This window comes from Brachycentrus maculatus, unplaced genomic scaffold (assembly GCF_059751285.1).
Source record: "Brachycentrus maculatus isolate JH-2025_06_01 unplaced genomic scaffold, ASM5975128v1 h1tg000310l, whole genome shotgun sequence".
Lineage (NCBI taxonomy): Eukaryota > Metazoa > Arthropoda > Insecta > Trichoptera > Brachycentridae > Brachycentrus > Brachycentrus maculatus.
In genome coordinates, this window is record NW_028281060.1 from 1128642 (window position 1) to 1416999 (window position 288358).

At 33.1% G+C, this 288358-nt stretch overlaps 13 protein-coding genes and 1 long non-coding RNA gene across 15 annotated transcripts; 6 read left to right on the top strand and 8 right to left on the bottom strand.

Annotated features, from left to right (window-relative positions):
• The first annotated feature begins 564 nt into the window (after positions 1 to 564).
• Positions 565 to 4661, top strand: LOC148304655 (uncharacterized). Its single transcript, XM_088267997.1, has 3 exons — positions 565 to 952; positions 1326 to 2701; positions 4397 to 4661. The coding sequence occupies exons 1-2, from the start codon at positions 777 to 779 to the stop codon at positions 2602 to 2604; spliced, it is 1455 nt and encodes a 484-aa protein (XP_088124123.1). The 5' UTR covers positions 565 to 776; the 3' UTR covers positions 2605 to 2701; positions 4397 to 4661.
• Positions 4662 to 10646: 5985 nt separating this feature from the next.
• On the bottom strand, positions 10647 to 20645 carry HDAC3 (histone deacetylase 3). Its single transcript, XM_088267998.1, has 7 exons — positions 20044 to 20645; positions 19288 to 19476; positions 17294 to 17568; positions 15423 to 15610; positions 14515 to 14658; positions 13725 to 13834; positions 10647 to 12482 (listed from the first exon to the last, which is right to left on the bottom strand). The coding sequence occupies exons 1-7, from the start codon at positions 20282 to 20284 to the stop codon at positions 12304 to 12306; spliced, it is 1326 nt and encodes a 441-aa protein (XP_088124124.1). The 5' UTR covers positions 20285 to 20645; the 3' UTR covers positions 10647 to 12303.
• A 966-nt stretch (positions 20646 to 21611) lies between these two features.
• Positions 21612 to 25448, top strand: unc-119 (unc-119 lipid binding chaperone). Its single transcript, XM_088268004.1, has 3 exons — positions 21612 to 22149; positions 24670 to 24842; positions 25102 to 25448. The coding sequence occupies exons 1-3, from the start codon at positions 21785 to 21787 to the stop codon at positions 25218 to 25220; spliced, it is 657 nt and encodes a 218-aa protein (XP_088124130.1). The 5' UTR covers positions 21612 to 21784; the 3' UTR covers positions 25221 to 25448.
• A 13631-nt stretch (positions 25449 to 39079) lies between these two features.
• Positions 39080 to 65086, bottom strand: LOC148304658 (nardilysin-like). Its single transcript, XM_088267994.1, has 21 exons — positions 64760 to 65086; positions 64413 to 64683; positions 63629 to 63769; positions 61591 to 61759; positions 60049 to 60260; positions 59215 to 59385; positions 57345 to 57466; positions 56017 to 56137; positions 55278 to 55355; positions 53596 to 53736; positions 53155 to 53284; positions 51764 to 52178; positions 50467 to 50617; positions 49400 to 49533; positions 47336 to 47570; positions 45737 to 45880; positions 44273 to 44409; positions 43279 to 43486; positions 41786 to 41887; positions 40261 to 41304; positions 39080 to 39795 (listed from the first exon to the last, which is right to left on the bottom strand). The coding sequence occupies exons 1-20, from the start codon at positions 64924 to 64926 to the stop codon at positions 41077 to 41079; spliced, it is 3477 nt and encodes a 1158-aa protein (XP_088124120.1). The 5' UTR covers positions 64927 to 65086; the 3' UTR covers positions 39080 to 39795; positions 40261 to 41076.
• Positions 65087 to 66156: 1070 nt separating this feature from the next.
• eIF3c (eukaryotic translation initiation factor 3 subunit c) lies at positions 66157 to 86485 on the bottom strand. The gene is made up of 17 exons (XM_088267995.1): positions 86360 to 86485; positions 85974 to 86082; positions 85292 to 85424; positions 84002 to 84146; positions 83232 to 83371; positions 81270 to 81504; positions 79997 to 80153; positions 77805 to 78067; positions 76152 to 76361; positions 75139 to 75292; positions 74389 to 74604; positions 73914 to 74054; positions 73010 to 73182; positions 71528 to 71687; positions 70490 to 70679; positions 69094 to 69281; positions 66157 to 67249 (listed from the first exon to the last, which is right to left on the bottom strand). The coding sequence occupies exons 2-17, from the start codon at positions 86064 to 86066 to the stop codon at positions 67085 to 67087; spliced, it is 2763 nt and encodes a 920-aa protein (XP_088124121.1). The 5' UTR covers positions 86067 to 86082; positions 86360 to 86485; the 3' UTR covers positions 66157 to 67084.
• Positions 86486 to 87119: 634 nt separating this feature from the next.
• On the top strand, positions 87120 to 89389 carry LOC148304660 (uncharacterized). The gene is made up of 3 exons (XM_088267996.1): positions 87120 to 87186; positions 87219 to 87410; positions 87685 to 89389. The coding sequence occupies exons 2-3, from the start codon at positions 87234 to 87236 to the stop codon at positions 89302 to 89304; spliced, it is 1797 nt and encodes a 598-aa protein (XP_088124122.1). The 5' UTR covers positions 87120 to 87186; positions 87219 to 87233; the 3' UTR covers positions 89305 to 89389.
• Positions 89390 to 93060: 3671 nt separating this feature from the next.
• LOC148304661 (uncharacterized) lies at positions 93061 to 100066 on the bottom strand. The gene is made up of 4 exons (XM_088267954.1): positions 99987 to 100066; positions 99692 to 99908; positions 97817 to 98018; positions 93061 to 96421 (listed from the first exon to the last, which is right to left on the bottom strand). The coding sequence occupies exons 1-4, from the start codon at positions 99998 to 100000 to the stop codon at positions 95967 to 95969; spliced, it is 888 nt and encodes a 295-aa protein (XP_088124080.1). The 5' UTR covers positions 100001 to 100066; the 3' UTR covers positions 93061 to 95966.
• Positions 100067 to 102103: 2037 nt separating this feature from the next.
• LOC148304662 (uncharacterized) lies at positions 102104 to 106119 on the bottom strand. The gene is made up of 4 exons (XM_088267964.1): positions 106015 to 106119; positions 105720 to 105936; positions 104459 to 104654; positions 102104 to 103815 (listed from the first exon to the last, which is right to left on the bottom strand). Exons 1-4 carry the CDS (start codon positions 106026 to 106028, stop codon positions 103364 to 103366), a joined length of 879 nt encoding a protein of 292 aa, XP_088124090.1. The 5' UTR covers positions 106029 to 106119; the 3' UTR covers positions 102104 to 103363.
• A 57-nt stretch (positions 106120 to 106176) lies between these two features.
• On the top strand, positions 106177 to 108392 carry LOC148304663 (uncharacterized). Its single transcript, XM_088267965.1, has 2 exons — positions 106177 to 106418; positions 107868 to 108392. Exons 1-2 carry the CDS (start codon positions 106304 to 106306, stop codon positions 108344 to 108346), a joined length of 594 nt encoding a protein of 197 aa, XP_088124091.1. The 5' UTR covers positions 106177 to 106303; the 3' UTR covers positions 108347 to 108392.
• Positions 108393 to 108514: 122 nt separating this feature from the next.
• On the bottom strand, positions 108515 to 167448 carry LOC148304664 (uncharacterized). The gene is made up of 11 exons (XM_088267963.1): positions 167145 to 167448; positions 125512 to 125654; positions 120533 to 120659; positions 119366 to 119509; positions 118151 to 118270; positions 117131 to 117293; positions 116044 to 116305; positions 115478 to 115616; positions 113187 to 113326; positions 112333 to 112530; positions 108515 to 111635 (listed from the first exon to the last, which is right to left on the bottom strand). The coding sequence occupies exons 2-11, from the start codon at positions 125627 to 125629 to the stop codon at positions 111481 to 111483; spliced, it is 1566 nt and encodes a 521-aa protein (XP_088124089.1). The 5' UTR covers positions 125630 to 125654; positions 167145 to 167448; the 3' UTR covers positions 108515 to 111480.
• A 12913-nt stretch (positions 167449 to 180361) lies between these two features.
• On the top strand, positions 180362 to 214534 carry LOC148304665 (uncharacterized). 2 transcript variants are annotated; one of them, XM_088267975.1, is made up of 10 exons: positions 180362 to 180559; positions 199459 to 199638; positions 201202 to 201299; positions 202970 to 203164; positions 205054 to 205227; positions 207238 to 207745; positions 210235 to 210491; positions 211964 to 212093; positions 213855 to 213992; positions 214315 to 214534. In XM_088267975.1, the coding sequence occupies exons 2-10, from the start codon at positions 199575 to 199577 to the stop codon at positions 214491 to 214493; spliced, it is 1743 nt and encodes a 580-aa protein (XP_088124101.1). In that variant the 5' UTR covers positions 180362 to 180559; positions 199459 to 199574; the 3' UTR covers positions 214494 to 214534. The 2 variants fall into 2 exon arrangements, with proteins under 2 accessions (XP_088124101.1, XP_088124102.1); XM_088267976.1 differs by having other exon boundaries at positions 180368 to 180559; positions 199388 to 199638.
• A 15189-nt stretch (positions 214535 to 229723) lies between these two features.
• Positions 229724 to 231046, bottom strand: LOC148304666 (prostatic acid phosphatase-like). The gene has a single exon (XM_088267971.1). It carries the CDS (start codon positions 231044 to 231046, stop codon positions 229724 to 229726), a length of 1323 nt encoding a protein of 440 aa, XP_088124097.1.
• An 18169-nt stretch (positions 231047 to 249215) lies between these two features.
• On the bottom strand, positions 249216 to 276288 carry LOC148304667 (proline dehydrogenase 1, mitochondrial-like). The gene is made up of 11 exons (XM_088267972.1): positions 276170 to 276288; positions 274089 to 274175; positions 263225 to 263406; positions 260195 to 260259; positions 259431 to 259609; positions 255061 to 255235; positions 253792 to 253896; positions 253108 to 253245; positions 252336 to 252446; positions 250714 to 250888; positions 249216 to 249894 (listed from the first exon to the last, which is right to left on the bottom strand). Exons 1-11 carry the CDS (start codon positions 276286 to 276288, stop codon positions 249689 to 249691), a joined length of 1542 nt encoding a protein of 513 aa, XP_088124098.1. The 3' UTR covers positions 249216 to 249688.
• Positions 249696 to 251496, top strand: LOC148304668 (uncharacterized). Its single transcript, XR_015838316.1, has 2 exons — positions 249696 to 249829; positions 250684 to 251496. It is a non-coding gene; the product is annotated as an uncharacterized LOC148304668 (long non-coding RNA).
• Positions 276289 to 288358: the final 12070 nt, after the last annotated feature.

Here is a 288358-nt window from a genome sequence, read left to right on the forward strand (position 1 = left end):
CCACAAAAAAATAGATTTTGTTTACAATGAACGTTATCAATTAATAATTAATATTTCATTAAATGGGAATCAAAATGGAAATACGTTAGTCTTCCAATGTTATGTCGGATTTTAAAGCTAGTAAAAAAAAATCTTTTTGATTCAATTTTATAAAATTTGTTATAAAAGAGCGAACCAAAATAAACACGCGTTATTAGTAGATATGATACTTTTAAAATTGTGAATATGAAAGGAATTAAACTTAATAAATAACTCGTAAGGTTTAATTAATAAATAAATAATAACTTGCGCTTTTCACATTTAATATGGGAGGATTTTTGAAATTTTAATTTTGAAACTGTCTAAGCTCTTAACTACAGAAACAAACTAAGCCAGATACCAGTTCAATCACGATCGTTTACTTGTATTGTCTTCTGTTATGAAATCAATAACAAGTCAATAGATTTTGATTGCTCCAAAGTTGAAATCGATCAAGTTCAAATCGTCCGAACTTGCCCAAGAAATCTTTTTATATTTGATATGCCCTGACCAGGGCACCTCTATCGATCATATGTATATTTTTTTAGAATGGCAATGTTATAGTGGGAATTTGATTATTTCTAATTTCTAACAATGAAGATGAAAATACCACAAATGTCACCTGTGTTTTGTAAACGGTTTTGCGTGCGTGACGGAGATTGATAGTTACAGCTTATTTTGTGTTATCTACCCGTGCAATTGCCGGCCAATTATGGGATATTATAACATTAAACGTGCAAATTGACCCCATTTCAACAATGCCACCAAGAAAACAACCGAGTTTGCTGTTCGACATAGCTGTCAGAACGACCATCATCACAATAAACACTGCCTGCCATAATATTTTCGACGAATGTCACGAGTTCGAATATCCCGTTTGTCAAGAGAAAATACTTGGTCTTAGAAACTATTTATTTTCTATGCTTCCAGCTAGGTAAATTAGACAGTATTTTTGTACGTTTGAAATGAAAGTTCCAATGTTTTTTTTACCTTAAAATATGTTTGCAATTCATTGATTTGTAACATTATTGTATCTACTTGATGCAATATGCCAATGACGGTGAATTGAGTCAAACAAGGAACTTTTTATACAAATAATTTTCCTTTTTTGTGATTAGAGTAATTAGTGTGTTTGTACTTAGCAGGACAGTTTTGATCAAACACTGTTTTCTGATCTGTTGCCAGAAAATGGTCGATACATTTAATAGTCGCCTGTAGTATTTTAGAAGTTGTATACAAATTTTAATTTGAATTTTAATGGTTCTTATATTCTCAGTTTTTAAAGTAAACATAAATTTATTTTCTAGATTGTTTGATGTGTTATGTGCAGAGCGCAGATTTCACTCTCTCCGAACCGACCCGCGCATACAACTCTCTATCATGACACATCCTAACATCACCTGCTTTCTCAAGTCTGACATGGACAACAGCATTCCCCACTATTTCTGGATCGACCTTCTGCCCATGTTGTCCAAGCTAGTGGTCCTCGACCTCAAACTCATCTGCACGGACGAAATACTCCAAGTCATCGGACAGAACTGCTTGAATCTCGAAGAAATCAATGCCGTTTCCAGAGTGGACTTGAGAAAATCGGCCTTTAACGCTTCCGTGCTGATTAGAAACGTTTCAGACGCCGGTCTCAATCATTTGCTCACTCTGAAACACCTCAGAATCCTCGCGATAGATCCTCCCAGGAACGAAAGACTGAGCGTTCGGGTAGGCAGATGCATATCGCAGGCCGGGATAAGAAGAATCGTGAGTCAGCTTCCCTCTTTAGAAGAGCTCCGGGTGGAGTCGTGCGATATCGGATCCACACTCGTCGCCGGAGGTGAGGAATACGGCCCTCTGCCTCTGAAAAAGATCAACTGCCACTTCGTGTACCTGGACAGCGTTCAGAAACTGCTGACGCTCTGCCCTTCCTTGAGAGATCTCAGTCTCACTCACCTCTCGGGATACAACAAGGAAGAGATCTTGGAACAGTTGGCTCACAGTGACGTGCGATTGAACAGACTCGATCTGTCGTTCTTCGGGTTTTCTAACAACATGGGGGAACTACTGAGGCTCAAAGGCGCTCACATAACAAATTTCTCCATTTTAGAAATAGAAACTTTGGTAACCTTCGAATCCTTACTGATAGTGGGAAAGTACTGCCCGAACATAGTTAAGCTGAGAATAATAACGCAATCCGACTGTTTGAACGTGCCGGCGAATTTTAGAAGCAGCACCGGACCGATGTTCAGTGAATTGAAAAGTTTGACTTTCGGGTGCGATCGTTTTGTAATTGAAAACATCCTTACGTTCTTTTTGACTCACGCCCAGTGCATATCCAAACTCACCGTCAAATATCAAACTAAGACATTATTAAATGACACTCTGATGCGTCTCGTGAATCGAGGTTTGCTGAAACACCTCGTTTTTCTCTGGTTGGACTGCACGCTAATGGTTTCCAATAACGTGATCAAGCACATCATCGACCGCTGCCAGCTGTTGAGGAATTTCGTAGTCAACTATGTCGATTTCGACGGGACGCTGCAGAATTATATCAAGCAAAATAACTACGATCTGAAATTAGATAGCAATTATTAAATATTTAACATTTCACTCCAGTTTCTTACTCTGGAAATCTTCTTAAATTATACTTTATCTTTCACTCTTTACATCTCGATAATACCAATTCTATCATGTACAGTATCTACTCAATGAATTAGGGCCACCCATTATTTTTTTGAATACTCTGAAATCTTTTGGATTATTATATTTATTTTACATAAATACTTTAAGTTTTCTATTGACATCTAATATCATGTATATTACCTTCAATAATATGTAAAATATACCTGGATTATTTAAGCCTTTACAAAATTTCAAACCCTTTTTCTGAGAAAGGTCCCTAATTAGCACAGGTAGACAGATAGTTGAAAGTTCAAAAAATAGTCCTATCTCATTTATTACTGAAGTTTCTTGAGTTCTGGTTGTTGTTTTGTTCAGAGAGGTTATATAGTTATCGTGTCTTGTGAAAAAAACTTAATTTTTAATTTTAGTTCATAAAGTATAATTTTTTTTTTGTAAACACAAGTGTTTTTTTTGAAAAGGACAAAATGGGAAAAAGTAAAGACATTTCTGAGGAAAAAAAGTCTAGTGTTGTAGTGCTACTGAAATTAGGAATACTATCTAATAGAGAAATTTCAAAAAAAGAAAACGTTTCTCGTCAAACAGTGGACAGAATTTCAAAATCAATAAAAAATCAGTCACCCGCCACCAGCAATCGGCGAAAAAACTGTCGTAGGATTAGAAAAACAACACCGAGGACTGATCGAAAAATCGTTCAAAGTGCCTTAGAAAACCGTAGTGCATCAGCAAAAACATTAAAAATAAAATTGGAAGAAGAGGGTATAAATATATCGGTATCAACACTGAGGCGACGTCTTTACGAAGTAAATCTGAAATGCAGGCGCCCTTTAAAAGTACCAAAATTGACACCACGAATGAAAGCGGATCGATTAAAATGGGCCAGGCTACATCGAAATTACTCGGTAGATGATTGGAAAAAGGTATTTATTTAAATTGAATTTTCAACATATCATTTGAGTAAATAAACTTATATATTTGAATTAAACTTAAATTTTCATTATTTTTCAGGTCATCTTTAGTGATGAGTGCCGGTTAGAAGCCGTGACAGAGAGCCGTCGATTCGTCAGGGGAACACCAATGGAACGTTACAATGAGGCCTGTGTGGTAAAAGTTATCAAACACCCCCCTGCAACAATGATATGGTCATGTATTATTAACAATTTACCTGGGCCGTTGTTTTTCGTGGAAGGAACAATGAACCAAAATTCCTATAAGCAGGTCCTCGAACGAATTTTATTGCCCTTCTACCATACACTCGACCCAACAGAAGGTCCATACACCTTCATGCAGGATGGGGCACCTTGCCACCGGGCTAAATCAATAATAAAATTTTTGTCTAACAAAAATCTGCCTTTGCTCCCCTGGCCTGGAAATTCTCCGGACCTTAATCCTATAGAAAACGTATGGAGCATGTTAAAAAATAAGGTATACTCATTTCAAAATCCGACAGTAGACTGTCTAAAAAAAAATATTCAAAAAATTTGGTCAGAAGACGAAGAAATAAAAAACATGATAAAACAGTGCATTTTAAGTATGCCAAAAAGAATTGAGGCAGTTATTTCTGCCAAAGGTTGAAATACTAAATACTAACTATATTTATTTGAAAATATATGCACAATTTAAGCGTAATAAAGTGTTCATGTGTAAATAAAATTTAATGTTGTTTTATTCAAGGTTTTTTCTGAGTTATTCCTGTTTGAATTGAGAAATTGCGCGAAATTCTGCGTGGCCCTAATTCATTGAGTAGATACTGTACTTTATTTATTACTAAATATGAGAGAATATTTTTTTATGAAAATGAGCTACCTTTCTATAAAATAGTTTTAAGAACAATCATTATCTTTAGATTTCTAATTATTCATTAGTAGAACTATGTCAATATTTTGAGATTATCTAGAAATACAATATAATAATTAATAGCTATATCATTTAATAATATGTAGATGTTTTATAGTCGATGCGGTTTTTAATAAACTCTGTAAATTCTTCTGTACTCTAAAATAAGAAACAAATCAATTCAAACATCCAAATTATATATCGCTCACTCCTTTCACGAACGTCATAAATCAAAATACTTGATTTTTCAGGAGAACGTTTTTAAAGTTTAAAAATATAATGCGATGTATTATAAATAAATATCAAGCCACTTATTAAACTTTTTACTATGCAACAGATCTTTTGAGGTAAAACCTGAAGGTTTTTTCTCCATTTGAAAAATATTTAGTTTATTTAAAAAAATAATCAAACAATACCATTTCCTCAAAATGCAAAATCAACACTTTCTGCCCTGTAGCAGGTAAATATTAAGTTAAAAATATGCCTCTTTTACTGGGATATAGTACATTTTCTGGGCATTCCGAAAACATGCACAACTGAAAATCGTCGATTTTTGATTTATGACGTTCTTGAAAGGAGTGAGCGATATGTCCATATTGATAAACTGTTTACATGTGATCAATTCTTAAGCAGTACTTATGGAGAATTATTATTGTACCTGATAAAGTAAATAATTTACTATCAATTTCTAAATAATAAAATCAATTAATTGTATATATCAATAATGTTATAATACATATTTATTCATGTTTTGTTCATACAGTGGTTCTCAATATTTTCTAGAGCTATAGACGGTTCATAAACATCACCTTGGTGCCTGTTGTGGGGATCTACAAATTATTAACAGGGCACTACCCTCTCATGCTATTATCCCATCAGCTCCCTTGGTGTTCCGAGGGGAGAAATATCATCGAAGATATGGAACTTGAATGTCAATATCAAAGTGAAGTGAAGTCAGTATAAAAAATATAAAATATAATATAAATAATAGTAAGTTAATATTTGTAATACACTGAACTCCCCATTTACACTGTAGATATGTTCCACGCGATACTGTGTATAAAAAGTATACTAAAATAATAATGAATTATGGTGCGTAGGTTTTCGTATATATAAATCAATTCACGATACAAAAAATTCAATTATTGCTTATTGTATCTTAATTCCCTTTAAAATCACTTTAAAAAATCAAAAGATAAAAAAAACACCTAGCTCCTTCCGCATACCTCTCTGCGCATAGTACTGAGTAGTAAGTTCACGCAAGGGATGTGAGAAAATCTACTAAGAACTGTTACTAATTGTCAAATGATTTTTTTTTCTCTTTTTTGCACATGTTATTTCAAAATCTTCTTCGTCTTCATTCTTATAGATCCTCAGATCTGTTTGTTTCGTTATCCATCTCTTGAGATGTGGACTGCCAGCTGTCACGCCATCGCTTTGTAGGTCTTCCAGGTGGTCTTCTTCCGTCTGGGTTTTCTTGAAGAGTAATTCGGGCCAGTCTATTTTCTTGCATGCTTTTGACATTGGCATTCCAGAATCGCCTTCTCTGTCTTCCCCATCTGACTATATCCTCCGTACTACATATTTTATGAATTTCCGTGTTCCTTATTCGGTCTCTTAAAGTGTTTCCAGTTATACGCCTCAATGTCCTCATTTCTGAAGTTCTTAAAAGAGATTTGGTTCTCGCTGTGTTTGCTTTATTCTCTATGCCATATTTGGCAATTGATCTTACACTTTTCTTAAATATAGTAGTTGTTTCTTATATACAGGAGAAAGTGACCAACTAACAAAACGTAAAATGTTCAGAAGGGCCATTTAAGTCACTTTTGCTTGTCAAGAAAATAAACATCAATGCAGTTAATCATTTTTAACAAGTCAATATATTATGCTTCCAAGTTTTAAATCCTTTGGGATTTTTTTCAGGGCAATATTAAGCTAGTAAGATATCAAATAGTCAATGATCACGTTTTTTGTGAAAAATGCACTTGGTCACTTTTTCCTGTATGACTCCGATATGTATTATGATTTTTACATGTATAAATTTGCTGTTAATATTTTAAGCGATCTAAATTACTAGTAGGTCTATCCTGAACGCTATATTATGGGTTTTCTTGCATTTGACTGGCTTAAGTGATCAATTTATACACTTCGCGTTCTTAGAAGAGATTTGGTTATGGATTTCAAAAGTTCACTGTACATATCTAAAGGAAATGAGCCGTATATCATAAAAGTAGATTTTTTAAGAGGAAAAAATTGTAAATAAACACATTTGAAATTCAACACAATACATATATATGGTTAGACATTGCAGTATTGTTAGATTTAACAGTCATTTTCCTAACTACAAATTAGAACCTGATGCAGTACCACCACATGTGAACATCACAAATATTTGTAGAAGAAACAATTTAGTATTTTTTGTTTGCATACATACTTATGTTTATTAAAACAATAATGAATAATTTAATAATAAATAGTTCATATTTGTGCTTGCATCAAATTGGATGTTTATCACGTTTATTGAACATGTATCTGAGTGGTGACGTTTGTGATAGATTGCGTGAAATTATTATTGATACAGTAAAACCTGGATATAACAGACTAATTGGGGGGAGGGAGAGTCCATTAAAGCCGAAAGTCCGTTATATGAAAATATGTTAATAATAAATCTTTAAAAAAAATATATAAACACTATTTATTTTTTTCACTGTAATATTTATTCAATATAACCCTGGACTGGTACCTGAAGCGGAGGGCTGATCACCTTTCCTTCATGTGTAAATGATCAAGATAACACTGTGTTTATATGATGCAGTACCCTATGCACCATAGGGTGCGGATAAGGGTTTGAATTTATATATAAATCAAAAATACAAAACACAAATAAAATTCTACCTGTCTTTGGACATTCATTGTGAAGTGACGTTGCTGTTTGATATCGACACGCTTGCTTTCAGTAATCCTGCTTTGAAAAAGGAATCAAGTTTTATTTGGGATTTGAAAGTTTGCTGTTTTTTTAATAATCAACTCTCTAAAATTACGAAAATGAGTATAATACTTACTGACCAGATTTTTTGTCCAATATATCCGAAGATCATTAAATAGAGGTCCGTTATAACGAAGTTTTACTGTGATTATAAGCTTTTGTGGTTTGAGAATAATCTTGTTTATTATTTGTTGAATAAATTATTGTTTTGACAAAATGTTTTTTTACTCCAGACATATTTTTTCATCGATAGCGTTAAATATATGTATATCTCTTCATTCAAATCATTATGAATATAAATAAACACCGCCTTACTTTGTTAAGTGCAGAATCATTGTATGTTGCACACAAGTCAATTTTGTTAATTGATTCGGCAGTCATTTTGTGGTAAAATCCATCCATTTTTAATTAAAATGATGCAGAATGCATCGAAACACGTGTCACAGTAGATTTTATGAAATAGCGGTTTTTACTAAGTGAAACATTAATTAAAAAAGTCAATTTTGACTCTTTCCCCGATTTGCCCGTGTGTAGTACGGGCACCCCGGCAAAGAAATAGCTTTTTTTTTTTTTTTTTTTTATTTTTTTTTTTATAAATCACAATTTTTAACATATATTAAAAATAAAAATAAAAAGTTATTTTGCAGAGACCCACCAAGCCACCTTGTGTGTCTTGTCGGTGGAGTTCTTTTTGCATACATTTTTTTATTGTTTTTTAACCATTTTAACCTAATATATACACACAAAAAAGGAGAAAAATTAACAATATAATCTTTTTTACAATGTTCATAAAATTAACTCTTGATCATTTACCCATTCCTTTATTTTGCCTTTGTTCCATCTTTTATTTTGACCTCTAACATCCGTCGGCAACAAATTAAAAATGTTCGGAACGATATATTGCAGTGTTCGACTTCCATATTTATTGTTGATTCTTGGGACTATCAGACCTTCGTTTTGTGTAAATCGTGTATCATGGTTGTGTACTAGAAGATTTCGATATTTTTGTCTAGTTTGTTGCTCAACGATGATACTCATCCACAATATTCCACGTACCGGCAGTAATTTTAAATGTTTATATAACAAGATTGGATTGTCCCTTTGATTATATATTTGACTGGGTACAATTTTTTTGATTATGGAATATTGCAGATTTTGAACCATTTTTAAATTTGTTTTCGTCGAATGTCCCCAAGACTTAATTCCATATCTTATTAAGGATTCTACTAAAGAACAGTATATAATCTTTAAGGTTGGTTTAGGCAGGATAAAGTACAACTTATAAAAAGTACTCCCTAGAGCCCGCAGACGATCACAGAGTTTTATAATATGCGCATCCCATTTGAACTTATTATCTATACATAAACCTAAATATTTAAATTCGCCCACAAATGGATTTTATTATAGTAACAGTGGTAGCAGTAGGTTATATTATTCATTGATTCGGCATTAATTTTGTGGAATGACATGATTATTTTTTAAAAAATTAAACACTTTTAATACACCACTTAATAAATTTTATTTTTATTACACACGACTAGTTTCGAAAACTTGCAGATGTTTTCGAAACTAGTCGTGTATAATAAAAGTAAAACTCATCAAGTGGTTTATTACAAGTACATACATAAGGAACTGTCACGAGAGGTGGTATCATGTATGATAAAAATAGTGAAGGGCATTGGCACCATAAACCAAGCAAGGACAGAAAATGCCAAACCCTTTTCTAGTGGAACGGAAGGTCTGTGGCTGACAGTGAACATTCCGCATTCTCCTGAGGAGTTTTATGTGGTTTCCTCCCAGCAATGAGCGAATTCTGAGAAGTTCCTGATTGGCCCACGCTAGATTATCCCTCCTGTTCCCACACAGATTTAAATCAAATATCTTTATTTAGTTAGAAGAAACAAAAATCCACTTAATGAACTATAAACCTTGTACACGATAAGCAAGGTAAATAATAAATGGAATTCAAATCTTATAAAAAATTAAATTATAATGGAGTTGTGGGCTAGAAATACTAGATGAAAAAACTTTGTCTTAAAAAAAGTTTTAAAAGCAGTAAAAATTTGGTTAGTTTAGACATTTAACAAAAACTGGAAAATATTTTAAAAAAATAAAATAAAATCTTCATTAAAATTTAATCAAAGTCAAAGGGTAAATGTACTAGCTATAACCGACCACGCATTGCTGTGGCTCAGTCCAGTTTAAAAGAAAAAAAAGAAAAGAAATCTTATATCTTTTATTTCTAACATGTAAAATATCACAATGCAAATATAAGTGATGAAAATATCAAAAATCTTTGAATTTAAATGCAATAAAAAAAAATATAAAGAAATGTGACAGTAGCTGTCAAAAGCATGCTGCCTGACATGAATAATGTTAAGGATTGCTGTTAAATTCAAGAGATGGCGCTGCCAGTGCGATAAAAATACTGTTTTTCAATAAAAACATGTTTTTACCTGTTACAGGTGTTTTTATTAGTCACTTTTGTCAACTGGTTTAACATATAAAGGCCTACACTCGAAGCTTTATTCATTTTGAATATTGGTTCAAGGATTTAATCAAGCATTTTTCTCTTCCATACTTTTTAAGGAGTATACTCTCGCCAATTTTCATAAATAAAACAACATTGTGAATTTCTTAATGTAAATTTTTTCTTATAATTTTAACACAATTTATTTACAAAATTTAGATGTCAATCGCGCATATCTTAGATGAAAATTATAAATTAAATATTTACAAAATGTTTACTGTATAAATTTTAAACATAATTAAAATAAATTCCATATTTGCATGCTGAAGGAAAACAAAAATGTTTCAAATGCTAAAATAGTATTATAGTGAATAGTACTATATAGTAGTATAGTATTATTTGCAGGCTAGTGTAGTGTTGTCCTGATGAAGACACAAGTTTGCCTCAAAACCGGCACAACAAAATATCAGCAAGCAGTTATATAGCACTTGAGATGAACCATCTATCGTTTTTATACAAAAGTAGCTGGAAAGCCTAGCATAGTTAAAACACCTATAAAATATATTGATATATCATCCGTAAGGTGAATAATCCAGTATCTGATATAATAAAAAAATATTAAAAATAACAAATATCGTTCAAATTACTTGCCACAAAAAAGGCTTTGAATACCAATGAAAGTATATTTTTTATTCAAAATATCAATTTTTCTTTTTTTATCGATCTTTTTCAATCGATTTTTCTTTTATCAAGAACAAAAACAACAAAAAAGTATAATTTATAAAAAAGCCACTACAATTTAGTAAATAAGAAATAAAAATAATTTTGTATGGACATTTTTAAAAAAAACAGTATGTATAACTAAGTGATGATTGCAAGACACCTTTTTAACCCTTGGTCTACCACTAAGAAAACCTTCGATAACCACAGTTTTCTGTCCAATGTAAAGAAGGCTACTTTTTTTTACTGGTTACCCTCATGTATGTTACATATTATTATTTCCGTTAATTTACGTATTATAGAGTTTAAATAATCTCCACATTAACTTCACTTGGTAGACAGAGGATTAAGCAACGATTTCCCTTTCGAAGTGTCCTAAATTTAAAAAAATGCCATATATAGAAAGCAGTTTCATATACATTTCGAAACATATTTTGTTTTCCTTATATACACGGGAACAACATGGTTCTAACATGATATCAACCTTTAAACGCCCATACCCATTGGTGCCTTATGGGATCGTGGATCTCCGTTGTTCAATGCCTTATGGTGCTCTGCAACCAGTGCTTCACAAACAGTGTGCCGTGAGCCGGATACAGGTGTGCCGTGGTCAAATTCATCAAATTCAATGTATTTGACATTTTACACTTTTTCATTATTTATTTAAAAATACACAATGACAAATTGTTTTTCATAATATTGTCTTGTATTGTAAATATTTTTATTAATTTAAGGAATAATCCACAAAGCCTCTATTTTTAAAGGCTTATCTGCAGGTAGTATAGTAAGGATTATTATTAAACCATATCCGCTCCCTAGGTGGAGCATTTGGAGTCCACAAACTGTCTCCAAGATTTTCTGTCGGCTGCCAGCTCCCTTGAATCCTCCCAAGTCAGATCCGCGTCCCGAAGTTCTGACGAGAACTGCCGACGAATTGTCAGCAGTGGTCGTCCTGGGCGGTGCGAACCTGATGCCTTGTAAAAGAGGCAAGCTTGATTAAGGCTCTCAGGAGGCATGCGGAGTACATGGCCAAGCCAACTGAATCGCCTTTTCTTGACGACAGTTGTGACCAAGTTTTGCTGCGTCCTACGCCTCATCTCTTCATTCCTCACAAAGTCAAACCACCGCATGCCTAGAATTCTCCGCAGACACCTATTTTCAAAGCTGCTCTGGGCCCTTTAAGTAAGGATAGGGATAGGGAGGTTTTGAAAATAAATCATTCTTGAATTTATTTTGCAATTGGCGTGAATCTAACCTCCGACGCCAGTTACGCAGTCGAGCGTCTACCCAACTACGCCTACCGTGGTATTCTATTTTACAGTTTTCAAAACTATACAATAATTATTACAACCAAATAATTTTTCAATGGTCTATATATTTTAGCTTTTGGTGTGCCGCGGAATTCTAGGAAGAATTTTGGTGTGTCGTAGACTAGAAAACGTATGCGGAGTAATGCTGAACAGGAACAGTGATTATGCTATGTTTTGTAATCGGATTATACGGATATCTGACAATATAATTTTTTGCAAATATTTCGCAAAACATTGCTCAGGCAGTGAGTTATCTCTATTGCGCATGGCACACGGGCGCTTAAAGGTTTAAGTAAAATATCCTTTGTACAATACTAAACATCCTAATGTAACTACATTTCTTGCTTTATGGACGGAATCGGTATCCTCTCTATAGAAGACTTGTCATTATCCTTTTCACTGTCGTAGAACTCGTTTTTGCAATCCACCATCTTGTCGGCGTCTTCCTGGCTGATGCGTATGTCGGGATCCGATTCTTCCTTGATTCGTTCTTCTTTCAGAAAACCGTCACCTGTATCACAAGTATATTTTTCAGTGTAGCCATTCGAAAACTAACTACCATATCGCTCACTCCTTTCAACAACGTCATAAATCAAAAAACTTGATTTTTCAGGAGAATGTTTTTAAAGTTTAAAAATATAACACAATGTATTAAAAATAAATATCAAGCCACTTATTGAACTTTTTACTGTACAACAGATCTTTTTAGGTAAAACCTGAAGGTTTTTTCTTCATTTGAAAAATATTTTGTATATTTAAAAAAAATAATTAAACAATACTTTTTCTTCAAAATGCAAAAACAACATTTTCTGCCCTGTAGCGGGTAAATATTAAGTTAAAAATATGCCTCTTTTGCTGGGATATAGTACATTTTCTGGGCATTTTGAAAACATGCATAACTGAAAATCAAAGATTTTTGATTTATGACGTTCTAGAAAGGATTGAGCGGTATGTTCTTTCCTACTCCGAGAATTCTAAGATATGGCAATGAATACGGGCCATTAGTTGATATTTTTAGTACATCAATAAACATCTTTAAGTCAAAATTTAAAGAATACTTTTTGGATCTCTTGGTATGAATTTTATTTCGATTATTAGCTTCCCTAATTTGTACCAATTTTTTTTAAACCAAGTTTTGCATTTGTTTTATAACTTATACTTATCTTTTCATTTTTCATTATTGTTATTTTTATTTTATATCATTTATTTTTAATTTCTATGTAATCTATTTGAATTTTTAATTTCAATGTTATTTTTTGTAAAAGGCAGTAATGCCGTAAATAAATAAATAAAAATAATTATACATAAGTTTAAAATTCTTATACTTATAATTAATAGCAATACAATAATTATACATACATAACTTTATAATTATTTTTCGGTGATATTAAATAAATATGAGAGTGAAAATCACCCATATTTCAATAAATCCAGCATGGTAGCCAAAGGTGCTGACTATGGAGGTGGACGCGTATTCAAATGCAAAGTTTTGTCAAAAATTCAAAGCAATTGGCAAACAACTTTAGGATATTATATATTTTTAACAAAGAACATTTATATTTTAATTTATATAGATCAACAAGAGCGAGTTTATGCGGATTAATTTGTTTGCCGGGCGTTGGATAATTGAATATATGGGAATATGGAGAACATTTTGTCAGAGTGAAGAGCCCTTGAGGTAGTATGTATTTTACCAAAATGGCACTATGTAAATTATCCAAAATTATTATTATTATTATAGTATGAAACATACCTGGTACTTGATGCATTTGCACACTGGGGGCGTGCTGACACATCTTCAAATTGTCGTAAACGTGCTTCGTAATGGTCTCCAAATAAAGTTTACTGTTGGCATTATCTTGTCTGGAAATAAAATAAAAACATTTCCTTAATTTATTTATTCATAGATTTGGCTTTTAATCTATAGAACTCTATTTTAATTTATATATTAAATGTTAAAATCAAACACTGATTTTTTTAATCAACTAAATTATATTTTACTATTGATAAACACATATAAATAATTTTTGTGACAGTTGTTTCGCCTTGTTATGGGATTTTCAAACGAATGTGAAGATTAAATGGACCGATGATCCTTATATAGCTTTACATTTCCTTAATTTCGTTAATTGATTCAGCAGTAACATTTATCCATTTTTAATTTAAGTTTACTTGATGAATACCACTATTTCTTAAAATCTATTGTGTTTGAAAATTATGTGGAATGCATCAAAACGAGTGTCACATTAGATTTGAAGAAAAAGTGGTATTTACCAGATAGAACTTGAATAAAAACATTATTTGAAATTATAAAGATGTCAGGTGAAAGTGGTCAGGTTAGGAGACGTAACAATCGGCGGGTATGTATGAGGAGATGCATGAACTTGGAAGAGGCGAAGAATGTTTGCAAGGACAGAGTGGTGTGGCGCTCTATTCTCTCTGCCTACCCCTGCGGAGAAGCGGCGTGATGGTAAGTTAATTAGTTATAAAGATGTCCCAAAGTACATAAATATATTTTTTTAATGAGAAGCTGCTCTACTAACCTTGTCGCTATGTCGGGATGCAGAGTGAAGTCGGGCGCAAAGTATTCTAAATATTCTGTGTACGGAAGCTCATTGGATATATTCTCGTCAACTAGCAGCGACGTCTCGTAGGTCCAACATCTTGCTACGTTTCTGAGCGTGTAACTGGAAATAATTTAATTTATTACATTATTTTTTTGACATCTCAACATAGATGAAAAAGAATATGGAAGTCTGGAGCGTCATAGGCTGGGTTAAGTGATCACTTTACAGATGTAACATTCACCAATTCTACCCATGATCGACAACTGTACATTACTCAAATTCTCGGAAATTCTATAGTATCAAATTTCAAAACATTGTACTTGAATCACTAAAATTTCCACTAGAGACGTCTATTGGTGAGATGAAGAAGCTTTTTTTACAAGCTTTTTTTGAAGAAGCTTTTTTTACATAGAATTTTTAATGTAATTGATATATTTTCAAAAATAATCAAATTGGCATGAAAAGATGTTTAATTAGTCAGCTAGATCCAATTCCGACCCGACGTTGGCCAGTACACAGACGCTTCCAGAACCCCGACCAGCACAGCAGACAGACACGGAACAGTGAGAAGACATTTGCAGAAAATGCCCAGTCATCGCATTTCCCATTCAACCATTACTCATCGGCACTGTATTACGGATCCCTTTCACAAGTGCTAAGGGTTAAAGCGCTTGTGCACTACACGGAATTTTACTGTCCGACGACTAAAATAGTTTAGTGTGATCGTTTAGTGCACCGCGATCAGGCACAGATCTAGCGCACCGATCCGGAAAAAGACGGACAAGTGCATAAGCCAATCATCCGTTTTTTCATGCTAACCAGACTGCCGGACAGTAAAATTCCGTGTAGCACACAAACGCTATTAGTATATACGGAGGACTCACCCCCCTCCCCCGACCACGAGCGTGGGCACGTTGAGCGCCTTGACGAAGCGCACGCACTCGCCGTGGCCGCGCGTGGACAGGGAGAAGCAGCCCAGCCGGTCCCCGGCCAGGGAGTCCGCGCCGCACTGCAGCACGATGGCCGTCGGCTTGTAGAACTCCATCACGTTGGAGATCACTGGCTTGAACACCTGCCAAATAACACACAATTCATAACTTCATTAACCGGTTAACTGCCGGCAGGTATATGTATGGCGGTACCCAGCACGCCGCGAATTTTTTGACAAAAATAAAACCTTCTAAAAACATTGTTATTAAAAGTGTATTAACGTTTATTTATAAAACTTGCCAAATAAGTGAAGAGCGCGCCTGTCGTTCAGTCATTTATCCATAATCATAAAATTAATTGTTCATGGTGCAGGGTTGTCACAAAATTTGTAATAGAAAATATGAAAACTAAATTATATGTCAAAAGTAATTGTTTATGTTAGTTTAATATTAAAAGTATACAAACACATACAATATGATTGTAAAAAAATTAAAAATTAAAAATCATCAGATTCGGCAGTGACGGCAACTCAGGGATTATTGGACAACCCTGAGCGCAATAGTTGTTCCGACGACAAAGCTCTCTTTAATTTACGTTTAAAGTGCTAAAAACAAATTCTGTTTCAATTCTAAGTATGCAAAGATATTCTCAATAGATGTCACTATGCGTTCAATATATTTGTACATTTTAAATATTTGATTTTCTTTACTAAAAGCCCATTTAAAACGGCACGTCTTAAGACGTCATTTTTGTATGAGCGGCGCTCCAGTCACAGAAAATTATGCGTCTTAAGACGCTCTTGGCAGATAACTGGTTAATTGATTCGGCAGTCACTTTGTGGTAAAATCTACACATTTCTAATTTAAATACGGTGTTTCAAAATGATGCGGAATGCATCGAAACAAGTGTTACAATAGATTTTAAGAAATAGCGGTATTTACTAAGTAAAACCTATCTATAAAAAAAACAATTCATAACCCCTACGGATCTGCTCGGTGCTATGGCACGGAGAACAAACTAAGTAACCATCACTGAGAATAGAACAACACATAACTCTGTCTTTACAAACATTCTTCACCTCTTCCACACTCATGCATTTCCTCAAACATACCCACTGATTATTCCTTAAAACACTCCTGACTTAACCAAGCCTAAGTATTTGACGTATTTGATCATACTAAGTTTTTCTCAATTACACTCCGATTTCCAACTACATTCGCCTCATTTTTTTTTGACACCTCAACATAGATGAAGAAGAATATGGAAGTCTGAAGTAGTGAATTCAAGCACTATGTATCGAATTTGAACAATATATATAGGAGTTTAAAGAATTTGAGTAGTGTGGTTGTCAATTATAGGTAGAATTGGTGAATATTAGATGTGTGTAAAGTGACCACTTTCACAGCCTATGACGGTCATAAGCCCCGTTAATTAATATCTGTGCCTTTGACCAAATTAACCATTCCACTCACACCGAGCCCTTCGTTTCACTTTGATCTCCACCGACCATTCGCCACTACCTCGACTTCGAAATCTTCTGGGACTTGACTATCGCTTCGCTCACTGGACAACGAATCGACAACTACACGGACCTACGCATCTCTACCGAGCTCATAACTTTCGGGATTTACGACCCCGAGAGCGACGGAGCGGAGAAGTCACAGCCACACCTATACAGTCTAGCGGTGTGTTAGTGCTGTTAGTGTGTTAGCGCTGTTTGTGCGACACAATATTAATGTTTAGATGGCTAAAAACCTGTTACATTAAGGTTTGCTTTCATAAAAAGTAAATAGATTATTTAATAAATAAATGTCTGTGATCTGACCTGCACGTAGCTCTGGTCGTCGATGCCCTCCTTGAGCGGCACGTTGACGGAGTAGTAGCGCCCGCTCTCCGCGCCGATCTCGTACATGTCCCCCGTGCCCGGGAAGAAGTAGTTGCCGTACTTGTGGAAGCTCACAGTCATCACGCGGTCCGTCAGGTAGAAGGCCTCCTGCACGCCGTCCCCGTGGTGCACGTCGATGTCGATGTACAGCACGCGCGCGTGGTACTTTAGCAGCTCCAGGATGCCGATCACTATGTCGTTCACGTAGCAGAAACCTACGCAATACACCAATATGGAGCCTCCAATAGTGATTGGGAAATACAAATGAAAGCAAGGAGGTAATGAAATTTGATTTGCAATACATACAATTTGAATATGCGATATTTATCATAACAACAGATTTTTTTTTTAAATTCTATTATTTAAACCATATCCGCTGTGGTCAAATTCAATGTATTTGACATTTTACACTTTTTCATTATTTATTTAAATACACAATGACAAATTATTTTTCATAATATTGTCTTGTTTTGTATATATTTTTATTTAAGGAATAATAATTTATTTTTATTAATTTATTGAATGGCTGAAGCCTTTAAGATAATACATATTTACAGTATCTAATATAAAAATACACTAATAGAGAAACAAAAAGTATTGTAACAAATAGTCTTATAACATAAAATCATAATTTAAAAAATAAAATAACAAGTAGTAAGCACTAGTAGATGATTTTCCCCAATTCATTCACCGTGAAGCGCCCTTGAGGTATTTTTTTACGAAAATGGCGCTATATAAGTTATCCAAATTTATTATTATTATTATTATTTCGTGTATTTGGGTAGTATGATTTCTAGGGATGGAAAGATTGATAAAGACATAGAAAGGAGAGTGAATGCTGGGTGCAAAGTGAATGGTGCACTGAAATCAGTTATAGCAAATAAAAACCTATCAGCGGAAGCTAAACTGGCAGTGCACAACGGAGTCCTGGTTCCAACTCTAATGTATGGAAGTGAAACATGGAGTTGGCAAAAGGATGAAAGTAGACTGAATGCAGTCGAAATGCTATCTCTCAGAAGAATGTGCGACAAAACGATGTATAATAGATGTGCGAATAGTGAAATAAGGAAGGAATGCAAAGCTGAGATAAGCATTATCGATAAAATTAAGAAAGGTGTGTTGAGATGGTTTGGACATGTAGAACGAATGAGTGAGGAAAGAACGGTAAAACAAATTTATGAGGCGAATGTTAGTGGGAAAAGAGAGGAAGACAAGCAGAGGAAGACCTAGAAAAACATGGCACGATCAGGTATGCCAAATACTTGAAAGTGGTCAGGTTAGGAGTCGTAACAATCGGCGGGTATGTATGAGGACATGCATGAACGTGGAAGAGGCGAAGAATGTTTGCAAGGACAGAGTGGTGTGGCGCTCTATTCTCTGTGCCTACCCCTGCGGGGAAGCGGCGTGATGGTTAGTTAGTTAGTTAAGCACTAGTAAATACACGTCTCCTTCAAACACTATCGGCGAGCAGTAAGAGAGAGTGAAACACAACGTTTAAATTTATCCATTATAACATGGAGAAGAAATGCTGAGAAAGTACAGATTTCAAGGAGAATAACAATATATTAATTAAATCTATACTTTCAAAAGCATTGCCTAAGGAATAGGCCGGCTTCAGAAAAGACGAAATTTTAATTTTAATATCAAAATTTGTCAAAATAATTGTGAATTTACAATGAATTTTGATAAATTCATCTTTTTCTTCTTACCCTTGTCCGCACCCAATGGTGCATAGGGCACTGCATCATCAAAACAAAATTTATCATGATAGTTATTTACATGAAGGCGAGGTGATTACTCTTGCGCTTCAGGGGTAATATTAAATAAATACTAGTGTTGTCATTTTTACCCCTTACCCCCTTCGGAATCGAACCCGGGACATCCTAACCATTACACCACAGAGGAGGACATTTAGACTAGCACAAAGTATTTACCCGAAGCCTCAAACTTCTTGGCGTGATGAAGTCCGCCCGACCAGTTGATGGCGATGTCGCAGGCCCCGTTGTTGAGCTTCATGGCTCCCTCCAGAGAGGCTCCCGTGTACATGGAGCAGAAGTCAAACAGCCCCTCGAACACCGGACAGTCGTCCCCCACATTGAATAGGGTCAGGTACTTTGTGAAACCTGCACCAAATCATTTTTATACCATTCAATATATAAAAATATATAGCTCTGTAGACTAGACTCGAAACAAGAAATACATTTGTTTGAGTATGAGTGATCTTCAGTCTTCAAACCCTTATCCGCACCCCAATGGTACATAGGGCGCTGCATCATATAAACGCAATTCCATCTTGATTGTTAACACATGAAGGAAAGGTGATTAGCCCTCCGCTTCAGGCACCAGTCCAGGGTAATATTGAATAAATATTAGAGTGAAAAAATCACTTATTTGACCCCCTGGGAGTCTAATCCGGGACTTCCAGAACGGTAGCCGAGCGTGCTGACCATTACACTACGGAGGCGGACATATGAGTATGTATAAGCGATACTATGTACAATATAAAAAACATTTAGTAAATACATCTCTGAACACAAATTAAATTGTCTATGGCCTTTTTAGATTTGTGCAATAACACTGATGTATGTAAGTCTATGATAGAATGTGTATATTATTTGAAGAACCACTCGTACTACACCATTATCGTATTTTAAATATACCGAGTACAACTTTAAATAGGTTAATCTTACTTTGTATGTTCTGCGGCGTTACTCTTTGTAGGAATTCAATGTAGTCTTCACTGTGAAATCTTCTCATATCATGTGAACTGGCTCTGTAGGGCCTATAAATCTGCATTTTATTATGAAGTCCATAGTTTAAAACTAAACTGTGAATAACAGCCAACCTATGCGGCTTCATTGGATGCCCAGGTCCGTAATGAAAATTCCCAACGTCCGCGTTATAAAAATACGACACTCTTCTATTACTCATCTTGTTTTTTTTTTAATAATATTTATTCAGAACCTTGAGAGTAAAAGTATTCTTTAAATTGCAAAATTATGAAAAGAACAAAAGCTATGCATAATAATCTCAAAGTAAGATTGAAATCGTTGATCATGTCAGATTTAAAGGTTAGGTTGCGACAATTTTAAAGCACTACGATTACTTTAAAATGAATCATTAAGTGAAAACTCGCAGAAATATGGTCACTTTGAATATTCATCTTTACACGTATTTATTATAAATTATCAAAAAAACTGTGCCGAGATTGAAACGAAATAAATATAAATAACACTAAAAAGGACGCCGCGTCAAAATGACAACCTGCGATACGTATTTTTACTCTATCATTGTCTATGTTTATCGCACACGTTATTTTTCCCAAACTCGATTTCTACATTCGGAAAACTACCGTGAGGGGCAAGGATTGTGTTCTGATTTTAAAAATGTCCATGATAAATTAATTTTATAATAATCACATCGATTTTATATTTTTTTATCAATTTTTAACTCTCAAAGATATTTTGAAATCGAATAAACAGTGAGAAATAAAATATATTTTACTGAATACTATTTGCCATCAATTATTTCGGATATTTAAATATTAAAAACATTTGAAATAATCTAAGGGTATGGCAGAAATAACAAGGCTGTTATCCTCTTTCGCATTGTCTGTTGGAGCAGATCTATGTGCATCACTAAATTTATCTGAACTACGTAATAACGCGTTTATCACGCTTCTCCTATAATCGCAATGGATTTAGGAAAGGGTTCTTAAATTTTTATCAATTGATTCCAGAGTCGCGATGCGATAATTGTTAATTTTAAATTAAAATTTTACTTGGTTTATACCACTATTTTTTTTAATCTATTGCGCATGTGGTTTCGATTCATTCAACATCATTATCAAACACCGTATGAGTCTAAAAAATTTTAGAGCTTAGGACGTTGAAGAATGAAAAGGAGGGCAAAAGTTGTTTTTTGTTGTTGTTATCAGTGGGAACATTATGTCTCTCACTTTATAATATACTAGTCAGTATCCTGCATCCCTCATCCCTCAACGTTCAAAAGCCACAAGCGAAAAAAAATACCAAGCTTTCTTTACATACAATGTTTGATAATGCCAATTAATCACAACACGTGCCAGAATATATTTAAAAAAATGCTTGTAATTGCCAAGTAAATTTAGATTAACGATGGATAAATGTTGTTTAGTCGTAAATATAAAAAAAAACCATCACTCCAATCAAAGGGAAAATGTTTAAAAAATACCCCATCTTTGATTTCATTTTTAAATACATTTATGGCTTCTGAAATTCCTTTCGAAAAAGTGTCGAGGATTGTTGTCATTTGTGGTTGTCAGGTAGTAAAATTGTAGAATTTGACGTTTCTGTTCGATAATTGGCGATCAATTAGTGAAATTAATTTTTCAACGGCGTCGTCACTTTCGTAGGGGCTAAAATAAACCTTTAAAATACTAAAATTATTAAGATGAGCGTTCTCAGCAAAAAGTGTGGCCCTCTGACCTCAAATCACTCGCTAGAATCGAAAGAAGGAATCGCGCCTTGTACGATCACTCCTGACGATGTTTTACGGCTAACAAATATAACAGATAATTATCTGTGTAGTCCAGAGGCTAATGTATACGATATTGATTTTACGCGGTTCAAGATTCGCGATTTGGAGACGGGCACCGTGCTGTTTGAAATAGCGAAGCCTCCATGCGAACCTAACAATGAGACCGGTGAAGGGGGGGAATCGGAGAACCAGGACGAGCCGCTGGACCCTAACGCTGGGAGGTTCGTCCGTTATCAATTCACTCCCCAATTCCTGAAGCTCAAGACTGTCGGAGCAACGTGAGTATAGCAAATTTTACTTATGCAAATTGAAGTTATAAAACTTTTTTTCCTTTTGGTGAATTTCATCAATATTTTTTACCGATATTTCAATGGCTCATAACAGCCAGACACATTTTTCAACAATATTCCTAGTCTGTATGTTTAATCTATAGCCGCCCAGTGGTCCTTTAAAGGAGCGCAGATTTGCATTGTTCAATGCACATTTCGCTATTGGATTATTTACAATGCAATTGACTTCAAAATATTTTTTTTTGTTCTGATCAGCTTTGTATTTTTTTTTATGAATACATTTATTTACATGGAAAACATCAATTATTCATAGAATTTTATCTACCAATGGTTACGCACATTGGGAGGGCGCTATCTTTACTCTATCATATCTCCTTGTGTATTGACTTTTTAATCTTGCATTCATTGTTTTCCTGCATTCATAATTTATTTTAATAGGTCCCTTTAAAAACTATAGACAGTTTCACTATACATTCATCACTGAGCTTGAATGTTCTCCTCAAACAGTTTTTCTTCTTCTTCTTCTTCTTTTTCTAGATCCTAAGATCTGTTTGTGCGTCCGCTTGTAGCTCTTGGGATGTTGACTCCCAGCTGTCTTTCCACCTTTTTGGAGGTCTGCCTGGGGGTCTGCGTCCTTCAGGGATTCCCTGAAGAGCGATACGTTGAAGTCTGTCATCTGACATTCTGTTTACATGATCATTCCAGTATCGCCTTCGTTGTTGTCCCCACCTCACGATATCCTCCGTCTTGCACATGCTCCGGATGTCGGTATTTCTTACTCGGTCTCGCAATGTGTTTCCAGTTATGGATCGGAGAGTCAACCAGTTTTATGATAATGTTTAATAACCCTTCTCCCTGGCTGTCCATCTCCCGTCAATAACTTAACCAATCTGACAGAACCGGCCCCGAATTCAAAGACCTGAGAAGGAACACCAAGCAGACTCTAACTGCTCTAATGAGGGACTAGTGCAGTGGTTCTTAACCCTTTCGTGGGCGGTGGGAAGATGTATTCCCACCTAAGGAAATGGCACAAAAAAGTCATTGGGAAGCAGTGTTTTCACTTGGATTATACTAATGTCAACTGCTGACATATTCTGGAATCTTTTCCAATCAAATATTTTACTAACGGTCAGTTTTCGACAGTACATCGTTCGGAGTGGACATAGTCGAGATTTTTTGTGTCAGAATTCGGAGTTTTTTTCGAATAGTTTTATTCAGCGTTAAGTGCTTTCTAAGCTATCAACTGTTATATTTCTATCACGGTATGTATTCCTGTTTACATTGATTTATAAATATCTGAAAACACGCACGTCGTTAATTTATAATCAAGTGTCAAAGTGGTGGGAAATTTATATCCCACGGAACTAAATGTGACCAAAATTATTAGTGTATATTTTTTTGAAATTTTTATATTTTTTTAAAGTTATGTTACTGTTTACTTTCATTATTATATTTAGATGGCTAAAAATGGAATGCGCTCGAAGATATGGAAGAAAGATTGAAATATTTCCATTGTTTGCCTTCCGACGAAGAATATTCAGATTATAAGGAATAAAGTTTGTCCACCAAAGGGTTAACCTGGGTTCGATCGAACCCTAAGGGTTCGGTGAGGCAATCTCACGCATTCGGCGGAAGTCAAAATACACATTCGACTAATTGTACCTGGGATATTATAAAAAATAATACGACGTACGATATATTCATTGATCCAATAGATCTAGTATATTATTTGAAAGGAATATATCAGTCTAGCAATAAAAATAATACAAGAGATCAAATGCTAAAACAATGCACGTACTCCTCATCTTACATTTTTTTACTGGAATGGGACTTCAAATAAGTCATAACAAATCGCCCACTCCTTTCAAGAACGTCATAAATAAAAAACTTGATTTTTCAGGAGAACATTTTTAAAGTTTAAAAATATAATACAATGTATTAAAAATAAATATCAAGCCACTTAATGAACTTTTTATTGTGCAACAGATCTTTTTAGGTAAAACCTAAAGGTTTTTTCTCCATTTGAAAAATATTTAGTATATTTCAAAAAATAGTTAAACAATACCTTTTCTTCAAAATACAAAAAAAAACACTTTCTGCCCTGTAGCTGGTAAATATTAAGTTAAAAATATGCCGCTTTTGCTGGGATATAGTACATTTTCTGGGCATTCCGAAAGTATGCACAACTTAAAATTGTCGATTTTTGATTTATAACGTTCTTGAAAGGAGTGAGCGAAATGTACTAAATCTATTGTCATAACGTGTCGTCATTGCCAAGTGTGCATTATTTATTTATTTTTTTTATTAGTGAAAATCGTGATAAAATGGTTTTGCTCATTTTGTGCACCTATGTATAAATGTTTAGAATTTGAAAAAAATCACATAATATTTTTTTAATTGACGGTTCGGTGAACGCACATTTGAAACTGGTGGGTGTCAGTACCTCCCATCCAGGTTAAAACCACTGGACTAGTGTATTTTGTAAATTTAAAGTTGACTTTGTTTCAGTGTGGAGTTCACAGTCGGGAGTCGTCCTGTAAATCACTTTCGCATGATAGAACGCCATTTCTTCAGAGACACCCTCCTGAAGACATTTGATTTTGAATTTGGATTTTGTATTCCGTACTCGCGCAATACATGCGAACATATTTACGAATTTCCTACTTTGCCGCCTGATTTGGGTAAGTTCCTACCAGTTTATTCATCTTATTTATGGTCCATTGCTTTGAATTAAATTCTTTGTTTGATAATGTCTTGATAAGACAAAACGCGCCACAATAAACATCATTATATATATTTAAATGAAAGTAGAATTCAATCCGAAAAGCTTGTTTAATTTTGGATATATTACCCAAAAACTTAAGTTAGAATTCCACCAACTGTTTGCAGTGACAATAAATAGCATGTGATATTGAAATATGAATTTTTTCCATTTTTTAGTGGAGGAAATGATCGGCGCTCCTTTTGAGACGTGCTCCGACAGCTTCTACTTTGTGGAGGATCGGTTGGTGATGCACAACAAGGCTGACTATGCGTACAACGGCGGTCTCACTAACTGAACCTAATGATAGCTCTCCACACACCTGTACCGTCTAACTGTACTTATCTTCTTTACACAATTCGGCTCGTCATTATACATGAAGTCGGTCGACGGACACGCTTATTTCACAATTATTTAAAAATTAATTGTACGAGAAGAAAAAAAAACACTTTGATAGCCTCTTTAAATACGGCCGTCATTCAAACATTTGGCCTTCTATTGAAATTATCAAGTTAATATAATAAAACAACAACTTTATAGTTTATTTCACTTTTGTTTTATTTGGCCAGTGATCAGATTTCGTCATTTCCGATATTATTAGACTGGTGCGAGGCTAGACATTATTTTATGTTATAAACGCAACAAGACTGGATGGAAAACCATGATTTATTATAAATTTTCTTATGTAATGAATTTAAGTAGTATAATTTAAATAAAATTTTGTTTTATAGTGATTTTAAAACAAAGTTATATTTTAATTATAAAATGGAAAATCATTAAGTAATTGCTACAAATATAAATTAAATTTATGTAGTATATTTTAATAAAAATTATTATTTTAACACACTTCTTTAATTCATTACATCTGAAAATTTTTATGAAACCACCTGCTTTTTTGTGTATAGAACAGAGTTTTGTGTAGCCTCCCGCCAGACTGGTTTATGCCAGTAACATCGTCAGACTGGTCAGAAGGTCTGTTGGAAACATTTTTTATATAGATTTTTAGATGAATCATGAAATCAGGAATTTGTTAATTGTAAATTATTCATATAGGCCTGGCGGGTTGGGCTTGGCCGCATGTATATCCGGCCAAGCCAAAACACTCTGGTATTATTAAATAATATAATTTCAAGGTTCCAAATGACACCAGCGGTTCTAAAATGTTTTTTCTTCTTCTCCGTACCTTTTGAATACTTTTATTCGGCAACTATTGAAACAAATTCACGTTTTTGTGTGATATTCTACAATTTAAGACACGGGATTTGAAATAATAAGTTAAGTTAGATTTTAAGTATTTCGCATTTAAAATTGAAGAAAAAGGATTACATTCCATGGTAAAAATATCATTCCATTTTTCCTTACTTACTAACTTACGAATTTTAAAATATGAATTTAGGTTTTCGCAATTATTATCAATACAGTACATATTTTTAGATTATACCGTGTATAACTTACAGGAACCTCCTTCAGCGCTGTGTGGCACTTGTAATGGTGCCCACAACATAATGAGGAATAATAACACACGGTCTTCTTCTTCTTCATGAGCCCTCTGTCCTCCACAGCTGGATATAGGCCTCTTCCCTTTCATTCCATTTCTTCTGGTCGGTTGCTGCTTGCAGCCAGTTTCTACCCCCCACAGCGACTATGTCGTCGGACCATCTCTTTTGGGGTCTTCCGACACCTCTTTTGTTCTCCCAAGGTCTCCATCGTAAAATTAATAACACAAGGTATAGTCCTAAAAATATACATTTTAAAAGTCTGATTCCAGAAAAAAAAAAGTTTAAGATGCAAAATTTTGGTTGTCGTATTATAATGCAAAAAAGCACAAGTCACGTTTCAATTATAATATGTGTGGCTGAGATGATTCGAATTGTTTGATAAGTAGTAATTTTAAAAAGTCAATGTGATACGTACGTATATTGGAGTTTTCACAATTAAAAATAAAAATCACTGAAGCGGTGCACTGTTTCAGATGGTGATACTATATTTAGTACTGTTTGAATGTAGCGTAATAAAAGCAACACTAATGCGTCATTTATTTATTGTAAAAAGACTAATCTTTTAGGATATTTTCTGAATATATATTTTTATTTATTCTCAGGAAAAGAACGACTATTGTAAAAAATATGCAATAGAGCAGTGATCTCAATGCTTTTTTGACCGGATACCCTTCAGACAAAAAGAATCAAATTGTACTCCCTAATTGTGTAAAAAAAAATTAGTAATGTGGTTGTCAGTCATGGGTAGACTGGTGAATGTTACACATTGTGTAAAGTGATCACTTGAAGCAGCCAATTACAAGTTGTAAGCCCTGTAATTGGCTGGACTTCCATATTCTTCTTTATCTATGTTGAGATATCGTTAAAAAAACAAGTAAACCACATGGCAAATCTATCACCACGCATGAAGTTATATACGAGTGATGATTCAATATTATAACATGTAGCCCACTTAGATAAGTGAATGTTGCAAATGAGAATGATTTTTATAAATAAAAAGGTAATCTTATTAGATCAGTTTATATGTAGAGTATGTCCAATCTATCATTTGTCCCAAATCTCAATACTCTATTGCAGTGCTCCGCAACCTTTTCTCACCTGCGACACACCAAAATTCTTCCTAGAATTCCGCGGCACACCTAAAGTTTTATTTCTATTGATTTGGCTTTTAATTTGTAGCACTCTATTTTAATTTATGCATTAATTGTTAAATCAAACACCGATTTTTTTAGTCAACTTGTTTTTTTATTGTTAAAAAACATATAAAAATTTATATTGTGACAATTGTTTCGCCTCGCATTTGATTGAAAATGCCATAACTAAGCGAAACAATTGTCAAAATATTAATTTTTATGTGTTTTTTCACAATAAAATACAACTTAGTAGACTCAAAAAATCTGTGTTTTAACTATTAATGCATAAAATACGTTGAAAAATGATGTATTCATAATTATTTTATAATTTTGAAATAAAAGACAATGTTATGAAAAATAATTTGTCATTGTGTGTTAACACACAATGACCAATTATTTTTGTATTTAATTACATAATGTAAAATTTAAAAAATGTCAATTACATTGAATTTGGTCGCGGCACATCTGAATCCTGCTCACGGCACACCATTGTGCCACGGCACACCGGTTGCGGAGCACTGCTCTATTGCAATGTTTTTTAAACTATTATTTTGACATTCCCAGTTTTTCCCAAAGTTTTTAAGGTACATAATCTCAAAAATGATACTTCATAATATACTTACTTAGTAACGTAGTTATTCTGAGATGTTTATGTATTTTTGGCTTTAAAATTATTTACTGTCTAAAATGGCTGTGTTTAATTATTCAAAAAAATATCAAGAATGTATTTAAGTAATGTATTCAACAAGTCTCCGGTCTATCAAGAATATTTTTTTTGAGAAATTAAATTTTTTCATCAACATGCTCTCCTTTAAGAGTGATATTTTCATTCCAACGCTCCTTTAACTTTTCTATGCATTTTTTATAGATCGATTTATCTTTACTCTCAAAGTAGGACACAGTTTCGAGAATTGCTTCTTCGTTTAAGCCAAATTTATTTGGCTTCAACAGTATTTTTCCCTATTAATAAAACAGTGTTTAACCACTTTAAATGCTTGGGTTTTTTCACAAAAATAGAACTAAAAATACCAGGTTATTTTACTTAAAGAGTTTACATAATTTAAAAGTTTTCCAGTTAAAAAACAAAATAGAAGCATTAAAAATGTAAAAACACTTGTAGTAACCCAATGTAGTAAAATTAAACAATTTTAACTATAATAATAATATATATTTAAAAAAAAAACAAGAAAAATAAAAACATAAGATTTAACACTCTTTATCATTCACTTTGTATACCACTTAAAATACCACAAAAAGATACTAAATACAAAAAAAAACATAAAATTTGGTAATTTATCGAAGAATTTCCAATATATTTCAATGAAAAGCATCAAGTGGCAACTGGCGAGATCTTATCTTATGTAACGCAAACAAATGGAAACACGCGAGCAGTGCTCGGGTTGGCACAATACAACACATGTGCCATCTGTGAACACTGCTCTTTCAAACAGTAAGTGGTTAATCAACACAATTCTATTCTATCCATTGTTTTAAAATTACAAAACTAGGGCCACTAAAACCTAACCTATAAAATAATTGTCTCGAAATTTAGGCACTTATTTTTTTGAAAGTAGGTCCTACTTTAGAAATCTTATGGATCTGTCAACAGTGTTGCCATATACGTGTCAGACCGGAGACTTACTGAGTGATGTGTTATTATTTGATTGTCCTGTGCATGTGTATAGGTGTATTTTGAAATTATGTTTGTGTAGGTGTTGAAGCTGATGCTTTGTAGTATTAGTGCCTCAAAGGTGTAAAGTGAGAAGGGAATGAATGACTATTGATATAAGAGCTTAATGAAAAAGTAGAAAAAAAAAACTTGATTTGATTCTAAGAAAAGATATACATATACAATATGATAAGAGATATCGATAGCAATTAAAAAATGATATTATTTTAATTTTATTATGAATTTATCTGATGAAATCTTTTCATTGATTATTAAACATGACATTGTTATGATTGGTTATCTCAAGATTCAAAACTATATTTGGTCGGCATTAAGCTATTAGAAAAAAGATTTATTCTGTAAACGTATCTGTAGAATGGTAAAAAATTATGTACATTACTTACTTTTCGGGCATGTCCGGCCCCATAGTGTAGTGATTAGCGCATTAGGCTAACGTGTTGGAGGTTCCGAGTTTGATTTCGAGGAAAATCAATATAAATATAAGTAATTTTTAACTGTTATATATTTAACTGTTATATTTAAGTATTACCCTGGAGTGGTACCTGAACGAAGTAAGGAACACGGTAACACCGCGTCTTTGCGATGCAGTATCTATGCACCATTGGATACACATAAAAGAGTTAAAAGAAAGAACAAAAATAGATTTGTAAAAAATTTAACTGAAAAACCTTACTTTTCGTATATTAACATCAATATTTCCCTCTCTCTTTTTTTCTATCTTTTACCCGCACCCAAAAGTGCATAAGGCTCTGCATCGTATATAGTATTCTCTTGATCGTTAATTACAAGAAGATAGGTGATCAGCCCGGCGCTTCAGGGTAATATCAAATAAATTTAAGGGTGAAAAATAACTTATATTTGTTTTGTCCCCCCTGAGAATCGAACCCGGGACCCTTGGCACGGTAGCCAAATAAGCCAACCACTACACTATGAAAGGGGTACATGAATATTTATATGGTTAAAATAGTCAATAATCCATTTTAATGCCTATATTGAATTTTATTTATCACCTGACAGACTTTCTAGTCATTTTGTTTAAGTATTATTATTAATGCCTGTTTATTCATGTTTTATTCATAATAATTTTCATTAAAACGAAAAGTAATTTATTGTTATCAATTATTGATTGTTGAAGAAGTTCAGTTCAGTTCAATTGAGAAACTTATAAGCTACACCTAAAAATAATTTCATAAACCATCTTGCCAGGTTCTGACACTCGCAAATACTAAACATTACTTCCTAGTGGTCTAGGAGGGTTCTAAGCACACTATTTAGTGTTCTAAACTCATTAGACATCTGTCTGGACATTATAAATGTTTATAACACAATGATTCATTGATTTACATAACAATATTGTCAGATGAAAATAGTGTGGAAAAAAATGGCTTTCCGGTGTTATGTGCGAATCAAAATTATCTATAAACTAGATTTCACATGTACGAAGTCACCGATAATAAAATGGGACTGCAAAAAAGTCGATTCAAGCGATATTAATTGTAAGTCGAGGATCGCCTAATGTCTGCCAATTCTGTCCTTGTTTTTTATGTAAAATTTAAGTTATCAATTGAAAATGATGAACTGATCTTTCTTGACATTACTTATACACCAAGTCTATACAAAATAAATTAATCAAAATTTAAAAGGCTAAGAGAATTATAATATGTCACATTCGAAATGAATTAAATTACATAGTACTAGTTAATAAGTAATACATAACCTGTAATATTATATACCCTTTTCATTCCCAAATATAATTATTGCATGATAAAGTTAATACGACGGGTTGTTGGAGTGTGAGAAGCCGGCGCTGAATAATAAACAAAGTCTGATAAATGTTCAGTTGTGACGATAATACTTCACATATTACCACCATATGCCTTATTTTGATGTTCTCGACGCTTTATGAAGAAAATTTTACTCTTTGTATTTTGTATTATCGCTAAGAAATACGTAATATGCTTATGTGTAACTTGAAATATTCTTACAATACTTTTCAACCCTCGATTAATATCGCAATTCCGCATTCAATTGTGTGAGAATGCGGAATGTTTAATTGCAAAGCTACTTCTCATTTAAAAAATTGGTTTTATTCCTACAATCGATCAGGGAACGAGACTAAAATAGGGGATTCTCAAGACTCAAACTGAACTCAAAAGGTTATAACCGACTGGAACTAGGCTGATATTGAATCAACCAAAATTATTATTAACACATTGTTGTCGGGTGGTTTTTTCATCAACCCCGACCCTAATTAGTATACTAATTAGGGTCGTATACTAATTACAAGTAACCGCAAACCCAACTCCGATCTGTACAATGTTTTTTGGCGCCTCGCGCTGTACCAAAAGTAAGCAAACAATGCTTATAAGCGTCTCCTGCTCTACCAACAGCATGTTAAAGATGCTTTTAAGCGTTTCCCACAAACAATGCGTTAAGCTAATTTTATGTTATGCTTTGTTTCATTCTTCAACATGGTCACTTTTTTAAGAGATTGCTATTGAAAATTTGGCAAGATTGAGTGGAAAAAAAAGTTAATTTTACCAATATGATTCTTATCAATATCGATACTTCTAATGATACAGTAAGACCTTGCTTGCGCTACTTCCCTTAGCGTTGTTTCAGTGATACATTGCAGTATTGGTACTTCCCGAAATTGCCATTATTTTATTGCTTTAATATCACAGTGCGTTTGGTATGGTAAAATACCTATCAACATATATAAAAAGCATGTTTTGATATGTATTTTTATATAAAAACGGCCATATTCAACATTGATTCATTTAACGCTAAAACTTACTGTATAAGAAGTTCTCTTTCTTTTGATCAAATAGTGCACAAGCCACTGTAACAAACAGTCTTAACTTGTTCACTAATATTACAAAAGTAAGGTGATCAGTCCCGTGCTTCAGATATCAGCCTAGGGTAATATCAAATGAATATTTAAAGCAAAAAAAAAACACTATGATTTATTTTGACCTCTTGGGAATCAAACCAATCAAATCAAATCAATCTTATGCACAGTTGTTAAATGCGTTAATTATTACTCTGCGGAGACACCCTCTATCAAAGTCGACCTCACTGATACAATCCAGCAATATACTATTATGTGACTGCTAAAATTAAATAATGATAAAAAAATATTTTAAAATTGTATACAAAATCATTATTTCAAAGTACAGTATTGATGTTTTATTTTTTGCTTTGAATGCAGGATGTGATTTATGCATTTTTTTCAATTTGGATGTTGTGTACATATGAATGTATTAATTATTTAAAAGAAAGATGTATTGATTTAATTTTATATGAAAAGAAAAACTGTAAAAAGTCAAGGTATACATGCATATGTAAATGGTTAGTAATACAGTATCTACTCAATGAATTAGGGCCACCCATTATTTTTTTGAATACTCTGAAATCTTTTGGATTATTATATTTATTTTGCATAAATACTTTAAGTTTTCTATTGACATCTAATATCATGTATATTACCTTCAATAATATGTAAAATATACCTGGATTATTTAAGCCTTTACAAAATTTCAAACCCTTTTTCTGAGAAAGGTCCCTAATTGGCACAGGTAGACAGATAGTTGAAAGTTCAAAAAATAGTCCTATCTCATTTATTAGTGAAGTTTCTTGAGTTCTGGTTGTTGTTTTGTTCAGAGAGGTTATATAGTTATCGTGTCTTGTGAAAAAAACTTAATTTTTAATTTTAGTTCATAAAGTATAAAAAAAAATTGTAAACAAAAGTGTTTTTTTTTTGAAAAGGACAAAATGGGAAAAAGTAAAGACATTTCTGACGAAAAAAGTCTAGTGTTATAGTGCTACTGAAATTAAAAATACTATCTAATAGAGAAATTTCAAAAAAAGAAAACGTTTCTCGTCAAACAGTGGACGGAATTTCAAAATCAATAAAAAATCAGTCACCCGCCACCAGCAATCGGCGAAAGAACTGTCGTAGGATTAGAAAAACAACACCGAGGACTGATCGAAAAATCGTTCAAAGTGCCTTAGAAAACCGTAGTGCATCAGCAAAAACATTAAAAATAAAATTGGAAGAAGAGGGTATAAATATATCGGTATCAACACTGAGGCGACGTCTTTACGAAGTAAATCTGAAATGCAGGCGCCCTGAAAAAGTACCAAAATTGACACAACGAATGAAAGCGGATCGATTAAAATGGGCCAGGCTACATCGAAATTACTCGGTAGATGATTGGAAAAAGGTATTTATTAAAATTGAATTTTCAACATATCATTTTAGTAAATAAACTTATATATTTGAATTAAACTTAAATTTTCATTATTTTTCAGGTCATCTTTAGTGATGAGTGCCGGTTAGAAGCCGTGACAGAGAGCCGTCGATTCGTCAGGAGAACACCAATGGAACGTTACAATGAGGCCTGTGTGGTAAAAGTTATCAAACACCCCCCTGCAACAATGATATGGTCATGTATTATTAACAATTTACCTGGGCCGTTGTTTTTCGTGGAAGGAACAATGAACCAAAATTCCTATAAGCAGGTCCTCGAACGAATTTTATTGCCCTTCTACCATACACTCGACCCAACAGAAGGTCCATACACCTTCATGCAGGATGGGGCACCTTGCCACCGGGCTAAATCAATGATAAAATTTTTGTCTAACAAAAATCTGCCTTTGCTCCCCTGGCCTGGAAATTTTCCGGACCTTAATCCTATAGAAAACGTATGGAGCATGTTAAAAAATAAGGTATACTCATTTCCAAATCGGACAGTAGACTGTCTAAAAGAAAATATTCAAAAAATTTGGTCAGAAGACGAAGAAATAAAAAACATGATAAAACAGTGCATTTTAAGTATGCCAAAAAGAATTGAGGCAGTTATTTCTGCCAAAGGTGGAAATACTAAATACTAACTATATTTATATGAAAATATATGCATTATTTAAGCGTAATAAAGTGTTCATGTGTAAATAAAATTCAATGTTGTTTTATTCAAGGTTTTCTCTGAGTTATTCCTGTTTGAATTGAGAAATTGCGCGAAATTCTGCGTGGCCCTAATTCATTGAGTAGATACTGTAATGGATTAGCGTAACATCGAAGGTAACGATCGCCACTTGAAGGAATATTTACACATGTAAAGTGCCCGGGAATGGTCAGTAAGATTACCAGTGTTTTTCCTATTACCCTTAAAGTACCCTTAAGTACGTTTGTACTCAATGGTGCATAGAGCTCTGCATCGTATAAAAACAGTGTTATCTTAATTGTTAAATATGCGAAGGAAAAGTAATCAGGCCTGCGCTTCAGGTACCAGTCCAGGGTAAATAAATATTGTACTGAATAATCACAAGTATTTATTTTGACCCAAATGTTAATGTTGCTCAATTGGCAATTAGAATGAGTGACATTTGGAATTCTCATTGAAGCAATATGATGTGAATATTGATTGAAGGCATTATAGTTTTATCTATTAAGTAAAATGGCTGTCAAATCATCACTGTTTTGACATGGTCTAGTTCAGAATCAAAAAATTCAATTGAGAATCAAATCTTACTTAAATCCTGATGCCGATGTTGTAAAATACAAGAGAAGCACAAACAGCACTAAAATAATACCCGGTGTGAGCGTTTCAATTCTGAATGCAATTTATGAAGACTGATTGTATTACATATCGCTCACTCCTTTCAACAATGTCATAAATCAAAAATCCTCAATTTTCAGCTGTGCATGTTTTTGGAATGCCCAGAAAATGTACTATATCCCAGCAAAAGCGGCATATCTACTTAATATTTACCCGCTACAGGGCAGAAAGTTTTGTTTTTGCATTTTTAAGAAAAAGTATTGTTGATTATTTTTTTAAACATACAAAATATTTTCCAAATTGAGAAAAAACATTCAGGTTTTTACCTAAAAAGAGCTGTTGCACAATGAAGAGTTCAATAAGTGGCTTGATATTTATTTTTAAACTTTAAAAACGATCTGTTTTGGTCTGGTGATCAAGTTTATTGATATATGACGCTGTTGAAAGGAGTGAGTGATATATATCACAATTTTCCAAAGTTATGAAAAGTAAAACCAAAAGCTTGTACTATCGAACCAGGATATAAGAGCTTTGCATTAATTGATTCGGAAGTTGTAATATCTATCCATTTTACCATAGAGATCTGGAGGTAAGAGAAACTTCTTTGAAATAGAGGTGGCTCAAAGTCCCGTCATTTTACACCTCTTTACAAGAAAGCATGGATATAAGAGAGATTGGAGAAAAATATCTTGTTCCTTTCTGCTTTTTTTATATCCAGGTTTGACTGTATTACGAATAACAAATATTAATGTGTCAAATAAAATTACAACTGTCAATCATGGAAATGTATAGGAAATACTTTGCAGAAAACCCTCTTATGCAGCGCGGATATAAACTCTTTGCCTGGAGTTAAGCTTAGACTATGATTTTTTATTTGCGTAGACTTTGCATGATGTTTGTGTGAAAGCACTTAAAGTAAAGAATTGATGGTAAACATTTATTGGCCACGCCAGGGCATCATAAATAATATGTTCATTTATTTTAATCACTCAAATTGTTCCTGTGTGTTTTGTATGTCATTTTGAAATTTGTAACATGAATTTTTATAAAATATGTATGAATTCAAGTCGCAGCGGTTCTGTTAATGTGTTTTTAATTGATTTCTGCTTTTCCCATACTGAAACGGTTTCTTAATTGGTGAAATAATAATTTATTATTTGTAAAGTTTGAAGTGGATGTAGATATATTAGAACACATTCAATTACATAGTTTTAACTAAATCAATTTAAAAAAAATAGACATTGTAACATATTTGCATAGACATACTTTTATTTGAAATATCTAGTGAAATTATTTGATGCACCAATTCAAGACGGGGATAAGTCCAAATAAGTCCTTAATTTTTGACTGAAAAGAGTTTAGCGCATGTTCATAATTATTTGTTGACAACATTTTATTTATTAACATTAAAATTGTTACCATAAACAAATGCCAGATTTGATATTCAGCATATTAAAAATGAAAAATAAAAATTATTACTCATTGTCATTGAGAAAAATAATATTAAACAAGTTATATGTTAAATCTGGTGTTGCTGAATCATCTTCTACTTTGTGTTGTGCCGCTCCACACTGAAGGCAAACCTTCGTACCTATTTTCACTTTGTAGCTGCTCTAAACAGTGACTCAGTGCTACACTGGAACAACTCTCTTATGTTTTTAAGCCAGGATATACATCTTCCTTTGCTGTGTTTATGTTCTTACGATCTCTAAATCATTGTCAAAATAAACTGGAAACAGATTTGGAGTTACCTGATATTGAACTGTGAGTCTCCATTGAACAATATTTCCATTCTCGTTTGCTTCTACTTTAATCTATTTTCAGTACAAGGAAGATTTTTTTGTAAAAAAAATAATAGTATGTGTATAATTTTTTGAGGCAATACACATACTATGATTAAAATTTCTATTAATCAACTGAATTTCAGTTAGTTCTTATGGGAATAACTTTCTACATTTGTTAAATTCCATATAAGCTAGGCTCTCAGGAACAGATCGATGATGAATATACAAGTTGTATTGTACTAAATGAAAAATTATGAGAAAAATTCTAAATAAGATGTGAAAGAAAACTGGTCATTTTGTGGAATTTTTTTGTTGTTGAAATGGGTGCGCAAAAAAAACATTTGCAGCCGAACTTTTGAAGGTAAATTGAGGTTAATAACTACTGTTTGATATTGCGAATTGATAAAACTTTTGATTCTATTTTGTGGACTTGTTTCCCTCTTGGAGTTGTGTGGTAACTTTCCAAGTAAAATTTTAAAACTTGTATAGGGTATTTCGTCCATTCAGAGAAGACGTATTAGAGTATTTATTTGTGAGTTAGTTGTGTGAAATAAGGACTACAAATTTGAGTATGTTTAATGTAAATTTATTTATTGATAGTTGGGGTGTTTCAGTGAATTTAAATCATCACCTTTTACCTAAATATGGCAACGCTTTATATATTAATAAAAAAGAGATATAATTGTTTTCTCATGGTATACACAAATACATTAAATATTCATACTGTTTGAAAATGCAATGGATAACAATAATAACAAGGTGTATTTGTGTTGGGGTGTGGTTCCGTGGTCAGTGTCGCAGGCTTTTGGAGTCAGAGTTTTTCGGTTCGAACCCACTTTACCACAATTTGATACCTATTTCTAACAATGAGCGGCTTAGGCTCAAAGAAATATGTAGTATGAAATTTTTGTAATAAAATAAAACACAAATATTTATCTTTTCTTTAAAACAAAAATTTTCTTCTCACCGAATTTGAGGTTAGTTTTTACTATAACATCAGAATAGGTCAAAATGAGATGTTGGCAGCGGACGTGATGATGTCAGCACAGTGAGATTATGTGTATACTTTGCCTCAGCATAGTAACAAAAAAAATAATGCTCACTTTATGTATTCTAAAATGAGCACCTATGTAAACACATTTTACTATTTTACTTTAAAAGCTGACGCCATAACCCAAAATCAAGTATGCCGATCATTTCAAATAAAAATAGATATCCGATGTAAAACAGTAGTCAAAATTTGTCTGTAAATGCGCTTCAGCTCTTTGGACAATCACGTAGGCAAATCCTCATTTTTTTTTAAACTTGCTGCTGCGTTATAACCTATAACTGAATGTAATATCTTTAATGATTCTGATATTTTATCTGTGAACTTAAATGTAACTGAAACACCCTTTAAATTATGTTCTGTTTTCATCAAATTCATTCCAATCTATTACAGAAAATAAATTATCAACTGTTTTTAAAATTATGTTAAATATTTCACAAATAAATATGATTTTGTTCTAATTCCTGTTGTTTTTATTTATTGTCTATAGGTATCTTTTTTCTGAACAATTTTTAGTCTATGCCCAATTTTTTTTTTCTAAATATTCTTTTTTTAATCTTTTTAGCACGTCTATGGTAAAACATGTTTTATTAATTTTTGAGAAAATAAATAATACTGACCCTTTTTCCTGGTAAAATATCTTAACACCAGTCAGGTTATCATTTGTTTTTGTGAATTTCTGAAGGATCTGGGAAAAATCTTACACTTCGGAGTGTACCTTGGATCCACCTCATCCAGATCTAACTAACCATCACGGCGCTTCCCCGCAGGGGTAGGCAGAGAGAATCGAACGCCAAACCACTCGGTCTTTGCAAACATTCTTTGCCTCTTCTACATTCATGCATCTCCTCATACATACCCGACGATTATTACGACTCCTGACCCGGTCGCTATCAAGTATTTGACATACCTGATTGTGCCAAGTTTTCCTCGGTCGTCCTCTGCTTCTTTTTCCAACTACATTCGCCTCATAAATTTGTTTAACCGTTCTTTCTTCACTCATACGCTCCACATGTCCAAACCATCTCAACACACCTTTCTTAATTTTATCGATAATGCTTATCTCAGCCTTACATTCTTACCTTATTTCATCATTCGAACATCTATCAAACATCGTTTTGCCACACATTCGTCTGAGCGATCGCATTTTGACTGCATTCAGTCTGCTTTCATCCTTCTTTTGCCAACTCCATGCTTCGCTTCCATACATAAGGGTTGGAACCAGAACTCCATTGTGTACTGCCAGTTTAGCTTCCGCTGATAGATTTTTATTTGCTAAAACTGATTTTAGTGCACCATTCACTTTGTTCCCAGCATCATCCAGATCTATGATATATTTATTTCAAGCAAATTTACTAGAGCAAGACTGTCCTTATCTAACTAGTATTAATGATTTTACCAGGAACTCAGCTTTAGTAAATGAAGAAATAAAACCAAATCAACATGTAATAAAAATGTATATTTAATACATATAAACATTTACACACATCATACATACATATATGCAATTTCATACATTTGGTATGTTATAGCATACAAATAAATAGTACAAAGCCCTGACAGAACTTAGTAAAAACAAAAAAAAAACTTTTTTTTCCACTGACAAATTTTGCATGTTAAACAATATCAGCATGTAATAAAAATGTATATTTAATATAAACATTTACACACATCATACATACATATATGCAATTTCATATATTTGGTATGTAATAGCATACACATAAATAGTACATACAAAGCCCTGACAGAACTTAGTAAAAAAAAAATGTTTTTTTCCATTGACAAATTTTGCATGTTATTCATATTTATTTTGAATTTTCAACGCAATGATTAAAAATTAAAAATATTAAAATTACGTATTTAGGAAATTATGATTTTGTACAGTTTTAATTTATTTATTTCATTGCAATCAAATACTGGATTTTTAGCCTTTGGAGGGTAATATACCGAGATATGTTAGATGTCTCAACAGAGATGAAGCATATTTTTTATAAAAAAAGGAATATAAAAGTTCGGATCTCAACAGATGGCAGTATCGAGAAATGAAAGTTGTTAAGATACTGTATACATATAATATATGTACAGCTCCCAAAAATTGAGGCAATATGGATGTTTAATAATAAGATAGAATGGTACATGTTAGTGATCACTTAAGCTAATTTTGATAATAGATTTATATTATCCACTGACACTTCGTGATGGAATTGCATTTTTAATTTATTATTAGATTAAAACCAATATTTTTAGCTTTTCCACTTTTTTATTTGACCAGCGACCGGGTTTCGTCGTTACCGACATCATCAGACTGGTGAGAGGCTTTACAAATTTGTATGTTATATATAAAAGAAGGCAGGAGTTGATAACCATGATTTGATAGATTTGACGGATTTGATCTCACCAGTCTGATGATGTCGGTAACGACGAAATCAGACTGGTGAGAGGCTTTACTAATTTGTATGTTATATATAAAAGAAGGCAGGAGTTGATAACCATGATTTGATAGATTTGACAGATTTGATCTCACCAGTCTGATGATGTCGGTAACGACGAAACCCGGTCGCTGGTCAAATAAAAAAGTGGAAAAGCTAAAAATATTGGTTTTAATCTAATAATAAACTACTAATTTTGATAGATTTGTAATTTTGTCTGACGGTGGTGCTATTAGCTTTCTCCAATTAAATTTACGATTATGCCTTCTTAATCCTTTCACTTTGTATACAGATGTATTCGGCAAAAAAAATTCACATTGTATCTGACAAATTTCATGAAATATGAGCAAAAGTATCAGCTAGTCCAATTGGATCCAATCATTAAATAATTAATTTACCCTGAAAACAAAGCATACATCTTTACTTACAATTTAAATTTATTATTATATATGTCAATATAAAATTGTAACTCTAAACCCACAATTTTGTCTTATCTGGCAGTCAAGTACTAAATCATAATTATTATTTATATCCTCGATGGATAGACAAAAGTATAACTGCAAAAATGTACTCTCAACTGGCATCGGAAAATTGCATATTAATCCAAAATATTTAGCTACAGAATTTATTATCCACAAAAAGGATATATAACATGGCAAGCTTTCCGATTTAGTAAAAAAAATATTTGTTAGATAAACAGTCTTCCAATACTGAAAATGCACACAAGGTGTTTTATGTATATTAATTTGTAGGGCTGTTCCATAACTGTAGCTACCTTTATGCAAATAATTGAGAAAAAAAAGCAATGTCAAAGCTTAAAAAATAATAATTAAATACGTAATTATATTACGGAGGAATAAAAAAATTCTTTACGTTAATACAGCATGTATGTGTAAAGGTAGCTTAATAAAGGTGACAGGCATTTTCTGGTATTAATTCCAAAATAATAAAAATTACAGTTATACACGTATGTCCGCAGGATTGCATATATATTTCTTGCTACATAATTATTTATCTGAATCAAGTTTTGGCAGTTGGTGTTCCAGTTGAGGGAAGAGTTTTAGGGATTTCTTGAAGTCGTCGATATTGGTGATAAACTCATTCGGAATGACAGTCCCTTCGCCGCCGGTGTTCCCTTGGAGGAAGTTGACCAAGTACTTTGAGTCGTATACCTCCGCCTCTGGAACATTCTCAGCGTCAGTACCTGGAGAAGCCTTGTCTGCATTCCCAATCACCTGCGATGGGAAGAAATTACAATTTAAAATCTTTAAAGAACATGTCTCGTTGGTATAAACTGTCATGTTATACAAAATTAGCATGTAAATATACTTAGTTCTAGCCTATGTCAAACACTTATTATTAAAACAACACATTATTTAACACAATATGGATGAGAAAGGTATTTCTACCTTTTGCGCCGGCCTTGTTTCAAAGTAAGAAAGGAAGGTAAAAAATATTTAATGCTTTTATATGAATATTATGTATCGATCTCTTTGTTAAGGTCTTAACTATTTATAATTATCAAATCCCATCGCCAGCGGTCCGCAGGCGTAAAAAAAATACCCATAAAAAATGTGTTAAGATACAAAATACATACATATGTACATTCACAAAATTTTAAATATATTTACAAAAATGATAATTTTATTGTGCTTTTACTCTTCATAAAATGTTACGGCCTACCGGGAACAGCCTGGCACATAAAGTATGTATTACCTGAATAGATAATTTCTTAAAGTTTTTCTTATTCCCGTGAAGCGAGTGTTCCGAGAACCACTGCTGCACATCTTCCAGGGTGATGTCTTTTATGCAGTCAATCTAAAAACATAAAAAATGGCTTTTAAGTTTTGTACTGGCATTCTTTGGTGGAACTGCATTTTAAATAATAAAACAACAACTACATAGTTTTCTCCACATTTATTTTATTTGACCAGTGACCTGGTTTTGTTGTTACCGACATCAGGTCAGCAATGTTAGAACCCAGCCGCTGATCAAATAAAATAAATTTATGTATTAATTTAAATCAAACACAGATTTTTTGAGTCTACTTAATTGCATTTTAACAAAAACACATAAAAAATTAATATTGTGACCTTCGTTTGATAATTCCCCAACAAGGCAAAACAATTGTGACAATATTAATTTTTTATGTGTTTTTGTTGATAAAATACAACTTAGTAGACTCAAAAAATCTGTGTTTGATTGATTTAAAATTAATACATAAATTAAAATGTAGTTCTACAAATTAAACGCCAAATCAATAAATAAATCAAATAAATGTGGAAAAAACTTGTTATTTCATTATATGATAAAAGGCTTTCTTATGAACTGTTTTTCACTTATATTTTTGTAAATAATATTTCAATTTTTAAAAAAATATTTCAATTTCATACTATACCTGTGAGCCTAAGCGGCTCATTATTAGAAATAGGTATCAAATTGTGGTAGAGTGGGATCGAACCGAGAAACTCTGACTCAAGAGTCCGCGACACTAATCACGGGACCACAACCCGAAACTAAAGAAAGAAATTACTGTAGATCTGGGTATGATATCGTAGTCGTACAGGAGGAAGTGACCAACTGACAAAACAGGAAATTAATTAATGTAAATTCAAATCACTTTTGCTTGGCAAGAAAATAAACATCAATGCGGTTAGTCATTTTTAACAAGTCAATATATTATACTTACAAGTTTAAAATCCTTTGGGATTTTTTCAGGGCAATATTAAGCTAGTAAGATATCAAATAGTCAATGACACGTTTTTGTAAAAAATACACTTGGTCACTTTCTCCTGTATGACTACAATATATGTAGTAGTAAATGGGGAAATTTTGGAACAGGTAGATGACTTAGAATATTTGAGAGTAGGGATAGAAAGAATAATAATGATATAGAAAGGAGAGTGTATGCTGGGAACAAAGTGAATAGTGCAGTTATAGAAATTAATAACCATTCAGCGAAAGCTAGTGGCACAAAATAAAATAGTTAGTTATATTCCTTTGTAAAATATAGTCAAAGGAACCATCCAGATTCCCCCACATCGCATTGCACGGCCAACTCCCGGGCAGACCACCAAAGAGATGGATTGACAGCTGGGAATCGACATCGCAGGAGGCTAATCACTCTTAAAAACAGGCCACAAGGCCTACAACGAGATGTAGAAAAAGAAGAAGAAAATATAGGCCACAGAAATATGGGCACGGCTCACCTCCTGCTGCAGCCGGGTGAAGTTGTACTCGCGGCTGACGATCTCGCCCCAGTGGCGGTACACCTCCTCCTTGAGCTCCACGTCCACGCAGCGCTTGAGCTTCACCAGCGCGCGCCGCACCTGCTCCAGCGAGGCCGCCGCCAGCTGCTGCATCTCCGTGCCAAACTTCTCCAGGAACGCCTCGATACGCTGGTCCACGTGCTCCGCGCTAAACAAACTCCGTATATCAAAATATAACCTCAACAAACCATAAAACGTTGAGCACTGCAAATGACCTTAGATTCATTCAGTACCACTTTTGATGGCATCCCTTCTACTATTGATTCCATTCATCATCATCATCAAACCCTTATCCGCACTCCAATGGTGCATAGGGCACTGCATTATATAAACACAGCGTTATCTTGATCATTAACACGAAGGAAAGGTGATCAGCCCTCCACTTCAGGTACCAGTCCAGGGTAATATTGAATAAATATTAGAGTGAAAAAATCACTTATATTTATTTGAACCCCCCTGGGATTCGAACCCGGGACCTCCAAGCGGTAGCCGAGCGTGCTGACCATTTCACTACGGAGGCGGATTCCGTTACATTGATCATATATTTCTGAAAGGAAAATTCTTTACTAGAAACTAGTCGGCACGAATGTGGACAAAGCGAAGAATGTTTGCAAAAACAGAGTGACGTGGCATTCTTCTCTCTCTTCCGACCTTAATTACAGTACTACTTCTTCTTCTTTCCATGTTCGCTCCCTAGGTGGAGTATATGGCCAACATGAGACGTCTCCAAGTCACTCTTGTCACGCGCCATCTCCTTGATTTCCTCCCAGGTCAGTCCGGCATCTCGAAGTTCCGCTAAATATAGTTGGTGAATGGTTGTCAGCGGCCTTCCGAGGCGTACTAATAATGTCCTGTAATTTTTAAACCTCCACTTTTTGTAAAAGATTATGCCTCGGGGAATGAGGGTGAATGAATGAATTCAAGTGAGAGTGACCTGTATTTATCGACTTGCGTGTTGACGGTGATGGAGTACCCCAGCACCGAGAAGGTGTATCTCAGGATGCAGAACACATTGTAGCCGAGCTGTTCCTTGGTGCGGAGAGTGTCAAAAAGGGGTTCTTCGAGCAGCATCTAAAATTGATACACATATACAGAGTTGATACATTGACTGCTATGTCAGCCACCAGTGGCCAATACAAGGCATTCCAATTGTGCCTTTTTGGCCACCGTTGGCTGATACTATATATGCACCAGTTATTGGCAACCTACTGAAATATATTACTAAATGAATTACCCACCAATAAAATATGATGATGACATATCGCTCACTCCTTTCAAGAATGTCATAAATCAAAAAACTCAATTTTTCAGGAAAACGTTATTAAAGTTTAAAAATATAATAGAATGTATTAAAAATAAATACCAAGCCACTTATTGAAGTTTTGACTGTGCAACAGATCTTTTTAGGTAAAACCTGAAGGTTTTTTCTCCATTTGAAAAATATTTAGTAGATTTAAAAAAAAATTAAACACTACCCTTTCTTCAAAATGCAAAAACAACACTTTCTGCCCTGTAGCGGGTAAAAATTAAGTTAAAAATATGCCTCTTTTGCTGGGATATAGTACATTTTCTGAGCATTCTGAAAACATGCACAACTGAAAATTGTCAATTTTTGATTTATGACGTTTTTGAAAGGAGTGAGCGATATGTATTTATTTTCGTATAAAATTATTTATTCATTGAAAATAACAACAATTACAAAAGTAAGTTAAATAAGTAATAACTTTTTTTTTATCCCTTTATAATTTTGAGTATAATAAATAAATAAAAGTAATTATTTTAATTTTTTACACTGTTATCATCGAATGTGAAGTGGCAACACTCCCGTCACTTTATATATTTTATAAAGTAGCACTTAATAAATTTACACTTTATGAATTTTATTTTATAAATTTTATTTTATTTCTGCATACTTATCCATATTTCATTTTATGAAAATATATATTTATTTTATTAATTTATTGTCCGCTTCCGTAGTGTAATGGTCAGCACGCTCGGCTACCGTTCTGGAGGTCCCGGGTTCGATTCCCAAGGGGGGTCAAATGAATATAAGTGATTTTTCACTCTAATATTCATTCAATATTACCCTGGACTGGTACCTGAAGCGGAGGGCTGATCACCTTTCCTTCATGTGTAAACGATCAAGATAACACTGCGTTTATATGACGCAGTGCCCTATGCACCATTGGGGTGCGGATAAGGGTTTCATTTATCCACTTGAGGGACTACAGTTTCCGATATTTGAGTAATGTGGTTGTCAATCATGGGTAAAATAGCAGATGTCACACATATATAAAGTGATCACTCAAAACTTAAGACCTGTAAATACCCAGACTTTCATATTCTTCTTCATCTACATATATTGAGACGTCAAAAGGAATGGTTGTTTATAACTTACAATGATGAACTCTATGATGCAGGATTCCTTGAGCGTGTACAGTCCACTCTGGTAGTAGTTGGTGATGTTGCTGTTCCCGTTGTTCTTGTTGATTCCCCTCATGCGGCAATACTGGCTTCCCTCCGGAATCTCAAACACCCGGACCTGAGGGAGAGAGAGACACGCAATGTGAAAACAGTCTGGCTCATAACTTTGGCAACATTCAAATTCGTATTATTTATTGATTCGGCATTAACTTTGTGGAATGACATGATTTTTTTATTAAAATTAAACACCAGAATATACTACTTTAATGAGTTTTATTTTTATATATATGTAACTAGTTTCGAAAACGACAGATTTTTTCATCTTCTGGTACAAATTAAAACTTTGATGTATAAATAAAAATCATTAAAGTGGTATATTCAAGTGTTTAATTTTAATAAAATTCAAACTCATATTTGCAGGTTGTACAACATTATTGTACCTTTTGACTAAAAGAGGTATGTGTTAGATTTTGTTTTATGTTGTAGGGGTTAATTAATGTGCACATGGTGGTTCATTTCCATATCGCTCACTCCTTTCAAGAACGTCATAAATCAAAAATCGTCAATTTTCAGTTGAGTATGTTATCGGAATGCCCAGAAAATGTACCATATCCCAGTAAAAGAGGGATATTTTAAACTTAATATTTACCCGCTACAGGGCAGAATGTATTGTTTTTGCATTTTGAAGAAAAGGTATTGTTTAATTATTTTTTTAAACATACTAAATATTTTTCAAATGGAGAAAAAACCTTCAGGTTTTATTTTAAAATATCTGTTACACAGTAAAAAGTTCAATAAGTGGCTTCATATTTATTTTGAATACATTGTATTTTATTTTTAAACTTTAAAAACGTTCTCGTGAAAAATCAAGTTTTTTGATTTATGACGTTCTTGAAAGGAGTGAGCGATATGTGTTCTCAGAAAGGCGTTTAAATTACAATAACCGACTTACGTGCTTGTAGGTAGATTATTGACGTTCTTGTTCACATGGTTTGATTGTTAAAAACTAAGTATACTATTTAACATAAATTTATAATAAAGAAATGTCAATCACTGAAAAGCAATCACTGAATTTGAATAAAAATTTGTCCGCCTTCGTACCGTAATGGTCAGCATGCTTGGCTACTGTTCTGGAGGTCCCGGGTTCAATTCCCAGGGGGGGGAGCAAATAAATATAACTGATTTTTTCACTCTTATATTTATTCAATATTACCCTGGACTGGTGCCTGAAGCGGAGGGCTGATGACCTTATCTTCGTGTTTTAACCATCAAGATAACACTGCGTTTATATGATGCGGTGCCCTATGCACCATTGGGTTTGAATATAATTGAATATTTAATTGGTGGTATTCGCAGAGCGTGGACGAAATCAACTTCAAGTTTGAAGAGGAATCCCAGCCGTGTGACAATGTGGAGAAACTTGTGGAAAACATGCATTTCTATCCCCCGGAACATTATATTACGGGATTATATTGGGGTGCAGATAAGGGTTTGAAGGGAGGAATTTTCATTTGTAGCGCTTTGCTTTGATGCCACCCTATTATGAGATGAGTGTCGTGAGTGAGTGACGTACCGCGGGTCGGTCCTCCTCGGGCAGCGGGTCCCAGGCGAGGTTTTCGCGGAGCGTGCACGCAACGCCCAGCGCGTCCTCGCGCAGCAGGTTGCCCTGCACCAGCAGCTGCACGTGCAGGCGCTGCAGGAAGCGCGCCCCCACGCCGCGCATGTCCTCGAAGGTCACCCCGGCCAGCGCGTGCAGCTTCTGCAGGGTGGTGTGGTGCTGTTGCAGGATCAGCGAGAAGCGGACATCTCTGGAAGGTTCACAATAATAATCTGTCAGGATTTCCAAAATTCAACCCATCAGCCGAGACTACAAGTCGAATGTTAATACATTGTTTGCGGGAAACACATGTTGATATGTATTTTACCATGTCAAAAGCGCCGTGATATGAAAGCAATAAAATCATGTCAATTTTGGGAAGTACCAGCACTGCTATGTATCACTGAAACAACACTAAGGGAAGTAGTGCAAACAGGGTCTTACTATATCATTAACTATATCGATATTGATAGGAATCATATTGGTAAAATTAACTTCGTTTTCCACTAATCTTACCAAATTTTCTATAGCAATGTCTTAAAAAACTGACCATGTTTAAGAATGAAACAAAGCATAACATAAAATTAGCTTAACGCATCGTTTGCGGGAAACGCTTAAAAGCGTCTTTATATACTGTTGGCAGAGAGCGGGGGATGCTTATAAGCGTGCCATTTGCTTACTTTTGTTACAGCGCGAGACACCAAAAAACATTGTACAGATCGGAATCGGGTATGTGGTTACTTGTGATTAGTATACGACCCTGAAATGAATGAATGCATGGTGAAAAAACTGCCTGCCAACAATGTGTTCAATTATAAATAAAACCCCTTTTTTTAACACTTTAGTATTATATTGTTACGACTAGTTTCGGAAGTCACAGATGCTTCCATATACAGGTGTGAATATAAAGCCGTAGATGAAAGCATCTGTAGCTTCTGAAACTAGTTGTAACGATATAGACGTGCCCTAAGTAAAGTGCTCTAACTACATTTTGGTCGATTTTGTATGTAACTGACCGTTATCTACAAATATAAACAAAGAAAAAAATATATAAAATAAATTACGCCTAGTTTTCAGGCGTATAAGACGCTATCTACATCGAATTTTCTAAATGAACTGAACTCCTAAAATGCTAACTACTTAATTTTGACAAAGCATAAAGTTTTAAAAGGATTTGATACATTATTTTATCGTGTTTTGAATAAATAATACTAGTTTAGAATTTCAGATAAACCATTAATTAATAAAACAGAATATGTTGAAAAAAATCTTCTAAGTTCTCTCCCATAAAGTAACAGATTTGCAGATAGAATACTTTACGTAGGGGCCGTCGATATAATACTCGATATACTTACTAATAAGTGGTAAAAAAGAAGTGTTTTACTTATAAATTTGGATACTTTATAAAGCGCCATTTTCAAAAAATACTACCTCAAAGGCGCTTCACTGCGATTGAAATTGGGGAAAAGGAGAGAGTGGAAATGATTTAGCAAACAAATGCGTTATTAGTTTTTTCTTCTAAAGATCATCTCACTCTCACCATTTCGGCTGAACAAGAAATAATTGAACAGATTAGGAAGAGTTCTTTACGGTGGTATGGACATGTGGAGCGAATAAGTAACGAGAGAATAACTAAGAAAATATATGTGGCGAATGTGAGGGAAAACAGAACGAGGACGACCGAAAAAGACTTGGCACGCTCAGATCAATCAGAACTTAAAATCTGGCGGTGTCAAAATTCTGAGTAATCGGAGGGCGTGTATGATTAGATGTATGAATGTGAAGGAGGCGAGGAGTATATGTCAGGACAGAAGAGTGTGGCGTTCCATCATTTCTGCCTACCCCTGTGGGGAAACGGCGTGATGGTAGTAGTAGTAGTAGTAGTAGTAAATTTAAATTTAAATTACTGATAAATTTCGTGCACTGGTTGTGAGTTGGTAAGATCACTTTGCTCATAGCAGTTGTAGCCGATCGAAGCGTGAGAAGTCTATCAACTAATTCGTTTGGATACTATGTCTTGAAAATAAAACCAGAACTCACTTGACTAGTTTGGACGGCTTGTATGTGGAGTTATGGTAGTTCTTGCTCTGAATGTCTTTGATGGCGTTAAACAGCTCTTCTGTGAGACTCTCTTCATAGTCTTTCATCGTCTTGGAAATGACATCTACCAATATCTGAAATGAAAACACGTGTACATTTTAACAATCAATTTTGTAAATCAATCTAAATATGCACGAGATTCGAAAGATTTTTTTTTTTTTAAATTTCACTTGGCAAATACCACTGTTTCTTATAATCTATTGTGACACGTTTTTCGATGCATTCCGCATAATTTTTAAACACCGTATGTGAAGCTAAGTCCGCACCCCGATGGTGCATAGGGCACTGCATCATATAAATGCAGTGATCTTGATCGTAAACACATGATGAAAGGTGATCAGCCCTCCGCTTCAGGTACTAGTCCAGGGTAATATTGAATAAATATTAGAGTGAAAAATCACTTAACTTTATTTGACCCCCCTGGGAATCGAACCCGGGACCTCCAGAACGGTAGCCGTACCATTACACTACGGAGGTGGACAGATCGCTCACTCCTGTCAAGAACGTCATAAATAAAAAATTGTCAATTTTCAGTTGTGCATGTTTTCGGAATGCCCTGAAAATGTACTATATCCCAGCAAAAGAGGCATATTTTTAACTTAATATTTACCCGCTACAGGGTAGAAAGTATTGTTTTTGCATTTTGAAGAAAAGGTATTGTTTAATTATTTTTTTAAATATACTAAATATTTTTCAAATTGAGAAAAAACATTCAGGTTTTACCTTAAAAGATCTGTTGCACAGTAAAAAGTTCAATAAGTCGCTTGATATTTATTTTTAATAAATTGTGTTATATTTTTAAACTTTAAAACGTTCTCCTGAAAAATCAGGTTTTTTGATTTATGATGTTCTTGAAAGGAGTGAGCGAGATATATATCTTCATACATACCCACTGATTATTTTGTCTTCCGGCCTGACTTGATTTATTGAAAAATAATTTTCTTTCATTAAAAAACGATAGATGCTCAAGTTGAGACACCTATGGGACAGACGGTGTTCCGACTCACGGGCAGCTTCTGGTTGTACCCCCTCAGCTTGAGCACCAGTCCCCTCTCCGTAGTGAAGAGGGAGTGAGAGAGGCCCGCCATGTCCGCCGCGTACAGCTTCTCCGTGAGGATCTGCTTCAGCACGTGGCACCACATGTCCATCAGGCAGGCGCTACAACCATGGATGTTGGACAGTCAGGAGACACGGGCATACAAGGAGATACAAGCGTTTGGGGTGCAAAGTATTCTATGTGTGATGTATCAATCAATACCTAGCTCTCATAGACTCATTTTGAATTTAGAAGATTGCTTTTGAATGAAAAACGTACTTACTTGATCACAAATCACTGTTTATTGATTTTAAGTTATAAAATAAAATATATGGAAAAACCCTGAGATGAAGATCGGCAGCAAAATCAAGATTAACAAAACTTGCGTCCGACCCATCATGGCGTATGGAATCGAAAGTAGAACGGACACTGTTGCCACAAAAAACGCGCTTAGAGTGTCAGAAATGAAGACTCTAAGAAGCATACCAGGCAAGAGTCTTCGAGGTAGAATAAGAAATGCCAGGATCAGGGAAATATGCGAGATGGAAGATGTCATTAGGTGGGGAAGGCAACGAAGGAGACAATGGTATGCGCATATGAGAAGAATGGAACCATCCAGACTCCCCCACATCGCACTGTACGGCAAACCCCATGGTAGACGACTCCCGGACAGATCACCAAAGAGATGGGTCGATAGCTAGGAATCAACATCGCAGGAGGCTAATCCCTCTTAAAAACAGGCCACAAGGCCTACAACAAGATAAAGAAGAAGAAGAAAATAAAATTTAAGTAAGGACTGTATAAGTATTTTTAAGAATAATGAAAATTAATGAATTAATTTGACATTGTTTGAGTTTGTAGTCTTGTTACGAGTTTGATCAATACATCTAGGAGTTTCAATAATTTTAGTAGTGTGGTTGTTAATCATGGGTAGAATTGGTGAATGTAACACGTATGTTACTTAACCTAGCCCAAAACGGTCATAAGCCCTGTAGATGCCAAGATATCCATATTCTTCTTCATCTGTTTAAATTACCTAGTAACTGGCCTACAAGTCATTTGTATATGTATATTCTGTGATAATATATGTATGTATGTATATTCTGTGATTTATTGACCAAAAAAGGATTATTTGCATAAATGATTCAAAGTCTGACTGACCTGGGAGCAAGCCAAGGAGATGGCGCGTGACAGAGCTACTTGGCCATATGCTCCACCTAGGGAGCGAAAATGGAAAGAAGAAGAAGAAGATTCAAAGGAAAACTTACTCTTTAGCACTTTTTGAGATGATCGGAGTGACAAAATTGATATGTATGCAGGCGTTTGGATGCCGAAACTTGTAGTCCGGCTTGTACCACAGCTCTATGAGTCCATCGTTGATCAGCAGCGTCGGGGGAGCATCCAGGATGGCCTTGATGGCCAACTTCTTCGCCTTCAACTCTTCCGACTCCGGGACCTCGATCTTGGCATCCCTGCCCTTGGCGGGCTTCTTGTCGGGCAATTTGTCAGCTGCGGGGGCGGCATTCTTCATCTCGGCATTCACTTCGTCGATCAGCTTGGAGAGTTCGGCCGGGAGAGGTATGAGATCGAAGTTGTCCGGGATATAGATATTGGGTTCGGGTAAATGAAACTCATCAAAAGGTTTGATCGTGTTCCAGCGATCCATGTGTTTTGCGGAAATTTCTAGAGAACAAAAAATATTAAATTATTAATAAAACACTTGTTTTTACCACTTGAGTATTATATTGCTACGTTTTGGATGTCGGTTGACATATTCAAGGGAAATTGTACATCATGAAAAAATATTTGAAATTTCTTAAAGACAGTAAATCCTTTTTCGAATATTGAAAGCATTAACTTTGTGGATCATATTGACATATTATTTACAACATTTTGAGTGTGTCCAAATACTTGTTCACAAAATCTGGATTATCTCCAATTACAGGAGTTATTTTCATATAATTTTTTGACATCTCATCAAAGATGAAGAAGAATATGGAAGTCTGGGCATTTACGGGGCTGACGACTGTCATAGGCTGGAAATAAATTATCTGGTCAAATTATAAGCTTAATAATAAAAATGAAAATGGTATTTTCTGGCGTTTCTCAAGTGTGTGATTATAATCCAGGATTCGGATCTCACATACTAATATAAGAGTTTCTGCTTAAAAAAAGCTTCTTTACATCTCACCAATAGATGTCTCTAGTGAAGTTCTAGTGATTCAAGAACAAGGATTCTAAATTGGTTCATATATATAGAACTTCCAAGAATTTGAGTAGTGTGGTTGTCAATAATGGGTAGAATTGGTGAATGTTACACGTGTGTAAAGTGATCACTTAAACCAGCCTATGACGGTCGTCAGCCCCGTAAATGCCCAGACTTCCATATTCTTCTTCATCTTTGATGAGATGTCAAAAAATTGATATATTATTTTGAGAAATAAAAATACTCTGTTTTTTGATCCACTCACATTTTTATTAACAACCAACTAGTTTCGGCAAACAACTTGTTGCCGAAACTAGTTGGTGGTTAGTAAAAATGTGAGTGGATCAAAAAACAAAGTATTTTTATTTCTCAAAATAATACAGTAAATCCTATACCAATACATGGTTGGATGTAAAACAGATCATGAAGTAAGCATGTATTATATATACTCACCGATTCTCTTGTATTCCGTGTTAAACCATTCTTCTACTTGGTCATACTCTATTGGGTCCGGATGCTCTTGAGATACAATCATAACGTTGACTTTCTCTGGCACCATACACCCCAGTACATATTTGATATCCTAAAAAATATATGCAATTTCAAAATGTGACAAGATTTAAAAAAAAGGCAATGCAAACTTAAGGCACGACATATTGCAAGACAGGACCCCACAAGATGGACCTCAAGAATTTTACGATGGAGACCTTGGGAGAATAAAAGAGGTGTTGGAAGGCCCCAAAAGAGATGGTCCGACGACATAGTCGCTGTGGGGGAAACCAGCTGCAAGCACCAACCGGCTGGAGTAAATGGAAAGAAGGGGAAGAGGCCTATATCCAGCAGTGGAGGTCGGAGGGCTTATGAAGAAGAATGCAGCAAGTATGGTGTACTTACATCCGGCTTGTATTCGTAGAAGAGCTCCGCTCCCGTGATATAATGTTCCGGGGGATAGAAATGCATGTTTTCCACAAGGTTCTCCACATTGTCACACGGCTGGGATTCCTCTTCAAACTTGAAGTTGATTTCCTCCACGCTCTGCGAATACCACCAATTAAATATTAAATTATCTTCAAAGCCTATGGTGCATAGGGCACTGCATCATATAAACGCAGTGTTATCTTGATGGTTAACCCTTTCGATGCCGGAAGGTATTAATATGGCCGTACCCAGCAGGCTGTGATTTTTTTCAACAAAAATGTGAAAGCTTTTGGTAAGATGACTGTAACTTTGATAATATCGGTAAATTGTAATATTTTAGTATTTCTTGATCTTTGTAATAGATGTTTCTATATCGTAGTAATACAGGAGAAAGTGACCAAGTGCATTTTTTTACAAAAACGTGATCATTGACTATTTGATATCTTACTAGCTTAATATTGCCCTGAAAAAATCTCAAAGGATTTTAAACTTGGAAGTATAATATATTGACTAGTTAAAAATGACTAACTACATTGGTGTTCATTTTCTTGCCAAGCAAAAGAGACTTAAATGGCCCTCCTGAACATTTTACGTTTTGGTAGTTGGTCACTTTCTCCTGTACGACTACGATATATTCTAATGAAAAAATATATTGCTATTGGATTTGATATTGGCTCGCTACAAGCTCAAACGAGAGAGCTCATTTTGTATGGTCGGCCTGCCGAGCATGGAATTGGAGAGCGCATTAATACGCTCGTAGCACCGAGCTGGTCAACATATGAAGGAAAGGTGATCACCCCTCCGCTTGAGGTACCAAACCAGGGTAATATTTAATAAATATTAGAGTGAAAAAATCACTTATTTGACCCACTTCCCTGGGAATCGAACGGTACTCGAGCGTGCTGACCATTGCACTATAAAGACGGACAAATAAATTATTGTATAGTTTATTTGTCCACCTTTTACTTGTCCGCCTCCGTAGTGTAATGGTCAGCACGCTCGGCTACCGTTCTGGAGGTTCCGGGTTTGATTCCCAAGGGGGGTAAAATAAATATAAGTGATTTTTTCACTGTAATATTTATTCAAAATTACCATGGACTGGTACCTGAAGCGGAGGGCTGATCACCTTTCCTTCATGTATAAACGATCAAGATAACACTGCGTTTATATGACGCAGTGCCCTATGCACCATTTGGGTGCGGATAAGGGTTTTATTATATTATTTGTAAGTATAATTAAAATTATACACACAAATAATAATAAACCATATCCGCTCCCTAGGTGGAGCATATGGAGTCCACAAACTGTCTCCAGGCTTTTCTGTCGGCTGCCAGCTTAAGAAATCACTCGGTTTAATGCGGTTCAAAATAAATTTATTCTAATAAAACTCAACTTTAATCAAAAATACATATTACAGTGCATATTACAGGTGTATCAGCTTGAGACAAAGCATCTATCATTTTTAAACGAAAGAAGATGGAAGTCTGAGCATCCTAGGGCTTACAGCCTGGCATTTGGCTGGTTCAAGTGATGACTTCACACACTTGTGTAATGTTCACCATTCTGTCCATCATTGAGCATACATATTTCAGTAATTTTTGAGAGATAAAAATATATTTTAAAGTAATAATTGATATAAAAAAAAATAAAATACATACCTGAATTTCATTGAAAATCCATTCACAGGGGCATTGTTCCCGCAGCAAGTTCAAATAGGAGAACACCGAATCTATAACCTAAAAATAAAGTCATTTAAGGTCTTTTTTTTCCCTTCTGATTGGAAAAAATGAACAGACACAATAGAGTCGTGCGTCAGGTGTTTGTGTACGAGGCTGACTTGATGTTAGTATTGTAATCTAGTTTTTTAAAAGAGACTGGGTGAATAACCCTGCGCTCTCGAGGCCTGGGCGGGTGCCCCGAAGGATGGCTGATCCTGGTTTTTCTGTAGCGGTGTATTCCTTCCCTTAGCTGGGGGGGTCTCGTTATTAGCCGCCAGATAATCGCCTTTCGTCACCTTCCCGTTGTTAGCTAGTTTTCGCCAAAGGCTCTAACTGCATTACCAGGACCTACGACGGGGACATGGAAAGAAGGGCTTGGGGTCTAAGGTCACTAAGGGCCTGAAGGCTTTTCTCAGCATTTTATAGGAATGTTCTGTCCAGCACAGAATATACCACTGAGGCCATTCCCCGGCCTTTAAGGTACCAATGGTAGAACCACAAAATCTCAAAAACTAAGAAACACGCAAACCAAAATTGAATATATGCTGCGTTTAGTCAAAAGGAACATTTGAGTACTTCGTAATAAAACTTAGATTTAAAATAATAAATATGTGTGTGATGAAATAAATGAAATTCACTCCAGCAATTTATAACGTAAGAATTAAAAAAAAAAACTTACATCCTCTTTAAACTTGAGGCCCTCGGCAGTTAGAATGATGCTGACGGTGAAGAAACAGAGTAAAGATGTGTGATCGATTCCCGATTCCGAATTTCCAGTATAAATTCCCAGCGCCCAAACTCTGTAACGCATCATCAAGGATTAAGAGACAAGAAAGGAATGGAAAATTAAAAGTACATATTTAAAAAAAAATTCTTAGCAATGCTGAGTTTGTGATCCCAACCTACCTGGTTTGAGTATAGCTAGACCTATTTTTTCCAAATTTCATATGCTTGAAATAATTTTTTTTAAACTTTCGAGTCTTAAATATTCATTAATTCAAACTCTTATCCGCACCTCAATGGTGCATAGGGCGCTGCATTATATAAACGCAGTGTTATCTTGATCGTTAACACACGAAGGAAAGGTGATCAGCCCTCAGCTTCAGGTACCAGTCCAGGATAATATTGAATAAATATTAGAGTGAAAAAATCACTTATATTTATTTGACCCCCCCTGGGAATCGAACCCGGGACCTCCAGAACGGTACGCGAGCGTGCTGACCATTACACTACGGAGGTGGATATTCTAAAATATTTTTTTAATGTGTCAACAGCGGTTAACTTATTCTAATTAAAGTTTGCATTAGAGTCACAGCAGGATGGATTATTATATCTTTATAAAATGAATTAACTTTGTTTTCATTTCTTTTTTTTATTAATACAATTTAACCTACCGGTTTCGACAATACCTTGTCATCATCAGGGTTTATTTTAAATCAAAACCATTAAAATACTCTCACCAAAAACTTCCACACACTCCATAAAAATCCTAAATGTTACATTTAGGATTTTTGATTAATGTTTTTGATTTAAAATAAACCCTAATGATGACAAGGTATTGTCGTTACATTTAGGATTTTTATAAAGTGTGTGGAAGTTTTTGGTGAGAGTATTTTAATGTTTTTGATTTAAAATAAACCCTAATGATGACAAGGTATTGTCGTTACATTTAGGATTTTTATAAAGTGTGTGGAAGTTTTTGGTGAGAGTATTTTAATGTTTTTGATTTAAAATAAACCCTAATGATGACAAGGTATTGTCGTTACATTTAGGATTTTTATAAAGTGTGTGGAAGTTTTTGGTGAGAGTATTTTAATGTTTTTGATTTAAAATAAACCCTGATGATGACAAGGTATTGTCGAAATCGGTAGGTTAAATTGTATCAGTAAAAAAAGTGGTGAAACAAAGTTAATTAATTTTATAAAGATATTATAAAATGTGTCACAAAGTATCTGCGGAAAACATTAAAGAAATAATTATTATTATTATCATAGTGATGGGACTGACTTCTTCCTAAGGTAGGAGAGCAGACTGCCGGCTCCCTCGTGGCCCAGGATCCAGGAGATGTACTGGTGCGGCTTGCCCCGGTACTCCTTCAGGAAGGACCTCATGCACCACGTCAGGTGAATCTGGAACGTGAGCATCAGATGACTCAACAAACAATAATCAAACACACATTTTCAGTGCTCCACTGAATTCATTATCTGCCAAATGAAATAAACAAAAATATTTTTTGACATCTCATCAAAGATGAAGAAGAATATGGATGTCTGGCGTTTCTCAAGTGTGTGATTGTAATCCAGGATTCGGACTTCACGTACTAATATAAGGGTTTCTGCTTAGTAAAAAGCTTCTTAACATCTCACCAATAGATGTCTCTAGTGAAGTTCTAGTGATTCAAGAACAAGGTTTCTAAATTGCTTCATATATATAGAACTTCCAAGAATTTGAGTAGTGTGGTTGTCAATAATGGGTAGAATTGGTGAATGTTACACGTGTGTAAAGTGATCACTTAAACCAGCCTATGACGGTCGTAAGCCCCGTAAATGCCCAGACTTCCATATTCTTCTTCATCTTTGATGAGATGTCAAAAAATAATATGAAAATTACTCCTGTAATTGGAGATAATCCAGATTTTGTGAACAAGTATTTGGACACACTCAAAATGTTGTGAAATAAAAATTATCCGACTTGCTATTTTGTCGAAGAAAAGAAAATACACAAATAAAATATTCAAGTAGAGCAGAGCCGAATCAACACTGTTCTGAATTTAATCAGGATTATTTTGTTTGGCGCCAACAGGGCTGGTTCAGATCATTTGGCCTGTGGCTGACGGTTTTTCCAGGTTTTCGGGAAATCATAAATCGTCTAGTTTTATTAAATTTACGTCATTTCTCATGAGTTCTCAATCCTGTCACACCATTTTTGCAAAATTTCAAGGATACTGGATAATGTCTTTGTCATCACATAGTTTTTTATTTTATTTATTCCTTTCTTAACAGCTGTAGCCAATTTGTATAAAATATTACATTACTTTATGATAAAATAATATGTTTTCTCTTTTTAATTACCGTAGAACGGGGCTACTTGAACTTTGATGTGTTACATGAGCCCAGTACAAAAAAAATATTTAGATTCTGGTATTGGTCGAAGTATCGTGACAATAAGTGTCACCTGTCAGGGAAACAATGAATCATGTCCATACATTCATTATTGTAGACCAAATATAGATATATTATTGGTTCGAAAAGTACTTATCTAAACAAGGATGAATATATAAAAAATAAGAAATTATTAATTAGCCTGAAATATTGTAATTATTATTGCTCTATAGTTTGGAAGTGACATATTCCAGATATCAATATGGTCCGCGAAATCATTGCCGAGGTTTTGCGTTCGGTGTACAGGAGTATTGAATCCAGACACTGTCCAGCTGTTATTACAATAAAATATATGACGGTTTCTCGTGTTTTTGGTTGGGGCGTAAATATTTATCATTTGCAATAATAAGGGACAGTCTAAAATATTATTTAAAATTTTGTATACATTAATCAGATCAAATAGTTTTACGCTTGACACTAATATGGTCTTACCAGTATTTGCGGGACACCAACGTAGTGTCACCGGACAGCAGGTGGTTTTTCTGTGGTTAGAAGATATCGACATAAAGGTGGAGACTGACCGGAGCATTTCGTCGTAACATAACGTCGTAACATCGCTCACGGTGAGCATCAGCGAGCATCCGGAACTATGGATGGAGCGCTCGGTTCGCTGTACTGACTGCCTGAATGCTCGCATCGTAACATGTTACGTTATGACGAAATGCTCCGGTCAGTCTTCACCCTAAGGGGAATGATTTATGCACTGAACTTTTTACCTCTGATACTTGATTTATGGGCTTCATATAATAGAGGGCGTTGAATTCCGGGGAAACATCTTCCGGCTTGAAGCTGTGCGCCGAGAAGTCAGTCTCCGGTTGGTTGTTGTTGGGAATCTGACCAAAGGTGGTCAGCACATACTTCTCAAGAGTCTCAAGAGGTAAACGGGCCTAAAACAAACAATTGGCAACTGCAAGGAACGTGGGTATGTTGGCGACACAGCAGTAACAACAGCATGGCCACAATTGTGTCAATACCCACCTGGTCTGGAAAGCATTATTCTAGATTAGTCTCTCCTAGGCAACTCTAAGTTACTCACTCACTTAAGGTTACCTAGTAACTTAGATATAGAATAAACCGAAGTCAAGAAACTAGCAATCTTTTACTAGCAATCTTCCACATAACAGCGACGCAATTAAACCTTTGGTTACCAGGATTGTACTACACATGTACCAGAAAAGCGCTTAACATCATTATCAATTTTATTATTTGCTGTCAATCGAAGCATAAATATAGCATCCGAAATTTGAGTCATGTGGTTGTCAAAGATCCCCCACACGATTGACCGATCAAGTTAAGACAGCAGCAGGCACCTCGGTGGTTGGAGATAACTGGAGAAGAGAGAAGAGTCATTGCTTCCACAAGGGTTACAACCCTCAGTAATGAGGAATAAGACGGAGAAGAAGAAGATCGTCAAATGATTGATCCTTATCCACCCATGAGGGTGGAATGGAGATGTTACTTGTGTATAAAGTGTACACTTAAGTCAGAGAGGTGGTAAGCCCTGTAAATACCCAGACTTCCGTATTCTTCTATGATGATTTGAATCGCACCTGTAAGGTGACAGTCATCCTGTGCGCGCTGTAGTGCTGCTTGCGGAAGTCGTGCGCCGCCTTGTGCAGCACCGGGTCGGCGGGCCCCAGGGGGGCCGAGAGGCTGCGCAGGTTGCCCCACATGAAGGTGCGCCCGGGGTGCCCCACGGGCAGCAGCCCCGCCAGCAGCTGGTCCCGCCGGTTCGAGTCCGAGGGTGTTGCCAGCGCAAACTCTGGAATGGTACCTCACTAAATTAGCTAACCCGACAACTGTATCGCATCACAACCGCACAAACAAAAAGTGTGCACGTTGACAATTCAAAATATAATAACAAAGCACGGCTGTCCAAACTTAAAACACAGTAAGGGACATTTTTTTTGTTGTAGGTTTTTTTTGCATTTTTGGACTAAGTAGAATCTACTTAGCCCAAAAATGCAAAAAAACGTCCCTTACTGTGTTTTGAGTTTGGACAGCCGAGCATTCAAAATGTTTTTTTTCTTAGTAAGTTTATTAACCCATTGTTTGCCAGAAACACTTAAAAGCGTCTTTAACATACTGTTGGTAGAGAGCGGGAAATGCTTTTAAATGTTATAAAAATAAAAATAAACTTTACAGAAAGATATATATGTAGTGTTTAGTCATATTTTCTTATTTTGTTTTTACCTTATGTTTTTTTATATTTTCTCATTTTTTATATTTTCTCATTTGTTTATATTAAATATGATTCTTATGCCTATTTATTATACCTGTTTATTGTTTTTATATTTTGCCATGTATTAGATTTGGTTATTTAAAAAAAATCTTTTTTGTAACTTTATTATTTGTGTTCCAGTCTTGTTAACCTTAATCCCATGTCCCAAAATGAGAAATAGAAATTACTCATTGGGAATATTATATATATATATATATGACTTATGTATGTAATATGTTTTGCAAAATAAATTAATATTTGCTTTCTTTTGGCAGAGCGCCAGAGACGTAAAAAAAATTTGTACAGAAGGAAATTGGGTTTGCGGTTACTTGTGATAAGTATACTGAGGGTCGGGCAGCAGTCTGTCCGAGTATAGTTACAGTTGGGGTTGATGAAAAACTGCCCGCAAACAATGTGTTTATAGAAGGATGCCAAGCATCACAGAAATTCAGTTAGAGTGCCGAGTGATTTACCGTAGAACGGGGCTACTTGAACTTTGATGTGTTACTTGAGCACAGTACAAAAAAAAAATCTGTATTTGGTCTACAATAATGAACGTATCGTGACAATAAGTGTCACCTGTCAGGGAAACAATGAATCATGTCGATACGTTCATTATTGTAGACCAAATACAGATCTAAATATTTTTTGTACTGGGCTCAAGTAATACATCAAAGTTCGATTAGCCCCATTCTACGGTACTTAAACCACCAAGTTAATTCCAGTACTAATTCCACAAAAGTGTAGTAAGAGCATTTTTGAGAGTAGCGAAATTTCAGACAGACTAAAGAAGGCATTGTGATATTTTCTGAACGATGGGTCAGTACCCCACGGACAAACTGCTAAAAATCAAATAAATGAAAACAAATACCCGATTCGATGGCCTCTCGTTCCCTCTGCATGGCCTCCTGCTTCATGAGTGGGCACACAAAGAACTGGCTGAACTTGTCCATGGCTTCCTCCAGATGGTTCTCTTGTATCTCAAAGTAGAAGGTGGTTATTTCACAGTCAGTCGAGGCATTGTCCGATCCTCCTTTTTTCTAAAATCGTAAAATATAAATAGACCTCAATGAGAATGCGGTAGATGTTTGTTCCCAACTTTGCCTAAAACAACTCCACGAAGTGGGCAGTTTTTCGCCATACTGGCTGGTTTTGAAGCTGTCACTTTTAAAATATCAAATAAGTTGACAAATTTTTCAAAATCATTTCTTTTAAAATATGAAATAAGCCGACAAACGTTTTCTTTAGTTAATAAAGTATTTATTAACTGCAAGAAAATAGTATTTATTAACCTATCCAGGGTATGGTCGTATATGTACGACCAATACAAAACATGATTTATATCAAAACATGTTTAAAACATGATTTATGTCAAAATTATCTATGTTTCAATAAATCATGTTTACTGGTGTAAATGTTTTTTTAATTCAAGAAAATATATTGCTTATAGCAACGACTATGATATAAAATTATAAAAAGTAAAAAATATTTATAAAAAAAACTCACTCCTGGACAGGTTTATGGTAACTTGGAAAGGGTAAACCAAGAGGCCATAAATACGAGTCAGATAGCGCATAGCCCCATATTTGGACCGCAGTGAAGATTTCAAATTGACTATTGCATTTATTTATCGATTATAAAAAAAACTGTAAATGTAAATGACCTGACTTACATACTCCCTTTAAAAAAACTTTGTTGTCTGCACCGACAGACATATTAAAAACAAAGGTTTTTAATTTTTCAATCATGACACTGGATTATTCTGTAACTAACTAACTAACTAACCATCACGCCGCTTCTCCGCAGGGGTAGGCAGAGAGAATAGAGCGCCACACCACTCTGTCCTTGCAAACATTCTTCGCCTCTTCCACGTTCATGCATCTCCTCAAACATACCCGCCGATTGTTACGACTCCTAACCTGACCACTTTCAAGTATTTGGCATACCTGATCATGCCATGTTTTCTCGGTCTTCCTCTGCTTCTTTTCGCAATAACATTCGCCTCATAAATTTGTTTTACCGTTCTTTCCTCACTCATTCGTTCTAAATGTCCAAACCATCTCAACACACCTTTCTTAATTTTATCGATAATGCTTATCTCAGCTTTGCATTCCTTCCTTATTTCACTATTCGCACATCTATCATACATCATTTTGTCGCATATGGTCATGTCATTTTTTGGTGACAAAAGTGTATAATGTGTGCAAGGAAAGTGATTTATTGATGAATGTTAGCAAATCCAAAATTATGGTTTTTGAAAGAGAAGAATGCAGATCTGAATGTGAAATATTGGTAAACGGAGAGATTTTGGAACAGGTAGATGATTTAGTGTATTTGGGTAGTATATTTTCTAGGGATGGAAAGATTGATAAAGACATAGAAAGGAGAGTGAATGCTGGGAACAAAGTGAATGGTGCACTGAAATCAGTTATAGCAAATAAAAACCTATCAGCGGAAGCTAAACTGGCAGTGCACAACGGAGTCCTGGTTCCAACTCTAATGTATGGAAGTGAAACATGGAGTTGGCAAAAGAAGGATGAAAGTAGACTGAATGCAGTCGAAATGCGATCTCTCAGAAGAATGTGCGACAAAACGATGTATAGATTATATGTGTGGCATATGTTTAAAATGTTCATATTCAATTTGAAAACATGGTTTTTGTATTAAAAATTTGTACAAAAAACTCATTCATTTCATAACTATCTTACTGTTCGAAAGATTAAGAGAAAAGCGTCAAATTTATCAATGATTTTTTTTTGTGTCAATATTATACATATGTAAATAAATGTAATAAACAGGAATAAATTAATATCAAGTAAGGGGGAGAACTATCTGAATATTAGAACAGTTGAGGCGCTGTTTACAGCTGCCTGAGACAGGAACACAAAATAAACACCCTGGGGACAAACCTTGATAAAGGAATCAAAGTCATTTTCCTTGGGAAACTTCTTACTCCCCATGAATACCATGTGTTCTACGAAATGAGCGAGGCCTTGAATCTCCTTTGGATCACTGAAACTCCCGACTCCAATGCAAAGGGCACACGCCGCCTGGAAATAAATCACATTTCAAAATAACTTTGAAAGAGCACCGAAATTTAAGTTTTTTTTTCTTCGTATAAGTAGGTACTTTTCAGTACTGCCTTGATTATGCTACAATTAATACTTTTTAATCATTCTAATATTGGTAACACTGAATCTTTTTTTTTTTTTTAATGAGTTTTACAATAGCATTTGTTTTTGCTACGAAACTTATAATCAAAATACATAAATGCGTAATATTATGAAAAATACAAATCAATTTTGTTTTTAAAGTAAGAAAGTCTAAAATTAGAAATCGCTTCTTTTGTAAATCCTAATAATAAAATAGTTTTGATAATGTAAGATATCTTCGAATCAATACATTTTATAAATTCTTTCTCGTTCTCTAAATGAAACAATTCATAGTTGAAAATGTATGAAAAACAATGAGAAAATTAATACGGAAAGTTTATTTTATAAGATTTATTTTATAAAGTTTAATATACAAGGCACTGACAGCGATATCAGTTTGTTCAAATTAAAATTTTACCGGAAAAAAATTGCTGTTGTCAAAAGTAAAAATATATACTAAGAAGTTAACGGATTGAGGTTATGTATAAACCATATGTATCTTATGGTTATGTATATTACAGAAGTAATTCAAAAAGTTTACCATTTTTTCATCTCCTGAATCGTTATTTTTCCTTCCTCCTTCATCCGACAGCTCTCCGCCTCCCTCTCCATCGTCGTCACTTTCTTCGCTTCCCTCGGAATCACTCTCAGATTCACTATAACTGCCTTCACTATCACTTCCAGATTCTTCATCATCACTTTCATCGTCGGATTTCTGCGAAACTAGCGTCTCGACGTCGAAGAATTTCCCCTTCTTAGAATTCAAATCGCTTATCAAAAGAGCTCGGAGACCATTTTGCAATGTAATAACTCTGAAAATAACAACAAAAATTAACATTAATAAAAAACCAATAATTCACCAATCGATCTTATTTATTGTTTACGCACTTATATTCTTTTTTGTCCGATTCCGACTGAATAGGATTTTTTAAAACTTCAATTTTCTGTTTCGCTAAATTTGTTACGATTGAATTTTCCGAACGTCCCGACATTTTTCTCGAAGTAATCCTTTTGTTGAATTTTGAACAACCGAACAACGGAACCGGTTTGGGCATTTTGCTTTGAATATTTGAATTCAATTTCACAAAAATGGAACGGCTTATCCACGAATACCTTCCAATTTTGATTTTGACAGACGGTAAACCGGGTAAACCGAAGCAATTTTGACAACTTTACTTTGACATTCAATTTTAAAAATCGCAAAATAATGTTGCCAAATGTTTTTTTTTTTAATTGCCAGATTAAATTTTTTATCTGGTATCGTTGAATGGGGTGAATAGAAATATTTAAAAAAAGTTATTACATATATATTTTTTAAAGTAATTGCTATTTTTTCATTAATGCCGTACTTTATTTATTTGCCACTGTTCATTATTATTTGCTGACCAAGTTGTGTGTTATATGATCAATTGATTAAAAAATAACAGCGATAAACATAAAATCTATACATCTAATATTTTGATAATTTAATCATCAAGTACAGAAGTTTCAATATTTTCTACCCAGTTGTTGCAATAATGAGAGTATTTGACTTTATTTGAACATATTTTCAATACCCTGGACGGACATGGTTAGCAATGCAAGAGTTCTCCAAAGAGCAAGAATGAATAGGGAACTAATATTGAATATTGAAACCCGGAAGGTGTCCTATTTGAGACACGTGCTCAGAGAGAAAAGTACAAGCTACTACAAACTGATCATCAATGGTAAGAGATCGAGGGTCGAAGAGGTGTCGGAAGAAGGCAGATTGGCTTGTACTTTTGTCCATCTTTCTTCGGATCGGTGCATGAACACGTTGCACGTAAATTTGATCACGCTAAACTATTGTAGTAACTTTAATTTTTCAAAACCGGACTGCCGGACGGTAAAATTCCGGATAGTGCACAAACGCCCTAAAGGGGGTACGAGATCCGGCGCTCATGAAATATTATTTAAAAAAGTTAGGTACTAACATAAATAACCATCTGGATGGTTGGAACAAACTACATTTGTTCTTATTATATATTAATCCAAAAAAATTACAGAATTAATTATTCCATTATTTATATGACTGCTCTTGTTAAACAAAAAAGGTCATATAATTTGTTCTCACCATTTTCTGCCTGCGACCTGCTTTTATGCCTAAAACTATTTCTGTGCTCAAATTTTTTAGATTTTATTCTATCACACCAAATTGCTAGAGGCAAATGTTATATCGCATATATTTTGGACAGTACAAAAAATATCACTGCTTTGAATTCGGCACTTCCAAATAATCATATTGCACATTCCAATAAAACACCAAATTATTGATACATTTGTTTTATTAAATATCACCATTTATAAAAATCCAGTTACAATTAGATTAATAGTACAAAAATGTACATAATAATCTGCAAGCGACATAACATATTCCAATGTCTTCCAATCAAGATTTAAATGGTAACAGAAATAAAGAATATTACAGAAAACAATATACACAAAAACATGAGATGCCAAAACATTATTTTAAGCACCTTAATACGAAATGTGTACACTTCTCACTGTAATTACAAAGAAAATATTTGTGTAACATCGATGGGTAAATTTTTTGCGGGCAGGCAAAGAGTGGGAAATTCGTTGTTTTACTAAGAATCTACTACTCTCTGCCTGCCCGCTTAGGAAGTAATATGGCAAAAGGGGGGAAAGAAAAAACAAATGTGAAAAAATATTTTGTCCAAAAAGCATTTTGGATAAACAATCCGCCAGACTTTAAAATAAATACTTGAAAGATCAACCTTGATCTGTGCGGATAGAGCGGGAGGTATTTCTAAACGCTCAACGATTCCATTCTGTTTATCTTGATTTTTTATTTCTCCAGTAGGTTTTTTGAATGAAGGATAAAAATCATGACAGTTTTCTGTTAAAAATTCTTTCTTGTTTGAAACGTCATTACTGCCATTGTTATATCTCGAGCGTTGTTTAATAGGTCTCCGCATCCTGACAAATTTGTCTTTTTGAATAACTAAATCATGTTGTCTTATGTTTTTTCCATGAGCTGATATTTTTACTTTATTAGTAGGCGAATCTTGAACATCTTCTGTATTGTAGAGAAATTGGTACTTTTGTTTGTGGTCTGTGAGTTTGCGGGCTTCATGTCCATGGTATGTTAGTCTATGGTATGTAAGTCTATGGTCTACAAGTCCGTGGTCGGCGAGTTTATGGTCTGTGTGCGTGAGTTCCGGATGGCTGTTTCTAATAGTCTTGGTTATCATGCTGCCTGTCCTCGTGGTGCCTCCGCCCCCCACCGCCGCCGCCCCGGGGCCCCCTCCGCTGCCACCCCCCCTCGCGCCCCCCCTCCCGGCGCCCCCCGTCCCCTCCACCCCCGCCCCTCCCACGCTCCCCGCCGCGTCCACCACCCTGAAAAGAGAAGACATGTTTTAGGAACGCAATAACACTCTGCAGTATTTCACTATTATGCGTGAACTACTGCAGTGTATAAACATATGAAATTTAACTAAAAATTATTTATTTATAGATTTGGCGTTTAATTTGTAGAACTCCATTTTAATTTATGTGTTAAATCTGATTTACTGATTTTTTGAGTCTACTAAGTTGTATATTATTGTTTAAAAAACACATAAAAATCAATTTTGTGACAATTGTTTCTGACATTTTGGCATTGTGTATGGCATTTTTAAATGCCATAACTAGGCGAAACAATTGTCACAAAATTGATTTTGATGTGTTTTTTTTTAAATAATAAAATACAACTTTAATACATAAAATAAAAATGATTTGAAGTCTTGAGTTTAAGCACATTACAAATTGGTCTGAAATTACTTTTGCATAGCTTTAATAAAATGAAATTAAAAAAATATATGGAACAGCATTCAATGCAGCATATCAGATAATCAACAAGTATGTTAAAGGTCTAATCAATAAGTATGTTCAAGGTTAAATCGTAATAAGTATGTTTTGTCCGCCTCCGTAGTGTAATGGTCAGCACGCTCGGCTACCGTTCTGGAGGTCCCGGGTTCGATTCCCAAGGGGGGTAAAATAAATATAAGTGATTTTTTCACTGTAATATTTATTCAATATTACCCTGGACTGGTACCTGAAGCAGAAGGCTGATCACCTTTCCTTCATGTGTAAACGATCAAGATAACACTGCGTTTATATGACACAGTGCCCTATGCACCATTAGGTGCGGATAAGGGTTTTATATATATATATATATATATATATATATATATATATATATATATATATATATATATATATATATATATATATATATATATATATATATATATATGTTTATGTTAAAGGGCTTATTGCCACATAGCTAGCAAAATTTGAGCCAACCATTGAGAATTATCAAGTTTGCATGTTGTTGAAACTATTCAGCCAGGCAATAATAGTATCATTATATGACTATGAGAAGAAAATAAGAAAAGAGATAGAAAATGAGTAATAACAAGGTAGACAGGAACAAAAAACTAAATAATTTCTACAATTTCGGCAGATTCGTCCGAGGGATCGCATTTTGTCTGCATTCAGTCTACTTTCATCCTTATTTTGCTAAAGTATTTTATAGCACTTACAGAATCAACACTAACAAACGAACTAATTAAACCATCACGCCACTTTTCGCAGGGGTAGGAAGAGAGAATAGAACGCCACACCATTCTGTCTTTACAAACATTCTTCGCCTCTTCTACGTTCATGCATCTCCTCATACATATGCTAACGATGCAGTATTTTACACCCCACTGAGTCTGAATGGGAGTTAGAAGAAGAATGATATTTGGGAAAAGCACTAAATCGATAAAAACAGACATAAGCAAGAAATTAGGTAAATAATTAATCGTTAGCGTTTATTCAAGAAGCCTACTGTTTACAATCCCTGTTTGTTGTATGATGTATGTCAACACTTACATGGAATAGGTACTATACACACACACACACACACGCACTCACAGCAACCAACATTACTTTCATAAGAATAACATTATCGGTGGATTTTTGTAAATGGCTGTTGATTTGTTAATTGTTGTTGTATATTGTTTTGTTGTGGCTGTAAAAATCCCAAAAATATAAAAATAAAAATAAAAATAAAAATAATGAATGATATGATGAAGAGACAGAAATATGAATGATAGAATGACGAGACAGAATAATGAATGATAGAATGACGAGACAGAATAATGAATGATAGAATGAAGAGACAGAATAATGAATGATATAAAAGGTATTCTTACTCGTACCTGGTTCCCCCCCCTCTGGAAAAAGGCGCCCTGCTTCATCTCGAAGATCCTCTCGTTGGAGTCCACGAAGTTGAAGAGCTTGTCGGTGAGCTGGAGGGCCAGCGCCTGCAGGCGGGACGGCTCGCAGCGGTGCAGCACTACGCAGCCGCTCGGGTCGTCCATGCTGGCCAGCAACTCTTCACCTGAACGGGAGACAAACAATAATCGTACAGGTATCTACACGCTAACCTTCCTGTAATGATCATTTAAAAATTATACGGGATCCGAAGTAGGGTAGCAAAAGACCCCAGTTCATATGTATGGAAATCATACATCATGGCTCGTAACTCCCAGCCATGTGAGTCATAAATTCCACGTCCTACCCAGCGCATGTCCGCTTCCGTAGTATAATGGTCAGCACACTCGGCTACCGTTCTGGAGGTCCCGGGTTCGATTCCCAGGGGGGTCAAATAAATACAAGGGATTTTTTCACTATAATATTTATTCCATATTACCCTGGACTGGTACCTGAAGCGGAGGGCTGATCACCTTTCCTTCATGTGTTACTGATCAAGATAACACTGCGTTTGTATGATGCAGTGCCCTATGCACCATTGGGGTGCGGATAAGGGTTTGAGTGAAAAAATTAAATGAAGCTTCCTGTATTCATCATTTAAAAATTACACGAAATCAGAAGTAGGGTAGAGAAAGACCCCAGTTCGTACTATGTAGTATGGAAATCGTACATAATAGCTCGTAACTCTAACAAAAAATCAACATCTTTATGTATAAGCACGTAGAACTCACGATATGGAATGATTGTCGTTTTTTCAAAAACAATAATTTGAAACACTCGATGATTTGAAATTATAAAAATAAAAAAGGGAAAATGACAAATAAAAAAAACTCATTAATCGTCTTGGAGCGTTGAGTAGGAAGGAGTCTGGAAGAGAAAACAGAGGAGCTGATGTTCTATTACGCCTTCATCTCGGTCTCCTCTTCTGGAAGATTGGCTTATTTTTTTTTATTTTTTGCTTCTGGTTTTCGTTTTCACTTGTTACAGTGGCTATAACTATCGCCAACGGTAACCTATGTCACTGTAAACAACATCTCACCAATAGATGTCTCTAGTGAAGTTCTAGTGATTCAAGAACAAGGTTTCTAAATTGGTTAATATATATATAGAACTTCCAAGAATTTGAGTAGTGTGGTCGTCAATAATGGGTAGAATTGGTGAATGTTACACGTGTGTAAAGTGATCACTTAAACCAGAGTATGACGGTCGTTAGCCCCGTAAATGCCCAGACTTCTATATTCTTCTTCATCTTTGATGAGATGTCAAAAAACAATATGAATAATTCCTAGGAATTATTTTAGTTCTGGGTGCTAAGAAATGGTTTCCAAGTCTCACCGATGATCATCTTGCTGACGAGGGAGTGTACGGCCGGCGCCGGCAGCTGGAACATGTCCTGAAGGGCCTTGAGGCTCACGGAGGCGTACACGTTACTGTACGTGAACAGGTACGTGCGTAGGGCTTCCTCGCGGATCAAGCGGAGAAGCATAGAGCGCACAGAGTCCGCTTGGTAGAACAGATCCCACACCTGAAAGAGATGAAACAAATCAATTAAGATGGTGTTCACTGTGTGGAAATTAATACAGTAAATTAAATAATAAACAGAGTTAGGTACTTAAAAAGTAGAGCTATAGATAGATGGCTTGAATGCACGTTGTGAGAATTGTATCTCAGTCTGGCAACACTGTCTTGTCTTCCTGTCCACTTTCAACACTTCAATTTCAACATTAATAGTGCTGAGAATCGAATTATCGACTCTAGTATACTTTTCTAAAAGCGTAGCCCGTCGATATACCGACAATGACACCAGTGTATTTTGGCGGTCAAGCTGAGAGGTTGTGCTAAGTTCCGATTTATCAATAATATTAAAAAATAAACAAAACTTCTTTTTCGCCATTTCCTTGGCTTTCTCCCAGGTCAGTCCGGCATATCGAAGTTTTCCTGAGTATGGTCAGTGAATGGTAAAAATAATTTTCTTCTTCTTCTTCTAACGCTAATCCGCACACCAATGGTGCATAGGGCACTGCATCATATAGAAGCAGTGTTATCTTGATCGTTAAATACACAAAGGAAAGCGAAAGGAAAGTGATCAGCCCTCCGCTTCAGGTAACAAACAGTCCAGGGTCATATTAAATTAATATTAGACTGAAAAATCACTAATATTTATTTTGACCCTCTTGGGAATCGAACCTGGGACCTCCAGCATGGTAGCCAGCGCGCTAACCACTACACTATGGAGGCAGACAAACTAATTTTAAGTAAATAATAAAAATATTTTTCTTCCAAAAACCTATTATTTTTGCCATTAAAATATCGGATCGCCACTGCAGTGCCCTCTACGAGTAGATTATCAAGGAGTGGGAAATAGGTTCCTACCTTGGCGTTCATCTTGGGGTTGACGATGTAGGTGTGGCAGAGCTGCCAGTTGCCGTGGCGCATGGCCTTGGCGGCGGCCACCACGTGCTCGCGCATGCTCTCCGGGGGGCCCACCAGCGACTGCCGCTCCGACGCGCGCAGGTTCTGGTAGAACGTCTTACTGCGGGGTTACAAAATCACTTATAATATTGGGTGTATGTATTAATTTGTGCTGTTTTCTAAGAGTTAATAGTATTATTTTGCGTCGTGTTCATCTGTGACTATATTAATTTGAAAGCTACTGTCATTGCGCATGTTTTTCAGTATATCGCTCACTCCTTTCAAGAACGTCATAGATCGAAAATCTTGATTTTTCAGGAGATCGTTTTTAAAGTTTAAAAATATAATACAATGTATTAAAAATAAATATCAAGCCACTTATTACTGTGCAATAGATCTTTTTAGGGAAAACCTGAAGGTTTTTTCTCCATTTGAAAAATATTTAGTATGTTTAAAAAAATGATTAAACGATACCTTTTCTTCAAAATGCAAAAACAACACTTTCTGCCCTGTAGCGGGTAAATATTAAGTTAAAAATATACCTCTTTTGCCGGGATAAAGTAAATTTTCTGGGCATTCCGAAAACATGCACAACTGGAAATTGACGATTTTTGATTTATGACGTTCTTGAAAGGAGTGAGCGATATGACATTTTGTTGAAGCGTAAACAACAATTTTTTCTATTCATTTCAAAATGTCTTTGTGACAGATAAAGTTCTTCTTCATTACTTTAACATGAAGAAAAGTGCTACCGAAAGACATTGTATTTTAGTGGAGGTTTATGGCGACCATGCTCTAGCTATCGAACGTGCCAGAAGTGGTTTGCACGGTTTAAAGGTGGCAATTTCGACTTGGAAGACGTAGAACACTTTTTTGTGTGAATTATCACCTCAAGGGAGCTGTAGTTAAGTAACTAACTAACCAATTGTTAACCTTTAGTGAAGGATATGTCAATGACTATTACATACTTTAATTTTGACCTTTAGTGCAAGATTTGTCAGTGACTATTACATACTTTGAAGTTGACCTTTAGTGCAAGATTTGTCAATGACTTACATATTTTGAACTTGACTTTTAGTGCAAGATTTGTCAATGACTATTACATACTTTATTATTAACCTTTAGGGCATTTGTGCACTACACGGAATTTTACCGTTCGCCCTTTAGTTAGCATAATAAAACGATGATTGGCTTGGATTGGCTTGTGCATTTGTCCATTAGTCTTCGGATCGGTGCGTGAACACGTAGCGCGTAAATTCGATCACGCTAAACTGTCGTAGTCGCTTTTATTTTTCAAAACCCGACTGCCGGACGGTAAAATTCCGTGAAGTGCACAAGTTCACTTAGAGCAAGACATGTCAATGACTATTACATACTTTACTGTTAACCTTTAGTGCAAGATATGTGAAGGTTTTAGTTGAAACTAAATTTGAGAAAACTAACCTGATCATGCGCCTGCGGGCATCGAATTCATGAGCGGCCATGTATGGGATCTCGATGAGCATGGCGGAGACCAGGTACACGCACTCCAGCAACTCCAGGTTGATGTGCATGTGGAAGGGCATCTGGCGCTGCTTCTCAATCTTCTCCTGCTCCTTGGAACGCTCGTGCTGGCGCTGGAAATATGCAAATAAAAACACATTTACTCTAAAGCGTGGACTGGAATTAAACACTGTTTTATCTGAGGCAGTGTCCTATTTACTATTGCAGTAAAGCTCATTGAAAATTGAAGAGATATTTATATGAATTTTTTTTATGTGTTGCATTTTAAGTAAGTTATTTTTTAAATATGGTTGTTTATGTTTGAAGTCATATTTTTTGTTAACATGATATCAAAGCTCCTTCACTAGATCTAGATCAGCTCTCCTCATGCTCAGGTTGTAGGTCCTTCTACCATATACAACATCACCTAGGCTATGCCACGGAATCATGTTATCTTTCTGTAGCATCCATGAATTTTTTAGACCTCTAGATATCTTACGAGGAAGATTCATGGTGATCGTTTGGTTTACAATATGTCCAGATTCTCTACATTCCATGTGCCCAAACAATCTCAATTTCCTTTCCCCTACCTTACAATTGATGTTAGTTACACCCAGCCTTTTCAAAATTGCGTGAACTCTTCATTAGATGGGCGATCAAATTAAATAAATACTTCATTAAGAAAAGTGGTATATTATATACTATACTATATTCAGTTTTGTAATTCAATCTTTTAAAGATAATCACTTCAATCAATGCACAAATTTGGTTCCGTATTGCGTATTTTTACATTGTTAACATAATTTTTATTTTTTAATTTCCTTAAAATACTTGAAAAGGGGATTTTAGTATAGTTTGAACAAACCTGCGGCAACAAGCCCTGGGCCAACAGCTCTTTGGGTTTGGTGGTCACCATGAGGTCCACCAGACAGGCGTGGGCATCCTTGATGTTCCCGTGGCGGAAAGCGCACAGGCCCAGGTTGGCCATCGTACGATTGTACAAGATCTGAAATGAGAATACATTTATGTCAGTTAGAACTTTTTGATTTTTGAGGTTAGTAAATTGACCACAAACAATTTGATGGAATGTTTGCGGAGGCAGGTATGAATTGTTTTTGTAATTGTCCTTGAAAATGTTCTTCTTCTGTTTGTGTCATGTCAAATCCCCCTGATGTCGGCTATCACTTGAGAGTAATTGTCCTTGTCCTGGGAAGTTCGAAACAGCGCCACGACAGTCCTGATCTCCGTCCAATCTCGTATATTCCGGAGCCAGGAGATCTGTATTCTGCCCACACCTTGTCGACCCTCTATTCTGGCTTTTATGGTTATAGTACACATACCTGGGTGCTGGGATCGGAGTGCTGGATGGTCTCCTGCAGGTGGCTCATGAGCAGCAGGTCGCGCGCCTTGAACCAGTTGTCGTGCAGCGCGTGGTGGTACATGTGGCACAGGATCGCGCGCGTGCGCAGGCGGTCCGTGGCGTCATTGGCATAGATGAACTTGCACAGGCGCTCCATCACCTGCATGGACGTCTCCACCCCCGCGTCCAGCTCCCCCTGCAATCACATGTCATTCAAATATAAATAAAGAGACATTTCTCAATCCAACCATAGATGGCTTTAGTGTTATGAGATTAATAATATTATTTTTTGACATCTCATCAAAGATGAAGAAGAATATGGAAGTCTGGGCATTTACGGGGCTGACGACCGTCATAGGCTGGTTTAAGTGATCACTTTACACACGTGTAACATTCACCAATTCTACCCATTATTGACAACCACACTATTCAAATTCCTGGAAGTTCTATATAACTATATAAATTGATTAATATATAATGTCCTTTTATACTAACATGTACTCCTACACCTAGATTATATGTACTCCTATACCTAATAATAGCAATTATTGTTAGTAGATAAGGACATTTTATAAATATTTTTAGTCAGTGTTTGATTATGTCTTAGGAAGACGAAACGCGTCACGTATTAAAATATACATAAATAAATATAGAATTCAACCAAATAAACCGTGTTTAATTTTGGATATATTACTCAACAAGGTTAAAAGTTATTATTTTTAACACTTACAGCTTTTAGCTTGAGTACGTTGGGATCGAACTTATAGTACAGGTGGTCGATCTTCCTCAAGTACACGCGACACATCTCCTCCGCCACGCCGCGACGCTCTGCGTACACCTGCACGCGGTCTATTATGGCTGCCACGCGGATCTCATCCTTTAGCCTGTGGAGACATTAATTAGAACAATCAATACATATGTTATTTTTGGCATCTCATCAAAGATGAAGAAGAATATGGAAGTCTGGGCATTTACTGGGCTGACGACCGTCAAAGGCTGGTTTAAATGATCACTTTACGCACATGTAACATTCACCACTTCTACCCATTATGTATTGACAACCACACTACTCATATATATGAACCAATTTCGAAACATTGTTCTTGAATCACTAGAATTTCACTAGAGACATCTCGGCTGTCCAAAATTAAAACACAGTAAGGGACATTTTTTGTAGTAGGTTTTTTTTGTGTTTTTGGACTAAGTAGATTCTACTGAAAAAATTTAAAAAAAACATACTAAAAAAAAAATGTCCCTTACTGTGTTTTGAGTTTGGACAGCCGACCTATTGGTGAGATAAATGTTGTAAATACATATGTTATTTTATAGGACATAAACAATCTAAAAAAAATAATGTAATACTGTAATAAAAAAGTGAAGACAAAAATAGTCATAGTCTTTTTCTTCTTCTTCTGCTTAGTGTAGGGCTTGTGGCCTGTTTTTAAGAGGGATTAGCCTCCTGCGATGTTGATTCTCAGCCGTCAATCCATTTCTTTGATGGTCTGCCCGGGAGTCGTGCAGTGCAATGTGGGGGAGTCTGGATGGTTCCATTCTCCTCACATGCACATACTATTATCTTTTTCGTTGTCTTCCCCACCTAACAAGAGTGCCACTGGACTTTCATTTGCGTGGTGGCTATCATCGATTATTGATGATGGTATAGTGACCTGTCGATATATTCATTGGAGTGGGGGTCGCACTCATTTCATCATTTCAACTTTCATGAGATGATGGTATAGTCACCTGTCGACGTATTCGTTGGAGTGGGGGTCGCACTCCTTGAGCAGCTTGATGAACTCGTCGTCCAGGCGCTCCACGGCGGTGACGGCGCAGCCGCGCACGCGCAGCGGCGGCGTGGACAGCTCCTCCGCCTCCTCGGCCAGGGTCTCCGACATCTCCAGGTCCGTGTGCGCCACCAGCAGCTCCACCAGCTCGCTCACGCACTCCACCAGCCTGACAAGACAGCACTAAATGATCAACACTGTGTTCAAACTACTCACATTTCAATGCTGCGATTCACGACATATACATACATAGATTTCAATAATTAGAATTTGTATAACTTTTTTTAACTCTTACCACTCTGTAGGCTAGACATTCTGGCCCGTACGATTCTAGTAGGCAGCTCCGTGGGCCACAATGTCTGGCCCGGCGCAGGTATAACTTTAATCACTGATTTCTCTATCACCCAAGTATATTCTACCAAAAAATATTTCAGATAAATACAGTTAATCTTTATTAACATGGTCATATGAATTGCCAGTGTCCCAAAATTAGGGAACCAAAATATTTATTTTAATGGTAGAAAAACGTCACATTTTTTTTGATCAGAGTAGCTGATCAGTTATGAGAAAAAATGGTCAGAGTGGAAAGGGTTAACCCTTTGCACTCAAGATTTTTTATCACTTACTTTTTTAACTTTTTTATAACACAAACACACCCAAATGTTGGCAAGGACATTGAGTAACTGGCAGGACAGAATTGTACCTGCGTTAGTACGTATCCCGGCCTTTTATTATTTAAACAACATAACTGTACATAGTGGTGACATATAATCACCAACCGATTTACTGGGGAATTTATCATGTCAACATATTGTCGCCATTCGAGTGCAAAAGGTTAAAATCACTATAAATATTTTATTATAACTTAATTATAATGTGTAACGATTTTAAAGCTATCCGCTTCTTTTTCAAGACTGATTAATAAGCGGTTAGCTTCAAAGCCAGTAGACATTATAATTAAGTTAAAATAAATTATTTATAGTGATTTTAAAACAAAGTTATATTTTAATTATAAAATGGAAAATCACAAAGTTTTTGCTTCAAATATAAATTATACAAATTCCAGTGTTTATACGTATGACTTTCTTACTTATTTTACAATCCAAGAAAAAGTGCTTTAACATTTCCCTTACGGTGCTATAAACTTCCGTATGCACCGGTGATACTTACTTTCAGATACTTACAAGAGCTAACATTACAAAATTGTTACATTTCAATTTTAACTATGTTGAATAAAAGCAACATTTAGGAATATTCACATTTTTCCCGTTTTTAAATGACATTTTTATATGGTGTATAAAATACATATCACCGGTGCATGCGGAAATTTTTAGCACCGTAAGGGAAAGGTTAAGTCAAGTCTTCTTCGTCCTGGCTACATTCCAACTTATCGTCTTTGTAAACTGCTGGGGTCAGCTTTCCTCGTTCTCAGGTAATAGGTCCTTCTGTCATGGATAACGTCACTAAGGCCATGTATTCGAATCATGTTCTCTTTTGCAACATCCACGAATTTTTTGGTCTTCCTCTAGATATCTTCCTAGGAATTTAATTTCTGGATCAAGTGGCAGTTTAAATGTATTTATCAAATTAGAATAATAAGATTGCGGCTCACTTGTTCCAGTGGTCGGGCTTCATGGCGTCGGAGACCTTGGCGTTGTAGTCGAAGAGGGCGGCGGCCACGGCTGAGCGCAGCTTGGCGGCCACGGCCGCGCCCAGGTTGTGCGCCTCGCTCACGGCCAGCAGCTCGCGCAGCAGCTCCAGCTGCAGGCGCCGGTCCGTGCGCTTTTTGCCGCGCGCCGCCACCACCTCCGTCAGCTTCTTCACCACCGCCGCCGCGTTCACCTCCGCGTCCTTGGCGAACATCTTGGGCTTCTCCTGCGGCATGCCCCCGTTTGTTACTGCACATTGTTACTGGCAAACTGACTAACCAACCATCACGCCACACCACTGTCTTGCTCCCATCCCTTACTGCATATTACTGGCAAACTAACTCACTAACCATCACGCCACACCACTGTAGTTACAGTCTTCATTACATCGCGTCCTTGGCGAACATCTTAGGCTTCTCCTGCAGCATGCCCCCATTTGTTACTGCACATTGTTACTGGCAAACTGACTAACCAACCATCACGCCACACCACTGTCTTGCTCCCATCCCTTACTGCATATTACTGGCAAACTAACTCACTAACCATCACGCCACACCACTGTAGTTACAGTCTTCATTACATCGCGTCCTTGGCGAACATCTTGGGCTTCTCCTGCAGCATGCCCCCATTTGTTACTGCACATTGTTACTGGCAAACTAACAAACTAACCATCACGCCACACCACTGTCTTTGCAAACAATCTCCACATTCATGCATCTCCTCATATCGCTCACTCCTTTCAAGAACGTCATAAATCAAAAAACTTGATTTTTCAGGAGAACGTTTTTAAAGTTTAAAAATATAATACAGTGTTTTAAAAATAAATGTTAGCCACTTATTGAACTTTTTACTTTGCAACAGATCTTTTAAGGTAAAACCCGAAGGTTTTTTCTCCATTTGAAAAATATTTTGTAGTTTAAAAAAAATTAAACAATACATTTTCTTCAAAATGCAAAAACAACACTTTCTGCCCTGTAGCGGATAAATATTAAGTTAAAAATATGCCTCTTTTGCTGGGATATAGTACATTTTTTGGGCATTCCGAAAACATGCACAACTGATAATTGAAGATTTTTGATTTATGACGTTCTTGAAAGGAGTGAGCGATATATACTCACTGATTATTCCGACCTGATTAGTCCTCCTCCGTAGTGTAACGGTCAGCACGCTAGGCTGCCATGCTGGAGGTCCCGGGTTCGATTCCCAAGAGGGTCAAAATGAATATTAGTGATTTTTCAATATAATATTTATTTAATACGACCCTGGACTGGTACCTGAAGCGGAAGGCTGATCACCTTTCCTTCGTGTATTTAATGGTTAAGATAACACTGCTTCTAAACGATGCAGTGCCCTATGCACCATAGGGTGCGGATAAGGGTTAGAAGAAGAAGAAGATTATTCCGACTCCTGACCCAACCGTGCCCGAATATTTGACGTACTTGATCACGCCAAGTTTTCCTCTGTTCCTATTTCCAACTACATTCGCCTAATAAATTTGCTTTACCATTATTTCTTCACTCATTCAATCCACATGTCCAAACTATCTCAACACACCTTCTATAATTTTGTCAATAATTCTTATCCTTATTTTACCATTAAAACATCTATCATACATGATTTTGCTGCCCTGAGTGGTCGCATTTTGACTGCATTAAGTCTACTTCCATTCAAACACCATATGGTAGTCGTACAGGAGAAAGTGACCAAGTGCATTTGTTTACAAAAACATGATCATTGACTATTTGATATCTTACTAGCTTGATATTGCCCTAAAAAAACCCTAAAGCGATTTTAAACTTGGAAGTATAATATATTGACTTATGACAAACTGCATTGATGTTTATTTTCTTGGCAAACAAAAGTGACTTAAATGGCCCTCCTGAACTATTTATATTTCGCTAGTTGGTCACTTTCTCCTGTACGACTATGATATGTGAAGATAAGTCCAAAATTTAGAGTTGTGTCTTTGGGAAGTTAAAGGTTGCAGATGGGGTAGGAACTATTTCTTATTTTTATAAAAAAAACTGATATCATTGCACCATTCGCTCTGTTCCCAGCATTCACTGTCCTTTCTATATCTTTATAAATACCCTACTACCCCTTTGAACCTACCAACATTTAGGATATTACAATTGTTAGATAAGTCAATATGAACCTGAGTTGTGGCAACACCCTTCCGGACAGTCTCCCAGGCGCCTTCTCCGTCGTCCTCCCGCTCCCGCTTCTCCTTCCTCCGGGTCCCCGGAGCGGCGCGCTCCTTCCTCCTCTCGCGCCTTCTCTCCCTCTCTTCTTCTTCATCGCGATCGGTGGTTCTGGAAAGACATTAACAGTAAGAGGTAAAAAAGTGTTAATATTTAAACAAAAAAAGTAATGCCCATTACATGTTAATCTTATAAAAATGTAAAAAAGAAAAGAAAAGACTATTATACCATTAATCAAATAAAACAATATAAGAGAGTGTAAGTCTCTCTCCAAGCACAAGAGCTCAGTCTCTTATTTGGAGAGGCACAGCGAAACTAAAATTATAAGTTTGCCATGAGTATAAATGTATAGAAATTGTATTATTTTGTATAAAAAAATGTAACTACATTAAATATAATAAATAATAGAAAAATTAACACATTGTTTGCGAGAAACGCTTATAAGCTTCTTTTGCATATTGTTGGTAGAGAGCGGGAGACGCTTACAAGCATCCTGTTTGCTTACTTTTGGTAGAGCGCAAGACATCGAAAAAAATTGTACTGATAGGAATTGGGTTTGCGGTTACTTATGATTGGTATACCGAGGGTCGGGCGGCAGACTGTTCCGAGTATAATTAGGGTCGGGGTGATGAAAAAACACCCAACCATTTTGGACAGGTTTTGTTGTGCATATTTAGTAATTTTCAATTATTATTATTTATTTTTTTCTTTATTTTAAATTCTTTTGCATTACATGACATAAATTCAAATACAAAAAAATATGAATAAAATATAAATATACAAACAAAAAAAGATCCCACAAAGGCATGACCTGTATGTGGGTATACAATATAATTAAGGTCATAGTAAAGGGTATAAGGGTATAGGTATTATAAGTAGAACTAGAATAATAATAATAATAATAAAACCCTTACCGCACTCCAATGGTGCATAGGGCACTGCTTCATATAAACGCAGTGTTATCTCGATCGATTACACATGAAGGAAAGGTGATCAGCCCTCCACTTCAGGTACCAGTCCAGTGTAATATTGAATAAATATTAGAGTGAAAAAATCACTTATATTTATTAAACCCCCCTGGGAATCGAACCCGGGACCTCCAGAACGGTAGGCGAGCATGCTGACCATCACACTACGGAGGCGGACAAAATAATAGTGTTAATATAAAATACAAAAATACTTTTAATGTTTAAGTTGTGCTATAACTGATCTGTTATGGGGGATTACCTCTTGAGGAAGCGCTCCCGGATGCTCATGTTCTTGTCGTACTCGTCGCTGGACTCGCCCGAGCTGGAGGAGTCGCTGCCCCAGTCGATGGAGTCCTCCGAGTCGTCGTCGTCCGCGTCCCCCTTGGGCGCGGCGGGCGGCGCGGCCACCTTGGCGGCCGGCGCCGTTGGCAGCACCACGGCGCCCCCCTCCGCGCGCTTCGGCTCCGCCTCCGAGTCCGACGAGGAGTCGCCCGCTGGAAAGTGCATTCAATCATTAATATTACCTAGAATAATACCTAGAGTAATAGACAGCTGGGAATTGACATCGCAGGAAGCTAATCCCTCTTTAAAACAAGCCACAAGACCTACACCAAGCAGAAGAAGTAGAAGAAGAGAATAATCAGTATCAATTTTGATAAGTCAGTAACGTTAATTTCACTTCTTAATGTTAATTTACCAACTTACTTAATTATAACCCTTATTCGCACCCAATGGTGCATAGGGCACTGCATCTAATTAACGCAATGTTATCTTGATCATTACTTACATGAAGGCAAGGTGATCACTCTTGCGCTTCAGGAACCAGTCCAGGGTAATATTAAATAAATATTACAGTGTAAAATCACTAATATTTATTTTCACCCCCCCTGGGAACCGAACCCGGGACCTCCAGCACGGAAGTTAAACACGCTGACCATTACACCACGGAGGCGGACATTTAATTTCTATTATATTAATTATTCACTTAATTATTTTATTAAAGCAGCAGAAAGGAGAAAAATAGACATTTCCAAAATGTGGTGTTTGAGGCGAATGCTCTGAATTCCATGGACAGCTAGACGCACCAACGAGTCCATTCGCCAGGAACTACACTTGGATGGCTTGACTCTGGCCAGTGTCTGTACACGACGGATTCCCCAGTTCTTTGGACACGTTGCGCGTGGCAACGAGGATAGCCTGGATCGACTGGTTTTGATCGGTAGCCTGGCGGAGATGAGAGGGAGAGGAAGATCCCCACGTGATGGACCGATCAAGTTAAGTCAGCAGCAGGCACCTCGGCGGTTGGAGCGCTACGTGCAGCGCAGTCAAGGGATAACTGGAGAAGAGTCATTGCTTCCACAAGGGTCATAACCCTCAGTAATGAGGAATAAGAATGTCGCAGTGGGGGGTAGAAACTCGCTGCAAGCAGCAACCGACCGGAGGAAATGGAAAGAAGGGGAAGAGGCCTATATCCAGCAGTGGAGGTCAGAGGGCGCATAAAAAAAGGAAGATTTTTATTATTATTAAAGAATGTGTAATACCGCTTTTGAATACAGTCAATTAAATTGTTGGGTAATATATCCAAAATAAAACAAGGTTTGTTGGGTTGAATTCTACATTAATTTATGTATATGTTAATACGTGACGCGTTAATACATAAGTGTTTGATAATGTCCTAAGAAGACGAAACGCATCACGTATTAACATATCGCTCACTCCTTTCAATGACGTCATAAATCAAAAAACTTGATTTTTCAGGAGAACGTTTTTAAAGTTTAAAAATATTACACAATGTATTAAAAATAAATATCAAGCCACTTATTGAACTTTTTACTGTGCAACAGATCTTTTTAGGTAAAACCTTAAGGTTTATTCTCCATTTGAAAAATATTTAGTATATTTCAAAAAATTATTAAACAATACCTTTTCTTCAAAATGCAAAAACAACATTTTGTGCCCTGTAGCTGGTAAATATTAAGTTAAAATATGCCTCTTTTGCTGGGATATAGTACATTTTCTGGGTATCCCGAAAACACGCATAACTGAAAATTGTCAATTTTTGATTTATGACGTTCTTGAAAGGAGTGAGCGATATGTATACATGAATAAATGTAGAATTCAATCCAACAAACCTTGTTTTATTTTGGATATATTAACCAACAATTCAATATGGAATTCTACCAACTGTCTGCAGTTACAATAAAACAGTCAATTAACTTACATTTGTCTCCATCTTCCTGGTCCTCTTGTTCCGGCTGTTGGCGGATCCGGGCCAGTTCGGGTTCCATCTCCTTGCAGTACTTGCGGAGCTTCTGACGAAGGGACGTCAGGGATTTGCTGTTGCTCTTAGACATGTTCTTCCTGCGTTTAAAAATAAACAATAAGATCTAGAAGTAATCTGTGAAGTGATGGCACTGATGAAAAATGGCAATGTAGATATAGGCTACTTATATTATTAACATATTTCGGATGGGTATTTTTTACGCCTACGTACCGCTAGCGATGAGATTTGATAATTGTGTACACATAGTTTAGATATTGTAAATGAAAACACTGAATGCCGAAACAATAAATAAAATATAGCGTACGTCTCGAAACCGGTAGATATAAAAATCTCGGTGTATATATATAATATACTAATTTTATTAACATTTTTGTAAAAAAATAAATAAGTAAAAATGACTAACCACAAGGTTAATGCTTTAAATATGAATAATATTGAGAATATAATAAAATATAGTTTAGACCTTAACAATGAGATTGATATATAATATCCATTTAAAAACATTAAGTAAATCCTTCTTTTCCTACTTTGAAATGAGGCCAGCGCAGGTAAAAATACTGTTCCTGTCCTAAAGCATCAATCGACCGAACAGGTAAAAATACCTTTCCCATCTGAAGTGTGTTAACAAGTAAACTTCAATCACACAATTTACAAGTAGGTATTTTTAGTTTAATTTGATGTGGTTATTTAGAATTAGAAATCAGTACCTGAATTCCCGGTCTTCCCAGAGCTGTGCCACGAATGATTCGCACTCAATGATGCAACGTAAGAAGAAATCGGGAGGTTGGCCATTGGATTCCTTCTGCACTACGGGAAGCGCCTTCACGTACGCGCGCTGCAGATCCTCGAAACCTATGCACGCATAATAATTAAGCACATTTTACAATTCCTGTATAATGAAGTCATTCTAACACTTGATTAATATTACCCTGGACTGGTACCTGAAGCGGAGGGCTGATCACCTTTCCTTCGTGTATTAACAATCAAGATAACACTATGTTTATATGATGCAGTGCCCAATACACCATCAGGTACAGACAAGGGTTTGAAGCATAAGTCTAATTTTGTATTTTTAAGTTATTTTTTAGAGGAATACAAAAATTCTGATTATTAGAGTCAAACTGCAGCAAATACACTAGGAAGGAAAGGTTCAACGCTTTTTTTATTTTATATAAATCCAATATTTGATGATTTTATGGATAATAGGAGTGGGTTATACTTGATTGCTTTATTGTGAAACACTCGGTTCCATTGACCAAATATGGAATAATTTTGATTTTATAATATATATATACTATAAATTATTTCATAGGACAGTAAGAGTAGATAATATATAAAAGGAAATTTGTGGCTTAGCCGTGAAACCACCATAAAAATGTTGTCTTTGTTAAGTGTCGCAAACAGGTGCTATGTATTTTTGGCGAATTTGTGGCATAAATGAGAAAGAACTTTACAAACTTCCTCTAACCCTTATCCGCAATCCAATGGTGCGTAGAGCACTGTATCGTATTGACGCAGTGTTATCCTGATTGTTAAATACACGAAGGAAAGATGATCAGCTTTCCGCTTCGGGTACCAGTCAAGGGTAGTATTGAATAAATATTAGACTGAAAAATAACCAATATTTATATTGAATAAAGATTAGACTGTAAAATAACCAATATTTATTTTGAATAAATATTAGAATGAAAAATAACCAATATTTATATTGAATAAAGATTAGACTGTAAAATAACCAATATTTATTTTGAATAAATATTAGAATGAAAAATAACCAATATTTATATTGAATAAAGATTAGACTGTAAAATAACCAATATTTATTTTGAATAAATATTAGAATGAAAAATAACCAATATTTATATTGAATAAAGATTAGACTGAAAAATAACCAATATTTATTTAGACACTCTTAGGAATCGGACCGGGGACCTCTAGTACGGTAGTCTAGCGCGCTAACCACTACACTATGAACTACTACATTGAATATAACTTACTGCTCAACATGGATGACATATCCTTAATTTTTTTGTAGTTTCGGAGATTACGAATGATTCCAGTAAGTTCTTCATATCTCTTCTCCTTCGTGGATCGCACCACTCTTTTGGTTTCTTCTTCATCGTCACTAAACTGCAAAGTAAAATAGACATATAAAGTATGAATTTTATTTATTGTTTTAGCATTCATCTGTGGTAAGACATGATGAAATAGTAAAAGAAAAACACTTGTTCATTACCACAGAGTTATATTCATTTAATTATACCGACTAGTTTCGGAAGCTATGCTTCCATCTTCAGGTCTAAATACAAGAATAATAATTCTTGAGAATTCTGAAATACTAGGCGATATTTCTTCTAACCCTTATCCACACCCAATGGTGCATAGGGCACTGCATCATATAAACGCAAAGTTATCTTGATCGTCAATAAACGAAGGAAAAACGATCAGCCCTCTGCTTCAGGTACCAGTCCAGGGTAATATTGAATAAATATTAGAGTGAAAAAAATCACTTATATTTATTATTTTTTTTCACTCTAATATTTATACAATATTTAATATAAACTAAAGCATAAATTCTTAAATAAATTTAACTCAAGTGGTAACAAACGAGTATTTTTCTTTTACAATTTTAAGTAAGTATTGATGAAAAAATCGAACCAAGATATTTTTAATTCTTACCGTGAATGTCATAGTCGGGTGGCGAGGCGCCTGCTCCTCCTCGCTGGAGCTCTCGGACTCCGAATCGGAGCCCGTTGCGAAGAATCTACTCATTTTGGCGTTTTTTGTTCTGAAATTTGAGGTTATAACAATTTATTAAAAAACACATTATGCGAGATAATTAACATCAAAGCACCAACGAAGGCATTCATTTAGAGTAATAAATAATGTTACACCACTTAAATTTGTCATTTAATAAATTTTTTAACAGGAAATAATAAATGACCGGTGGATGACATTTGCAGACGTATGCACTATTGGCATCAAAATAAAATTAAAAATTTACCTAAACACTTGTGACTTATTATAAGACAGTGATTTGTTTGAAAATTAAGAGGAAAACGTACCAAAATTAAAAATATATAATGCCGAAAACACGCGCGGCCGCAAACCAGATGACACACAAGTCAGCGCAATATGGTGCAAGGTGGAAAAGAGATTTCATAGATTTATTAAACAAAACGCAATATTTCTATGGTTACGTTTATAGTGTTGCTGTTTTTACCGTATACTCAAATTCATTATAGGTACCTAATAACTTGTGGACAATAAATTTCAATATTGCGTCCAATAATATTATATTTGTATTTTTCTTCTCCATCCCAAGTCCTCGTAACTGAGGGATGTGACCTTTGTCGAAGCAATGACTCTTCTTCAATTATCTCTTGATTGCGTTTGACTCTGCCTCTTCTACTATTTCTTATCCACGCAAATGATTGTGGTAAATTTATTTAGGTTATTTGTATATATGTAAGTCTCATCCGTAAAACATTCAATATCTACATCTTTATAACTCATATCGTTTTGCGTTATAATTTATTGATATCGAATAATTTTCTACTCATCCAATTTTTATTTATTATGAGCTATGAGAGATGCAAAAGAAAATAATTAAAATAACAAAGTGAATCAAAGGCACGAGAATAGTTAGAATTAAAAAGACTGTCATTATTTTTCTATTTATTCTAATAATGGTAAAACTAGTATAAAATCTTTGGGTAAAACCTACCGAAATCAACGACAATTCGGTATATATTTTTTGAGAAAAAAGCAAGGTCCTTTTAAATAATAGTTTAGTCTATGGGGCGATTTGTCTTGTTTGTTGTCAAGTGTGAAAACTAATTTTCAAATTTTTGCTTTGTTAATAATTTGTACTAATAGTTTAACTTCTCTCAACTTTATTTTGAATGTATTATCACATTTACAAAGTTATTAGTGACAATGGATGTCGTTATTCAGAGTTCTACTATTGTAAATAAGATATGCAGAACGTGTCTGACAACAGAAGAACCATTTTTCAAATTGTTTAATCACCAACCTAATCATTTGAATAATCTATCTTTAATGGACGAGAAATTGACGCTGTGCGATATGATCCTATCTGTCGCCTACATAGACGTAATACATATTTTTTATCCTTCGATCACTCGAACATTCCATAAGTTTATTTAGAAATATCAAAAATAGATCATAAATAACTGCCCTTTTAAAATCATAATGGCATAGTTTAGGATGATATTTTCATTAATGTATTAACATAACTATGAAAGTTGATATTATTTTTGACATCTAATTGGAGATAATCCAGATTTGTAAACAAGCATTTGGACATACGCACAATGTTGTTAAAGAAAGTTGGTGTTTACTTTTAATATTTTCTCTCCAATTTTAGGCTCAGCCTGGAGACGGATTACCGGAAATGATATGCCAAAGCTGCATAGAAAAGATTAACATTTCGTACAATTTCAAGATTCTCACGGAAAGATCTGACGCATTACTACGAGAAGCCGGTTTAAGTGATAACTATATAAAGAGCGAAGGATTGATTCCGCAGGATTTATTGATATCGTCCCATGTACAGGAAGATGCTATCCATGACATAGAATATATTACTCCGGGGGTATCACTCCCTCCTAAAGTATGCGGCAGTCAGTTGTTACCATCGAGGCCTCTGTTTCAAGTCGGGCCGGAAGGAGTCAGGGTCCTCCCTAAAGCGGAAGTCGACATTCACAACATGAGTATTGTCAATTTGGATCAGTCTAATATGTGTAATAACATCGTTATAGAAGAAATAAACGAAGGAATTCGATGCGATTCCGAGTTGAATCCGGAACCATACAGGGTTAAGAGAAAACGGTCCACGAGAAGAGTCAGAGTTATCAACAAGTCTCACCAGGAATCTGAACTAGAAGCGAGCGACTTCGAAGATTCAGAAAATCAATTCTCAATGTTACCGGAAGAACCCGAGTCTTTTACTTGCCTCATTTGCGCGCAGACGTTTAAAGCGCGTTTCGAATTACGCGCACATAAAAAAACTCATCCGGCTAACATGAGACACGAGTGTCCCCATTGCGGCAAATCATTCTCTCGTATCTACACTCTAAAACACCACATAGCGACACACTCGGAATACAGAGCCCATCTCTGCCCGATATGCGGCAAGAGGTTCCACCACGCAGGGGGCTTACAGCAACATATCAAGTATCACAAAGGCATCAAACCGCACCCGTGCAAAGCGTGCGACAAGCGCTATTACAGCATCCATCTCCTGAGAGAGCATGTTCGATGCGCGCATTCCAACAACCGCTACAATCACGCCTGCAATATATGTAATAAAAGGTTTACAGCCAAGTCTACTTTGACACTGCATATGAAAACCCACACCGGCGAACGATCTCATAGATGCGAAATTTGCGGGAAAGGGTTTACCCGGCTTCTATATCTCAGGGAGCATACTCGGAGGCATCTAAGTCAGCCTCCCTTGCGAGTATATCGGTGCCATTACGAAGATTGTAACCGCGACTTTGCCGCAAAAGCGTCGCTTCAAGTACACATCAGACACAGGCACACGCTAGAGCGTCCGTATTCTTGCGACTTGTGCATCAAATCTTTCTCTTCCACGCAGAATTTGAATGACCATCGTCGCACGCACACCGGAGAGAAGCCGGAAGTGTGCGTAACTTGCGGGAACAGATTCGTAAACAAGCAATCGCTGAAGAAGCACATCAGATTGCATACGGGCGAGCGTCCCTACGTTTGTACGCAATGTGAAAACTCGTTCATTTCAGCTTCCAGCCTGAGAGAGCACATTCAGACCAAACATATGGAGAAAGCTTTTAAGTGCTCTGTTTGTGGAAAAAAGTTCCACTTGAACCGGACACTCAATGCGCACATTAACGCGGTTCACAGTCTGAAAAACGTCAGAGACAAGAAGACAAACAAAAGTGGTTTGAATAATGCTTTACCCAAAAGACAAAATGTTCCCGAACCGGACTTTGAAATTACTGTCTAATTACTTTTTATATATTATTTATTGTTTTGGCCGTTCACTTTGTGGTATGGCATGATTCAATTATAAATAAAACACTTGTTTTTTACCACTTGAGTATTACATTTTGTTACGACTAGTTTCGGAACCACAGATGCTTCCATCTACTGGTATATAGATTTAACTGATTTGCTAGGTATGTTTATATTTATACCTCAAGTGGTAAAAGGCAAGTGTTTTATTTGAATTTTACTTTTTACTTAAAGCCAAACCTTACCTATTTTCATACTGCGTAGTCTTTTGTATAGGATCATGATTTATTTACTTATTCTAAGGCAAAATGTATTATAATTCAGGATTCAAACTAAAGAAACAAACTGACAACAACATTTGTCATGTTCATTCATGTGGCGCTTGTCAATGTTCGATGTTTTAAGATAATAAAATAGTATTAAGTAAATAAATGACCATAATCAAAACAATTAGGATTCAGAAAGTTGTAACCTTATATTTTGATAGCCAACATAATCTCTAACAAAACAAATGTCTAGTCTTGTGGGAAGTGCCATAAATATTGAATCGACCAGTAGAAACAAAATATACCAGAGACAATTCATGAAATATATTAAAGAGGTAGGATATAAATTATCTGCTTTTGGGTGCCGGTAATCTACTGTACTGTAGACCAATGTCGCAATGCAAAAAATGAATGGTTACGTGAAAACTGTAAAGAAATCGAAAGCCTACTACACAAAAATAATATCGATAAAGCATATAACAGAGTTAAAAGCCTAGAATATACACCTAAAACAAAGAGCAATATTGTTAAAGACAAAAACGGAAACCTATTATTTGAAAATGAAAAGGTAGCTGAGCGATGGAAGGAATATCTAGAAGATCTGTACTGTGGAAATGATATCGAAGACGAAAGGATTTATTTGGAACCAGAAGAAGAAGTAGATCCCGATTGCAAAGGACCACCCTTGACAAGGGCTGAATTCGATTTTGCAGTGAAGGCCTTAACGGATAGAAAAGCAACTGGGATAGATGATATACCTGCTGAGGTTTTAAAGAATGTAGACGAACGGACGAAGACAGCACTATATAACATCATAAGTGAGTGCTACGAAAAGGGAAAATTGCCCAACGACTTCGTAAAGAGTAAGTCTATAACAATACCTAAAAAGGGAAATGCAGCAGACTGCAACAACTATAGAACCATAACACTTCTATCCCACGCATCCAAAGTGCTCCTGAACACTATAAAGGGCAGGTTGAAAAAGAAAGTGGAGGAACAGCTTGGAGAGGATCAGTTTGGTTTTAGAAGTGGAGTGGGAACACGAGAGGCAATTTTGGCACTGAGACAGATACTGGAAAGACGACTGGATGTGAATCTTATAACATACACGACCTTTATAGACTTAGAGAAGGCTTTTGATAGAGTGGATTGGTACCTCTTGTTTAAAGTCATGAAGAAAAGAGGGATTGATTGGAAGGACAGAAGAACCATCCTCAAATTGTACAAGGACCAATCCACTCTCATAGATATTAATGGTTCCTCAAAAGAAGCCAAGATAAGAAAAGGTGTGAGACAGGGTTGTCCGCTGTCACCCTATCTATTCAATTTGTTCATAGAGGAGGCCATTGAAGAGTTGAAGGAAAAAACAAATGGAGTAAAAATAAACGGTCAACAAATACATTGTATAAGATTCGCTGATGACATCGCCCTGATAGCAGAGGACGAGAGTGACATGAACCACATGTTAAACACTCTCTCTAATGCTCTGGATAAGTTCCATTTGAAAATTAATGCCGCCAAAACAAAATCAATGATCGTTGAAAAAGAGCAATCTGACCTCCATCCAACAATACTTCTCGGAAATAGAGTAATTCAACAGTTGGATCAATTCTGTTATCTGGGTAGCACGCTAACATATAACAATAAATGTACCCTAGACATAAAAAAGAGGATAACGCTAGCCAAGCAAACTTTTATGAAAAAGTACAGCCTCCTATCAAACAAACATTTAAAAATTGAAGTAAGAAAAGGATTCATAAAGGCTTTTGTTTGGAGTGTTTTGTTGTATGGGTGTGAAACCTGGACCATCCAAAAGTACGAAAAAGACCGGCTTGAAGCATTTGAGATGTGGGTTTGGAGGAAGATGACCAAGACATCATGGGTCGTAAGGAAGTCCAACGAAAAGGTGTTGCAGGACGTAAAAGAAAGAAGAGAGCTTTTAAATCATATTTTGAAGAGGAAGGCCAAGCTAATAGGGCACTCAATTAGACATAGCACCTTTCTTAGCAACATCTTCGAAGGAAGAATCTTGGGAAAACGAACAAGAGGCCGCCCAAGAACTTCATACTTCCAGGATTTGAAGCGGCTCATGGACGTCTCCTCCTATTCGCAGCTCAAGAGGATGGCGACTGACAGAGACAAGTGGCTGACACTACAAGGCGCTGCCTTTAGAAGATGATGATGAATCTACTGTAGAATTTTATGATCTAATCTGTTTTATTTTTGACTTTTTGTTACTCAGTCAAATTTCAAAGGCTATAAATTAACACATTCGCTATGGATGACTTATAAACGAGTCTTTGCCCACGTCATACTTTGAGTATAAAAAAAATCGGTTAGAGCAACACTACTTTAAGATTTCGCCCACAGATGCCACAAGGATATTATTTACCAGAACAAAATAACATGTGGCCCCGAATATATGGAACACAGATTGTGAACTTCCAAAAAGTATTTAAATTAAATACTTCGGGCTATAAAGAAATATCTCTGAAATTTTTGTTTTAAAATTTCTTTTAGTTAAAATTTTACGGTTATTTAAAAAAAAACAATGCATTTTTTCGCAGATGTTGAAAACTGCCCTGTCAAATTTGTAACTTTTTTACAATTTGTAACCATGTGAAAGTATTAAGAATTACTGTGAAAGTGTTAAGAATGTGAAAGAATTGCTGTTTAGACAATTTTAAAGCATTATGAACTGTTTCATAAATACATATGTATACCTGTAAGCGTTTCAAGTAGACTGTCAAACAGTCTACAAATAGTGTGGAAAAATTCTTAACTAATAGATTAATTGAAATATAAAAAAATAACCTGATTAAAATTGTAAAAGAAAAACACTTGTTTTTATCACTCGAGTTATATTTATTTTATTATGACTAGTTTCGGAAGCTATGCTTCCATCTTCAGGTCTAAATATAAACTAAAGCATAAATAATTATCTGTTCTATAAATAAGGAGGGGGAGGGGTAAGTGTTTTTCTTTTAAAATTTCATCATGTCTTACCACAAAGCGAATGCCACAACAGTTAATAAAATATCTGATAAAATTATATCATTAGGTTGAAGAGAATAATAAATTTGTAAATAAATGAATGCCAAATTGTTTTTTTTTCTTCGGCAGTATTTGTTAATATATCCAAATATCCAGACTATGAATATTATCATCGCTAATCCATGATTTTCCTGGTAAAGCATTTGAAAGAATTTTTATATACCGGAACACTATAAAGTGACACTATTTTGTATTTTTTGTACCCAGCCACGCATTGCTATGGTCCAGTCTGTTCAAATGGAAAAGAAAGAAAGGAGAAAACATACATTTCTAATATGTTTAATTTCACAATGCTTGTGTGTATACAACATTTAAGCAGCTATCAAGGAGCACGCTGTCCGCCATGAGCAATGTTTAGTATTGCGTGTGTGTCCTTGAAGTCATAAAAAGCATGTTTTTACCTATCACAGGTAAATACGACTGTCACATTTGGTATATAAAAACACGCGTATATTGGAATGCAACAATGTTTCAGCATTTTAAAGCAATCGGTGAATATCTTAAGGAGATATATGATTTTGAGCAACCATTTACATTTTTGTTTATATAGATTAAGGAAATACTTAAGGCACAATACTTTTATTGATCAAAATATATACAATTTGATAAGTTAAACACGATTCATACAAAACATTATATTTTATTTTAATCTATGTACGTACATTTGTAATTAGTGCTTAATTTCATACATAAAACTTTCCAGAACAACTGAAAGTACACAATGCTTTATAACTATCTAAATTATGCCGTAAATTGATATATTGGAAATATAATTGATAAAAGATCTATCAAAAGAAATTAATAAATTTCAAATCTCCCGTTTTCACACAAAATATATGAATTATTTAACACTTAACTATACAGTTCTAATAACTAAAATACTTTCCTGTCGACTCGTAATATTAACCTTTCCCTCCCGGTGATATGTATTTACTACAACTCGAATTTAAAAATGAGAATATCAACATATATTAGATACGGGCTCAGAATTTTTGTATTCCTCTGTAGTATAATTAAGTATCACATGAAAGTATTCTAATATAAAGTTATTCATTTGCAGCAACGGAAATAAATGATTTGTGAAAAAATCGGGGATAAAATCACCGATACACAAACCTTTCTCAGTGTGTGTATGTGCATGGCGTGCTTTGCGTATACGCGCATGTCATAGCGTGTTTAGCAGCGCCAGTAATGCGCAGATCGTCATTCGTGGCGGTGGTGTCGCTACGCTAGCTGTTGCGCCTACTTGCGATGTATATTTTTCTCGTTTTCAGATACTTAACAGAGCTCACATTACAAAATTGTTACATTTCAAGTTCAACTATGGTCCATAGAAGCAACATTTCGGAATATTGACATTTTTACCATTTTTAAATCACATTTTCATATGGTGTACAAAATACATATCACCGTAGCACGCAGAAGTTTTTTTAGCATCGTAAAGGAAAGGTTAGATGATATAAAATGGGCAAACTTAGTTTTGTTTTTATCTAAATTATTTTTACAATAAAGTCATATAAATATGTATTCACAAATGCTCTGTAGTGGATTTTAATATACAGTTGACCCGCGGTAATATGACAAATGTCTTGCTAGGCGATGTCAGATGATCAAATTTGTCGGAGTATAGACACCCCTGAAGTCAGAAGCTTTTTGAAAAAGAGTATGTAATCTAACAAATTACATATCGCTCACTTCTTTCAAGAACGTCATAAATCAAAAATTGTCAATTTTGAGTTGTGCATGTTTTCGTAATGCCCAGAAAGTGTACTATATCCCAGCAAAAGAGGCATATTTTTAACTTAATATTTACCCGCTACAGGGCATAAAGTGTTATTTTTGCATTTTGAAGAAAATGTATTATTTAATTATTTTTTTAAATATAGTAAATATTTTTCAAATGGAGAAAAAATATTCAGGTTTTACCTAAAAAGATCTGTTGCACAGTAAAAAGTAAAATAAGTGGCTTGATATTTATTTTTAATACATTGTATTTTATGTTTGAACTGTAAAAACGTTCTCCTGAAAAATCAAGTTTTTTGATTTATGACGTTCTTGAAAGGAGTGAGCGATACGTAATCTAACACTATATAATCTAACAAATAACATCTCTGTGTGTTTCACAACGAATTAACACCATTAATGCTTACAAAATGCGCTTTAAAAAAAAAACTGAACATATCGATGTTAACAACTTTATGCTTTCGAATGAGTAGTGACTTGCTTGCATTATAACTCGACACTGGCTATAACACCCAAGATGGGTGAAAAGCCATTAAAAAGAAGAAGAAGACTTGCTTGCATTACTTAAGATAAACAACCGAACTGAGCTAGCCAGTTGCCCTCTTTATTGAATTTTTTTTACAATATAAATACATATTTAAATAATACAAAATAGTTGGTAAATATACAAAACATTTCAAAGGTTTCTACCTCTCTAATAAAGTAGATACTTGTGTTTTGAGAGGGAGTTCGTTTTACGATTATTAATTAATTTCTTCTGTTTTAACTTATTAAAAAACATAACAAAAGTAAATTGTTATTATTGTTTTTAATATATTAAAGATACTTTATAAAATGTTTCACAAAGTATCTGCGAAAAACATTCAAGAAAATATTATAGATAGTTTGCTTTAAATAAAAATATCAAATAACATGGTATATTTTTAGTTCTATTTTTATGTAAAAAACATGAGCTCATAGTGGTTAATGTATTTTTGTGGTGGGGCGAACTATGTATAGTAATAGTTAAACCCTATAGTTCAAACATGCATTAATGAAGATTTGCCTAAATAAATGTACATACATGTTGTAGGCATGTCGGACTACAGGGAGCGCCGGATTGGACAGAGATCTGATTACCGGGGGTCCACTCGAACAGTCAAACCTGAATATAAGAGACCTAGACATAAGAGAAACCTCCTTAAAAGAGAGCTGGATATAAGAGTTCTCTTTACAAGAAAAAATGTCCGGACTCTCTTATATCGAGGTTCGACTGTATCAATATTTTAAATTAAACCTATATTAATCGTAATCCATAAAATACGCAAGTATTTTGTTAAAAATAACACTATATACAATATTTTTAAACTTATATTTCCTCTTCGATTTGTTATATTATTTAAATATATATTTTAGTATATTTTATTACCATCGTAGGTACTATACAGAGTTTTCTTCACTATTCCAAATGTAATAAAGGAAGATTTGTTATAAAAATCACTAGTAATATCTCACTACAAATCCTGTCAGATTGCTGGGAGATTCTTTCTAACTTCCGATTGACTTCACGTCGAATCGATATATTTATTTGACCGATTGCCGGGTTGCCGTTTCACAATCGGTTCATGTGGCCGCCGGTTTCCCTGGCTAGGAGTGCGGAGTGGAGTTCAGCCTCCCTCGCAAGCCTCGCCTCGTGCAGCTCCATTTCCCTGGCCATCCTGACGGCGTGGAGCTCCGCCTCTCGGGCCTGCTGGGCCTCCAGCTGCCTGGACTCCAGGGCCACCTTGTTGAGCTGGGCTTCAGACAGCTTGGCTTCGATGGCCAGCTTGTTGAGTTGCGCCTCGTTCAGTCTGGTTTCGTGCTCCAACTGCGCTTGATGCTTCTCCGCCTTGTGGGCCATCTCCTGCTTGTGCAGTTCCTCCAGGTGGGACATGGAGAGCATGTTTTCTCTTTTGACGAGAGCTTCTCTGTTGTGGAGCAATCTGGTTTTCATTTCGGACATGGCCAATAGTTTCTTACGCATTTGTGTCGGAGGTGAGAATTCCCTTTTTCTTTTCGGTGGTGGTACTGCAAACAAAAACAAATAAATACATATTAAAAAACAAATAAGTACATATTACAAAACAAATAAATACATATTAAAAAACAAATAATAATGCAGGGAATATAATAAATTTCATGAATTGACTTGGCAGTCACATTGTGGTAATATCTATCCATTTTTTATTTAAGTTTTACTTGGTAAATACCACTATTTAAAAAAAAAAACTATTATGAAAAAAAAAAACAGCTCCTACCCCCTCTTCACCCTTCAACGTCCATGTCCTTAGACACAACTGTAAAATTTAGACTAAGCTTTACATATCGCTCACTCCTTTCAACAATGTCGTATTTCAAAATTCGACAATTTTCAGTTGTGCATGTTTACGGAATGCCCAGAAAATGCACTATATCCCAGAAAAAGCGGCATATTTTTAACTTAATATTTACCCGCTACAGGGCAGAAAGTGTTGTTTTTGCATTTTGAAGAAAAGGTATTGTTTAATTATTTTTTTAAATATAATAAATATTTTTCAAATGGAGAAAAAACATTCAGGTTTTACCAAAAAATATCTGTTGCACAGTAAAAAGATCAATAAGTGGCATGATATTTATTTTTAATACATTCTATTATATTTTTAAACTTTAAAAACGATCTCCTGAAAAATCAAGTTTTTTTTATTTATGACATTCTTGAAAGGAGTGAGCGATATGGTGTTTTGAATATTAAAACAAAAAAAGGCTGAAGACTGCAAAAATATGGATTAAATTGCTTGAATGGTTATTGAGTAAAAAGTTGTTCTAGGGAGATTTCAAATCCCTCTCTTAGGTCTGAGTTTTTAAATGGTATTACACAAAGCGAAAATGAATGGTAAGGAGAGTGTTAAATCAACACATTGTTTGCGAGAAACGCTTACAAACGTATTTTACCTACTGTTGGCAGAGACCGGGAGACGCTTATAAGCATTCTATTTGCTTGCTTTTGGTAGAGCGCGAGAGACGCCAAAAAACATTGTACAAATCGGAATTGGGTTTACAGTTACTTTTAATTAGTAAACGACTCTAATTAGTATACTAATTAGGGTCGGGGTTGATGAAAAACCCGCCCGACAACAATGCGTTAAGATGTCTGTGCGCTAAGGCTTTGATAAATTATATTGAATTATAAATCGCTATTAATATATTATTATAACTTAATTATAATGTTTACCGGTTTCTAAGCTAACCGCTTCTTTATCAAGACTGATTAATACTAATAACTAAGTATTAATCGTCTGGATAAAGAAGCGGTTAGCTTCGAAACCGGTAGACATTATAATTAAGTTATAATAATATACTTATAATGATTTTAAAACAATGTTAAATTTCAATTATATATTGAATTAAGTAAGATATAAATAAAAGTGAATAAAACATACGTACAATATGACATACTGTTATTTGTAATATGGGTTGTGTCGGCTTGGAAATCGTTCTGCATATTATTTTGGTTCATATTTCCGTTTCCTCCTCCGTCTGAATTGCTCATGAGACCCCGAAACCATTCGGCATCACTAGTCAGGGGCTGCTGGTTCATGGTGTTGCTCGTCATCCCATTGTCACACGTGTAACCTTTGCTGAGTTCCTAAAATACACATGTTCTCAGATTAGATTTTTAAAAAATAGCCAGCTTGTTTTTTGCAAAAAAATTTAACCTTTAAAATATCAAAGAGAATTTATGATTATTTTTTTTATTTTTTTATTGTATACATTTATTTAAATCACAATTTTTACATATTTAAAACTTTTTTTTTGCAGAGACCCATCAAGCCACCTTGTGTGTCTTGTCGGTGGAGTACTTTTTTAATACATTTTTTTATTGTTTTTAACGATTTTAACCTAATATACACACAACAAAAGAGAGAAAACATAGTAAGATATTATATTATTCATTGATTTGGCATTAACTTTGTGGAATGACATGTTGATTATTTAGAATTTGTGTCGGGTTGTGGTCCTGTGGTAAGTGTCGCAGACTCTTAAGTCAGAGTTTCTCAGTTCGAACCCACTCTACCACAATTTTATACCCATTTCTAATAATCAGCTGCTTAGGTTCATAGAAATAGTATAAAATTGAAATATTTATGTAAATAATAAAAACACAAATATATCTTTTCTTTAAAAAAATTAAAGACTTGAATTAGAATGTTTTTATGATCACCTGTCGATGAAAACATCTGTACTTTTCGAAACTAGTAGTGTAAAATAAAACTCAATTAGTGATCTAATACGAGTTTTTAATTTTTAATAGAAAGATATTAGTGACATTTTAAAATGTGATTTGTTTAGTTGGTAAAACAGGTAACTAGTCGATAAATTATTAAATCGTGTTGAATCATCAATAGACGGCGTTAGTAGTCCAAATCAGGCAATATGCTGTCAACTTACTAAAATGCTGTATTTCGCAAAGCGAATTTTTCAAATAAAAAATAATAATGCAATTACTGTATTTTAGATTTTGTTATAAATACAAATAGAATCTTAACACATCGGTTACGGTGAAGTCTGTTAAAGAAATGTAATTTGACACAGGCAATATTAGATTGCATCCAAAGAATGATGACTTTTAGCCATATTTTGAAACTAGTGAGGAATCGATAATATTTTTGTATTATAGTGACATCTATTTGTTGCACAGCAAAGCAAACATGACAAGAAATTAGACATTTAAGAAGCGTTTTTATATATGAAGTTGAAGGTAACCAAATGCACAAAAATGTGCACACCGCTACAACGTAAGGTTTCTGAAACGCACAAATATGTGCATGCCGTAAATAATGTGTTAATAATCCTTTTATTCATGGAATATGTTTTAAAAAAATAATATTCATTAGTTGTCTTGAAAATTCTCCTTGCCTATAAGAATATGTTAAATTTGATATTTCTCCGGAATGAAAATACTCCATTACGTGAGTTGTACAATGATAGTCTTTTCTGTGCAGCGTTGTTTGGCTGACACCTACAGCTGTCATTTTGTTAAAAAGAGACATGAATTTCAATGCTTTGCAGACAAAATTGTGATTGTATTATTTTATATAATGAACTTTAGATGACCAACTGTGAATTGCAGAGCGAGCTCATCAGAAGAGAATATCCAATTGAGGTGCATCCAGAGATCTGTTACCAAATTTACTAGGAACATCAATTATATTTCTTAAAATTATTGTTAGATTATGCTTAATAACAAATAATTGCGTTAATTATCATGGTAACGGCGACCCCGTAAGCCGGCACCAGCTCGTTGACGTATCTTCTTACCTTTCTAGCGAGCTTTTTCATGTTATCAAATTTATGTTTCAATTGCTTCACAGATCTATAGCTGGAGGTGCAGGCATTAAACTCTTCGGCTATTGCATTCCACGTTTCATCTTTCAGCCGATTTGAAACTGCGGTGGATTTTTTATTGAAAAGAACATATTTATTGAGCGCGACCAACTCCCTCAACTTCTGGGTTTCTTCCCTCGTAAAATTCATCCTGAATAAAACAAACACAAGTGTTATACCAAACAGTCGCAAATGATTTAAAACATCGTTTTTGACTGTATTATCTTACTTTGGGCTTTCCATTGTTATAAACTAATTTAATCCGACCCGTGGAAGCACGAAAACAGCGTCATGGAGTCGAAATTTGACATATCAACATTATTATTATTACCGCCAGTTGCCAGATATAAATTTTATAAACAATCTAAAAACATTTCAGTTCTTACGTATTTGAAAATAAAAGTACCTACCTTAATAACAAAACAAACGAACTAAAAAAAAGTTGGATCATTTATAATACATAATGTAGGAATTATGTAAAATACCAAGCGGATTTAATTAAAAAGAGTTAAAATATCTTTATTTTTTCTGGATTCTTACAAATTGATAGATACCACAAAAATGCCTATTTACTTCAAAAGGATTATTAGTGAAATTATATTTTTTTATAGGAAGAAACAAGTTGACAGAGTAAGGACAACTAAAAATAAAAAATTATTTTCTGCATTTATATGGTATTCTGTATACAACACTTCGATACATGATTAATTTTGGACTTGGTGAAAAAAATAAAAAAAATGTACAAGAATATTGCTTCCATAATTAATGAGTTCCCTTTAAAACTATAAAATATTTAAAAAATTTGTACAATTCATAAAACATATTTAAATATTTTTGTTGGATATCAGTAACTGGCAGTTTTTCTAAAAATGGCAATATTATTTTACTACTGAAAAAATAGATATTTATTATGATCCACCATGAGTAACCAGAGACTTGTACGGTTGCTAAATACACTGACCACCTAACATCGTAGATGGAGAAATAGAGCAACTTCTTTACATACATACCTACTTCCATTTTAAAAAATCTTGATTAACCTTCCCCTTGGGTGAATTGCGGCATTGGATAATAATATTGTGAAAATAATTATACTACAGGATCCAAAAAAAAAGAATTCATTAATTGATATTTTTATTATTTTTACAAAGGGTACAGAAAATATAGAGTAAAATAAATTTATAATCTAGCAAAACAATTATTTACAAAAATTATAAGGAAACATTATTGATAAATAATTGATATATGTATTCTAAGACCAAACCTAACTATAATATAATAATGGAAAGATTCAAATACAGTAGAAATTCAATAATTCGTCACTACATAAATCGGGATGTTGTGTAATTCCTCCCCCCTTCAAAAATATAGTGTGAATTAAAATACACTGTGCTAGTGACGTGAAAAATTAGTTAAAAAAACTATTGCACATTTAGTAATATGTACTATATTTTTTTAAATCTTTCAGATCAATTCTATCCCTCCAATCCTGAGTATGACGAATTATCAAGTATCCATTGTAATAGAATATTATAACAGCCTTGTAATGTTTAAATGCACTGATATAAAATCTTTTTTTACACTGAAATAATCATTATCAGGTAATTTTAAAAACATTTTGCTAACAAATAAAATAAATTTTACCAAATTGGTACATCTATAATGTCATTGTATAACTCATATACACCCTCCACTTCTACACAATTCGTAAAAAAATAAATAGTAAAATGTCTTTTAAATATTGAAGCAAAAAATGAAATTTGTAAATGTGTGATGAAAATTCTTTTTCTTTTGATGCTCAATGGAATTAAAGAGATTGTATTTTATACCTAGAGGTATAAATAAATTTATTTCAATATAATTGTTTTATAAAGTTATTATATCGGTAGGTACAACGTAAACAATAATAAATCCAAGTCAGTGATTATTTACAATTAAAAGAAAGCTGTCAGTTTTTAGGAAATAAAGATAAAATTATTGAGCATGTTTATATAAATGTATAAATATATTTAAAAATAACTGTTTTATTTCTCAACGTCTGATGAATTGGTTTCACAATTGTTTACCTCGTATTTACGGATATGATAAATATTTATACAGAAAACGCTTAAAGTAATTAGAATAATAATAAAAAAACAGTCAAAATAATTCATATTTAATTTGCACTAAAAAAGTTAAGAATACTAATAATTTTTTATCTAATTGAAAAAATCAATAATTAACAGTATTAAATTATACTGCATTGGCCCAAATACTTTATTTGCTTAAAGATGATTTTTGTTCACAAACTTTGTAATTTTTTTCTGTTCTTAAATATTTAACGCCATTTTTTTTTGTTTTGCCATTGAAATGTAAGGATCTAAAATATAATTGTGATTTTATGAATTTAATTCAGTTAATTAAAAAAAAACTTGGTTATATTAAAAGCTTGTTAAGTTAAATGATAATTTGAATGACGTAATATATTTTTTTTAAAAATCACAAAATTTTGGTCCTTCCAACACAAAACACACATACAAAACTCTCGATTATTCGAAAAAATTTTATAATTTGTAATTTAAATTAATATTTCGCCAAAAAATAATCAAAAACTGTTTTTAAATGCAAAATTGTGATGAAAATTGTTGACAGGCATATTATCAAATTAATGCCTGTAAAAAGTTTTTTTTCCCGTTTATGTTTCGTATAAAAAAGATAATTTCCATATTTTTAATATTGGTTATTACATATTAATCACAATTAATACATTGCTTTAAAAAAAACTATAAACATAATAATTTAGCATTTTTAGCTTTTAGTGAGTAAGAAACATCATTAAAAAAACAGTATTTTTTATTATATTGAATTTTTTTTAATCACCAAATTTACAGCCTGCTTTATAATTTTTTGCCAACATAAAATACTAATTACTTTTGAAACATTGCGCACATATATTTTTATATGGAAAATAAGTGATTTTGTTCAATTATATTGGAGCCAATACAATAATACTGTTAACATATTTTGTATGACATATTTATTATTTATTTATTATTTATATATTATTTATATTATTTATATGACACATTTTATAAAAATTGCCTTAACTTTCAGATCTACCTGCTGAAGACTATAATGTACTTCATAATAATAAAAAAACGCATATTTTATAAGATGGGAGATACATTTCACACATATTCATAGTGGGAGACTTTTCGATTGCATATTTTTATGAAAAATCATAAAAAAAATTCAATAGTACATACTTTTAAAATAATTTCAATTTGATGTTTTTTTTAAAAGGAATAACCCGCAAAGCGTCTATTTTAGATACTTGTCTGCAGGTAGGATAGTAAGGACAGGGAAGGTAAATGTGAAAAATACATCACAAACACCCAGATAATTGAAAATAATCTTTCTTGAATTCATTTTGCAATTGGCGGGAATCGAACCCGCAACGCCAGTTTTGCAGTCGAGCATCTACCCAACTACGCCACGGCGCCTGTCACGGTACGGTGATAAGATAAAACGTAAAACCTAGAACGCCATTTAATTTGAAATTACCTAACCTATCCTAAGCTGTAAATTACTCACTAACCATTGAGAACAATGATTAGAGACCTCATTTTATAATCTGTTCATATGGTGACCCATTTCTCTGGCTAGCAGGGCCTGGTGCATCTCCGCTTCCCTCGCCAACCTCGCTTTGTGCAATTCCTCTTCTCTGTGCATCCTCATCGCGTGCAACTCGTTGTCCCGCATTTGCTGGGACTCTAGCTGCCGAGTTTCCAGGGCCACTTTGTTCAGCTGCGCTTCCGACAGCTGTGCTTCGAGCGCCAGTTTGCCAATCAGCGCGTCGTTGATCCTTTTTTCGTGTTCAATCTGCGCTAGGTGCCTTTCCGTTTTCTGGGCCAATTTCTGTTTGTGTAAATCTTCTAAGTGCGATAGCAGCATCACGTTTTCTCTTTTCATCATTTGTTCTTTGTTGAATAGATATCTCTGTTTTTTTTCTGACATCACTCTCGATTTTTTTCGCTTCTTCGGGGGAGATGAAGATTCGTCATTGTCAAATTCTTGAACTGCAATAATTAAATACAATTTTTTATACACATGGAGTGGGACATGATGGCAATAACGAATAGGTAAATGATTTGTATAATAGCTATTTTTTAAATTATCATTAGCAAATAAATCAATATAGAAATTGCAAGACAATCGGTACTATATTTGTTGAAATCGGTAAAGAAATAAAGGATTAAACAATCTATATTTTAATTGCAAGAAAAAACTCATGTTAATTGTTTCATAGCAAGAATCAAAAAAGCAAAACTTATGACTCCTGTTACTGCAGAGCTCACCTATCTTGTTGAAAAAACTCATACTCCAAGCGGGGAGGGAGCTGACACCTATGGGAACTTTTACAAACAAATTTCAATGGCATTGCTACCAACTTTTCAAAACCATGCATAAGCGTAATGGTGCAATGTGTAGCCAATTATTACGATAACCAGATTTTGCTATTCAAAATGATAAATGAAATTACTGATAAACACAAGTGGAATAAAAATCTTAAAAATCCTTTAATATGTAATACGTTAAATTTGGTATTTTTCCTTCATCAAAATAACCCACTAAGTACGGGTTTCAAAATTAGAATTCTCTACTAAAGGTTTCTAGTAAGCTCCTTATTTAAAAACTGAGTCCACAGATGAAAGTTCCTACCTTGTTCAGGAATTCCGGGGTCCATATTATTATTGACAATTTCTGGCTGTAGCTCGGAGACGTTCTCTCCCATGGACATGTTCATGAGTCCTCGGAGCCACTCCGAGTCGCTACTGACTGAGTTGCCGAGGAAATCATTGCCCCCAGCGTCGTATTTGGTCCCAGCATCATTATTTATTTGATTTCTATTAAACTCCTAAAAGAGCGATTGGAATTAGAAAGAAAAATTCCTTATATAAAAATCTATTACTTCTAACCCTTATCTGCACCCAATGGTGCATAGAGCACTGTATCGTATAGAAGCAGTGTTAAATACAGGAAGGAAAGGTGATCAGCCGCGCGCTTCAGGTACCAGTCCCGGGTGATATAAATAAATATTACACTGAAAAATCACTAATGTTTATTTTGAGCCTCTTGGGAATCGAACCCGGGACCTCCAGAACGTAAGTCGAGCGTGCTGACCATTACACTACGGAGGCGGACAAAAATATATATAAAAATATGAAAAGCAAAAACAGTGTTAAGTGTTCTATTATAATGACCATTCAGATTTCATTCCAGGTATTAAAATTAGCAGAATGGATGTATTCTATTTTGATATCTTATGGACTTTTTTTCAGATTTTTTTCCATGAATTAAAATTAGGAGAATAGAAGTGTTCTATTATAAAATATTATTAGACTTATCAGATATATTTCCAGGAATTAAAATATGGAAAAGTTGTAATATAATATATCATTAGACTTCCCAGATTTCTTTCTTGGTATCAAAATTAACAGATTGGATGTATTCTATTATGGTATCTTGTAGACTGTTCAGATTTTTTCCAAGAATTAAAATTAGAAGAATGGAAGCTTTCCATTATAATATCTTATTAGACTGCCCAGATTTATTCCAGGTATTAAAATTAGGAGAATAGAAGTGTTCTATTATAATATCTCATTAGAGTTAGATTTCTTTCCAGATATTAAAATTACGAGAGTGGAAGCTTTCCATTACAATATCTTATTAGACTGCCCAGATTTATTCCAGGTATTAAAATTAGGAGAATAGAAGTGTTCTATTATAATATCTCATTAGACTTCCCAGATTTCTTTCCAGGATTTAAAATGTAACAAACTCAGAGATATATGCAAGAATCTCACTAACCAGTACTGCCTAGCTGGGTTAGATATATTTTTTACAACAAACATGTTTGAAAAAAAAAGTTAATAGACCTTAAACACAACTTTTAAATGGGTCATAAGCATTTCATCCTTACCCTTTTCGCAATCTGTTTCATGTTCTCAAACTTGTACTTAAGTTGTTTTACGGTTCTATAGTTTGGAGAGCAGGCATTAAATTCCTCGGCAATAGCTTTCCAAGTCTCTTCCTTGAGCTTACACGAAGCCGAGGTAACTTTTTTATTGAATAAAACATATTTATTGTACTCGACTAACACCTTCAGATTTTGAGTCTCCTCCCACGAAAAGTTCACCCTAAGTAAATAAAAATTAACAATTAAGAAGAAGAGCGTAAAATAAAATATAACTTGAGTATAAAGTAACATAGCTTACTTGGGTAATTCCATTTTATAAACAAATATTAAAACACTTGCATAGGCACAACACTAGCGTCAAAATAATTGATATTTTGACGTAAGAAAACGATAATTGCCATTTGTAATAAATAGGTACCTACTATCATGTTTATCTTTTAAGGAAATATTTTTTTCTGCTTGTAACAAATCATTGCCGGCACATTTGTTTTGACGTTTGGCGGTTTGACGTTTTTATAACCTAGAAAGTTTTTAATAATATATTTTTATTTTATTAGTTAAAACAATAATATTTTGCAAATACAATAATGCCGGTTTCATCGGATTCTTCTGATGACGAAAACGCTGCTCAAATGAGAGAAGCAGTTGATACTTCTTTTTTTAATGATAACATGTTTAAAGATTTGTCAAAAAAGAAGTCGGGTATGTTGTTAATTATACTTTTAGCATTTTTAAATCACTTGGTTCACTCGCCATTAGGTGGGACAAATGAGGTTATTTTTTTGAAACCATAATAAAAGCGAGTGCTTTTAGAGTGACGTAAGTAGATACTACGCAAAGCGAATTTATGGCATCAAGAATTCCAAATAAAAAAAAAGAAATGGCGACTATTTTTGTCCAATTGAATCAATCTCTCTTCTCAGTTGCTCATTATATAAATTAGTTGCTCATTGCTGAGTCTCGTGGTCCTTTGAACCCCGTTTTCGCTGCTTCCATTTGTTGTAAAATCCCAGTTAGATAAAATCGTTGGTTTCTTCCTTGTAGTCAAAAAGATAAGTTTTCATTATTTGGTCAAAGAGATCTACTTTGAATATTTTAGTAATAACTCGACACTGGCGATAACACTCAAGATGGGTGAAAAGCCATCAAAAAGAAGAAGAAGAAGAATAATAATATTTTAGTCTTACTTTTATATATCGCTCACTCCTTTCAAGAACGTCATAAATCAAAATACTTGATTTTTCAGGAGAACGTTTTTAAATTTAAAAAGATAATACAATGTATTAAAAATAAATATCAAGCCACTTACTGAACTTTTTACTGTGCAACAGAACTTTTTAGTTAAAACCTGAAGGTTTTTTCTCCATTTGAAAAATATATTTAGTATGTTTAAAAAAATTATTATACAATACCTTTTCTTCAAAATGCAAAAACAATACTTTCTGCCCTGTAGCGGGTAAATATTAAGTTAAAAATATGCCGCTTTTGCTGGGATATAGGACATTTTCTGGGCATTCCGAAAACATGCACAACTGAAAATTGACGATTTTTGATTTATGACGTTCTTGAAAGGAGTAAGCGATATATCAAGCCTAGGTTACCTCTGGGGCTATCTTCTTCAGTCTTCAACTCATTCAAATTCCGAGACTTATTAATATTTAATTGTACTTATATGATTCTGGTCTTATTATTTTGAAAAGTAAAAATCCTTAAAAAAAAAACAAATCCTTATGCGGATAAGGTGGTGCGGACCCTAAAGGTACAAAGGGCACTGCATCATATAAACGCTGTGTTATCTTGATCGTTAACACATGAAGAAAAGGTGATCAGCCCTCTGCTTCAAGTACCAGTCCAGGGTATTATTGAATAAATATTAGGGTGAAAAAATCACTTATTTATTTAACCCTCCCCTGGGAATTGAACCCGGGACCTCCAGATCGGTAGCCGAACGTGCTGACCATTACACTGCGGAGGCGAATTGAAAAGTAAAAAACTTATATATTAAAAGTATTAAGTATTAAGACTTTATTTTTTTTGGTGCCATAGCAGCAATACTCAGTAGTATGGCAAACCATGCATGCCGTGTCTATGGTGGCTCTCCAGTGTAAAGGGTAAATGATGCTTTAAATTTTTGTTCAAATTGATTTTTAGATAAGGCGCCAGTTAAAGCAGACCAGCCAAAATCCCAGAGATATTTGGCCAACGAAGAACAACAGGTGGATGTAAGAGTGAGTACTAATATGCAAAAAATTATAGGCAAAAAAGTGTCGGAAATAATAGAAAACAAAATAAAGTTTGTGGATGTAAAATTAAAACACAAACCACCCTCGGAAGAGATTGAGGGCGGTGTTAAATTATTCAACGACTCTGTCGACTTTCTGACTACCGATTTACCCGACGAAGTGTTGCTCACTAAAGACAAAAGAAAGAAGATAAGAAAGAGAGTTTTGGAAGGTGAAATAGAGAAGGAATTCAACAAGGAAGAAATGATTTCAAGTGCTGCCGTTTCTCCGGAACAGATTTTAAGTTCATCAGATACAGACCATTGGACCAGCAGAAGAAAACCTAAAATATTTAAATATAAGCAGTCTAAAAATAAATCTGTTTTGAATTTGGTGTCTGATGCTTAGCGAGGAAATCCTTGTATTTTTTTATTGATTAAATTATATTTATAATTAATTTTTCATTACTTCTGTTATGTTCATGTCTATTGTGTCTAGTGTTATTATTTCTATTTGTAAATAGATTATAGCTTATCAGCAAAAGCTGAACCGGCAGTACACAACAGAATGCGCTGTAGCGGAATTGACAGGTGCCATGGCGTAGTTGGGTAGACGCTCGACTGCGAAACTGGCGTCACAGGTTCGATTTCCGCCAATTGGAAAATAAATTCAAGAAAAATTTATTTTCAATTGGTCTGGGTGTTTGTGATGTATTTTTCACATTGACCTTCCCTATCCTTACTATCCTACCTGCAGACAAGACTCTAATAGAGGCTTTGCGGGTTATTCCTTAAAAACAAAAAAAAATCTGGTTTCTACCCTAATCATTGATGCTTGATTATATAAAAAATATAAAACACTACTGCAGCGCTGATTAGTTTAGCGCGCCATTTTGCTGGCACAGATCACCTGCGCAAAGTGGGGTTTGTTTTCAACATACATTAGTTGAAATACTTAGTCTTTTTTGCGCTCCTTTGATACACTTTCTTGCATGAATGTCTGCCATTTTTGTACGCAGTGTTCAATTATCACGATTTTATATGCAAAAAGTAATGCGTTTTAAATGACAAAACAGTCAATACTGTACATATGTATGTACATCAATATGTACATATATAAACTTATTGGGAATGTACACAGCTTACACATGACCGAAACGGTATAAATTAATTGGAAGTTGACACTCCATACATGTGACCAAATAAATATTAGGAAATCCCTGAGTAAAAGATTGCATTTTTCGGTTCCTTAACGAATCCCTGAACCGAACTTTTTATAATTAAATAATGTTATAGCGAAACAGTGTAAATAGGGGTGGCGTTAAGTGGGGTATTACTGTATAATACTGACTTCTTTTAACACTTTTACCACTGTATTTGGTACATTGGTGTCCTATTTTAGCCATGGGTATTTTAATCACACACGCCTCTTTGGCATCCTCTGCTATTCGCAACATTGCTTCGAAAGAAACAATATCTAATATTTACACTTCGAAATTTTGCTTATCAATGGTTGGGATATACTTACGAATTATCACTTAGAGTGACTGACATCTGTCGAAAGCATGGGTATTTTTTTATATTCTGTCAATAACACATTGTTTGCGGGGAATGCTTAAAAGCGTCTTTTACATACTGTTGGTAGAGAACCGGAGACGCTTATAAGCGTTCAATTTGCTTACCTTTTGTAAAGCGCTTGTTCGCCTCCGTAGTGTAATGGTCAGCACGCTTGGCTACCGTTCTGGAGGTCCCGGGTTCGATTCCCAGAGGGGGTCAATAAATATAAGTGATTTTTCACTGTCATATTTATTCAATATTACCTGAAGTGGAGGGCTGATCACCTTTCTTTCATGTGTAAACGATCAAGATAACACTGCGTTTATATGACGCAGTGCCCTATTCACCATTGGGGTGCAGATAAGGGTTTATTATTATTATTTTTTTGTAAAGCGCGAGAGACACCAAAATACATTGTACAGATCAGAATTGGGTTTGTGGTTACTTGTGATTAGTATACTGAGGATCGGGTAGCAGACTGTCTGAGTATAATTAGGGTTGGGGTTGATGAAAAACCACCTGACAACAATGTGTTAATATTATAAGTAAAATAAAGTAGTAAAAACTGTTTTTATTTCTTACAATTTATTTTAAATTGTATCTTTTATAAAAGTAATAATCATTTGTTCGAATACTGCATTCATAAAAATATTTCTTAAGACTACTTATTTCTATGTACCGGATTATATAAATAAAATGGTAAAAAAAAAATCATACATATTTTTGTTGTTGTTGTGTTTTATGTACAAAATGAGTTGAAATATTTAAAGAAAAATATATAAAAATATGTATTATAGACCTCTTATTTGCAATATTGAAACTGCACTAATCCACATACAAAACTCAACAAATATATCACACAAAATCACTTATAGAACTACCAGATTCTGTAAAATTATGTTTGAGAGATATTGAGACACATATTCTGGACAGTATTTTTAATACACTTAATTATTATAGTATGTCATTCATCCTCTTTCATATAAAACCAGTCAGAAGTAGGCACTGAAGATAAAATCACATTGACTGATTGACAAGATGACCAGATATCATAGTATTCATGGTAGAATCTTTCAGTGCACCCTGTTTCATGATGTCATTTACTGAACGAAGGTTAAATCTGACGATGATACTCCAATATGATGTCTTCAGCCTCTAGTATCTAATTTTTTTATCTGATTTTCTTATAATAACATCAGCGATGAGTCTAACATATCCACAGCCCCTACGTAAAGTACTTTATCTGCAAATCTGTTACTTTACAAGAGAGAGCTTAGAAGATTTTTTCAACGTATTTTTTATTTTTATTAATTAACGGTTTTATCTGAAATTTTAAACTAGTATTATACATTCAAAAACACGATAAAATAATGTATTCAATCGTTTTAAAACTTTATGCTTTGTCAAAATTAAGTAGTTAGCGTTTTAGGAGTTCAGTTCATTTCGAAAATTCGATGTAGATAGCGTCTTATACGCCTGAAAACTAGGCGTAATTTATTTTTTATATTTTTTTGTTTGTTTATATTTGTAGATAATGGTCAGTTGATAACATACACCAAATATCTCAAAATTGACAAAAATGTAGTTAGAGCACTTTACGTGGGGCATGTCAATATATAAGTTTAGTGTTACATTCCAGGTAAAGGAAAACTATGTGACATACATTCATTTTTTATACAAAAGACTGTAGAGTCATAGTGTTTTTACAATTTACAAAGGTGCTGAATGTAGCATGTTTATATTCATGAAAAGTATCTCTGGTTTGCTCACAAATACATCTCTGGAATATAAACTTATTCCTGTCACATAATTTTATTTTGAATATTGAACAACATACATCGCAGAAAAATGATAAGTATTTTAAAAATACCTAGTCACCTTATACATCAAACTTTACACTCTGGACTTAAACATTTGGTTTGGAATGAGAACTCACACCAACATCGTTTTAATTTTAAAGAAAATGCTCATTTTAATGTGTGTTGACTACAGTCGGCTAGTTTCTGACAATCTGATGGCTCGGGGATCCTCAGGAGCAAATGCCGAGTTGTCGTGACCTACAGCTTCCATTTTGTTAACTTTGTCGGGCGTCGGTTGAGGGCCATCCATCAGGAACATTGTGAACAGGAAAATAATGGAACCTGTAACAAGAAAAAGTAGGAAATTACTATAAGTTACTAAATTACTTAAGAAGATTTCTTCTTTAAGTCTTCTGTGTAATCATAACGAAAACCTACCTGTCTAGGAATATTAAAGTAATTTTTAAAATACAGTAAAAGTCAGTTAAAACACAAGTTTGCGGATGGCATATCTAACCTGTGTTATATGATCACCGATCAAATGAATTATCCAAAATTTTCTTTGTTATTTTTAAAGGTTTTTATAAAATATAAATAAAAATCATTACGCAACATGACTTTGAAAACAAAATCAGTATCAATCTCGTTTTTTTTTAAAGGATCTTTTTTTGAGAAAATAATTTTTCATGGAAACTAACTGCATGATTTTCATTGGATCTAAATTTTGTTATGCCTTTAGCCATCCAACAGCAGTGTTTAATCCTTGCACTGCCTCTTGCTATGTTGGAATATCAACTGACTCCTCATATTGAAAACTTAAACCTTTATTTCTTTTAAGGTCTATTTTAATTTCCCTTGCAGTGCTTGTATGAGTTTTTTACGCTTGACACCTTAAAACAAAAATAGCAAAAAAAGACCCATAGTTTATCTGAATGCGCATTATAAAATATGCATTATAACCAGCTTCTACTGTATTTCTGATCGACATTGAAGTCGGAAAGGGTATTTGAATAAATGGATAAAAAGATGAATAACTCACTGATGCCGTAGAAGCCAGCGTAGAAGATCATGAGTGACTCTCTGTAGCCAATGGCCTTGGAGACAGGCTCTACAACAATAGGAAGATTGCCTCCGATGTTGTTCATCACAAACAGGAAGATGCCGACGGTAGTGGAGCGGACTCCCAGAGGAACTATCTCTACCAGAATGGCAAACACTATTCCAAACCACATTTCAGCTGCAATAAAAAGATTATATTATTCTTCATACAAATACAGAAGCAGGATTTCTATGAAAGTATGATTGTTCCTTGGTACTCCCCTTTGTACATAAAACACTTATGAAAAGAAAATATGCATGATTTATTTGAAAAACATATTTTTTTTACCATTTATGTTTCAGATTTTTGAAGCATTATTGAAACATGAAAATTTAAAATAAAAACTATGAGCAGTTTTTATATCAGTTTTTTTAACGTTGTAATATTTATTATAAAAATCCTAATAATCATTGAAGATTTCAATGCATTATAATATGTATACAAACCAAAAAATAAAGTTGTATTTTTAGTCCCTAACTCGAATACTTATTTTCAAATATTCATAGATTAAATTTTTTTTTTAATGTAATTAACACATACAGAAAATTGATGATGAGAGCTTCTTCGAAAAGAGACAGTTTACATTACGTAAAGGTCCGGTACTTTACAATATGTTAAGTTTGGATACTTCACATTATGTTAAGGTTGGGTATTTTACTTTATGTTGAGGTAGATTACTTCACATTACGCTAAGGTTGGGTACTTAACATTATATTGAGGTTGGGTACTCTACATTATGAGCAGATAGGTTGCTTTACAGGTTGGGTACTTCACATCATGTTATGGGTACTTACCGAAGAAATATGAAATAGCCAGAGTGATCATGGCCCAGAGGGGACCGAAGGCGACGGAACCAAATGCGGGAAGAGTTGAAATCAGCTGGGAAATAGCCAGTACTGCTACTCTGGAGCGGATACCCATCTTAGCCACAAATCTGAAAGGGACATGACATTTAGCACATATCTTTACCAAATTTAAATAATGTTACAAGATGCACAGTGGTCTGTTAACAAATTCATTGTCTGGCGAGAATGAATTTGTTAGTGGACTTACACATTTAATAGGTTTTATGTTCCTTTGAATATTTCACACACATTTCTTACATATGAATTTTTCTGAGGGGGATAAATATCAATTATCAAAATTACTTCTCCTAATAAGCCTCCGCCTTCGTAGTGTAATGGTCAGCGCGCTCGGCTACCGTTCTGGAGGTCCCGGGTTCGATTCCCAAGGGGGGTAAAATAAATATAAGTGATTGTTTCACTGTCATATTTATTCAATATTACCCTGTACTGGTACCTGAAGCGGAGGGCTGATCACCTTTCCTTCATGTGTAAACGATCATGATAACACTGCGTTTATAAGACACAGTGCCCTATGCACCATTGGGGTGCGGATATGGGTTTTATTATATATATTATAATTGCTTACTTTTGGTATAGCGTGAGAGATGTCAAAAACATTATACAGATCGGTTTTGGGTTAGTGGTTACTTGTGATTAGTATACCGAGGGTCGGGCGACAATGCATCTGAGTATAATGAAGGTCTGGGCTGATGAAAAAACTGCCCGACAACAATGTGTTCAGTAAATGAAGTTTGGTTCCTCAATATAATATCAAGGGTGAAATTGATTTGTTACATGTATCTCATAAATAAAAACAAATAGAGTAGCTCTTTTTTTTAACCCTTTAAAACTGTGTCATGTTTTAAGGAGTTTTTTTGATAATGACTTGCAAAGATCCGGAACTGATTCGATACACAATGCATTGTTAATTTCAATAAATTCACGGCATAAATAGAATCTATTATTACACCAGTTTCAATGCAATGTTCTTATTTTTATTTTTAAATATACAATTCTAGCTTTATTTTGCAATGCAAATATAGGTTTTTTGTTATTGTTGTAAGAATGTTGATTAAATTGTTTGTTTGCTTTCTGAAATGGTAAACATTTTGACTAAAATGCCTTCTGTAGTTTTAATATTAGCTATGTTTAAAAAAGTCATACATTTACATATTAAATAATAATAACATAGAAAAAAATACAATCTATGTTTACAATTCTTTACCATAAAGCTCTTAAGTTGTATTGTAATACTCATAATATGTTTGTGAAGAATAATGGAAATTTCAATTGATAGACATAATAAAAGTCACAAAAGTTTTCTTTTGTTTGTTTTAAACTATTATGAAATGTTACACAAATGAAACATTGCCAAGTTGATAAAAATTCATTTGACGCTACATTTAAAAGTGATGATGTGGATACAGTAATATCACTCCACTACTTCACCAACTACACTGGTTACGCTTTCCCAAAAGAGTCTGCTCATGTACAAATCAATACAAAATATAGCTCTAGAGTATCATATTATAAAAGGGCTGTGTATTCCTGATGAATTGGTTGATAGATGTCTTGTGCTACGATCGACTACAACAACTGCTATGGGTAAAGTGATCTTACCAGATCGCAACTAACACGCTATATTTGGCAAGCTTGCCTTTGCTGTTGCGGGACTGATGGCGTGGAATGCTCTTCCACCAGTAGTTAGAAATAGTGAGAGTGAGATCTTAAGAAAAAAACACATTTGTTTGCTTAATCAATTTCACTATTTTTTTTCCTCAATTCAGTCAAATAAAGCGCCCTTGAGGTAGTATTTTACAAAAATGGCGCTATATGAATTATCCAAAATTATTATTATTACCACAAAATAGCTTTGAGCACTGGAGATGGGGTGTCATAGAATAATGTTCAAAATATCATGGGTTGAAAAAAGTTCCAAATTAATGTTTTTAAAGATGCATGGGAAAAAAAAGATAAATTATAGACACTATAAAGAAAAAAAAATACTTTGGATATTTCATTAGGGGAGAGAAATAAAAAGTGATTTCCCATTATATTACAAGGCATAGTGGAAGGCTAATATAGCGTAGAAAGATGATGTATAAAAAAAAAAAAAATTAGTTTGCTAAATCATCTCCTTTTCCCCAATTCAATTACAGTGAAGCGCCTTTGGGGTAGTCTTTTACGAAAATGGCGCCATATAGATTATTTAAATTTATTATTTTTATTTTTATACTTACTTATCCGATACTACTCCTCCTACAACCACGCCGATGGATCCGATTCCTACGGTAACGGCAAACAACCACCATCCTAGATCAACATCAGGGAAATAATCTCGATAGTAGAGATCAGCGTTGTAAGCGAAGCACATACCACCTAGAAAAACAATTATTATTATTAGTGCTTTATTATTTATTAAGAGAGGTGTGTTTTAGTACTTTAATTTTATACTATTTCTGTGAGCTTAAAGCGGTTCATTTTTAAAAATAGGTATCAAATTGTGGTAGATGAGCTTGAACCTAGAAACTCTGACTCAAGAGTCCGCAACCTGACACTTATTCTTTAACTGTTAGATAAGACTAGATTCAGTTATTTATATTCTTAAATAAACAGCTTTAGACTTTTATCGTTTAGTTATTGTAAAACCAAATACTAATAAACTGCATCCATAATGAAGTAAGTGCCTTTTTATTTGTAAGCGCCCTTTTGAGGAGACAATAAAGGGCTGGTATTAGCGCCCTGTCACACAGCGCACCACGCTACTACAACATGGATAAACATCTTGAGTCGAGCAACAACTGACCGCAGTGCCTGATGGAGGCCGCTATGCAGAGCAGCACGATCCTCGGCTGGATGAGCACCTTCCAGATGGAGACTTCCTCCTTGGCGGGCGGTGCGCCCTGCAGGGCTGCCGCGCCGGGGTGGGCCCCCGGGGCGCCGCCGCCCGTGCCGCGCGCGCTCTCCTCGCCGATGGCCTGGCGCGGGGGCTCCCGCAGTGTGAAGTACGTCAGCGCAGCCAGGACCAGACCCACTATGCCGGCGCCGTAGTAGGACACACGCCAGCTCTGGAACAATAAGGCGATCATCAACAAAATGTAGTCAAAAGTGAATCTTAAATTAACTTTTTTTAATTTTAATTAAAACGAATAACCCGCAAAGCCTCTACTTTTAAAGGCTTGTCTGCGCGTAGAAGTTTTTACATATTTTTCAAACCCTATGTTTTTAGAAGCCTGTACGCTGGCAGGATAGTAAGGATAGGGAAGGTTAATGTGAAAAATGCACCACAAACACCCAGACCAATTGAAAATAAACCTAGCTGGATTGAAACAGAGGGATTGAAACCCCCCATATATAATATTTTTTATTTTTATTTTATAACTTCTTTAAAATAGTATTAAGGAAAAATTTCCCCTTTTTATTTTTATAATTTCCAAATGTTTCACGGTAAAAAGTATAATCATTCAGTACAGCGAGATCTACCTACTTTTTTACTTTTACTAATTTTTTGTCTGCTACTGACATATTATTTCTTTCACTCCAATAAATGTGGCTGTCCATACAAGAGAGTGAGACAGCTAGACTACTTGGCTTTCGTTAGATTCCATTTCCGGCCTCTCGCTTATCGGATGGTGGTATCAGTCACTGCCTGAAGGCGCGTTAGGACGGACGTCACCTACGACTCGGTACATACTTTTGCAAGCTGCGTACTACGATTTCCATACAATATGTGGTCTTTTGGTAACCCTCTTCGGATCACGTGTTATTTTTGCATGATCAGTACGGGAAAGGCTAATTTGTATATTGAAGATATTTTGTAATTCGCCCCCTTTCAAGTTGCCTGAATGAGTTTCGTGAGCTGACATCGGCATAGTAAAGTGAAATATAATCACCAGGCCCCACGCGTTGATGTCCGGGACGTATCTGCCGACTGGGAAGGCGATTCCGTACCCGCCGTAGATGCCCCAGTTGAAGATGGACAGCACCAAGGCCCTCTTGTTAGCGGGGAAGATGTCAGACAAGATCCCAGTAGCTAGAGGGTTGCAGCCAGACTCTCTGCAAATCAACAATTTTGTTTGAGATCATTGGTGTCTTAACTTGAGATGAAACGTCCATCGTTTCAATAATTAATTGTAAAAATATTTTTTGACATCTCAACTTAGATGAAGAAGAATATGGAGGTCTTTATATATAATTTCCTTTAAGCAGAACAGCCTTAGAAGATTTATTATTTTGAACAATAATAATAATAAATAATAAAACCCTTATCCGCACCCCAATGGTGCATAGGGCACTGCGTCATATAAACGCAGTGTTATCTTGATCGTTTACACATGAAGGAAAGGTGATCAGCCCTCCGCTTCGAGTACCAGTCCAGGGTAGTATTGAATAAATATTACATTGAAAAAATCACTCATATTTATTCTTACCCCCCCTGGGAATCGAACCCGGGTCCTCCAGAACGGTAGCCGAACGTGCTGACCATTACACTACGGAGGCGGACATTTTGAACAAACAAACATAAAACATTTTAATTTATTTAGATTATAAATGATATTATACATATACAGTGGAACCTCTTATAACGAGCATAATTCATTCCAGAATATTACTCTTTAAGCGAAACATTTTTTGTTTTGACTGGCACGGAAGTCCCGGCTCACAAGTGAATGTCGTGAAAAAGGGACTTGCCGTTTCTATGAAACTCGTTAAGGGTGCAACATTTTAAATTTTTTTTTGCTCATAATGTGAATTACACGTTATGAGAGGTTCCACTGTATGTAATTGTAAAACATGCCCTTGGTATGGAAACACCCAGCTAGGACACAATATTGTATTTTATTTGTGTCATGAAATGAATAAATCAAAAATATAATATAAGATTGCAAATGAAATTTAAAAAGGTGTTTTACCCAGCGGCCATGATCATCCGAAGAACGACGAGATGCCAGTACTCCTCCACGGACCCCATGAGGATGATAGCGATAGAGAATACTAGTGTGCACACTGACAGGACCTTCACGCGATTATATCTGAAATAAATAACATCGGAAATAATTCACAACATTTTGAGTGTGTCCAAATACTTGTTCACCAATCTGGGTTTTCTCCGCTGAGGAAGTATTTTTACAGTTTTATTTTTATATAAAATTAAAAATCATGTTTTCAGGCGTTTTCAAGTTTGTAAAAATAATCCAGGGTTCGGATCATGCATACAAATAAAAGGGTCTCGTCTACATAAACGCTTTCTCAATTCAACATAGATGTCTGTTGTGAAGTCATATGTACTGTGTCATAAGTATCTAGTTCTAAAAAGTTGAATAGTGTGGTTGTCATTCATGGATAGAATTGACTATGACATTAGCAAAATTTCACTTAGCCCTGTAAATACCTAGACTTCCATGCCGCAATGTAATCTGAGCTTGAAAGTTTTAAAACGCCAATTGAAAATATCAATATCTGGAAGAGGTCATCCAGAACACTGAGGATTTGATGGTTTTGAGACGATGTATGATTTAGCCCTTGAATACAAGTTAGATTCGTTGGTTCAAAAGAAGATATCTGATTTTTAAGCAAAAATATTATTATTATTTCTAATTTTTACTTGGTAAATACTACTATTTCTTAAAATCTATTGTGACATGTGTTTCAATGCATTCCGGATCATTTTCAATATCGTACATATAGGGCGTTTGTGCACTACCCGGAATTTTACCGTCTGACATTCCGGTTTTGAAAAATGAAAGCGACTACGACTACGACAAATTCCGGGTAGTGGACAATCGCCCATACGGTGTTAGAAAATGACGTCACAATGATTTTAAGAAATAGTGGTATTTATCAAGTAAAACTTAAATAAAAAATGGATAGATATTAATTACCGCAAAGTGACTGCTGAAACAATTAATGAAATAATTGAATTGGTAAAATAAAAAATATGAAAAAATTATTTTGTATCTAAATAAAAATGTAAAATAAAGAGCATTTTCATGGATCATAATTTCTTTTTTCTCTCTCATTTTTCTCAAAACACTCAGTAATCCGAACGATTCCTTAGTCCGAATGACTCTGTTTAGCGAGCTTGCACTGTATGTGTATGATGAAATAAAAATAAATGAAATACACACTTGTCTGCAACCACTCCGAGGATGACTCCCACCACAGTGAAGACGGCCATGTAGGCAGGACCTGCGAGGACTTGATAATCTATCCCGAGTCCATTGTAGTTCCATTCGCAGTATTTTGTACCATTAAGCTCCAAGCTCTCACATCTGCAAGAAACATTCATGTTCACGAATTAAGGTCTAACATATACAACACTCTCCTTATCATTCATTGTTCAGTTCTTGTAATACCACTTTAAAAGTATGAATGATACGGAGAGTATTATATTACCATTCCACAATGTTAACAATGCTTTTAATAAACAAAATATTCAACGTATAGAATCAATAAAATAAGTAATTAATAATAAACATTAGAATCCAAAGCGGACACCACAATAACAAAAAAAATGCGCTAAGAGTGTCAAAATTGAAGACTCTAAGGCTGAGGAGTATATCTGACAAGTCTACGAGATAATACCAAAAAATTATATGAAACTAACTAACTAACCACGAAAACACTATATATCCAAGATATTAATCACGAAATTATATGAAATAAACTAACTAACCACGAAAACACTATATATCCAAGATATTAATCACATAATTATAAAAAAATAACTAACTAAACAACAAAAAACTCAGAGATAATAGAATACCAAACTTGTCTTTTCAAACATTGTTCGTTTCTTCCACATTCATACATACATGCCGACCGATTAATTCAACTCCTAACCTAAACGCTTTCAAATATTCAACAAACCTGATCATGACAAGTTTTCTTCGGTGTTCCTCTGCTCCTTTTCCCAACTACATTCGCCTCACTCATTCGTTCCACGTGTCCAAACCATCTCAACACACCTTTCTTAATTTTATTGATAATGCTTATCTGATATATTGACACGATAATATACTTTTAATTTAAATTTGATTTATTTTTATTTAAATTTACTTCTTGTATCAACCAAACAAACAAAAAAATCTTCATTTTTACCTTGTCGGGAATCAAGCCCATGACGAAATGACTACTTCGTTATTTTTCTGTAACAGACTTTTAAAATCTCTTATGAGGTTTTCTAAAATAGCTTGAGTCTGCTTGGTGTCCCTCTTTAGGACTTTGGGTTTGGGGTGTGGCCAATTGGTCTTTTGGCAGCTTTTCGAAGCTGTCATAGCATCTGTAATACTTACATTTCGCTGGAATTGGCAGCTAGGCATTGTACTGGTACTTGAGATGTGTAAAACAAATCTGTGGCATTGAATTGGCAGGCAATGTCTCCATATTTTAGATCTACAGCTGTCACTTTAGAAGTAGTTCCTGAAACAATATAAAACTATTTCTAAAGGTTGCATAGATGTCTCAGGGTAGATGAAGAAGTTTATTCATTGATTACTTTTTATGCATTGTAACATTAATCATTCTACCCATGATTGACAACACCAACAGTCAAATTCTTCACCATTTTGGATGTGTCCAAATCCTTGTTCACAAATCTGGGTTTCTCCACTTTTCTTCAGGGTTTATTTTTACATTTTTGACATCTCAACATAGATGATGAATAATATGGAAGTCTGGGTATTTACAGGCCTTAGGACCTGTCGTAGGCTGGTGTTCTCCATGCTCCACTTCCATATATTAGGGTTGGATTCAGGACTGCATTGTGCATTGCCAGTTTAGCTTTCGCTGATAGGGTTTCATTATATTTGATATACAACTGAATTCAGTGTCCCATTCACTCTGTTCCCAGCATTCACTCTTCTTTCAGTATAAATATCAACCTTTTCATCCCTAGAATACATACTTCCCAAATATGTATGGAAAATTATCTAACTGTTCCAATTTTTTCCCATTGGTGCAATACACAATAAATCGCAACTTAATTTTCTCTAAACTCAGGTAATATTTGTCGTGATTGAATTTTTTTCTTGAAACACCATTTTTGTATTGAAAATATTAGGTTTTTTCGAAATAAATATATGGTTTTGAAAAGAATTTTTTTTTGAAAGGTAAGGATTTCATTAATTGATTTGGCAGTCACTTTGTGGTAAAACCTATCCATTTTTAATTAAATTTTTACTTAGTAAATACCACTGTAAATTTTACTTAGTAAAATTTTAATTAGTAAATACCGCAATAAATTTTGCACAATAAAAATTTATTTAATAAATACCACTATAAATTTTACTTAGTGAAATTTTACTGAGTAAAATTTTAATCAAAAATAAAGTTAAGGAGTTAAAATATTTTACAAAAATATTTTTTCAATATATTTTCTAAAAAAAAGTCAAATTCCAATATATGTACGAGTATATTCTAAAAAAAAGTATGTACACGTCTGGCCCCGAGAGCTTTGTAATTTGAACGCCCAAGATCCAGGCCTTAAACAATAAAATAGAACAAAGCGAATACCTGGCTAGCTATTCAACGCATTTTCTCTCCATTGAGTGCTCACGTTTTGTAATTAGATAACACTAATCGAATGACCTAATCAAGATGACCTTGCTCGCGAACTTGAGACAATCCGCTAGTCATTATTTGAGAACATTCCCGTTACAGATGACAACAAGACAATGCCAAAGTCTTATTAACTCTTACCACTCCGTGGGCCAGACATTCTGGCCCGTATGATTCTAGTAGGCAGCTCCGTGGGCCACAATGTCTGGCCCGGCGCAGGTATAATTTTAATCACTGATTTCTCTATCACCCAAGTATATTCTACCAAAAAATATTTCAGATAAATACAGTTAATCTTAATTAACATGGTCATACGAATCGCCAGACAGAGTGTCCCAAAATTAGGGAACCAAAATATTTATTTTAATGGTAGAAAAACGTAGGATTTTTTTGATCAGAGTAGCAGATCAGTTAGAAAAAAATTGTTTTGTTTTGTTGTCTGACTTTTATTGTCAGAGTCGCACTCCATTATGACTCCAAATGTTGGACGATGTATAACACCTACTCTAGGCAACTAAAATGCTTAAATGCGAATGTTTAAATCAGTGGTTCTTAACCTATTGGAGATACCGAACCCCACGAGTTTCATATGCGCGTTCACCGAAGCCTTAATTGGAAAAAAAATAAGATTTCTTCATATTCAAAACATAGGTACATATTTTATACAAAGGTGTACAAAATGAGCAAAACCATAAAAAAACCAAGAACTAAATCATTATAACATGATTTTCACATGAAAACAATAATGAATATTTAGTGCAAATCAGTGTGACTTCTGCATTACCTTTCAGAGACCTCATGCATGCGCGGCTTTACCATGGCAAGTGCCACTCTAGTGTCATTTTCGCAACAAAGCCTGTTACTTTTCATCGGTTTTTGAAATCCAGCATCCTCGAAAAGGATTGCTCGCAAATATATGTTGGAACAAACGGTATGAAAATCTCCAGAGTCTTCTTAGCAATAACAGGGTACGTTGCCATTTGTTTACACCAAAACGTTGAGACCTCCGCCGAACCCGGGAGACTGACTCACCGAACCCAGGTTGAGAAGCACTGGTTTAGATAGTCAGCTGGAGTGTCTCTTAGAGATAAAATAAAGAGCTCACGCATTCGTGTAACAGGCATCAAAAGTAAGATAGAAAAAAGGCAATTGAGATGGTATGGGCATATAGGACGCAGAAAACCTGATCATATTGTGAACCAGACAATCGCCACGGATCTTCCTTGAAAGACATCTAGAGGAAGATCAAATAATTCATGGATGCTGCAGAAAGATAACATGATTCGAAGGCATGGCCTAGGTGATGTTGTCCATGACAGAAAAACCTACAACATGAGTACAAGGAGAGCTGATCCCAACAGTCTACAAAGATGTTAAGTTGGGATGAAGACAGGAAGAAGTCGAAGTATTTGTTTTATAATAGTGTGTTACTATGTGTGAGACATTACTATCCATCATTAGATTCCCAACTGCCCATCCAACCTCTTCCCTTAGTTTTTCCCTCTACCTCCTTCCCTAAACTTCCTTTTTCCTTTGCCTTCCTAATTATCATCAATTTGTAATTTATGTTTTTTTTTATGTTCAAGTATCTACCCTCTGATTGCAAACAGCTATATATGGTATCAAACGTTTTGACCAATATCACTACTCTGTTTTTGGTTTGTTGGAAGATAATGTTTTTTAGCATTACGATATTTTTTGCGCACCAATGTACTTTGCCCTCCAATGTATTATTTCTTTAACTTATTTCTTTTCTGTACATGAAGTTTTAATAAATAAATGTGTGTAACTGTTTTATTTTCTCTTATGTTTGTGTGTTTTGGTGTTCGCCTAGACGCGGACGCGCAAAAAATATCGTAATGATCGCTTCATCGGCAGTCAGGAAGTGACACAGCCCGTACACACTGAGAGGTCATTTGTGGTCACGGTCATAGAAACCAAACATGATTTGTTATTATATTATTAAACTTGTTGAAGTGAAACTTTTGTAGGCGCTGTAGGGCGAATTGGCCTGTATATTTTTAAAGTTTTTTTAATTTTATTTTAATTTTATTTATTTCTTAAGTTAGCTTATATTATAACTAATATAAACTATTATTTACACTAAATTAACATCCTCTATATATATTTATATCGCCTTACAGTAAACAAAACATTTATTTTAAAATTCTTTCATACTCTTTTCATTCTTCATACATTCAGGCATCTCATTCTACATTTTCAAACCCTTATACATTAAACAATTTTGCGACTTGTTTTTTTTTCAACAATAGCAGTCTTATTTTATCCTTACTTCTAGTAAGACAATTTTTGTTTAAGACTATTTTATCCTTAAAATATTTTGGTAATTTATCGTTAAAAAAAATCTGTATAAAGATCAGCATATTAAATTTAAGTAATTTTTCTCTCATTTTTTCTATTTTATTATTATATCTTTTTTTCTTATATTTTGATATATAAATCCGTTGGTGCATATATTCGGTACCGCTAATATCGAGAACTACATGCCCAATTTACTTGAGATATTGTTGAATATATCGTAATCATATAGGAGAAAGTGACCAAGTACATTTTTTTTTACAAAAACGTGATCATTGACTATTTGATATCTTACTAGCTTAATATTGCCCTGAAAAAATCCTAAAGGATTTTAAACTTGGTAGTGTAATATATTGACATGTTATAAATGATTAACTACATTGATGTTTATTTTCTTGCCAAGCAAAAGTAACTTCAATGCCCCTCCTGAACATTTTACGTTTTGTTAGTTGGCCACTTTCTCCTCTACAACTACGATATGTTTGTCCAGACTGTAAGCGGGTTTCTGTAAATTTTGGACCCAATAATGGCGGCATTATCGAGTTATAGACAGTTGCTGACCTGATACCAAAGTCCGGAAGGTGTCCTATCTGTGGCATGTGCTAAGAGGAGAGAATTACGAGCTATTACACCGAATCAAGGCAAAATAGAGGGTCGACAAGGTGTGGGCAGAAGACAGATCTCCTGGCTCCGTAATATACGAGATTAAACGGGGATCAGGACCGTCGAGGCGGTGTTTAGAGCTGCCCAAGACAAGGACAAATACCCTTAAGTGATACGCACATTTGAAGCTGTCCCACAGATCTCATACAGAAGCATCTAGGCTTCCTGACAGACCCTCTCTTGCAAAGTATTTTGTTTTATGAACTAAGTTACGAAATTCATAGAAAATGTGAAACAAAATTGAATACCGATTTTGCTGTAAATTAACATTAAAAAAATAGAAGATATAAAAATTCTTAGGAAAAAAATTAATGCCCATTATATATAAATCTTCAAAAAAGACTATTATACCATTAATTATATAAAACATTAAACCTTGAGTGTAAGTCCCTCTCCAAGCACAAGAGTTCTGTCACTTTTTTGGAGAGGCACAGCGAATCTAAAACTATAAGTTTGCCTTATGTATAAATGTTTAGAAATTGTTTTATGTTGTACTTAAAAATGTAACTATATTAAATAAATAAACAAAAATTAAAAAAACATTCAATGTCTCTGTTAATTCATTGATACGGACAGAAGAAGATCGAGTTACTAATTAAAATTATATGGATTTTTGGAGCAAATATAGCACGATCACAACATTCATTACCAAAAAGCTACTCTTTGCGGGACAACATCTGCAGGTCAGATAGTATTATATTTAAATTTCATAATATAGAGGTGACAAACAAACCTATGAGGTAATGCCCCAATTCTCCTAGAATGTATCCGATAGACACAATGGCCAGCACATAGGAGGAGTAGTAGGATTCCAACTTCTCTTTTAGTTTACTTGTCAACCCAACGGCCATGGTGATTCTTTATGGTGGCAAAGATCTGTGAACAAAACAAACAAAGAATCGTTAAAAAATTACATCCGGAAATATATTTCAAACAAAATAATGCGAAAACATTTTTGGTGTGTCAAAATACAAAATACAAAACAAAAAAAGATGTGTTAACGATCAAGATAACACTGTGTTTATATTATGGAGTGCCCTATGCACCATTGGGGTGCGGTTCATAAGGGTTCGAATGAATGAAATGAATGAATGAAAAAAGATTATTGGCGTTGTGTGATCGATTCCCGCCAATTACTAAGTAAATAATGTTAAAATATATCAGAATAATAAAAAAATAAAAAAAGTTGTACAAAGAACTAAAGAAAAGCAATTTTGTAAAATGAATCTAAAAATGATATTTTTATATCGTTTAAGATATTTAAAGACACTGACATTGAATTATATTAAATGTATACATTTCGTATAAAATAAAATTGAGAAAGCTCTGAAACCCGAAAATTTTTCGGCAAGCTACGCATATTGCCTATAATAGGAGTTAAACGTTCATTATGGGTGTCTCAATTTGAGATCTATCGTTTTTATATGAAAGAAGATGTGTGTCTGAGCAACCCAAGGCTTAAGGTCTGGCATTTGGCTGGCATGATTTATCACTAAAATAATATTTTATATATACTAATATCCTTAAATACGTAATACACTTCTGCAACCATTTACATTCTGTCCATTACTGAACATCCATTTTGCATTATTTTTTTAAGATATAAGTACAAGAACATCGTAGTCATACAGGAGAAAGTGACAAAGTGCATTTTTAACAAAAACGTGATCATTGACTATTTGATATCTTACTTGTTTCATATTGCCCTGAAAAAATTCAAAAGGATTTTAAACTTGGAAGTATAATATATTGACTTGGTAAAAATGACTAACTGGATTGATACAATGATTAAAGAAAACATTTGTTTTTTACCACTTGAGTTTTGTTATAGACTTCATGTTTCAGAAGTTAAACTTCCATCATTCAGGTCTGTATAATAACTAAAATATAAAATATGAATTGTTCTATAAATAAGGAGAGGGGAAAGTAAGGGGAAGGAGTTAGTCAAGGGACAGAGTTTGAAAACAAAGGAAAAATGGAAAGCAAAGGTGAAGAATTTTGAAACAATATATTATTTAATAAATTATTATTAGAATTTAGGTTTTTTTGGATTTCTGAATTTTCAAATAATTTATTGTTTTAATTAAATAATATATTGTTTCAAAATTCTTCACATTTGCTTTCCATTTTTCCTTTGTTTTCAAACTCTGTCCCTTGGCTAACCCCTTCCCCTTACTTTCCCCTCTCCTTATTTATAGAACAATTTTATATTTTATATTTTAGTTATTATACAGACCTGAATGATGGAAGTTTAACTTCTGAAACATGTAGTCTATAATAAAACTCAAGTGGTAAAAAACAAGTGTTTTCTTAAATCATTGTAACATGTCTTACCACAAAGTTAATGCCGAAACAATAAATAAAATGACTGCATTGATGTTTATTTTGTTGCCAAGCAAAAGTGACTTAAATGGCCCTCCTGAACATTTTAAGTTTTGTCAGTTGGTCACTTTCTCCTGTACGACTACGATATATTTAAAGATATAAGTATATATTTAATGTTGTTGGTTTCCTTTAATATGCTAGTTCACATTTGATAGATTTAGCGGTATGGCTGACAGTGGTACCTTCGAATAAAGTAACGACTTTTTTAAAGAAAGTTAGTAAAAAATATAGATTTTGATCATTTATATAGCACTATTTTCGTAAAGTACTACCTCAAGGGCGCTTCAAAATTTGTCATTAATTTCCCTTTTTTTATTTTATTTTTATGTCTAGTGAATAATACAGATAAGCAACTGGAAATCATATTTCTTAACTCATACTCATAAAAGGTAATATGTGTAGAATTGTTAAACTCTACCTGTATTTTTTCTATTCATAATGATTAATAAATTGATACCTTTTTTATAATGTCTAAAATGATAAAAAGTGGACCAATTTTAAACACACACCGATAAAAAACGCAAATGTACCATATATAAAATAAACACCAAGGTTTTCTGACTTGGTAAAACCCACTTGCATAAGTATTAAAACCTAGTTAAACGTTAAATCCGACCTTTTTCCAAGAAGGCGATGAGGAAAATGTTCCGTAAAAAGTGCAAAGTAGGTACTTAACAACAAGTTAGGTACTTATTTGCTTAAGTACAAGGTAGGTTGATGTAAATAATTGGTATTCAAAGGTATTGCCTAGTGGCAACACCTTTAAATTATATTTTAGATTACCTATACATGTAAATGGATGGATACGTTTTTCCCGTCCCACATAGTATTGGTATTTGAATGCGGATAAGTTATACGGAATCTAGTATGGTAAACTAAATTGATTCGAGATAAGTCAAATGCTTACAAACAAGTAATACTAGATAAATAGATCATTCGTGAAAAAATGGATTATGTAAAGCATGAAATAATTAAAAAGGCTGGATATAATTATTATCATTGCAGAAATGTCCTTAATGTAATGTAATAAATGTTATATGTACAATATATTACAGGCACATCGAAAGTAAAGTGGAACCTCGATATAAGAGGCCTGTACAAAGACAAACCATTTTAAGGCTTATTATACGACATTGTTTTTTGACATCTCATCAAAGATGAAGAAGAATATAAAAGTCTGGGCATTTACAAGAGACATCTATTGGTGAGATAAAACGAAGCTTTTTATTGAGCAGAAACTCTTTTATTAGTATGTGAGGTCCAAAACCTGGATTATAATCACACACATGAGAAATTAATTGCATTTTTAATTTAAAAAAAATGTGCGCGGAGACTCATGTCTCTCATAAGCCGGTCGCGTACTGAATTCAATACACAATACAATATAATATTGTTCCAGTATGTAGGTATTTATACAAATATATATATATATATATATATATATATATATATATATATATATATATATATATATATATATATATATATATATATATATATATATATATATATATATATATATATAAATATATATATATGTATATATATATATATCTATATATATATATATATATATATATATATATATATATATATATATATATATATATATATATATATATATATATATATCTATATATATATATATATATATATATATATATATATATATATATATATATATATATATATATATATATATATATATATATTTATATATATATATAGTAGACTCCAAATTAACTCCAGATCTGGATATAAGTAAGTATATTATGTTTGTCCTGGCCGTCTCTCATAAGCCGGTCGCGTACTGAATTCAATACACAATACAATATAATATTGTTCCAGTATGTAGGTATTTATACAAATATGTATTTTATGAGTACGCTAATTGTACATATAATATATATATATATATATATATGTATATATATATATATATATATATATATATATATATATATACATATGTATATATACATTTATATATATATATATATATATATATATATATATATATATATATATATATACATATATATATATATATATATATATATATATATATATATATATATATATATATATATATATATATATATATATATATATATGTAAACATATATATATATATATATATATATACATACATATATATATATATATATATATATATATATATATATATATATATATATATATATATATATATATATATATATATATATATATATATATATATATCTATATATATATATATATATATAGTAGACTCCAAATTAACTCCAGATCTGGATATAAGTAAGTATATTATGTTTGTCCTGGCCGTTAGCGGGTTTCTGTAAATTTTGGACTAGGTGAGTCGCTCCGTTATCGAGTTATTAAAAATATACACATGTGTAGGAATTTTAATAGTTATTTCTGCGCATAACAATATCACATTACGCGGTGGAGGTATGGTACATGTATGAGAATGTGAATAAAAATAAATTGTATTTTTTTTGTTCATTAGTTTGGAATGTGTTCCGATAAAACAGGTAACCTTGATATAATTCTATTAAGGAAATACCATTTCCTACACACTGTCACATTCTTATAATAGCGCTTACACTTACAATCAATAAAATAAATAATTGATAATTAACATTCGAATGCAGAGAGATACTGCAATAGTTAAAAAAAATATGCTAAGAGTGTCAGAAATAATGACTCTAAGGAGCATATCGCTCACTCCTTTCAAGAACATCATAAATCAAAAATCGTCAATTTTCAGTTGTGCATGTTTTCGGAATGCCCAGAAAATGTACTATATCCCAGCGAAAGCGGCATATTTTTAACTTAATATTTACCCGCTACATGGCAGAAATTGTTGTTTTTGAATTTTGAAGAAAAGGTATTGCTTATTTTTTTTTTTAAATATACAAAATATTTTTGAAATGGAGAAAAAACCTTCAGGTTTAACCTAAAAAGATCTGTTGCACAGTAAAAAGTTCAATAAGTGGCTTGATATATTTTTTAAATACATTGTGTTATATTTTTAAACTTTAAAAACATTCTCCTGAAAAATCAAGTTTTTTTATTTATGATGTTCTGAAAGGAGTGAGCGATATCTGGCAAGAGTCTGCGAGATTGAATAAGGAACACCAGGATAAGAGAAATATGCGAGATCCAAGATGTCGTTAGTTGGGGAAGGCAACGAAGAAGACAATGAAGAAGAATGGAACCATCCGGACTTCCCCACATTGCACTGCAAACCTGCCAAACCCAGGATAGACGATCAAAGAGATGAATTGACAGCTAGGAACCGACATGACAAGGAGGTTAATTCCTCTTTAAAAAATAGGCTACAAGGTAGGTACCAAGAAGAAAATGAATAATTATAAACAATCTATTCCAATCAGTATACAATTAAATGGATGTTTAGAGGGAGAAGTGGAGATAAACCCTGAAATTGGTAACAACGATTTGGACACACTCAAAATATTGTGAAAACTTGTTATTCTAACCTTTGTACCTAGGATTGTGTAAATTTTTACTGTACCTATTATGCTGAAACCTTTAGTGCATGTTGGTCTTCGGGTCGACCAAAAATCGCATGTATTAAACATTTTGTGTAGTTTTAAGTGTGCAAATAGTGCTATGGTAGTGAAGGGTAATATTGTTTATATGCTGTGGTAGTGATTGTCCTAACGAAGAGACGGGTACGTCTCGAAACCGGTAGAAATATAAATCTCGGTGAGTGGTTATATTTATAACATTTTTGTAAAAAAATAAATAAGTAAATACATATATATATATATATATATATATATATATATATTATATATATATATATATATATATATATATATATATATATAATATATATATATATATATATATATATATATATATATATATATATATATGTATATATATATATATATATATATATATATATATATATATATATATATATATATATATATATATATATATATATATATATATATATATGTGTGTGTGTATTCATATATATAATTATAATGTGTGCGTGTGTGTTGCTATTACAAATAACAGATGGCGCTGCCATTATAACTGTCAAAAAAGTAATTAATAATAAATAAATAACAATATAATTTTAGATAAGCAGAATATTGGTAAATTCTTTGTCCCCCTTTACTTTTTTTTATTCTTTCACCTTTGGTTATTGATAAAAAAGTATATTCACAAAAAATCTACCTGGTAATATAGTCTGCCTAAATATGCCTGTAAATATAAAAATATTAATCTTGTACTTTAAAAACAAAAATCACGAGATGCGATTTGGGATAAAAAATCCAATAAACAAAGGATAATTAATTTAAACTATTAAAAAAGCAATGGATTGTATTCCTCCATACCTCCACGACTCCACACCTTTGCACTTTCATTATTGTATTATTTTGTTATGTAATTTGTCATCACCTTGATAAATTCAGGTTTTTTCATTAATCTTTTTATTTTTATCAATACATATGCAACAATTCATTATTATAGAAGGATTATATAATATTTACTACACTTAATTAATTAATTAATTCATGTATTAACATACCCACCTAATATGCATATTGAAGTAAGCAAGGTTAATTTATTATATTATATTAAACCTGATTATATTTTATTTTAACTGTGGATATATCAGTGGTGGTCCAGGACTGGGATTCTCAAAGAAGTTAAAATAAATATTCGTGTTTTTTTCATTTATTTAATATTACCCTGGATCGTAAGACTGGTCGCAATGCCATCATATTATTAAATATCAACTTAACATTGCATCAATTTTGATGCAGTGCCCTATGCACTACTGGGTAGGGATGAGCGTCAGAAGAAGAAGAAGAGGATGAAATATAAACATGATTTTAAAATAAGTTTTACGCCTTTTTTATAATATTAACAGGTCATATGCAAAGTCTCTGCGGTTTTTTGCCACTAGATGGTGTTGATTTATATATATAGTATATCAGACAACACATACCCGATTGTTCGAATGAATATGTGCGTAAAAGGTGACATCTTAGTCTACATTTTTTGGGAAGCCTACAAGAATGAACGTATCGACATGATTCACTGTTTCCCTGATAGGTGACCCTTATTGTCACGATACTTCGATCGATACCACGATCAAAATATTTTTATATAAGCCCCGTTCAAAGGTATGTATTGTGAAATGTTAAACGTACTTATTCAACTTTTTTAAGAAATCAAATATTTTAGTTGGTAGAGACTTATTTAATGAAAAGTAAAAAGCTTTATCTGCAATTTACGTAAAAGCATCTTCTCTGGTACAGGAATATCCACTTGGTCAGCCCATTTTAGGCATGTTTTTAAGGGATGAGTGGGTGTTCGGATTAGTGGAAGTACGGATTAAAGAGGTCCTGCTGTAATTGTTTTGTGTGTTGAAATTTTCGTACAATTCTCTGTGTACAATTTAGCCACAACATACATAAACGATTTATTTCTATGACTATCGATTTATAATCAACTGGAGCATTTAAATTTCAATGAAAACGAAGTATATAATTAAGTAATTTATAAAATAATTTATGGCTTAAATAACAACTGTCTCGTTAACCTTACAAACAATAAATTAAGTCAGAATAATAATTAACGAATTACATTTAAATCTAACTGGTTGTTATGTGACATATTACGGGATATTAGCACTAACTAACTCAACCATCTCGCCACCTACTGCAGGGTAGCCAGAGAGGACAGAATGCCACACAACTCTGTATTTGCAAACACTCTAATTCCGATTGTGCTGACTCCTGACCTGACCACGCGTATGTATAAATGTGAAATATGATGCTTTTTTCTCGGTCTTTGTCTACTTCTATTTCCAACTTCATTCGCCTTGTATATTTGTTTTACCGTTCTTTCCTTGCTCTTTAGTTGTACGTGTCTAAACCATCAACGCACCTTTGTTAATGCTTGGTTGCTTCTCGTTGGTAGGGACAAGGAAATATTGTAGAATTAATTAAAGTCCAGGTGTAATTATTTTATTGTAAAACCTTTCTAATGTAAATTTTTACTGTACCTATTATGCTGAAACCTTTAGTGCATGTTGGTCTTCGGGTCGACCAAAAATCGCATGTGTTAAACATTTTGTGTTGTTTAAGTGTGTAAATAGTGCTATGGTAGTGAAGGGTAATATTGTTTATATGCTGTGGTAGTGATTGTCCTAACGAAGAGACGGGTACGTCTCGAAACCGGTAGGAATATAAATCTCGGTAAGTGGTTATATTTATAAACATTTTTGTAAAAAATAAATAGTTAATACATATATATATATATATATATATATATATATATATATATATATATATATATATATATATATATATATATATATATATATATAAATATATATATATATATATATATATATATATATATATATATATATATATATATATATATATATATATATATATATATATATATAAATATATACATATATATATATATATATATATATATATATATATATATATATATATATATATATATATATATATATATATATATATATATATATATATATATATATATATATATATATATATATATATATATATATATATACATATATATATATTTCAAGCGTTTTACATCACTATGAGTGTTGTATGCAAATAAAAGTACTTTGCATTAGTAATGGGATATCAGTAGATCAATTAATATAGTGCTGACATAGTAAGCTTATACATTCCTTAGACGTTTTGTTAAATAAATAAAAAAATCGACACAGTACCCTTTTGAACAATATTTTATGAATACACAAATTTTTTAACTAAATATTTACCCGCTACAGGACAGAATGAGTTGTTTTTGCATTTTGAAGAAATAATAATAAAATATAATAAAACCCTTATCAGCACCCCAATGGTACATGGGGCACTGCGTCATATAAACGCAGTGTTATCTTGATCGTTTACGCATGAAGGAAAGGTGATCAGCTCTCCGCTTCAGGTACCAGTCCAGGATAATATTGAATAAATAGAACAAATCACTTATATTTATTTTACGCCCCTTGGGAATCGAACCCGGGACCTACAGAACGATAGCAGAGCGTGCTGATCATTACACTACGGAGGCGGACAAAAAGAAATGAAAGCATTGAAAAAAAGGATTGTTTAATTATTTGATTAAATATACTAAATATTTTTCAAATAAACAAAAATATGAATGAAATAGAAATGAAAGCATTGAAGAAAAGGATTGTTTAATTATTTTTTTTATATAAACTAAATATTTTTCAAATGAACAAAAATATATCTCTTAAAAAAAATGGTGGAAGTTCAGCTTTCGAAACTAGTCATCATAAAATAAACTAAAGTGGTAAAAAAACAAGTGTTTTCTTTAATAATTTCGTCATGCTTAGTGTTATACTGACACTACTCACAGACAGGTTGCTCGTTATGGTGGTTCGGATATTCATAACATTATAATATAATTTATTGAAGGTGTGTATGAATAATTGTAAGATTACACAACGCCTTGCTATAAATATTTATAATTATAATAACATGGTGAATTCCTTAAGGATATCATAGCCTCGTATTAAATTAGGCTTGTCTGTAGGTAGAAAAGTAAGGATTTAAAAGGTAGTTGTAAAAAATACATCGAAAACACCCAGACCAATTAAAAATAAATATTTCTTGCATTGATTTGACAATTGGCGGGACTCGAACCAGTGATGGCAGTTTCGCAGCCGAGCATTACTCAACTACGCCACGGCACCCGTTTTGTTCAAAGTCATAAATCTTCTAGTTCTCAAGTTATTCACCGATTACCTCAATGTTTTGACAGAATATTGCTTTTAATTATGGACGTGTTTTTATATACCAATGTGAGATTTATTTTTGTTTTTTATTTTTGTTATTTATTATTATTATTACTTTTTTGGGTCAGTTATAATGGCAGCGCCATCTGTTATATGTAATAGCAACACACACACACACACACACATTATAATTATATATATATATATATATATATATATATATATATATATATATATATATATATATACATTTATAAATATAAATATATAAATGTCCGCCTCCGTAGTGTAATGGTCAGCATGCTCAGCTACCGTTCTGGAGGTCCCGGGTTCGATTCCCAAGGGGGGTAAAATAAATATTAGTGATTTTTTCACTGTCATATTTATTCAATATTACCCTGGACTGGTACCTGAAGCGGAGGGCTGATCAGCTTTCCTTCATGTGTAAAACGGTCAAGATAACACTGCGTTTATATGACACAGTGCCCTATGCACCATTGGGGTGCGGATAAGGGTTTTATTATTATTATTATTATTTAGATATTTATATATATATTTATTATATATATATATATATATATATATATATATATATATATATATATATATATATATATATATATATATATATATATATATATATATATATATATATATATATATATATATATATATATATATATATATATATATATATATATATATATATATATATATATATATATAAATATACACATAGTCGTACCTATACATATATGTTACGTATAATTTAGTATTCAAGCAAACGTAATTAATATTTTTACAATACATTAATCCGGAAATTGATTAATAATTTATTGGTACATAATTGATTTAAATTTGGCGCGTAAATAACATACGATTTACATATTTGAAGTCAGTCAAAAACCGACAAATTTTTGATACCAATATAATGTTACATTATAATTTATGTATGTGATTTATTACACCCATATATTACATTTCATTTATATATTTTAAAATCGATTTGCTCCAAATAAAGCTTTTATACTTATATGCTTAAGCTTATATGCTTATGCAGGGTTTTTTAAACAAAAAAGGCGCCGGAACTCACTTCAAGTCAAGCTTTTAACTAAAAATATATATGTATAATAATAATAATAAAACCCTTATCCGCACCCCAATGGTGCATAGGGCACTGCTTCGTATAAACGCAGTGTTATCTCGATCGTTTACACATGAAGGAAAGGTGATCAGCCCTCCACTTCAGGTACCAGTCCAGGGTAATATTGAATAAATATTACAGTGAAAAAATCACTTATATTTATTTGACCCCCCCTGGGAATCGAACCCGGGACCTCCAGAACGGTAGCCGAGCATGCTGACCATTACACTACTGAGGCGGAAGAAAAATATATATATATGTATTTAAATATTATTTAATTATCCATTAAAATAGCATATTTTATTATTTTGACCTATAATATGAATATATATTGTAATCACGTGAGCACAGGCATTGTTTCGTCTAATTGATGAAAATTAAAAAAAAAATCTGTGATAAAAGTTGCCGAAACGGCGTTCCACCGTTTGTCCACTACACGAAATTACACGGAATTTTACCGTCCGTGACGTCAGTTGGTAGATAAAAAAAGTACTACAAAAAAATGTCCCTTACTGTGTTTTGAGTTTGGACAGCCGAGATGCATGAATGTGGAAGAGGCGAGTCATTCGTAGGGTGAATAATCCAATGTCTGATAAATAATAAAAAAGGTTGATATTGTTTTGAAATGGACGGAGTATATTTTATTTCGAATAATTAATTCCTTTGCTGGAGCGATTTTTTTCTCACGTTTCATCAAGGCCAGACTATGATTAAATAATAATACTTACGATAATGCCCTATAATCGACATTGAATAATATAATTGTTATATTATTCAATGTCGAGTTCAATTCAATTCAAAATCGAGTCATAAATGTTCATAAAAATAATATCAACTTTTTAGAGGTAAAGGTGAACTATCAAATATACAATTTAGTACGCGATTGTGTGCGCCAGAAGCCACACGTGTATTCTGCGAACATATATATTTATAAATAAATATATATATATATATATATATATATATATATATATATATATATATATATATATATATATATATATATATATATATATATATATATATATATATATATATATATAGTGTAATTTTGTCCGCCTCCGTAGTGTAATGGTCAGCACGCTCGGCTACCGTTCTGGAGTTCCCGGGTTCGATTCCCAAGGGGGGTAAAATAAATATAAGTAATTTTTTCACTGTAATATTTATTCAATATTACCATGGACTCGTACCTGAAGCGGAGGGCTGATCACCTTTCCTTCATGTGTAAAACGATCATGATAACACTGCGTTTATAAGACACAGTGCCCTATGCACCATTGGGGTGCGGATATGGGTTTTAATTTAATAATAATATGAACAGAAAATGTATATAAAAATTTTTCTACTCCTAAACCTTTTAATATTTTTTTCTTTTCAAAACCATATATGTATTTGTTTCAAGGAAAACTTTTTTTACAATACAAAAACGGTTTAAAGTAAAAAATTTAATTATATTTATTGATAAAATTAAAGTAGCAATTTATCGTGTATTAGGCCTAGATGGTTTGTGATCGCTAAAATATTAGATAAATGTGTGTCAGTGATTTGATACTTTTGAATATTTTATTTGACTTCTCAACATACATAAGGAGGAATATGGAAATCTGGGCATTTGTGGGGCATACGACCGTTATAGGCTGGTTTAAGTGATCACTTTACACTCGTGTAAAATTCAGCTTGTGTAAAGTGCTCAATTAAACCTGCCTTTGACGGTCGTAAGCCCCGTAAATGCTCAGACTTCCAATTCAAAAATTTTCAAGTATGTTGAGAAATCAAGAAATAATGTAAAAATAACTCCTAATGGATCATTGTCAGACGGGAGTAATATCTTATTTAACACACTCAACCTATTAAGGATTGTATTAGACTGGTTTTGTGTTTATAACAGCCGATATAACAAATATTTTCATTTATCATTTTCAAAATTCGCCTTCGTAAATACGTTGTTTTCGTAAGTTGGTAATTTATGACGTCACAGAAACGATGGAGTTATTTTAATATTGGTAACATTACTAAATTATTGGCGGCTCTATTTGTTGATGTCTATGGTTCACCCTCCACACCACTACTTTTACAGCTCTAAAAACCATAGACAATAAATCATATGACGTTATAAAACGTTCGATGACGGAAATTTGATGACGTATGCAAACGCACGTTTTTCGTTTTATTCAAATATCTAAAGTTTAAACCTTCATATCTCCCTTTGTTCTCTACAGATTTCAATAAAAATGTTATCTTGTGATTTTCATATTAATTTATTAGCTAATAAACCAACATCGTGACAAAATCTATTGAAGATAACCAGATTTGTGGATACACATAAAATGTTTTATATAAATATATATATATAAATATATATATATATATATATATATATATATATATATATATATATATATATATATATATATATATATATATATATATATATATATATATATATATATATATATATATATATATATATACATATATTTATTATAGTTTCGGATTTGGTTATTCACAAAAACAATATCAACTTTTTGATCATTAAACATACAAGTGTTCGCACTTATTACGTGTTTTTTATTTATCGAGTGTAATATAACCATAAAATATTTTTTGCTTGAAAAAATACATATTATATTTAATGTTACATATGTGTCGCCTACTTTCAAAATCCGCCAGATCCATATTAGTCGATTTTACAAAAAATATAAACTATGTAAATGAATTTAATGAATGCATGTATGTTTGAATGTACGTATACATATTTTTAACAATAATGAAATTCAACAAAATTTTTTTTTTACAAAATATCGATATATTATATGCGTCGCCTACTTTCGAAATTCACCAGATCCATGTTAGTCGATTTTACAAAAAATGGAAATTCTCCGACAACTTTATGTTTAAAAAAATTGTCTATCTTTAAATAAAATATTATAAAATATGGAGTTTTTCCATTTTTGGGAAAGATTTTCAGTATTTAAAAAAAAAACACAAGACACAAACCGATAATGACGTCATATTAATTTTTGACCTATCCCCGCTCTCTGATTGGCCGGTATGGGTCAGAAGGCATGTTTCATGAATATGTCAGAATTTGAAATACAACTCTGTTTTTAAGTATTTTTAGCAGGGTTTTCAAGTATATAAATATTTTAAACAATAAAACCCATAATTGGCATTCCAATAGAGTATTTATTTTAAAATCTTATAAAATTCGATCTGTCGGATTTTGAAAGTAGGCGACACATATATCTTGGTACTTTTCGTAGAATATTACTTCACACGCCTTTATAATTGAACGCCGAAAGCCGATATTTTTATACTTAAACATGATGGTAATATAACTAGTATAAAAAAAAAACTATTAAATTATTATGATAACCAGTTTTTAGGCGGAATATAATGGTCCGAAATTAAATTTTCTTAAGCCAGGTAACATTTAACGTAATTGAACTTTTTTTGCTTAAAACAGCGTTTTTGTATTGAAAAAATCACATGATTCGAAGGCACGGCCTAGGAGACGTTGTCCATGATCATCAAAAGTAAGGTAGAGTAAAGGCAATTGAGATGATATGGTCACATAGGATGCAGAGAACCTGATCATATTGTTAACCAGGCAATCGCCATGGATCTTCCTCGAAAGACGTCTAGAGGAAGACCAAAGAATTCATGGATACTGCAAAAAGAAAACATGATTCGAGCGCATGGCCTAGGTTGCGTTGTATATGATAGAAGGACGAGGAGAGGTGACCCCAATAGTCTTCAAAGACGATAAGTTGGGATGGAGCCAGGAAGAAGAAGACAGATAAATACAGGCAAATCGAATGTCTTTGTGTCGAAATTTCAAAGCAGTCGGTGAATTCGGTCGGTAAACGAATATATTTTTTGTTTTTGTTTTCACAGACACAAAAAATTTAATTTAATTTTAATATGAAAATAAAATAAAACAGGTAAGTATTTATTAACAACATTTTGAGTGTGTCCATATACTTGTTCACAAAATCTGGATTATCTCCAATTACAGGAGTTATTTTCATATTATTTTTTGACATCTCATCAAAGATGAAGCAGAATATGGGAGTCTGTGTATTTACGAGGCTGACGAACGTTTTAGGCTGGTTTAAGTGATCACTTTACACACGTGTAGCATTCACCAATTCTACCCATTATTGACAACCACACTACTCGAATTCTTGGAAGTTCTATGTGTATATATGAACCAATTTCGAAACATTGTTCTTGAATCACAACTTCACTAGAGACATATATTGGTGAGATGAAAAAAAGCTTTTTATTGAGCAGAAACTCATTTTGTGTGTAAAGTGATCACTCAAACCAGCCTATGACGGTCGTCAGCCCCGTAAATGCTCAAACTTTAATTTTCTTCCTCATCTTTGATGAGATGTCAAAAAATAATATGAAAAATAACTCCCATAATTGTAGATAATCCAGATTTGTTAACAAGTATTTGAACACACTCAAATGTTGTAATGTTTTTTGTTTATACAGATAAAAATAATTTGATTGAATTTAAATATAAAAATAAAATATTTGATTTATTTATTGCGTTGGTACATTATTCATACTCAAAGCAAATGGAGTTCAACAAAACGTCCGCCTTCTCGTTATTATTTGTATAATCTTAAATAAATATTATAAATTAAATCGTAACGTATCAGTTAACCTTCAACTGCCGGATAATGTATGTGAGACATAAAAATTACTCATTACATACCCGGCTTCGCCCGTGTGCAATGTACTGTAATTATAATAAGTATGTAAGGATAATTTATATATACATATATTCACGCCACTGGGAATCGAACCCTGAACCTCCAGTACAGTAGGCAAATATGATAACCACTGCACTTTATAAAAATCATCTCTAATAAAGGACATTTTGTTTTCATATTATTTTTAATTAATAACATATAAATAAATATATATATATATATATATATATATATATATATATATATATATATATATATATATATATATATATATATATATATATATATATATATATATATATATATATATATATATATATATATATATATATATATATATATATATATATATATATATATATATATATATATATATATATATATATATATATATATATATATATATATATATATATATATATATATATATATATATATATATATATATATATATATATATATATACAAATATATATATATATATATACATATATTTTAATTTCAATTGGTTCATTAATCAATTAAAACCATTATAAAATCTATTGTGACATGTATTTCACATCGTTTTCGTGTTTTTAAATATTGTGGAATCCATCAAAACACTTGTCACCAGTCAAAAAAGATATTAAGAAATATTGGAATTTACGGGGAATAAATATACATTTATAATCACGATCGTAATACTAATGTGTAAAGGGAACTAGCCGTAACTCAAGTTGCGGCTGTTTGGCGTAACACGGCTCAAAGCATTCTTATAACTGGCATCTATCATTTACAATCATAGATTTTGCTCTATCTCTTTCCGTAACCGAGATATTCATTATCCAAATAGCTGCAACATTGTATTAATTTGATACATGTTTTGGCAAAAAGCATCATTTTATGTTAGCTATAAACGCGTTTATCTCAAAACTTCTGTTTTTAACTTGCGGCTATTTGCCTTTGTACATTAGTTCATTTTAATCATATCGCTCACTCCTTTCAAGAAAGTCATAAATCAAAATACTTGATTTTTCAGCAGAACGTTTTTAAAGTTTAAAAACATAACACAATGTGTTAAAAATAAATATCAAGCCACTTATTGAACATTTTACTGTGCAACAAATCTTTTTGGGTAAAAGCTGAAGGTTTTTTCTCCATTTGAAAAATATTTAGTATATTTAAAAAAATAATTAAACAATACTTTTTCTTCAAAATCCAAAAACAACATTTTCTGCCCAATAGCGGGTAAATATTAAGTTAAAAATATGCCGCTTTTGCTGGGATATCGTACATTTTTTGGGCATTCCGAAAACATGCACAACTGAAAATTGACGATTTTTGATTTATGACGTTCTTGAAAGGAGTGAGCGATATGTCAATCACGGGTAGAATACTCTTGAGAACTAGGAAATTGTAGAATCAGTTGTCGACATGTCAGATAAACCCTGTACCATAAATACCCAGACTGCCATGTTCTTCTTCATCTTGAGGCCTTTATACATTAGAATAGAGTTATAAAACGAGAAAGGGAAAGGTTTAAAACAATGTAATAATTGTCTCAGAGACATCGCAAAAAAGCAGTTATGTAATGAATTGAAATCATATGATTTTGTAACATCTCATCAAAGATGAAGAAGAATATGGAAGTCTGGGCATTTACGGGGCTGACTTGGCTGTCAATAATGAATTCTACCCATTATTGACAACCACACTACACAAATTCTTGGAAGTTCTATACATATGAACCAATTTAGAAACCTTGTTCTTGAATCACTAGAACTTTATTACAGACATCTATTGGTGAGATGTTAAGAAGCTTTATTAAGCAGAAACTCTTATATTAGTATGTGAGGTCCAAATCCTGGATTATAATCACACACATGAGAAACGCCAGAAAATAAGATTTTCATTTTTATTATTTAGCTTATAATTTGACCAGATAATTTATTTACAACATTTTGAGTGTGTCCAAATACTTGTTCGCGAAATCTGGAAAATCTTTGATGAGATGTTACAAAATAATATGAAAATAACTCCTGTAATTGGAGATAATCCAGACTTTGTGAACAAGTATTTGGACACACTCAAAATGTTGTGAATTAAAATCACCTGAGAAGTTGTTATAAAAGGATAAACCAATCGGTGTGGAAGTTTGGCGTTGGCCTAGCCCAAGGTCACCATTAGGAACCACGTTTTTTATTGTTGTTTTTTTCTTTCGATTTCCGACGCCGATTCATTAGGTTCGTGCACGAAGTTGAAAAAAAATCTTTATAAGGCTCGAATGGGTATCCAAGGTTGTTCGTCTTGACTTATTCACGGGTTGCTATGCCAAATCCCATGCAACGGGTTTTAACTTTATAATAAATATATTAACAATGTATATATATACATATATATGTATATATATATATATATATATATATATATATATATATATATATATATATATATATATATATATATATATATATATATATATATATATATATATATATATATATATATATATATATATATATTTAATCATCATATCTGGGTAAGTTAACTTTATAAAGTATTATTTTCTTAATTTTTTTTAAAAATTAAACACTTGAATATACCACTTTAATGAGTTTTATTTATAAATATGACTAGTTTCGAAAACTTACAGATGTTTTCATCATCTGGTAAAAATTAAAACTAACGAACAAAAAATATATTTAGGGGTATATATAGGTTGAAAAATATAGGGTAGGGAGAAGGTTGAGGAACAAGATTATTTGTAAAAGGAAACATTGATAATAATTTATAATGTATGTTAACGTTATCATTTACCAAGTTTAGTTTATGGAAAAATCGAAGGAGTTTCCCATATTTTCAATTAGCTGGAGTTTTGGTAATACATACCATTCTGGAGGTCCCAGGTTCGATTCCCAGAAGGGTTAAAATAAACATTTTCTTTGATATTTTTTTATTATTTAATAATGATTTGCACTTGCGATATTATTTAACACCACGCTACTGGACCAGTACTCGAGTAAGGATTGATCACTGTGCTCTATGCACCATTATGGCTAGAAGAATTTAATAATAATATATGTAGAAGTATTTAACTCCTTAGTGTGAATTTAACTAAAATGTTAAAAAAGTCAAATAAGGTTTTTATACGGACTAAGATTATTTGCATAAAACATGAAAGTGCCTTTGTCTTGTAGTCTATTGTATTGTTCGATGTATCGTGCCTTGATGTATTCAGTAATATCAGCTGTAACGTCAGGTAGACATTGGAGCTGTTGAGCGGTCACGGCCCGTGGTTTGAGGTCACGAGATCGTTATCTTCATCTCGATACTTCAAAACACAGAAGGCTGACAACGAAAGTGAGACATCCCTCAACTAAATCAATTTTGTGCGCTGTAAATACATACCCGTTTTTTTTATCCAGTTTTCATTTTATGCAATTTTGTAAATATACATATGTATTTATTTATTTATACAAGATCACACGTCTGTTCACGCACGATTTTTTTAAAGAATGTATATTTGGAAATTTTTTGTTTTTTAGAAATTATATGAAAAAAATATTATGATACATATTTTTTAACTCCTTTCCTTTCAATTACTGTTTTCATTTTAATATAATTATTTCGAAGAAAATTTTATTTTGTTCGATGCAAAAACAGTGTTTAAGAAAAAAATATTTTAAGTAAAATGTTACTGAGTGGCCTATATACTCGTGTGTATATATATATATATATATATATATATATATATATATATATATATATATATATATATATATATATATATATATATATATATATATATATATATATATATATATATATAACGTGGTAATATTTTTCTTCGTAAATTGGGTGTAAATAATATGTAAAGTGGGTGTATAATAATAAAATAAACAATGTGTTGCTTTGTAATTAAAGTTTATAATTAAAGTTTATTCTTAATTAATCTTTATAATATTTTTCTATCTATCTATCTGATTCTGACAGTTCAGAATATTACATTTTCTCTATCTGATGTCTTTTGTTTTATTCAGTGCGACGCATGCGACACCTGGTGGTAGAACTGTTTTATGTAGGTACTATTTTTAAGTACTTAATAAAATGTACCTACAGGCGTGTACCTACAATATATCTTATCTAAATTACACAATACGTTTATCGAACAACATTATCAAAAAGTGGAAAACAGCAAACGAAATAAATTATTATTATTTTCATCTCAACATACACACGGAGTAGAAAAGGATTTTTAAAATCCCGATGGTGCATAGGGTCCTGCATCAGGAAAGGAGATCAGCCCTCCGCTCCAGGTACCAGACCAGAGTAATATTCAATAAATATGATAGTAAAAAATCACTTATATTTATTTGAACCCGGGACCTCCAGTACGGTAGCCGAGTGTGCTGACCATTACACTATGGAGGTGGATAAAGTCACACTATTCTACGTAAGTGGAGGTTGAAATCATATCATACGCAGGTTTAAGTGATCACTTTACACATGTGTATCATTCACCATCTTTACAATGATTGACAACCACACTACTTAAATTTTGGAATTTGTATACTGTATATACTATGTATATTCTTTAATTGGCACGTTCTTTTGCGTTTGTATTTCAAAGTTCTTTCAAAATCGTGTGACGTCAAAAGTTTGATGTCTCTCTCTCTCTTTCTCTCTCAGGCAAGTGCTCTGTGGTTTGGAAATGTGGGGCTGGTCAGCGAAATACCGGTTCTCATCCGATACGAGGAATCATTTTATACATAAGGGTTTTCCCAGTGTGAGTGACACGTATGTAGTATATTGAAGCGCGCATGTGTAAGTGCGCACATGTTAAAGAAACTAGCGTATTTACCCAAGACAGGGTTGGGAATTTCAAGAGTCATAGTGAAAGTATATGTTTACATATCGCTCACTCCTTTCAAGAACGTCATAAATCAAAAAACGTGAAATTTCAGGAGAACGTTTTTAGAGTTTAAAAATATAAAACAATGCATTAAAAATAAATATATAGCCACTTATGTAACTTTTTACTGTGCAACAAATCTTTTTAGGTACAATCTGAAGGTTTTTTCTCCATTTGAAAAATATTTTCTAAATTTTTTAAATATGCCTCTTTTGCTGGGATATAGTACATTTTCTGGGCATTCCGAAAACATGCACAACTGAAAATTGACAATTTTTGATTTATGACGTTCTTGAAAGGAGTGAGCGATATGTAGCCTATTCAATATTTTTTTGGATAATTCATATGGCGCTGCTTTCGTAAAATACTACCTCAAGGTCTTCACTGTGATTGAATGGGGAAAAAGAAGATAGTGGTAATAATTTAGCAAACAAATATTTTTTAAATTTATGTATTAATTTTAAATCAATCTCCTTAAAAATAATATCACCAACAATTGTATTTAGCATTAAAACATTAATTCTCTAAAACAATTGCCATGTCAATAAATTCTTCCTTTCCCAGAAAAAAAATATAAGGGTACGTACCTACATCCCCCATTAGCTACTCGGCTGTCCAAACTCAAAACACAGTAAGGGACATTTTTTTGGAGTGCGCTTTTTTTGCATTTTAGGACTAAGTAGACTCTACTTAGTCCAAAAATGCAAAAAAAACGTACTACAAAAAAAGTCCCTTACTGTGTTTTAAGTTTTGACAGCCGTACTGTTGTCTCCCATATTGCTGCACGTGTTAAAACTGTCACTTACAATTGTATAGCTACATAAGGACCGTAGTCCATTTGATCTTCACATTCGTTCGATAATGCCCTAACAAGATGAAAAAATTGTGACAATATTAATTTTGTATGTCTTTTTATTAATAAAATACAACTTAGTAGACTCAAAAAATCTGTGTTTGATTTAAAATTAATACATAAATTAAAATGGAGTTCTACAAATTAAACGCCAAATCAATAAATAAATAAGTTTGTAGTTATTTCTAAAGATTATCTTAGTCTCACTTTTTCTTACTACTGATGGAAGAACATTTTTTTTTCAATTACCTAACGTCCAAGCGACTCTGAAATCTAGCTACGGCTTAAGTAACACCGTTTATCATGTCCCTACTCAGGCTTCAACTTTATAAGTTTCATAACCTATGCCTACTTGTGAGTGGATTTACTCTTTATGTTTAAAGTTACTATAATTTCATGTAATTCATGAGTGAAAATTCTAGGCAAAAATACTCGTGAAAGAGCATTCCACTCCATCGGGCCTGCAACAGCAAAAGCATGCTCGCCAAATTTACTGCGCTGGTTGCTACCTTGTACAATCACTTTGCCCACAGCAGTTGTTGTAGCCAATCGAAGCGTGAGACGTCTATCATCCAAATCGTCTGGAATACATAGCTCTTTTAGATACTATGGAGCCATATTATGTATTGGTTTATACATGAGTAGAGTTTATATTCAATACAAAATAAAATTCAGTTAAAATCAGTTTGGCACGCCCTAGAAGTTGAAGGACACAGTAATACAATTACTGAGCGAAATAGCCTCGCGGCCAACACATTGCAATGAACTCTCCAACCATAATAGCATAGGGGTGGCACCTACTACATAAAAATACTAACTCTCGACTATAGGGTGACCATAAATATTTGTACATTAATAATAAAAATAAAAAAGTGTGTGAAAAAAACTGTTTTTAGAACGACCTTTTTTCTGCGGTCCTATTTTTGCTGTTATATTGTATCTTGCGCTTGGATAACGTATTCTATGTAAATTGCTTGTAGGTTCATATTTTTTAAGAATAATTTTCTTGATCATAGTACTAGAAATAAGGATAAAATAACCCTGCCATTTAAAAAAAAAACAGAGTCGCAAATTTGTATAACGTATAAGGGTTTGAAAATGTATAATGAGATGTATGAATAATGAAGAGTGTGAATAAAAATTAAAAATAAATGTTTTGTTTACTGTCAGAAGATGCATGTAAATATATATATTTATATATATGTATATATATATATATATATATATATATATATATATATATATATATATATATATATATATATATATATATAAATAAATATATATATATATATATATGTATATATATATATATATATATATATATATATATATATATATATATATATATATATATATATAAAAATATATATATATATATATATATATATATATATATATATATATATATATATATATATATATATATATATATATACATATATGTATATATGTGATGTAAATTAAGTGTAAAAAATAGTTTGTATTATATGTAATATCAAATAACTAAGGGAATAAAAAAATAAGTAATACTATAAGAAACAGCGTCAAAACTTGCCTCTAGATATTAAAATAAAACACTTGTATGAGATTACGTTTGATGTTATTAATGTTAACAATGCTGGTTTTGAGAACATTTGTAGTTCTCAAAATTTACATGTTAACATTAATAAACTTAAAATTGCTGCTAAACTGCTTTTTAAAGTATTATAAGTCAAACAAAATTTATAACAATCAAATAAATATTAATATTAATGATAAATTATCTTCTAAAGTTATTTTTGAATTCTATCTATATATATATATATATATATATATATAAATATATATATATATATATATATATATATATATATATATATATATATATATATATATATATATATACATATATATATGTCAGTTTACAATTCATCGCGATGGCTCAAGGCAGCGTAACCTTCTGTAATTTATCCAGGTTGGCAGCTCTCGCTGTATCCATGGTCTCTAGGTTGCAATTTTGAAAATACCATTTTGTCATCTATACGCGTTCGCGAAGTCATCCTAGCCATAAGCTACAAACTTTTGGTTGTTACTGTACCCTGTATATATGTATGTAGCTATATACCTGTTTTAGCGATTCACGGTTCGCTCGAGGGAGAACGAAAGATGCTACACATATACACGTGATATAATTAAATTTAATACTTGATGATCTGATAAAAAGTTTCCTCAGCTTAGACTCCGCTCGTATAATTTAGTTACTAATAGCAGAGATTACGTACTATATAGAGTTATAGAGGACTACTAAACACTGAAAGCTTTCCATTTTACTGGAACGCATAAAAACCAACACAAAACTTATTTCTTAGACTTTAAACTTTAGAGATAATCTGTCGTCTGTGTTTAATGCAGCAATAATTTATATTTAAATTTCATTTTTTTTTAATTTTAATTAAAAAAACCATGTAAGTATGTATGTATTCAATTATTTGTTAAAATTTAACAGTCTTTAAACTTAATTATTGCTTACACTCAATATATTGTTTAAATTTATTTCAACATTTTGATTAAAAACCAAGTATGCACTCAATATTTTGTTTGAATTTAGCACTATATTTTGTATAAAGTCCAAGCATGCATAAAAAGTTTTTTTAAAATTTAACTGTTTTTAAAAAAATTTATTACCATAAATTCGGCCGCACAATTATTCGTTTAAAGTATTTACATTTATTGCCATGATTGCTGCTTGCTGTTATTGCTTGATTAGCCTTTTTTTAGCTAGATCAAAGATACAAGTGCGACCAACAGCGTCAGTCGAGAGTCGGTGACAAAGGAAAATGCGCTGCGTTTAGCGGTCAGCAAAAACAAAGAAGAAATACAAATGAACCGCAAGAACCGCTTCCGAACCCGACCTTGAAATGTTGTACAGGGTGTACCCAAAATCTACCTGCAGACAAGCTTCTAAGGCTTTTCGGGTTATTCCTTAAAAAAATATTATAGCCTAGCACTCTTTACATATCATAATTAATAATGTGCTTTTTTTATTATGTTTTAAGCAACATTTTAAAAGCTTCCTAATTATAAAAAGCTGTTAAAAACGTATATTTATAGCAGCATTTTAAAAGCAATTAAATAATACATTTTAATTAATTAAATCCCTTACCCCAATGGTGCATAGGGCACTGCTGCATATAAACGTAGTGTTATCTCGATCGATTACACATGAAGGAAAGGTGACCAGCCCTCCACTTCAGGTACCAGGCCAGTATAATATTGAATAAATATTAGAGTGAAAAAATCATTTATATTTATTCAACCCCCCTGGGAATCGAACCCGGGACCTCCAGAACGGTAGGCGAGCATGCTGACCATTACACTACGGAGGCGGAATTAAATATACGAGCATTAAAAATGCTGGTAAAAACAAGTATTTTTATTTAGTTTTTGGAAAAATTTTAAAAGCTACCAAATATATAAAAACGGTTTTTAAAAAAAATGCCGTCCACAAAATTAATAAGTGAAAATAAAATATTTTTTATAATTTAATATTTAAATTAATCACACATATAAGACCATTTTTAGTTTATTAATGTAAACACAACTAGTTTCTAAAACAAACTGTATTGTACTCTTTACATATCGTAATTAATAATTTGCTTTATTATTATGTTTTAAGCAGCATTTTAAAAGCTTCAAATTATGAAAAGCTGTTAAAAACATATATTTATAGCAGCATTTTAAAAGAAATCAAATAAACGATTATTAAAAATGCTGCTAAAAACAAATATTTTTACAATGCTTTTAGCAGAATTTTAATAGCTACCAAATATATAAAAACGGTTTTAAAAAAATGCCGTCTACAAAATTGAAAAGCGAAAATATTTTATTTTATTTTAATATTTAAATTAATCACACCTATAAGACCACTTTTAGGTTATTAATGTAAACACAACTAGTTTCTAAAACATACTGTATTGTATTTCACAAAACTACATTCATCAATAAGTCGTGTCTTCATGAATAAGCTCAAATAATAAGCTCTTTTAATAATAATAATAATTAAACCCTTATCCGCACTCCAATGGTGCATAGGGCACTGGGTCATATAAACGAAGTGTTATCTTGATGGTTTACACATGAAGGAAAAGTGATCAGCCCTCCGCTTCAGGTACCAGTCCAGGGTAATATTGAATAACAGTGAAAAAATCACTAATATTTATTTTACCCCCCTTGGGAATCGAACCCGGGACCTCCAGAAAGGTAGCCGAGCGTGCTGACCATTACACTACGGAGGCGGACAAAAGCTCCAAGTCCAAGCTCTTTTAGTTACTCGTTAATGTAAATGTATTAATGTAACTGATTTCATTAATTGATTCGGCAGTCACTTTGTGGTAAAATCTATCCATTTTTAATTAATTTTTTACTTAGTAAATACCACTATTTCTTAAAATCTACTGTGACACGTGTTTCGATGCATTCCGCATCATTTTCAAACAACATACGTTGTTTGAAAATGATGCGGAATGCATCGAAACACGTGTCACAGTAGATTTTAAGAAATAGTGGTATTTACTAAGTAAAACATTAATTAAAAATTAATGTAATGTTCTGTTAAATTTCCAAATTAATAAGTAAAAAAACAAAACTGGTTATAATCTATATTTGAAGCACTAACTTTGTGATTTTCCATTGTATAATTAAAATGTAACTTTGTAATTAAATGTAAAACAATGTTACATTTTAACTATAAAATAAAACTGGTTTTTAAAATGTTTTATTTTGATATGTAAATCACGATATATTAAACATTGTCAAGACTTTTTATCGGGCTTTTGTTAGGCTCCAAACGCGGAATAAATTACACGCTCTGCTTACCTCCAAGGAGAGCGACTACAGTGCGCGAATGTTCCTATGTAACACCACACCATATTACGACGGCTGAAGGTCTGACCAACCTTCACCTTAACGTCACTTATGTAATATTAAGATGGTGATTCTCAGCTTATTAACAGCGAATGCATGTGGAATGTTACTCTCAACACTTTATTTACCAATGAATTTATTTATTTATTTATTATTTATTTATTTATTTAAACTTCATATACAGAAAATAAATTAGTACATTGGTAGGCGTATTGCTTAAAAGCAATATCTTCCAGCCAACCAAAAACAGAGCGATCTTGATTTTTTTTACCTTACGTTTAAGTGACTTTAAATTTTGCTACGGCTTATGCAATACCGCTTATCGTGATCCTACTCAGGCTTCAACTTTTCATATTATTTTTTGACATCTCATCAAAGATGAAGAAGAATATGGAAGTCTGGACATTTACGGGGCTGACGACCGTCATAGGCTGGTTTAAGTGATCACTTTACACACGTGTAACATTCACCAATTCTACCCATTATTGACAACCACACTACTCAAATTCTTGGAAGTTCTGTATATATGAACCAATTTAGAAACCTTGTTCTTGAATCACTAGAACTTCACTAGAGACATCTATTGGTGAGATGTAAAGAAGGTTTTTACTAAACAGAAACTCTTATATTAGTATGTGAGTTCCGAATCCTGGATTATAATCACACACATGAGAAACGCCAGAAAATACTTTTCAACTTTTTAAGTTTCATAGCCTTTGCCTACTCGTGAGTGGATTTACTCTTTATGTTTAAAGTTACTTTAATTTCATGCAATTCATGAGTTAAAATTCTAGGCAAAAACACTCGCTTGTGATATTGATCAAAATGTTTGATACCATATATAGCTGTTTGCAATCAGAGGGTAGAAAGTACTTGAACATTAAAAAAATATAAATTACAAGTAAACATAAAGAACATAAATTACAAAAGATTATAATAAGGACGGCAAAGGAAAAAGGGAGTTTAAGGAAGGATATAGAGGGAAAACTAAGGGAGGAGGTTTGATGGACGGTTAGGATTCTAATGATTAATAGTAATGTCTCAGACGTTTCTTAAAAGTTATTAGAGAAGGTGCATTTTTTACGAGTGGTAATTCATTCCATAGTTTGGACAGAGCCGCTTGGACAGAGAAGGAATTACTGAGGAATGATGTGTTATGGGGAGGAATGGAAAGTGTTCTTTCTTGGGAAGAACGAAGTGAAAGACCATGATCTGAGAGGTATATAATTTTCCAAGACTTACCTTAAAAACCAAACAAATTTGTAATAATACCAAAAAAAATACAAGCACTTACAAATGTATTTATGTATTAATTGTTGAATCAAACACTGATTTTTTGAGTCATTAAGTTATTAAGTATTGAATTATTAAGTGTTAAGTTATTAAGTATTGAGAAGTTATTAAGTATTAATCATTGAGTTATTAAGTTGTATTTTATTATTTAAAAACATAAAAATTTATATAGTGACAATTGCATAAGTAGGAGAAACAAAAGTCAATTTTTTTTTAAACAATAAAATACAATTTACCATAGAAGACTCAAAAAATCCGTGTGTGATTTAAGTTAAAACTATTACCTGAGTAACAAGAATTGTATATGTAGCTATTTATGGACCGTCAGTCCATTTAATCTTCACATTATTTTGATAATGCCATAACTTGGAGAAACAACTGTCACAATATTAATTTTTATGTGTTTTTTTAACAGTAAAATACAACTTGGTAGACTCACAAAATCTGTGCTTGATTTAACAATGAAAACATAAATTAAAATGGAGTTTTACAAATTAAACGCCAAATCAATAAATAAATAAACAAATTTATTCATAATTTTTGTACCAATCGTTTGATTATTATGATTTTTATTATATTAACTACCAAAAACCGACTAGTCGGTTTTTCGCTGCCAACCGTAAACGACCAAACACTGATTAGTCGGTTATTTTTACCCTGCGTACAGGAAATAATTTTCACAATTATGTACATCACTACGTCGATTTTAAATTTAAACTATTCGTTTAAATTAAGCTTCAATATTAATTACACTGTCAGCAGTTTTATACTGAAACTGAATAGTGTAGAGTGTTTCCATTCGAAGTTATCACTCGAATCATTACTTGTGATGTGATTTAAACACGTATACGAGTGTATACGTGCCCTGCAAACAGCCAACAGGACGATTCAGAAAAAAACGTATTTATACGTGACCCGCTTCCAACGCACAGTAAAAAAAACGTTTTTATAAGTGACCCGACGATAATGTGTTAACTTTGTAAAAGTGAACGCAGATGGAATGTAGCTACAAACATAACCTAATGGTTAAAATTAATCTGTTAGTTTTTTGCGGAAATCACTGTTATTAGTATCGATAATTGCGTACTGAACAAAAAATATTTGAAAACAGTGCCGGGTTATGATTATGTCTGATTGAACCTCCAACCAATTTCTTAGTTTTTTTAAACATAAATATTTTATTAATTTACTTATTGAAGTGAAACTTCTTAAGCAGTGATTCGATAATCGATAATTGAACGGAAATTGGGAGTGAAAATTCAAGGGCGCGTCACGTTTATTAGGCACGTTACTATGCAACATAGTTGTACAACCTTCTCTCATTACCAAGCCATTAAAAATATAAACAACATATAAAGGTACACATTTTGTCCGCGTCCGTGATCGACATCTTCGATCTTGCATATTTATCTTATCCTGGTGTTCCTTATTCTACCTCGTAGACTCTTGGCTGATTGTTCCTTAGAGTCTTCATTTCTGACACTCTTATCTTTTAAGTACTAATATAAAACACAGCTTTTGTCTATCAGAGAACAAACTTTTTTTATTAACTTAAATTGTTATTTTAAAAGACAGTTTACATTGTCAGTTGACAAAAATAAAAAAAATGTCATTGTTAACACAAATAACTTGATTCATAGGAGTATAAATGTCCATTTTTTTATCATTTCATTTATTAGTTTTTAGTCATTTCCGCTTTACGATTATTCATTGTAGCGAATTGGGTTTTAAGAATTCGACAATTGCAAGAAATATTATTTTAATTATAAATATTTTTGTTGTTGTTGAGACTGGTTAGAAAAAAAGGGTTAAAAATAACAGTAATTATTTTTAAAAAAAGTTTAGTTTATTTTGTAAAAAATATAAAATGTGTTGCAAAGTACCAGTAAAAAAACATAAATTAAATCAAAATTCAATGTTTTTATTTACACCTGTTAATGAGAAAATCTGTAGTTTTCGAAACTAGTCGTGATTACATTAATTTACTAACTCAAAAGTGGTCTTATACAAGTGTTTTTATTTGTATCTTAATCATTATGTTTTCCCACAAAGTAAATGCCAAATCATCAAATAATATAGACAACATTTTGAGTGTGTCCAAATACTTGTTTACACTCCAAATCCTGTAAATGAAAATAAGTGGTCAAATTAAAAAAATAAAATAAAATCATGTTTTTAGGCATTTCCCAGTACATAAAAATAATCCGGGGTTCGAATCTCGCATACAAATAAAAAGGTCTCTACTAAATAAAAGCTTTCTCCATTCAACAAAGATAGATAGCTTTTGTGAACTCATATATACTGTGTCGTGAGATTGATCATACTATATATTTAGGAGTTCCAAAAAATTCTAGTGATTCAAGCACTATGTTTCGAAATTGAACCATATATATAGGAGTTCCAAGAATTTGAGTAGCGCAGTTGTCAATAATGGGTAAAATGGTGAATGTTACACCTTTGTAAAGTGATCACTATTTATTCATTTATTAATTAAAAAAATATTTTTTTTGGAAAAACCCGCAAAGCGTCTATTTCGGATGCTTGTCTGCAGGTAGGATAGGAATAGTAAGGATAGGGAAGGTAAATGTGAAAAACACATTACAAACACCCAGACCAATTGAAAATAAATCTTTCTTGAATTCACTTTGCAATTGGCGGGAATCGAACCTGCGACGCCAGTTTCGCAGTCGAGTGTCTACCGAACTACGCCACAGCGCCTGCCTATGACAGGTCATAAGCCCTATTAAAACCCAGACATCAATATTTTTCTTCGTCTATGTTGAGATGTCAAAAAAAAGTAAAAATAATAGGCATTTATGATATTTCTGCATTCCGATGATGAAATTTTAATTGATATATTTTTTATAATCGTTTTTCTCAGTGCTTAAAAAGATCTTGTATAATTGACGCATATTCTAGAACAGTGGTCGCCAAACTTATAAGTCGAAGAGCCAAATACGCACATCACAACGATTAAAAAAAATCGTGAAAACCAAATCTGTTTATATTTCTAATATACCTTTATTATAATTTTAGAATATTTTTTTTATATCTCATCAAAGATGAAAAAGAATACGGAAGACTGGGCATTTACGGGGCTGACGACCGTCATAGGCTGGTTTAAGTGATCACTTTACACACGTGTAACATTCACCAATTCTACACATTATTGACAACCACACTACTCAAATTCTTGGAAGTTCCATTTATATATGAACCAATTTCGAAACGTTGTTCTTGAATCATTAGAACTTAACTAGAGACATCTATTGGTGAGATGAAAATAAGCTTTTTATTGAGCAGAAATTCTTTTATTAGCATGTGAGGTCCGAATCCTGGATTATAATCACACACATGAGAAACGCCAGAAAATATCATTTTAATTTGTATTATTTAAGCTTATAATTTGACCAGATAATTTATTTACAACATTTTGTGTCTGTCCAAATACTTGTCCAGATTTAGTGAACAAGTATTTGGACACACTCAAAATGTTGTAAATAATTTAAGACGTTTATTGAATTACGGATACATCCAATAAAACTTGATTTCTCACTTAATAAGGATTTTATTCATTGATTAAAAAATCTTTAGAAAGTAAGGTATCCATAAGAACGATACTTATTGCAAATAATGTCCTTGCATCTCCTTTGGAAGTTTAATCAAGTCAGGTTTGTTTGTCATTATTTTTGACACGTTTCTAGGTTCTCGTCAGTAAGACGATTTCCCAGTTTGCTGACAATTTTAAGCCTAGATTACTTAACATTTCTACGAGTGACGTTGTTACTAAACATTCGCAAAAAATACGACAAAGAAATAAAACGGGAGTAAATAAGATAAAAGAAAACTCTTATTATTTTAGGTGTGAGTTTGTGTCGGGTTGTGGTCCCGTGGTTAGTGTCGCGGACTCTTGAGTCAGAGTTTCTCGTTTCGGACCCACTCTACCACAATTTGATACCTATTTCTAATAATGAGCCGCCTAGGCTTACAGAAATGGCATGAAATTGAAAAATTGTGTAAATAATAAAAACACAAATATTACGCTTTTAAAAACAAAATAAGAAAATATGACTAAACACTACATGAATATCTTTCCATAAAATACTTTTTCAGATTATTTATTTGGGATTCCCGAATGGGTTACATTTTAAATATATTTTACATGTTATAATTATAGGTAAATGAATTGAATTCAATTGAATTGAATTGAATTGAAGACCCGCATTTGGCTCCGGAGTCACGATTTGCCGACCCATGTTCTAGAATTTAATCTGCTCTGATTTCATGGTCACGGAAGCCATAATACGAGTTGGTTTTTGCCACCATTTTCCAACCTAAACCTGTTTAGAGCATCGAAAAAAACCTGCAATATTACCATGAACTATAGGCAGATCTTTGATTTATATAATAATTCTAAGAAGTCGTTGAGATTGACTATCTACCAACGAATTTGGATATCGGTGTCAACTGAAGGTTTTTACTCAATTATTATTGCTGAAAAAAACCCCGAAAGCTCGGAGGCATGATTCGATTATTTATCGCATTTTTTTCAGGAATAACCCGAAGTCGTAAAGCATTAATTTAGCATATATATATACTCGTATAATAAATAAAGATGCAAATGTTCGATTGTTTAATGTCTTGAAGTCTTCAAACTCCCAAAGTAATTTACCAACTGCTCTAATTTTTTTACACAACTTTCGAATAAATACGTACGTGTTTATATATATATAAATATATATATATATATATATATATATATATATATATATATATATATATATATATATATATATATATATATATATATATATATATATATATATATATATATGCGCTGCCTCAGACGAATGTGTGGAAAATCATTGTATGACAGAATTAAAGACGAAGATATAAGAAAGGAATGTAAGGCTGAACGAGGAATAATTAAAAAGATTAGGAAGAGTTCTTTGCGGTGGTAACGAGAGAATGACCAAGAAAATATATGTGGCGAATGTGAGAGGGAAAACAGAACGTGGACGACCGAAAAAGTCTTGGTACGATCAGATCAATCAGAACCTAAAATCTGGCGGTGTCAAAAGTCTGCGTAATCGGAGGGCATGTATGACTAGATGTATGGATGTGAAGGAGGCGTGTATGTCAGGACAGAAGAGTGTGGCGTTCCATCCTCTCTGCCTACCCCTGCGGGGAAACGGCGTGATGGTAGTTGTAGTAGTAGTAGTAGTAGTATATATATATATATATATATATATATATATATATATATATATATATATATATATATATATATATATATATATATATATATATATATATATATATATATATATACATATAAAATCATTTTAAGCTTATCCCGACCAGTCATTCTATAAGCAGCCTCGATGTATTCCTTTTCTGTGCTTTCTGCTTACCCCGATTGTTGTGTAAATTCACAGTTAAATCGCGATACAATTTTGTTTCACTATTTCTATAAATTTCGCAACTTAGATCATAAAAACAATACTTTTTACTGTTTATATTTTCAAAAAAGGTAACTATTTCTGTATTTTAAATTTTAAAATTTTAAATAAAACATAAAAGGTTTTAAATAGCATAATATTTTGTCATTTCACCCTTATTTTTTATAACCATTAATTTTTGTTAATAAATTGTAAATTTCTTGCAAATCGCGTCTAGTATTATTACACAATATCGTGAAGATAAGAACCTTGGATTAGATGTATATAGCTGTGCGTGGGTATATTATGTATTCAGTACTTAAATTACTTTATTAGCAATATCCGATAGAATGAGGTAGAGCTTCTCATCAACCATTGAATATTAAGTAATATAATATTCAATTATGATGTATTGTCGTCATTGAATATGTATATTTTAATGAAGGAACGTATGCAAAACTGCAACTAATTAATGATTTTATCATAATTCATTTATATATCTTTGTTCCGAACCTTGAGGTGAAGTGTGCAAACCTCTAAGGTTCATACGGAATATACATGATTTAAAATACAATGAAAAATACGGTAAAAAGAGGAGTATAGTTAAAAAATATATTTAAAGAAATAACAGTATACTAAAGGTAAAATTCCGCCTCCGTAGTGTAATGGTCAGCACGCTCGGCTACCGTTCTGGAGGTCCTGGGTTCGATTCCCAAGGGGGGTAAAATAAATATAATTATTCAATATTACCATGGACTGGTACCTGAAGCGGTGGGCTGATCACCTTTCCTTCATGTGTAAACGATCAAGATAACACTGCGTTTATATGACACAGTGCCCTATGCAACACTGGGGTGCGGATAAGGGTTAAAAAAAGGTAAAATTAAGTATGAGATTGGAAATATTATAACTAAATCATGATGGGATCCTATTTGCAAAACAAAAGTATATTATTTTTAAAATAAAATGAGTTTATTATTTGACCAAATTTTTTTTTTGAATAAAGAAAAAACTAAAGTAGAAAAATGAATCAATTATATAATAAAATCATACTTTTTCCCTGTTTTAGAGAAAAACTAAGGGTTGTCCAAGGTATATACAATATATATATATATATATATATATATATATATATATATATATATATATATATATATATATATATATATATATATATATATATATATATATATATATATTTATATATATGTATATTTTTGTATATATATATTTATATATATATATATATATATATATATAAACAATATATATATAAATATATATATATATATATATATATATATATATATATATATATATATATATATATATATATATATATATATATATATATATATATATATAAATATATATAAATATATATAGCAAGTGCGTTAGTCGTCTAGTTGTTGCTAACTATCACGCCTCTATACGTAGGTGTAAGCAGAGAGAATCGAACGCCTCACTACTCTGTCTTTGCAAACAATCGATTAGATGAGTGTGTAAAATAAACAAACACACATGCAAATAAGCAGAATGGCGAACGTTACACAAGTTTATGAAGTTTAATTTAAGCTAGCAGATAGCCGGGTCGTAAGCCCTTGAATGCTCAGGCTACCATCTTCATTCGTATATAGACAATGCATGTTTCGTCTTAATTGAGACAAATATATTAAATGTAAGTATATCTTAATACATCATCCTAAAAAAATCAGTGCCTGATTAATTCGAATTTCTAACTAACTAACTAACTAACCATCACGCCGCTTCCCCGCAGGGGTAGGCAGAGAGAATAGAGCGCCACACCACTCTGTCCTTGCAAACATTCTTCGCCTCTTCCACGTTCATGCATCTCCTCATACATACCCGCCGATTGTTACGACTCCTAACCTAACCACTTTCAAGTATTTGGCATACCTGATCGTGCCATGTTTTTTCTCGGTCTTCCTCTGCTCCGTTTGCTCCGTGCTCTGCACCGTTCTTTCCTCACTCATTCGTTCTACATGTCCAAACCATCTCAACACACCTTTCTTAATTTTATTGATAATTCTTGTCTCAGCTTTGTATTCCTTCCTTATTTTACTATTCGAACATCATACATCGTTTTGTCGCAAATTCTTCTGAGAGATCGCATTTCGACTGTATTTAGTCTACTTTCATCCTTCTTTTGCCAACTCCATGTTTCACTTACATACATTAGGGTCGGAACCAGGACTCAGTTGTGTACTGCCAGTTTAGCTTTAATTAGAATTGATAATAACAATGAAATGTTATTTGCAATAAGTTCCATTCGGAGAATTCGATACAGTTTTCGTTATTTCATATTAAATATGTATTTATGACAACTAGACAATCATAAATATGTAATTTCTTTTCCATATGTATGTTACGACGGTTCCGGAACCTTTAATTATAGCAAATGTCGACATTATTCTATTTACTTAATGGAATATATACGCCTCGGGCGTGGCTAAGATCTGGATTTCATATTGTAACAATGTTATTTCAATAATGCTGTTACAATATAACACGAGCTACCAACTCGTTGTCAGTAAGGTCGGGAATGAATTATTATCTCAAATAATACAAAGAATGATTTCTCAGCACCTAGTGACGTAACGGGCACAGGTTTTCAAGCAGGCAGGTTGCTAATGCTGATAAATATACATAATTTTAATTGATATAGCTCAAAAAACTAGATTTTTCAGGAGATTGTTTTTAAAGTTCAAAAATATACAAAAATGTATTAAAAATAAATATCAAGCCACTTATTGAACTTTTTACTGTGCAACCGATCTTTTTAGGTAAAACCCAAATGTTTTTTCTCCATTTGAAAAAAATTTAGTATATTAAAAAAAAATATATAAAACTACCTTTGCCGCTGCCCTGTAGCGGGTAAATATTATGTTAAAAATATGCCTGTTTTGCTGGGATATAGGACATTTTCTGGGCATTCCGAAAACATGCACAACTGACAATTGACGATTTTTGATATATGACGTTGTTGAAAAGAGTGAGCGATGTGTGAAATCTGTGCTATAGTTGTAAATTATTGCCATTTAAAATTTTAAAAAGATTTAAAGTACCTACTCAGGGGTGGGCTGCCAATTTTTACTAATATATATATATATATATATATATATATATATATATATATATATATATATATATATATATATATATATATATATATATATATAAATATATATATATATATATATATATATATATATATATATATATATAAATATATATATATATATATATATATACATATATATATATATATATATATATATATATATATATATATATATATATATATATATATATATATATATATATATATATATATATATATATATATATATGATATCAAACGTTTGATAATGCCCTAACAAGGCGAAACAATTGTCACAATATAATTTTTTATGTGTTTTTGTTAATAAAATACAACTTAGTAGACTCAAAAAAATCTGTGTTTGATTTAAAATTAATACATAAATTAAAATGGAGTTCTACAAATTAAACGCCAAATCAATAAATAATGTTTATATATTTATGCTGTACTGAGGTAGAGATTTGTGGTGTACCAGGATGTTGATTTGTGCTGTACCGTGGTATATATTTGTGCTGTCCAGCAAATTTTTACTTTGTGAGTCACTAATGTTTGGTTACATAAATACGTAATCGAAGGTTAAAATTTGTTACATAAACACTTAAATTCATACACCAAGTAAATTGGTTTATGTAACAAGAATTAACCTTCGACAACTTGTTTATATAACAAACATTAATGGATTACAAATAAATATTTGACGTTTTATACATCACTCTTGTTTAAAAATCCCCTTGAACACCATAAACCGAGTACATTTTGTTAATGTTACGAAAAATAAACTTCGACAATTTGTTTATGTAACCGAACATTGTCCACCTCCGTAGTGTTATGGTCAGCACGCTCGGCTACCGTTCTGGAGGTGCCGGGTCCGATTCCCAGGTGGGGGGGTCAAATAAATATAAGTGATTTTTTCAGTGTAATATTTATTCAATATTACCCTGGACTGGTACCTGAAGCGGAGGGCTGATCACCTTTCCTTCATGTGTAAACCATCAAGATAACACTGCGTTTATATGACGCAGTGCCCTATGCACCACTGGGGTGCGGATAAGGGTTTTATTATTTATTATAATTATTCAATATAACCCTGGACTGGTACCTGAAGCGGAGGGCTGATTTTCCTTCATTTCGTGCGTTAACGATCAAGATAACACTCTGTTTACAGTTTATATAATGCAGTGCCCTATGCACCTTTGGGAGCTGATAAGGGTTTGAAAAAACCGAACATTATTGGATAACAAAGAAAAAAATTGGCGTTTTGTTATGTCTATTATAAAAATCCCCCTTGGAATTATAAACCTAGTAAATTTGTTCATTTAACAAAATATAACCTTCGGTAACTTGTTTATATAACAAACCTTATAACATTTATTTAAAAAAAATGGCCTTAGATACATTACTTTAGTATAAAAAAATCCCCCCTTCCATATTTTATATAAGAATGTCTAGAAAACTCTGTCATATTTCAAAACTTAAGCTAGGTATTTTAATAATAAATCTCAACATTTTGAGTATGTCCAAATACTTGTTCACAAAATCTGGATTATCACCAATTACAGGAGTTATTTTCATATTATTATTAATAATATGAAAAAATAATTGGAGATAATCCAGATTTTGTGAACAAGTATTTGGACACACTCAAAATGTTGTAAATAAATTATCTGGTCAAATTATAAGCTTAAATAATAAAAATGAAAATGGTATTTTCTGGTGTTTCTCATGTGTGATTATAATCCAGGATTCGGACCTCACATACTAATAAAAGAGTTTCTGCTTAATAAAAAGCTTCTTTACATCTCACCAATAGATGTCTCTAGTGAAGTTCTAGTGATTCAAGAACAAGGTTTTTAAATTGGTTCATATATATAGAACTTCCAAGAATTTGAGTAGTGTGGTTGTCAATAATGGGTAGAATTGGTGAATGTCACACGTGTGTAAAGTGATCACTTAAACCAGCCGATGACGGTCGTCAGCCCCGTAAATGCCCAGACTTCCATATTCTTCTTCATCTTTGATGAGATGTCAGAAAATAATATAATAAATCTTTTTTAGTATTTTTTTATTTTAATTGTAATACTAGGCTATAAAATAAAATAAAATATATGTTTTTTTGTATATTATGAAGACGTGTAGAATATTTAAAATAAATAAAACATGTACTTAATGATTATTCTATCATTTGATTTGGAAGTAACTGTGTTGTAATTATGTACACAATTTATATTTAAATTTCTCTTGGTAAATACCACTATTTCTTCGAATCTATTGTGACACGTGTTTCGATGCGTTACGCATTATTTGTGCTATATACGGTGATTGAAATAGGTGCGGAATGTATCGAAACAGGTCGGCTGTCCAAACTCAAAACACAGTAAGGGACATTTTTTTGGTAGTACGTTTTTTTGCATTTTTGGACTAAGTAGATTCTACTTAGTCCAAAAATGCAAAAAAAAGTACTACAAAAAAATGTCCCTTACTGTGTTTTAAGTTTGGACAGCGGAGGTGTCATAATAGATTTTAAAAAATAATGGTATTTAAAAAGTGAAATTTAAATGAAAAATAAGTAATTAATTGTTTATTTTTTTTGAGAAATATAAAATTGAGGAATTGAAATTTATAAAAAATAATATTCAAATATGACAACAAAGCGTTATTTATAAAAGACATTGTGCAGTGGTTAGCACATTTGGCTACTGTACTAGAGGTCCTAGGTTCAATTCCCAAATGGGTGAAAATAAATGGAATTATTTATTAATTTTCATTTTATCATACCCATAATTACAAATTACATGAATGTGCCAAGGACACATTTAACAATTCTTAATTATAACTGTGCAAATGAAAAAATATTACGACATGCAACAAATACGACATAACCGAATAATGGAATCTATTTAAAATCTTCCCTTCTAACCCTTATCCGCACCAAATGTTGCATAGGGCACTGCATCGTATAGAAGCAGTGTTAAATGGATCATTAAATACACGAAGGAAAGGTGATCAGCCTTCCGCTTCATGTACAAATTCAGGGTCATATTAAATAAATATTATACTGAAAAATCACTAATATTTATTTTGACCTTCTTGGGAATCGAACCCGGGACCTCCAGCATGGTAGCCTAACCTAGCCACTACACTATAACAAAAAATAATAACAATGATAAACATTACATTACATAAACAAAAAAAGTTACATTAAGAAAAAAAGCCAATTAAACATTTACATATGTTATAATAATTATGATATTATTTACTGTCAAAAAAATCACTCGAAATGAAAACTATTTTACATAAGGTCAATACGTTCTCTAGAGTCAATAGAATGAAAACGATTTATCCATTCGATATTTGCAACATGTTATATCTCCCAATTTTGTAGGTTTGATAATAATAATAAAAGAATTACGTCATGATGGTCACGCGATGACTTCAATAAAAGTTCTAGAAAGAACTAATAATACAGTATAACCATTTCAATACTTGTTTTGACGCCAAAGGATGTGTGTGATAAACGAAATGGTATTTTTGATAATTATTTCGGATTCAAACTTTACAAGTCCCTTTGGGCTCAATATGCGATAAATCACGACATGATTTTTTAAACTCAGGTACGTACTTTTTTCTTCTGAAAATACCGTTTTTGTATCGAGTTTTTTTTTCGAAATATACACTTAAATATATATTTTTGAAAGGAATTGAGTGACCGAAAGGTAAGGAGTAAAAAAAAATATATCAGCACATATTCTAAAAAATGAATATTAAAGAATATATCGTAGTTGTACAGGAGAAAGTGACCAACTAACAAAATGTAAAATGTTCAGGAGGGCCATTTAAGTCACTTTAGGTTGGCAAGAAAATAAACATCAATGCAGTTAGTCATTTTTTTTTTTTTTTTAAACCCTTATCCACGCCCAATGGTGCATAGGGCACTGCTTTATATAAACGCAGTGTTATCTCGATCATTTACACATGAAGGAAAGGTGATCAGCCCTCCGCTTCAGGTACTAGTCCAGGGTAATATTGAATAAATATTACAGTGAAAAAAAAAACACATATTTATTTTACCCCCCTTGGGAATCGAACCCAGGACCTCCAGAATGGTAGCCGAGCGTGCTGACCATTACACTACGGAGGCGGACATATTATACTACCAAGTTTAAAATCCTTTGTGATTTTTTCCAGGGCAATATTAAGCTAGTAAGATATCAAATAGTCAATGACCACGTTTTTGTAAAAAATGTACTTTGTCACTTTCTCCTGTATGACCACGATATATAAATATATGCAAGTTAATTTCAACATGTTTTAAAAAAGTTATTTGACTTGATGCAACATTCTAACGCGGAGAAAAAATCGAAGAAGAAAATTTACTTCACCGTCGAGCGCCTAAAAGCTTCTGGAGTTAGCTTAGCTAGAAAGCAATGCCAAAAGTTTTGTTGATTATAATATAAAAAATATAAAACCCTTATTCGCACCCCAATGGTGCATAGGGCACTGCTTTATATAAACGCAGTGTTATCTTGATCGTTTACACATGAAGGAAAGGTGATCAGCCCTCCACTTCAGAACCAGTCCAGGATAGTAATGAATAAATATTACAGTGGAAAAAATCACTTATATTTATTTGAAACCCCTGGGAATCGAACCCGGGACCTCCAGAACGGTAGCCGAGCGTGCTGACCATTACACTACGGAGGCGAACAAAATTTGTTGATTAAGCTCTTTAAAAATGAAAAATTTCTTGATATAATGCTAATTTTTGATCTGGTGTTCATATTATACAATAAAAAAGAACTCCTTATTAAAGAACTTACAACATCAAGTTCTTTGTTAGGTGAATATAAGAGAGCAAACAAAAACAGATCAAAGGAAAAATTAATAAACGGGTAAAATGATCAAGATGTGTGGATGGGGATGTTTTTTTTTTTAAATAAATAAAATGAATATCACGAGAAAAATCTTTACACTCGTAAGATGCATTTCGCCTTTTTGTGCATTTTCAAATTAATTAAACAAAGAAGTCAATGTTAAGGTCGCCTCAACGATGCTATTTTAAACATATTTTGTTTGTAAAGTTAGATTTTGAAATCCAAATCATATATTTGTAAAATAAGGTTAAAAAATCTTTTTTCATTTTTGTTAAATTAGATCCATAAATCCCATTATATATTATATTTGTAAAATTAGATTTTTTAAAATTTTATTGGAAGGAAAAACAACAGTTACAATTTATGATAAATCAGAATACAAAAAAATCATGAGTACCTTTTACAGTTCTTCACACCTATGCATAAGAAAAGTCTAGATAAAAAATGCAATTATATATTTTTAAAATTAAATCCAAAAATCCAATGATATATTTATAAATTTAGATCCAAAAATTCAATGATATACTTGTAAAATTAGATCCAAAATCCAGTAATATATATATATATGTAAAATAAGATCTAATAATCGGGGAAAAAATAGGTTATTATATTTCAAGTTTCATTAATGTGCGACTTTTGAAAATTATTGTTTTGATGTTCAAAGATCTTCGAATATCAATAAATTTAAAAAAAATAAAAATAATTTTTTAATAGATAATGATACGGTAATGAAATTTAATAAATATCAATAAAAAACTAGATAAAATTATAATTTTTCTACTTATGAATTATTAGTATGTTTTAAATGTTAAATATTTATATAAAAAAAAGTTATAAAAAGAAAATGTGGACTAAAATATCATATAAATAATAAAAAATTATAATCATAAAAATTGTATGAGAAAAATCATTTAAAAATTCTTACCTTAATTTCCAAATCGCTGATAAGAAAATTTCTATGTTGTGCACTTTGAATTACAACAAAAAACACAACACAAATCACCAACAAACAAAAAAATCACAATACAAAAATCAAATTCAATATACCCCTATTTTCGAAATTCACGAAAAACAGGGTCGATTCTAATCTATGGTACGGACGTGGGTAGGTACTTTTGAGTGATTGGATTATTTTGACATCTATGGTCGTGTTGCTAGCCTCCCTGTTGCGGCTTGACCGCGGTCACTGGTGGCGGAGTAGTGACTGTCGACTGGCGACTGCGGCTGTTGGGGAGCTTACTCCGTGGTAGCTTTTGACCGCCATCTTGATGTCACGGTCCAGCTATTGGGCCGTTGCCATATCTAGAAGGCACTGGTTTGATCCGAGGCTTCTAAGAATTTCAAAGGGATATTTTTATACACATACCATATCGCTCACTCCTTTCAAGAACGGCATAAATAAAAATGTCAATTTTCAGTTGTGCATGTTTCGGAATGCCCAGAAAATGTACATACTTTATCCCAGCAAAAGCGGTATATTTTTAACTTAATATTTACTCGCTATAGGGCAGAAAGTGTTGTTTTTGCATTTTGAAGAAAAGGTATGGTTTAATTATTTTTTTAAACATACTAAATATTTTTCGAATGGAGAAAAAACCTTCTGGTTTTACCTAAAAAGATCTATTGCATAGTAAAAAGTTCAATAAGTGGCTTGATATTTATTTTTAATACATTGTATTATATTTTTAAACTTTAAAAACGTTCTCCTGAAAAATCAAGTTTTTTAATTTATGACGTTCTTGAAAGGAGTGAGCGATATATGTTAAGAGAGTAAGAGGAAAATCTAGTAGTTTTAAGCGAATTTCGATCCTGTTTTAGTACTAGTATTACTTATAGGGAAAAATGAATATTTTTATTTTTCTTTGGGAGACTGTCAAATAAATAAAGAATACTTCGCGACAAAGTAAGAAACTCTGATATAAAAAAAATTCTGCGATGTTGAAGATGTTGTGCGATGGGGAAGAAAAAGAAGTCGTTTCTGGAGAGAAAGTTCGCAAGTTCTGGAGAGCATAAGATGTAGCAGACCCCCAGGAAGACCACCTAAAAATGGAGAGGTAGCTGGTCTTCCACTTCCCAGGAGCTGACAGGACATAGTACTAAAGAAAGAAGAAGAAGAAAAAATAAATCAAATTATTGTCATTATTTACAGTAATAAATATTTAAAATGACGGTCGGATTTGGACTCTTATTTATTTATTTATTTCAAAACATATTACATACATAAGTCATGTATACATATAATATTCCCGATGAGTAATCTCTATTTCTCATTTTGGGAGATGGGATTAAGGTTAACAAGACTGGAACACAAATAATACAGTAACAATTTTTTTTGAAATAACCAAAACTAATACTAATACACGGCAAAATATGAAAACAATAAACAGGTATAATAAATAGGCACAAGACGCATATTTAAAAGAAATAAATGAGAAAAACATAAGGTAAGAATGCTATCACGCCAATTCATTACCTCCTCCGACAAATAGTATTATTTTTCTTGTGTCTATAATACATACCTCATATAAGGAATGCATCATCGTCATCTTAAAAACATTATGAGCAAGGCATTTAAATCATTCAAGATTTATATATTTTGTTATATTTTCTCATTCGTTTATTTTAAATATGCTTCTTGCATATTTAATATAAAAAAATGAGAAAATATAACATAATATATAAATCTTGAATGATTTAAATGCCTTGCTCATAATGTTTTTAAGATGACGATGATGCATGCCTTATATCGCTCACTCCTTTCAAGAACGTCATAAATCAAAAATCGTAAATTTTCAGTTGGACGTGTTTGCGGAATGCCCAGAAAATGTACTATATCCCAGCAAAAGTGGCATATTTTTAACATAATATTTACCCGCTACAGGGCAGAAAGTGTTGTTTTTGCATTTTGAAGAAAAGGTATTGTTTAATTATTTTTTTAAATACACTAAATATTTTACAAATGGAGAAAAAACCTTCAGGTTTTACCAAAAAAGATCTGTTGCTCAGTAAAAAGTTCAATAAGTGGCTTGATATTTATTTTTAACACATTGTGTTATATTTTTAAACTTTAAAAACGTTCTCCTGAAAAATCAAGTTTTTTTAATTTATGACGTTCTTGAAAGGAGTGAGCGATATGAGGTATGTAGACACAAGAAAAATAACATTATTTGTCGGAGGAGTTAATGAATTGGCGTGATAGTATTATATAATTATCAGATGATCCATTGGCTTTGATTGTGTTCGTGTTCTGATGGCAAAGACCTCATTTTACCTTAACACGAGGATCATGTTGTCTAACCATTTAACTCTTCGCTCACTAACATTCCACTAATAAGATTACATTTTAAGCATAACCAATTATTTCAGGAAGCTGAAGCTTTTGGAGTTGCGAGAAATCTATTGCCAACAGCGTCTAAAACATTTATTTCCTAATAATATTAAAAGACGAATGATTAGTGTACTAGAATTCCTTTCTTACAAATCCAAAAAGACTCGCGAAAAGACACTTATTTTTCATGGCTTTAAAACTATTTCATTCATTCCATAAGGACTATTTTTATGATAGACTTTTAAACTTAATTTTGTTTTACTTTAATATTTCGTTTAAATGATTTATTAAAAAAAACAGATCTAAGTAGTTTCCTTTTTTATTTCATATAGTATACACTTATTGTTAGCTTTATTCATTTTAATTAACTGTTTTCTGTTAAAATCAAATCCTTTTTTTATAAATAAGTACATTTAACCTTTTTATATTTTAGATATTTATTGTATTCTTTCCAGAACCATTTATTATAACCTATTATACAATAAAATGTATGCCATCCTTTTGTGGGATATTTTTTTGTATTTTTTTAATTTTTTAAAATTTATTATTTATATTTTTTATTAACATAACATAAATTGTATACATCTATGTAAATCACAATTTTAAACATATTTAAAAAAAATATTTTGCTGAGACCCACCAAGCCACCTTGTGTGTCTTGTCGGTGGAGTTCTTTTTGAATACATTTTTTTATTGTTTTTAACCATTTAAACTTAATATACACACAAAAAAGAGAAAAATTAAGGATATATACATTTTACAATTTTCGTAAAATTAACTCTTGATCATTTACTACCCATTCCTTAATATTAAAGCATTTTTGTATTTGTAATTATATTATATTGTGATATGCAATCTTCTTTGAAAATCTTATGCTTATAACTAATAATAATAATAAAACCCTTATCCGCACCCCAATGGTGCATAGGGCACTGCGTCATATAAACGCAGTGTTATCGTGATCGTTTACACATGAAGGAAAGGTGATCAGCCCTCCGCTTCAGGTACCAGTCCAGGGTAATATTGAATAAATATGACAGTGAAAAAATCACTTATATTTATTTTACCCCCCTTGGGAATTGAACCCGGGACCTCCAGAACGGTAGCCGAGCGTGCTGACCATTACACTACGGAGGCGGACTAGAATACAAATAAGTAAATTTAATTTTTAACACTACATTTATTTTTCATCATACACATATCTCCCAATTTCTAATTTTCAATAATGTTTTCATATCTCAACATAGATGAAGAAGCATACGGAAGTGTGGGTATTAACAGGGCTTATGACTTATTATCGGCTGGTTAAGTGATCACTTTACACACGTGCAACATTCACCATTCTACCCATGACTGAAAACCACATTCCATTTTTTTTTCGGAACTCCTAAACATATGATCAATCTCTTGCCTTTGACAGGTCACAAACCTAGTAAATGACTTCTTTTTTCTTTTTCGTGTATGTTGTGAGATATCAACATATAAAAATAACTCTTAAAGTGGAGTAAACCCAGATTTGTGAAAAAATATTTGGATAAACTTAAAATGTTTTGAATTGAAATATAAATAAATTTATAATAATAAATCCCTTACCGCACCCCAATAGTGCATAGGGCACTGCTTCATATAAATGCAGTGTTATCTCGATCCATTACACATGAAGGAAAGGCGATCAGTCCTCCTCTTCAGGTACCAGTCCAGTGTAATATTGAATAAATATTAGAGTGATAAAATCACTTATATTTATTAAACCCCCCTGGGAATCGAACCCGGGACCTCCAGAACGGTAGGCGAGCATGCTGACCATTACACTACGGAGGCGGACAAAATAAAAAAATAAAAAAAATAATTTAAAGGTAAAAAAAAATAATAATGGAGTTGAACGTAGGAGTGAAGGGTTAAGTAAAATAACGATTACAAAAAAAACATCAATTTCTATAATAAGAAGTAATTACATAAATCTTGATTGAATTTTATCTAGGTAAGCGTTAATATCAGTAATTATTTAATATTAATCGAATTAAAACATTGTAATATTTCAAATTATTTTTTGACATCTCATCAAAGATGAAGAAAAATATGGAAGTCTGGGCATTTACGGGGCTGATGAACGTCTTGGCTAGTTTAAGTGATCATTTTACACGCGTTTAACATTCACCAATTCTACCCGTTATTGACAACCACACTACTCATTTTTTTTTTAATTACCTAACGTCCAAGTGACTCTGAAATCTAGCTACGGCTTATGCAACACTGTTCATCATGTCCCTACTCAGGCTTCAACTTTATAAGTTTCATAGCCTATGCCTACTTGTGAGTGGATTTACTCTTTATGTTTAAAGTTACTATAATTTCATGTAATTCATGAGTGAAAATTCTAGGCAAAAACACTCGCTCCACACTACTCAATCTCTTGGCGGTTCTATACATATGAACCAATTTTGAAACATTGTTATTGAATCACCAGAACTTCACTAGAGACATCTTTTGGTGAGATGAAACTCTTTTATTAGTATGTGAGGTCCGAATCCTGGGTTATTAGATATGATTATTATTATTGAGATGTCAAAAAATAATATGAAAAATAACTCCTATAATTGGAGATAATCTAAATTTGTGAACAAGTATTTGGACACATTCAAAATGTTGTAATTCTAATATGAAAAATGTCTATTCGATTCGGATTCTCAAAGCTGCACGCAATCGAAAACTTTTAAAATACTAAGTGATGATACGAGTGAAATACGAGCGTATTTGAACGCAACGTTGTGTCAAAATTTCAAAGCAATCGGTGAATAACTTGAGGAGGTTCAAGATTTTAAACAAACAAACATTTTACATGTTTATTTAAATATATATGTGTTATATTTTGTATATTAAAAGCATTGATAACTTTGTGGTATGGTAATAAAACACTCTCCTTACCATCCATTGTTTCCTTTGTGTAATACCACTTTTTTAAAACACTTATTTGTGACTACCGGTTTCGGAGAATTATTCCATCATCTGGTCATTAAAATTAAAATAAAATTATTAAAACTAAAATAATTTTTTTACGATTTGACATTTGTATAAAAATAGAAAAAAAATTGAAAGAGAGAAAGACTACCAATGAATTACATTGGGAATATTTTCAAAAGCGGACTCGAAGTTAAATTTAGCTAGTTATTTATTATGGCTAAGTCTTAATTGATTGCTTTGCTTATTATTCGTCCGCATCCGTAGTGTGATGGTCAGCACGCTCGGCTACCGTTCTGGAGGTCCTGAGTTCGATTCCCAAGGGGGGTAAAATAAATATAAGTGATTTTTTCACTGTCATATTTATTCAATATTACCCTGGACTGGTACCTGAAGTGGAGGGCTGATCACCTTTCCTTCATGTGTAAACGATCAAGATAACACTGCGTTTATATGACGCAGTGCCCTATGCACCATTGGGGTGCGGATAAGGGTTTTTATTATTATTATTATTAACATAAATTATTAACATGTATTTAAATCACAATTTTTAACTTTTTTTTTGCAGAGACCCACCAAGCCACCTTGTGTATCTTGTCGGTGGAGTTCTTTTTGAGTACATTTTTTATTGTTTTTAACGATTTTAACCTAATAAACACACAAAAAAGAGAGAAAAATAAAGAATTTAAACATTTTACAATTTTCATAAAATTAACTCTTGATCATTTACCCATTCCTTTATTTTGCCTTTGTTCTATATTTAATTTTGACCTCTAACATCCGTCGGCAACAAATTAAAATGTTCGGAACGATATATCGCAGTGTTCGACTCCCATATTTATTGTTAATTCTTGGGACTATCAAACTTTCGTTGTGTGTAAATCGTGTATCATGGTTGTGTACTAAAAAATTTCAATACCCGTTAATTTATTAAAATAAGGGTCTTCAGATATAAGGTGATAGGCAAATTCCGAAAAATTGTTATTATTAAGGCACCTTAGATGTTCTTAACTAACTAACTAACCATCACGCCGCTTCCCCGCAGGGGTAGGCAGAGAGAATAGAGCGCCACACCACTCTGTCCTTGCAAACATTCTTCGCCTCTTCCACGTTCATGCATCTCCTCATACATACCCGCCGATTGTTACGACTCCTAACCTGACCACTTTCAAGTATTTGGCATACCTGATCGTGCCATGTTTTTCTCGGTCTTCCTCTGCTTCTTAATTTATGAGGCGAATGTTAGATGTTCTTTAACTCTGATATTGAATTTACGCGATGTTTTTCCATGTAAAAGTCTCATATGTTTTAGTTTACTAATAGTAAAACGATTAAACCACAATTTCCCCGTGCGGTTGAATCGAGTTCCGACCATATGACAATATCGCGGAACCGGAATAATCGTTCGTCCGGTTTTTCCTACAAACTCGTATTCTCCCAGTTATTCACTCCTGGGATAGTCATGTGATATTCCGCGTGACATCGGAACGTGTTATCAAAATACGTAGGCTGTTATGTCATTTATATTATATCATAGATTCCCGACGATTGTAAACTAAATTCTAGAAAAAGCATTTTTATTTGGTTTGTGATGTTTTTCCCATATTATTTTTTGACATCTCATCAGAGATGAAGAAGAATATGGGAGTCTGGGCATTTACGGGGGTGACGACCATCATAGGCTGATTTTAGTTGAAACATTGTTATTGAATCACTAGAGCTTCACTAGAGACATCTATTGGTGAGATGAAAGAAGCTTTTTATTGAATCAGCCTATGACGGTCGTCAGCCCCGTATATGCCCAGGCTTCTTCATCTTTGATGAGATGTAAAAAAATAATATGAAAAATTGAAAAGGCTAATTGCCTTTACACATAAGTATTTGTATATATATATATATATATATATATATATATATATATATATATATATATTTATATATATATATATATATATATATATATATATATATATATATATATATATATATATATATATATATATATATATATATATATATATATATATATATATATAAATATATATTCGTATACCTACTCATTCCAGTATGTATAACTACTCATTAATGTCGTTACTAAGTTGGCGTAAATCAAGGTACTTGATAGGATAAAATTGGGTAACCTACTCAGTAAATAAGTATTTAGGTAGGTACCTACTCAATAGAGTAGGTACCCAGTAGCTGAGTATCTGGGTATCTACTCAATACTGTCCGGGTCCGAAGAAAAAACCTTGAATATTTCAATAATTTAAAGTTTAATGCCTGACTCGGGCGGGTAAATTGTATAACATTTATTAAGTATTTCGATTTAATCTAGTAGCAGGGAGGCGGCGAGTACCTAGTGACCGACCCGATCAAAAATAACTCTGTCAAAGTTGGGTAATTTTCAACCGGAACAATGATAATTGCAAACAGTGTCCGGCCGGTAGGAAGGAATTAATACTGTATACTTATAAGGTCAACGAGGGTTTGGTATTGGACAACACGTTCGGTAGCTCCCTTCACACAGTTCACGAGTAATATCTCAATAAAATACCTTTTGCATTGATGACCTTCATTGGACAAAGGAATTCCTTGGGTAAGTCTCCAATAACCTATCAAGGGTAAACATATATTGACAATATAATATGTGTCTTTTGAAGTATGTAACATTGTCAATTCAAATATCGCTCACTCCTTTCAAGAACGTCATAAATAAAAAAAAATGATTTTTCAGGAGAACGTTTTTAAAGCTTAAAAATATAATACAATGTATTAAAAATAAATATCAAGCCACTTATTGAACTTTTTACTATGCAACAAATATTTTTAGGTAAAATCTGAAGTTTTTTTTCCATTTGAAAAATATATAGTATATTTAAAAAAAATTAAACAATATCTTTTCTTCAAAATGCAAAAATAACACTTTTTGCCCTGTAGCGGGTAAATATTAAGTTATTAATATTAAATATGCCTTTTTTGCTGGGATATAGTACATTTTCTGGGCATGCCGAAAACATGCACAACGGAAAAATTACGATTTTTGATTTATGACGTTCTTGAAAGGAGTGAACGAAATATATATATATATAAATATATATATATATATATATATATATATATATATATATATATATATATATATATATATATATATATATATATATATATATATATATATATATATATATATATATATATGTATATATATATATAAATATATATAGAACTTCCAAGAGTTTGAGTAGTGTGGTTGTCAATCATGGGTTGAATTGAATGTTGTAAAGTGATCTCTTTGCACCAGCCTTTGGTGGTCATAAGCCCCTGTAACGTCTTCACCAACTTTAGAATACATTCGGTATTAAAATGATTCATATATATATATATATATATATATATATATATAAATACATATATATATATATATATATATATATATATATATATATATATATATATATATATATATATATATATATATATATATATAATTATTTATTTATTTATTTATGTGTGTGTGTTTATATTGTGACTTAGTCTGTTATGCGACCATTCCAGATACTTCATGTCACCATGTGATGGTATTTTTATGAAAAATACATATTATCGAATATAATATTCTCGAGTAACGGTTATAACCGAGTTCGACTGTTTATTGAAGTTCCAAGAATTTAAGTAGTGTTGTCAATCATGTATAGAATTGGTGAATCTTACATGTGTGAAGTGATCACTTAAAGCAGCCTATGACGGTCGTAAGCCCCGTGAATGCCCAGACTTCCATATTATTCTATGATGAGATGTCAACAAAAAAATCAAAAGGGAAAATCATTGATTTGTTCAATGTTACCGAGATTAATTGTCTTTATATTTATGATATTATGAATAATTTAAAAAAAAGTTTTATGTAAAAAAAGGTCGTTGGTTTTTTTTATACAGCAAAACGGTATTGCCAGGAAAACAAATGATATGCCGGAAGTCTTGGCTGAATGGGCTTGAAACTGATAAGCGCTACCGGAAGTAGGCTTTGTTGTTGAAAGCAGGTGTCTACTTTATCACTGTGGCCTTGCCTCTACATGACTTTAAAATTAACGGTTTGACATATGGTTTTATCTTAGAAGACTATTTCAAGTTTTTTGTGGAAAATAATTTGAATGAATAAAAGACATTTGCACCCAATGGTGCATTTGGCACTGCATCATTTAGAAGCAGCGCTTGTGAAATACATTAAGAAAAGGTTATTAGCCTTGCGCTTTTGGTACCAGTCTAGGGTTATATAAAATAAATATTAGAAATAAAATCACTTTCATTCGTTTTGAACCCCCTGGGAATCGAATCCTGGACCTCCAGCACGGTAGCCAAAGGCGCTGACTTCTATACTAAGGAGGTGAGAATTTTTAAAAATACATTACAGGAATTAAAATAGATGAAGATGAAGAATTAACATAGATGAAGAATATGGAAGTCTTGGTACTAACAGCGTTTATGACCTGCCACAGGCTGGTTGAGTGATCACTTTACACACGTGTAACATTCATCATTCACTACCTACCCCGACTTCCATATTCTTAGTATAAAAAAAGAGGCGAATTCGGTTGGTAAAAAAAAGTGTGAAAAAACGTGGCCATGTCAAAAAGCGGAATAATCAGCATTGAAGATTGTTTTCAAATGCAGACTAGTGTGGCATTTTTCTCTCTCTGCCTACTCCTTTAAGGCAGCGGCCTTATTATTTTTTTAAAACAAAAGAGAAATATTTGTGATTTTATTATTTACAATAACGAACGTCCTCGTTGGAGCTAGACAGCTGTCCACGGAATTCGGAGCGTGCGCCTCCAACACCACATTTCGAAGGCATAAATTTATTTCCTTTCTGATATTTCATGTTTACATACATAACATTAAAAGTAAGTCTTACACGTAAGTGTTTTATATCTATATTCAAATAATAATATCATTTTGCAAAAACAGATACTGTTTTATAATTGACTGAACTAGACATTGGTTTCCTAATTTGTGTTCAAGATCGCCATTTTCTTACGTAAAGGTCGAATTCAAATTATATAATCTAAGTGAAATAATTGGCTGTGTGGAAACTAATTGGCAAGCAACAGTGTTGTATAATTTATTGATTACAGACTGTGATTACCCAAGAAGCGATTTGATTGCGATTGACACGCCACAAACTAAGTATCGATATCATTACTCCATTATTTATTTATTTTATATATTTAAACTTCACAACATTTTGAGTGTGTCCAAATACTTGTTCACAAAATCTGGATTATCTCCAATTACAGGAGTTATTTTCATATTATTTTTTGACATCTCATATAAGAGTTTCTGCTTAATAAAAAGCTTCTTTACATCTCACCAATAGATGTCTCTAGTGAAGTTCTAGTGATTCATGAACAAGGTTTCTAAATTGGTTCATATATATAGAACTACCAAGAATTTGAGTAGTGTGGTTGTCAATAATGGGTAGAATTGGTGAATGTTACACGTGTGTAAAGTGATCACTTAAACCAGCCTATGACGGTCGTAAGCCCCGTAAATGCCCAGACTTCCATATTCGTCATCTTTGATGAGATGTCAAAAAATAATATGAAAATAACTCCTGTAATTGGAGATAATCCAGATTTTGTGAACAAGTATTTGGACACACTCAAAATGTTGTAAATAAATTATCTGGTCAAATTATAAGCTTAATAATAAAAATGAAAATGGTATTTTCTGGCGTTTCTCATGTGTGTGATTATAATCCAGGATTCGGATCTCACATACTAATGTAAGAGTTTCTGCTTAATAAAAAGCTTCTTTACATCTCACCAATAGATGTCTCTAGTGAAGTTCTAGTGATTCATGAACAAGGTTTCTAAATTGGTTCATATATATAGAACTACCAAGAATTTGAGTAGTGTGGTTGTCAATAATGGGTAGAATTGGTGAATGTTACACGTGTGTAAAGTGATCACTTAAACCAGCCTATGACGGTCGTAAGCCCCGTAAATGCCCAGACTCCCATATTCTTCATCTTTGATGAGATGTCAAAAAATAATATTTAAACTTCACGTAGAGAAAATAAATAAGTACATTGGCGGGCTTATTGCTAAAAAGCAATATTTTCCTACCAACCAAAAACAGACTAGTGATATTTATCAAAACGTTTGATACCTTATATAGCTGTTTGCAATCAGAGGGTAGATAGTACTTGAACATTAAAATTTTTTTTTTACAAAAGATGATAATAATGAGGGCAAAAGAAAAAGGGAGTTTAGGGAAGGAGGTAGAGGGAAAAACTAAGTGAGGAGGTTTGATGGACAGTTTAGATTCTAATGATATCAGAGAAAGTGCATTTGTTTACGCGAAGAGGTAATTCATTCCATAGTCTGGCCGCTTGGACAGAGAAGGAATTACTGAAGAATGACGTGTTGTGGCGAGGAAAGGAAAGTGTTCTTTCTTGGGAAGAACCAAGTGATAGACCATGATCTGAGAGGTATATAAATATGTATTGTCTATGACATTTATTTAATATGTATTGTCTACGACATAGATAAATTTGATATAGACTCTATATTATATTTATCCAAAATTAAGAAAATTTAGTTGAGATGGTTTGGGCATGTGAATCGAACGAATGACGAAAGAAAAGTTAAACATATTTATGAGGCAAATGTGGTTGGTAATAGAAGCAGAAAAAGAGCGAAGAAAACTTGACATTATATATATATTTCAAATACTTGAATTTATTTAGGAGTCTGAATAATCGGCGTGTATGTTTAAGGAGATATGTGAACGTGGAAAAGGCGAAATTTGTCAGTATAGATAGGTTTGGCGTTCTTTTCTCACTACTTACCCCTATGAGAAGCGGCTTTATGGTTAGTAAATTAGTTAGCCAGTTAAAGGATTGAGTGTGGAAGAGGCAAAATGATGTATGAAAGATGTTCGAATGGTGAAATAAGGAATGAATCCAAGGCATTATGGATAAAATGTAAATAAAATAAGCATTACGGATAAAATTTAAAAACAGGTGTGTTGAGATGGTTTGACATGTGGAACAAATGAGCGAGGGAAGAATGGTGAAAGTAAAAAAAGTTGGATAGCAAATGTAGTTGGAAATATGAGCAGAGGAAGACCGAGGAAAATTTATCATGTAGTATGTCAAATACTTGACACTGATGGATATAATATGCGGATACATATAAGGAGATCTACGAGTGAACGAATGAGTGAAGAAAGAACAATTAAAGAAAGAAAAAAATAGACGAATGTAGTTGGAAAAAATCAGAGTAAGACCGAAAAAAACTTGGCATGATCAAGTACTTCAAACACTACATAGAAAGTAGTTAGTTCAGGAGTCAGAATAATCGGCGGGTATGTACGAGGAGATGCATGAATGTACAAGAGGCGAATATTGTTTGCAAGGACAGACTGGTATGGCAATCTATCCTTTCTGCCTACCCCTGCGGTGAGCGGGACGATGATTAGTAAATTAGTCAATTTGCCGCCTCCGTAGTGTAATGGTCAGTACGCTCGTCTACCATACTGGAGGTCCCGGGTTCGATTACCAGGGGGGAGGTCAAATAAATGTAAGTGATTTTTTCACTCTAATATTTATTTCATATTACCCTGGACTGGTACTGGCTGATCACCTTTCCTTCATGTGTCAACGATCAAGATAACACTGCGTGTATATGATGCAGTGCCTTATGCACCATTGGGTGCGGATGAGGGTTTGAAGAAATAAATTAGTTAAAGGATTAAAAATGCGCGGCAAATAAAAAAACATCCCCCTGGAAAAACAATTAGTTTTGCAAATTTCCGTCCGAAAATAGCGCCATCTCGACGCATGCGCGGCTCCGAATGAAAACAGATTGATCCTGAAACGCACTAGCGTTGTTCCTGCGTTTGTTGCTCCGAAAAATCATAATAAACCCTGAAAAGTGTGTTTTTGTTCACCTGTGCCGTGTTTCGAAGCTTCCAGAATACAGACTCCAAGTTCTATTAGCAGTTTCACAAAGAAAAGCTCCGAAATTCAGATTTTAACAAGCACGTTTTTTCAGGTAAGACATTATTTATATTGTTCTTTATCCTGTAGGTATGCGTTCTTATCTTTTTGTACAAGAAAAATGAAAACGAACTGTACTTAAGATATGTTTTCAACGTATATTATTTTAATTTCTTTGTTTTCCTGTTTGTTTTCTTCGTTGACTTACAAATTACATTGCAAATTGTTATATTATAATATTTTAACACATATAAAAACAATTCCTTGAATTTAAATGCATTTTTCGAGACGCCAACATACGAAAATGTGTTAAATAGTATTGTTAAACATTTCGTAAAATATACATTTGAATTTTAAAATATTTTTATTGATACAGATATATAAAAAAAAACGTTAATTCAATGTTTAAGCTATCTTTTTTATGCTTTTAGATACCCCTTTGTGTAGTATATATTTTTGTACGCTTATGTAGTGTTAGCGGATTCTGGAACAGGTAGATGATTTCGTGTATTTAGGTAGTATGTTTTCTAGGGATGGAAGCATTGATAAAGATATAGAAAGGAGAGTGAATGCTGGGAACAAAGTGAACGGTGCACTGAAATCAGTTATAGCAAATAAAAACCTATCAGCGGAAGCTAAACTGGCAGTGCACAACGGAGTACTGGTTCCAACTCTAATGTATGGAAGTGAAACATGGAGTTGGCAAAAGAAGGATGAAAGTAGACTGAATGCAGTCGAAATGCGATCTCTCAGAAGAATGTGTAACAAAACGATGTATGATAGATGTGCGAATAGTGAAATAAGGAAGGAATGCAAAGCTGAGATAAGCATTATCGATAAAATTAAGAAAGGTGTGTTGAGATGGTTTGGACATGTAGAACGAATGAGTGAGGAAAGAACGGTAAAACAAATTTATGAGGCGAATGTTAGCGGGAAAAGAAGCAGAGGAAGACCGAGAAAAACATGGCACGATCAGGTATGCCAAATACTTGAAAGTGGTCAGGTTAGGAGTCGTAACAATCGGCGGGTATGTATGAGGAGATGCATGGACGTGGAAGAGGCGAAGAATGTTTGCAAGGACAGAGTGGTGTGGCGCTCTATTCTCTCTGCCTACCCCTGCGGGGAAGTTAGTTAGTTATGTAGTGTTAGCGTGTTTGTCTACTATTCTGGAGGTCAGGGTTCGATATTAATGTGGTTGTAATAAATATTCTTAAAAAATCATTGGTGTTTAGTAATTTATGCGAACGATTATTCATTGTCTCGTGTTCGCATTAAATGATACGCTGATTGAAAGAAATACTTTTTTAATACGTTAAAAACCTTTTTATATTAGTTGAAAGATATTGCCACTCCCTACTAAGTCAGCCAATAATAAATAATAATATATTTTAATAACTTATATACCGCTATTTTCGTAAAATACTACCTCAAGGGCGCTTCATCTTCTAATGTAGGTACATCTATTCAGAAAAAAAATTGTAACATTTGAAAAAATCTGGGTTTTCTCCACCGAAGAGTTATTTTTACATTTTGACATCTCAACATAGATGAAGAAGAATATGAAAGTAACAAAAAAACCACTTGGCAAATGGTTAAAAAAGTGAACTCATATGAAGTATCATTTGAGTAGTGTGATTGTCAATCACAGGTAGAATGGTGAATGTTGCACTTGTGTAAAGTGATTACTTTACCAGCTTATGACAGGTCATAAGCAAAAAAAGTATATATTTCTTGAACCGATTTTGGAACTCAACCACGATGATTGAGTTTTTGCTACAATACGGGATTAGACATATCGCTCACTCCTTTCAACAACGTCATGTATAAAAAATCGTCAATTTTCAGTTGTGCGTATTTTCAAAATGCCCAGAAAATGTACTATATCCCAGCAAAAGCGGCATATTTTTAACTTAATATTTACCCGCTACAGGGCAGAAAGTGTTTTTTGCATTTTGAAGAAAAGGTATTGTTTAATTTTTTTTTTCAAATGGAGAAAAAACCTTTAAGTTTTACCTAAAAAGATCTGTTTCATAGTAAAAAGTTCAAAAAGTGGCTTGATATTTATTTTTAATACATTGTATTATATTCTTAAACTTTAAAAACGATCTCCTGAAAAATCAAGTTTTTTTATATATGCCGTTGTTGAATGAAGTGAGCGATGTGTAAATTGATTACTTAAGTAGCTTATGATAGGTCATAAGCCCTGTAAATACCTAGACTGCCATATTTATAACGCATGTGTTTGTAGTGATTTGACAACAAATTCATTTTGTATATCAAAAAATGTAAAATAAAAATAATTACCATTAAAATATAACTTTGTTTTAAAATCACTATAAAACATTTGAAGTGATTTTAAAACAAAGTTGTATTTTATTTATTAAATGGAAATCACGAAGTTAGTGCTTCAAATATAAATTATATTAAAAAATAGTTCTCAAATATTGATTAGAATTAAATTAATTGATTTTTATAAAGAGCGTGGGATGGGCAAACAAAGAATAAGTATGGAGGTCGTCATTGGTTATATGAATACCAGATAAATAAAAATTTCCCAATTCAGATATTTCCAAGAAATATTTGCCGCAAAATTTCTCTTTTTCGCAGAAACAATTTCGTTTCTTTGTAACATGAAATGTATTTTTTATTGCAATTGAATCTAAATTTACCCAATTAACATAAGTGGGTTCTTCAGAACGATTAATTACGAGATGTTACATACTAATAACAGGCGGATTCTATCATAAGTAGACATGGGCGGTCGAATTAAATAAATTACATATTATTTTCTGACATCTCATCAAAGATGAAGAAGAATATGGAACTAGGCATTTACGGGGTTGACGACCGTCATAGGCTGGTTTAAGTGATACGTGTAACATTCATCAATTCTACCCATGGACAACCACACTACTCAAATTCTTGGAAGTTCTATATATCGCTCACTCCTTTCAAGAACGTCATAAATCAAAAATCGTCAATATTCAGTTGTGCATGTTTTCAGAATGCCCAGAAAATGTACTAAATTCCAGCAAAGGCGGCATATTTTTTACTTAATATTTACCCGCTACAGGGCAGAAAGTGTTGTTTTTTCATTTTGAGGAAAAGGTATTATTTAATTTTTTTTTTAAACATACTTAATATTTTTTAAATGCAGAAAAAACCTCAGGTTTTACCTAAAAAGATCTGTTGTACAGTAAAAAGTTCAGTAAGTGACTTGATATTTATTTTTAATATATTGTATTATATTCTTAAACTTTAAAAACGTTCTCCTGAAAAATCTAGTTTTTTAATTTATGACGGTCTTGAAAGGAGTAGTAGCGATAAATGAACCAATTTTGAAACATCATTCTTGAATCCTCCCTCCCCCCCCTCCCAAGGATGGAAAATGGGAAGATGCAAGGGAGCTGGCAGCCGACTGAAAAGCCTGGAGACAATTTGTGGACTCCATATGCTCCACCTAGGGAGCGGATATGGTTTAATTAATAATTCATTATTCTTGAATCACTAGAACATCACTAGAGACATCTATTAGTGAGATGAAAAGAAACTTTTTATTGAGAAGAAACTCTTTTATTAATATAACTCTTTTTTAAAGATTTTGTGAACAAGTATTTGGACACACTCAAAATGTTGTAATTAAATTACAGTTCGAATTACAAAACGACTTCTTAAAGAGTAAACTTATAATATTGTTGAATTTCGAAACAAACTGTTTAGAACTAACTAGAATTTCACTGAATTTCATCAATGATGAGATGAGAGAAGCTTTATATTTAGCGGAAACTCTTTCACATGTATGTGAGGTCCGAATCCAGGATTATATTCACATACTCAAGAAACGCTAGAAAATACCGTTTTAATTTTAATTTTTCGCTTAAAATTTGACCAGTTAATTTATGTATAGCATTTTGAGTAGAATTGGTGAATGTAACACGTGTGTAAAATTATCACTTAACCAGCCTATGGTGGTCGTAAGCCCCGTGAATGTCCAGACTTCTATATTCTTCTTCATCTATATTAAGATGTAATTGGATATAATCCAGATTTGTGAAAAAGTATTTGGACACGCTCAAAATGTTGTAAGTAAATTTAATTTTGTTTGCGACTTCCAACATATAAAGCTGATTTTAATAATTAATTTATTATAATTTTTACGGGTCATGGATAAAGTGACCATACGTCCCGTTTTGAACGGGACCGTCCCGTTTTTAGATAGCCTGTCCCGTTGTCCCCAAGCAATGTTTCAGGACGTCGAAATGTCCCGTTTTCAAAAAAAGAGCAACACACGGTAAGAATTTTTTATGAAAAAGTGAAAAAAATCGACGATAGTTTGTAGTTATAGCCGTTTCATATAAATTTGCTAAAAAAATCCTCGAAATCTGCTGAACATATGGCTAAAGCAGGTGGCTGGTGAGTCATGTGCAAAGACTAATTATTTATATGAAGACCGCCGACTCTTTATATAAATAATAAAACAATATAATTTTTTCATGTTTATAATATTTATTCCTCTTATTTTCTTTAACAACATTCCTTTTTTTATTCATACATTAAACTATGAAAAAATACGTGTTTTCTTGAATAAACAATACATACTTTTACGTGAAAATTGGTAAATGTCCCGTTTTAGGGACAAAAATAAATGGTCAGTTTAGTCATGGAGCATTTCGAGAAAATCTCTTCCGTTTTAAAATTAGACAGAACTGTATTTGTGAATGTAATGAGACGTCATCACAAGATGTCATTCATTTAGTGTGGGTGTATATAATTTTGGAATGAGAAAGATTTAAATTGGAAACCAAATGTGCGAAAGAAGGTATGCAGTTGATAAAAAAATATGATTCAAAAGGGCATACAGATCTGTCAGTTTTAGTGCTGTCTTATTTAGAAAATATGACAAGCCGAATAAGATAACTGAATGAGCTATGTGACTAATCTTGATTGAAATAAGATATTGAATCCATTTTGTCTATTGTATTGTTTTAAGGGATTAACCTTATTATTAATTTATTATTTACTATACGCATTCACTATAAATCCTTGTATATATACATACACACACATATAAATAAATGTACATATATTTACATATATATATATATATATATATATATATATATATATATATATATATATATATATATATATATATATATATATATATATATATATATATATATATATATATATATATATATATATATATATATTATATATATATATATATATCTATATATATATATATATATATATATATATATATATATATATATATATATATATATATATATATTTATATATACATATATATTTATTTTTATATATATATATATATATATATATATATATATATATATATATATATATATATATATATATATATATATATATATATCTATATATATATATATATATATATATATATATATATATTTATATATACATATATATTTATTTTTATATATATATATATATATATATATATATATATATATATATATATATATATATATATATATATATATATATATATTTATATATATAAATAAATTGATATTAATAAAGTGATTTTTTCACTGTACTATTTATTCAATATTACCCTGGACTGGTACCTAATGCGGAGGGCTGATCAACTTTCCTTCATGTGTAAACGATCAAGATAACACTGCGTTTGTATTACGCAGTGCCCTATGCACCATTGGGGTGCGGATAAGGGTTTTATCATTATATTATATTATATATATATATGCATATAAACATATATATATATATATATATATATATATATATATAAATATATATATATATATATATATATATATATATATATATATATATATATATATATATATATATATATATATATATATATATATATATATATATATATATATATATATATATATATATATATATATATATATATATATATATATTTATATTTATATATATTTACTCAAAAAGGTGAGATGAAAGACGCTGTTCATTGAGCAGAAACTCTTAAATTTATTATCATTTCAAGTATCACTTATGCTTATTCATATGTAAGTCAAGAGCGTTGAAGCCATAATGTGATAATAAAATGAAAAACGTACCAATAAATATCCTTTGAAAAGTTTTATCATGTCAGCCGTTAATCTGAAGTAGGAACTCGTTTTTTATTGATCTGTAATATAAAATAAAAATAATTACTAATTTTGATTACAATAATAAAACTAAGCAAGGTGACATGAATAGTGTATTTTTAGATTTTATTGATATACATATTAATACAATTCGTAAAAAAATTAACTGGTCAACTTATAAGCTAAAATAATAATAATGAAAATGATATTTTCTGGCGTTTCTCATGTGTGTGATTTTAATCCAGGAATCGGACCTCACATACTTATATAAGAGTTTCTGCTCAATAAAAAGCTTCTTTTCATCTCACCAAAACCTCTCTTTAGTGAAGTTCTAGTGATTCAAGAACAATGTTTCTAAATTGGTTCGTATAGTAATGCATTACCAAATACGACATTTTGAGTGTGTCCAAATACTTGTTCACAAAAACTGGATTATCTCCAATTACAGGAGTTATTTTCATCTTATTTTTTGACATCTCATCAAAGATGAAGAATTTATATTATCCACTGACACTTCGTGATGGAATTGCATTTTTAATTTATTTTTAGATTAAAACCAATATTTTTAGCTTTTCCACTTTTTTATTTGACCAGCGACCGGGTTTCGTCGTTACCGACATCATCAGTCCAGTCTGATGATGTCGGTAACGACGAAACCCGGTCGTTGGTCAAATAAAAAAGTGGAAAAGCTAAAAATATTGTTTTAATCTAATAATAAAAAAAAAAGATGAAGAAATTCTAGTTATTCAAGTACAAGGTTTCTAAATTGGTTCATATATAGAACTTCCAAGAATTTGAGTAGTGTAGTTGTCAATAATAAGTATAATAGGTGAATGTTACTCGTGTGTAAAGTGATCACTTCAGATCAATCAGCCTATGACGGTCGTCAGCCCCGTAAATGCCCAGACTTTAATATTTTTCTTTACCTTTGATGAGATTACAAAAATAATTTGAAAATATTCTGTTAAAGATTCTGAATGCTATCGCTCATGCCTAGTATGTATGGTGTGGATATGGGAATGTGCGTGAATTATCTTTGGGCCTTGTGCCCAAACCTACCCCCTCCCCGTGTGTAACTGCTCGACCTACATCCCTTAATTAAATTTTAAATCATCCATCAACTGTTAGTTAGGAAGCGACCGTCACTAATCAAAATTATGTTTTGCATAAATCGTGACAAGAATAGAGTCGCGTGTCTTTAATTTTATATATATATATATATATATATATATATATATATATATATATATATATATATATATATATATATATATATATATATATATATATATATATATATATATATATATATATATATATATATATATATATATATATATATATATATATATATATATATATATATATATATATATATATATATATATGAAATGCGCTCCGTCAGACGAATGTGTGGAAAATCATTGTATGACAGAATTAAAAACGACGATATAAGAAAGGAATGTAAGGCTGAACGAGGAATAATTTAAAATATTAGGAAGAGTTCTTTGCGGTGGTATGGACATGTGGAGCGAATGGATAGCGAGAGAATGACTAAGAAAATATATGTGGCGAATGTGAGAGGGAAAACAGAACGTGGACGACCGAAAAAGACTTGGCACGATCAGATCAATCAGAACCTAAAATCCGGCGGTGTCAAAAGTCTGCGTAATCGGAGGGCATGTATGACTAGATGTATGGATGTGAAGGAGGCGAGGAGTGTATGTCAGGACAGAAGAGTGTGGCGTTCCATCCTCTCTACCTACCCCTGCGGGGAAACGGCGCTTTGGTAGTAGTAGTATGTAGTAGTAGTAGTATATATATATATATATATATATATATATATATATATATATATATATATATATATACATATATATATATATATACACACATCAACCATAGATGTCGCTGAAGAAGTAGCGGAGGAATGTGTATGTATTTTAACAAAACGCCTACGTTATCTAACGAAAATAAAAATAAAAATGACATATGAAACACATATAAACAACGATATGATCACTCAAATCATAATTTTGCAACCTCAAATACTTGTAGACAATTTGTGTATTAATTTTTAAATCAAACAAATTTTTTGAGTTTACTAAGTTGTATTCTATTAACAAAAACACAAAATTGATATTGTGATAATTGTTTCCCCTAGTTATAGCATTTTCAAACGAATGTCAAACTTGTAAATTATATGGGTGTGATTAGGTTAGGAGGGTTGTCAGCAAAGACAGATTGGTGTGGCGTTCTATTCTGTCTGGCTACCCAGCTGCGTGGCAGCGGCGGATGTTTAGTAAGTTTGTTAGTTTTATACAATTTTTCGATTAATATCATGGGTATTTTACTTATATTTTTTTAAAAGAAAATTTGTATTTTTATTATTTACAAAAATACTTCGATTTCGTACTATTTATGTGAGTCTGAGCGGCTTATTATTAGAAATAGGTATCAAATTGAGGTAGAGTGGGTTCGAACCAAGAAGCTCTGACTCAAGAGTCCGCGAGACTAACCACGGGACCACAACCCGACACGATTTGATGCCTGGATGGTTAGTTTGTTAGTTTTATACAATTTTGTGATTAATATCATAGGTATTTAGTGTTTTAATGGTTAATTAGTTAGTTTTATACAATTTTGTGATTAATATCTTGAGTATTTAGTGTTTTGATGGTTAGTTTGTTAGTTTTATACAATTTTGTGATTTATATCTTGGGTATTTAGTGTTTTGATGGTTAGTTTGTTAGTTTTATACAATATTGTGATTCATATCTTGGGTATTTAGTATTTTGACGGTTAGTTTTTAGTTTTATACAATTTTGTGATTGATATCTTGGGAATTTAATGTTTTGATGGTTAGTTAGTTATTTTTATACAATTGTGTGATTAATTTATTGAGAATTTAGTGTTTTGATGGATATATATATATAATATATAAAACCCTTACCCGCACCCCAATGGTGCATAGGGCACTGCGTTATATAAACACAGTGTTATCTTGATTGTTTACACATGAAGGAAAGGTGATCAGCCCTCCGCTTCAGATACCAGTCCAGGGTAATATTGAATATATGAAAAAAATCACTTATATTTATTTTACCCCCCTTGGGAATCGAACCCAGGACCTCCAGAACGGTAGCCTAGGAAAAGGTTTTGATGGATAGTTAGTTAGTTGTATACAACTTTGTGATTAATATGTTGGGTATTTAGCGTTTTGATGGTTAGTTTGTTAGTTTTATACAATTATGTGATTAATATCTTGGGCATTAAGTGTTGTGATGGTTAGTTTGTTAGTTTTGTACAATTTTCTGATAATTATCTCGAGTATTTAATGTTTTACAGGCAACAATTATCGATCAGGAAATAGTTGAAAATGCAAATGCGTGAAGCGGTAACTGTTTCAATGTCACTTCAGTAATTGGAGAAACTTTCAATCAGAATATCGCCGGACGTTAAAATAATAACGATTAATATTTAATAACATAGTTACATTTATTGCGTTAAACGTATTAAATATCTGACAACTTGTTTGAATGGTTATTCAATATTTATTACACAAAAGAAAAGCGCCCATAGTAAAAACAATTGATAAAGTGTTAAAAATACAAAGACAATATACTTTATATATTATTTCGAGAAATAAAAATACTTTGTGTTCTGATCCACTCACATTTTTTATTTAACCAACTAGTTTCGGCAACAACCTGTTGCCCTCTTCAGGGTTACATTTATTACTAGTAATAAATAGGTTACATTTATTAATAATAATAACAATAAAACCCTTATCCGCACCCCAATGGTGCATAGGGCACTGCGTCATATAAACGCAGTGTTATCTTGATCGTTTACAAATTAAGGAAAGGTGATCGGCCCTACGCTTCAGGTAAAAGTCCAGGGTAATAATGAATAAATATGACAGTGAAAAAAATCACTTATATATATTTATTTTATTTTACCCCCCTTGGGAATCGAACCCGGGACCTCCAGAACGGTAGCCGAGCGTGGTGACCATTACACTACGGAGGCGGACAATTGCGGATTACTAGTAATAAATGTAACCCTGAAGAGGGCAACAGGTTGTTGCCGAAACTAGTTGGTTAAATAAAAAATGTGAGTGGATCAGAACACAAAGTATTTTTATTTCTCGAAATAATATATCAAGATGATCCACAAAGTTAATGCTTTCAATATTCAAAACACAATATACTTTACTTATTATATTATGTTCCATGACAAGACTAAATAGTACCCTGCCCAAAAATAAAACTCATCCAATGTAAAATACATACTCACCTACTCCTTACAAATTGTTAATCATGCTCGAATCCATACATATTTTTCATTCTTCTGTTTAATCATATACTATGTCCAATTCCAAAAATGTATATAAAACTAGGTGGGGAACAGGTAGATGATTTCATATATTTGGGTAGTATGTTTTCTGGGGATGGAAAGATTGATAAAGACATAGAAAGGAGAGTGAATGCTGGGAACAGAGTGAATGGTGCACTAAAATCAGTTTTAGCAAATAAAAATCTATCAGCGGAAGCTACACTGGCAGTACACAATGGAGTTCTGGTTCCAACCCTTATGTATGGAAGCGAAGCATGGAGTTGGCAAAAGAAGGATGAAAGCAGACTGAATGCAGTCGAAATGCGATCCCTCAGACGAATGTGTGGCAAAACGATGTTTGATAGATGTTCGAATGATGAAATAAGGAAAGAATGTAAGGCTGAGATAAGCACTATCGATAAAATTAAGAAAGGTGTGTTGAGATGGTTTGGACATGTGGAGCGTATGAGTGAAGAAAGAACGGTTAAACAAATTTATGGAGCGAATGTAGTTGGAAAAAGAAGCAGAGGACGACCGAGGAAAACTTGGCACAATCAGGTATGTCAAATACTTGAAAGCGGCCGGGTCAGGAGTCGTAATAATCGTCGGGTATGTATGAGGAGATGCATGAATGTAGAAGAGGCAAAGAATGTTTGCAAAGACAGAGTGGTGTGGCGTTCGATTCTCTCTGCCTACCCCTGCGGGAAGCGGCGTGATGGTTAGTTAGTTAGTTAGTTATATAAAACTAAAAGTACTACCCAAGAGTAATATCTGTCATCTGTAACGGCAGCGTAAAATCTGTATCAATACAGATAAATCTGTATATATGGCAACACTGCGCAAGAGATCACCTCCTAGCAAAGCACACAAGTAACAATTAACACACTTGATTGAAACGTACCATATAAAAACATGATTTTAAACACAGAAATACATCAAACAAAACCTTAAAGGTACCTCATTTAGTCAAAAGAACTTTATTTGAACAGTGACTATAAAAATCCGTTAAAAATACGTATAAAAGTCTGGGCATTAAAGGGGCTTACGACCGTCATAGGCTGTCATATGTTGAGATGTAAAAAAAAAATATGATAAATAACTCACATAATTGGAGATAATTCAGATTTGTGAACAAGTATTTGGACACACTCAAAATGTTGTTAAACTTAAATTCATTGCGCTTCAGGACATATAAATATAAATATATATATATATATATATATATATATATATATATATATATATATATATATATATATATATATATATATATATATATATATATATATATATATATATATTTATACTTGAAATTTTATAATACAATATATTACACAGTGTCACGTTTCCTTATCAATAATAGCTACAGGAAGGACACACTTCGAACCAGTGTCCCTTCACTCTCTCTCCTCAATGCCGACCACTTAACTTTTACTCGGCTACACTTGCATATCTTATTACAATTGTTTAGGTATTCATAAAACTACAATAAAGCAATATCTCCAAGTTACACGACAAATGAAATCAACCGGAATGACGTCAGTCAAAAAACGGAAGTATGCTCGTATATGCACCTATTTTTTCCGGTTTTAAATCATTAAAATTCACTTAATACTACAATGATTAAAGAAACTAAAGAAATTAAAGAACACTTCGTTTTTTACCACTTGAGTTTTATTATAGACTACATATTTCAGAAGTTAAACTTCCATCATTCAGGTCTGTATAATAACTAAAATATAAAATATATAATAATAATAAAACCCTTATCCGCACCCCAATGGTGCATAGGGCACTGCGTCATATAAACGCAGTGTTATCTTGATCGTTTACACATGAAGGAAAGGTGATCAGCCCTCCGCTTCAGGTACCAGTCCAGGTTAATATTGAATAAATATGACAGTGAAAAAATCACTTATACTGTATTTATTTTACCCCCCTTGGGAATCGAACCCGGGACCTCCAGAAAGGTAGCCGAGCGTGCTGACCATTACACTACGGAGGCGGACAATGTCTATTCCAAATAGCTTACTTATGTAGGGCGCCGTGACTTAATACTGGAAAAGGCTGTTATTAAAATGAATATAACTAAACGAGATGATAATATTATGCATTGCTACTGGAGATGTATAATTTAAACTTGCTCTTCAGGGTTGTCGGAGTGAATTCGATCAACAAGTGAGTTGCTTTGTACACTTGCTTCAATAAACTCTAACCGAGTAGAGTCGCACACACTGAATTATGCATGAAGTAACCAACTCCGAAACTTCAGCCGTACACCCGCCCCTGGCTACTTGTTTATTCTCAGAGCATCGTCGTCTGCTCAAGGGGTGAACAGTATTGCGTCTCGGACCTGTTGTATTCAGAGACATCGGGGAATGATATATTTATATTTATATATATATATATATATATATATATATATATATATATATATATATATATATATATATATATATATATATATATATATATATATATATATATATATATATATATATATATATATATATATATATCATTTTCTAGACATTTCTACTAACAATCTTTAAATTAATAGCGCAGTTCTCTCCAATAAAGAGACTGAGCTCTTGTGCTTGGAGAGGGACTTACATTTATTAGTTATTGTTTATGTTTGTTGGTAATACAATTTATTTATGTATTTTCCTTTTTTTTCTATAATAATAATAATAAAACGCTTATCCGCACCCCAATGGTGCATAGGGCACTGCGTCATATAAACGCAGTGTTATCTTGATCGTTTACACATGAAGGAAAGGTGATCAGCCCTCCGCTTCAGGTACCAGTCCAGGGTAATATTGAATAAATATGACAGTGAAAATTCACTTATATTTATTTTACTCCCCTTGGGAATCGAACCCGGGACCTCCAGAACGGTAGCCGAGCGTGCTGACCTCGCACACATACATTTTTTTCTATACACATACATGTATTTTTGATTAGTGTTTTACTTACTAAATACCGCTATTTCTTAAAATCTACTGTGACACGATGCATTCCGCATCATTTTCGAACACCGTATACAAATGATGCGGAATGCATCGAAACACGTGTCACAGTAGATTTTAAGAAATAGTGGTATTTACTAAGTAAAACATTTATTAAAAATGGAAAGATTTTATCACAAAGTGACTGCCGAATCAATTAATGGAATTACACACACACGCACCTAGGTACCTACCTATACATTTTATTAAGTACTTACATATAGTACCTACATAAAACATATCTACCACCAGATGTCGCATGCGTCGCACTATAAACAAAAGACATCAGATAGAAATAATATAATATGCTGAACTGTCAGATTCAGATAGATAGATAGAAAAATATTGTAAAGATTAATTAGGAAAAAAACTTTAACTGTCACTTTAATGACAAAGCAACACATTGTTTATTTAATTATTAAACACCCACTTTACATATTATTTACACCCAATTTACAAAGAAAAATATTACGTTATTTATATATATATATATATATATATATATATATATATATATATATATGTATATATATATATATATGTTTATATATATATATATATATATATACATATATATATATATATATATATATATATATATATATATATATATATATATATATATATATACATATATATATTAAAACAAATCCAGTCTCTGAAAATAAATAAAAGTGAAATGAATTTATTTACGAAATACCTCAGAAGATATTTGATAAAGGACCGTGAATACGTCTAGTAATTTGATGTGAAGCAAGTTGAATTCTGTGAAGGTAAGGGTGATCGAGTAGGGGAGTGAATGGGCATTGTGTGAAATATTTCAACCCTTGGCACATTTTCTTTTTGTGCGTTTTTCACATTTTTCTATTATTTTTTGCTTCCATCGTATTTTCTGTGAATCCCAATAACACGAATATATACTTACTTACTTGTAATATAAATCCAAAACTTGAAAACAAAATAAGAAATAAATAGAATATAATAAAAAAAAATTATACCGATGAAAATGATCCTAAGATATAAAATTGCTTTCAATTTTTCCTTTGTTTTCAAACTCCGTTCCTTGACTAACCCCTTCCCCTTACTTTCCCCTCTCCTTATTTACAGAACAATTTTATATTTTATATTTTAGTTATTATACAGACCTGAATGATGGAAGTTTAACTTCTGAAACATGTAGTCTATAATAAAACTCAAGTGGTAAAAAACGAAGTGTTTTCTTTAATCATTGTAACATGTCTTACCACAAAGTTAATGCCGAAACAATAATTAAAATAAAATATCTTTAATTAAAATTTATAAAACTCATATTATTATAAAAAAATGTATTTACAACATTTAGAGTGTGTCCAAATACTTGTCATCTCCAATTATAGTTGGTTTATATATGTCCGCCTTCGTGGTCAGCGTGTTTAGCTACCGTGCTGGAGATCCCGGGCTCGATTACCAGAGGGGGGTGAAAATAAATATTATGGATTTTACACTGTAGTGTTTACCTCCGTAGTGTAATGGTCATCACGCTCGGCTACCGTTCTGGGGATCCCGGGTTCAATTCCCAGGAGGGTCAAATATTTATTTAAGTGATTTTTTCACTGTAATATTTATTCAATATTACCCTGGACTGGTACCTGAAGCGGACGGCTGATCACCTTCCTTCATGTGTTAACGATCAAGATAACATGCGTTCATACGACACAGTGCCCTATGCACCATTGGTGTGCGGATAGGTGGTTTATTAATATTTATGTAATATTACCCTGGACTGGTTCCTGAAGCGCAAAAGTGATCACCTTGCCTTCATGTAAGTAATGATTAAGATAACACTATGTCAATTCGATGGAGTGCCCTATGCACCATTGGGTGCGGATAAGGGTTGTAAGTAAGTAAAGTAATATTTGGTATTTTATAATCGGTGAATGTAGAGTGATCACGTAAACCAGCCTATGACGGTCGTCAGCCCCGTAAATGCCCAGATTTCCATATTCTTCTTCATCTTTGATGAGATGTGAAAAAATAATATGGTAAAAATGTATGTGCTTTTTTGGATATGATGTATTATCCATGCTAAATGATCTGAACCGTTTATTTTTTGACTTTATATACTATTATTTTTTGGTATATTATTAAAATTGTGCTAAAATCTAAAATGAAATAAAATCCCATCAGCGAAAGCTTAACTGGCAGTATCAAACGGAATCCTGGTTCTAATCCTAATGCATGGAGTCGGCAATAATAGGATGAAAGGAGACTAAATGAGACTAGACGTATAAATGATGATGTAAGGAAAGAATGCAAGGCTGAGATAAGCATTACCTTTTTTTTAAAGGTGCGTTGAGATGGTTTAGGCATGTTAATGAATTAACTGTAAAAAAAATGAGGCGAATTTAAGAGAAATTAGAAGCAGGGTCTATCAAGCGACTGTCTCAATAAATGAAATCGAAACGATGTTAAATTTATGAGGCAAGTGTAGTTGGAAATAGAAGCAGAGGAAGACCGAGTAAAACTTGGCATGGACAAGTATTTCAAATACTTGGTCGTGATCATTTCATGAGTCGGAATAATCGGCGGGTATGTACAATATTATTACCATGGTTTATTCAATATTACCATGGACTGGTACCTGAAGCGGAGGGCTGATCACCCTTCCTTCATGTGTAAACGATCAAAATAACACTGCGTTTATATGACACAGTGCCCCATGCACCATTGGGGTGCGGATAAGGGTTTTATTATTATTATTATGTACAAGGAGATTCATGTGGAAGACGCGATGATTGGTTTGGCGTTCTATTCTCTCTGCCTACCCCTGCGGGGAGGGCGTGATGGTTAGTTATTTACACGGGTTGAGGTCAAGTTTAATCTTTTCATGTCCTAGCTTTTCGTTACAAGATCAAACTTTATACAGAATTTGTGAATTCGAGCATAAGGCGGGGTACAAACACAATGGAGAATACGTGGGAAGCCAAACCGACCCTCAAACTTGAATGAAATATAAATTTGGCAGTCTAACCCAGTGTTCCTCAACCTACGGTCCGAGCCTCCAAAGGCCCTGCTTAAAAATAAAAATTACGTCACAAAAAAATTGAGCATGGCCGATAAAAAAATTATAATTATTCACTTGAGAACCTCTTCATGCCAAGTTACTGACGACACAATACCTTCCAAATAAAAAGTACGTCTTATTAAATCAAACAATATAATATACAGATGCATCGAAAAATAATGCCAACATTAAAAATAACTCTTTAAAAAGAAATATATATATATATATATATATATATATATATATATATATATATATATATATATATATATATATATATATATATATATATATATATATATATATATATATATATATTATATATATATATATATATATATATATATATATATATATATATATATATATATATATATATATATATATATATATATATATATATATATATATATATATATATATATATATATATATATATATGTATATATAAATATATATATATATATATATATATATATATATATATATATATATATATATATATATATATATATATATATATATATATATATATATATATATATATATATATATATATATATATATATATATATATATATATATATATATATATATATATATATATATATATATATATATATATATATATATATATATATATATATATATATATATATATATATATATATATATATATATATATATATATATATATATATATATATATATATATATATATATATATATAAGGTAATTTCAAGGTTTTGATCGTAAAAGTCAGAATTTATATATGAAGCACTAACTTATTGATTTTCCATTTTATAATTAAAATGTAACTCACTGTAAATATTCTATAACTTAATTTTCATGTCTATCGGTTTCGAAGCTAACCGCTTCTTTATCAAGACTGATTAATACAGTATTAATCCAGTCTTGATAAAGAAGCGGTTAGCTTCGAAACCGGTAGACATTATAATTAAGTTATAATAAAATATTTTTAGTGATTTTAAAACAATGTTACCTTTTAATTATTGTTAAAGTCAGAGTTTCTCGGTTCGAACCCACTCTACCACAAGTTGATACCTATTTCTAATAATGAGCCGCTTAGGCTCACAGAAATAGTATGAAATTGAAATATTTGTGTAAATAATAATAATACAAATAATTATCTTTAAACAACAACAAAAATGTGAAAATTTTCAAAATTTTCTAGAAAAAGTTTGTCTCTTTGGAGAGGTCTAGCTGTAGTCGATTTCTTGCAACGTACGTGCAATCATTTCAGGAGTAAAAGATAGCAGTAAAAATTCCATGGTTCCACTTCCATCATTCAGGTCTGAATAAAAACATGTTTTTATTCAGACCTGAATGATGGAAGTTAAGCTTCTGAAACTAGTTGTCTTTAATAAAACTCAACTGGTAAAAAAAAGTGTTTTTCTTAATCATTGTAATATAAAATTGTATCCCGATTTTACTGTGAATGATGACTCTGTATAAACAATCATCGTTTCACCCTCCTTATAAAAATTATCAAACGTTGACCGGTCTGTGGAGATAATACGTTTGAGGACCACTGGTCTAGCCGACCGTGAAGCTCCCAGGTATTCGTAAGTGGATCAATAAGCAGTCTCGAAATATAGCTGGTCCATGCACAATTTCATATTCGCATCCCCTACAGTCGGTTCATAGTTAGCGACCCTTGGTCTAATCTAATTTGATTAAAATTTGATTCGACGTCAAATTCAAGGTTAAATCAAATGAGAATTGAGTATTGATCGTTGGTCAGTTGGCAACCCTTCGATTACGAACTTGATTAAAATTTGAGTTTACGTCAAATCTATGGTCAAATTAAAAAGATAATTGCTTTTTGATCGTTGGCGCCAGGTCTGGGATACTATACGAAAGCTGTTTTGTTCAAAAATCATATGTAGAAGTTACGAATCTGGATTTCTCCATTAATTCAAACCCTTATACGCACCCCAATGGTGCATAGGGCACTGCATCATATAAACGCAGTGTTATATTGATCTTTTTTTTGACATCTCATCAAAGATAAAGAAGAATATGGAAGTCTGGGCATTTACGGGGCTGACGACCGTCATTGGCTGGTTTAAGTGATAACTTTACACACGTGTAACATTCACCAATTCTACCAATTATTGACAATCACAATACTCAAATTCTTGGAAGTTCTATATATATATGAACCAATTTAGAAACCTTGTTCTTGAATCACTAGAACTTCACTAGAGACACCTATTGGCGAAATCCCATAAATGCCAAGACTTCCATATTCTTCTTCATCAATCCACCAATTCTACCAATTATTGACAACCACACTACTCAAATTCTTGGAAGTTATATGAAAATAACTCCTGTAATTGGAGATAATCCCGATTTTGTGAACAAGTATTTGGACACACTCAAAATGTTGTAAATGTTTTATTTTGATTTAAAGGGGGATATTGCAGAGTCGCGATGGGCGCGCAGGTCGGGCGCAGCGGCGGGTAGCCGCGCCCCCATGGGGCCCGCGCCGTAGCGCCATGGCAGCAGGAGGGCCCTGCACTCAGCAGCATGGGCAGCCTGCCGGAGCTCCGCCGCCTCAGCAGCCCGCCGCCGGCGCCGAGGAGATCCTTTGGTGAGAGCCACACTTACTTCACTTTACTTAACTATACTTTACTGTACTTTACTATACTTTACTATGCTTTACTTTACTTTACTATACTTTACTATACTTCACTATACTTCACTATACTTCACTATACTTTACTATACTTTACTAAGCTTTACTATGCTTAACTATACTTTATTATACTTTCTTATACTTTACTATACTTTACTATACTTTACTATACTTTACTTTACTTTACTATACTTTACTTTACTTCACTATACTTCACTATACTTCACTATACTTCACTATACTTTACTATACTTTACTATACTTTACTTTACTCCGTCTTCTTCAACCATATAGGTTGCATATCGTATGGGATTAGAGTATTTTATGTATTTATTTATTATTTTTTTATTAACATGAATAGCATACATTTATTTAAATAACAAGTTTAAACATATTTAAAAAAAAAATACAGAGACCCACCAAGCCACCTTGTGTTTCTTGTTGGTGGAGCTAGTTTTGAATACATTTTTTATTATAATTTATATTTGAAGCACTAGATTTGTGATTTTCCATTTTATAATTAAAATTATAATTTTGTTTTAAAATAACTACAAATATTTTATTATAACTTGATTATAATGTCTATTAGTTTCGAAGCTAACCGCTTCTTTACCAAGACTGATCAAAGTCTTGATAAAGAAGCGGTTGGCTTCGAAACCGGTAGAAATTTTAATTAAATTGTAATAAAATATTTATAGTGATTTTAAAACAAAGTTACATTTTTTTATTTTTTTTATTATTAGATTAAAACCAATATTTTTAGCTTTTCCACTTTTTTATTTGACCAGCGACCGGGTTTCGTCGTTACCGACATCATCAGACTGGTCCAGTCTGATGATGTCGGTAACGACGAAACCCGGTCGCTGGTCAAATAAAAAAGTGGAAAAGCTAAAAATATTGGTTTTAATCTAATAATAAATTAAAAATGCAATTCCATCACGAAGTGTCAGTGGATAATATAAATCTATTACAAAGTTACATTTTAATTACTATACATTTTTTATTGTTTTTAACCATTTTAACCTAATATACACCCAAAAAAAATTAATGATATAAACATCTTACAATTTTCATAAAATTAACTCTTGATCATTTACAACATTTTGTGTATGTCCAAATACTTATTCCAAATACTTATACAAAATCTGGATTATCTCCAATTACAGGAGTTCATTTTTAATTAATGCTTTACTTAGTAAATACCACTATTTCTAAAAATCTACTGTGACACGTGTTTCGATGCATTCCGCATCATTTTCAAACACCGCATGATGCGGAATGCATCGAAACACGTGTCGCAGTAGATTTTAAGAAATAGTGGTATTTACTAAGTAAAACATTAATTAAAAATGGATAGATTTTACCACAAAGTGACTGCCGAATCAATTAATGAAAATACAGTTCATTTACCCATTCCTTTATTTTGCCTTTCATCCCAAATCCCGCCACTGCATCAAATGGTACATGCCTTGCGATTACGTAGTCTTTTGACAGTTGACGTTAATTTTCTGATTGAAGGTGCAGCGGCTGGTCTTCAAGTGCGCCAGATCTCTTCCATCTCCGCTCAAGCGGCCATCAGACTTGACAAGAATGTGATGTCTCCTGCCTTGTTGGAGGTAAATTATGTTATAGATGTCTCGAATAAGATAAATCACCTACTGTTTATTTGTAAAAACAAAGCTTAGCCCTCCATTTTCCTTCGTACAAACCAGGCCTGGCCAACCATAATTGCACGCCGGGTCGCACCGATAACCAAAAATTTTCCCAAGGGCCGCATACAGACATTAGAAAAAAAATTATAACAATGAATTTCATACTTTTTGATTTTTGTAGGTATTATAAACAATTTGAACGCAGAGGTAATCAGAAAGTACAATCAGGGTAATTGTGAAAAAAAACGTTTCTACGATCAGATTTGAGAAGGAAACACACATTGGACCAACAAAAAAATTATCTGTATAGTAATAAACATTTTGAAAATTTTAAATATTAATTTACACACAAAAATCAAACAATATTACCAAATTTATTTTAAATAAACCCCATTTATGAATGACCACTCAGTGCGAGATTTTAATTATTTTTCGTCAACTTATTTTTTTTAAAGCTGTTTCAATAGTTGTAATTGCATACCTCAACTGGTTTTCGAGATTTTACGAGATTGCTTTTAATTGACAATGCTGAAGAGTGTGCGAACGGATATATTGTAGTTCATCGTTTTTATAACAACATGCATTATTTGGCTCATAGATAATAATCGAGCGCATAAATTTTGTTGACGTATCAAAAAGTGTATCACATTTATATAACTGGTTTGAAAATATATTCGTCAAACATGATCGCGGGCCGCTAGTTGGCCACCCATGGTATAAACGAAGGAAGATTGAAAACTGAACATTCCAAGGCGATACGATACGACCTTGCATTTGGCTGAGTTTATCATCATCGCTTTATACATTTCGCTCACTCCTTTCAACAACGTCATATATCAAAAAACTTGATTTTTCAGGAGATCGTTTTTAAAGTTTAAAAATATAATAAAATGTATTCAAAATAAATATCAAACCACTAATTGAACCTTTTACTGTGCAATAGATCTTTTTAGGTAAAACTCGAATGTTTTTTCTCCATTTGAAAAATATTCAGTATATTTAAAAATAATAATTAAATAATACATTTTCTTCAAAATGAAAAAACAACACTTTCTGCTCTGTAGCGGGTAAATATTAAGTTAATAATATGCCGCTTTTGCTGGGATAAAGTACATTTTCTGGGCATTCCGAAAATTGACGATAATTGATATATGACTAATAGATATGATATATTTTTATTAAACTAGATTATCCACCAGATTAAAGGATGAGATGTCAATTTAAAGGTGTACACAAGTGTTTAAAGTGATAGCTAGCCAAATCCCACGTCGTAAGCCCTGGGATGCTCAAACTTTCATATCGTAGTCGTACAGGAAAAAGTGACCAAACTACCAAAACGTAAAATGTTCAGGAGGCCCATTTAAGTCACTTTTGCTTGGCAAGAAAATAAACATTAATGCAGTTAGTAATTTTTAAAAAGTCACTATATTATACTTCCAAGTTTTAGGATTTCCTTTGGGATTTTTTCAGGGCAATATTAAGCTAGTAAAAGATCAAATAATCAATGATCACGTTTTTGTAAAAAATGTTGGTCACTTTCTCCTGTATGACTCCGATATTCATTTTTCATATCAAGTTGAGGGACATTATCAGCAGCTATGGGCACGCCATGTATTATAGAGCGCTCGTTGCAGATCCAGTCGGGCCGGCGCCGCGAGTCGTGCAGCTCGTCCGTGGGCGCGGCGTCCGTGCGGCGCCTGGTGCGCGGCGGCGCCGCGGCGGCGCGCCCCGGCGACCCGGCGCGCGCGCTGTGGGCGCGCCACGCCGCCGCCGCCTGCGTGGCGCGCGCGCTGGCCGCGGCGGCGCTACTTCCCCTACTCGCCCTACAGGTATATTCTTCTTCTTCCTCTCTAGCTTTCTATTTTATACTTTTTTTCTAAACCCACCCGCAGGGGTTATATCGTCAGATCATCTCTATTAGGGTCTGCCGACACCTCTTTTTCTCTCCTAAAGTAACTAACTAACTAATTAACTAACCATCACGCCGCTTCCCCGCAGGGATAGGCAGAGAAAATAGAACGCCACACCACTCTGTCTTTTCAAACGTTCTTCGCCTCTTCCACGTTCATGCATCTCCTCATACATACCCGCCGATTGTTACGACTCCTAACCTGACCACTTCCAAGTATTTGGCGTACCTGATCGTGCCATGTTTTTCTCGGTCTTCCTCTGCTCCTTTTTCCAATTACATTCGCCTCATAAATTTGTTTTACCGTTCTTTCCTCACTCACATTCTTAATTTTATCGATAATGCTTATCTCAGCTTTGCATTCCTTCCGTATTTTACATTTGGTGGTGTCTTGCCCCTTGCCACTCGTCTCTTGTCACGTGATCCATGAAATCCTCTTTTTTAGTTTTCTATATTCTTTATTCAGCTCGGTACCGATCTACGTATTCCTACGTCTATTTTCTTCTCATTAAACGTAGGACAGTCGAGGAATGGCAGCATCGTTGGGATGTGGCCACAACTGGACGTCGAACCTTTTCTTTCTTCCCCGACGTAAGGCAGAGGCTGTAACTGAAGTCTCTCTTCATGAGCTCTATGTAGTGAAATAGCAACTACAAGTGCTCTCTTCACTAATGTGTAAAGGCAACTAGCCGTAACTCAAGTTGCGGCTGTTTGGCGTAACACGGCTCAAAACATTCTTATACAATTACAGTTTTTGCTCTATCTCTTTCCATATTGATTATACAAATAGCCTCAAAATTGTATTAATTTGATACATTACTCACTTCTTTCAACAATGTCATATTTCAAAAATCGTCAATTTTCAGTTGTACATGTTTTAGGAATGCCCAGAAAATGTACTATATCCCAGCAAAAGCGGCATATTTTAACTTAATATTTACCCGCTACACCGCAGAAAGTGTTGTTTAGGCATTTTGAAGAAAATGTATTGTTTTTAAATTTACTAAATATTTTTTTAAATGGAGCAAAAACATTCAGGTTTTACCTAAAAATATCTGTTGCACAGTAAAAAGTTCAATGAGTGGCTTGATATTTATTTTTAATACATTTTATCATATTTTTAAACAATAAAAACGATCTCCGGAAAAATCAAGTTTTAATATATCGCTCACTCCTTTCAAGAACGTCAAAAATCAAAAATCGTCAATTTTCGATTGTGCATGTTTTCGGAATGCCCATAAAATGTACTATATTCCAGCAAAAGAGGCATATTATTAACTTAATATTTACCCGCTACAGGGCAGAAAGTTTTGTTTTTGCATTTTGAAGAAATGGTATTGTTTAATTATTTTTTTTAAATATACTTAATATTTTTCAAATGGAGAGAAAACCTTCAGGTTTTACCTAAAAAGATCTGTTGCACAGTAATAAGTTTATTAAGTGGCTTGATATTTATTTTTATTCCATTTTATTATATTTTTAAACTTCAAAAACGATCTTCTGAAAAATCAAGTTTTTTGATATATGACGTTGTTGAAAGGAGTGAGTGACATGGCAAAAAGCATCACTTTAAGTTAACTTTGAACTTGTTTATCTGAAAACTTCTATTTTTAACTTGCGGCTGTTTGCCTTTGCACATTAGTTCATGTAGTTGGCAATCATATGTCAATCATGGGCAGAATACTCTCGAGAACTAGAAAATTTGTAGAATCAGCTGTTGACACGTCAGATAAACCCTGTAAATACCCAGACTACCATGTTCTTCTTCATATTGAGGCATGAATTTGAATCACACGGAAATTTTTTTAGGGCTCTTTGGGCGCCTGGCCTCCGGGGGCGCCCCTGCTGGTGCTGCTGCACGGGGCCGCCGCCCTGTCCGCCCTCGGGGCCCCCGCCCTCCTGAGGGCTATGCCCCCCGCCCGGCTGCTCACGCTCGTCTACACCCTGATGGCTGCCTTCATGCTGGCGCACACCTACCCGAAGGTATCAAACACTGCGCCAAACCTAATCCACACTTCTAAATGTAAATTCATAGTAAAATCGGGATACAATTTTATATTGTTTCACATTTTCAATAAATTTCGCAACTTAGTTAAAAAAATTGCTTTGCAAGAGCAGATCTGTTAGGAAGCCTAGATGCTTCTGTATCAGATCTGGGCATGCGGTGGGACAGCTTTCGATATAATACATACTTCTGTCATAATGTATTTATTTATTGATTTGGCGTTTGATTTGTAGAGCTCCATTTTGATTTATGTATTAATTTTTAATCAAACACAGATAATTTGAGTCTACTAAGTTGTATTTTATTAACAAAAACCAATAATTTTTATGTGTTTTTTTTAGTAAAATACAACTTAGTAAACTCAAAAAATCTGTGTTTGATTTAAAATTAATACATAAAATAAATGTATTAGTTTGTTTTTTTTTTTAATTTAAAAAGTGTTCTATCGATAAAACAGTGTGGGAAAGAGAAAAGCCAAGATGGCGACATTAGGTAAATTCTGGGAATGGTTTAATACATTTAATTTTTTTTCTTTGTTTCCAAAGATTTGGAGACACTCAAAATGTAAATAAATTATCTGGTCAAATTATAAGCTTAAATAATAAAAATGAAAATGGTATTTTCTGGCGTTTCTCATGTGTGTGATTATAATCCAGGATTCGGACCTCACATAGAAATATAAGAGTTTCTGCTTAGTAAAAAAGCTTCTTTACATCTCACCAATAGATGTCTCTAGTGAAGTTCTAGTGATTCAAGAACAATGTTTCTAAATTGGTTCATATATATAGAACTTCCAAGAATTTGAGTAGTGTGGTTGTCAATATAGGGTAGAATTGGTGAATGTTACACGTGTGTAAAGTGATCACTTAAACCAGCCTATGACGGTCGTCAGCCCCGTAAATGCCCAGACTTCCATATTCTTCTTCATCTTTGATGAGATGTCAAAAAATAATAAACTTTATTATCATTATTTTATAAATATAACTATAATATACGAGATCGGACGGGGATCAGGACCGTCGAGACCCTGTTTAGAGCTGCCCAAGAAAAGGACAATTACTCTCAAATGATAGTCGACGTCATAGGGACCTGACATGACACGCACAGAAGACGATATATATTTTTGAATACTTCTTTTGGCTTTTTGTGAAGCGCGCGTTTCCATAAAATGAATCTTTTCAGGTCCTCTATCAACAATGTATGCTTAAAATATCGTAGTCATACAGGAGAAAGTGACCAAGTGCATTTTTTTTTACAAAAACGTGATCATTGACTGTTTGATATCTTACTAGCTTAATACTGCCCTGAAAAAACCACAAATTAATTTTAACTTGGAAGTATAATATTTTGATATGTTAAAAATGACTAACTGCAATGACGTTTGTTTTCTTGCCAAGCAAAAGTGACTTAAATGGCCCTCCTGAACATTTTACGTTTTGTTAGTTGGTCACTTTCTCCTGTACGACCACGATATGGAAAAATTTATATTAAGTTGAAGTGATTTAATGCACGAAATGGATCGAAATAACACCCCATAAGAATTTATCTTCACCAAGATGGTTAAAAAGTTAGTTTGATAATATGTCGCTCACTCCTTTCAAGAACGTCATAAATAAAAAAACTTGATTTTTCAGGAAAACGTTTTTAAAATTTAAAAATATAATACAATGTATTAAAAATAAATATCAAGCCACTTATTGAGCTTTTTACTGTGCAACAGATCTTTTTAGGTAAAACCTGAAGGTTTTTTCTCCATTTGAAAAATAAATAGTACATTTAAAAAAACAATTAAACAATACCTTTTCTTCAAAATGCAAGAACAACACTTTCTGCCCTGTAGCGGGTAAATATTAAGTTAAAAATATGCCTCTTTTGCTGGGATATAGTACATTTTCTGGGCATTCCGAAAACATGCACAACTGAAAATTGTCGAATTTTGATTTATGACGTTCTTGAAAGGAGTGAGCGATGTGTAAACTTTTTTTCAGATGTATATCTTGGTGCCTGCGTATCTCGCTGCTGGGATATGCTGGACGCCTCTAATGTTGGCCCACGACCACGTGCTGGGTGAATTGGCCAGCGAGGGAAATCATTACAAGGGCCCTCCTCCAGCCGGCCTGCACCAGCCGTCGAGGCAGCACTCGGAGCGCCAGACTCTTCTGCGCCGGCTGACGAGAGCTTCCAGGACCGCTAGGGACGCCGGGCTCCTCCTGGCGGCCATTGTGTTCCCAATACTGCCTTCGGCCCTGCACTCTGGCCTGAATATGGTGGCCGATTTCAACAACACCGGGTGTCTGCTAGCTCCGCCGTGCAGTTCGGAGCTCTACGGAGCTAATTCCAGTCTCCAGGTGGAGAATTTGTTCTCGTGGGAAGAGAAACGAGCTTCTAATGCCACGGAACAGAATTGGGCGGCCAAAGAGACCGAAGAAGAACTGGAAGGATGGAGAGAACAAGCCTGCGGGTACAGGGGATGTCCTGGAGATTATATACCGGAAGGTAAAGATAGTACTTTTGATCCATTTTACTTTCTATTTTTTTGATAAAGTTGTACCATTATCCATATCCATAAAGACATAAAACAGTAAAATAGAGCTAATGCATTCCTTCCTTATTTCACTATTCGCACATCTGTCATACATCGTTTTCTTGCACATTCTTCTGAGAGATCGCATTTCGACTGCATTCAGTCTACTTTCATCCTTCTTTTGCCAACTCCGTGTTTCACTTCCATACATTACAGTTGGAACCAGGACTCCGTTGTGCACCGCCAGTTTAGCTTCCGCTGATAGGTTTTTATTTACTATAACTGATTTCAGTGCACCATTCACTTTGTTCCCAGCATTCACTCTCCTTTCTATGTCTTTATCAATCTTTCCATCCCTAGAAAACATACTACCCAAATACACAAAATCATCTACCTATTCCGCAATGTCTCCAAAGCAATGCAAAGCTGAGATAAGCATTATCGATAAAATTAAGAAAGGTGTGTTGAGATGGTTTGGACATGTAGAACGAATGAGTGAGGAAAGAACGGTAAAACAAATTTATGAGGCGAATGTTAGTGGGAAAAGAAGCAGAGGAAGACCGAGAAAAACATGGCACGATCAGGTATGCCAAATACTTGAAAGTGGTCAGGTTAGGAGTCGTAACAATCGGCGGGTATGTATGAGGAGATGCATGAACGTGGCAGAGGCGAATAATGTTTGCAAGGACAGAGTGGTGTGGCGCTCTATTCTCTCTGTCTACCCCTGCGGGGAAGCGGCGTGACGGTTAGTTAGTTAGTTAGTTAGAGCTAATGCTATTCTTAAGGTGGAGACTGACCGGAGCATTTCGTCGTAAAATAACGTCGTAACATCGCTCGCGGCGAGCATCACCGAGCATTTGAAACTATGGATGGAGCGCTCGGCTCGGTGTACTGACTGCCTGAATGCTCGCATCGTAACATGTTACGTTACGACGAAATGCTCCGGTCAGTCTTCATGCGCATTTAAGAATTACTCTTGCATAACACAAGAAAGAACCTCCCAGGAAAGCACACAAAATACAATAAACACACTTTATGGTAACGTACTTGGAACAAGATTCAAAACACAGAAACACATCAAACAAAACGTAAATCATATCTATTTCAAACTTTATAAAATCAAACAAAAAACTAACTAACTAAATAACTAACCATCACGCCGCTTCCCCGCAGGGGTAGGCAGAGAGAATTGAGCGCCACACCACTCTGTCCTTGCAAACATTCTTCGCCTCTTCCACGTTCATGCATCTCCTCATACATACCCGCCGATTGTGACGACTCCTAACCTGACCACTTTCAAGTATTTGGCATACCTGATCGTGCCATGTTTTTCTCGGTCTTCTTCTGCTTCTTTTCCCACTAACATTCGCCTCATAAATTTGTTTTACCGTTCTTTCCTCACTCATTCGTTCTACATGTCCAAACCATCTCAACACACCTTTCTTAATTTTATCGATAATGCTTATCTCAGCTTTGCATTCCTTCCTTATTTCACTATTCGCACATCTATCATACATCGTTTTGTCGCACATTCTTCTGAGAGATCGCATTTCGACTGCATTCAGTCTACTTTCATCTTTCTTTTGCCAACTCCATGTTTAACTTCCATACATTAGAGTTGGAACCAGGACTCCGTTGTGCACTGCCAGTTTAGCTTCCACTGATAGGTTTTTATAAAATTTTAAAATCAAACAACTTTGTTTTAACCACTTTTTTTAAATAATAAGTACACTTTAACCTACCGGTTTCGACATGAACATTGTCATCACCAAGGTTTATTAAATTCTAAAACATTAAAAACATTCAAATACTCGTAATCAATTACATTCCCTAAAAATTCAAGATAAAAAAAATTTGATCAAAACGATGATTATTTTCCAATCAAGTTGTAGAACCTGCTATTACTATCCATAAAGTCTTTAAAAAAAGAAGCTATGTATAAAAGAGCTATTCATAAATGGATTATGGAAGTGGGAACATCTGACTCTACGACCCATTGCAGGCCTAACACTTCGCGACAGAGTAAGAAACTCAGATATAAGAAAAATCTGCGATGTTGAAGATGTTGTGCGATGGGGAAGAGAAAGAAGACATTTCTGGAGAGATCATGTGAGAAGAGCGAGTTCGGATCGAGTGGTGAGGGTGGCAGCGGACAGCAGCATAGGCGGAATCAGACCCCCAGGAAGACCACCTAAACGATGGAAGGATAGCTGGTCTTCCACCTCCCAGGACCGACCCGAGAATGACAGGACCTAGTCCTAAAACAAGAAGAAGAAGGAACATCTGAAATAGATCTCATCATTTGGCAATACCGTATTTGATTGCATAGCATAAACAATTCTTTTAATATTATTCAAACAAAAATTTACATCTCATCAAAGATGAAGAAGAATATGGAAGTCCGGGCATTTAGGGATTTCACCAATAGATGTCTCTTGTAATTCTTTATATTCTCAACCAGGTTTTGACGGCAGAGAAGAAATGTCTGGCATCGACTTGCTTCCTTACGCCATGGGGTTGTTCTGTACCATGGCCGCTCTATCCTCTGTCTGGTGCTGGAAGGACGTGGACAGCAGGGGGGGCAGGGCGGCGTCCGGGGGCCCCATACCCTGGAGGGCAGCCTTGTCGGCCCTGAGGGACTCCAAAATGCGGCTGGCTGGACCGCTGGCCTTCTTCATAGGGTTGGAGCAGGGATTCTTGTACTCGCAACTCTTGCAGGTAGGATAAAAAGAAATATGAAATGTTGCCATATACTTGGTACTATATCTAGATTCTAGAATCTAGAATCCTTTTCGTTTGGTTTGATCAAAAACTAAGAATAGAGTTTTATATTATATCCATTATTTTGAGTGTATCCAAATACTTCTTCACAAATCTGGATTATCTTCAATTATAGGAGTTATTTTTCATGTTAGTTTTCGGCATAGAGATAGGGATTTTTGACATCAACATAGAATCTATGTTGATATATAATAATCATCTGATGATGAGATGACAAAAATTATATACTGTAATTAGATAGTGCCGTATGATTTTCAAATATGTATCATATGTGTCATAGGTGTATTTGTTTAGAGTTGTATTTTTGAGATGTTGAAGGTTGAAGAATGAGTAAGAGCCGTTTCTTATTATTTTTTATTATTATTGAAATTCAGACTTTGCATACGGTGTTTGAAAATGATGCGGAATGCATAGAAACACGTGTCACAATAGATATTAAGAAATAATAATAATAATAATAAAACTCTTATTCGCACCCCAATGGTGCATAGGGCACTGCTTCATATAAACGCAGTGTTATCTTGATCGTTTACACATGAAGGAAAGGTGATCAGCCCTCCGTTTCAGGTACCAGTCCAGGGTAATATTGAATAAACATAACAGTGAAAAAATCACTAATATTTATTTGACCCCCACTGGGAATCGAACCCGGGACCTCCAGAACGGTAGCCGAGCGTGCTGACCATTATATTACGGAGGCGGACAAAATAATAAATTAAGACAAAATAATTGATTAAGAAATAGTGGTATTTATAAAGTAAAATTTTAATTAAAAATGAATACGTTTTGTACGTAAAGATTAAGCTTATGAAGGTGGGGTTTACGCACAAGAGAGTATGCTTGACAAAATAGGTTTAAGACATGAGAGAGCATTCTTAAGAGAACGGGTTTTGGGCACAAAAACCATGGTTAGGATAGTGGGTTTTGGTGTACAGTTGATTTTCTAAGTTATTTTTCGCAGATACTTTGTGGCACATTTTATAAATTTTATAAAACAAAAAAACTTTGTTATAACCACTTTTTATTGGCACACTTGTTCCAACCGGTTTTGGCAAGAACCTTGTGATCTTCAGGGTTTATTATTCGCTGCGCAATGCTCAATAAAAGCAACATTTAGGAGTTTTTTCCGTTTCTTTAAATCACATTTTCATATGGTGTAAGGAGTGCGTGGAAGTTTTTGGTATCGTAAGGGAAGGGTAATTAACTATTACCTAACTATGAGTATTTCAATGTTTTAGAATTTGTACATAAACCCTGAAGATGAAAAGGTTCTTGTCGAAACTGGTTGGAAAAAGTGTACTAATAAAAAGTGGTTTGTTTTATTTTATAAAGTTTAAAGTTGATTTGTTTTGTTTTAATAAAATAAAACTATCGGGTCTTTTAACCAATTTACCTCATTATTTGTCTAGTGGTACGTAGTCTGCGTGACTGGAGGGTCCCAGGTTTGGACCGCCTTGGCCGGAGCCGCCGCGCTGAGGGCGATGGTGGCTGGTACGCTGAGCATGCTGCTTGCGCATGGAAGAAGAAGACTAGTCGCAGGTTAGTCATACACACACTATTTATTTTCCAGGATTTTTTCCAGCACAGATACCGTGTTCTGCCAGAAAAATCGGCGAAAGTAGTACTTAGCGACGGCAGTTATTTCGATTAACCCTTTCCGGTCCCCCAAAATCAAAAAAAAAAAATCTAAGTAGACAGTTGCATTCTAATTGGGAAAATATTTTGTCCTCTGCTCCACATACTGTTGTAATAGATACGAGTGACAAAAATGTAAGCTTGGAATTTAAATAAATAATACTAATGATGAAAAAATGTCGAATAAAATCCGACATGGGACCTAAGAGCAAAAAATCGATGTCGACTGAGATTCGACATTGGACCAGTAAGGGTTAATGCATTGATGGTTAAGTGGTTTAATTTAGCAAAAAAACGGCAGTTTCATCTGCATTCGCCCAATATCCGAGTACACACAAATTTACAAAATATTGAATAAATACATTTTATTTTATTTATTGTAACTGCAGACAGTTGGTAGGATTCCATGTTGAATTGTTGGGTAATATATTCAAAATTAAACACGGTTATTGGATTGAATTCTACATTTATTTATATAAATATGATAATTTGAGACGCGTTTCGTCAATTCACATTTACATTTACATTCAATTAACATTATCAAACTCTCGTGTTTGATAATGTCTTAATAAGACGAAACGCGTGACATATATTTATATATACATATGTATGTAAATAAAAATAGAATTCAATCCAATGGCCGTGTTTAATTTTAAATATATAACCCAACAATTAAAAATTTTAAATTTAAATTTTTTTTATAGTTATTTAAATAACATTTAATAACATTTATTTAAATGACAATTTATACATATTTCGAACTTTTTTTTTGCAGAGACCCACCAAGACACCTTATGTGTTTTGCTGGTGGAGTTCTTTTTTAATACATTTGTATCTTCCGAATGGGTCTATTCAAAGATTTATAATTTTTTATTCCACCCAACTATTGTACAATATCGATAACACAACTTGGCCTGAGCAACGAATGGACATTGTCTTACCATTAAGTAAATTAAAAATTATGTAATTTTAGGTGTCATAAAAAATAGTGTATTTTTTAATGAAATTATAATATGTTTAGAAATTTTTAGAAATGTTCTTATGTTTAGAAATTAAGATTATGTAAGTTGTAAAGGTAGTCGAGAAGAACAAAGAGACGCAGTTCAGTAAGTTTTAAATGCTACAAATACTGTCCCCGCCCCATGCAACGCCTTTAAAATAGTATTTAAGGGGTGGCGGACAAATATTTGTGTGTTCAGATTAGACAATATTCAAAACGCGTATACGCCGCGCTCGCTCTGTGTTTATATTGGTGTCTCTTTGTTCTTCTCGCCCTTGTGTTTTGGTAATTTAAGATATATTGGTGAAAATTTGTTATTTTCACATTTATAACTTTGTGATTTTAATAAATAAAAGATTGTCTTCATTTGCGCGTTTTCGTCTTCCTAATAAGAAGTGTTCCAGTACCGTTAGTAGTAACAAACATTTTTTTATTTTTACTAACGATTTTAACCTAATATACGCACAAAAAGAGAGAAAAATTAAGAAAATATACATTTTACAATGTTCATAAAATTAACTCTTGATCATTTACCCATTCCTTTATTTTGCCTTTGTTCCATATTTTATTTTGACCTCTAACATCCGTCGGCAACAAATTAAAAATGTTCGGAACGATATATTGCAGTGTTCGACTGCATTAATACATTTTATGTTTCCCTACAGGTGTGGGTTTAGTGTGGCACGCTTGCCTGCTACTGGCTTTAGTAGCCTGGCGAGCAGCTCGCTCCGACCTGCAGCTACCCACTGTCATGGCGGCAGCCTGGGCGGGCTGTAGCGCTGTGTGGGATCTCTTGCTGCCAAGTAAGTGCATTCAAATAATAATAATAATAAAACCCTTATCCCCATCCCAATGGTGCATAGGGCACTGCTTCATATGAACACAATGTTATCTTGATCGTTTACACACGAAGGAAAGGTGATCAGCCCTCCGCTTCAGGTACCAGTCCAGGGTAATATTGAATAAATATTACAGTGAAAAAATCACTTATATTTATTAGACCCCCCTGGGAATAGAACCCGGGACCTCCAGAACGGTAGCCGAGCGTGCTGACCATTACACTACGGAGGCGGACTAATATAAATATAAAATAAATAAATTCTGCTACCCTCGTTCGTTTTCCAGCCCTGGTGGACGAGCCCATACCCAGCGGTCGAGCCGCCCTAGCACTATCATTGCGCGCGCTAGGGCTGTCCCTCGCGCTGGCGGCTCGCGCGCTTCTGTGCGCACGGTGGGCCCTGCGCGCGTTGTTCTTGGCATTACCAGCGGCAGCCCTGCCACTGCTCTTCGCGCCGGACGAGTGACGTAACACAAAATGGATGTAACAAATAAAAGAAAAAAAAAACTGGAATTTCGAATTATTTTTTGTCATCTTAACATAGATGAAGAGGAATATGGAAGTCTGGGAATTTACGGGGCTCGCGACCGTCATAGGCTGGTTTAAGTGATCAATTTACACAAGTGTAATATCCACCAATTCTCCACCAATTCTAGCCACACTGGTTCAAATTCAATTCAATATATAGAAGTTCAAGAATTTGAGTAATGCTTGATAAAAAGCTTCTTTCATCTCACAATAGATGTCTCTGGTGAAGTTCAAGTGACAAGCATAATGTTTCGAAATCGGATCATATATATATATATATATATATATATATATATATATATATATATATATATATATATATATATATATATATATATATATATATACATATATATATATATATATATATATATATATATATATATATATATATATATATATATATATATTTATATATATATATATATATATATATATATATATATATATATATATATATATATATATATATATATATATATATATATATATATATATATATATATATATATATATATATATATATATATATATATATATATATATATATATATATATATATATATATATATATATATATATATATATATATATATATATATATATATATATATATATATATATATATATATATATATATATATATATATATATATATATATATATATATATATATATATATAAATATATAAATATATATATATATATAAATATATAAATATAAAGAACTTCTAGGAATTTGAGTAATGTGGTTGTCAATCATGGGTAGAATTGGTGAATGTTACACGTGTGTAAAACTTAAACCAGCCTACGACGGTCCCATATAAATGCCCAGACTTTCATATTCTTCTTTATGTATGTTGAGATGTCAAAAAATAATATGACAAAATAACTCTCATAATTGGAGGTAATCCGGATTTGTGAACAAGTATTTGGACACACTCAAAATGTTTTAAGACTATCATTCGTGACGCTCATCATCTTCTGTCTATGCGTCTGAAAACATGTCTGTCCTCTACTTCTGGATATACGGCTGTCCAAACTCAAAACACAGTAAGGGACATTTTTTTTGTAGTACGTTTTTTTTACATTTTTGGACTAAGTAGATTCTACTCAGTCCAAAAATGCAAAAAAACATACTAAAAAAAGTCCCTTACTGTGTTTTAAATTTGGACAGCCGTATAGGCCTCTATCTTTCCATTTTTTCATTTGTAAATGGAAATTGTAAATTACCTTTTTTAACCCTTAATAACTAAACATTCGTCTGGCGGACTACGCAAGAAAAAAACTTAATCAAAAGTATTTATTAAAAATAGGAACCGGTTACATGGCACTTAAGTTTGGTTTATTAGGAATGAATGTAAGAGACATTTAACAATAAATCACTTTTCCGCACAGCTACTACATATCGCTCACTCCTTTCAAGAACGTCATAAATCGACAAACTTGATTTTTCAGGAGAACGTTTATAAAGTTTAAAAATATAATACAATGTATTAAAAATAAATATAAAGCCACTTACTGAACTTTTTACTGTGCAACAGATCTTTTTAAGTAAAACCTGAAGGTTTTTTCTCCATTTGAAAAATAATTATTTATTTAAAAAAATAATTAAACAATACTTTTTCTTCAAAATGCAAAAACAACACTTTCTGCCCTGTAGCGGGTAAATATTAAGTTAAAAATATGCCTCTTTTACTGGGATTAGTACATTTTCTGGGCATTCGGAAAACATGCACAACTGAAAATTGTCGATTTTTGATTTATGACGTTCTTGAAAGGAGTGAGCGATATGTCAATATTGTGCAATCCACAAATGGCATTGTATCTACAAATGTAGTTTAGTTATCCAGGGTTAAAATGTGTACGTACATATTTATGTAGTATTATTATTATTTTATTTAAATCACAATTTTAAACTTATTTTTAAAAAAAATGCAGAGACCCACCAAGCCACCTTGTGTGTCATGTCGGTGGAGTTCTTTTTTAATACATTTTTATTTGTTTTTAACTAGTTTAAAGTAATATACACACAAAAAAGAGTGAAAAATTAAGAATATAAACATTTTACTCTTTTCAAAGAATTAACTCTTGATCAAATGATACCCATTCTTTTATTTTGCCTTTGTTCTATGTATCTACCTAAATATATCAAATATGCTCGCAAACGTACTCATATCAAGCCTATTTAATTCCAAAAAAAAGGTTTTTTTTAAACACGAAACGGTTTTTAAAAAAAATCTGTGTAGCGTTTGCAAAGGTTTGAATGATAGATAAATGAGAATCTGATTTTTTAACCTTTTAACCCGTCAACTTTGTTCCTGAGAGACGCCCGTACGCGGCGGTATTTCACCGTTTTTAAAATGATTACTTTTATCATGTATTTAGTTAAGAAACGATTTATTTTCCTAAACAAAAACGTTCAATGGGATCCATTGTGCCTTTTTGGTACTCTATAATACACTTGTGTCACATTATTATTGAAATATATCGTAATATAAACAAATAAGATCGTAACATAAATAAATCAAAGCACGCATCGTGTGTCACTCTTACCCACTGGCGATGCGTAGCGTCGAGAGTGAGACAGATACAGGGCATGATTATGACGCGGACTAATTACCAACCGCAAGAAAAATCAGGGATCTGTTCTTTTATTTATCCTTGTGATGTTACAAATTATTAGTCAGATTTAAAGATAAATGTAAACACATTTAAAAATATAGATTTACGTGAACGACTATAAAATGTTCAAATGTTCATAAGTATAAAAATTTCACTGTTGTAAAAATTTTGAGTGTTCAATGTTTATAAAAAAAAATTAAATTGATTGATGTATTTGTTTGTTTGGTCTTATGAAAGCGTGGGAAAATTGTAAAATTTAGATTCGAAATGAATTTTAAGTAATTTAATCTTAAATTCATATTTATTTTAAAGTGTTTCATAATATTTTAATCGTAAATATTCGTATCCAACTATGCGATGAAACTGAAACCATTTTAATTATGTATTACTCAACACACGACTACTTGAATAATAATAAAAAATAAAGCCCTTATCCGCACCCCAATGGTGCATAGGGCACTGCATCATGTAAACGCAGTGTTATCTTGATCGTTTACACATGAAGGAAAGGTGATCAGCCCTCCGCTTCTGGTACCAGTCCAGGGTAATATTGTAAAAATATTACACTGAAAAAATCACTTATATTTATTTTACCCCCATTTGGGAATCGAACCCGGGACCTCCAGAACGGTAGCCGAGCGTGCTGACCATTACACTACGGAGGCGGACAAAATTTGAATTTTCCTAATTGAATAAATACTTTTAAAAAATCAATCGAAATTCGATTGAAACCGTTTGAATTACGAACATATTCAAATCTAATTGATTTATTTAAAACCGTGATGAAACTGTTTCGATTCAAGTTTAAAAACCGAGCGGTTTGATTCTATTAACCCCATACTTCTTCATCTTCAAACCCTTATCCACACCCCAATGGTGCATAGGGCAATGCATCATATAAAGGCAGTGTTATCTCGGTCGTTAAGGTGTGAAGCAAAGGTGATCAGCCCTCCGCTTTAGGTACCAGTCCAGGGTAGTATTGAATAAATATTAGAGTGAAAAATCACTTCCCTCTGGGAATCGAACCCGGGATGGAGGTCCCGGGTGGCCGAGTGTGCTGACCATTACGCTACGGATGCGGACAAACTATTGAATTAAACCGTTTGAATTACGAACATATTCTAATCTAATTTATTTAAAACCGTGGTGAAACTGTTTTGATTCAAATTTAAAAACCGAATCTACCGGTATGGTTCTATTAACCCCATACTAGCGCACCGAAACTATTATGAAATTTAAATCTAATTACATGAAACCATTTTAAAAACTGAACCTAACCTTTGATGATGTGAAGACGTATGAAGGACGTAACCTAACCTAACCTAACCTAACCTTTGATTATATTAAGTCGTATGAAAGATGAAACCAAACCTAACCTAACCTAACCTGACGATATAATGATGATATAAAGACGTATGAAGGACGTAACCTAACCTAACCTTTGATTATATTAAGACGTAGGAAAGATGAAACCAAACCTTACCAAACCTAACCTAACCTATGATGATATAAAGACTTATGAAGGACGTAACCTAACCTAACCTAAGCGGCTGAACGCTGCTCTACCCTCCTTTTTTCTCTCCCAAATAATGCATACTCGAAAGCACTAAGTAAGAATCCCGTAACCGTAACATGACCTTGCATTAAGCAGGGTGCAAAAAATGCGAGAGGGAGAAAAAAAACCAAACCTAACCAAACCTATCCTAACCTTGCCTAACCTTTCATGATATGAATGACAAAACCTAACGTAACCAAACCTAACCTAACCTTACCTAATCTTTGATGATATGAAGACGTATGAATGACAAAACTTTTTTTTTTTGTTTTGCGTGGGAAGAGGAAAATCTTTTATAAGACGCCAGGTGACATCCGGGTCACAAGACTGGCAGTGTGGGAATCTCCCTGCTGAGGGCCTACCCACTAAAAACCTCTCCCGTGCAAGCATCTACCACACTCCGGAACCGCCGTTAGGCATTACTTCAGAGTGTGGCATTGTCAAGATCTACTGATCTACATCTACTTGTGCGATCATGTTCCGCCTCCTCCTCTCACGCTCGGCATCCTCCTTCAGTCCGATCGCGGTTGAGGCAAAGGCGTCCCATGCCCGCCACGTATTGTCATTTTGAATGACAAAACCTAACCTAACCAAACCTAACCTAACCTTACCTAACCTTTGATGATATGAAGACGCATGAATGACAAAACTAACGTTACCAAGCCTTTAATTATATGAAGACGTTTAATTTTTGACATGAAGTCAGAATTTATCATGTATGGATAATTTTATGCCTTTGTAAATTTTAATGGGTAGATGGATTTCATATTCGTAAAAAAAAGAAACGTGGATTAGAATTTTGAAAACACTATAGTTAGATTTTAGGGTTTGTTATAAGCACGCGTAATATATATTATATATAAAATATACTTAAAATACATATATGACAAGCGTGATTATAAATAATGTGATTTTGGTTACAAATTAAACGTATTTAATGTTAAACGTTTAAGTCTAAAATTAAATTAAAACTTATAACACAATATTTACTGGGAAAAAATAATAGTACCTACAACATAATTCTGAAATTCCATTCGTGTTAGTATCGCCAATTGGAAAATAAATTAATATAAAATATCGCGAGGCAATTTGTACTATTCATGTTGAAATCTTTAAATTTGATTTATATTCGCACCGAATGGTGCATAGGGCACTGCACATAATCGAGACAATGTTTAATTGATAGTTTATAATATGAAGGCAAGGTGATCAATCCGAGGTTTCATAAAGATGGTCCAGGAAAATATTAAATAAATATTAGAGTGAAATAAAATATTTATTTTAACCCCCTGGGAATCAAACCCGGGATTTCCAGTTTTGCAGCCTTTTCATACATAAATTAAGTTAAACATATCGCTCATTCCTTTCAACAACGTCATATATCAAAAAACTTGATTTTTCAAGAGATCGTTTTTCAAGTTTAAATATACAATAAAATGTATTAAAAATAATTTTTAAGCCACTTATTGAACTTTTTACTGTGCAACAGATCTTTTTAGGTATAACCTGAAGGTTTTTTCTCCATTTGGAAAATATTAAGTATATTTAAGAAAATATTTAAACAATACCTTTTCTTCAAAATGCAAAAACACTCTCTGCCGTATTGCGGGTAAATATTAAGTTTAAAATATGCCGCTTTTGCTGGGATATAGTACATTTTCTGGGCATTCCGAAAACATGCACAACTGTAAATTGACGATTTTTGATATATGACGTTGTTAAATGGAGTGAGCGATATGTGTATTATACATGTGTATATCATACAATCTACTACTTTTCGAATTTTGCAAACATAACATATGGAATCAGAATTTTATATATGTAAATAAATATGTAATTTTTTTAATGAAATAAGTCAAAAGGCCGTATTTACTATAAGTAGCTAAGAGTTTTCCCCACCCCTGTACTGTAAATTTTATTTTAAATTTATTTTAATGTTAAGTTATTTTTATTTTATTACAGTAAAACCTCGATATAATGGTCCTCTATTTAACGAACTTCGGATAAAACAAACAAAAATCCGGTCAAATGAAAATACTTTTAAAACGTCCTGTTAATATTGGTACACATGGTTAAATTCAAGTGTTGCCGCATGTAAACATTTTTAGAGGCCATGATAATCACAAATGATGTCTCAAAACTTCAAAAGTGCAAATTAAAACTTAACCAAACACTACCAAAAATGAAGTTACCGGTGGTAAGATCACATCTCGACGATCTTATAACATTTACTGACGATAACGAATGTCAAGTATATTATACATATTTTCGTAATTTTAGAGAGTTGATTATATAAAAAAAAAACAGGAGACTTCAAAAGTGCAAAGAAAACTCAATTTTTTTTCCAAAGCAGGATTACCGAAAGCAAGTGCGTCGATATCAAACAGTAACGTCATTTCACGACGAGTGTTCGAAGACAGCAAATATAATTTGTGTAACCGTATAAATTGTAAGAAAATTGTGTTTTTTTTTCAAAGTACTAAGTAAGAAAAAAAGTTTTTTGATTTATTTTAAACCTTTATTTATATAACGGACTTTTGGCTTCGACGGACACCCCCTCCCCCCAATTAATTAGTCCGTTGTATCGAGGTTATACTGTACGAATAATTTTTCGGCATATTCAAGGAAACGTGTGTACAAAATGACATTGATGTGAGTGATATGTAGTTGGAATAGTTGAATTTAAGCTCAAAGCCCATTTTAAATATTTATCATAATATTTAGCATATCTGTTGTTGAATATAAAAATGTTTAAATGTATTGGTGTTATACAGTATAATAAATAGTATATAATGAGAATATCCATAATTGTATGATATTATTTGATGTTATTACTTACTTTTACCGATTGCTAAGGATAATTACCGAAAAGCACTTATTTGATCGTCAAACGAGGGGTTAGATTACCATAGTAAAGCATGCATTACCGGTTTTCGGAAAATCGGTAAATGTGACTAAATTCCATTACTAAATAACCGGTTAATATATCGTAGTCATACAGGAGAAAGTGACCAAGTGCATTTTTTACAAAAACGTGATAATTGACTATTTGATATCTTACTAGCTTAATATTGCCCTGATAAAAATGCTAAAGGATTTTAAACTTGAAAGTATTAAATAATATATTGACTTGTTAAAAATGATTAACTGCATTGATGTTTGTTTTCTTGCCAAGCAAAAGTGACTTCAATGGCCCTCCTGGACATTTTAAGTTTTGTTAGTTGGTCACTTTCTCCTGTACGACTACATATGTATGTTTAAATTCGGGTAATTATTTAACTATTATATTTTAAAGTTAACATAATTATATTTTAATTGTGTGATAATTAATTAAGATATCGCTAAAAAATATTGAAAACAAAATTTTGTTTTAATTTTTTTTATTTATTATCTGAAGAAAATTAAAATATTTACTACATATATTATACATTATACTTACTATAAAATTACTTACTCATTAAATCTAGATCACGGGACTTGTTTTAATGTACCTTAATATGGGACAGTCGTAAAATGTACGAAAAACCCACATTTTATCAAAAACTAAAAACATTTTTTTAAAAAGTGCCATATGTATTTGAAAACTTTATGCAAAATACGAACATAAAATATCGGTAAAAATTGCTGATACATTCTTTTAATTATTGATTTGGCATTGACTTCGTGGAATGACATGTTAATTGATCAAAAAAATACTTGTATAAAACCACTTATTTAATTTATTTTATTACAAAAGACTAGTTTCGAAAACTGAAGTTGTTTTCATCGATAGGTGATTATTAAAACAAAAATTTCGATGAACATAACTGTAGTTTTCGAAACTAGTCGTGTGTAATGAAATAGAACTCAATAAATAGTATTTTAAAACTGTTTATTTTTTAAAATTATTATGATACATACATGCTAGTGTCACTACATTATTTACATGTATTGCCTCCATGTTTCTCACAAATTGGATGTCCGTCGTAAATGTTACGAATGTCCCGTAATCGAAGGTTAAAATTACTTCATGGACTATAGTGCACTACAAAATTACTTAAAATTTCAACAGAAAAATATATAAAGTGACAACCCTTTATCAGAGAGACAAATTTATTTAATTACACATGACTAATTTCGAAAACTGAAGTCTATTTCATAGATAGGTGATTAGTAAAACTAACATGTCGATGAAAACAACTGTAGTTTTCGAAACTAGTCGTGTGTAATGAAATAAAACTAAATAAATGGTATTATACAAGTGTTTTTTTATTATTTTAATTATTAATATACATTCTAGTTGTAACTACGTTATTTACATGTATTGCCTCCATGTTTCTCACAAATTGGATGTCCGTCGTAAATGTTACGAATGTCCCGTAATCAAAGGTTAAAATTACTTCATGGACTATAGTGCACTACAAAATTACTTAAAATTTCAACAGAGAAATATATAAAGTGACAACCCTGTATCAGAGAGACAAATTTATTTAATTACACATGACTAATTTCGAAAACTGAAGTCTATTTCATTGATAGGTGATTAGTAAAACTAACATGTCGATGAAAACAACTGTAGTTTTCGAAACTAGTCGTGTGTAATGAAATAAAACTAAATAAATGGTATTATACAAGTGTTTTTTTTATTATTTTAATTATCAATACACGTTCTAGTTGTTACTACGTTTTTTACATGTGTTGCCTCCGTGTTTCCCACAAATTGGATGTCCGTCGTAAATGTTACGAATGTCCCGTAATCTAAGGTTAAAATTACTTCATGGACTATAGTGCACTACAAAATTACTTAAAATTTCAACACAGAAATATATAAAGTGACAACCCTGTATCAGAGAGACAAATCCTGAAGTAAATCTCTGTAAAAAAATATAATATCAGTAAACAGTTACATTGTAGTATTTATATATTTTCCCAATAGATGTCTCTACATGTTCCATATTTTAGATGTTATGATATCAAAGAAATATGTATGAGCAAATCTTTTGTATGGAAAAAATGTAAATAATTAATGTTGTGTGAAGATGTGAAATTGCTCAATTTACGCGCATTTTGTTAACAAAGGGTTTTCACTTAAAATAGGACCTTTTACAAACCAAATTGGACGCCCTACAAAACAAAATGGAAGTTTAACAAATTAAATTATATGTTATATTTATTTAATTACACATCATATAATAATAATAATAAAACCCTTATCCGCACCCCAATGGTGCATAGGGCACTGTGTCTTATAAACGCAGTGTTATCATGATCGTTTTACACATGAAGGAAAGGTGATCAGCCCTCCGCTTCAGGTACCAGTCCATGGTAATATTGAATAAATATTACAGTGAAAAAATCACTTATATTTATTTTACCCCCCTTGGGAATCGAACCCAGGACCTCCAGAACGGTAGCCGAGCGTGCTGACCATTACACTACGGAGGCGGACACTTCATATACATAAAATAAATAAGTACATTGGCGGGCTTATTGCTAAAAAGCAATATCTTACAACCAACCAAAAACAGACTAGTCATATCGATCAAAACGTTTGATACCATATATAGCTGTTTGCAATCAGAGGGTAGATAGTACTTGAACATTTAAAAAAACATAAATTACAAATTAGCATTTGAAAACATAAATTACAAAAGATGATAATAAGGAGGGCAAAGAAAAAGGGAGTTTAGGGAAGGAGGTAGAGGGAAAAACTAAGGGATGAGGTTTGATGGACAGTTAGGATTCTAATGACAACTAGTAATGTCTCAAACGTTTCTTAAAAGTTATTAGAGAAGGTGCATTTTTTACAAGAAGGGGTAATTCATTCCATAGTCTGGCCGCTTGGACCGAGAAGGAATTACTGAAGAATGATGTGTTATGGCGAGGAATGGAGAGTCTTCTTTCTTGGGAAGAACGAAGTGATAGACCATGATCTGAAAGGTATATTAAGTTTTCAGCCAGATATTTAGGTGCATTGGGGTACATTGTATAATATATTGTTTTTACAAAAAAAATTTACAAATATATTCATATTAGTACTACATATACCATCAGTGATTCACAATGCACAGGTATTCACCTGCCCACATCTTTAATTCTTAAGACTAGCAAGTGCATTAGTCGTCAAGTTGGCTAGCCTGCGCGGCGCGCTGTCATAATCAGTGCGCGCGATGTGTACTGAAATTTTCAGACAAGATTTTCAATACTGCTTTGAATCATGCGTACTACTTAAAATGCATTTTATTTTCAGTCTAACGTTTTTATGAAATACATTAATTTGTTTTATAAGGCGTCCAATTTTGTTTTTTAAAATGTCCAATTTGAAGTAAAATACCTATATATAGAATTAAGTGAAAAAAAATTAAACTTTATTAAAATTTATGTTTAGTTACGTAAATTAATGTACGCTTATTTTATCATGAGTCATGAAACTCAGAAAAAAATACAAGTAATGTAGAAAAAATACAAATAAAAAAAATCGAAACTCAATATGTATGAAGAACTGAAGAAAAGAGAGAGAGATGCAAAAATTATTTCTGGATGAAATACGCTAGTCTGTTTCCTAGACACTTACGATCCGTCGTCGGCTGGTTTAAGTGAACACTGTGTAAATTACGTAACATTTACCTTTCTAACGATAAATGAGCGACTGAGTAGCTGATTTGACATCAATACCGCGCATCGTATTTGTTATTTATTTATTTATTTAATGTTCCAACAATCAAAAATCTAGAATAGTGAATTTTATATGGCGCATAATGTGATCGTTTACACCGGCTGATGACGGATCGTAAGTAAGTAGTAAATAGTTGTTACTAACGATCTGTTGTCGGCTAGATAAAGTTATTAATTTATACACTGTCCAGCCATCACCATTCTGACCGTCATTGAGCAACAATGGTGCATAAGGCACTGCATCAAATTGATGAAACGTCATTTGATCATTGATTGTATGAAGGCAAGGATCAATCCTGCGCTTCAGGTCCTAGTCCAGGGTAATATTAAAAAAACATTTGAGTGAAAAGTTACTTATATTTATTTTAACCCCCTTGGGAATCGAATCCGTGACAGCCATGTCAGCCAAATGCGCTAACCACTACACTACGGAGGGGTTCAAAATAGTATGCTTAAGTTCAATCACTGATTTGACATTTCAAAAAAATTGAATTTTCAAATGGTGGATGTTACACAGCGCACAAGGTGATCACTTACACCAGCCGATGACGCCAATGCCCGGACTTAATCATTGCCTTCTAGGCATTCTCTCCTTGACTTAAATAAGAACCACTCAAAAATTATTAAATTATTTAAACCATTTTAAATTAATTTGTGATTTTTAAACTATACTTTATTTTATAAAAAAAAACACTATTGTTTATCATACAGTATATTGTATTACGTATGAATAAATATTTCAACTATCCATTCAAATAAAACACATATATTGTAATAATTGTAAAAAAAAATTACAGTTAACCCCCATATAACATTGAGATAGGTATCGCATTATAGGAGGGAACGTTAAAGGAGGTAAATGTTTTTAGATTCTATTTCACATTATGACTTATTTCAGTCATTTTTGCTGGATAAAATGTAATATTACAAATTACAAACTTTTTTTCTTTTCTTTATTTTTTTTTTTGCATATCAAAAAAAAAAATATTGATACAAAAAAGATCCTACAAAGGCATGGCCTGTGTGGGTATACATTTTATAAATCCCTTATAACGTTCCGTCCGATAACGCAGAATCTTTCTCAACTTTAAAGGGGGGTTTACTTTATACGAATTTGTTTTAAATTCAAAGTAAATACATTCAGAATTACAGTAAAAACCCCTCTAAGGCTGCTTGTGCACTACAGGGAATTTTACCGCCCGGCAGTCCGGTTTTGAAAAATGAAAACGACTACGTCACTCTAGCGTGATCGAATTTACGCGCACCGTGAACGCACCAATCAGAAGAAAGACGGCCAAAAGCACAAGCCAATCATCGTTTTAAAACGCTAACTGACGTGCCGGACGGTAAAATTCCGTATAATTTCGTGTAGTGAACAAACGCCCAAAGTCGGTTAAAACGCTGTCGGATTAATGGGATTGACGGATTAGCCAAAGGCGGGTAAGAGGGGTTCTACTGTGTTATATGCTCGTATAATAATAACACAAAACTTTGTAATAAAATAATCGATTTCAAATAATAGCGATGTTCGTAGTATACAAGTAAAATACAGTCTAATTTTTTAACAAAAGAATGTTAAAAAACGTAGATTATCTTATTTTGAAAAAAAAAACAGTTTAGTTACCAAAAATCAGAAATTATTTTTTAAAAATCAAGGCAAATAAATTCGGCATGTCGACTTTTTGTCAACATTTTAATTTCTAACCATGCCAAACTTTTAAATAATGGTGCATTACCATTAATTCTAAATTTCTAATAATGGTAAATTTCCAATAATGTCAAATTACCAACAATTCTAAATTTTCTATAATACTAAATTGCCAAAAAATTCTGAATTCAAATGAATGATAAATTTTCATTAATGCCAAATCAAATAGTGCAATTTTCAATAATGCCAAATTACCAAAAAGTTCTGAATTCAAATGAATGATAAATTTTCATTAACGCCAAATCAAACAGTGCTAAATTTCCAATAATGCCAATTTACCAACGTTATTTTTTTGCCTCATTATTTTTTTAAACAAACTAACTGTATTTAATTCGTCTCAATTTTGAAAATTAAAATAAAACATAATGAATTGGGAAATATAAAAATAATATGGTTTTCCATGTATCAACTGTGAAATTAGATGCAGTATAGAATAAAATAAAAATAATATGTTTGTATTGATAAAATGAAATTGATGAAATTATAACATGGTAAATGTAAAGACTGTTATGTTTTTATGAAAGACACAGCTTTAATGTTCTGCCATATTGGGAAAATAATCAAACAAAATGTAATTACAATCATTAAAATCAATAAAAATGTGTTTTATTTTTACCCCCATCTTACGCTAAATATCCAATCCTTACAGCATGCATGCTCACTCCTTTCAACAACGTCATACATTCTATATAACAATAACCATGCTTCATGTGTAAGTTCACTGAAACCATTTAAGGGTAGTTTGAGAAAGCTTTTATCAAGCAGAAACCCTTTTATTTAGATATATCGCTCACTCCTTTCAACGACGTCACATACCAAAAATCGCCAATTTTCAGTTATGCATGTTTTCGGAATGTCCAGAAAATGTACTATATCCCAGCAAAAGCGGCATATTTTTAACTTAATATTTACCCGCTACAAAGCAGAAAGTGTTGGTTTTTGCATTTTGAAGAAAATGTATTGTTTAATAATTTATTTTAAAATACTAAATATTTTTCAAAAGGAGAAAAAACCTTCAGGTTTTACCTTAAAAGATCTGTTACACAGAAAAAAAGTTCAATATGTGTTTGTTATTTATTTTTAATACATTTTATTATATTCTCAAACTCAAAAAATCTAGTATTTTGATATATGACGTTGTTGAAAGGAGTGAGCTATATAAGTGTACACTTGGGTCTCTTTTTATGCGATAGATACGTTCGAGGGGGTGTAAGAAATTCGGAAAAAGGATCGCATAAAAAAGACTTGAACTACACACAAAACTGGGGGATAGGTTCCATTATTTTTAAAAACCGCTTAACTTCAAATCAATATGATAGAATGTACCAAAAATCGCATGGTAAAAAGTTGAAAAAAATCATAAAAATAAAAACAAAAGAGCTTTTTCCTTAATTAAATATCCACATATCGTGGTCATACAGGAGAAAGTGACCAAGTACATTTTGTACAAAAGCGTGATCATTGACTATTTGATATCTTACTAGCTTTATATTGCCCTGAAAAAATCCAAAAGGATTTTAAACTTGTAACTATAATATATTGACTTGGTAAAAATGATTAACTGCATTGATGTTTATTTTCTTGCCAAGCAAAAAGTAAAAATGGCCCTCCTGAACATTTTACGTTTTGTTAGTTTGTCACTTTCTCCTGTATGACTACGATATGTGAAATCGTTTTTGAGATACATCTTCAATCCAAACTACATGTGCTTTTTATGTTTTTTCCAATAAAATATTTCTATAGTAAGTATAAAAATGTGTGTCCACCTTAGGGTGGAATAATACAGTGTCTGTAGAATAAGCAATAAAAAAATGTTTTAATAAAAACATTCTGATGACACAGCATTGTTTGTGATATTATTGTTCATGAAGCGTGTTGTTTTTATATTTTTGGTTGATCCTACTTTGATTGATTCTAAGTTTGGTGATTGTTATTTTGTATTTTGAAGTAAAAATGGTACCATCTTTCCAATTTCAGATGAAAACATGATCCGAATGGAGAAATTGATTAAATTATCATATTGGAAAGAACGTTGACAACGAAACAACTTTTTTGCCAAATGCTTTTTTACTAATTTTTCGGTGTCATGAAAAATATTGATAAACGTTCTTCTAATGTTTGTAACCTCGAAACACAAACATATAAAATAAGTTATATTTGTTTATGTAAAAAAAGATATATTTAATTTAAAATTAATATTTTAAGCAATGTTTATTTGATGCAAAAATATCAAAATGTTAAGTTTTTTAACTTTTGGTAACTTATTGAAAATAACGGGACCATAAGACCAAAGAATAAGATTTTCGATATCTTATTAAAAAAATTAAATAAAAAAATGTGTTTTTTATTATAAAAAGTGTCATTGTATAAAATATGTTTATCAAAAGTACTCTCTTATGTTATTTACTTATTTATGCTCGTAAAAATAACTCATTTATACTACACCACTTTTCCAAAAAAGTGATCTTGTGTTTGACAAGTCTATTTTTATATTTAAACCACGTTTTTCCACAAAAATAATGTCAAATAAATAAATAATACACTTATGTATTTACTAATTGTAATAAAGAAATAACACTAGTGTCAAAACAGAGATCATTATAAAGCTTTAAACAAAACAAACAGTTTAAATTCTTCCGCCGTAATTGTCACCTCTTAACGCGGTGTAGTTCGATTTACGCGGTTCGTAGTTCAGTATATGCGGTTGGTACATTTGCCACAAGGGAGGCCTTCCGCATATGTAGAGCTTTGTGCAAAATATGACTAGTAAAGCTCCCAAAGCAGCCGACCCGAGGGCCACAGCCCACAGCAAGGCCACGTCTTCGGCAGTCTTCACAGCGCAGAGAACTCTCCCGCTGGTGTTCCTGCATTCTTCATCGATGTCATCGGGTATGATTGCTGCAAAGATCTCTTTTAGTTTTGAGATGTGACAAGGTTTTCCGCAGTTTTCTATGAATAGCTGTTTAGGTTCGGCGTTCGAATCGTTTCTGTAATAGATTTGAACAGTGTTTCCTTGTTCAAAGTGTCCTCTTCGAACTTCGAATAAAAGGGAGGCTGCAAATCCTGATGGAGATCCGTCGAAGAGTTTCAAACTGTTCAGGAGTCCTATGACTGTGAAGTCGTGGGCGCTGTAGATCAAGACTTTCCTGGATTTCGAAGTCTTGCCGGCGTGTTGTGCGTTGTCTAGGATGTCTTTCAAAAGAACTCCATAGCGCAAACGAGCTAGTAAAGGAGTCGCCGAGCTTCTGCTTAAATATCTTCCAGTCAAGTTCTTCAGAGGCTGTGGAAAGATGAGTTGAGTCCATCTCGGGAGGGTGTAGTTACGTTGCTGTTCAATCATCATCAGACTGTACAGAGACTCTGCTGATTCCAGTCCATGGACTTGTCTTCCAATTTGTTCAGACAACCACTCGTAAAACGGACGTCTATGGTATTCTTCTATTCTGAATTCCGGTGTAGAAGTGAACCTCTCCATTTCTTGGTCGAAAGCAGGACAAGACTTGTGAGGAGAAAACAACTTATCGTATTCACTGGGGGCTGAGTGTATTGGCACTGCTTCTCCAGGGTAAAGGGCTGAAGATAGAGCAAAAGCTGAAGCCAAGGTTCTGGAGATTCCTGTACTCCTCACCAGGATATCTGAGGTCTTGTATTTTGTAGGGATGAAATCTGGATACCGACTTCTTAGCCAGTTGCCGAGTGCTCTGTGTTGACTAGCTCCTTCTTCTGTGAGCTGGAGCCATCCTTCTGGCCAATGTCTGGGCGCCCTCCAAGGGTCGCTGGGGTAGGGATTCTTCGGAGTCCGTTGTCCATGTCGCGCCACCATCAAGATCTGCACAATGTCTCCTTCTTTCTCGTCGATGCCGAGTTCTTCGAAGAACTCATCCTTCAAAATGTCGTCCGCCAATACGCAAGCCACCAAGCAAAGGAGAAAACCGGCGGGCGTTTGCATTCCACAATATCAAATTGATAATACTGTGAGAAGTACTCGAAATAGGCGAGCTGCCCAGTCCGAAGCGGAGAGAATTCTGACGATAACTGACGGAAGACCTATACTATATACTCGTACGATTACGATATGTCGTTCAGTCTGTTTTGAACTGATAAAGAGTGCGTAGCTTTGTTTACGCGTGCTCGTGCATGTTTATCTCTTCACAAGTGTATTATGTTGGAATTTGTTCTGTTGTCGAATTTGCAAACATCAACATTGTACAGCATAGGTCGGCAACCTTTTGTTGTAAAAGGCCCAAATATTTTACGAGGGGATTGGTGCGGACCGCACTTAGACCACATGTTATTAAATATTTGTGTACCTACAATATGGTATACATTTGGTATCCCTACAATATTTGTGTAAAGATATTTTAGTTTTAAAAAAGATGTTTTATATGAAGGATATAAGTAGACTGAATGCAGTCGAAATGCAATCTCTCAGAAGAATGTGCGACAAAACGATATATGATAGATGTGCGAATAGTGAAATAAGGAAGGAATGCAAAGCTGAGATAAGCATTATCGATAAAATTAAGAAAGGTGTGTTGAGATGGTTTGGACATGTAGAACGAATGAGTGAGGAAAGAACGGTAAAACAAATTTATGAGGCGAATGTTAGTGGGAAAGAAGCAGAGGAAGACCGAGAAAAACATGGCACGATCAGGTATGCCAAATACTTGAAAGTGGTCAGGTTAGGAGTCGTAACAATCGGCGGGTATGTATGAGGAGATGCATGAACGTGGAAGAGGCGAAGAATGTTTGCAAGGACAGAGTGGTGTGGTGCTCTATTCTCTCTGCCTATCCCTGCGGGGAAGCGGCGTGATGGTTAGTTAGTTAGTTTTGTTTTATATTTTTAAGACATTTATTGTAATTAATAGAATCCGTAAGATTTTTGGGGTTGCATTTGACTTGCAAGTATTTTTATATTAGTTTGCATTTTCAGAGTAGATACGCGAAGTATTGCGTCGAAATAAACGTCATAATTGAATAAGTTTGCTCACAAATATATGTACTATCAAACATAGTAATTACTTGCTTAAGTAATTACTATGTTTGATGTTTTATAATTAAAGAAAACTTTTTAAACTCCTTTTTTCTCAACTTACTTACTTTTTTTAACTCCTAGTTTTCAGAAGGCCATAGAAATTCGACAAGTTGGTTTTTTCCTTAAAAGCCATTTTAAGTGTGGTATCACTTTGCAAATTTATAACGTTGATTTGAAAATCGCTTAACCACTGCTGTCGTCTACGTCTTGAAAGTCGATATGCTTGATAAATAATGTTAGTTTCAACATTTTGAGTGTGTCCAAATACTTCTGCAAAATCTGGATTATCTCCAATTACAGGAGTTATTTTCAAATAATTTTTTCCTATTTTTTTTGTAAATGCCCAGACTTCCATATTCTTCTTCATCTTTGATGAGACGTCAAAAAATAATATGAAAATAACTCCTGTAATTGGAGATAATCCAGATTTTGTGAACAAGTTGAAGTTGGCAACGCATTGCTTAGTGCTCTTATACATCAGCTGTCAAACGCCTTATAAGTCTTAACAGCATTTTAAGTGTGTCCTTGTTCACTTTAATAAGTATTTGGACACACTCAAAATATTGTAAATAAATTATCTGTTCATATCATAAACTTAAATAATAAAAATGAAAATCATATTTCCTGGCGTTTCTCATGTGTGTGATTATATCCAGGATTAGGACCTCACATACTAATAAAAGAGTTTCTGCTCAAATAAAAAGTTTCTTTTCATCTCATCAATAAATGTCTCTAGTGAAGTTCTAGTGATTCAAGAACAATGTTTCAAAATTGGTTAATATATATAGAACTTCCAAGAATTTGAGTAATGTGGTTGTCAATAGTGGGTAGAATTGGTAAATGTTACACGTGTGTAAAGTGATCACTTAAACCAGCCTATGACGGTCGTCAGCCCCGTAAATGTCCAGACCGCCATATTCTTCTTTATCTTTGATGAGATGTCAAAAAACAATAATGTTAGTTTCATTCATAGGGCCACTGGTTGTCGACCCATACTGTGCAGTCATGACCAAAGTTTGGGTCGAAACTTGTCGCAGCTTGACATAAACGCATTTTTGGTGCGTTTTACGATAAGCTTATCGGAGCTTATTATGTTGACTTTGACTGCCCGGGATATTCAATGCAGCACTTGCACACAAAATATAAGAGCTTTCAGATAGTAGGGGTAAGAATTGTTAAATTATACAATACAATACTTTTCAAATATTTTATTTTATTCAATTTATATTTGTTCGGGAATTGTACAGCTTCACATTTAAAAAAAGTATAATAAATAAAAAATAAATCCCTTACCGCACCCCAATGGTGCATAGGGCACTGCTTCATATAAACGCAGTGTTATCTCGATCGATTACACACGAAGGAAAGGTGATCAGCCCTCCACTTCAGGTACCAGTCCAGTGTAATATTGAATAAATATTAGAGTGAAAAAATCACTTATATTTATGAAACCCCCCTGGGAATCGAACCCGGGACCTCCAGAACGGTAGGCGAGCATGCTGACCATTACACTACGGAGGCGGACGAAATAAAATAAAAAATAGTTACATTTACAATAATAAACTTTACATTACATTACATTAACAAAAATAGTTACAAGTTACTTACGTTTAAATTAATACAAATAAAGTCAATTAAGTAATTCCACATTTATGTTATAATAACTATTAAAATTTTAAGAGATAAAAAATAAATAAATAAGACTGAGAAAAAGATAAAATATTCCTGCATCCGTAAAATAATAACTCTAAAAACTAATTTCTACTGAGTTTATTTAAATACAGGTGAATTATTTTTTTATGACCTTATTTAAAAATCTTAATAAAAGACCAAAAATTCAATCGTGGTACCTTTACTATCGTCGTAAGAGCAGTTTTGGGGCATTTACTTGAATTATTTTCTCGCCTTTTCCACATTTATGCGTCTCTTCATACATCTTTTTCTTCTTCAAACCCTTATCCGCACCCCAATGGTGAATGTATCATATAAACGCAGTGTTATCTTGATCGTTGTTAACACATGAAGGAAATGTGATCAGCCCTCCGCTTCAGGTACCAGTCCAGGGTAATATTGAATAAATATTAGAGTGAAAAAATTACTTATATTTATTTCACCCCACACCTGGCAATCGAACCAGGGACCTTCAGAAAAAAGCGGACAAAATAATAATGAATAATAATAATTATAATAATATGAATAATTTTGGATAATTTATATAGCGCCGTTTTCCTAAAATACTATCTCAAAGGCGCTTACACATATCGCTTACTCCTTTCAAGAACGTCATAAATAAATAAAAAAAACTTCATTTTTAGGAGAACGTTTTTAATGTTTAAAAATGTAATACAATATATTAAAAATAAATATCAAACTACTTATTGAAGTTTTTACTGTGGAACAGATCTTTTTAGGTAAAACCTGAAGGTTTTTTCTCCATTTGAAAAATATTTAGTATACTTAAAAAATAATTAAACGAGACCTTTTCTTCAAAATGCAAATACAACACTTTCTACCCTGCAGCGGGTAAATATTAAGTTTAAAATATGCCACTTTTGCTGGGATATAGTACATTTTCTGGGCATTCCGAAAACATACACAACTGAAAATTGACGATTTTGATTTATGACGTTCTTGAAAGTCTTATGAAGAATTATGATAAGAAAATGAAAAAATATAGTCGTCAATTTGCCGAGTCTGAAGGGGGAAAAGCGGATACATCTCCAGTGCGGTAGCCAAGCGTGCTGACCATGCAACAAAGTGAACGATGAATGATATTAATAATAATAATAAAACCCTTATCCGCACCCCAATGGTGCATAGGGCACTGTGTCATATAAACACAGTGTTATCTTGATCGTTTACACATGAAGGAAGGGTGATCAGCCCTCCGCTTCAGGTACCAGTCCATGGTAATAATTGAATAAATATTACAGTGAAAAAATCACTTATATTTATTTTACCCCCCTTGGGAATCGAACCCGGGACCTCCAGAACGGTAGCCGAGTGTGCTGACCATTACACTACGGAGGCGATATTACCATATTACCATACCACAAAGTCAACAATGCTTTTAATTCACTTGTGTATTCCCAGCGTTGAGGAGGCCTTTATTTTTACGAACACAAACAAACAGTTAGTTCCGTAACATTGTACCTAGATAAGAGACGGGACAAACATTGAAATTCATAGAATTTGCCAAATTAAACTCGATTATTGTGGCTGATGCTGTGTACACAGTATACAATAAATAAATACTCATCAAAACACCCAAACCCGCTGTATCTTGAAACGATAAAATTAAAATTATGTACCGTAGAACGGGGCTACTTGAACTTTGATGTGTTACTTGAGCCCAGTACAAATAAAAATTGACCGTGGTATCGATCGAAGTATAGTGACAATAAGTGTCACCTGTCAGGGAAACAATGAATCATTGTTGGGTAATATATCCAAATTAAAACAAGGTTTGTTGGATTGAATTCTGCATTTATTTATGAATACATATATATTAACATTAATATACATGCGTTTCGTCTTCTTAGGACATTATCAAACACCCCATTATGTGTTTGATAATGTCCTAAGAAGACGAAACGCGTCACATATACCACGATCTAATTTTTTTTGTACCGGGCTCAAGTAACACATTAAAGTTCAAGTAGCCCCGTTCTACGGTACTCGTATTTTCAAATTTTGACATAGACGAATAAGAACATGGAAGTCTACCCTGACTTCGATATTCTTATTCAATCTGTATTTGAAAATAGTCCGCCTCCGGTCGGCGCGCTCGGCTACCTTACTGGAGGTCCCAGGCTCGATTCCCAGGGGGTGAAATAAATATAAGTGTTTTTTTCACCCTGATATTTATTCAATATTACCCTGGACAGTACCTGAGGCGGAGGGCTGATCACCATTTTGTCATGTGTTCGACGATCAAGATAACACTGCGTTTATATGTTCATATTATGCAGTGCCATATGCACCATCGGTGAGGTGGATGATATCAGGGTTGAAAAAAATATTCTACCCTCATCTCATCCACCATATAAATATTTATGTATATGTTTACTTATATATATATATATATATATATATATATATATATATATATATATATATATATATATATATATATATATATATATATATATATATATATATATATATATATATATATATATACATATATATATATATACCTATACATATATATTTATATATATTGGGTTGAAGCAAAAGTTATCCCAGGTAAAAAAAAAATCTTCAGAAATGATGAATAGTATCTTTTTAATGATTCCATTGTATAAAGGATGCTTTCCCTCTACTTTCTATTCAGTTTTGGCCTGGCCAGAGTACAGTAAAGACCTCTTGTATTTTTTCAAAATGTCGGTCGATAAAGTGCATTTACGTCATTGTTTACTTTATGAATTCCGTAAAGACAATACCGCGAGTGTGGCAACCAAAAACATTTGTGAAGTGTATGGAGCAGATGTCATCAAAGTTCGACAGGTACGAAGATGGTTTACAAAATTCCGATCTGGGGATTTTTCACTAATTGATAAGTCACGTACCGGGCGGCCATTGAATTTTGATGACGACAAGTTAAAAGTCATAATTGACACCAATCCACGTCTAACCACCAGGGAGATCGCGTCAATGATGGGAGTCAACCAAACAACCGTATTAAGATTTGAAGCGTATGGGAATGGTTTCGCGGTACGACGTTTGGATACCTCGTCAATAGTCGGCTGCAAATTTATTGGATCGTGTTTCAACGTGCGTTGCTGTGAGTGCGAGACAAAAACATGAACCTTTTTTGCATCGTTTAGTAACGGGAGATAAGAAATGGGTAAGAAAAAGACATTGGGGTATACCTGGACAAGCCCCATTAACAACTTCGAAGGCCGAAATCCATAAAAATAGGTATGCTTTGTGATTAGTGGGATTATAAGGGTATTGTGTACTTTGAACGCTTGGAACACAATAAGACGATTACAGCAGGACGATGTTGTCAGCAATTATCCAAATTGAACATGGCCCTTCAAAAGGATAGACCAGAATTGGTAAACAGAAAAGCGGTTTCATCACGACAACGCGCGACCACATGTGGCTATGATGACCCAACACAAGCTAAATGAGTTGAATTGGAATGTTATCAAGCATCTACCGTATTCTCCAGATCTTGCTGCTTCTGATTTTCAATTATTCCGATCACTGCAAAAAATTTTAAATGATAAAAAAATTGATACAATAGAGCAGATACTTACTACATTTTTCGCATCAAAATCCATGGAATTTTATACTATTGGTATTAATAAGTTGATAGATAGATGGGAGAAAGATGTAAATTATATAATTGATTAAATAAAAAATACAAGTTAAAAAAAACAAATATGTTTATTTTTATTTATAATTTCTTTTCATAACTTTTGCATCAACCCAATATATATAATTACATATATATATATATATATATATATATATATATATATATATATATATATATATATATATATATATATATATATATATATATATATATTTATATATATATATATATATATATATATATATATATATATATATATATATATATATATATATATATATATATATATATATATAAATATATATATATATATAAATAATATATATATATAAATATATATATATATATATATATATATATATATATATATATATATATATATATATATATATATATATATATATATATATATATATATATAAATATATATATATATATATAAATATATATTTATATTTATATATATATATATATATATATATATATATATATATATATATATATATATACATATATATACATATATAAAATTATTAAAGAAAACACTTGTTTTTTACCACTTGAGTTTTATTATAGACTACATGTTTCAGAAGTTAAACTTGAACGTTAGTTAAACGTCTGTATAATAAAATTTAAGTGGTAAAAAACAAGTGTTTTCTTTAATCATTGTAACATGTCTTACCACAAAGTTAATGCCGAAACAAAAAATAAAATATACATATATATATATATATATATATATATATAAATGTACCCACATAACTTTCAACGCGAGCGGACACCGTAGTCACCACAAAAAACGTGATAAGAGTGTCAGAAATGAAGACTCTAAGGAGCATATCTGGCAAGAGTCTACGAGATAGAATAAGGAACGCCAGGATAAGGGAAATATGCGAGATCGAAGATGTCGTTAGGTGGGGAAGGCAACGAAGGAGACAATGGTATGCGCATGCGAGGAGAATGGAACCATTCAGACTCCCCCACATTGCACTGTACGGCCAACCCCAAGGTAGACGACTCACAGAGAGACCACCAAAGATTTGGATTGACAGCTGGGAATCGACATCGCAGGAGGCTAATCCCTCTTAAAAACAGGCCACAAGGTTTACACCAAGCAGAAGCAGAAGAAGAAGGAGAAGGGTACTTAACCACCGATAATCGGCGGGTATGTATGAAGAGATGCATGAATGTGGAAGAGGCAAAGAATATTTGCAAAGACAGAGTGGTGTGGCATTCTATTCTCTCTGCCTTCTGGGTTTGGATTGTACAGGTCCTAGTGTGTATTAAGTTAGTATCATGTATATTATATTATGTATATAAAAGTGGTACAGCTTATTTTTAAATTATTTTTTTATGCAATAATATTTGAAGCACTAACTTTGTTATTTTTCATTTTATAATTATTATGTAACTTTGTTTTAAAATCACTATCAATATTTTATTATAACTTAATTATAATGTCTACCAGTTTCGAAGCTAAACGCTTCTTTATCGAAGCTAAGACCTTCTTAATCAGTCTTGATAAAGAAACGGTTAGCTTCGAAACCGGGAGACATTATAATTAAGTTATAATAAAATATTTATAGTGATTTTAAAACAAGTCCGCCTCCGTAGTGTAATGGTCAGCACGCTTGGCTACCGTTCTGGACGTCCCGGGTTTGATTCCCAAGGGGGGTAAAATAAATATAAGTGATTTTTTCACTGTCATAGCAGAGGGCTGATCACCTTTCCTTCATGTGTAAAAACGATCAAGAAAACACTGCGTTTATATGACGCAGTGCCCTATGCACCATTGGGGTGCGGATAAGGGTTTTATATATTAAAACAAAGTTTCATTTTAATTATAAAAGGGAAAATCCCAAAGTTAGTGCTTCAAGTATAAACAAAAAGGGTGTTAAAATATCCTTTTATATTTAGAGTATGTTCAATTCTAAATTCATTCAGAGTGAAAATAATTCATTACGCCACACATGAGTCAGGCGTGTTTATTTATACCGACGTTTAAATCTGAACTTTACAAGATAACGAAACAACAAAAATAATATTGATTTCCTTATCTGCATACAACGCTTGACCCATTTCTAAGATGTAAGATAACCTTGACAATTATACATTTCCTCGTTTTTTTTTAAATCTTATTTTTGATAAAAAATCTGTCCGACAGATCCGATAGGTCATAATTACAACATTTTGAGAGTGTCTTATTTCTGTTACGTTTAATAGAGGTTTACCTTACTGTAAAACTGTTTTTTTCTTCATATTTTGACCTGTCACAGATGTCACTCACTCCTTTCAAGAACGTCATAAATAAAAAATCGTACATTTTCAGTTGCGCATGTTTTGGGAATGCCCAGAAAATGTTATATATCCCAGCAAAAGTGGCATATTTGAACTTAATATTTACCCGCTACAGGGCAAAAATTGTTGTTTTTGCACTTTGAAGAAAATGTAGTGTTTAATTAGTTTTTAAACGTACAAAATATTTTTAAAAATGAAAAAAAAACCTTTAGGTTTTACCTAAAAAGATTTGCTGCACAGTAAAAAGTTTAATAAGTGGCCTGATATTTATTTTTAATATATTGCGTTATTTTTTTTTACTTAAAAACGTTCTCCTGAAAAATTAAGTTTTTGATTTATGACGTTCTTGAAAGGAGTGAGTGATGTGTCTAGTGAAGTTTTAGTGATTCACGAACAATGTTTCAAAATTGATAACAATGGTTCATATATATAAATAGAACTTCCAAGAATTTGAGTAGTGTGGTTGTCAGTAATGGGTAGAATTGGTGAATGTTACACCTGTGTAAAGAGATCTCTTAAACCTACCTATGACGGTCGTCAGCCCCGTAAAATACTTACATATTCTTCTTTATCTTTGATGAGATGTCAAAAAATAAAAGGTCATAATAGTTAAAATTGTAGAGATGTGATTGGTTAGTAACTGTTACTTTTTCGGTTACCTACCCGATTATTTTCTTATCATTATTATTTTTTAATAGGATTTGCAATTATTATTTACTTTGCTTATTATGTACAAGATATATTGATCACCTTTCTGGCTTTTTTTTATTCTAATCCCCGTTGAAAATCGAATCCAGTATTCTTAATATGTAAGCCAAATATTCCTTTTTATTAAAATGTCAAAAGTATATAAAAACGAGCATATATATATGTTTTATTCCCTTCCGTAGTGTAATGGTCAGCACGCTCGGCTACCTTACTGGAGGTCTCGGGTTCGATTCCCAGATTAAATTAATATAAGTGCTTTTTACACTGTAATACTTATTCAATATTACCCTGGACTGGTGCCTGAAGTGGAGGGATGATCACCTTTCCTTCATGTGTCAACGATCAGTATAACACTGCGTTTATATGATGCAGTGCCCTATGCACCATCTGGTGCGGATGAGGGTTGAAGAAGATAGATATGAAAGTAAAAACCACCCATATTTATTTTGACCCCCATGGGAATCGAACCGGGGACCTCCAGCATGGTAGCAAGATGCTATAACCACTAATTTATTTAAATCCTGGGATACTCTCCTATCTTCCTTCTTATATTAAAAAAAGATAAATATAATACATCAACGTTTTTTCATGTTAGCAGTCGTTACCGATTCAAATTAGTTTTTCAAGGATTGTCATTTTTCTCAAGGTTTATTATTTGTTTTGGTTAAACACTCACAAATTATTGATAATTATATATTAATGTGATAATAATCACACACGGATATATGGTATTCTTAACGCACTGTTAACAAGGCTATGGAAGGTCAAAAGCCCTGTAAATACCCATACTTCCATATTCTTTTTTATGGTTGTTAAGATGTTAGTTAAACTATATCCGCTCCCTATGTGGAGTCCACAAACTCCAGACTTTTCCGTCGGCTGCCAGCTGTCTTGCATCCCCCAAGTCAGGTACGCGTCCCGAAGTTCAGACGAGAGCTGCCGACGAATTGTCAGCAGTGGTCGTCCTGGGCAGCGTGAACCTGATGCCTTGTAAAAGAAGCTTGATGGCGGCTCTCGGGAGGCATGTGGAGTACATGGCCTAGCCAACTGTATTGAAAGATGATGCTGTAATTGATGACTGTTGAGGACCTTCAATGAATTGTCGATAGGGTGAATAGGTATTCTACGCACATGGGGTTTATAATAAATCTTGTAAAAACCCATGTGTTATGCAACAGCTCATGCCTAGATGCCCTTAATATTGAGTAACCAGCTCATCAAAAGGGTCGAGAGTTTCAAGTACTTGGGAGTGTACATAACTGAAAATGGCAGCCTTTAAAAGGCACTGGGAGTACGTTTAGGACTCTCAGGGTCCACATTTTACAGTATGAAGGCTGTCTGGAAAACGGATCTATACTCGAAGAAGACCAAATGCTGCCTATACAATGTCTGCATTACTCCTGTTCTCTTATACGACTGTGAAACATGGCACCTTACAAGGGCCCAGAGCAGCCGTGTACTAAGCTTTGAAAATAGGTGTCTGTGGAGAATTTTAGTCTGTGTGGTGGTTTGACTTTGTGAGGAATGAAGAGATAAGGCGTAGGAAGCAGCAAATCTTGGTCACAACTTTCGTCAAGATGATGTCATGTAAAAATGTATAAACATCTAAAAGTGGAGAAACACAGCTATGTGAACCAAAAATGAGGCCGGCGCAGAAGGTAAAAATACCTTTTTCTGTCCTTAAGCATCAATTGACCGAACAGGTAGAAATACCTTTCCTGTCCTAGGTTTGTTAAAATAAAAACTATAAAAATATATTTTCAATATATGTACTAAAAAACATACAAAACCAATGGTTATTCTAACAAAAAATTGAATATGAACTAACGTCCGGCTCATCGCTTGCCGGACGCTAATTGAATTTTATTTTTACAAGTAAGGCCTGAAGATGTTGTGAACGAAGGGTTTGGAATAAAAATCAGCAAGTATGTTTACACTAACATTTATTGAATAATAACACACACCTTTTGTCATTTAGACCATAAAAGTATTATTGTCAGCACTTTCAACAAGAGCCCCTCCCAACACACTATCCTTCTCCGACCTAACCCATACCCTGACCTTACTTTGCTAACGTGACACACGCAGTATGTCACAGGGGACATTACAAAACTTGTAATGCGTCCAACAAACACACATATATCAGAAACATAATGCGTACATACATCAAAGAGAAATAAATTCAGCGTAACAGATACTATACTGCCAAATTTCTCGTAAATCAATCAGAAATTTATTCACAAGTTATACAATACAACCAATCAAAATCTAGTAATGGGTTTGTGTAAAATTTATACCTAGATAAAATATTTTAGCCAATACTTATAGGGGATCGCAAAGTACTCGTTTAAATGTTTCTTTTAATATATAATTGCAAATTAAATATACTGAACTTCCTTTTTACACATTTTTTATACATAACTTTGAATTTGCACAGTGCAAAAAAAAGAGAAAACAAAAACATTCATTTAACAAACCGTATAACAGTAGTTTTTAGTGTTCTACATCCCTTGCATGTACTTGCTACTCAGTACTATGCTCAGAGGTATGCGGGAAGAGGTAGGTGAATCATTTTATATTTTTTTAAAGTATTTTTGAAATTAAATTAAGATACAGTTATCAAAAATGAATTTAATTTTTAATATATATATATATATATATATATATATATATATATATATATATATATATATATATATATATATATATATATATATATATATAAGGAAATTAATCGACCATATTTTTTATTTTAGTAAACTTTTTTACACGGTATAGCGTAGAACATACAACATCTACCCTGCAAATGGAGAATTCAGTGTATTCATCAAATCAGATGAAAAAAATGTATTGTACAACAATATTGTTACGGTATTGTTCCAATACAAAAAATTATATCACTTCAAATCAACCACAAGACAGATGACGTGGGATAGATGTGTAGAAGCTCGACTGTAAAACTGGCGTAGCGTGTCCGATTCCCACCAATTGCTAGACAAATTCAAATAAACATTTATTTTCAATTGGTCCGGATATTTGCGATGTGTTATTCACATCAACCTTCCCTATCCTTACTATCGTACCTGCGTACAGGCTTCTAAAAACATACGGTTTGAAAAATATATAAAAACTTATACTACAGTTGCAATCCCCAAGTGTCAATACGCAAAACTCATCGTGATTTGTATGAAAGTAGACTGCCATCTATTGGTCAGTCTACGCACAACTGTCAGCCGGAGTAGGTACTAGTATTTATAGGCAGGTACTTAGAAATTCGTTTTGATAGCTGTTCACTTTTTTTGTTGTTTTAGCGGAATTTTGCGTATCAACATATTTGATAATCATTGCCTCACAAATATTGCATGGTTTTAATTTTTAATATTACCAACTCCGAGTTATAAAGGTATTTTTTTGTAATACATAAAATGTTGATGTGACTAAATATTCAAATTTTTTTCCAAGTATTTCATACTTGATGATCTATCGGAAATTTTGCTTACAAAACAGAATTTTTTAACATTAATTTAATTTTACAACTCTAAGAAATATTTATACAAAAAAGGTAATTGTATTAGTTTTGGTTTTTGTAAAAAATTGACAGCCAACATGATCAGATATGCTAATACCATACGGCCTCAAAGTGTTAAGGGTTCTCAGTTTAAAGACTTTGTAGAAGTTTTTTTATAACAATTGTATGTTAACCGCCCTACCCATTCGAGTGTATGTCATACGTCCGCTTTATTAGGTACAAAAAAGTATATTTTGTATATTAAAAGCATTGTTAACTTTGTAGTACGGTAATATAAAACTCTCCTTATCATTCATTGTTCACATTGTGCAGTACCTTGTTAAAGTTCAAAGTGGTATTATCACAAAGTGAACGATGAATGACAAGGAGAGTGTTACAAAAAAGTATACCTGCAACAACGTTCGTGATACGTCAAATTGCTCCTACTCACTTTACACATATCGCTCATTCCTTTTTACAACATCGTATATTGAAAATCGTAAATTTTCAGTTGTGCATGTTTTCGGAATGCCCAAAAAATTTACTATATCCCAGCAAAAGCAGCATATTTTTAACTTAATATTTAATCGCTACAGGACAAAAAGTGTTGTTTTTGCATTTTGAAGAAATGGTTTTGTTTGATATTTTTTTAAATATACGAAATATTTTTCAAATGGAGAAAAAACCTTCAGATTTTACGTAAAAATATTTGTTGCACAGTAAAAAGTTCAATAAGTGGCTTAGTATTTATTTTTAAAACATTATATTTTATTATTAAACTTTAAAAACATTCTCATGAAAAATCAAGTTTTTTGATTTATGACATTCTTAAAAGGAGTGAGCAACATATGAATACATCATAAGGTGCAGTCAGTATTTTGAGGTCAATATCGCTGGCTACTTCGTTTGCAGAATATGTCGAGATTATGTTGATTGATATATTACATTCAATATGAAATATATTTGTGATTGATATATTACATCTTATGTTGAGAACTTCTGACATTCAAAGGATGTAAAAAGAGTCAAAAATGAGTCCATTGTTTAAAAAAATTGTTTGGTATATTGTAAATTAGTATTGTCATTGAGAAGTCTTATGAAAACAAATGTGAGGGCTTTTAAAACCTACTTTTTGAATAATAAACCAAAGGTAGGGCGGTTAACAAGGAAAAAGATATTTATTGACTTGGCGTTTAATTTGTAGAACTCCATTTTAATTTATGTATTAATTTTAAATCAAACATAGATTTTTTGAGTCTACTAAGTTGTATTTTATTAACAAAAACATAAGGACCGTAGTCCATTTGATCTTCACATTCGTTTGATAATGCCCTAACAAGGTGAAACAATTGTCACAATTTAATTTTTTTATGTGTTTTTGTTAATAAAATACAACTTAGTAGACTCAAAAAATCTGTGTTTGATTTAAAATTAATACATAAAAGGAAAAAGATTATACGTTATATGAGAAAAAAAGTTATTCTCTAAAAGTTTGAGCCCAATTCTATTCCATCTTTTGTTCATTTATGGTATTATTCAAAATGTATTAGTTGTTAGTACATGTATTGTATTTTATAAATATATGAGCAATAATATAAAAGGAACTATAAAAATCTTAAAACACATTGTTCTACGTAATCATAAATAGCTAATAACAAATTGGTTAATTGATTCATTTAAAAAACAATCTTGGTCTCACCAATGCCAATGTATACATTCATTCAAACCCTTATCCGCACCCCAATGGTGCATAGGGCACTGCATCATATAAACGCAGTGTTATCTTGATCATTAACACATGAAGGAAAGGTGATCAGCCCTCCGCTTCAGGTGCCAGTCCAGGGTAATATTGAATAAATATTACAGTGAAAAAATCACTTATATTTATTCGACCCTCCCTGGGAATCGAACCCGGGACCTCCAGTACGGCAGCCGAGCGAGCTGACCATTACACTACGGAGGCGGACATAAGGAGGCGGAGGCGGTATACAATTAATTTAAATTAGAAAAAAAACTAGGTGTTTGTAGTGTTAAGGTAAATGCGTTTAGGTGAAAATTATGCAAATTATATATGTATATCGTAGCATTTCAGGGAAAATACAGGACGGAAAATGTCTATGTGGTATTGTAATATTAAAAAAAGATCCTTAATGAGGAAGTTTGTTATTTTTTGAGAATTTCAATGTTCAGGAGTTTATTATTGCTTTTTATAATTTGATATCATACTCATAGCTTTAAGCAACATATTTTATTGAATAAAAAACATATTTACACCAGTAAACATGATTTATATCAAAATTATCAATGTTTTAATGCTATGTATTTCTTAAAATCCATAATGACACGTGTTTCAATGCATTCCGCATCATTTTCAAACAACGTATACTGCGGCAAGTAAGAAATTTTAAGAAATAGTGGTATTTAGGAAGTGAAATTTAAATTTAAAATGGCTAAATATTACCACAAAGTGACTGCCAAATCAATAAATGAGGTAATTAAATGTATATATTAGTCCCAAATAGAAATACATTTATTTCATTTAATTTTTAGTAGCATCAAACCTCCTCAAACATAAATCAAAAGATTGATCTGTTTAAATTATAAAAAATATATGTATATAAAGATCAACGCATTGCAAAATTAGAATTTCTCGAATCCCATACATTCTGGTAAGCCTGATTACACACTTCAACAGCCATGCGGATGCCTTGCACCGCTTTATCAGTGCGCAGTTTAAAAACTAAACAATGAATCCGACGTCACAAAAAATAAGTTACGTACTCTGGCAATAAGGCCATCAACATTTAAAAACTAACAATATCATTTATATACTTAATAAAAAAAGCTTCACACCGCAATTCATACATCCCTGGTACAATGATCAGCCATTCACACCTTCGCATGGACCAATATTTATACAGTGATGCCTAGCATAACAAACAATCTCTCTGCATGTCCAAATACTTGTTCACAAATTTGGATTATCTCCAAGCTTTTCTATTGAGCAGAAGCATCTTTCATCTCACCAATAGATGTCTCCAGTGAAATTCTAGTGAATCAAGCACTATGTTTAGAAATTGGACTAGATATATATATCCGTCTGCCTCCGTAGTGTAATGGTCAGCACGCTCGGCTACCGTTCTGGAGGTCCTGGGTTGGATTCCCAGGGGGGATTAATAAATAAAGTGATATTTTCATTGTAATATTTATTCAATATTACCCTGGTCTGGTACATGAAACGGAGGGCTGATCACCTTTCTTTCATGTGTAAACGATCAAGATAACACTGCGTTTATATGACGCAGTGTCCTATGCACCATTGAGGTGCGGATAAGGGTTTTATTTTTCTCTATATATAGAACTTCTAAGAATTTGATTAGTGTGGTTGTCAACCATGGGTAGAATTGGTGAATGTAAAGTGATAACTTCACACTTTGTCATAAGCCTCGTCAATGCCCAGACTTCCATTTTCTTCATCATCTATGTTGAGATGACAAAAAATAATGTCAACTTCCTGTTTGTTCATCACGTGACTCAAACAACGAACCTTGTTCCATATAGTGGACTGCTTAAACTTGCTGCTCAAAGGAGCTTATTGAGGAACGCCGAGAAGAGCTGACGAATGAAGAGCTCAAAGCACTTGTAGTCTGGCAACATGTTGAAGCTCAAAGACAAGCGTCATCTAACAACGACAAGGATTAATCAAATCAACCAATCTCAACTGCTGCCAACAAGGACATCCTGCTCAAATTTGGAGAGATTCACGAGTTTACCGATCACCATCCAAACTCAGCTGAGACTGATATCACAGCTAATTTTTAATTAAAACCCTTACCCGTATTGATGGTGCATAGGGCACTGCATCATATAAAAGCAGTATTATCTTTATCATTAACACATGAAGGAAAGGTGATCAGCCCTCCGCTTCAGGTACAAGTCCAGGGTAATAATGAATAAATATTAGAGTGAAAAAATCACTTGTATTTATTTGATCCCCCTCTGGGTATCGAAACTGGGACCTCCAGTATGATAGCCGAGCGTACTGATCATTGCACTACGGAGACAAACATAATGTTGATTCAGCATATTTTATTCCACAGAATGAATAAAATGTGTATTGTTATGAGAAAATAGGTTTCACTTAACCACCTTGCTCCTGGACAGAATTGAGTACGTTATACGAAGGGCATCACTGTTTCTATTACATTATTATATATTTAAATATAATTACTTTACGCAAATGTCAGATAACAACATGATTATTTTGTGTAACAATAGTTATGATTACATATACGTATTTAACAACATTATTTTGTTTACATAATTTACAATAGTAATTGATCTCTTCCTTCTAAATTAGTCGGATCGGTGCGCGCCGGCCCAATCCGCACACCCACGTTAATATAATATTACATTATGCACATAGTAAAAGCGACTAGTTCTATTGACAAACTCGACATTATCGGCTAACTCAACAGAAAGTAAGGATCACAAATAGCAGTCATATTCGTAAACGTCAATTACACCCGCGAGATATCGTGACCTTTCCAGACGGTCCCAAACAAAAACCGTACATGATATGCCATCAATCGTCTCAACAACAACAAACGAAAAAATCAAAATTAATACTGCCAAAAAACATGATAAACATTAAAAAGTATTGTACAATAGTTACAATAAATTTTACTACATTTATTTTATGTTACTAATACCTAAATTATCGGACTAATATGTAAATCACACTTTTCCTTCTGTGCGTGTCACGTCAGGTCTCCCTGACGTCGACTATCACTTGAAAGTAATTGTCCTGGTCTCGGGCAGCTCTTAACAGCACCTTAAAGGTCCTGATCCCCGTCCAATCTCGTATATTCCGGAGCCAGGAGATCCGCCATCTGACCACACATCGTTGACCCTCTATTAGGTGCAATAGCTTGTACTTCTCTCCTTTTAGCACATACCCCAGATAGAATGCCATCCGAACCTTGATATCAGTCAGCAACTGTTTTTCTGTTCTTGCTTTTTAAAGCACATTTGCGTTGCTGACCATATCGACCCATGGAATGCATAGCATCCTATGATGAAGTCGCAATTACACATAACTCTATTTTGTTAATAATTGAATCCAGACGCCATCTGGTGAGAAATGTTTTAACTTCTTGTTTACATCACTATAGCCAAAATAACAGTCTTCTTCTTTGTCGTTTTTCTCATTGCTGAGGGTCGTGACTATTCTATCTCTTGTTCTCAAAACATTATGTATAGTTGTCCACCACCTCTCACAAACACACCACCATCACTTGAACGATGAACTTGTGGCAGCCTTAGTTTAGTCAGTGCATTTATTGATATTCTACCTTGTAGAGGGTCGTGAGCAGAAGACAGATCCCCTGGCTCCGGAATATACGAGATCGGACAGGGATCAGAACAGCTGAGGCGCTGTTTGGAGCTGCCCAAACTAAGGACATAAGGAGAATAGAAGATAGTAAATTCCACAAAGTATGGCATAATTGTGATTTGCATAATATTCCGATGATATATAAGACCATGATTCACAGCGAGATGAACTCAGTTATATAATACAATACAGTTGATGATTCTGCCTTTGGTTTTGAAGAACTTAAAGACAGGATTTCTCAACTGCAATGCAATCGGGATTCCTTTTAGTAACAGTGAATTGCAGGAGCGGATCGGAATGGATTTGAAATAATTTAACTTAAACAGGGACGTAATTCCCCTTCGGCTTGTAGAAGAGCTGGAAGGTCATTAGTCGGCGCAGGAGCTCCTTCCTGAGGAGCCTCTTCTCCTTCTGGACCTTCTTCAGGACGCCCTTGTTCTCCTGAGCTCGCCGAGACAGGTAGGGCAACACCTCATCTACAGGGCCGTACGGGATATATTTATACGCCGAGTACCCTGATTGACCTGGAAACAAAATATATATTCAGACTCCTTTTTTACAACATTTTAAGTGTGGATTAATTATTAATTAATCTCCAATTATTTTTGTTGTTCACAACTTGTTTACCAATCTGGATTATCTCCAACAATTTAAATTATCTGCTTAATAAAAGCTTCTTTCTGTCTAAAAAGGTCTTAAAAGCTTCTGGTGAAGTTCTAGTGATTCAACCACAATGTTTCGAAATCGGATCATATATCACTCACTCCTTTCAAGAACGTCATAAATAAAAAAACTTGATTTTCCAGAACCTTTTTCAAGTTTAAAAATATAACACAATGTATCAAAAATAAATATCAAGACACTTATTGAACTATTTACTGTGCAACAGGTCTTTTTAGGTACAACCTGAATGTTTTTTCTCCATTTGAAAAATATTTAGTAAATTTGAAAAAATAATTAAACAAAACCTTTTCTTCAAAATGCAAAAACAACACTGTAGCGGGTAAATGTTAAGTTAAAAATATGCCTTTTTGCTGGGATAGAGAGCATTTTCTGGGCATTTCAAAAACAAGCACAACTAAAAATTGATGATTTTTTATTTATGACGTTCTTGAAAAGAGTGAGCGATATATAGAACTTCCAAGAATTTGAGTAGCGTGGTTGTCAATCATGGGTAGAATTGGTGAATGTTGTAAAATGATCTCTTAAACCAGCCTTTGGTGGTCATAAGCCCCGTAACGTCTTCACCAACTTTAGCATACATTCGGCAATAAAATGATTAAATTTACAAAAGTATTTTTTCCTCAACAAAGGTGCATTTGATTGGCCTGCTGTCCACTGACCTAGAGGGAAGGTGATGTAGTCGCACATGCCCAGCAGCTGGCCGAAGCAGATGACCTTGTCCTCGGGGTACACTTGGATTTCCTTCATCTTCTCGATGGCAAAGCGGACGGTGTCCTCATTGTGCGAAGCCACCATGATGCCGATCTTCTTGTCCTGCCCGAGGTCCTTGTTAGCCTGGGACACATCAAATAAGTCAAACTTTAAACGACAGCTTTATACATATCGTAGTCATACAGGAGAAAGTGATCAAGTGCATTCTTTACAAACACGTGATCATTGACTATTTTGACATCTTACTATCTTAATGTTGCCCTGAAAAAATCCCAAAGTATTTTAAACTTGCCTTTTATAAGTATAATATATTGACTTGTTAAAAATGACTAACTCATTGGTGTTTATTTTCTTGCCAAGCAAAAGTGACTTAAATGGCCCTCCTGAACTTTTTACGATTTGGCTGTTGGTCACTTTCTCCTGTACGACTTCGATATGCAAAATTATATAATGCATAAGGGTTTGAAAATGTATGATGAGATCTTTTTACTTTTTATTTTTTATTCAAGTATTTGTAGTTTATATTAACAATTTTATTATAATTTTACTTCTTGAAATACCAATTGTATTCTTGTCAGTGCCCTTTACTGTGACCTAAAATTTAATGTACACCCACACACAGGCCACGCCTTTGTGGGATATTTTTTTGTATTTATATTTTGTAATTTTTTTTGTATTTGTATTTATATTATGTTGTAAAAAGGTTGAAGAATTTAAAATAAAAAAGAAAAGAAGATGACTGAATGTATGAAGAATGAAAAGAGTATGAAAGAATTTAAAAACAAATGTTTTATATTATTTGGAGAAATAAAATGACTTTGTTTTTTGATCCACTCACATTTTTATTAAAAACCAACTAGTTTCGGCAACAACCTGTTGCTCTCTTCAGGGAAATAAAGTGTAAAAAATAAAATGACATGTGTAGTTTTAAGTGTGTGAATAGTGCTATGGTGGTGACGGGTAGTATTGTTTGCATGCTGTGGTTGTGATTGTCCTGACTAAGAGACGGGTCCTTGCCCGTCATTTTCGGCAGAGATTGAAGAAGAGGGAGAAACAGACAACCTTGCAAAGGTTTTTCAAGAAGCCAGCTACCAAGAAGAAAAGGATGGAACAAGAGGATTTGACCCTGCAATCCTAAATCTGAGTCTGACTAAAAAATTAAAAAAAAGGTATGGGCAAATCAGGCAAACAATCGGGTGAAGGTTAGGTAATTCAAAAGATCACCAATAGTGCAGTTTTCATGAGAGGTGTGTCAGCCCCTCATACTGGAAGTCCTGAAGAGGAGAAGGTGGACATGCTTGGGACATGTCCTTAGAATGCCACCTGAGAGCATCAAACCCTCATGTCTCTTCTTCCAACCCCGAGGATTCCGTCGCCCCGGAAGGCCGCTGACGACCATTCACCGACTATACTCAGCGGAACTTCGAGACGCCGGACTGACCCGGGAGGAAGCCAAGGAGATGGCGCGTGACAGAGTAACTTGGAGACGTCTTGTGTTGGCCATATGCTCCACCTAGGGAGCGAACATGGAAAGAAGAAGAAGAAGTGGCTGTAGATAAACAGTATATACCTTGATTCGCCTGAGGCACTCTGTGAGGCATTTGTGGTAGTTTTCTGTTGTGGCTTCGTAAGTTGGACAGATAGGATCTTCGTAGCCCATCGCAGCCGCTCGTGCCCTCTCCTGAAACATAAAAGCATAAGGAAATATAATAACAGCAATATGAAATGATTAGTGGATTTACGTGTTGCTGAAAAAGCCAATTCTGTGTCATCATTTCATCATAATATAACAAAAAGATCTACATCCTCTCGGACAGCCAGGCGGCACTTGAGGCCCTAGGCTCCGTTGAGATAAGATCTAAACTAACCTATGAATGCATAGAGGCTCTAAACCGCCTGAGCGAGAGAAGCGCGGTAAGGCAGGTTTGGGTGCCCGGGCGTTGTGGTGTCATGGGCAACGAGGCTGTCAATAAACTCGTAAGAACTGGTGCTAAAAGGACTGACACTCAGCACTATCAAGTTTAGTCCAAAAAACTGGACCATGGACAAGTGCCAAGAGATCTGGTCCAACAGCTCAGGGATAAAACAAGCAAAGGACAAGAGTGGACCTATGCTTGTTCCGTGAGCGCTGCTAGATGGTTTTTTAATGTTTTCAACAAATAAATCTAAATTATTATATTTTTTTACTTCATTTATAATTAATTGAGGGGATTAGCTATGAATTTTTGTATTATTCCGATTTCAAATCGCAAATTTTTTATTGTGTAGGGACTACCCAACACCGGGACGCGCGTTTTATTTTAGCACTGGAAGGGAAAGGTTAATAAATAATTATTTCTCACCAATTCAATATAGGCCCCACGAACAACCTTGGCTCCGAAGTAAAATCCTTGCCTGTCAGCTTGCTCCAAGTCGGTTACCATCTCATCATATGTCTCCTTGAGGTAGGTTTGGTACGTGTTGAAAACAACGGCTTTGTCCTGTAATCATTAAAACATGTCTCATTTTAATAAACGTAAGTAGAATGAATCTTTGATTGTGAGTAAGCCGAATTTAATCTGTTTCATAAGTATTCTTTTTTGACATCTCATCAAAGATGAAGAAGAATATGGAAGTCTGGACTTTTACTGGGCTGACGACCGTCATAGGCTGGTTTAAGTGGTTTTTACACACGTGTAACAATCACCAATTCTACCCATTATTGACAACCACACTACTCAAATCCTTGAAAATTCTATATATACTATATGAACCAATTTGGAAACGTTCTTGAATCACTACAACTTCACTAGAGGCATCTATTGGTGAGATGAAAAGAAGTTTTTTATTGAGCAGAAGCTCTTTTATTAGTATACTTCCATATTCTTCTTCATCTTTGATGAGATGTCAAAAAATAATTTTAAAAATAACTCCTTTAATTGGAGATAATCCAGATTTGTGAACAAGTATTTGGACACACTCAAAATATTGTAAAAAAACAAAACAAAGCGAGATGTATAATAGTACAAATCATAGTTTATACTAACAGTGTTGTATTTTCTCATAAGCTCCAAAGTGATCCTAGAAATGGCGGGTTGGAAGTAAGTGTGTTCTGCGTCGACCATCACTCGGACATCCAACTCCTTGGCAGCCTGAAAAATAAAACCGTAACTTTATCAAATTAGTCTGCTATATGTTTGTCCACCTCCCTAGTGTAATGGTCAGCACGCTCGGCTACCGTTCTGGAGGTCCCGGGTTCGATTCCCAAGCGGGGTAAAATAAATAAAAGTGATTTTTTCACTGTAATATTTATTTAATATTACCCTGGACTGGTACCTGAAGCGGAGGGCTGGTCACCTTTCCTTCATGTGTAAACGATCAAGATAACACTGCGTTTATATGACGCAGTACCCTATGCACCATTGGGTGCGGATAAGGGTTTTATTATATATATATGTTTAGGTAGGATCACCGTACGTCCTAGTAACACTAGAATTCTCCCAGTTTGTACACAAGCACCGTACTGTAAGACAGTAGAAAAAAAAGCTTGTCTTAATTTTTGAGAAACTAATAGGCGACAGCATAATACATTGGTTTTCCGAAAACTTTTTTCATTCAAGGTACACTTACCAAATTGAGAAATTTCAGAGGTGCATATTTACCATATTATGGTAACATATTTAACATAATTGTGTCGGGTTGTGGTCCAATGATTAGTGTCGGGTTGTGGTCCAATGGTTAGTGTCGCGGACTCTTAAGTTAGAGTTTCTCGGTTTGAACCCACTCTACCACGATTTGATACCTATTTCTAATAATGAGCCGCTTAGGCTCACATAATGAAATTGAAATATTTGTGTAAATAATAAAAACACAAATATTTCTCTTTTTTTTTTTAAATAAAAATAATAATATGTTGAATGCGAAATGTGAGCCCACTTAACTGAGCACAGGCAATCAAAATTTGGAGCTGTTGTGTTATTTTCACAAAACTAGACGTTTTTTCCACGGCACACCAACTAATCACCACAGTACACCAGTGTGCCGCGGCACACACTTTGCGGAACAATATAATACATGACTTATATGTGATGGAGATTGTCCTTCTGAGAAAATACATGTTGAGGTTGAAAGCACCTCATGGCACGTGCACAATACCCCCGCAAAGTGTCACAATCAATTTCAAGAAATAGTGGTATTCACCCAAGTAAAACTTAAATTAAAAACTGTAAAATATTTAAGATTTTGAGAAAACTAACATATAAATTTTTAAGTAAATTGATATGTTGAATCAATTTCAAGGTAGAATGGTTAGTCACCTGCACAACTTGGTTGAGCCGGCGAATCATGTTGCGGAACATCTCTTCTTCCTTGGGCGGCAGGCGGCTGATCATCCTCCTCATCTGCCCGGTCTTGGGGTCGGGGATCCTGAAGGTCTCCGACAGCGCAAAGTTCTCGTCCATGATGCCCGACCACGGGAACAGATGGAGAATACTGGAACGTAACGTGTATTGCAAAGGCTTGAATACTGGAACGTAAGATGTATTGCAAAGGCTTGAATACTGGAACGTAAAATGTGTTGCAAAGGCTTGAATACTGGAACGTAATATGTGTTGCAAAGGCTTGAATACTGGCACGTAAGGTGTATTGCAAAAGCTTGAATACTGGAATACTTCTATCGATTGTTGCGCGGTATGATCGATAATCCTGAAATTATCCGGAGCATTGGTCTGTATGTTCTCGATAGTTTCACATTCCTATATACAGGACCAACCTGCCGATGGTTGTGCCTGTAGGAAGAGCTACTGCTATGTTGAACAATATCAAACTAGATATTGATCTGTTCTATGCGTCTGAAGGAGTATTCTGAAGGGGGATTCTTCTACATCTTCAACAAGAGTCTTTTTGTTTACTTTTTAATTTATATTTTACGTATACGCCTTAAATATTTGTTTGTAATGTTTATGTTAATCTTTTTAATAAATTGAATTGAATTGAAATTAAATGTGAGGTGTATTACAAAGGCTTGAATACTGGAATGTAAGGTTTTTTTTAGATGGAAATTGCATTTATTATTTACCTTGCTTATTATGTACAAGGTTTATAGATCATTAAGTGGATTTTTGTTTCTTTTAGCTAAATAAATATGTTTTTATTTGAATCTGTGTTGGTAACAGGAGGGATAATCTAATGTGGGCCAATCAGCATTTGCTCATGTAAGAATGGAATGTAAGGTATATTGCAAAGGCTTGATGCTTTTTAAGATATTTGGGTGTAAGAGGACATTTTCAGTCATTTTTTAGTCTCTGATTGCGTTTTTGAGGTCAGTATTAGGTTAGTATCGTATGTGTCATTAGTCGTGATGTCTGTGCTTCAAACCATATCATATACTCCATTAGCGGTCAGAAGATGGAAGCTATAATGAGTCTGGAATGTCACTAAGAGTGTGAAACACAGATGACATTAAAATTAAGATCAATCAAATAGTAAAAAGTAGTATTGATTTCTCAACACAGAAAAAGAGGAAAAATTATGTCTGGGTATTTACAGACCTTACAACCTGTGAAAGACTGGTTTAAGCGATCACTTAATACCCGTACTACTCTAATTTCGGAAGTTATATTTTTACTTTAATTAATACCCTCTTTTACATACTATTTCTCGAAACCACCTATGGTTGAGTTGAGTAAGTTTGTAATTAAGGTGCAGAACAGTACTATGTCAAAAAATTAGTCAATTAAAGGATATATGCAAGTTATTTTTTTTTATTAGTGTGGTTATCAATCATGGGTAGACATAGGTGTACAAAATTTTATTAGTGTGGTTGTCAATCATGGGTAGACATAGGTGTACAAAATTTCAATTATCTGCTTGATAAAAAGCTTCTTTCACCTCACAATAGATGTCTCTAGTGAAGTCCTATTGATTCAAGCACAATGTTTCGAAATTGGATCATTAGCCAGTTAGCCCTATAAATACATATTCCTCTTCATCTATATTGAGATGTCAATGAAAATTGTATTTAAACAAAATGTATTAGTTTTTACATAGATATACATGATAATAATAATTATAAAGTTTTCTACTGCTATGTACATTATTAAGTTTTAAAGCTATGAAAATGACCATAATACTCTATAGCATATCATTAATGAGAATATTAGAATACAAATGAGTAGTCCACTGTCAAACCACATTATGTTTAAAAAAAATTTTTTTATTTTTTTTAAAGAGAAATATTTGTGTTTTTTTTTTTATTTTACACAAATATTTCAATTTCATACTATTTTTGTGAGACTAAGCGGCTCATTATTAGAAATAGGTATCAAATTGTGGTAGAGTGGTAGGTTCGAACTGAGAAACTCTAACTTAAGAGTCCGCGACACTAACCACGGGACCACAACCCAATACTTAATGGCTCCAATCGGTAGAAAATAAACAATATTAACGTCCATATGTAACATAATCTGCCAAAACTCAAGTCTGGAATAGAAAAATCAATACTTTTGCAAAACTTGCTATGACAATCGTCAGTTTGCTTTTTAAAATCTCTAAAAATAAGCTCAAATCGGTAGGTGATTTAATATTCTACTGATTGCAGCCACTGGTTAAAAAACTTAATTTTTTAACATAACGTGGTTTGCAAGCGGACTACTCATATGTACAATACATGTATGTGAGTCGATTCATCAAATTTGCACATTATCTGTCATCGATCCAATGAATATACATAGTACCTACTGATGGATGGTTCACAATGTGATTCAAAACTGATGAAAATATTCCAACAGTACCTACCCAGATGAATGAAACAAAATGTAAAAAAATAGAACTCTCTATTTCAAAATTGGAATCACAGCAAGCATTCAACACGCGGTGTTGCCAGTTTTTAAAGGTATTTTAAGGAATAAGTAGGGGCATTATCGGAGGGGATAATATTCGATAATGGTGAGGAGATATTATATTTATAAGAGGGGTCCGGGTTTCTAATCCCACCATTGTCCGTTGGTTTACTTTCTTACAGGTTGCATGTTCGCACTGTTCACCGCCACAATCCTCTCCCAAGGGAATAAGTGCACCACACTAAAAATAGGTATTTTTCTTGTATATTCGTATCGTGTAAAACTTATATTAATAAGAATAATGCAAATAAACCTGTCCGGGAGTATGTCTGTACATGGTTGTTCCAACAAAACATTCCTCAAAGGAGTATGGGCATATGTGAATAGCCGTACTTATAACTAAAGCCAGGTGACATTTATTTCTAAAATGGCACTTGTACTGCCATCTGTGTTTGAATTTTAACACTAAAACCACAATTTTTACCCATGACATTTCACTTAAAAACAAAATGTTGATAATTTTGATGTAGATCATGCTTATGTGTATACCATATATATACATTAAAAAATATTAACATCAAAAAGTGCCACAAAAAAATAAAATCTTAGAAACCGAATATTTCAGTGATTTGAATGAAAAATAATGCTATTTAACCATCACGACGCTTACACACAGGGGTTGGCAGAGAAAATAAGATACCACACCAATCTGTCTTTGTAAACAATATTAGCCTCTTCGACATTCGCCCATCTCCTCATACATACCCGACGATATTTCCGACTCCTAACCTGACCATTTTAAAGTATTTGAAATACTTGATCATGCAAGTTTTCCACCGTCTCCCTCTGCTTCTATTTCTAACTACATTCGCCTCATAAATTTGTTTTACTCTCTGTCTTCACTCATTCGATCCACATGTCCAAACCATCTCAACACACCTTTCTTAATCCTCCAATAAAGCAAATCTCAGCCTTACATTCATTCCTTATATCACCATTCGAACATTTATCATACATCGTCTTGCCAAAATAGCTTATAACTATGGTTATCAGATTATTCAGTAATAATACAATAGAATCTATAAAAATCTTATTTAACTGTTTTTTCTTCACTCATTTGATTCACATGCCCACACCATCTGATCACACCTTTCTCAATCCTTCGATAATGCCTATCTCAGCCATGCCATCTTTCCTTATTTCGACATTTGAACATCTATCGCACATCTTTTTGCCGATATAGCTTGTATAACTATGGTTATACAAGTTTAGAGCCGCCCATAACACGGACAATTACTCTCATGTGATAGTCAACATCAGGGGGACCTGACATGACACGTACAGAAGAAGATGACAATTACTTTTAATCAAATTTTACTTCTTATAATATCTATTGTATTCTTGCCAGTGCCCTTTACTATAAAACCTAAAATATAATGTATACCCACACACGGGCCATGCCTTTGTGGGATTTTTTGTATTTACATTATATATACACTCAGACCTCGCTTTGTATCGTTACAGGATTAAGATTAATTTTCGCTGTGCGTCATTGTTTTTTCGAATTGCGTTGTTATTTTTTTTTTTTAAATTATCATTCAGAGAATCATTTTTAATTTTTCTTAAAGGTAATTTCCCGTTTTGAAAATTAAAATTTTGTTTAAATCTCGGGGAATCTATTGTAACGTATCTACAACGCAAAGTGAGGGTGTAGGTATATATTTTGTACTTGTAATGTAATGTTTTGTACTTGTATATTGTAATTTAAAAAAAATTAAAATAAACAAAAAAAAACTATAGTTGCCAGTTTTTCAGTAATATTACAATGGAATCTATCAAGACCTTACCCTTGTTTGTCACTCGTTATGTTCTTGAGGAAGGATTTGACATCGGGACAGTCGGCCTTATCCCCGAAGTACTTCTGAAGGTCCTCAATAGTTTTGTGATGCGTCAGGACGTTTCCTTTTCCTCCCGCCAGGTCCTTCATGTAGTTACGGGCTTGCATGATTACTTCAGACAGCTGGAGCTGTAAATTTAAACGACCAAATCTGTGATTTGTAATCTATCATCACATTAAACTTTTTTTTTATCTACTAGCGATTTCTTTCACTCTAATGAATGTAGTGCTACCATAATGAGAAAGTGAGACAACTAAACTAATGTCCAAATGACTCTGAAATCTAGCTACGGCTTATGCAACACCGCTTATCACGACCCTACTCAGGCTTCAACTTTCAAGTTTTATGGCCTATGCATACTCGTGAGTGAATTTACTCTTTATGTTTAAAGTTACTATGATTTCATGTAATTCATGAGTGAAAATTCTAGGCAAAAACACTCGCAAGACAACCAAACTACTCAGCCTTTGTTTGATCTAGTGCCCCACTACCCCCACTCAGTCGCTGCATAATGGCACATTGGCACAGACATGTTATCCCTATGACTCAGTTGGCGACAAGTCGGTACTTGCTGAGAGCTGCGTACTATGATTTCCATACAAATATGAACGGGGATTATTTGGTACCTCCCTTCGGATCACATGTAATTTTTGTATGGTCAGAAAGGTAAAGAGAATAAGAAGAGAATTTAAGATTAGGTTAGGTTAACTCACCAAAAGCTGTGGTCTTCCCAGGGCTGTCACCTTGATGGCCATAATTCCAGTCCCGAACGTAGCTCCTGCAAACACAGTACGATAATTTTAAAACAAAGACAACACCGCATAACTGAAAAGTCTAAAACACCTACAAGCAATTTGTCTAAATGGAAAACCAAAAAATTGTTTCATCAATTGATTCGGCAGTCGCTTTTTAGTAATATGTATCCATTTTTAATTTTAGTTATAATTGGTAAATACCACTATTTATTAAAATCTATTGTGACACGTGTTTCAATGTGTTCTGCATCATTTTCGAAACCGTATCTTGGTATTTGAAAATGATGCAGAATCATATCTTGGTCCCAGGTTCGATTCCCAGGGGAAGGATCAAATAAATATAAGTGATTTTCACCCAAATATTTATTCAATATTACCCTGGACTGGTACCTGAAGTGAACGGCTGATCACCTTTCTTTCGTGTGTTGACGATCAAGATAACACTGCTTTTATATGAGGCAGTGAAAGGGTTTGAAGAAGAAGAAGTTTACATTTAAACCCATAAATGGCAGTATCTGTAGCTTCCAAAACTTGTCGTTGTATAACAATTATAATACTCAGGTGGTAAAAAACAAGTGTTTTATTTATAATTATTATTAAATGCCTTGTAACAATGGATTATTTCATTATCAGAAATATAAAAAAAAACCTTTTTCCACTTAAAATCTTCATTAAAACTGATCAATCAAAGGGTCAACGATTGCCGAGACTTTATTTCATCTATTCATTGTTAAATAATACAGCAACATGACTACCTTACAAAGTTATACCGTTTCAAATGCGTATTCTGAAAAGTAGCCATTTGTTACCTTAGATATTTTGACTATCGATGTGGATGTATATAATTATAAGACAGAGGTGGGCCAACAGGTTAACTTTAATAGGTTGGACGAATAAAAACCAGAAAACGATACAGTTTTGAGTGAAATTTTGAATGTATGAATCACATAGATAAAAAAAAGATGTATTAGATATCTCAAAAAAGTCTAATGATGAATGTTACACAAGTATGTAAAATGATCTTTTTAAGATATACTACGAATCTAAATGAAGCCAAATGATGAATGTTACACAAGTCGCCCACTCCTTTCAAAAATGTTATAAATAAAAAATCGTCAATTTTCAGTAGTGCATGTTTTCGGAATGCCCAGAAAATGTACTATATCCCAGCAAAAGTGGCATATTTTAAACTTGATATTTACCCGCTACAGGGCAGAAAGTGTTGTTTTTGCATTTTGAAGTAAAGGTTTTGTTTTATTATTTTTTTAAATATGCTAAATATTTTTCAAATGGAGAAAAACCCTTTAGGTTATATCTAAAAAGATGTGTTGCACAGTAAAAAGTTCAATAAGTGGCTTGATATTTATTTTTAATACATTTCATTTTATTTTAAAACATTAAAAACGATCTCCTGAAAAGTCAAGTTTTTCGATGTATGACGTTCTTGAAAGGAGTAAGCGAAGTGTGTAAAATGATATTTTTAAGATATACATATTAAAATCTCAATAAAGCCAGATGATGAACGTTACTCAAGTGTATAAAGTGATCACTTAAGCCTGGCAAATACCAGGTCATGAAGAATTGTTTTTAAGTGGTATTCCACAAAGCGAACGATAAATGATAAGAAAAGTAAGGGGAAGACTGACCGGAGCCATTTCGTCATAACGTAACACGTTACAATGCCAGCATTCGTATAGTCAGTACAGCGAGCCGAGCGCTCCATCTATAGTTTCGGATGCTCGCCGCGAGCGATGTTACGACGTTACGTTACGACGAAATTCTCCGGTCAGTCTCCACCTTTATATTACCATACCGCAATGTTAATAATGCTTTCAATATACAAAATAGATTTATCAACTTTAATATTCGCCCACCTCTGTCAAGGGATGTTAGGGATGAAAAATAGATATGGATTTTAAAGCAGTAAAATGTAATATCTAACCAGCTTCATGCGCATAGGTTTTGTCAATATGTCGGTCAGATACTGGCGACCGACATACGGGTTAGCAACATTTTGGCAGTGGGTGGAGAAATACATTTTCAACAGGAACAATGTTAATATTTGGAGGGAGGCATAGAACAGAAAAGAAGAAAAAATTAAGTTAATAACACATAAAATCCAGGAAAAGTGTGAGTACAAGATTACAGCCAACGATTCAACAGTTTGACAATGCAACAACAATTTATTCAACAACAAAAAATTATAACGTAGTCGTACAGGAGAAAGTGACCAAGTGCATTTTTTACAAAAACGTGATCATTGACCATTTGATATCTTACTAGCTTAATATTGCCCTAAAAAAATCCCAAAGGATTTTAAACGTGAAAGTATCATATATTGACTAGTTAAAAATGACTAACTGCATTGATGTTTATTTTCTTGCCAAGCAAAAGTGACTTAAATGGCCCTCCTGAACATTTTACGTTTTGGTAGTTGGTCACTTTCTCCTGTACGACTACGATATATATAACAATATTCAAGGCATATATATCAAAAGTAAGCACGAAGACTTAAAGGTGTAGAAGAATCCCGCTGAAGATGAGACACAAGGGGTTGATGGTCTCAGGTGGCATTCTAAGGACATGTCCCAACCATGTCCACCTTCTCCTCTTCAGGACTTCCAGTATGAGGGGCTGTTGAGTTCTTCTCCTCACATCGTCATTCTTGACGAAGTCATACCACTTTATACCCAGTATTCGCCTCAGGCACCTAATTTCAAAACTTGCTAGTTTCTTGCTTTGAACTTTGGTGAGCTACTAGTATTAGCACATTGCATCACCATACAATGTACTAATACTAGTGAAAAATGTCTGAGTTACCAGTCAACCTTCCTGCATTCCACACGGTGGAGTGTGCCTGCACAGGTTGATAATTTAGCATGGGAACTTGTAGTTGTGCTGACACAGGTTGATATTTTGTTTTTACTATAGGAATGTGAACACGTAGTTGTGACGATGATTGATATGGGAATATGAACTAGTATTTACCGGCAACGGATTCGAGGCACTTGAGGAAGATCTCTGTGTTCTTCTCGCACGTGGCCTCATTGAGGTAGAAGTAGGTCCTGGCGGACTGCACCTTGTAGCGCCGATCGGCGAAGGACTTGTTCACTTGGTACTGCGGCATGGAGGCTCCTTCAGCCTTGTCACCGGCCTCCGAAACGGAAGAGCTGCAAACGAAAAATGCACCAGTAAGATTATCACTTTTCTAGTTCATCGAGAGAGAGGCAGACAATGAGAAGAGAGAAGGGAGACTTGTAAGGCCCAAAGCTATTTGAAATATGGGGTCCTTTATAAATATATTATTTTGAGAAATAAAAAGACTTTGTTTTTTGATCCACTCACATTTTTATTAACAACCAACTACATTTTGAGTGTGTCCAAATACTTGTTCACAAAATCTGGATTATCTCCAATTACAGGAGTTATTTTCATATTAGTTATATGAGTTAGATGTCTCTAGTGAAGTTCTAGTGATTCAAGAACAAGGTTTCTAAATTGGTTCATATATATAGAACTTCCAAGAATTTGAGTAGTGTGGTTGTCAATAATGGGTAGAATTGGTGAATGTTACACGTGTGTAAAGTGATCACTTAAACCATCCTATGACGGTCGTCAGCCCCGTAAATGCTAAGACTCCCATATTCTTCTTCATCTTTGATGAGATGTCAAAAAATAATATGAAAACAACCAACTAGTTTCGGCAACAACCTGTTGCCCTCTTCAGGGTTTAATTTGCCCTGAAGAGGGCAACAGTTTGTTGCCGAAACTAGTTGGTTGTTAGTAAAAATGTGAGTGGATCAAAAAACAAAGTCTTTTTATTTCTCAAAATAATATATCAATATGATCCACAAAGTTAATGCTATCAATATTCAATACATCCTTTATAAGTATTTAAGTATACAGTAGAACCTCTTATAACGAGCATAATTCATTCCAGCATCTTACATGTTAAACGAAACACTTGTTATGCGAAACATTTTTTCCCATATAAATCAATGTAAAATACGAAAATGCATTCCTTGCCGAAAGTATAATAATTTTTTTATATATTTTTATTAACGTTTATAAATACCATAATGCGTAGGATTGGTGAATGTTACACGTGTGTAAAGTGATCACTTAAACCAGCCTATGACGTTTGTAAGCCCCGTAAATGCCCAGAATTCTATATTCTTCTTCATCTTTGTTGAGATGTCAATAAAGTAATATGAATATTGTTTTATTTAGCAACCATTGGAATGGTTATTCCGAAACTGGTGGCAGTCATGAGGTAATGTTTAAAGTGGTATCACACAATGTGAACGATGAATTTTTATTTTATAATTATTTTTTACTAACATAAATTGTATACATTTATTTAAATCACAATTTTAAACATATTTCAAAAAATTATTTTGCAAAGACCCACCAAGCCACCTTGTGTGTCCTGTCGGTGGAATTCTTCTTTAATACAGTAGTATTGTTTTTAACCATTTTAACCTAATATACACACATAAAAGAGAGAAAAAATAAGAATATAAGTATACATTTTATAATTTTCATAAAATTAACTCTTGATCATTTACCCATTCCTTTATTTTGCCATTATTCCATGTTTTATTTTGACCTCTAACATCCGTCGGCAACAAATTAAAAATGGTCGGAACGATATATTGCAGTGTTCGACTCCCATATTTATTGTTAATTCTTGGGACTATCAAACCTTCGTTGTGTGTAAATCGTGTATCATGGTTGTGTACTAGAAGATTTCGATATTTTTGTCTAGTTTGTTGTTCAACGATGATACTCATCCACAATATTCCACGTACCGGCAGTAATTTTAAATGTTTATATATCAAGATTGGACTGTCCCTTTGATTATATATATGACTGGGTAAAATTTGATAAGGAGATTGTTATATTATCATACTGCAACAATGATTAAAGAAAACACTTGTTTTATCATTGTAACATGTCTTACCACAAAGTTAATGCCGAGTTAATAAATAAAATATCATACTGCAATATTGACAATGCTTTAAATATATAAGATATACTTAAAGATAAACTGAAACGAGCTTAAGGAGGCAATAACTCATTTACATATACATATTTTCAAGTTCAAGGGGCAGGCGCATACTGATCAAATGATTTTTAAAATCATTACTACATCCATATGGTAGGTAGGTAAATACTCATACAAAATTATATGAGTGGTTGTATGGGGCAATCTGAACTGATCTAATTAATAAAAAATGGACCTCCAGGGCTATTCAATCGATATTATAAGTATCTCAACTTATAATATGAAAACGTCTACTGTTGTCTCCCATAAATTATTGCTGCCCGTGTTAAAACTGTCACTTAGAATTGTATAGCTACATAAGGACCGTAGTCCATTTGATCTTCACATTCGTTTGATAATGCCCTAACAAGGCGAAACAATTGTCACAATATAATTTTTTATGTCTTTTTGTTAATAAAATACAACTTAGTAGACTCAAAAATCTGTGTTTGATTTAAAATAAATACATAGATATTATAGGTGTCTCAACTTGATATGAAAACGTCTATCATAGTTTATATATATATATATATATATATATATATATATATATATATATATATATATATATATATATATATATATATATATATATATATATATATATATATATATATATATATATATATATATATATATATATATATATATATATATATATATATATATATATATATATATATATATATATATATATATATATATATATATATATATATATATATATATATATATATATATATATATATATATATATATATATATATATATATATATATATATATATATATATATATATATATATATATATATATATATATATACTATATAATATATATATACTAAGGGCTTTTTTCAATGTAACGCGGTGGAAAGACGTTCCGGCACCATTTTCACGGATTTTTTTTTAAAATCATATAAATAGACAATACAATGTTTGCGCAATTACAATCTTTATTTATATAATTCTTCAAAATGATAAAATATGGTATTGTAATTAACATTTAAATGATATTTGAATAAGTATATTTATTTTTTTATATAATTTAAAATAAAAATGAAAATAATAATAATTATTTGAAAAATAACTCCTATAATTGGAGATAATGAAGATTTGTGAATACTCAAAATGTCGTATTTTTTTTAAAAGTAAAAAGCGTGACACGAAGTGAATTGCGGGACGTTTTTGTTTTAAAAACAGCCCTGTATACACATATTTGAGAGTACATCGGTACATATATTCCTGGGTTTAAACATCCATCCAGTGTTTTTTTTAGAATATATTTTTTAGAGTATATATTGGAATTTGATTTATTTAGAACATATTGCATTTGAAAAATTTTTTTTTTAACTTTCCACCTTTCGATAAGTCTTTTCTACTCAAAATCATATATTTATTTTGAACAAATACTTATTTTTAAAAAACAAAAACGGTGTTTCAAGTAAAAAATCCAATTACGTTAAATGATATTTGTGTTCAGTTGTCTTTTTTATTTCCTAGAATAATTTTTTTTAAATATTGTTAAGTTGAAAACCCCTGCTTTGAGCAGTCTCCCGTTACGTCACGCATCGTCGGCTTCTTGCAGTCTCAAGGGCGATTCTGTTAAGATGACCACATTTCAATATAAACACACTGTTACCGAGACAGCCACTCACCCACACGTATGTAAAATACCCTATACACACGTGGTACACACACATGCACGCATTGTAGCTAGGTACTTGACCATTCATTGCCAAGAGCGTCATTCGTCACATCGCGATCTCTGCCGCGAGTGACATTTAGGATTTTTCGTGCTAAATTAAGAATCGGTAACATAAATTATCAGCGTACTAAATGAAAAACAACTCAAATCCAGGTAGATTTGGAAAATACATTTTCAATGGCTGGAAATATTGGTAATCACTATGTACCTCGATCCGCCTCCGTAGTGTAATTGTCAACGCGCTTAGCTACAAGTACTGGATTCGATTCCCAGGGGGGGGAGTCAAATTAATTTGAGTGTTTTTGTCACTCTAATATTTATTCTGGACTGGTACCTAAAGCGGAGGGCTGCATGTGTTAACTATCAAGATAACACTGCGTTTATATGATGCAGTGCCCAATGCACCATCGGGTGCAGATGAGGGTTTGAAGACGAAGAAGATGTACCTTGATATAGGTACATCTTCTTCGTCTTCGGATTTTGAAAAATTCGGTATATCTAGTGGAACCTCGATATAACTTAAGAGCCCTTGAGGTGGTATTTTAAGAAAGTAGCGCTATGTAAATTTTCATTGAAAACGAATCTCAAGGGATTTTGAATCATTCGGTATATCTAGTGGAACCTCGATATAACTTAAGCGCCCTTTAGGTGCTATTTTAAGAAAATGGCGCTATGTAAATTATCATTAAAAACGAATATCAAGGGATTTTGAATCATTCTGTTTATCTAGTGGAACCTCGATATAACTTAAGCGCCCTTGAGGTAGTATTTTAACAAAATGGCGCTATGTAAATTATCATTAAAAACGCATCTCAAGGGGTTTTGAATCATTCTGTTTATCTAGTGGAACCTCGATATAACTTAAGCGCCCTTGAGGTAGTATTTTAAGAAAATGGCGCAATGTAAATTATCATTGAAAACGTCCCTTGAGATTCGTTTTAATGATAATTTACATAGCGCCATTTTCTTAAAATACTACCTCAAGGTTGCTTAAATTGTATCTAGGTTCCACTAGATATACCGAATGTTTCAAAACCCCTTGAGATGCGTTTTCAATGATAATTGAAAACGCATCTCAAGGGGTTCATTCAGTATATCCGTGAGTGATTTGTTATATCAAAATGGTACCAATTGAAATTATATCTATATATTTTTAAAAATCAATAACTGATTTAAAAATGCGCCATTCAAAGTCGTTCAAGAAACAAAATTAGAGAAGTAATGTCCAATAATATTGGCAACTTCGTGACGGTTATCCGTCACTAAGTTGTTATGAAATTGAAATATTTGTGTAAATAATAAAAACACAAATATTTCTCTTTTAAAAATAAATAAATATAATATTGTCAGCCAGCAAACTGTGGAAAAAAGAATAAAAAAGCCATCAGATATCAGCTGACTATAAAATGACAGGTTGCCGATGCGCTTGAAAGTTTTTGTTAGGTTAGAAATCATTCGCTTATCGTCATTGAAGAATGGTAACGTCCGAATGCCGATAATAATAGCTAATTATTGCACGGTTGAATGAGCGGTACATATTAACCTATTTAAAGCCTACATGTTCGTACAACAGTGCGATTCGACGATTTGTTCAAATTATACAGGTTATCAACATCAAATTGGACGTTTAAAAAAACCAAATTAAACGTTATACTTATCAAATTGGACGTTCAACCGATCAAAATTGATTTTACATATCAAGTTGGACGTTTTTCATATCAAACTGAACGTTTTACAAACCAAATTGGTATCCTAAAAAATCAAATATATGAAGCCTAACAAATCAAACAGGACGTTTTACATATCACATAGAACGTTTTACAAATATAATTTGATTTATTACAAATCAAATTTAACGTCTTACAAATCAATTTAGACTTTTAACATAACAAATTGGACGTTATAAAATCTAATCTGGACGTCTTAAAAATCAAATTCGACATTTAACATATCCAATGGGACGTTTTACAAATCAATTTGGACGTTTGATAATAAGATAGGATGTCTTAAAAATCAAGTCTCACAACTCATATTGGACACCTTACAAATCTAATAGACGTTTAATAAATAATTTTGGACGTTCAACTAATAAAATGGGACGTTTTAGAATAGGACGAAATAAGATGTTTAACAAATCGAATTGTATGTTTTATAAACGAAATTGGACGTTTTACAATACAAATTGGACGTTTGGGTACTCAGTAAGGGCACATTATTATACATTGTAATTATGTGTGTTATGAAAAATATATTTAAAAACTTCTTTAATTGATTCGGCAGTCACTTTGTGGTAAAATCTATCCATTTTTAATTAAAGTTTTACATATTAAATACTACTTTTTCTTAAAATCTATTGCTACACGTAATTCGATGCATTCCGCATCATACAGTATTTGAAAATGATGCGGAATGCATCGAAACACGTGTCACAATAGATTTTAAGAAATAGTGGTATTTACTAGGTAAAACTAAAATAAATAAATAAAAAATAATACGTATTTTTTGACGCATAAACAAGGTTAAACTAATATTTTAACTAGGTCTCTCTGAAATACATACATCAACTTGCAATCGACAGTAATGGCGTATCATCACGACACATTTAGATTTTCATGTTTGCGCGGCATATTTTAAATTTTACCTACAAAAACAACAAAAACAAATAATTAGGGGGGTTGTTTTAAGCACGCGAATGCGTTTAGGGACGTTCAGCCCGGCTAGCTATGAACCCCTAGGAAATTTTGAATAGTTCGTCAGATATCGCTCACTCCTTTCAAGAACGTCATAAATCAAAAATCGTCAATTTTCAGTTGTGCATGTTTTCGGAATGCCCAGAAAATGTGCTGTATCCCAGCAAAACAGGCATATTTTTAGCTTAATATTTACCCGCTACAGGGCAGAAACTGTTGTTTTTGCATTTTGAAGAAAAGGTATTGTTTAATATTTTTTTTAAATAAACTAAATATTTTTCAAATGGCGAAAAAACCTTCAGGTTTTACCTAAAAAGATCTGTTACACAGTAAAAAGTTCAAAAAGTGGCTTGATATTTATTTTTAATACATTGTATTATATTTTTAAACTTTAAAAACGTTCTACTGAAAAATGAAGTTTTTTTAATTTATGACGTTCTTGAAAGGAGTGAGCGATATTTCTTATCTCCATAATAGATGATGCCTCGCATAACGAACGCCGTGCACAACAAACTTTCTGTTTACAACATTTTAAGTGTGTACAAATACTTGTTCACAAATCTGTATTATTATATTTCCGATTAGGCGTTATTTTTCAAGGTAATTTTTGACATCGCTCACTCCTTTCAACAACGTCATATTTCAAAAAACTTGATTTTCCAGAAGATCGTTTTTAAAGTTTAAGAATATAAAAAAAAATATTAAAAATAAATATCAAGCCACTTTTTGAACTTTTTACTGTGTAACAGATCTTTTTAGGTAAAACCTGATGGTTTTTTCTTCATTTGAAAAATATTTAGTATTTTATATTTTAAAAAAATAATTAAACAAATAGGTACCTTTTTTTCAAAATGCAAAAACAACACTTTCTGCCGTGTAGCGGGTAAATATTAAGTTAAAAATATGCCGCTTTTGCTGGGATATAGTACATTTTGTGGGCATTCCGAAAACATGCACAACTGATAATTGGCTATTTTTGATATATGGCGTTGTTGAAAGGAGTGAGACATGTCAAAAAATAAAAATAAAATAAGTCCTAATTTGAGATAATCCAGATTTGTGAACAAGCATTTGGGAAAGGAAGGAACAGACAATCCTGGAAAGGTTTTTCAAAAAGCCAGCAGACAAGAAACAAAGGATGGAAGAGAGAATTCGACCATACAACCCTCATTAGTCTCTCCCAAACTTGAGTCTAAATAAAAAATTAAGAAAAAAAGCGAGAATCATTTCTATGCTCATCTTCTTCTTCATCTTGTAGGCCTTGTGCCCTGTTTTTACGAGGGATTAGCCTCCTGCGATGTCGATGTCCAGCTATCGACCCATCTCTTTGATGGTCTGCCCTGGAGTCGTCTTCCATGGGGTTGGTACAGTGCGATGTGGGGGAGTCTGGATGATTCCATTCTCCTCACATGCGCATACCATTGTCTCCTTCGTTGCCTTCCCCACCTAACGACATCTTCGATCTCGCATATATCCCTGATCACATTACTATATTTTACAATAAAGAACAAATATTTTTAAACATGTATTGTTATGGAAAAACGCGTTTCACATAACGAACCTAACCTAACCTAACCTAACGACATCTTCGATCTCGCACATATCCCTGATCACATTACTATATTTTACAATAAAGAACAAATATTTTTAAACATGTATTGTTATGGAAAAACGCGTTTCACATAACGAACCTAACCTAACCTAACCTAACGACATCTTCGATCTCGCACATATCCCTGATCACATTACTATATTTTACAATAAAGAACAAATATTTTTAAACATGTATTGTTATGGAAAAACGCGTTTCACATAACGAACCTAACCTAACCTAACCTAACGACATCTTCGATCTCGCACATATCCCTGATCACATTACTATATTTTACAATAAAGAACAAATATTTTTAAACATGTATTGTTATGGAAAAACGCGTTTCACATAACTAACCTAACCTAACCTAACCTAACGACATCTTCGATCTCGCACATATCCCTGATTACATTACTATATTTTACAATAAAGAACAAATATTTTAAAACATGTATTGTTATGGAAAAACGCGTTTCACATAACGAACCTAACCTAACCTAACCTAACGACATCTTCGATCTCGCACATATCCCTGATTACATTACTATATTTTACAATAAAGAACAAATATTTTAAAACATGTATTGTTATGGAAAAACGCGTTTCACATAACGAACCTAACCTAACCTAACCTAACGACATCTTCGATCTCGCACATATCCCTGATTACATTACTATATTTTACAATAAAGAACAAATATTTTAAAACATGTATTGTTATGGAAAAACGCGTTTCACATAACGAACCTAACCTAACCTAACCTAACGACATCTTCGATCTCGCACATATCCCTGATTACATTACTATATTTTACAATAAAGAACAAATATTTTTAAACATGTGTTGTTATGGAAAAACGCGTTTTACTTAACGATTTTTTCGCATAACAAACTTGCCCACGGAACGAATTAAGTACGTTATGCGAGACGTTACTGTAACTGCAACAGTTAGTATCTACAGTAAATGTATTTTTTAGTCACTTTTACACGTACACTTTGTAGAATAATAATAATAATAATAAACTAAAAATATTTCAACATTCCTCCTCTATGTTGAGATATCAATATAAAAATATGACATAGTTTTTTCATTATTTTTTTCCACAAATCCAAATTAAAACTAATCTTACAATGATTAAAGAAAACACTTCGTTTTTTACCACTTGAGTTTTATTATAGACTACATGTTTCAGAAGTTAAACTTCCATCATTCAGGTCTGTATAATAACTGTTATTATACAGACTGTTATTATAAAGACCTGAATGATGGAAGTTTAACTTCTGAAACATGTAGTCTATAATAAAACTCAAGTGGTAAAAAACGAAGTGTTTTCTTTAATCATTGTAACATGTCTTACCACAAAGTTAATGCCGAAACAATAAATAAAATAAAACTAATCTTCAACATTTTTTTACAGAGTATTTAAATTAAAAGCTGTCCCACCGCATTCTCAGATCTGATACAGAAGCATCTAATGTCCGTTCATATTTATTTTACCTCTGATTTCATATTTATTTTATTTTATTTCATTTATGTTCATATTTATTTTACTTTATGCATATTTTTACTTATTTATTTTATTTATGTTCATATTTAATTTACCTCTGATTTAAATTTAGTAAGCCAACATAACAACTAGAGGTAAAATAACTAGATTCACTGTATGCTTACCTTACCTGGCAGACCTTCTCTTGCAAAGCATTTTTTGGTTGTAAAATGAACAAAGTTGCGAAATTTAAAGAAAATGTCAATTTTAATACCGATTTTACTGTGAATTTACATTTAAAAGCTTTCAATATCCCTGTCACTGCCAATCTAAATAAATACAAGTTTGTAAAACCGCCACCAAATTTTCTAGAACTGCCGAAAAGGGTGAAGTCAGCGAAAGGAATTAATTACTAAATATGTATGTACATGATTATTTTACAGAGTTTAAAAGGGTTGCGTTAAAAACGGTAAAATTTGGTGGCGTGACGTCATTGTGACGTCACGTCGGTATTGATTCCCGAATTCGGACGGTGCGCCAAATATCGGCGATGACGTCAAACCGTGTAGACTCCAGTACCTACCTATTTATAACGCGATCATTAAAACGCGCATTTTTGGAAGGCGTATGTACGTATACAAACGCACGTTTTATAAGGAAAAAAACAACCAACCATCACGCCGCTTCTCGCAGAGGTAGGCAGGGAGAATAGAACGTCACACCACTCTGTCTTTGCAAACAAGATCACAAGAGTGGTGTGAAACCACCAAACAAAACAAAACAATTATTTTTTGACATCTCATCAAAGATTTACAGGGCTGAAGACCGTCAAAGGCTGGTTTAAGTGATCACTTTACACACGTTTGACATTCTACCCATTCTACCCATTATTGACAACCACACTACTCAAATTCTTGGAAGTTCTATATTTATGAAATTCAGAAACTTTGTTATTGAATCACTAGAACTTCACTAGAGACATCTATTGGTGAGATGAAAAGAAGCTTTTTATTGAGCAGAAACTCTTATATCAGTATGTGAGGTCCGAATCCTGGATTATAGTCCCATACATGAGAAACGCCAGAAAAAAACCTTATTTTTCTTCATCTTTGATGAGATGTCAAAATATGATATGAAAATTAACTCCTATAATTGGAGATAATCCAGATTTGTGACCAAGTATTTGGACACACTCACAATGCTCTAAACAAATTCTTGTTTAAGAATTGACACGTCCAAAATGTTGTAAGTTGTATGAATTTTTTTGTGGAAACTTTATGCAAGAGTTTATGTGTAAAATATGTTTTTTATTTATAAATCATTATTACCTGACTTCTCGCTGTTCGGCTTCTTCTTGGGAAATGTCTTCTTCAGCTGAATAATCCAGGATTGGTTTCACACCAAATTGACGCAATCTAAACAAATAAACGAATAATTCAACAACAAAAAAACAGAGCCAGAAAGTGCTTGATGTGAAAATATTGCAAATTCTAAGCATAGTTAGGGAAGAAATTATCTTGAAATGAAGAATGAAAAAGTAGCTACATATTCAAAAAAAGTCATGAATTTTTGCAAACAGTACGAGGTGTAAGTCAAAAAAAGTGACTTAAAATTTTATATATTATGTGTAATCAATTTTATTTTTTTTAAGATGGGAGTTGCATTTATTATTAACCTTACTAATTATGTACAAGGTTTATAGATCAATAAGTGGATTTTTGTTACTTCTAGCTAATAAAATATGGTTTCATTTTAATCTACGTTGGGAACAGGAGGGATAATATAGTGTGGACCAATCAGGAACTTGTTAGCATTTGCTCATTGCTGGGAGGAAACCATGTAAAACTCCTCAGGAGAAGGCAGACTGTTGATTGTCGTTAACAGACCTTCCGTTCCACTAGAAGAGGGTTCGACATTTTGTGTCCTAGCTCGATTTATGGTACCAATGTCCTTAACTATTTTTATCAAATTGTTTTGTTATGTTATTACACATGTTTCCGACATATGAATATTTAGTTTTTTTGACAGATATAAAGGTTGGACATAAAAACCCCAGTAGCCCAAAGAACTCTGTATTTTTTGCCAAACGCCATACGAAAAGTAACCTTGCGTCTTTTTTCTATACCCAAATCTGAAAATACCCATGAAAGAATGGAGTTTTGTCACGATTAAGAGGGTAAAACCACATCGCTGGAAGAGCTCAAGGCCATACCAAAAAGCGCATATCAAAAGTACTTCGAGGATTAGAAGAAGCGGTGACACAAGTGGATTTATCAAGATATTTATCTAAGAAGAATACTTTGAAAGAAACAAAATAGATTTTGATGAATAAGCAAATGATTTGGAAGAAGAATAACAAGTCAACTTTTTTAACATACCTCGTATTTCAAATGGAAAACATAAAATCCATCTTGTGCAAAGTAGACTCAATAATGGTGAAAAGTATCCTCACTTAGAAAGTGGAATATAGGTATAAAATAAAGAAGAAAAAGTAAAAAGGCAGTAGATATTGTATAAGGAAATTAATAAAAATAAGAATTGAAAATAAGGAATTGAAAATATAGGAATTGTACCACATAAAACAAAGAAACAAAAGTAAAAAGATGGTTGATATATTAGGATAAAACAGTACAAGGATGTAAGAAGACTCTGGGTTGGATTGAAAGGAATGTACTGGAATTGAGAAAGTATAGGAATTGTACCATATAACTACAAAGAAGTAAAAGTGAAAAGATGGTTGATATATTAGGATAAAACAAAATAAGGAAGAAAGTAGACATTAGGTTGGATTGAAAGGATAGTACTGGAATTAAAAAAGTATTGGAATTGTACCACATAAATACAAAGAAGTAAAAGCGAAAAGATGGTTGATATATTAGGATAAAACAATACAAGGATGTAAGAAGATTCCAGGTTGGATTGAAAGGAAAGTATTGGAATTGAAAGAATAGGAAATGTACCACATAAATATAAAGAAGTAAAAGCGAAAAGATAGTTGATATATTAGGATAAAACAATACAAGGATGTAAGAAGATTCTAGGTTGGATTGAAAAGAAAGTATTGGAATTGAAAGAATAGGAAATGTACCACATAAATACAAAGAAGTAAAAGCGAAAAGATGGTTGGTATATTAGGATAAAACAAAACAAGGATGTAAGAAGATTCCAGGTTGGATTGAAAGGAAAGTATTGAATTTAAAGAATAGGAAATGTACCACAAAGAAGTAAAAGCGAAAAGATGGTTGATATATTAGGATAAACCAATACAAGGAAGAAAGGAGACATTAGGTTAGATCGAAAGGAAGTTTGGGATTGATCGGAAAATCGTTGGAGGGAATCAGAGGATGGGAACGCTGAGGATCAGAGTGGAAAGGGACAGAGGCAGAGCCTCGAAGGGTACCAATTGTACCTGTCCAGACAGGGCACGATCCTTTCCCGATCCTCTCCCGCCACGAAGTGCCCGTAAAATGTCTGCTTCATGAAGAATGTGAACAGCTTCTCGCCGAAGACGCTTTTCATGAAGTTCATCAGCTACGGACAAGAGACATGATCAAGAGATTAGCGAACAAGAAACATATAATGAAGAAGACGAAGAAAATAAAAAAAAACCTATGCAGCAGAAATTCATTCTATCCGACCTCGGTTGCTCCGCCACTCCGGTTGGTATTTATATATTTATATATATATATATATATATATATATATATATATATATATATATATATATATATATATATATAATATATATATATATATATATATATATATATATATATATATATATATATATATATATATATATATATATATATATATATATATATATATATATATATATATATATATATATATATATATATATATATATATATATATATATATATGTGTGTGTGTGTGTATTTCTGTAGAACTAACATAAATATAAATGGGAATTCACCATCTGATAACAATAACAAAACTCAATTATTGACACACTGGACATTCCACAACAAACAAGATATATCGCTCACACCTTTCAACAACGTCATATATCAAAAATCGTCAATTTTCTGTTGTGCATGTTTTCAGAATGCCCAGAAAATGTACTATATCCCAGCAAAAGCGGCGTATTTTAAACTTAATATTTGCCCGCTACAGGGCAGAAAGTGTTGTTTTTGCATTTTGAAGAATAGGTATTGTTTAATTATTTATTTAAATATACTAAATGTTTTTCGAATGGAAAAAAAACATTCAGGTTTTACCTAAAATGATCTGTTGCACAGTAAAAAGTTTAATAAGTGGCTTGATATTTATTTTTAACACATTTTATTATATTCTTAAACTTTAAAAACGATCTCCTGAAAAATCAAGTTTTTTTGGTATTTGACATTGTTGAAAGGAGTATCACGTATCATCCGTAGGGTGAATAATCAATGTATGAAATTTAAAAAAAATATATACATAAGTATGTAAGCTGACTGAACACACTAAGTACGTAGATTAAATTGATATTACATGGTATGAGGGATGGGAATATGTAGAAAGGATGGGATGAGGAGTACCTGTTTAGGGTTGGCATGCAGGTCTTAAGATCACACCCTCCGACAAAGTGGCCGAAGAAGCTAATTTTCATCACAAAGTTGAACACACGATTGCCGAAAACTTTTCTTGTTAACTCCATAACCTAAATAAAATTAAACATTACTCATATTTTTTTTTTGACATCTCAACATAGAAGAAGAAAATAGAAGTCGTAATACTCATTTACTTGGCTTACGACTGTCACGAGCTGGTTTAAGTGATCACTTTAACATTCACCAATTCTAACTATGATTGACAACCACACTACTCAAATTTTAGGAACTCCTAAAGACCTGAAGATGGAAGCTTAGCTTCCGAAGCAACAAAAATAAGTTGCTCACTCCTTTCAACAACGTCATATATTAAAAATCGACAATTTTCAGTTGTGCATGTTTTCTGAATGCCCAGAAAATGTACTATATCCCAGCAAAAGCGGCATATTTTAAACTTAATATTTACCCGATACAGGGCAGAAAGTGTTGTTTTTGCATTTCGAAGAAAAGATATTGTTTTATTATTTTTTTAAATATGTATACTAAATATTTTCAAATGGAGAAAAAACATTCAGGTTGTACATAAAAAGATCTGTTGCACAGTAAAAAGTTCAATAAGTAGCATGATATTAATTTTTTGTACATTTTATTATATTTTTAAACTTTAAAAACGATCTCCTAATAAATCTAGTTTTTAGATTTATGACGTTGTTGAAAGGAGTGAGCGAAATATTTTCTTTAACAATTTTTTTTTAATATAACGTATCATTTCAAAGTATTTCGGTTGCTTGAGTAGGATAGAGCAGTTGCCAGACCTTTAAAACTGTATGAGCCAGAGACCAGAGAATGTACAAAGTACCTACATATGTCGCTTACTCCTTTCAAGAACGTCATAAATCAAAAAACTTGATTCTTCAGGAGAACGTTTTCAAAGTTTAAAAATATAACACACCGTATTAAAAATAAATATCAAGCCACTTATTGAACTTTTCACTGTGCAACACATCTTTTTAGGTAAAACCTGAAGGTTTTTTCTCCATTTGAAAAATATTTAATATATTTAAAAAATAATTAAACAATACCTTTTCTTTCAAATGCAAAAACAACATTTTCTGCCCTGTAGCAGGTAAATATTAAGTTTGAAATATGCCTCTTTTGTTGGGATATAGTACATTTTCTGGGCATTCGGAAAACATGCACAACTGAAAATTGTCGATTTTTGATTTATGACGTTCTTGAAAGTAGTGAGCGATGTGTTACATATTAAATAACTAAATACACAATGCTCGTTTCAATATCCCACGCAGTCTGGTAAACATCAACTCGAATACCTATTCTTAATCGACTATTAAGTTTTTAAAAATATATATTAAACCATAATTTATATTTGAAGCACTAACTTTACAATTTTCCATTTTATAATTAAAATGTAACTTTGTTTTAAAATCACTATAATTATTTTATTATAACTTAATTATAATGTCAACCGGTTTCGAAGCTAGCCGCTTCTTTATCAAGACTGATTAATATTAGACTGATTAGTAATAGTATTAATCAGTCTTGATAAAGAAGCGGTTAGCTTCGAAACCGGAAGACATTATATTTATGTTATAATAAAATATTTATGGTGATTTTTAAACAAAGTCACATACGATTAAGGCCCAAATCTCAAGCGTTCAAATCAGAATGTGCTGAGCCGAGCTCAGGGCTGGACGTGTCCTTACGCTATATATATATATATATATATATATATATATATATATATATATATATATATATATATATATATATATATATATATATATATATATATATATATATATATATATATATATATATATATATATATATATATATATATATATATATATATATATATATATATATATATATATATATATATATATATATATATATATATATATATATATATATATATATATATATATATATATATATATATATATATATATATATATATATAATTGTGACAATTATTGGATAAGTAGCAAATAAATACCTGTGTAAAGTTTATGTTTCCCCATCATTTAATTAGAACAAAACGATCAAACGTGTGAATATTTCGTGACGGCTATGTGTGATTCTTAAGTGCAAGTGTTAGTAAAAGAAAGGAACCTTTATCAACGGTAAAAAACTGTTTTTAAAATACTGTTATTATTACGGACATTAAATTGACAGATAAGTGCTTTCTCTACTTACATACAGAGGTCACTAGTATAAAGTGAAATGTCTATAGTTACGAGGGTTACAGTTAGCTTGGACTAGCCGACTACAGATGGCAGCATTACCGAGTTTGACAGCTAGCATCTTTGTTACTATCTAACCATCACGCCGCTTCACGCAGGAGTAGGCAGAGATAATAGAACGCCGCGCCACTCTGTCTTTGCGAACATTATTCGCCTCTTCTACGTTCATTCATCTCCTCATACATACCCCCCGATTATTTCCACTCTTAACCTAACTGCTTTCAAGTATTTGACATACAATTGTAAATAAGAAATTTAAAAAATATATATATATTCGTAATTAAATAAATAAATACTCGCAAGCAAATTGAAAATTAAAATGCCACCCAAAATTTCTAAATTAAAGATCTCAGAAAAAGGCTCTCCAGCATCCTCAGCTCCCCAGTCTCCGCAGCCATTATCGGCTGAGATAAGCAACGCTATATCTGTCCTCCAATTGGAAGTCCAGAAGATGGCCGAGATGGCGGAGAGAAATAGGGAAGACATTTTAAACAAAATTAATATCTTTCAACAAATGTATATGGATATACTAACGAAGGTAACGGAAGTCAGCGATAGAATCTCAGCCGTCGAGTTTGAAAACCAAGAACTTAAAGCAAGATTGGCCCACGTTGAAGAAAGATGTGACGCCAGATTATCACGTATAGAACGGGATGAGAATCGTCGGGAACAATTTCTGCGTTCTAACAATATAGAAATATCCGGGTTCCCAGAATCAACCAAAGAGGATCCGATGGAAATCGCATTCAAAATATGCGGCGCATTAAATATTGAAGTCAAAGCTTCTGATATTGAGTCTTCACACCGAGTGAGAAAATTCCAACCCTCAAGTAAGCCTAAAAACTTGATCGTTAGAATTAAAGAATCGAAAACGAAATATCAACTGGTCACTTCAAGCCGTAAAAAAAAGGGCCTATCTTACGCCGAACTGGGGCTCCCAGGTTCTGGCAAAATTTATATAAATAATCATCTTACCCTCTTCAATAAACAGTTGTTGAGGAGGTGCAGGGATGCAGCTCAAAAAGCAAATTTTAAGTATATTTGGGAAAAAAATGGTGAAGTATTTGCAAGAAAGAACGACACTTCTCCATTTTTTAAAATATCTTCCGAAGACGAAATTAAAAAAATATTTCGTGATCACTAAATTTCTGTATTTCTTTTTAATAGCTTTTTATTATGTATTACTATTCGCCTCAATTATTGTAATAGCATCGCAAATTCCTATCTATCCTATACACTTCCTTCCCTCTCACACAAGCTTCCCTTTCTTACACCCTGCAACCCATTTACTTTTTATCATTACACTTATTTTAATGTTAATTTGGGTGCTCAGTCTCATTCTTTTCACAACTAAATTTATTTCTGTAAAGTTATTCTGTTTTGATATAGAGTCAAAATGGAATTACTCACCTAATTCATCAATATTTTACATTTCCAGCGTCAAAGATTTCATCGACTTTGCGTATATTATTGTTTTGTATTTACCTTGCTTTTCTTCACAGGCGCGAGTGACCTAAAAATTTACTATCAAAATTCACGCGGGCTTCGAGGGAAAACTCACGAATGCCAACTAAATATTTTGAATAGTGATTATGATGTTATATGTTTCACGGAAACTTGGTTATTGGATGGTATTCATAATAGCGAACTCTTTGATTCAAGATATTGTGTATTTAGAAGAGATCGTGACTACGCTAATCTTAATTGTAAACTTGGTGGTGGTGTTCTAATCGCAACTCACAATAGACTCAACGCAACATCAAACGTTGTCTGGAATTCCGCAGCTGAAGATATTTGGGTTTCATTTGATATTAACTCCAATAAAAAAATCCACATTTGCTGTTCATATCACCCTCAGGGACGTAATTATACCTCAAGTCTTGTAGCGCATCTCAACAGTGTAGAAACTGCACTTTCTGACAAACCTTATGATATTCTTCTTTTGCTAGGTGACTATAACCTACCTAAAATTGACTGGATTTTGGATGAGGGTAGTAATTCACTCTCACCTACAAATTATGATTCGGATACTAGTAGACTACTTGTGGAATTCTTAGCTTTACACGGTTTACTACAATTTAATAATGAACGCAACAGACTTAATAGGATTTTAGATCTCGTTATGACTAATTTTATCCACTGCCTTACATCTCATTGCACGCATCCGATTGTTCCCGAAGACAGCCACCACAAATCTCTAATAATTGACTTTCAACTTTCATTCTTGAATCCCACAAGATGTCTGAAGCCAAACGCAAGAGAAGTCCAGCTATTCCACAAGGCTGATTATTCCAAAATGAAAGAGGACCTCGCTCAAGTAAATTGGGATCTTGAATTCCATGATATGAACGTAAATGATTCTACGGATAAATTCTATAACATTATTTATAATATAATTGAATTACGTGTCCCTAAAAAAATAGTTTTTAGCCCTAATCAATACCCCCCTTGGTACAGCAAAGCCCTAATAAAGATATTGAAAGAAAAATCTAAATTCCATAAAAAATGGAAGAAATTTAAACAAGTTGAAGATTTTCAAACTTTTTCCCTCTTAAGATCTCGTCAAAAAACCGTTCATAAAATATGTTACGAAAAATATATTGAAAGTGTGGAAGAAACCTTGAAAACAAACCCAAAAATTTTGTGGTCATTTTCTAAATCCAAAAGATGTAACAACTCTAATCTACCGTCGTCAATGCATTTAAACAATGTATCTTCCTGTGACGGTTTATCCATATCAAATCAATTTAACGATTATTTTAAGTCCGTTTTTGTACCTGACTCTTCTGGCAGTACATCATGTATGGCGCCTCCTCAAACTAATGATAACGAAACAAGCACTTCATTGAATATAATTGACTTTGATCGACCTACTGTCCTTAAATACCTTAGTAATATTGATGTAAATAAGGGTCCTGGTTCAGACAGTATTCACCCTTTGCTTATTAAACATTGTGCTGTGGAACTTTCCATTCCGCTCTCCAAGTTGTATACACAATCTTTTAGAGAGGGATGTTTTCCCTCCGTGTGGAAGAGAGCACTCATTACTCCTATCCACAAAGGTGGTGACCGATCCGATATCAGTAATTATAGACCGATATCCAAACTTCCACTTTTTGGAAAAACTATGGAAAAAATTGTCACGGATAAAATCAACCCAGTAATAAGAAATGACATTATATTGAACCAACACGGATTCTTAAGAGGCAGATCGATTGAGTCAAATTTGCTTGAGTTCAATCATTTCATACTATCGGCCATGGAAGAGGGCTACCAGGTGGACGCCATATATACTGATTTTGCCAAGGCCTTCGACAAAATAAATCACAATGTCTTGATTCGTAAGATTCGCGAAATGGGTATTCATGGTGATCTTCTTAGATGGCTCATTTCTTATGTTGAAAATAGAAGCCAAGCGGTAGCGGTTCTAGGATTTACTTCTAATTACATTATGATTCCTTCTGGGGTTCCCCAAGGATCCCACCTGGGCCCATTATTATTTTTAATATACACAAACGATATTAACAAATATATCAATCAAAATTTTCTCATGTTTGCTGACGATACCAAGTTATTTATACGAGTCAAGTCTTTAGACGATTGTTCCAGGTTGCAAAACGATCTCGATAATCTAGTGTCTTATTGTAATCTTAATCAGCTTTTTCTGAATGTCAATAAATGTTTTAGCATTACGTTCTCAAGAAAAAAAAATAAAATTATATTTGATTATGAAATTAACAATAGTCGGCTGACCAGGAAAACTGAATTAAGAGACCTTGGTGTCATAATGGACGAGAAACTTTTGTTTTCTTCACATATTGAAGCCTGCGTTAATAAGGCCTACAGAAACTTAGGTTTTATTTTTCGAACCACTAAACCATTTAAAAATACATCATCTCTTGTAACTTTATATAACGCTTATGTTCGTAGTCACCTCGAATTCGCCTCAGTCGTTTGGAACCCTCAGTACGCTATATATATAGCTCAACTTGATCGTATTCAAAATAAATTTCTAAAAATGATGGATGGTAAGCTTCATTTAAGTTTCAACTCTTATGAAGAATCTTTAGCCTTCCATAAATTATCTTCACTTAGTAAACGTAGGAATATATCAGATTTATGTTTTTTGTATAAAGTTATAAATAATATGACTGAGAGCCCTTATCTTCTTGCGCAGATACCTTTTCACTGTCCAATTAGAATCAATAGACATAGTCATACCTTTTATAATCCAGCACCAACAAAGAACTATACAAAAAATTCCTTTATTTATCGAAGTTGTGGAAAATTTAATGAATGTTGTACCGACCTTGATATGTTCTACTCCAATCTTTTAAAATTTAAAGCTAAATTGTTCGAAATCTTATAAACCTAAAAAAGTAATTCTATTCCCTGTCCTTTCCTTTTCTTTCCTTCCTATCACTGCCATCTCCTTTTCTCTTTATCCTATCCTTGTCTCATGTCTCTTCCTTTATATAGACCTCTCTTATGTATAGTTGTGAAGAACTATAATTGGTACTCATGATTTTATTTTTTGTATTCTGTATGTATCATATATTGTAACTGTTGTTCTTCCTTCCAATAAAATAAAATAAAATAAAAAAAAAATATATATATATTTATATATATATATATATATATATATATATATATATATATATATATATATATATATATATATATATATATATATATATATATATATATATATATATATATATATATATATATATATATATATATATATATATATATATATATGTAAACAAATATATATTTTTTTAAATTCCTTACCATTTGATAACTGTTTTCTTTTGAAAACTCATGTTTTAGCCAAGTTGACATTTTCAATTGCGGAAAATCTGTGTTGAAAAGTCGATTGGTGAGCATATTGTCCTCTCAGGATCTTTAAAAACTATGCTTCTCTGCATTGTATTATGTTCCTACTGGAATCAACATCGCACACACACACACACCCTCTTACACACATTTTCTCTCATAAATACGTGTTTATTTGCTAGATCCACACTAAATATTTTGTACTAATCTTTATGTTTCTGTGGTTAATGGCTTGTTTAATGTATATCTTTTAATGTTTTGTTTTACACATGTTGCTGTTGTTAATAAACAAAAAAATATATAAAAAAATATATAGTCCTTTTCATACACATGAATAAATTATATTACAAATATAAACATGCGTTAAAAAACGTTATAATTAGATGCGTACAGAATAGCCCTACAATGAGTCATATAAGACCGTAGCAAGTGCCAAGAAATTGCTTGAACATAAAATGTACCTGTAAAAGTATAACACGTGGTTATTACGCAATAGATGTCTCTAGTGAAGTTCTAGTGATTCAAGAACAATGTTTCAAAATTGGTTCATATATATAGAACTTCCAAGAATTTGAGCAGTGTGGTTGTCAATTATGGGTAGAATGGTGATTGATACACGTTTTAAACAGGTAGTAAGCCCTTTAAATACCCAGAATTCCATATTCTCATAGTTTGTGGACTCCGTATGCTCCACCTAGGGAGCGGATATGGTTTAATAATCATTGGTCAGAAAAATAAGTTATCTGGCTTCTCTACGCGTTTCTATATCCGAGTAGACCTTGTTACTCTTACACAAATTATTATGTCAATCCTTTGATTGCTAGCACATATTGCATATGGGGCTTCTTAGCCTACGTCATACGAATGTCTTCAACTCGTAACACATAGGAACACTGCTGACATTATTTTCCTGCTGATTTTCCTGTATAATTTTTTTAAATAACTATGTAGATTGCCCAGAGCTTTTATCACTCATCAGTTTTAGAGTCCCGGGAGCACAGGCCAGAAACAAAACTTTATTTAAAATCCCTAAAATGCACAGCAAGTCCTTCCAAAATTAATTTTTAAATCGAGCCTGCGATATGTGCAATGTAATGCTTAATGAAATAGACATCAATAATGTTTACAACATTTTGAGTGTGTCCAAATACTTGTTCAAATTGTTAGAATTGGTGAATGTTACACGTGTGTAAAGTGATCACTTAAACCAGCCTTTGACGGTCGTCAGCCCCGTAAATGCCCAGACTTCCATATTCTTCTTCATCTTTGATGAGATGTCAAAAATGTAAATGTAACTTTACACACGTTTACGACACTTAGGCTGGTTAAATGTTGTAAACGTGTGTGTAAAGTGATCACATAACCAGCCTATGACATAAGGCCTGTTAAAATCCAGACTTCCACATTCTTCTTCATCTTTGTTGAGATGTCAAAATGTTAAAATAACTTCCATGCAGAAATCTAGATTTAAGTATTTAAGTATTTGGCATAGGCTGGTGGAGTGATCACTTTACACACGTGCAACATTCACCATTTTACCCATGATTGACAAGCACACTACTCATATTTCTACAAACTCCTAGATATATTGATCAATCTCATGACACAGTGCATATCGCTCACTCCTTTCAACAACGTCATATCCACAAAAACTTGATTTTTCAAAAGATCGTTTGTAATGTTCAATACAATAAATGTATTAAAAATAAATATCAAGCCAGTTTTGAACTTTTTACTGTGCAACAGATCTTTTTAGGTAAAACCTGAAGGTTTTTTCTCCATTTGAAAAATATTTAGTAAATTTAAAAAAAATAATTAAACAAGACCTTTTCTTCAAAATGCAAAAACAACACTTTCTGCCCTGTAGCGGGTAAATATTAAGTTAAAAATATGCCGCTTTTGCTGGGATATAGTACATTTTCTGGGCATTCCGAAAACATGCACAACTGAAAATTGACGATTTTTGATACATGAAGTTGTTGAAAGTTCACGACAGCCATCCATGTTGGATTGAGAAAATATTTTATTTAGCAGCGACACTTTTATTCTTCTTCGTCTATGTCGAGATGTAAATATGTAAAAATTATCCCTAAATTAGGTAATATCTGTATTTTCACAAATTTTCAAATGTGTAATTATTTACAATAATTAAAGAAAACACTTCGTTTTTTACCACTTGAGTTTTATTATAGACTACATGTTTCAGAAGTTAAACTTCCATCATTCAGGTCTGTATAATAACTGTATGTTATTATACAGACCTGAATGATGGAAGTTTAACTTCTGAAACATGTAGTCTATAATAAAACTCAAGTGGTAAAAAACGAAGTGTTTTCTTTAATTATTGTAACATGTCTTACCACAAAGTTAATGCCGAAACAATAAATGTAATTATTTAACTGGAAAAGTACACGTACTCTTTTTGTAATGCTCTGTTATGTGAATTACTTGTTGTAACTGTTCTGTAAAATTTGCAAATAAAATAAAATATCTGAAAATTCAGTTTTTAATTCAATTAAATTCAATTTATTCAGTAAATTTTGACATATACATTACGAACTAAAATTTAAAGCGTACATATTAATACAAAAATTATAAAATAAGCAAGAACACACTTTTTAAAGACGTAGGTGAAGAATCCCGCTTGGGAATACCCCCTGAGGCACATGGAACAGTGATACTGTTCAGCATATCTTCCTACAGGCATAACCATCGGCAGGTTGCTCCTGTATATAGGAATGTAAAACAATCTATGCCGACGCTGCTGCGAGTGTTTTCGCCTAGAATTTTCACTCATGAATTGAATGAAATTTTAGTAACTTTAAACATAAAGAGTAAATCCACTCACGAGTAGGCATAGGCTATGAAACTTATAAAGTTGAATCCTGAGTAGGGTCATGATAAACGGTGTTGCATAAGTCGTAGCTAGATTTCAGAGTCACTTTGACGTTAGGTTATTAAATGAAGAGATTGGTACATAATATTTATATAAAATTATTATATAATTCTTTTAATTAAAGAAATTTTTTGCCTTTGAAACGAGGCTGGCGCAGAAGGTAAAAACACCTTGTAGTTGAAGCCTGAGTAGGGTCATGATAAACAGTGTTGCATAAGCCTTAGCTAGGTAATTCATTGTTAGGTAATTCAAAAACAAAAACAATATGCCGACGCTGTCTTAGGTAACTATCGGGAACATACAGACCAATGCTCTGGATAATTTCTGGATTTTCGATCATACCGCGCAACAATCGTATGTTTGAGTCCACAAAACTCAAAAAGTGGCAGATGAATTGACTTAATTTTTTTGACTTGACCTTTCAAAATAAAAAAAAGGTTCCTCACCTCTGGTCTAAAACGTCGCCCTCGGCCACCTAATTCAGACAAGGTCAAAGCCGCACCGATTGCGACCGCATTCTCGGGAAAACGATGCACTGTGCGACGCGCGTGTGAATTTTGCCTTAGTTCACTAATTAGTGCAACGCTAATTTCACATATTACTATTTAGAAAAAAGAGGCTACAGGGCATAGCGAAGCGATTATCGATTTTCGCACGGATGTAATCGATTTGGTGAATTAATTAACGATGCGATAATAACAATCGATATTATTAATAATTTCAGTTGTAAAAGCGTGAGAATCTGACAGTTATGTGAGTATATTATGTACGGTGAAAACTCGCTATTCGGCCGCATCTGTATTCATCCTCCTTTTTTTTTACGAACATCGCCTGAACTTGCCTTTGTGCTTTAACTCGGTGTTTAGAGAAACAAACGTACAAATGTCACATCATGCGTTCATCCTAGAGACTTGATGGTAAACGATATTCTAATTTTGTAGTAGTTACGCGAGCTTTGACTTATTTAATGACGTTGCTTTTGGTCATTTAAGGCCTTACTCGCAATGTGGATGATTCAGTATGCGTTAAGCTACGCGTAGTCA

Bases quoted from the DNA above. Each gene is read 5' to 3' on its own strand.
- LOC148304655 (XM_088267997.1), top strand. From the start codon at position 777: ATGCCACCAAGAAAACAACCGAGTTTGCTGTTCGACATAGCTGTCAGA. The intron at 953-1,325 runs GTAAATTAGACA...TTTATTTTCTAG, and splicing joins TTTTCTATGCTTCCAGCTAG to ATTGTTTGATGTGTTATGTG.
- HDAC3 (XM_088267998.1), bottom strand. From the start codon at position 20,284: ATGAGTAATAGAAGAGTGTCGTATTTTTATAACGCGGACGTTGGGAAT. The intron at 19,477-20,043 runs GTAAGATTAACC...GATTTGGTGCAG, and splicing joins AACGCCGCAGAACATACAAA to GTTTCACAAAGTACCTGACC. The intron at 13,835-14,514 runs GTTAGTAGAGCA...TTTTATTTCCAG, and splicing joins CATCCCGACATAGCGACAAG to ACAAGATAATGCCAACAGTA.
- unc-119 (XM_088268004.1), top strand. From the start codon at position 21,785: ATGAGCGTTCTCAGCAAAAAGTGTGGCCCTCTGACCTCAAATCACTCG. The intron at 22,150-24,669 runs GTGAGTATAGCA...ACTTTGTTTCAG, and splicing joins CTCAAGACTGTCGGAGCAAC to TGTGGAGTTCACAGTCGGGA. The intron at 24,843-25,101 runs GTAAGTTCCTAC...TCCATTTTTTAG, and splicing joins TACTTTGCCGCCTGATTTGG to TGGAGGAAATGATCGGCGCT.
- LOC148304658 (XM_088267994.1), bottom strand. From the start codon at position 64,926: ATGCCCAAACCGGTTCCGTTGTTCGGTTGTTCAAAATTCAACAAAAGG. The intron at 61,760-63,628 runs GTTTGTCCCCAG...TTACGATTTTAG, and splicing joins ACTTTGATTCCTTTATCAAG to AAAAAAGGAGGATCGGACAA. The intron at 52,179-53,154 runs GTGAGTATATAT...TTTGTTCTCTAG, and splicing joins CACGGAATACAAGAGAATCG to AAATTTCCGCAAAACACATG.
- eIF3c (XM_088267995.1), bottom strand. From the start codon at position 86,066: ATGAGTAGATTCTTCGCAACGGGCTCCGATTCGGAGTCCGAGAGCTCC. The intron at 84,147-85,291 runs GTAAGTTATATT...ATGCGTGCATAG, and splicing joins TATGTCATCCATGTTGAGCA to GTTTCGAGGATCTGCAGCGC. The intron at 83,372-84,001 runs GTACTGATTTCT...TTTTAAACGCAG, and splicing joins TGGGAAGACCGGGAATTCAG to GAAGAACATGTCTAAGAGCA.
- LOC148304660 (XM_088267996.1), top strand. From the start codon at position 87,234: ATGGATGTCGTTATTCAGAGTTCTACTATTGTAAATAAGATATGCAGA. The intron at 87,411-87,684 runs GTAATACATATT...CTCCAATTTTAG, and splicing joins TATCTGTCGCCTACATAGAC to GCTCAGCCTGGAGACGGATT.
- LOC148304661 (XM_088267954.1), bottom strand. The intron at 98,019-99,691 runs GTAAGAAGATAC...TGTGTATTTTAG, and splicing joins TGAAAAAGCTCGCTAGAAAG to GAACTCAGCAAAGGTTACAC. The intron at 96,422-97,816 runs GTACGTATGTTT...TTTTGTTTGCAG, and splicing joins AAATAACAGTATGTCATATT to TACCACCACCGAAAAGAAAA.
- LOC148304662 (XM_088267964.1), bottom strand. The intron at 104,655-105,719 runs GTAAGGATGAAA...TCGCTCTTTTAG, and splicing joins TGAAACAGATTGCGAAAAGG to GAGTTTAATAGAAATCAAAT. The intron at 103,816-104,458 runs GTAGGAACTTTC...TAATTATTGCAG, and splicing joins CCCCGGAATTCCTGAACAAG to TTCAAGAATTTGACAATGAC.
- LOC148304663 (XM_088267965.1), top strand. From the start codon at position 106,304: ATGCCGGTTTCATCGGATTCTTCTGATGACGAAAACGCTGCTCAAATG. The intron at 106,419-107,867 runs GTATGTTGTTAA...ATTGATTTTTAG, and splicing joins TTTGTCAAAAAAGAAGTCGG to ATAAGGCGCCAGTTAAAGCA.
- LOC148304664 (XM_088267963.1), bottom strand. From the start codon at position 125,629: ATGGCCGTTGGGTTGACAAGTAAACTAAAAGAGAAGTTGGAATCCTAC. The intron at 117,294-118,150 runs GTAAAACACCTT...GTTGATTTGCAG, and splicing joins CGGATGATCATGGCCGCTGG to AGAGTCTGGCTGCAACCCTC. The intron at 112,531-113,186 runs GTAAGTACCCAT...TTTTTATTGCAG, and splicing joins GGCTATTTCATATTTCTTCG to CTGAAATGTGGTTTGGAATA.
- LOC148304665 (XM_088267975.1), top strand. From the start codon at position 199,575: ATGGGCAGCCTGCCGGAGCTCCGCCGCCTCAGCAGCCCGCCGCCGGCG. The intron at 199,639-201,201 runs GTGAGAGCCACA...TTCTGATTGAAG, and splicing joins GGCGCCGAGGAGATCCTTTG to GTGCAGCGGCTGGTCTTCAA. The intron at 207,746-210,234 runs GTAAAGATAGTA...ATTCTCAACCAG, and splicing joins TGGAGATTATATACCGGAAG to GTTTTGACGGCAGAGAAGAA.
- LOC148304666 (XM_088267971.1), bottom strand. From the start codon at position 231,046: ATGCAAACGCCCGCCGGTTTTCTCCTTTGCTTGGTGGCTTGCGTATTG.
- LOC148304667 (XM_088267972.1), bottom strand. From the start codon at position 276,288: ATGAACTTCATGAAAAGCGTCTTCGGCGAGAAGCTGTTCACATTCTTC. The intron at 259,610-260,194 runs GTGAGTTAACCT...TTAAATTTACAG, and splicing joins TGGGAAGACCACAGCTTTTG to CTCCAGCTGTCTGAAGTAAT. The intron at 249,895-250,713 runs GTCAGTGGACAG...TTTTGTTTCCAG, and splicing joins CTACATCACCTTCCCTCTAG to GTCAATCAGGGTACTCGGCG.